The sequence below is a fragment of the Rattus rattus genome, chromosome 10, assembly GCF_011064425.1.
Source record: "Rattus rattus isolate New Zealand chromosome 10, Rrattus_CSIRO_v1, whole genome shotgun sequence".
Classification (NCBI taxonomy): domain Eukaryota; kingdom Metazoa; phylum Chordata; class Mammalia; order Rodentia; family Muridae; genus Rattus; species Rattus rattus.
This window is the reverse complement of record NC_046163.1, coordinates 10,968,594-11,196,335: the sequence shown is the minus strand read 5'-3', so window position 1 is coordinate 11,196,335 and position 227,742 is coordinate 10,968,594. Positions and strand designations below refer to the sequence as shown.

The window sequence follows — 227,742 nt, the reverse complement described above, 5'->3', positions numbered from 1 at the left end:
TTTTTTTAGATTGTGTGTGTGTGTGTGTGTGTGTGTGTGTGTGTGTGTGTGTGTGAAAATCAGGTGATGACTTTTAAGAGTCAGTATTCTACCCCATGGAGTCCCAGGCACCTTAGCAAGACCATTGGTTGGCTGAATCTTCTCATCAGCCCAAATTAAAATATTTCTAAAAAAGCATTAAATACCTCACAGAGGATGTCCAGTGCTCAGTCACCCTTACTGTTAATGTGACAGTGTCCTAAGCAGGAAGGGGACTTCAAACCAGAGAATCTCACCATGAGACCCTCAGCAGTTTCAGGGGTTCAGACCCTTTCCTTCAAAGCCAGGTGCAAAGCTAGAAGTCCAAGCCCTTAGAGGGCAAGAACAGCTGCAGGTTTCACCCATGCTCCTGCCGCTGTCCTTCCAGAGCACTACCTGGCTGCTTTTTGGAAAAGGAGAAGCAATGGTACTGGGCTTAGAGAACCAGAGTCCATCCTCCCTCTCTCAGGGTTTTTCCATACTTGCTTTTTTTCTTTCTTTTTTTTTTTTTTTCGGAGCTGGGGACCGAACCCAGGGCCTTGCGCTTGCTAGGCAAGTGCCCTACCACTGAGCTAAATCCCCAACCCCCATACTTGCTAATGAATAATGGAATCCAAGTATGTGCGGAGGGGTGCAGGTGACATCACTATCCTGTGCACTTCAGTCCATGGAGGAAGTGGAGGGAGCAGAGCAAGTGACCAGTGGCCAAGGGTTGCTTGACTTGACATCACCACCAAATTCCCACAGCATTTTGTCTAGTAGTTCCTTTCTGTCCTGTTGAGACAGGGCAGCTCGGGTTGGGTTTGAACTCAAGGTTTCCTTCCCCAGCCTCTCAAAACTGAGCACTCTGTGAGACCCCTAGACTGGGGTTCACACAGGTGTTACCCAGTCTTACAAATGAAAGGAATCCTGACACTTGCTATACTGTGGAAGAACTGCCAGGACATCCTGACCCATCACAAAGTTAGGACACTCACCAAAAGGTGAAACCCTGTGCTTGACTCTTTCTGAGAGCTAGCTAATCTAGAAGCTACACTCAGAGACAGGGGCTGGGGTCTGTGACTTGCAAACACAAGTACATGAGTTCCAAGTTTGAGCCCAAGGACTCACATTGAAGAGGCAGGCGTGGTACTGTTTAAATGATGACTTTAGAAATCAAGACTTACATTTTAAGAGGTTTCAAAGAGGCTGTGGGGCCATCACATTGTGTCTTCTTTCCCCCTAAAGCCACACAACTGCTGGTGTCCAGCAGCCAGTGCCAGACCCTACCTTAGGTTCAAGGACTGAAGAGGAACATGGCTAGCACTCACCCTTTATCCGGCCTGGATCAGTCTTGGAGCCAGGGTCAAGGTTTCCTCTCTGCTTCCTCTTTCTTTTTAAAGATTTATTTATTATATATGAATACACTGTAGCTGTCTTCAGACACCCCAGAAGAGGGCATCAGATCTTATTACAGATGGTTGTGAGCCACCAGGTGGTTGCTGGGAATTCAACTCAGGATCTCTGGAAGAGCAGTCAGTGCTCTTAACCTCCGGCCCCGATTCTCTTCTAGAAAAGTGTTCTTGTTGCCTGGCTGAGAAAACAGGGTTCAGATAAGCAGGGTACTTTCTCACGCAGCTGTTCTGAATGATTGGAGTTCACAGGAGCTACCTGACGGAGGGGCGTTTGCTGGATAGTTGGATCTCTTTTTTTCGAGACAGGGTCTATGTAGTTCTGGCCATCCTGACATTGGTTATATACATACATACATACGTATGTATATATGGAGACAGGTCTGGTTTATGAAGCTTTGGCTAGCTTACATAGAACTCACTATGTAGACCAAGCTGGTTGGTCTTGAGCTCAGAGATCCATCTTCCCCCGTCCCCCATGTCTCCCCCAAGTGCTTGAATTAAAGGTGTGCACTATCATGCCAGGTCTTTTTTTTTTGACACAGAGCCCTTACTTTCTCCTGGACTTAATGGCTCAAGATGGACATAAACTCACACAGAGAGAAAACCTCCCAGATTAGGGTGTGTCTGGCCTTTTTCTTGTTTAATTAATGTGTATATATATGGGGAGGGGATACTGTGATACCATAGCACGCACATGCAGGGTGGAGATGACTCAGTGGAATCAGTTCTATCTGTGTGTAGGTTCTGGGGATCAAACTGAGGGTGTCAGGACTGGAAAGCAAGTGTCATTACTGGCTGGGCCACTTGCTACTCTCAGGTTTGACCCTTTAGAAACACAAAAAGGTGTGCTGTGTCTCTGTAAAGACAGCAGGACAGTGACCATCTGACAAGACCATGCAGGGAATCTGAGGGTTCTCATAGCACCATACACACAAAACTGCATTGTCTCACATTCTAGGAAAAACTCTAAAGGTCGGCTTTTTTTTTTTTTTTAATTTTCTTTTTTAGCAAATCCTAGCACATTATTAACAACAACAACAAAAAAATCTGTACATTTGCCATGATACACTTGGAGGTGAAACAAATAAGATATAAATACAGATATGGATGTAACATGAAAAAGCCCCAAAAAAACCCAAAACAAACAACACCCAATCTGGGGGCGCAGGGACCATGCGTGTGAACTATCTTGGTGGTTGATTGTTTTCAGAGCATTTCTCTCTTCCGAACGTTGTTAGCAGTGTCCTGGTTGGGGGGGTCTATAAAGTTCTAATTTGCTGTCCTTTAAAGTGTGAGTTTCCATAAGGGTGGCAGAGAAAGGAACAGAAGATGTAGGAGACAAACCTGCTGATTACCTGCACAGGTGTTGAAAAGCTAGTTGTGAGCCATAGATAAGGCTAGCCCAGGCCATCTGTGGGCACCAGGTCCGCACAGCACATGAGTGCACCTGGAAAGCGCCTGTCCAGCAGAGGGAGGGGCAGCTTGCCAGGAAGCAGGAAGTCAGTGAGCGGTTCCCCAGGGTAGGGGGTTTCAAGGCCCTGGATAGTCAGATAGATGGGGAGCCAAACACAACTGGGTGCTGTGAAGAGTCCTTCAGGGTCTAGGTGCTTTGAACAGAGTCCTTCGGGGAGGTGGAGGCAAGGCAAGGCAGCTGTAGCTGTCAGGGTTCAGAGAGCGGCAGTGGGCGCAGTTGCCCTCCATGAGGTGGCAGCGGCATGCGAGTCTCCTCAACATTTCAGGCAGCAGTTTTCAGGTGGAGCCCAGGAGACGGAAATGATTGTGTTCTCTCTACTCAGACTGAAGGAGGGCACGTGATATTCCGGGCTAGCCCTTTGTGTGTACTGTGAGGATTTTAGGCAACGTTCTGGAACTGTCCAGTTACAGTGGGGCAGAGAATGCCAGAGCAGGGCCTTTCTAACTGCACAGGCATGGGAGTTCACCTACGTAACCTGGCCTGGTTGCACCTGTCTAAAAGGCGGTGGCTAAAACACTGAGGGATCCTAGTGGAGGGTGAGAAGGATTCTCATCAATGAACTCTTAAGAGACAGGATTTTTTTGTTTTTTTTAACTGAAAGTAAGGTCTGGTCCTGCTATGTTCTGAGCCCAAGTCAGTCAGTCAATACAGTCAGTCAATAATAGCAAATCCCTTAAAATGCACCCGAGTTCTCCGAACAGCAGAGTGGGACAGTTAGATGTCACACACACACACACACACACACACACACACACACACACACACACACACGCACACACGCACACATGCACACATTAGGGGCCTTCATTTTCAGTGTCTATTTCCTTCCCATGGGTCTTTCCCAACCTCCCTATCTCTTATTTTGATTGTTTTTCCAGACAGGGTCTTACTAGGTAGCCCTGGCTGTCCTCAAACTCACAGAGATCCGCCTGCCTCTGCCTGTTGAGTGCTGGGATTAAAGGCATGAGCCACCATGCCCGACTCTGTCATTTGGAGGGTCAGAGAAACAGAGTGCTGGAGGGAGAACTCACCGGCCCAACCTCTGCTTTCAGCTCTGGTAGTTACAGTGGGCTCTGCACTAGAAGAGCACATGCTTTGCAAAAATTAATGCTACAAACAGGCTTTTTCTGGGAATGTGGCCCATATCTATAATGCCAGCACTTAAGTGGCTGAGGCAGGAGGATACCAAATCCAAGGCCAGCCTAGGAAAGTTTGCATGATTGCATAAAGAACTGTCATTTGGCTTAGGGATTTTATTTAAAATCTATTTAGCCAGAGTCTCCCATAGTTGCTTCAAGAGGTGTGGCCAGCACTTCCCTGGGCACTGAACAAGTCTGGTTCCAACTTTGGTGCTTTACAGCCATCTTTTCTTTAATGCAACCGTGAGAACTCTGGTGGCATTACTGATTCTATTCCCAAGGCAGGGAAGTCGGCTCCCTCTGCACAAGAAACCAACCCCTCACGCTTGTTGAGAGGCCAGTTCCAGGTTGTTGTCCTTTTCTTGCCCAGACTGCAGTTCCACTTTGACAGAGTCTCTAAGATACAACCTAAACACACACACGACCTTTCTCCATGTCAGATGGAAAACAGGAGGGGGTCTTGTCCCATCTGACCACACTCTAAGAACATAAGCATAAAGAACACACAGCAATACCCCAAACCACCCCCAAGTCTGTGCACCAAGCACTGGCTAGAGAGCTCTGGTCTCTAAGAGCTGTGCCCGCCATGGTTTGGTGATGTCAGCAGGTGGTGCAAGACACGTGCACATATGGCTCTTCATTTCTCAGTCCTCTTGTTTCTAGGGAGACTGCATAACAGGCCTTGCTTCCGTTACATTCAATACCAGCAAAGTTCTACACAAAAGCTGGAAGGGACCAAAATACTGATTGTAATAAATTATGTGTGGCCTCCTTGGGTGGACTAGGCAGCTGATGGAGCGTCTCAGAGGCACCACCAATGTGTGTTCTGCACAGACTGGCACGGCCACTAGCTGTGTGTGGACACGTCAGAGGAGGAGCTGCTGTTGCTGTTGGTAGTCTGGGCCCTCTTTATATATAAGTTCAGCAGCTTCATCTGCAGAGAGAGGAGACAGAGACAAGTGAACAGGGGAAGCCAGCAAGAAGCAGAAGAGAGGCCAGCAATCCACTGACTGCCAGAAACCAGTTGCACCCAGAAGCTCTGGCTGGGATTCATCCAGCAAACACCAGCGGTGTGCTGTTGACGAGACGAGGAGGCCAGGCACACAGTGAGAACTTCAAGTGGTATGAAGGATGGGCTGCAGGGCCTGCTGAGGAAGGCACACAGGGGCAGAACCAACATGACACAGGGATAAAGACCCAGACGACCTCCACACCTGTGCTGTAGCTGCTCCTTCCCCCAGGTTCCCTCCTACAGACATCTACTGATGCCAGCCACACCCAAGGTTATCATGGTTGACCCCACAAAGCCTAGCACGGCCTTGGTTTTGATTTTCCCCAGCACTGCAAAAAAGGCAAAATTTAACTAGCTAAATGTATGTATGTATGTATGTATGTATGTATGTATGTATGTATGTATGTATGTAAAGCTTATCTCGAAAATCCCAGAACTTTGGGGGTTGAGATGGCTCAGTGGATTAAAGCACTTTTCCTGAGCCTTCTGATCTGAGGTTGATTCTTAGGACCCATATGATAGGAGAGAACCAACTGAACATATCCTGTGACTTCCACAAATGTGCCAGGTCACATGTATTTCTCTCCCCACAGACAGACAGACAGACAGACAGACAGACAGACACACACACACACACACACACAACTTCCCAGCAAAACCTACAAATCAACACAAAGAAAATCAAAGCCAACCACATGAAGAGTTATGTAGATGATTGTTGGTGGAATGGAACAGAACTGCAGAAGGAAACCTATCCACAGATGCTCAGGGGTTTTGACAAATGGTGTCAAGACTGTGAGGGAAAGGGGATTGTCTTTACAGCCACTGATGCAGATGGACAGACAGCTATCTGCAACAGAATAAAGTTTAACCTTACCTAACACCACAGGCAAAAACGTCACCCCAGTGGAGCCAGCTGGGTATCTGGTAGCAGGGGACTCATACAGACAGTGTGGTTCACATACGCAATGGGTTTGTTTTCAGCCATAAAGCATTAACAGAGTTGTGTTGTTTGCAGGAATACGGGTGCAAGTGGAGGTAATCATGCTAAGGGAATTAAGGCAGTCTCAGAAAGACTCCCCTCTCCCCTCTCGTGTGGTTCCTGCAGCTGACACGTCAGGGAGAATACTTATGCATGACAGTGAGGCAGAAGCATTGCTGCTTGGGGTGTGAGCACGGCACGGAGAGACAGGATGGGAAGGAGAATAGAAACAACCCGTGTGAATCACAAGTCCGAATCTAAGAGATCTAAGAGTTTAAAATCTAAATCTCTCCAACGAACGCTGAACAAGTTTCATGACAGTGGGTGTGTAAATGGTTTCTGGAAAGGGACCCAAAGGTCCCAGGAAACAACAATAAGACAAATTTATTCCTTGAAATTAAAAATTGTGAGAACCAAGGCACAATTAACAGAGCAAGAATCTAACCTACATGAGGGAAGAGACGTGTAAAACATAGGTCAGAAAAGGCTGGGCAGTATTTCTAGATTAATTCATGTGTAAGTCTGACCTCCTTTATAAACAGTGCCTTGATGGAGCTCAGGGTAGCCAAGCCACCTCTGAATCCCTGTGGAGGCTAAGGGAGAGAAAAGGACGGCTCTTGGTCTCACAGACACTGTGTGAATACCACTACCTTTTTTTCATTAATAGTTAAGAAAACAAATGGAGCCAGGTGTATTGTTGCACACCTTTAATCCCAACACCTGGGAGGCAGAGGCAGTGGGATTGGAGTTTGAGGCTAGTGCGGTCTATAGAGTGAGTTTTAGGACAGACAGTGTTATATAGAAAAGCCCTGTCTTCAACAAACAAAAAAGACAAAAAAGTATCTGATCAGAGTCCTGGCAGGAGAGAAGTGCGAGAACATGAAGACTGAGTCAGGTAAGGCTAATCAATCAATCAATCACTCAATTAATCAATCAAACAAACTGACCTATTTTCAGGTAAGGCAAATCAATCCATCTATTAATCAATCAATCTAGAATCTTACGTAGCTCAAGCTAGCTTTTAATTCCACCCATCCATTTATCCACCCACTCATCCACCCACTCATCTACCCATCCATCCATCTTCTTATATAACTTAGGCTAGCCTTTAACTCCCCATGTAGTTGAAGATGATCTTTAACTTGTGATCCTTCTGCCCTCACCTCCCAAGAACTGAGGTTATAGGCAAAAACCACCAAACCCAGTTAGTTTGTGCAGTGCTGGGGGAGGGGAGAGGGTGTGTGGTGTGGAACGCAGAGCTTTGTGAACGCTAACAATCACTCCCTAACTCTATCCTACTGTATCCCCACTCACTTCTGTTGCTTCTCTCCATCTGTTTTCACAGAGTATCTCCTCTGGACTAGAGGTTCTGACTGGACGGTTTTGTCTTTGGGGACATCTGACCATGTGTAGAGCCATTAAGAATAGTGAGCTTACAACTGAGGGGAGAGCTACTGACATCTAGATGGTGGTTGAGTGGCTGGCTATCAAACTTCTGACATCACACAAATGAGCTTTGAAGCAGCTGACCCAGGGTTGATGGGGAAGAGGCCAGCATCACCCTGGCTATGATGCACTTCAGTAGCGTCAAAGTGGTAGCTGAACTGAAAGGAAGCACTGGCCTACAACTTCTTCTCAGACAGGGGACAGTACACTCGTAGTAGTCAGTGTGCACCCTAGCCGGCTGGAGGGAAATGACCATTGTTGCCCCTTAGGAATCCTGTCTTGGGGCTGGGTGTAGAGGTTCCTGAATTTTGAGGAAGTGAGGCTCTGGCTATGGTGTTCCCCAGCTGTGTTAAATATGCTCACTGGGAAATTCCTCTAACAAAGAGCAGGGTTATGTGCCCCTGTGTCCCTACACAGCATGCCAAGTGTATGACGCAGTGCCTGGGGTGCAGCAGGTCCAGTGAAATCCAGATGTTCACAAGGTCCTCAGCTACAACTCAGAAATTTGTTCAGGGATGAGGCAATCTTTATTAGTGTGTGTGTGTGTGTGTGTGTGTGTGTGTGTGTGTGTGTGTGTGTGCGCGCGCGCGCGCGCGCGCGCGCGTGCATATGTACACTCCACAGAAGGCATGTGGAGGTCAGATCTCTCCTTCCGCCTTTATGGACGGAACCCAGGCTATCAGGCTTCATGGCTGGCATTTTACCCATTGAATCAACTTGCCCACCCTCAGGTCAATTTCTTTAGTAATTCTGTGGGGCATGAGGGTGGGGAAACCTGGCTTTTGACCCAGGTTTTTCTCCTTTAGTAAATGTACTGGAAGTCAGGTTGTCTTTTCAAAGACAGAATAGTCTGTAGTGTGTCATCAGCACCGCCTCCCCCTGCTTTTACTGCAGAACAAGCCATTTTCACCTTAGGGAAAATGCCTTTTGCAAAGTCAGATAGTTAAACACACCCAGTGAAGAGAGCTGCCACCAAGGGCTAACAAGGAGCTGGCAGCTCAGGTACAGGCAACAGCAGGTAATACTATACATACCTTGCTCCCTGTGAGCTGTGCGAGGTGAGGTTTCAGATCTTCTCCGATTACGGAATAGATTGCCACTAAGCAAAACACGCTGGCTTTCCGTACACTGCTCTCAGTGTTGTCGTAACCCTAGAGAGTCAAGGGGGAACATGGAGAGGAAGTCAGATCAAAGCTATGCCTCCCAGCCAGTGCTTCAGAGCTTCCACAGATGCCCTTGGAGCACAACCCTGGACTTGGCAGTAACAACCACAGATCTCAGCTCTGAGAGTGATCCAGAGAGCTCTTGCCCTGGAGGGTCAAAAGTAACCAGCTGCATGAACGTTGTGCAGGGGCAGGAGGGCATGGGTGCCAGGGGGCTCTTTGTCACAGGTGCTGACACCAAAGGTGGCAAAAGGGAGAAGGACTGGGAAGAGAAAATCCCTGGGGAGCCTCGTCCAGATTCCTCCTGGTGGTGGAGCAAACTGCCTGAGAAGAAATGCTTGAAAGCAAAGAGAAGGCTGGGGAGATGGTTCAGTAGGCAAAGACATGGACATCAAGCTTGACCACCCGGAAGTAACACCCAGGACTCACAAGGTGTAAGGGAGAAATGGAGTTGCTCTCTGACCAACAAGCATGCACATGTGGTGTACACACACACACACACACACACACACACACACACACACACACACACACACACACACAGAGCTCTGGGAACTGTGACCTATTTGTCTTTCCCTTTGTGTGGGATAATCTAGTCTTTAATGAGAAGTTCAAACAAATGCTGGCAAACAACAAACAGCCGCATGCATGAAATGGGAAGCGAGTTTTTCTACCTTTCTTCACCGGTGGCCTCTCTCTATGTGACAAAGCACAGGGCACTCACTGTTGACTGCAGCTTCTAGGTGGCCCTACTGTGTCTCATAACAAACTGGGAAGCATCTGAAGCAGAAGGGCTGGCCCTCCAATCTGCCCAGCTCACTGCCTCTTGTGTAGAAGAGCTCCAGTAAGCACAGACATGGGAGGGCAAATGATGGAGGTACCCTGCATTAGCTCCCTTGGCACAGGGCATCCACAGGATGCCACAAGCATTTGTGGAAGCAATGAACGACATGTGTTTATACTCACTGCCAGAGGACTCACTCTTTCTGGTCTGGGCTACTGGTTAGCCTCTGCTGCAGACAGGAGCAAGTAAGCTAAGAAGATGTAGTAAGTGTACAAGAATGGGTGGTCAATATCCTGTCACAGGGCAAGAGAAGGGACCTTGAGGCTGCTGACCCCTCATCCAAGTATCTACAGGCAGTTGTTGGGAAAGAGGCATTTTCTTCAGTGGTGCAGTCACTAGAAAGGTGCTCATCTTCCTGTAAATATCCCCTCACCCACACTTCTGTAAGCAACCTTCTGAAACTCACCAGGTTGTCAAATATAAATGGATTTCTAGTGCAGTGACTAGGGTTGTATATTCTTGAGAGCATCTGCCTTACTAACAAAGGACACAGATGGACTATGACTAAACAGGCTTTGATAAAGTTCAATACATTAAAACAAGCACCAGCTAGAAAACATTCCAAAAGCCGGGCTTTTAAAAACAAACAAGCTAGCAAAAAGTAAATTAAAAAAAAAAAAAAAAAAAGACATGAAAGTAGAAGAGGAAGTGGAAGGGGATCCTCAGGAGAGGAAGAAGAGAAGGCAATATGAAATATTACCTACATATAAAAAGGCCACAACATGCTAGCAAGCCTGCAGTGGTAGCTCACACCTTTGATCCCAGCACTCAGGAGAGCAGGTGGGTCTCTGAGTTTGAGGCCAGCCTGGTCTATGTAGTAAGTTCCAGAATAGTCAGGAACACAGAGAAAGCCTGTCTCAAACAAAACCAAATGAAAACCAAGAAGCTAACAAACTACCTTTTAAATAAAAACGATATAGGTTCCAAGGAGAGTGCCATCGAGTGTGGCTTTTGCTCTGTCCCCACTTCGCCCTGAGTGGCCTGCATACCTGCAGCAGGCCGGGGATGATGTCGACAAGGAGCTGCAGCAAGGACTCCTTGGTGATCCTCTCCACCACTTTTGTCTGCATCTTGATGGCAGCCAGGTTGATGGGGTAGTCTGCTGTCTGGATGATTGGACACAGCACTTTGATGCACTGCTCCGGGTGGATTGAGCTGGCTAGTGTGGACGCAGCTTCCTCAGCCGCTCTCACCACCTGAAACACAGGAGCACAGAGTGAGTGCTACATGCTTCAAGAGTTTTGAAAAAGACCAAACGCCACTCCTGTCCCGCTCCAGAAGATAAATAGAATGACGCACTTCCTCCAGCACTGTAAGAAAAATGAAGAGCAGCCTGGGTTGCAGTGTGGATGAGGTAGTGTGGGTCTGATCTCCAAATGTGTTCCCCACTACGCAGCAACAGCTGCAGTTGTGCCTGTACTTACAGGTGCACAGCTGCACCCACCACCTTCAGATCTCCCCAGCAACACAGCCTTCCCCAGGGGTGCTGTCTTATAGGGGGACCACTCAGGTGGCTATTACCACAGTAGAGAATTTCTGCCATGAAAGATTAGGACCCGAAAGTAAATACGTTCCAAGGGCCTTGGGGCCCTGTGACACAAAGCCAGAGAAAAATCAGTGTCTTCTAGAGTGATGTCCCATGGGAGGGGCTGCCTCCATGAGAAGGAGGGAAAGCTTTGGATGTGCCTGCCCTCCAGGGCAGTCTCTTGTGGGAAGTTGCTTGTCCAGGCATCTGGGCCTTTGACGCCCTGTATCTTGTATTTTTAATTTTTAATTAACTGGTTAATTTTACTTATCCATATATTTGAGAAAAAGTCTTTGTGTCTTCCGAATTGGGCTTTAACTCACTGTGTAGCTGAGAAGGACCTTGAGCTTCCGACCCTGATCTAGTGGCTAGGTCTTGCCTTCTCTGCAAACAGTGCTTCCTGCCTTCCCGCCTGTCCCTCCCGAGTGCTGGGGGTATCTGCACACAGTCAGTCAAAAACCGAGCTCCCTCCCTGCACTTCTTAGGAGTGCATACAATGACGGCCACATGGCTGAAAGGGACAGCTATGATTTCAAGGTACAGAAGTCCCTCTCCTCATGAAGAGGGAAGCTAAGCTAGGGAGGAGGGGGAAACGGGGAGTGGGAGGGAGGAGGGAGGAATGCCACAGCTGTGCTGGGGAGAACTGCAAAGCACATGGTATTAGCATTCTACTTCCTCATCTGTAAAGTGGGGACATGTCACAGCAGGAGAAGGCAATGACACAGATTGCTCTTCCCCGGTCAACCCTGAACTGCACATGACCTGCACCCTCCTTTCTACAGCTAACCTTTCAATCTTTACAAAGAGAAACCCACAATCTAACTTCGATCATCCTTATCCTTGCCATAAAAATGTTTATATATACTATAAATATGATAAAATGTATATAGTAAAATAGAAATGTATACACATATTTTGTTGTTGGGAGAAGCATAGGCATGCTATGGTATGTATATGAAGTTCAGAGGTACTGAAGTATCCTGACAACTGTTTGTTTGCTTATTTTTGAGATAGTCTATGTAGCCTGTCACACAGATCTGCCTGTCTATCTCTCAAGTGCTGGTATTAAAGGTGTGCTCCACCTTTATCATAGAGAACCTATATTATAAAGAGAAATCTATAGCCTTATAATATATTTTAAAAAAAACTAAATGCTCTTAGCTGCTAAGCATCTCTCCAGTCTGTCTGGCTGCCTTTCTTTTCAGCTCAGTTCTTTTGCCTAGAGGCATCTTGCTGGCACATATCCTTACAGGTGGGGGTGGTGGGGTGGGGTGTGTGTGTGTGTGTATGTGTGTGTGTGTGTGTGTGTGTGTGTGTGTGTGTGTATGTGTGTGTGTGTGAGTGAGGCAGGCCAGATTTGAGCTCTGAGGCCACACACAAAGATAAAAGTTTGAGTCACTTTGGGGCCTTGATTTAGATATTGCCTACTACATGATTTCCACAATCCTCTCTGAAGAAGGGTCAGGGTCCAACCTCTTGCCTCCCCATTAGTGGCTAGATCCTGTCTTCTCTGCAAACAGTGCTCCGTTAAGGAGCATAGCTGGTTGGTTCTACTCCATGGAGTTGTCAAGGGAAGTCTCTTTAAGCTACCATGGTCACAGCTATGGCCACCTCATTTAATATATTCAGGAGTGGCCATGCTAGCAGTGGGATTTTCATCTTGAAGTTCCTCAAGAAAGTCAGCTACTCATACCTACTATGCAATGCCCATCCATCACTCTAAAAGGCTCAGGTGGGGACGGGGAACAGCTCACTTTATGGTAAAGTGAGTGTGGCAAAAGCATGAAGATCTGAGTTTGATTCATGTGAAAAAGCACACACATTTGCAATCTCACAGCTGGGACTCTGGAACAAGAGGATCGTTCGCTGGGGCTTTTGGCAGAGACAAGCCTCACTGAACTGCCAGTTCAGGTCTTTATCCCAGTGAGTCCTTGTCTCAAAGGAAAAGGTGGATGCATCTGAGGAGCAACACCTGAAGCTACACACACACACACACACACACACACACACACACACACACACACACGCACGCACGCACACACACACTCTTGGTAGCAAACGCATAAAATGGTTTACACCCCTTATATCATAGTCGTCTTGTTATGGGAATTTTATTTTCTTTACCTCAGAAAGTTGCCATCAACATTAATGTTCCTGGCAAGGAGACACTGATAAAAATTACCTCGAATGTCTTGTAAGATCAGAGAAGTGGTAGTCCCTAGAGGGAGTGGACAGAGTGCCACACCCGAGCAGAAGCCATGGCTTGGGGAGCTGTGCACAGTGCTAACACTGTTATTATCACTGCACGGATCACCACTGCTCCTGCCCACACCCCAGACATCCTAGTTGGTCTAGGGCATGCACCATCACTCACATGAGTGTCCTGCCCCTCCTTGACCATTCTATGCCACACTAGAGTGTGCTTTTGATCCTAGTGACATTTTCATGAAGAATTATTTCTAACCAAGACAACTGGGATCCCCCAGCCCCCGGGAATCTGGCACTGATACAGGGCTAAGTCAGCCTCTTGTTCCAGGCTAGGTACAAAGTTCAGTGTACATACAGCAGTATGTTTGCCATACTCATCTTTCTATAATATACACGGTTTCTTCTAATAGCATACAAGTCACCTCAGGTACATTCACCACTGACTGTGTTTACATTTTCAATGGAGGTACTAGCCCAGAGCATGAGGAGGATGCAAGACACAACTAACCTTCGCTTGATGAAGTTAAGGCATGAAAACCCTGAGGAGTGGACAGGTGAGATGGCTCCGATGGTTAAAACAGCCTACTTCTAAGAGTTATGACCTGAATTCAATCTTTTGGACCCCCAAGTGGAGGGCAAGAACTGACTCCTCAAAGCTGTCCTTTGATCTCTACTACAAGTACATCACGGGTACACATGCCACCATTTATAAAATGCACACACACACAACCATGCACTATAACAACAACAAGGCCCAGGAAACACATCCTAGGCTACCTACCAAAAGCACAATAAATTAGTTCTTTGGAAAAAAATTAGTCCCAGATCATATCCCTAGCAACCAATTGTCTGAAAAGGAGGGAAGGTTCTTTCTATCACCCCCTAGTTTCCTTCTCTACCCATAGAATTGCTTTAAGGCTATAGTGCAAGAGCTTGCTGGGGAGAGCTGGGCTGATGTGTAGACAGCAAGGCCTGTGGTGGGAAACCGGCCTATCTTTTCAACTTGGCCCAGCAGCAAGGTTGCTGTGAAGACACTAGTTTTGTGTTTCAAAAAGGCACCATGCCCAGCTGCCATGGAACCCGGGAGAGGGAATTATGTGGGACTGACTCTGCAGCCCCAGTGCTTTCTCTGTTGTTGCTGCAGTGCTGGTGCAGGAGACTGAACCTGGGGCTTCATACACGCTCAAGAAGTGCTGGACCATCAGTTATATCACCAGCCCTGAAACAGTGGTCTCAACTTACATGTGGCTCGTCTGTCTAAGTGCACTAATGTGTGGCCACTAGAACTGAAGATCTCACCAGGGGCAGAGTAGAATAAATGAACTTGAAGACAGAATGAGGTCCCAGCCTCTCTCTGCCAGTCAGCCCCGAGGGAAGTCACAACCTCAGGTGTCTCATAGCAAGAAGACCTCCCATGCTCCATCCTACTCTGCAGGGTCAAGTGAATCGCCATGTTCTGAGATGCTGCAGGTATACCCTTTCAGGGCTGCTGAAATGAGCCCAGCTCCACAGTGGGACCTTGGGACATCTAGGAATTCCTGAGGGTGCAGGCATGAAGCCCTTCAACAGCCACAACGGGCTGCAGTGGGCTTTTGGAAACTGGACATAAACCATCAGGGACTGCACATGAGGATGAACAGTTGAAGTTCTCTCTTTCCCCCTGGGGTTGAGAGAAAGTTCCCCAAGGCAGACACTGGTTTTGGCAGGGAAGGTAGTGTTCTGACTTCCCTCCATATGCCAAACCCTGGCTTTGGCAAGCTGCCTGTATCAAAGTAAACTTTAGGTTCTGCCCTATGTTCTCTGTAACATAAGAAGCAAGGTTATAATGTAAGCAAATAGAGAGCAAAAGTAAACACAGGCAACAGAAGGTAAGGAAGGCAATTTCTCAGCTGACACAGAGGCTGTTGGTGCTGAGGGTGTTTTAAAAGTTAGGGAGACAGAGTCAGCAGGAGCAAGCTGACATTTGGGTTACAGCTCACTTCTCAGTGGACAGATTACATCTATGTTCATGTTCTGATTTTGCTTCTGTCTGGTTAGAGACACAGAAACTCTTTCTTCTCTGTTAAGATGAAAGTGTCTAGCCAAAAAAAAAAAAAAAAAAAAAAAGAAAAAAAAGAAAAAAGAAAGAAAGAAAAGGCAACTGACACATGTAGCTGTTTCACAGATGTTTGGTCCAGGCTGGCCTTGGTCTCTTGATCCTCCCGCACACCCAGCTTTTTAAGGAAATGCGATCGTGACTCAAAATACTGATGAGTGTTTGCATAAAGATTAGGTTTCTTAATTTTAGGGCACAGAAGTTCTTGACATTTGGACTGCGTGTTTGGAGTGCACCAAGTTTGATTTGGCTCTGTCTTAGATGCAGCAGAACTGGATGCGTTACAAAAAAAAAAAAAAAAAAAAAAAAAAAAAGAAAAAAAATAAAGTAGCAGGTCTCCAAAACCAATGATGGCTAGAACCCAAGAGCTCCTCCCAGGCACCTGAAGCTTAGCTCCTGGATTATTTGGAAGCTAAAGAGATGCTGATGCCACCTTCTGGGTGGCAGAAAGGTCTCAACAGACACAGCTAACGAGGAGTCTTGGTGTCCATTAGAATAGCAAGGGTGTGGTCACATACGTCTTTAATCCCAGTACTCTGGAGGCGGAGGCAGACGAATTCCTGTGAGTTCCAGGCTACCCTGCTCCACACAGGGAACTCCAGGTCAGGTAAGGAGACACAGAGAAGTTTTGTCTATAATAATAATCACCACCAACAAACAATAATAAACGAGTAATGTGCCAAAACGGCACAGCAGGAGCTGGGACTCCGAGTGGAAGGGGAGAGATGAGGAAAGCTCTGGCTCTGGAGGCTGTTCTGGCCTGGCTCTGTTTCCTCAGTCAGCAGATGCTCAGGTAAATTCTTTCCATGTCCGTGGTTGTTGTTCTCACCAGAGAAATTATAGAAGGACTGGATGGAGAACTGTTAAATTATTTGTTTATAAAATCTTACCACTCATCCCAACCTGATGAGTGTTTTTCTCTGGAAAAAAGGAAAGCACACGTACAGATAAAGGCTTCAAACCCCTCCGACCGGACGCACAGGACCAGGCTTGATGACCCGAGTTCATTCCCTGAGATCCACTTGGTAGAGAGAACTGTATCCTACACACTGTCCTCTGACCTCTATGGAGTCACTGCAGCATGCACGGGCACACTAATCGACAGACTGACTTACTCACTGGGTAGACTGGGGACAGCAGGGGCAAATGGTAAGGAGAGGGAGGAGCTCTAGGAGGTGGGGTGGGGAGTGGCAGATACAGGCTGGAGGTGCTGCGCTCTGAAATAATTGAGAAGCTGAGCCCATGTCTGCACTGCTAAGTCTACTGTCTATCTCTAAATAATTACAGCGCCTTCCAGCCCAGGCCTGACGATGGCCTGAAAATATAAACCACAGACAGAGTGGACTGAAGCAGGCAGCAGCCTAGGGATACAAGTCATTTTTACAGTAATTTAGATAGAGGCTCTTTCCTTCTTCAGCTGAAGTTAAATGGCCTCTTGGATCTAGTCAATGAAATGCAGTTAAACTACATTTACTTTACTGTGTATGTTTGAGACACACACAGTAAATAAATGTAATAACCTTTCTTCTATTTTCTTTCAGGTTAGCATACTTTCTTCAACAGAGAAGGTAAAGGGGACATAACCACCTCACCTCACCAATAGGAGCACTCCAGGGAAGGACACATGGAATACCCCTAGACATCAGGAAGCCTCAGAGACATATCCAGCCACGGCCTGTGAGCAGTGTGCAAGCCTGTCTTCTGCGTCAGATGGCAAGCCTCTGCCATCCAAAGCGGCTGCCTTCCAGAGCTGTGAAGCTAAAGGCCGGGTGTTAGCTAAGGGGCAGGTGCTATGGCTCTCAGAGGGTCAGCTCACCAGTACAGACTTCTGCCCTCAACAGCAGCAGCAGGAGTGCAGAGGCAGGACCATCCACAGCCAGGACACTGGGCTTGGCCCACTAGAGCAGTCCCTGCAGTGGGTTCAGCCTGGGGCACTGGCTCCTGACTTATAGCACCCCTGCTATAATGAACTCACACTCTACAGACTTGACGGCTGCCCTGTCCTCTCCTACCTGGCCTTGGTCAGTGATAAAACAGTGAGTAGAGGCTAACTAGCAGCTGCTGTTTCGACAACTAGGAACCACACAAGGATGCTATCTAGGCTTCCAATTTCACCTGTTTCATCTGTTGCTTTTTAGCAAGAATTTCTTAAGGAAACAGGGCTTCTGGTCACATCCAAAGATGGGGCCCATGGAAAACTAGAGATTTAGCATCTGTGAGGATTTAGGTTGTTTCTCTTCTTCCTCTTCCTCTTCCTCCTCTCCTCCTCCTCCTCCTCCTCCTCCTCCTCCTCCTCCTCCTCCTCCTCCTCCTCTTCTTCTTTTTTTTTTTTTTTGGAGCTGAAGACCGAACCCAGGGCTTGCGCTTCCTAGGCAAGCGCTCTACTACTGAGCTAAATTCCCGACCCCTAGGTTGTTTCTCAATAGCCACTGCTATTACTGCTGCTGTTATCCTGGAACTGGAAGATATACAGATAACCCTCTACTTGAGCCCGGGGCTGCCAGATAGGGAAAAGCAAGGTCCACAGAGATGCAGTGACTTGTAGTTACTGTGTTGCTCTGATGCCTGGACGTGCAGAGGGTTACTCCTGAACACAGGCTGGAGACAGGGCGGCTGGGAATTTTAATTGGCACCTGAAGGAGGACAACCTCTCAGGAACAAGCTTACTCTGCCACAGTTATCTGTTCAAAGGACTGATCAAACCCTATAGCTGGAGAAGGCCAGCCTACTGCTGGGTAAGGCCGGCCAGCCAGTACCAGAAGCTCCCCTTTCTTTTGTCAAACAACATTGGTCTGCTTTTGCTTTTCTGATGGCTTCAAGTCATAAAATATAAAATTTAACTGGAAAAGATTTAAAAACAAAACCTCTAGAGAAAAGTTATTTAATATTTAGCTAAGAATCCAATTTCCTCAAATAAAGCCATGCCACCCAAAAATGGATTCTGGGGGTTGGGGATTTAGCTCAGTGGTAGAGCGCTTGCCTAGCAAGTGCAAGGCCCTGGGTTCGGTCCCCAGCTCCTAAAAAAAGAAAAAAGAAAAAAAACAAAAAACAAAAATGGATTCTGACGTCCTAGACACCAACATTTCTAGTTTGCAACTAGAAATATTTGGTGATATTACTGTAACATGACTATTTTCCTTTCTTATTTAGAAATATATACATTATTTACTGTCCCTCTGATCTTCTCTTGCAGGCACATGCCATGGTGCCATGGTGTGTGTGGAGGTCAAAGGACAGCTTTTAGCTGTCAGGCTCTGTAGGAAGAGCCTTGGCCCCTTATATGATTTTGTAAGGAGGAAGGACTCATTATATTGTCTAGGCTGGCCTTGAATTTTGGGGTTCAAGTGATCCCCCTGCCTCGGACTCCTGGCAACTGGGATAGCATGTATGAACCACTTTGCCTAGCCAACATTTTACTCTGTAAGTGGGTAAATAGAATAAAATATTGACTAATGTGAAACTATCCCCTGCCCCCAACAAAATAAAATATCCAGAGCTGGGGCTGGCCCTTGGGAGGCAAGGCCCACCTGACTATATATAGAAACCACCATCTTTATTCCTGCATTCACAAATAGCCTTGGATATGTGGGTTGTACATGAGAGAATGGACCCTTGCCTTGAAGGAAGGAACAGCAGGCTCTATTGAGACTTGGGTTTCCAATCCTCTCATACCTCACACCGCCTCAGAAGCACTGCCTGCCACCAGTTCTCTTGGCCAACAAAACCCTGTACTTACTAGTCAAAGGAGAGCTTCTCTATCAGCCCTAACAGACAGACTAAAGATGTAAGAGAAGAGTAGTAGTATGAATGAAGTTATCACAAAGGCCACCATATCAGGCTCAGCCCTTTAAGATGTTTCCTGAACATAAACCCCAACATAACACACAGAAACTTCATGAATGCTACAGGTAGGAAAATGCAACATCATCCACTAAACAGACAGCAAGGTCCTGGCAGAGACTCGTTTCCTCAGACTGGAACTATGAAAGAACTATGTCTAAGATGACAAACACCACTTTCAAAAGCAAATCTTTCAGCCGGGGTCTAAAGCCTCTTGTCAGGCTCTGCAGTTTGCCATTTGTGGATGGTTACTGCCCCCAGGCAGCGTTTTCAATGGGTCAGACACACATTTTGCACTCACAGCTCTTTTGGAAAGAATATATGATAGCTGACTTTGGCTTATTGATAAGGACCCAGCCATCTTGGCACCAGTTCTACCTTTCCAGTTTTCAATAATAGCCTTTTTAAAATCTATTTTTTTTAATGTACATGAATGTTTGTTCTGTACGCACATATATGCACTGTATGCATGCAGTACCTCAGAAAGCGAGGGGAGGCCACTGGACCTTCTGGAACTGGAGATACTCATGGTTGTATGGATGCTGAGAAAGGAAACTGAGTCCTCTAAGAGCAGCAAGTATTTTTAACTGCTGAACCCCATCTCTCCATTACTGTCCCCTTAAATTAACTCTTTCTCTCTCTCCTTTTCTCTCTCTCTGTCCCTCTCCCTCTCTCCCCTATACCTGGATGTCTGTGTATGTGCGTGTGTCATAGTGAACATGAGGAGCTCAAGAGAACAACTTTCCGGCATCATTCCTGTCTCCCACCTTGTTTGCACCAGGGTCTCTCATACACTTTGCGGTTGTGTGAGATAGTCTCATTGCCTTGCGAACTTACAGAGACTCTGCTGTCTCTGTTTCACGTCTTGCCATAGGGGCAATGGGAGCACATGCATGTGATAAACCCTGGCTTTACTTAGGACCTCATGCAGTGAGGGTTGTCCTCTGAGTGACTTCTTTGGACCTCTAGTAACTTTTAAGATGTATTTTAGTTTTCAAATGTTGGGTTTCTATAAGTCAGAGTCAGTCCAGGGAAGATGGCTGGTGTTCCAGTCTCTTAGAGCAGTTCTGTTTGAGCCAGCCTGGGTTTCATTGTGAAATTTAAAACCACCACCTTAAGAGAGGCCCCAGGAGATGGTTCAGTGGTTAAGACTGCTCTGGAAGAAGTCCTGAGTTCAACTCCTAGCAACCACATGGTGGCTCACAACCGTCTGTAATTGGATCCAGTGCCCTCTTCTGGTGTGTCTGAGACAGTGACAGTGTACTTACATATATATATAAAATAAGTCTTAAAAAACAATAATAATAAAAAAGAGAGGCCCCAGGAACAAGCACACTTAGAAGTGCTGATCACTCAGGAAAGCAGACATTGCCTTTGGGTGACAGACATAGAAACTGGATCCTCAAAACAAGTGGATCCATTCTAAGCCAGTCTTGGGTCACAGTACTAGATGTAAGGACAGGAAAATATACTAAGACGAGAGAGACATGACACCACTGTAGAGCCACCACACGAACTGCATGTGCAGCTAAGTAATCTTCCCTAAGACTCTGAGGCCAGGGGAGGAGAACGTGGGTTAAAATAAGAGAGAGGGCTCAGTTGCTAAGGCCTCTGCACAAAGACTTAAGTTTAATCTCCAGAATCTGCATTAAAAAAGAAAGTGGCTTCTGAGTTGCCCTCTGACCTTCACCTGCATGTATCCAGCAGCATGAGCAATACCTGCACACACTCACTGAGAATTAAAAAGCCAGGCTAGAGAGATGGCTCTGAAGCACTGACTGCTCTTCCAGAGGTCCTGAGTTCAATTCCCAGCAACCACATGGTGGCTCGCAACCACCTGTAATAAGATCGGATGCCCTCTCCTGGTGTGTCTGAAGACAGCTACAGTGTATTTATAATCAATCAATCAATCAATCAATCAATCTTAAAAAAAAAAAAAAAAAGACTTAAAAAGCCAGGAGTGGTGGCACTTTTAGTACCAGGACTGAGGTGGTGGACAGTCCTGTGGGATCTGTAGATTTATTTTTTCTATTTCTGTCTCAAAATAAAGGGTGGACAATAAATGAAGAACATCCAAGGGTGACTTCTTGCCCTCAAAGGCACACTTGTACACATACACATACATAAGTGTGTACGTGCGCGCGCACACACACACACACACACACACACAAAGAAACAAGAAAGAAAGACCTGAAGAATTTTCAAGATGAAAACCAAACCCCAAATCTAAATATACAGGTGCCTAAGCTGCTCCTGACCACGTGACAGCCAGCGGTTGCAGGAGGAGGCTGCAAGGGCATAGAGTCAAGGTGAGCCCAGACAGGCAAAGCAGAAGGCCTGCCAACACCGTACCTCAGAATACTGTGTGTTGCTGGCATCCTTGGGTCACTGTGATAGTAGTATGGTGCCTTCTGGTTACAAGACTCCTACACTGACAGAGTACTGAGAAATTTATCTGAAGCAGGAGATTTTTTTTCACTATTTTCCTGGGCCATTTTAGAGAACCTCATATTTTCTAAACCATTTTTCAAAGAAAAAATAGTAATTTAAAAAAATATTTATTTATTTTATCTATATGAGTACACTGTTGCTGTCTTCAGATACAACAAGGCAAGAGGGCATCAGATCCCATTACAGAGGGTTGTGAGCCACCATGTGGTTGCTGGGAATTGAACTCAGGACCTCTGGAAGAGCAGTCAGTGCTCTTAACCGCTGAGCCATCTCTCCAGCCCAGTAAATTATAACTTATATTTAAGAGTACACTGAAAAGGTTTTTTTTTTTTTTTTTGGTTCTTTTTTTCGGAGCTGGGGACCGAACCCAGGGCCTTGCGCTTCCTAGGTAAGCGCTCTACCGCTGAGCTAAATCCCCAGCCCCCTGAAAAGGTTTTTAATAGTGGGATGCCCAATTTACAAAGACAGACTCTGGCTGGATGGTTTAACTATCACCTTGGCTTAGTTCAGTAGAAATGTAATAATAATAATAAAAAACTATGTGTATGCTATCTTGCCTGCACATATGCCGTGCCGTTGGAGGTCAGAAGAGGGTGTCAAATCCCCTGGAACAGGAGCTACAGATGGCTGTGAGCTGCCATGTCGGTGTTGGGAATCCACCATGAGCCTTGTGGAGCAGCAGCCAGTGCTCTAACTGCAGAGGCGTCTCTCTCCAGCCTCCTTAGCTCACTTCCATCTCACTGCAAGTTCGTCTTCTGTCATGTGTCTAACCTTCTGACACTGACATATTCAATACTGTTATCTATGAAATGCATACTTGAGAACTGCACAATTGAGGTTAAGAAAAAAAGTGGCAGTCCAGCAGGTAAAGTTGAAGCCTGTGGGCCTGAGTCTGACTACTGGATTAGGGAGGAACTGGTTTCTAGGGAACTGTCTTCTATCTCCCATTGTGCATACATAAGGCAGAGTATGATATAAAATCACACACACACACACACACACACACACACACACACACACACACACACACACACACACACACACACACACACACAGAGAGAGAGAGAGAGAGAGAGAGAGAGAGAGAGAGAGAGAGAGAGAGAAAGAGAGAGAGAGAGATCTAGTGCTTTAAGTACTTTTATAATTTTGTGTTAGACTGTATTTATAGCCACCCTAAGGTCCAAACTGCTGGTTGGACACACCTGAGTCCTAGTTATAAAACAGCACCAATTTCACTTCAGTCTTTCATCATTGACTATCACCAAGGACAAGCAAGCTATTTAAAAAAAAAAACAAAAAACCCAAAAAACAAAGTTGGTGCAAGACAGCTTGTCCCATAAGAGACCCAAGACCTGGCCCATGTGTATTCTGCTATGAACTATGGGGCAGGCTTTTTGGCCCTTGTTTCTCTATCAGTTAACAATGAAGTTGATTTTATTTAGCCTGTCTGGTCTTCACATGTTCAAGGAGTTACTGTAAGTGGAAAGCCTTCTGTTCAAGCATGAGTGTAACCATCATGCCACCAGGCCAGATTTTAGAGACGCAGTCACTCGTTGGAAATGGTCCTAGAGCTGACGTGCTGTGTGCTGTATGGGTGCAGCGGGGAGAGACAGAGATCCTTCCTGACAATCTGAGGCGGTCAAAGCAGTAACTGCAAGCAGCCAGGAGAAACACTCCCTTAGGGTCTCATTTTCTCTGCAGATATAAAAACTGCTCTAATCATAAGTCCTCATCCATAAGCACACTCACAACAAGCGGGCATGGCTCAGTGAGGTCATACCTACTTGCTATCTATCTTGAGTCTGCTGCAGTCCTAAATTCACCATTCTGGTTTTCATAGTACCTGCTAATGGAGGTTGCTCCTGGACTTGTTCATGCATATGTGCATGCATGCTAGTCAGGTGTCAATCTCCAGTGTCATTCCTCTGGAGCTGTCCATCTCTTTTCTCTTCCTCCCCTACCCCAGTCTTGCCCATTCGCCATCCCTTCCTTCCTTCTTATCCTTCCTTCCTTTAAGAGATAGGGTCTCATTTACTCAGTTTGCTGAGTAGGCTAGCAATCCTATGAGTATGCCTCTTTCTCCTACCCAGTACTACGTCACTGGCTTTCAATGTGGGTTCTGGAGGTCAATTAGGTCTTATGCTTGCATAGTAGGGACTTCATGAAGTAAGTAAACAAACCATGTCTCCAGGTCTGGACTCAGCTTTTGAGGACAGCTCCTTACATTCTGCATGCCCCTAGCCTCTCTAGAGTAGGAGCCACAGAGGCTCAACATGTCAACAAGCAACTGGCCAGGGACTGCTGAGGTGCTCGGCCCTGGGAACAACAGGTAGACTTTGTGGGCATTTTAGATGTGTGGTTGGTTGCTCGGCTCTAATGTCAGCAGTAGGAATTTTACTCCCGACAACGCAGGCCAAGTCAAAGGGAAAAGAACTCATAAGCATGAGATTTCATTTTGGGTCCTGCCTTTCCACCCAGTCCTGCTGGCACATGGCCGCAGGGCTAGCTCACCTCCTTGTGGGAGTCTTTGTGGGCTTCCAGAGTCTTCATGATCGTCAGTTCTGCGTAGTTTTTGAATCTTGCTGGCTGGTTTCTCAGAATCTCCCGTAAAACTCTCAGTGCCAGAGCTCGAATGGAATGCTAGGTGTGAGAGGAAAGGAAACGTCACCCAAAAGTACATGCCCATAGCATGCACGGGCCCACACGCTAGGCCCGTTCTATATACTCTGGCCTCTAACAGGCCCTTCTACATAGATCACAAGTCTACTCAACATGGGCTCCTGGACAGTCAACTCCAAGACAGCAGGCACTGATACAGGGTGGCACCTTTAGGACATGTGGAGAGGCTGGCAGATCAAGAGAAGATGGCACACCTAATTCATGGTTAGTCCCTGTCCTTTCTAGATTTCCTGAAGCTTTGGTTCATGAGTCATCCTTGTGTGAAACAGGCACAGGGATGAACCCAAGACACCCAGTCCTTTCATGGACAGGCCTGCCAGGCTGTGAAGCCTCTGAGGTCAGCTGGAGACCCATGTTTGTTCCTGACCTTCTGGGTGATGAGGTCACCTGTGCAACAGGGCTCAAGTTGTTAAGGTTCCAGTCATGTGTCTGGAGGAAAGCCATTCCAAACAGACGCTGAATCTCAAGAAAGGAGAGCAGAGTTTACTGCAAACAGAGCCAAGAAGCACATCCTGATTCCTTGTCACTCAACTGTGCACTGTCCAAACTCACACACAAAGCACCTGCCCTTCACATGACATCATCCCATCTCTCCCAGGAGCCCAGCCAAGTGTAACTGCCTCTATAGACAGTACTTTGAAGAAAAGTTGGCGTGGGCCCTTTGTCACCATTCCCTATCTTTGCTTATCCCTAAACTCCACCTTTAATCCCAAGAATTAGAAAGCAATTCCAGGGCAGGCAGCATTCACTGTCTGCTCCCCTGCTTCCTGCTGCTGGCAGTCACTATCACTGTGACCCTGGGTTTGGCCTATGACCCGTGCTAGTTTCTTGGGACTCCTCCCAGCCCTGTGCTCTAGCTGTTTCTGCTAGGCCATGCAAAACTAATGTGGAAAGATGAACCCCTACTATGAAGCTTCATCCCAGCTGTCCTTTGAGTCTGTGTTGGTGGCCTGTTTCACAGTAGAAGTCGAGATTCTTACTAGGTCACCTCTCTCATCTGCACCCACTTCCACCAGTGTTAGCTACAAGAATCAGGTATATTCACAGCCCAGGCATGCTTCAAAGCCTTGTCTGTGACATTCAAATGCCCCAGCATGAAGGCTTGGTTTTACAGCTATTAATACAGCCTGGGAACCTGCCATGTGCCCTGCTGACATTAGCTCTAACAGGTGCAGGGTGAACAGAAATGAAACTTCCTGAAAGGCAGTACTTAAGGCCTTTAAAAAATATACTCTGGGCAGGCAAGATGGCTTAGTGGGAAAGGTGTTTGCCACTGAGTTCAATGGCCTGAGTTTAATTCCAAAAACTCACCCAAAAAAGTGACTCTTGCAAACTGTTCTCTGACCTCCATGTGTGTGTATGTGTCCACATATGCATATACACACACGTACAGAATTGAATAAATTTACAAATTTAAAAACGAACTTCTGAATTCTTTATTTCACTTGAAATAAAAGTGGAACTCATGAAGATGCACTGTGGAGGATCACCTTCTATACTAATGGGGTTTAGGACATTTCTGTATTACAGTATCTAGGTTCAGGAAGGTGTTTATTTCATGGACTGGGTGCACAGCCAGTTACAGGGAGACTTGGGTCTACACATGAGCTGGGGTGGCTATTGTAGGCTAGTGAGTACTCAGGAACTATGTGGAACCCAGATGAATACTTAATTTGGTATAAGTCAGGCTCAGAAGGAAAAAGGAAAGCTGGTCAACCCGGATCGGAAAGGTATCATAACACCACCATGTGGAAGGGGCTATGGAAGTGCCTACGTCTTTGTCTCCGAGAGTTTCCAGCAGCAGCAGCAGGATGGTCTTGAAGTGCTCCTCCCACACGCCCAGGCTGTCCTCCCTGGTGATCTTAAGCAGCTCCAGGAGTGCGCCCTTCCGCTCCTCCACACGCTCGTTGTGGTTGGACAGCTCTTTCAGCAAGTCAGCCACCAGGTCCGAGTGGTCAATGGGCACTGGGGAGACACACATGGTACCTCAGATGTTGGCCACAGGGCTCCCGGCATGCTCTTTTCTACCACAGAGATAGATGCTATACTTTCCTCTCCTACTGTACCCTGCTTGGCTGCCAGCTTCCTGTTGTATACCTCCAACATTTTCACCACGCTGTGAGAACAGAGTGCCAGGCAGCTGTATGTCGCCAGTGTCCTGTGAGTCCTCCCTTCCTTACCATTTTTCACTTTCCATTTTTACATAGAGATTAAAAAAAAAAATTCTAAGTGCTTGAGACTCATCTTTTCCCAAACTTTCTTCTACTACCACAGTCTCAAGCTACTGAGTAACCTCTTGCCTGCAGGAGGCTCATTCCAGTGCAAACACTCTCCCAAGCCCTCCAATCCTCACATACATCCACGTTCCCCCCAAGACTGTCACTATCACACTGCCTAACATCTGCTCTATTCTGGGACGTGCAGAGCTTGGGACCCGACATAATAACCAACGCCAGTCAAAGTGTCCAGACTACTGAGGACTGCAAAGCCTGCTCATTTCCACGAGCACGGTTACCAGCAGGGGTCTGAATTCTGCCTACTGGCTCAGAGGTACCTCTTTCCCTGACCATACTCATATAAGAGCCCTCAATTGTGAAAACTCAACTTCAAACAGGGGGTATGGGGAGCTGACAGTGGAAACAAGCCCCCACAAGCTTTCTCTTGAGGCATATTTGCATATTTCTTTAGCTTCTGAGATCTGGGGGCAAGCACATAAGGAAGCTCAAAACACAGACAGCTTGTTGCCACCCCACCATTCTCCTTTTCCTTACATGGTGCTGGATAAAAACAACGGACACTCTAATCTCTGGTCAAGATCAAGCATGGAGAAGGAAGTGGTGAAGCAACTTCGCAAGCAAATGAAAATGCCATCCACTTCTGCCAGAAAGCACGGGTCACAGCGAGCATGGCCACCCCAGCCTTACTCCAGGGACCAGCTCATGGCAAATTCAGGGAAAAGACAGTTCCAGGACTGTTTCTGACCCCTGATGCCACTTTTATTCTGGACACCTGGAGAACTGTCTTCTACCGCAGAACTCCATAGTATCAGGTCCTTTATTCCCTGTGGGCCTTGAACCCTCCTTACAGAGCAGCCCCCTCTAACGTGTGCTCACTCTGTAACCCCACAGGGGGGAGCAAACACCCAGGTAGTTTGCCTTGCTTTCTTCTCCGCAGGACGACCCAAGCATTTCATGATTACAGAAGGCATTCAAGCAGGTGTTAATTATTTAGAAACTTGATTTACTTAATTCTCCATTCAAACCCTAGTCAAACAAACCAGATGTACAATTCGAAAGAAAAATCATGTGGAGTTGCACTAGAACAGAGCAAGGGAATGTAATGAGTGAGGTAGAGGAAGGAAAACGTAAGTTGCTGGGACAAACACCATCAAGCCAATACCTGGTCACTTGCAGCTCACTCACTGGTGGACACTGGTCTTAGGTTTAGCTTTGGCCCTGCCTCAGGATACCAAGCACAACTCAATCCCTGAGCCACATTCTCTGTCCCTGAATACTGGTCTTGACGTGGGACTCAGAAAATCCCAGACACATACCTATGTTATATTTTGGGCAAGTATCTTAATCCTTCTGAATCTATTTTGTAACCTGTAAAATGAGATCTCTAATCTCAGGAGTTAATGGGCATATACTTCTTAGCTGAGTGCTGAACATAAAGTAAGGCAAGTTAAGTACTGTCAGACCCCTGCCTCCTACCTCTAGGACAGCATGGCATAGTCTGGGAACACCGTGAGGAAGAGGCCTTGGGACATCACCTTCAGGACTAAGAGCTGGGACAGCTGTGGGCCAGGGCCTTCACGTAGAGCATGTGTAGGATGCCTGTGCCCTGCTGCATGCCCTGGTCAATCTCTTCATTCAGCAGAGCTCCAGTAGCAGAGCCTCCATGCACAGAGTGTAGACATACTGAGGAGAGGTCCACATAGGCTTCTGCTCACGGGGACCTTCCTAGGCCTAATCACACAGCAGGGACTCGACAAGCAGTTCTGGGCAATAGTGGACCAGGACAGACCCCCTCTTTCTATTTGTGTCTGTCAGGGTGCACAGGCTGGGATGACAGAGTGAGGAGTGTAGGTGGCAAAGGAGGGCGTGGGGAGGCAAGCAGACAAACCAGACAAACCATCTCGGAGCTGCTCCATGTCATCGTCAAACACTGCTTCCTTCAGAGCCGTCTTGTCATAGGTGTTGATGGTGTCAGAGTAGGGATACGGGTTGTACTCCCGTGCTCTTGGCCCCGGAAAGGCACGTGGAGGCTGTGTGTTGAGCAGGGAGGTCTTGTTGTCCAAAGCCATCCTGCCTCCTTCTACCTCACTACCTCCCCGGCCCTCGGTGGCGGGTGAGGCTGCTCCCCCATCTCGGGACACCTAGAACACAGCATAAAGTCAATCTAGAACCTTCTCCCACACTTGTTCACTTCCATCCTTCCTTCCCCCTTCCTCTTTCTGTCCCCTCACCCCCACAACTCTGGGCTTCTTTTTCTTTCACAGGGTGTTATGATGTAATCCTGGCTGGCCTTGAACTCAGATCCACAGAGTCACCCAAGTGCTGGGATTAAAGGTCTGTACTACCATGCCCAGTCCACACTTTTTTTTTTTTTTTTTTTTTGATGTTTAGAAATTTCTTAGAGGGGCCAGAGATTTCCATTTGCAAGCTAGCTGATGACAAAAGGACAGCTGTTGGTATTTAATTTTATTTAAAACATTTTTGAGACAGACAGACAGACACAGAGACACAAAGACAGAGACGGACAGAGAGCTTATGGAGGTCAGAAGAGGGTGCTCTTCCCTGGATTTAGAGTTACAGGTAATTGGGAGCTGCCTGATATGGGTGCTGGGAACCATATCTGGAAGAACAGCAAGGCTCTTATGCATGGAGCTGTATCCCCAGCTCCAAGCCATTGCTTTCTATCTAATAGAACATTCCTCCATCTGCTTATATATTAAAGCTCCTTTTCTTTGCTGTTTGATGATCCATTGTACTCTGAGTTTTCTGAAGGATCACTACCATGGAGTCTAAAGAGCTCCTTGGATAGCGAGAGGTGTGTCCTTCATTGTCCATTCTTGAGAAGCCTGTGTCTGTGTCAGACTTCTGTGGCTTCTGGCTCCAATGCCAAGAGCAGGAGCTTCTCAAAAGTAAGTTGATAATACGCACATGGCAAAAGCTCAGAGCCGAAACCCAAAGCACTCTGAACCAGCCTCTTGGTTTGTAGATACTATGAAACAACCATGGGGGTGAAGCCGGATCATCTCAAAATCACCTCTAACCTTGAGCCATAGGACTATCTCCCACCCACAATCACTCTTCTGCTCTCTGGAGATCTGTACTGAACTTTGTTGACTCTCAGTGGTCTCTGGCATGTTTGTGACAGTCTTGCAGTGCTGGCCAGTTATATGTCAACAACAGAGAATCATGTGGGAAGAGGGAACCTCAACTGAGAAAATGACTCTAGCGGACTGGCCTGTAGGAAAGCCTGTGGTACATTTTCTTAACCAATGATTAATGTGAGAGGGCCTCTCCCATTGTAGGGGATGCTACCTCTGGCTGGTGCCTCTGGGTGTTATAAGAAAGCAGGCCAAACAAGCCATGAAGAACAAGTCAGTGAGCAGCACTCCTGCATGGCCGCTGCATCAGCTCCTGCCCTGACTTCCTTCAGGAGTGGTCTGTGCCATGGAACTGTAAGCAGAAAGAAACTTTTCCTTCCTAAGCTGCTTTTGCTCATGGTGTTCATTCACAGCAATAGAAACTAGGGCATGGTACCAGGCCTTTACCTTAGGCACAGGAGCCTGCTCAGCACCCACATGACAGTGTTATGTGGACAAGTCTGGGCTGGCAACGGTCAGCCTATTTCCCCACCTGGACGTGACTTCCAGGAATGCAGAGTGTATCTGGAGATTCCCACACAACTCTATTTGTGCTGCTAACAAGATACAATTCTTATTCTGTTTGTATGCTTTTAAAAGTTGTGCTAATTACATATAACCTATCATTCCAACCATCCATAATCATACGGTTGGTGACAGTAATACATTCACTACGTTGTATAACCATCAACACCATGTACACACCAAACTTTCTCATTATCCCTGCAAAACCCCCACACTTAATAGATAACAACTCCCCTGCCTCACAGACCTTGATTGTGTTTCCTACAAACCTGTCTATCTTAGGTATCTCATGTAAAGGAAACATCAAATCTTTGCACTTCTACATGAGGCTGGTTTCACGTGGCATTATTTAAAGTTCATTTAGGTCAGAACACAGCACAGATTTCTTTCCTTTTGACCACGTCTGTCACATCTTTACCTCATCATCTCAGTGTGCCGATCCACACTGAGGTTGTGCTTACCTTGGCTACCGGGTCTAATGGTACTGTATATGCTGGTCTACAGATACCTGTGTGAACCCACACTTGCAACTCTGTGTCATACTTCATAAAAGATCTAGAATGCATCTCACATTGACACTTATAAATAAGACTTACTAATACATTTAAGATACAGAGATAAATAATTCAGAGATAGGCCTGTAGGAAATAAGACCAAAAAGATGTAGGCTATACCTTAATAGCAGTGTCCTGGGTAGTAGGTAATTTGTGGGTGACTCTGTAACTCTCTTAAAAAGTACAGCATGGCTACAATGAAATGTCACTTAGAAAGAGTGCTTAGAAACTTATAGGGGCTGAGAGATGGCTCAGTGTTAAGAACATAAACTGCTTTTGCACTGGACCCAGGTTCAGTTCTCAGCACTCATGTTGGGTACCTCACAACCACACAATGACTCTAGTTCCAGAGGATCCCCAACGGCTTCTCCTAGCCTCTGTGTGGGCAAAGCATACATGCAGGCAAAACACTCATACATGGGAAATAAAATAAAAATTCAAAAAAAAATCTTAAAAACACAATTACACTACATTTTCTAAGCACTTTAATGGAACTATTTCTTTAGAAAATTAATAATAATAATGATGATGATAATGATGATGATGATGACGATAATAGTAATAATAATAATAGAGCAGTATTTTTGCCCTCTGAGCCACCTTGTCAGCCCTCCAATCTTACTTTTTTGTGTGTATTTCTTTTCTGTCCTTCTCTCTGTGTAGATTTTGCAAAAATGGGAATTCCAGGATACATACAATTGACATTTTGTTTTCTTCACTGTATAAGCAATTTATGCGTAGATAAAGTTCAGTGGTGATCATGTGTGACTCTTTACTCATGCTTTAATAACTCAATCATCCACCTTTTCCAAAAGGTTGCAGGTAATACTTAAATATGTCACTTTGTGGGATTAACACCGTTCTTTTCTTTTGCTGAGCTCTTTCCTTAGAATAAGTTATTGGTAGCGTTGACACTCACTCTTGTTAAATGCAGTTGTACTGACCTCCAGACCACTGCATTCATCTCACGCAGCACCTGCTCTTCACTGCTGCACCACAGTATCTCTTACATTCAGTGCTAAGATGCCTACAGGAAGTAAACTGGAACCCAGATTCCTGGTCCCTGTTCCTCTGTAATTGCTTAGTGTTTCCCCCTAACATCTTTAACACTGGCATTTCTTGTGTGAGCCATCACCCACCAGCTCTAATTTGCTTCTATACAAAGCCTTGGCAAACTAGGCCTGCTGTGCAGCTGAAGAACAGGTACACGGGCTCTGGATGTTGTCGAATAAATAGCCCCTCCCTGAAATACAGTCGGCTCTTCATATGCACAGACTCTTTCTGAGTGGAGTCAATCAATATATACCAGAATAGTCATTAGAAGGCTGGCATCCAAACTAAATGCATACACTTTTATTTTTAAGGGGGTGGGTGAGGGCTTGGACAGGGAGATGGCTCAGTGGTTAAGATCATGTGGAGCCACTTCCAGAGGCTGTCAGCATTCACCTGGTGCCTTATAAGCATTCACAACTCCACTTCAGGTAATCTGACACATTCTTCTGAACTTGGTGGGAACCAGGCACACATACACACATGCAAGCACAGAGAACATTCAGACACATAAAATAAATCTAATAACTTTTCACTAAAATTATCTATCTATCTATCTATCTATCTATCTATCTATCTATCTATCTATCTATCTATCTATCTATCTATCTATCTGGGATATTCACACACGTGGAGGTCAGAGGACAACTTGTGAGTTCCAGGAATGCAACTTAGGTCATGGTCCTTTACCTGATGAGCCAACTGTTCTTACCACTGTTTACTAAATGGCAGTATAACAGCCACACGGATGTCTGGTACAACATTCTAGCAGGTGCTATGCTACCTAGAGATGACCTGAGTACATTCGAGGATACAGGGGACTCAGGCACTTCAGAGTTGCAGATAATAAGGAATGATTGAATCGTATTTTTAAAATTTATGTGTGTGTGTGACAGTGTGCACCTGTGTGAATTTATATGCATCAAGTATGTATAGGAGCCCTTGGGAGACAAAGGAAGAATCAGCTCCCCTGGAACTGGAGTTAAAGGCAACTGCCTCATTTGGCTGTCTCACAACTCCCTCTCTGTCCTTGCATCCCTGACACCTCTCCCCTCCCTTCCTGGGGCCCTTTCAGTTCTTATCACGGCAATTCGTACTTGTTAAAACATATAAAGTATTCCCTCACCCCTTGGCTTCCCCCCATCAGCCCAGCAGTGCTTCCCAGGGGTTGTTGCTTCTCCAGGACTCTGTCCTTACCAGGTGCTGGGTGGGCCTTTCACCCTTCACTTTTTTTCCCCTTCATTTCCCCACCCCCCAACTCCCATACAATGGAATTGCTTCTCAATGCCTCTCAAGTCTCCACTTGAGCCTCAGTCACTGGCCGAAACTCCAACACCACTACCTAGTTTGCTTAGTGGATCCATGGGCCCGCCATCCACACCCACCCACAGTTAACTCCACGATGTTCTGAACAGATTATCAGATTACTATACACTTTCTTACTTTCTTCTCCTTCTCAGACCAGATCCCATCAGCCTGACTCAAGAGCCCAGGAGATTTCTGGCCTCTCTGTTAACTTCTTTTCGTCTAATGCAGTGGTTCTCAAAGTTCTTAACGCTGTGACCCTTTAAAACATTCCTCATATTGTGGAGACCGCCAATAATAAAGTTATCTTTGTTGCTACTTCATAACTAACTTTGCTACAGTTATGATTTGTAATGTAAATATCTGATAAGCAGGAGGGTCTTAGGCAACCCCTGTGAAAAGGTCGTCTGACCTTCGGGATAAGAGCCACTGCTCTAGGGCCTCTGGCTCCCTGGAGTTGGGCTTTCAGACACATCCCACCATGCCAAGCTTTTTAGTTTGCTTGTTTTTGTTTTGCAAGGCAGGGTCTCGGTGCAGCTCCAGCTGTCCTGGAACTCACCTGGAACCAGGATGGCCTCTCAGTCACAGACGTCCACCTGACTCTTCCGTTTGAGCGCTAAGATTTCACCACAACCCAACACCAAGCTTTTTGTAAAAAATGTGGTTCTGGGGACAGGAGTCAGGCCCTCATGCTTGTACAGCAAGTACTTCACTGACATTACAGGAAAGAAAACAGGCCCAAAGCAAAGGAACAGAAGCTGAGAGCCATTCTTCTGAAACGTCCTAAAACTGCCTTAGGCCTCTAAAAATACCATTACTTTAACACCAGGGCAGAAAACAGTCACCAGGGAGCTGAGTTTGGGAAAAGTCTCTAGTTGCTGCCACTTAACTGCCAGGGAGTCATGCCCTGGCCCAGGATACTCACGATATCACAATCCTTCTTGCCATCTCGCTTGATTGGCTCATTTAGATCCTCCTGGCTTCGGAAACTGAACTTCTCGATGGCTTCTGTAACTCCACGCAAAGAGCTGTAGATTTCCTCAGAGTTCAGGTTCTCCGTGTCATAGTCCAGCATGCTATAATTAAAAATGTATTTTCTGAGAAACTGAGGTACGTGCATAAAACCAAGACACAGGCCTAGCTGGTTCATAATTTAGAGTAAGGTTTTCAGTTAGTTGGAACACAGGGGGCAGCTCTTGTCAGGGCACTGCCACTGGCCATCTTCCATGTCACGGCCAGTCCCAGACACATCACACCAGCACCCAGGAAGCAGTGAGAACAAAAGCACAAGGATGAGAGAACGCAGGAGTGACGGAGGTGACCGAATGTACACGGGGATGACGGTGGAAGGTAACTTTCTTATCTTGAAGATGAAAAAAAGCTAGTTTACTTGTTACTGGTCTCAAATGTACAAACTCTAGAGGAACAGGCACATGGCAATAAGCTAGAATTACAGACACTTCTGAGGAGCAAAGCAAACCACTTCACAAGACCCAGCTAGGCACACCAGAATCCAATGCAGAGAAACAACCAAGCCCTATGTCAACAAACACCAGCTTGGGATTCAAAGTCAGACCTACCCTCACTGGGCCCCTGGGGCTCCAATTCCCATGTGGCCTAACCCAGGACTTGCTGGGAATACCAGATTCTTTTGTTAAGGCAGATCTTAAAGAGAGCCACCCTCTTGAATGAACATCCAAAAACACTTCTAGAAACAATAGCTGTCCCCTTTGGAAAAGTGATGCCAACTGCTATCCTTTGAGACACTAACAGTAATACACCACAAAGCAGAAATGCTTTAAAAAAAAAAAAAAGTGTGGTGTCCTGCAGTTATGTCAACAAATATTCTTTAGATGTATGAAAAGGGTACTCAACAGAGAGTGTCATGAGAAAAACACCACACATCTTTTCTGAGACATTTAAAAAAAAAAAAAAAGCACAGGATGCATAGACAAGGATGACTGCAAGGCATGGTGGGACAATCAACTAGGGACAGTTTGAAGACAGAACAGCTTAGTTTAAACACTGCTTGTTTTAAGAAAGCATTTGGAGTAGTTTACGTGAGACTGTCTCCTACAGGACAGGCTCTGGCATTTCAATACTTGGTCCCTATTTGGAGGCACTGTTTGGGGTGTGGGTATTAGGAGGAAGTATGTCACTGGGTGTGGGCTTTGACAATAAGAAGCTTGGCCTGCTTTCTAGTATGCTCTCTGAATCACCCTGGCTTTGGAAGATGTGAGCTCTTGGCTTTCTCTTCCTGCTTCCATGACTGCTCCTTTTATGCTTCCCACCATGATGGACTCTTACCCTCAGGAACTGTAAACCTAAATAAACCTTCTAGATGCTCTCTTGGTCATGGTGTGCCATCATAGCACAGAAGAATATTAACACATAAGTAGGTACCAGAGACTGGGCTACTGTTCTGAACAACCTGGCCATGCTAGTGTGTGGAAGACTTTGGAATGCTGAGCTAGAGAAATGATTTATTGCTCTCCAGAGCCATCCTGTAGGATCCCAGAGGACAGCAGGTGTGGAGAGCAATGTAGACTGCATTGGCCCAGCTCAAGAGGTGTCAGAGGGAAACAGTATTAGGACTTGGCTTGTTGCTGTGATATTTTGGGAAAGAATCTGATTGCTCTTATCCTAAGAACCTGCCTGAGGCTAAATTGAAAAGCAATGGACTAATTTCTTTGGTTCAGGAAATTTCAAGACAGGGTAAAACACTGAATCTGTAGCATGGCTGTTACTGAAACAGTCTTCAAGGAAACACAAATGGGTTAGAGAGAAATAGAAAGTACAATATGGAGAGAAAGGTGGGCTGAGAAGCTCCATGTTGTAGGCAAGACCTGTGCTAAGACAGAGGCTGTTCACCAGACTCTCAGATACACAGCAACAAAGGGAAGTGTGCCCTTGGGCAAGACCGCCCAGCTAAGCTTTAGCTGCACTGCTGTGCTGGCCTAGGTAGGGCTGTCCATGTGGTACTGGCTTTAGAGGCATGAAAGATCCAAGGGGGAAAGATCCTTCCTCAAGTTTCAGAGCCACTGAAGACAGACAGTGTGTGGTGGGGAAGCCTGGAGACAGCAAGCGGCTATGAGAGGCTATTTTGTAGAGCTGTGAGAGTAAAGGCTGTCCACAGTGGAGACTTCAAGATATTGGAGATACCAGAGCCATGAAATACTGCCAAGGAAAGCTGTACACAGGAAGGAGAACTAGCCCAAGGAAGGGACAGACGCCACGGGCAGCACAGCTGGAAGGGCAGAGTATGCTGACCCCTTTGAAATGAAAGCCCCATACACTGGACCTGGAGGATTCAGCATTTGCTGTGCCAGATTTCAGTCTTGTGTTGGCCCAGTATTTCCCAATTATACTCCATCCCTTCCTTCTAAAATGGTAATGTCTCTTCTGTGCCATTATATGTTGGAAATATATAAGCTGCCCTTGGTTTTACAGGGAGTTACAGTTAAGAGATTGATTGCCTAGAGTCTCACAAGAGACTAGGCTTTAGATTGAGAAGACTATGGGAGCTTTGAAATTGGGTAAAACACATTTTGTATCATCATAAGTCTATGGGGGGGGGCAGGGAGTGGAATTTAGTAGTTTGAATGAGAATGTCCCACACAGGCTCTGATATTTGACCATTTGGTCCCCGATTGGTGGCACTGTTTGGTGGGTTCAGGCGGGGTGCCCTTGTTGAAGGAAGCACATCTCTTGGGGTAGGCTTTGAGTGTTTATGGTCTCAGCCTAGTTTGTCCACTCTGCTCTATGTTCACAACTGAAGCTCAGCTCCCCGCTGTCGTGCCTGCCACTTGCTGCTATGCCTCTCTGCCATGATCCCTCTGGAACCATAAGCCCAAATTAAGTCTTCCTTAAGTTCCTTGGTCATGATATTTTTATCACAGCAATAGAAAAGTTATTAATGGGATGGGATTTAGCTCAGTGGTAGAGCGCTTGCCTAGGAAGCGTAAGGCCCTGGGGTCGGTCCCCAGCTCCGAAAAAAAAGAACCAAAAAAAAAAAAAAGAAAAGAAAAGTTATTAATACAGTATTCAAGGAAAGACAAGATGCTGTAGGCTAACGCACTTATAGAAAGTCCTGAGCTAGCCAAGGAGTTCAGTACACTCCAACAATCCTTGGCTGTGCAGAACCAAGCAACAGCATTATTAGTTCTTTAATGTAACAAGGTGTCCACTGGTCAGATCCCTTCCTAATGGCAACACTGCCAAGCCATGCATTGCACAAGAAGCAAATTTCCTCTAAGTTAAAAACAACCGGAATTTACTAAGTTGCTCCCTTGGAGAGTGCCATGGGACTAGTCATATCTCTGTCCACTGGAGGATGCAATGATCCAAGTACTCTTTAATGCTGGCGACAGCAACAGCCCTGAGCTCACTCTCACAGACGGAAGCTAATGCACCCAGCACTGCAAAACTGGTCCAGACAGAATCTATCTTTCCTGGTAAATGGAAGAAAGCACCTATCAGCTGTATTAGGAGAGTTCCAACAACACACACCAACTCAAAGACTGGCCTTGGCACCTAACAAAAGGAAACATGATCCCTGAACACATCTGCAGGTGAAACTCAATGTGCATACCCATGAGAAGTTAAATTAAAAACTAGACAAAGCAGTACTCAAGGGTTCCAGGCATTTGGAGTTCACAGGCTGTCCCCAAGGCAACTCTACAGAACTACTCAAAGTATGACTAGAGAGAATATCCCATGTCCCTGTCCTAGGCACTCTGCAACACCAGCTTATGCACAGGAGTGTTTATACATCTGACCAGTACACTATTTTTATACAGAGAGACTGAGTATTATGACTCAAATAAAAAAATATACAAGATGTAAAAGAATGCCTTAAATACTTTAAATCACAACAACCAAAGATAACAGCATAGCCCATGCAAAAGAAAAAAAATTGAAAGAGTGATGGACGGACGAGAGGTGGTCTGAAGGAACGTTCAGTCTTTAAGGGATGTCACAATATTATTTTCAATGTGTTGCTTCAGAGAATGTTGGCTTTCAGATAAATCCACCCCATGATTTTCAACCCAAACTCCCTCAAAATGTTTCACTCCAGTTCCAATGGCTGCCCCATCACAATGGCCTCTTGTGAGGAAAGTAAAGGCTCTGCCGGCTGTTGTCCCCTCTGTCACTTTCCAGGAATGACCAATTCCAGCTGTCACAGTGGTGGCAGGGTGTGTCCAACCCCTGAGGTTACTCCTTCAAGAGTCTCTTGGAAGAAAGCTGAAATCATGAGCTCTGGGTACCAGAGATGGCTGCTCTCTAGTGGCACCCCCTCTCTAGGCATCATCCCCCTTTTGCTTGATGCTGTCTACTGTTTGCCTTTTTTTCAGATCAATACCCTTTAAGCCTTCACTTCTTAGGGAAAAGTTTCCCAGGAAGGCTGTCATCAGGAAGTGGGTTGGACAAACAACCCCAAATCTACATTTTAAGAATATTCACCTTTCGTTTCTGTGTGTGTACGTGTAGTGTATGTGCTTGCACAGGCATCCAGAGGCCGGAATGTAAGCCCCTGATGGAGGTCCTAGGACTGAAACTGAGAGAACAGTAAGTGCTCCTCTCTAGCCAACCCTGAGACCTGAGTGCTGACAAATGAAGACTGTGCAGACTGGTGAGGTGAATCTGCATGTGACGCAGAGTGCCCCATTTTAGCTTAGAGACATTCCCAGGACGTAATTGTTTGGGTTAAAGCCCAAGCCTTGATCACCTGTAAACTTTCGGGTTAGACTCTGAGGGACTTCGCTCTGAATCTTAGATTAGGAAGAGTAACTCAGTCAACCAACAGCCATTGACCTAAGGACAGGTCGTGTCACCCTAATGTAGCCCAGTGACTACCCTGTGGAGAACCAGATGGCAGGTGGGAAGGGACATTGGGTCAGGATGACAAAGAAATCAATGGGAAGAGAGGAAGCCTGTTTTTTGGACCTTTCTTTTCTGTTAATTGAGGGCTATGAATACCAGGTATAGACAAAGAGAATACTTTTGTTGTGAAATCAATAGGGTCTGTTAGTCTTCAAAACCCATTTACAGTCAGCGTTATCTCCCTCAGTTGCTTACTGAAAGTTCTACTTTATGTCTTTCCCCCACCCTCAATGCTGGGCATTGAACTCAGGGTCTTGGGCATGCTATGGAGCCCCACCCCATGGTGAAAATATGTATCAACTGTTACCAACTAGTTGAGTTAGATTGATGTTACATGTACATTTGGGAAAGATGATTCTGGAGATGATTCTAACCTCCTCTGGAGGTCAATCTAGATGACCCGCTGGAGGATGAGTGGAGTGAGGCTCTGTGTGTGGAAGGGCAAGCAGGGCAGTCTACTGGGGGAGTCAATGAAGCGGGTCTACACTGGGTGACAGGGTGACTCAGAACAGTGACAAGCGCAGGTATCATTACAAAGAGGACACCATCTGTGCATCAGTTATTTAGGACCCCACAGCCACAGCTGCTGTTTGTTTTCTAGGTTGACTTTTTAAATGTTTAAAATGTAACATTGTGCCTGTGTGTGCATGTGCACATGCTAACACTCCATGGTGTACATGTGGAGGTCAGAAGGCAGCTCTGTGGAGCTGGTATCAGGGATTAAACTCAGGTTGTCAGGCATGGAAGCAAGTATCTTTACCTCACAAGCCCTCTGGTTTTCTTTCTGTCCTTAAGATCTTTTATCCTTTTACACATGGATACACACTCTCACAGAGCACAGCGGCAGCTTCCTAAGTTCTGCCCATGCAAAGGCATGCATGCTCTCAGCTTTGGATTTTTATGACAGTATTCAAGAAACTGGAACAGGTGTCTGAGGGAATATATAGAACTTTCTAGAGATCACAAACATAACTGTTTTAAAACCTGACAGGAGCTATGTCTTTCTGGATGTGTCATGGGTCACTAAGCCAGCGCCTGGCAGCTTCACTCCCACCAGCAGCAGCTGCTTCCTAGGGACAAATAACTTTCTGTCTGAAACCAGGGCATCTTTCCTGATTAATGCATTTATTTGTTCAGCAGTACTGGAGTACTTACACAGGCTAGGTAGGAGCTCTGCCACGAAACTAGCTTCAGCCCTAGGTGGGGCATATTTAGGGACATGGGACAATGGCACAACCTATCCTGGCTTTGTTTTATTTTTGTTGTTGTTTTTTTGACAACCTGACTTGAGCTAGATATGTCAGGGAAGAGGAACTTCTGTTGGGAAAACGTTTCCATCACATTGCTTGTAGGGCATTTTCTTGATTAATGACTAATGTGGGAGCCAGCCACCCCACTGTGGGCAGTGTCATGTCCTGGGCAGGTGGTCCTGGGTGGTATAAGAAATCAGGCAGAGCAAGCCAGTAAACAGCACTCCTCCAAAGCTATTGCTTCCTGTCCCTGCCTTGAGTTCCTTCTCTCATTTCTCTGGATGATGGACTACAAACCGTGTGCTGAGTTAAATAAAGCCTTTCCTTCTCAAGCTGTTTTGTCATGGTGATTTCACCTCTCAGGGCTTTCTGTGTGGTGGCTGTGAAACAGTATTTGTGCATTCACAGTAGGGACAGTGACTTGTGGAGAGCAGTCTCACCCGATCCTTAGCAGAGCTCTGCCACACCTGGGACTCATATTAAGGAAAGTGCACCCACCACTGTCTACCTGGACATCATGATGGGACCTAAATGCTACACTAGGACAAACAGCCCATCAGAGTAAATGGTGACCAATCTGGTTGGGTGGTAAAAGTGTCACTGCCTCTTAGAGCGAGCAGCAGCCTGCTCCCAAGTCTGTTTCTGCTCACATGTTTCACCCAGGCTCCATGCCTGCAAGTCTAAGTGGAGGCAGGAATCTCACCAGAGGAGCTCGGAGGCTTTCTGAAAGACCCAGGGCAATGTTGGGGACATAATAATATTGTGACATCTTGAACAAACTTAACAGGTAGCATGTTACCTGGGAGAGTAAGAGCGCCTGAGAGTCTTGTGGGAGGGAGCGGTGGGAATGGAGTTAGGCTGAGAAAAGGGAGGTGGGGGCTTCGATAGCCCGTCGGCACTCCAACCCCACAACCGACTGCAGTGATCAGAAGAGGACAATCAGAGAGAGAAAAACAGAGATGCAAGGGGAAGGGGAGGAAGAAGATACCCCATCAGAGTATCTTTAGGACTCCTCTTTCCTGACAGAGTCTCATAAAGTCAGATGGAGCAAAATTTAGTACTTCATACAAGGAGGAAAAAAGAATAGTTTGCTCCTCAGTTAGGACTGTTTTTATTCCTTTTTTCCCCAACCATGGGCTAAGCTGACTGCTTTAATTAACTGAGGTTGGCTAGTGAGATGGCTCAGCAGTTAAGAACACTGGTTGCTCTTCCAGAGGTTCTGAGTTCAATTCCCAGCAACTACATGGTGGTTTGTGAACATTTATAAAGGGATCTGATGCCCTCTTCTGGCATGTAGGTGTACATGCAGAGTTCTACATTAAAAAACCAACCAAACAAACAAACAAACACAAAAACAAAACAAAAACCCAAAAAACAAAACAAAACAAAAAAACCCAAAACCAAATAAATTTGGCTGAGTACTCAGGAGGCAGGCTAGAGGCTAGCTTGGTCTACCGAGTGAGTTCCGGGATAGGCTAGCTTGGTCTACAAAGTGAGTTCCAGGATAGCCAAGGCTATATGGAAAAATACTATATTGAAAACAAACAAACAAACAAACAAAAAACCCAAAAAACCAAAGCCAACTGAGACCAAGTGTAGCCATGTGCATATGTATCAGAGGGCGAGCCTGTATGCCTGGGCTGGACAAGCATTAGAAGCGCTGGAAACTAAGGATGCTAAGGTGGTGCCCGAGTCATTTCAGAAAGGACCAGAGGTGGCACTCTCAAGACTTCATTCAAGTGGCGTGGTTGAGGTGCTCTGAGACCACACTATAGTGTGAGGACTCCAGGGCAGCAGACAGTGTCTCTGAGCTGGGCATCTAGTCAGAGTTCAGAAGACAGAGTGCCACTGGAGAGTGGGTAGGTGAAGCCAGTAGATCTTAGCTGGCCAGCTCAGAGGAGAAAGAAACTAAATTACAGACATGAAACGGCACTCCTCTGCTTCTGTGTCACTCATAGGAAACTAAAATGCACCTGGGAACATAGGTATCTAATTGCTGTCACAGTGTCAGTAACTGACCTGGGCTTGCAGAGGCCCCCAGGGAAGTTCTAACTCCTACCACAAGTTTTGAGCATACAGGGCAAAGTCCACAGCATCCTGCCGGCTGCAGCACGGTTTGTACATGAGTTTGTATGGTGGTCAGACGACAAGCTCCGGGTACTGCCATTCAGGCATCTTCTATTTTTTATATGAGACAAAGCCTGGGAGTAGAGAGGAACTTCACCAGAGGCTAGGTAGGTTACTGCGTGCATGGTCTGGGGATTAGTCTTCACCTCTTATCTCATTACTGCTGGGAAAACAAGGGCCTATCCTTTTAAATTTTTTTTTAAAATGGGTTCTGAGGATTGAACTCAAGTCCTCATGCTTGGAAGGCAAGTGGTTTATCAATTGAGTCATCACCACCTTCAGTGGCACCAACAGTTCTCACAGCAGGTGTCCCTAGGTGTCAGCACCCCTGAGGAGGGGCACAGAACCCATCTTGTAGGGAAAATACAGCCTGGAGATGAGAGGTCATTGTGGCACAGGATCTAAAGCCCCTTTCAAGCCACATTCCAGGCTGGGGTAAGCAGAGAGAAAACAGGGGTGGTACCCAAGTGTGGTTCCATATGTGGGCTGAGTTTGCTAAGAACCTTTGCCATGGCCTACAGATGCTGTCACCTAGCCAGGAGAGACGCAAGAGCTGTCTGAAGGGCAGCTTGTCAGGGCACCCAGAGGTGACCATGCAGGTCCATTCTGCTCGGGGCTACACTCATGAGGAACATACACTAGACTGCAGCAAGACCTCGGGCACCTGTAACTGCAGCTCTTTCTCCACCACAGCATCACAATGGGTAAAATGAGCTAAACTATAAGTATGGGTTAAATGATAACCTCCACTCAGATATTGTGTCATACTTGTTCATTGGCTGGGAAGAGCTGGTAGCCATCCCCTCACACACTAACCAGTAATGACAATCTACAAAGCATTAGCCTGGAGACATCTCTGACACTACTGGGTTAATGAAAAGAACTTTCTCACGAGGGAAATCCAAAGCTATCATAAAATTAGAGCTGTTATCACAGTCCCTAATTATCACCATGATCAAATTACAGAACTTTTGATTTAATACAAAAAAATCCTAGTTCATCTTTATGTACAGAACTAAAAAAAAAACAAAAAACAACAAAACAAAACAACAAAAAAAAAACCAAACAGCTGGTCTTCTATTTTCCCCTTCAAAATAAAAGGTAGCAGTCAAGATCATGCTTCAAGGGTGTGTAAGGCTTAGAAACATGGCGGAGGCTTCACTGTAACGTTTATCACCCTTGAGAGATGTGCAAGCTACTCAACTCTCGTGTTTAACCTAAAACTACACTAACTGAGTAATTCACTAAAGAAGATCTGGCCAGGAGAAAATATGTTCTGGTCACAGCCAGAACTTTCCATATTGAAAATAAATCTCTTTCTTCCTTTCACCTAAGAGTTTAAAAAAAGCTTGGTTAAGAATTAATGGACATTTTTAATGATTTGGAGACATGCAAAGATTAATTTCTAGCCAGTTTTTAACCTAGTATCAAAGTAGTCAAATACTTAATTTGAGGTTTATCTTTTCTCATTACCTATTAATGCCATAGCTACAAGATATATGAACTGTGCATTTCAGAAGAACAGACTTCCCAATTAAGCATACACAGCATCATGCTGAGACAAAGCATCAACTTATAGAAAACCCCTGGTCACTCAGGCTAAACCATGCACCTCAGTGATCTTAGCATTCAGTTGCCGGGGAAGGGCAGTGACTGTCACCAGTGTCTGTCTAATCCTAACATGCTGCAACACTGACAAGGCAGATAGATCCTAGCGATGTAATATGAGACTTGATGCGACAGATCAAGTATGCATCTGATATTACAGAGATTACTTGATAATACAGTTCACACAAAGCAATGCGAAGACAGCGAGGTGCTATAAAAGCTTATGAAACACATTCTCTCCCCAAGTACAGATTTCCTATGATATTGATAGTATAGTTGGGGTCTAGAGGACACTGGTGGTAAGAAAGGAACCCACAAAAGTTATATTTAAAGGCACCAGTATGCCAGGCTTAGTCTTATACGCCTGCAATTCCAGCACTGTGTGTGTGTGTGTGTGTGTGTGTGTGTGTGTGTGTGTGTGTGTGTGTGTGTGTGTGTGTGTGTGTGTGAAGGCATAGGTCTTGAATTTAAGGTTATCTTCTGCTACACAGTTTGAGTCAGCCTGGGCTAAATGAGACCCTGTCTCAAAATGAAAACCAAAACCAAAGGCAAAAACAAAAGTAAATTGTGGACATCTTTTTAGCAGATAAAGGCCTTTACCAGGAAAGGGTATATTTGACATATTTCCATAGCCTAAAGACTGTGACTTTTCATAGATAAAATATAGCACTTGAGACCCTTGCTGGTCCAGGATATATTGTGGCTCCATAGAGCCACCACTCTGAGGACTAAGAAGCCTCAAATCACCTCTCCTGTGAAGTCACCCAACTACTGGGCATGATGGTATATGACTGCCATGTCTGGAGCCTAGAGACTGAGGCAAGATATGTATGGAAAGTTCCAAGCTGACCAGGACTACTTAGCAGACCTCAGCTCAAAAACAGAAATAAAAATGAACAAGTAAGAAGTTAGGCCTTCAGACCAGCAGGAGTCTGCACATGTTGAACTAGGCCCTCAGACTAGCAGGAGTCTGTACATGCTGAACTCGGTGGTGCTCAGGCTCCCAGCCACTGTGTTTGCAGAGCAGCATCTGCTTTAAATAGGACATGGGCAGGTCTGCAGTGCAAAGCTGACTGGAAAACTGTCCCAGGTTTGGTGCAGACTCTAAAGGGTCTATTGCTAACTCAGTAATACCATTTTGGTTCTCTGTTTTAGAGGAGAGCTGAAAGGCTTTCTCAGGGATTCAAGTGACCTTCAGTGTTTAAATCTATGAGGTACTTGGTTCAGTGTTTAGAGCTAGCAGAACTACAGAGAACATGGAGCGTGAACTGTTCCACAGTTACAAGTGGAGAAGGAGCAAGCCCACACCCCTGTCCTAGACTCTGCTATTCCACTTACGTCTAAGCAGGCTGCAAAAACTGGGGCACTTTCATTTTTCACTCCTGTGGAATGAGCTTACCTTGGAGATAGTCCCCCATGGGAACAGTTAGTGGGTGAGGTCAAGGGGCTGGTCCTGCTACTGGGGTGTCGGGAAGGTGTCCGGCCAATGGTATTGCTTGGAGATCCCTGGGACAAAGGAATGTATGCACCATTATTAAAAGGTTTTCTTCAAAGTCCAAGAACTCTTCCCTTTGTTTCTTAACCTGTGTGTAAATCCATCCATAATGACAATCCCCACACCACCCCAACTCTGCCTCAAGATATAAGCTGCGATGGATAACTGTTCTGTGGGAACTCTTGGAGCTTAATGGCCACTATCAGCTATATGGTGGCTAATACTGACTACTAATCTGACAAAATCCAGAACCCTGTACAAGACCAATCACTGGATAAGTTGGCAAGGGACTTTCAAGACTGTATTAATTAAGGTGGGAAGAAGCACTTTGAATTCCGGCAGTGTCATCCCAGGGGTTAGAGTGCCAGACTGAACAAAAGGAACGAAGTGAGCTGAGCACCAGCAAGTGACCGCTACTTCACTGCAGACGCAGCGTGACCACTTGCCCTCTCTGTCCTGCTGACTGTACCACTCTGGAAATATGAGCCAAGATACATTCTCTCTTCAGTCCCTCTTGTCAGAGCTATGGTAAAGGAACTAAAATAGCTCTGCTAAGTGATACAATTAAGCAATTGTATCATTACAGGAATAGAATAACAAAGACAGATTCAAGTATGAAGGAATAGTAAAACAACTTAGTAAATATGTAACTGACTTGACAACCTTACCCATGTGAGTATCAAATCCATTTACTTCTGGAGCATATGCCATGATCAGAAAGAAGCTTGTTAACAGAGGACAAGGAAGCTGGCTGTCCCTCAGCCTGGAGCCAGGTGAGGGTCAGTTGGAGGTCATAATCAAACCACAAGCAGGGCACTTACCACACCGGCGTTACTGGAGTTCTTAAGGTGGTTATGCAGGAGTTTGGTGGCACCGTCCTGGAATGTTTTTGGCAAGGCACCAAGTAACATGGTAAATTCAGGAGTGTTCAGTTCGAACAGAGAGATGAGCACAATCTGTGCTGCCTAGAAAAAGAAAGCATGGCCAAGAGGTGAGTGTGCACCACAGCACCGGAGAGTTCACAAGCACTGCTTCAAAAGCACAGCATCGGTCACAGGGAGCCCGACTTTAATCTGGAATAGTCCTTGCTTCTGTTTTAATGCCGTGGCCTTGGATGGCTCATTTCCTTTGTTGTCCAGCAGGAGGAAGGAAGCTGGTAAATAGAATAATATTAATAATATCACATTATATAATAATACAAATAATAAATGCTTAAGATTGTTCTCACTTTAGTAAGAACTGGACAAGCTGGCAGTGCACCCTGGGAAGAGGCAGTTTATAGACAAACCACTGTTGGGTTTATATCGGGATATTCTAACCCACTGCACTTGACTAAATTAGAAGTTTTAAAGGCATATGAAAAATGTCTTCTTTTATACCTAAGAAGCAGGACAAAGACTTTAACAGACTGGAATCTGATGACAGACAAAAGCACCCTGTTACCTTTGGGAAAGTATTTTACTAACCGACTAACAACACGGGAATACTTGCAGTGATGGCGGAACATAGGAAAACAATCGAATACAAGAGAGAGACTCCCTCAAGCAACGTGCTCCTAAGGCTGTGACTCAGTCATAGGGAGTCTGAGCTTAAAACCCAAAGACCCAGGAATTAGTGAGGAGACTGACTTCGAAGCACTGAAGCTGCGTGTGGTGGAGCCTTTTATCCCAGCCCTCCACAGGCAGAGGGGAGGGCCAGCTTCTGAGTGCCTGCAACCTGTTCTACACAGTGTGGTCCAGGTCAGCCAAGTGATCAGAGTGAGAATCTGTCTTAACAACAAAGAAAACAAACCCTCAAACTATACTGAAAGATACTTCTGGTAAACACCAATTGCCATTTCTCAATTTCTAAGAGTCAAGAGAAAGAAAAAAAAATATAAAACTATTTCTAGTTTCTATTTCATTTTCATTTTAACTATACTATAAGACATCTTTTCAGAGACTATAATATTTAGGATTACAGTCAAGTATTTGGAATATTTTTTCATGATACAGGCTCAAATTAAAAACTAAGTATTCTTTATGGAATAAAAAATTATTTTTCAACTTTCTAAAAGCATTCATTTACAATAGGCACCATTTCCTCCCCTGTTCTTCACTCTCTACCCCAGACCCCAGGTGGTTGGCGGTACTTTTAAGCACACATGAGAAACATCACTACTGAGGCTATACTAGGATAAAGCATACTTTCCTGATTTAAGCACCATTCAAAACGATGTGCTTCAAACAAGTGAAGGTGCTGTTAGGTGATCTGTGTAACAAAACCAACTTCAAATGTGCAAATAACCTTGTACTGTTAAAAACTGTTCATGAGATGTTAGGGACACTCCACACGCATGCAGAAAAATCACACTGTGAGAAGGCAGGTAGTGGGCAGGAACTTCAGCACGGGAAAACACAAGTGTGTTGTCACTGCAGTAATGAAGCACAGAGACTCGGGCTTTACATGTGCACAGTGGCACCTGAAAACTGTCTCTCTTCATCTTGGAGACAGAGCCTCAGGTTGGTCCTGAACTTGTAATGTAGCCAGTGATGACTGTGAACCTCTGGTTTTTCCTGGCTCTACCTCTGGAGTACCAGGATGACAGCTGTCCACTACCATGCCGCAAGGTGAGGAGCTGTGGACAGAGCTGGGGCATGCTAGGCAAGTCCCGCATTCTGGAACAGTCGGTCTTCACGTGAGATGTGCCACAGTCTTTACAAGACTGTACTTCCTCTCAGAATACTGCACTGGAACACCACAAACCAACCTGAAGGCATTTTACGCATGTTCTGCCATGCTTTTGCACATGGGTGCTGGGGATCTGAGCTCAGGCCCTCACATTTACACAAGTACTTTGGCCACTAAAGCATCTCCATAGTCCCTTGCTAACTTTTTCTAATGGACAATTTACAAGTTGTTATAGCCTGGTAATTTAAGGGTCAAATAGATTTTTTTTTTGTTGTTGTTGTTGATTGTTTTCATTTCCAATGTCTCGCTCTCTTCCCCCCCCCCAAATTTATTAAATTGGGTATTTCTTATTTACATTTCAAATGTTATTCCCTTTCCCATTTTCCAGGCCGACATCCCCCTAACCCCTCTGCTTCACCTACTATATGGGTGTTCCCCTCCCCAACCTCCTCCCCATTACCACCCTCCCATCAAGAATCCCTTTCACCAAGGGTTCAGTCTTGGCAGGACCAAGGGCTTCCCCTTCCACTGGTGCCTTTACTAGGCTATTCACTGCTACCTATGCAGTTGGAGTCCAGGGTCAGCCATGTATAATCTTTGGGTAGTGGCTTAGTCCCTGGAAGCTTGGCTGTGTCTCTTAGGAGAGATCTACATCCAGTTCCTGTCAGCCTGCACTTCTTTGCTTCATCCATCTTATCTAGTTTGGTGGCTGTATATATATGGGCCACATGTGGGGCAGGTTCTGAATGGGCATTCCTTCAACCTCTGTTCTAAACTTTGCCTGACTATTCCCTCCTAAGGGTATTCTTATTCCCCTTTTAAAGGAGTAAAGCATCCGCATTTTGGTCATCCTTCTTGAGTTTCATGTGTTCTGTGCATCTAGGGTAACTCGAGCATTTGGGCTAATATCCACTTATCAGTGAGTGAATACCTTGTGTGTTTTTCTGTGATTGAGTTACCTCACTCAGGATATTTTCCAGGTCCATCCATTTGCCTATGAATTTCAAAAAGTCATTGTTTTTTATAACTGAGTAATACTCCATTGTGTAGATGTACCACATTTACTGTATCCATTCCTCTGTTGAAGGTCATCTAGGTTCTTTCCAGCTTCTGGCTATTATAAATAAGGCTGCTAGGAACATAGTGGAGCATGTATCTTTTTTATATGTTGGGGCATCTTTTGGGTATATGCCCAAGAGAGGTATAGCTGGATCCTCAGGCAGTTCAATGTCCAACTTTCTGAGGAACCTCCAGACTGATTTCCAGAATGGTTGTACCAGTCTGCAATCCCACCAACAATGGAGGAGTGCTCCTCTTTCTCCACATCCTGGCCAGTATCTGCTGTCGCCGGAGTTTTTGATCTTCGCCATTCTGACTGATGTGAGGTGGAATCTCAGGGTTGTTTTGATTTGCATTTCCCTTATGACTAAAGATGTTGAACATTTCTTTAGGTGTTTCTCAGTCATTTAGCATTCCTCAGCTGTGAATTCTTTGTTTAGCTCTGAACCCCATTTTTTAATAGGGTTATTTGTCTCCCTGCAGTCTAACTTTGTGAGTTCTTTGTATATTTTGGATATAAGCTCTCTATCAGTTGTAGGATTGGTAAAGATCTTTTCCCAATCTGTTGGTTGCCGTTTTGTCCTAACAACAGTGTCCTTTGCCTGACAGAAGCTTTGTAGTTTTATGAGATACCATTTGTTGATTAAGGCAGGAAATAATCAAACTCAGAGTGAAATCAACCAAATAGAAACAAAAAGGACTATACAAAGAATCAACAGAACCAAAAGCAGGTTATTTGAGAAAATCAACAAGATAGATAAACCCTTAGCCAGACTAACCAGAGGACACAGAGAGTGTGTCCAAATTAACAAAATCAGAAATGAAAAGAGGGACATAACAACACAATTGGAGGAAATTAAAAAAAATCATCAGATCTTACTACAAAAGCCTATATTCAACAAAACTTGAAAATCTGGAGGAAATAGACAATTTCCTAGACAGATACCAGGTACCGAAGTTAAATCAGGAACAGATAAACCAGTTAAACAACCCCATAACTCCTAAAGAAATAGAAGCAGTCATTAAAAGTCTCCCAACCAAAAAGAGCCCAGGTCCAGATGGGTTCAGTACAGAATTCTATCAGACCTTCATAGAAGACCTCATACCAATACTGTCCGAACTATTCCACAAAATTGAAACAGATGGAGTGCTACCGAATTCCTTCTGTGAAGTCACAATTACTCTTATACCTAAACCACACAAAGACCCAACAAAGAAAGAGAACTTCAGACCAATTTCCCTTATGAATATTGATGCAAAAATACTCAATAAAATTCATGCAAACCGAATCCAAGAGCTCATCAAAACAATCATCCATCATGATCAAGTAGGCTTCATCCCAGGCATGCAGAGATGGTTTAATATACGGAAAACCATCAATGTAACAGATTATATAAATAAACTGAAAGATAAAAAGCACATGATCATTTCATTAGATGCTGAGAAAGCATTTGACAAAATTCAACACCCCTTCATGATAAAAGTCCTGGAAAGAATAGGAATTCAAGACCCATACCTAAACATAGTAAAAGCCATATACAGCAAACCAGTAGCTAACATTAAACTAAATGGAGAGAAACTTGAAGCAATCCCACTAAAATCATGGACTAGACAAGGCTGCCTACTCTCTCTCTACTTATTCAATATAGTTCTCGAAGTGCTAGCCAGAGCAATCAGACAAGAAAAAGAGAGCAAAGGGATACAGATCAGAAAGGAAGAAGTCAAAATATCACTATTTGCAGATGATATGATAGTATATTTAAGTGATCCCAAAAGTTCCACTGGAGAACTACTAAACCTGATAAACACCTTCAGCAAAGTGGGTATAAAATTAACTCAAATAAATCAGTAGCCTTCCTCTACGCAAAAGAGGAACAAGCTGAGAAAGAAATTAGGGAAACGACACCTTTCATAATAGTCCCAAATAATATAAAATACCTTGTTGTGACTTTAACCAAGCAAGTAAATGATCTGTATGATAAGAACTTCAAGCCTCTGAAGAAAGAAACTGAAGACGATCTCAGAAGATGGAAAGATCTCCCATGCTCATGGATTGGCAGGATTAATTATAGTAAAAATGGCCATTTTACCAAAAGCGATCTACAGATTCAATGCAATCCCCATTAAAATTCCAATCCAATTCTTCAGAGAGTTAGACAGAACAATTTGCAAATTCATCTGGAATAACAAAAAACCCAGGATAGCTAAAACTATCCTCAACAATAAAAGGACTTCCGGGGGAATCACTATCCCTGAGCTTAAGCAGTATTACAAAGCAATAGTGATAAAAACTGTATAGTGTTGGTATAGAGACAGACAGACAGACCAGTGGAATAGAATTGAAGACCCAGAAATGAACCCACACATCTATGGTCCCTTGAATTAACAAAGGAGCCAACACCATCCAATGGAAAAAAAGATAGCATTTTCAGCAAATGGTGCTGGTTCAACTGGAGGTCAGAATGTAGAAGAATGCAGAGAGATCCATTCTTATCACCCTGTACAAAGCTTAAGTCCAAGTAGATCAAGGACCTCCACATCAAACCAGATACACTCAAACTAACTAAAGAAAAAGTGGGGAAGAATCTCGAACACATGGGCAATGGAGAAAATTTCTTGAACAAAACACCAATGGCTTATGCTCTAAATGGAATCTTAAGAGTGACTCTCAGGGTAGGTAAAAGGTTCTTCAAAACTCATTGTCTGTTTGCTAAGACCTCCTAGGCCATCATCTGTCTGGTGGTTGTACACTTTACAAAAGTACGGACTTCTTCCAAGCAGGCAGGACATAAATTAATCTTTGACAAATGTTTAGGTGTTGATATTACTAAGCTGTGAAAACTTCTGATGTGGGAAAATGGGAGGACACAGTTTTCAAATAGTAAACTTGCTTACAAAACCATTGAAGACAAGGTACTTTGAAAAAAAAAAGTGTGTGTGTGTGTGCGCGCGCGTGGGTGCGTGTGTTTTCACGTGAAGGCCAGAGGACGACCTCCGGGTTGTTTTCAGGTGTTGCTCACCTTGCTTTTTGGACAGCATCACTCAGTGGGCTGGAACTTGGTAAGCAGACTAGGCTAGGCTGACTCAGCACCCCGAGGGATCTTCTTGTCCCCAGGTCCTCTGCACGGCAGCAGGACCTTAATCCAGTGGATCAGGTGAAGGTGTCTGAAATGGTCTTTCTACCCTTGCTATTCTATTTAATATGATAGTGAACTACACTTGGAAACCATTTTACTGGGAAGCTGGTTAATCAGGACACCAACATCACAATAGGCACACAGGATCACATGCCATCATATCAGTGGTAATTCTCAGTGGCCTCCCAGGGCGACTGATACGGACAATGTGAGGGTGCACAGAGGGTGTGTTTGGGGTTAGTATATGGGCTCCATCTACCTGTTTACAACTTTCTTCCAAGTTTGCTTCTCCAGGCCCGGAGCAGGCGGGGACTGACCTACCAGGGACATCCTCCCCTGCTCGACTACGCTGACGCTGGAACTGCTGAGCAGAAGAGGGAAGGGTGAATTAGAGAGAGGAAAAGGCCAGTCAAGGCTGTCTGCTAGTTCACAGTGAAGCTTCACCAAGGCTGAGGCCCCTGAGACAGAAGTCAGGGACATTGAGACCTTAGCACCCAGTGTTGCTGGTTATCTTAGTTAATCACAGTCCTTCATGGGAGAATTCTTGCTTCGTGTGATATATGAAGGACAATCAGAGGTCAAAGTGCGACATGAGAAACAGTCATGGCTAAGTTCATAGTCAACTTTTAGGTTTTAGATTTCTGTGTGTGTGGTAGGGTGCATATGTACAACACTATGTGGGGACCAGAAGATAACTTATAAGAATCATTTCTCTTCTTCTACTATATGGATTTCACGAATCAAACCCAGTGCATCAGGCTTGGTGGCAAGAGCCTTTACCCTCTGGGCCATCTTGTTCTTATGCTGTTTAGAAATTTGATCCTTCAGACACTTTCTGCAAACTTGTCTGGATGAGTCAGTCCCACAGCATTTCTTTCCTTCCTAGGTTTCTTTGCTATGCCTTCATTGCTCACATTTCTCAAAACCTGTGGACGCCAAGGACTCACCCAGCACCTGTGAAAGGTCCTGGCTAGCCCACTGACATTTGACAGAGACAATCATATAAAATAAGCAGACATACAGCACTGGAATTGTAAAGGAGGAACATGTAATTAAATACTCTGGCTGGGCACAGGGGTTCACACCGTAAGCCAGCACTGGGAAACAGAGGCAGGGGATCACAAGTTCTAAGCCAGTGTGAGCTTCATGAAGTCCTATCTCAAAAAAGTTAAGGGAATAGAGTGCCTTGCTAGCATTCTAAGACCCTGGGGGTTTGAGCTCCAGCATCACATAAGCACACACACACACACACACACACACACACACACACACACACACACACACACACACACACACACACACACACACACGACAGAAACAAACAAATTTAATGGGAAAAATTCAATTGCTTTTATTAGATGACCTTTCATAGGCCCCATGACTTCGTATGTGCTGGGACGAGCTTAGTCCTAAACTTGTTTCCTCAACAGCAACAAATCCCAAATAACCCTTAGATAACAGCAGAGGAGCTGGCAGGATCGTTTTCTTACTGTAACCAAGGCTGTCCTAGATGCCCCCAGCCAAGTATTATCAGTCTCTTGCAGACAACAAACTCAGGAGATTAAATGCTTTGCTTAGCCACATAGGCAGAAGCCAGAGGGAGGCCAATCGGCAAACTTGTTTCTAAGTAACATTGCCCATTACTTTCTACCAAATACAGTGACTGCGAAAGGTCTAGTGACTACTGACATCTGGCTGGCGCACTTACACAAGGAAAACATTAATGTTAAAGTGGCCACACCAGGTAACAGTTGGGTATCTCTGGGAGGCTTCCAGCAGTCACAGTCTACTAGGCAATACCCTTTGAATGTTGTGAGTTTACTTTTGATTTTTAAAAAAGTTCCTTAAATATTAAAACTCCCTTCTCTTTGCAGAGCAAACCATCCCTAAAAATGGAGCTAAGAAAGAAACAAAGGAAATATTAAAATTATTGGAAGTCAATGAGTCTGAACTCCATCAGCCTGCATTAGATTAAAGTCTTCCAAAGGGTTATGGGTGGGGCTCTGCTGGTAAGCTGCTTGCCCGGCAACAACGTGGCCCTGGGTTTGATCCTCAAAATAACATAAGGCAGATGTGATCCCCAGAAGTACAAGGCTGCATGCAGTGGCACAGGCCTGCAATCTCAGCACTTGGAAAGTAAAGGCTGGAGGACTAGAAGTTCAAGGCCATGGGGTGGGGCAGGGGTATTAGGAGCACACAGTGTTCTGGCAGAGGACCCAAGCAAGTTTGTTCCTAGCACCCACATCGGAGGCTTAAAACTGAACTCGCAGCTCCAGGACGATAGCTTCTCCTGGTCTCCCAAAGTCGCTGTACTCACTCAGACATGCTCATGCCCATAACAAACATACAAACACACACAGTTAAAACTAACACAGGGACCACTAAGAAGACTCAGTGATTATATGAGTGCTTGGTCCTCTTGCAGGACCCCCACGTGGTTCCCAGCACCCACATAGTGGCTCACAGCCTCCAGAACTCCAGTTCCGGGGCATCCAATTCTCCTTTCTGACCTTGGTAAGCACCAGGCACAAACATGCTACACAGACATAAATGAAAACAAAACACCCACACATATGACAATTTTTAAATCTTTTTGTTAAAAAGTAGTTGAAGGTCACATAGTGAACTTAAGGCTAGGTTAAAATGGCACCCTGTGGGGCTGGAGAGATGGCTCAGTGGTTAAGAGCACTGACTGCTCTTCCGGAGGTCCTGAGTTCGAATCCCAGCAACCACATGGTGACTCACAATCATCTGTAATGGGATCTGATGCCCTCTTCTGGTGTGTCTGAAGACAGCTATAATGTACTTATACATAAATAAATAAATCTTAAAAAAATGGCACCCTGTTTCAACAAATGCAATAAAATATAAATAAAAAAAAATCTTTAAAAAGTTCAAGAGGACTTTTACAGGCTGGGGAAATGGTCAGTCAGCAAACTGCTGGCTAGCAAGTCTGAGCACTTAAGTTCACATTCCAAGCATCCATGTAAAAGCTGTTTATTGCTGTGCATCTGTAACCCCAATACTAGGGAGGTGGCTTACTTGGGGCTCTCTGGCCAGTCAGTCTAGTCAAAACAGTGAGCTATAAGCACATAAATGGCATCCCACTTTATCCATCTTTTGTTTAGGTACTATATTCATTCAGAAAATTCTCCCAGCACACCTCCCATTCTGTGCAAGCTATGCCACTCACAGAAGCAACTGTATTCACGAATGCTGGCCGATGGCAACCAAACAGGGCACTCACATAAACTGACTTTGTGCTTGGAAGTTATAAGCTATGGTGACCTAAAGGGAGTTGTTTCCAAAGACCAAATACTGGAAAACTGTCTTAATACGTCTACTTGTGCCCTCAGAGCCACAACACATGGGATCGTTAAAACAGAGCAGTGTCTGGAATGTAGAGGTACACCGACCTAAGTACATCAACTGTACCACGATTTGCAGAGAGGCCAAAAGTTAGTATTTTGTAAAAAGTGTCTAGGATGGTGATATAGTTTGTTTGGTAAAGTGCTTGTGACACACACACACACACACACACATACACACACACACACACACACACACGAAGACCTGCAGTAAAGCCCTTAGAATACACATAAAAACCTGGGTGAGAAGATGGCTCGTAGGTAAACTTGGTATCAAGCCTGATGACTTGAATTTGGTGACCAGGACTTCCATGGTGAAAAGAGGGAACTGACTCGGCTGTGTACTGCCCTGCACACATGTGTGTTGGCATGTACCCTTTCCTCTGGTAATTAATATAACGACCACCATTCCTAGGCAGAGAGATACGTGGTTTTTATTGTTTTGTTTCTGTATTCTGTTAAAGATCTCTTTATTCACATCTGAGTGTGTGTGAGAGTCTGCCATGTACGGACACAGTAGGCGGAAGGAAAAGGGTCCAGATCACCTGGAGCTGGAGCAGCTGTGGGCTGCCTGACGTGGTGCGGGAACAGGACTCTCCCCTCTTAATCACTGAGCACACTTCAGCCAGGGACTAGGAAGGCAGAGAGGGGAGAGTCTCTGGGACTCACTGGCCAGACAGCCTAGCATACATGGAGACCTCCAGGCCAGTGAAAGTCTCTGTCTCAGAAACATAGATGGAACCTGGGGAACAACAGCTGGGGTTGACCTCTGGCCTCCATACAGATCCAAATCTCCCTCCTGAAGAGCTAAGGAATTACCAGGTAACAACAAAAGGTTTCTGCCAAGCCACAAAGGAGCTTTGGAAGCACAATACAAGGCTGTTCCCAGGAACAGGTCCCAAGTAATACCCTTCCAGCAAGTGAGACTTGGGGGAGGATGGTGGATATGCCTCTCACCATTGCCATACAGATGAAGGGATATGCAGATATCGTTAAAGTCCCTAGATGGTTAACTTTAAGACAGGGACCTGTCAGGACCTGAGTGGGCCTGACCCAATTATGTGGGCGCTGCAAAGAGGTTGGAGAAACTGAGAGGGAGAGAAATCCTCCTGAGGGCAGGAGACCTTCAAGGCTGGTGGGAAGTCTTTAGGCCATCAAGGGCATGCTCAAAACTGCATTAATAGGACTCCAATTTCTTTCTGCTTCCTCCTGATTTGTAAGCTCTGTATCTGTATCCCTACCAAGAGGCACTCAGCAGAAGTGATGGCGACACCAGCATCATGCCCTGAAATCCCAGCTGCCTCCTTCATAAGCAGTGTGTTAGGTACCTAGTCTTTGGTTTTGACAAAAGTTAACACATCCTTACACCTGCTAGTGAGTATAAGGCTATTGTTTATATTTGGTGATTCTGTCAATTTGAAAATTACAACAGAAACATTTGTTTCTGACTTGTAAATCAAACAAAACCATTGAGCCACCTACTACTGCATCTTCCAACTCCCAGAGTGGCTTAGTGGTTACATTTTGCCAATGGAATTTCTTCTGATAAATGCTTAGAGGTGAATAAGAATAAGGACAGTAGATGGCAGAAGTACCCTGGCCTTGGTATCTCAAGGGCAACTGGAAAATCTGTGTAGCACTTGTTCCCATCCTGCTCAAGACAGGCCTAGTCTCTCTCTTCTTGCTGCCTGTCAATCCAGATGAGAAACTCTCGGCTCCTCCTCAAACACACATCTGCCTATGTGCTACCAGGCTTCTTGCAGTGATGACAATGAACTAAACCTCTACACTGTAAACACTCCCCAACTAAATGCTCTCCTTTTTAAGAGCTGCCTCATTAAATCAGCAAATTAAATGCTAACTGAGATACTGTCCTTCAAGGACATGTCTGAACCTGGAGGGTGAGAGCAGCTGGAGCCTGCTCGTCAGAAACTCTCAGGGAAGAACTGCAGCCTGCCGACACTGGTAAAGCACCTGACTGCCCAAGCAGATGTGCTCTAGCTGGTGGGTGGAGAAGAGGCCTGGATGGCACAGTGGAGAACCCTGTTGGGAGGCTGTCACGCAGAGTCCACAGCAGGCATATCCATTTTTGCCACAGTGTCTGCTGTGTTTTGTTTTATATGGGCCCTGGGCATGGGACTCACACCTCTGAGACAAGTACTCTACTGAATGATACACAACAGCCATGTGCCATTGTGGAACCCAAGCAGAGGCTCTAACACTGGCACAAAGAGAAAGGCAAGTACTACAGCAGCCAAATATGACTCACTGTAGTCTGTGGTGGCTGAGTGTTCTGCACGTGCCAGGGAATGCAGGTCTGTGACATAAACTCTGCCTAGCAGGGAATGATGGCCTGGGCTTTACTGCTGCAGCCTCTCCAGGTGGATATTCCCTGTGAGCTGCCAAAGCAATGAAGTAACAGCTTGGTGTTGGGAGTCTGAAAATCCAAATCAGAGTTCTGAGGCTGGGGAGATGGGACAGTCAGTGGTGTGCTCACTGGCAAGAGGAACCTGAGGGCAGATCTCCAGCACTGTGGTCAGAGCATGGGGACTTAGGTCTACTGCTCCAGCCCTGAGAGGAAGGGGCAGAAGGAGCCCCAAAGCTCACTGCTCAGTCAACCTAGTTGAATTGGTGAGCTTCAGTCTCAGTCTGAAAACTAAGGTGGAGAGAGACAGAAAGATGCCTGAGGTTTACCTCTGGCTGCATGGACACACAAGTCCTTCTCAAATTAAAGACAGTTTGGTTTTTTTTGGGGGAGGGTGGGGGGGCATATAACAGAAGGATTTGATTCTTTTTAAAGTCAGGAGTCTGCTATGTCTTAGCAAACGTTTCAATTACATTTCACTCCCAGGCGCCTTTGCAGCCACAGTGAGCCCCAGATCTGCCCATCCCTCATCAGAGCACAGCACTAGTGAACACACTAATGCTTTATCACAGAACTTGATCCACCAGACTGGAGATGAGCAAAGCAAGACAGAGAAGCAGTAGCAGCACAACCTTGGTGACACAGCTGTGTGTGTGTGTGTGTGTGTGTGTGTGTGTGTGTGTGTGTGTGTGTGTGTGTGTGTGTGTGTGTATGCACATTTCCAGGGGATGTGTATGCCTGCCTAAGGGAAGCCTGGAGTCTTGCTTCAGCTCTGTGAACATACCTTTCTCACGTCTGAACTCTTTGGTTCTGTAGTCCATGTTATGATCCTAGAAACAGCAAGTCTTGTTTCACTGGAATTTACAAAATCTGTGGGGTCCATCTGTCTGGCCAGAGACTCGATGTATTTCAGGATCGCCACTTTGACCTGAGAGACCAATGATTATAAATGTTAAGCCTTGGCTTGTCACAATCTTTGAGTAGACTTCTTGTCTGGCAGCTGAAAAGTGAATGCCTCGAAGGAGAAACCTCCCCGTGTCCCTGATGCATGGACTGACAGCCTACTCCATATCAGCAGACATGCTCCTAGATTCTCAGAAAAGCTTTACCACTGGCCAGAGGCCCGAGCCCTGCAGCTTTGTAGCTCTGCAGCAAGTTCTGTGATACATGCTGGGCCAGGGCCTGAGAGACCATCCCCATCCACCATCTCATACTCCGCTCCAGTTTCTCCACTGGTTTTTGTTCTCAGGAGAAGGAGACTACGATCTATGAGACCCATCCTAGAGTCTAAAGCAAAGTCAGTGGTCAAGAAACGGACTGCACATGAGCACACACAGTCTCCTTCTGTTGTGTAGCAACACGACAGAGTTGTCTTGTCATTGCAGGTGTGACTTTCTACCTGCCTCAGAGAAAGAGACTATTAAAAAATACTCTAGCACTGTACAGCTCTCGGGACATCAGAATGCCTTTCCCAGGTCACTAACGTTATTGACACTGCTGGCAGAAGTAAAATATGGCACAATCTGCTTACCAAAGGAACTAGCCATTTGGGACCAAGAGAACTGAGAACACGTTCACAGAGGCCTGAACAGAGATGCTCCTAGTTATTCAGACTCTAAACAAGACACACAGGGGAAAGGGAACTTGAAAAGCAACTGTAAATGACAGCCACTAACCTTGAGGTTTGGAGTTTGAGTCTGATCCACAATAAATCTCATCAAAATGTTAAATTGTTGATCAAATGGAAAGGAATCCCTAGAATAAAAACAAGTTCTTATGTTTAATCCTGCTATAGATCAATATATACAAAAGTTCATTCATGTTTTTATATATACATATATTTATATATAGTACTTTTCAGTTTATATAAATACTAAATTAATATTTCTATATGGAAAACCTGGGGAAAGGAACATAGGTCACTGTGAGTAGCTACTTTAAAACTGAAGACTAGGCAGAGAATGCAGGCAAGCAGCTGGCCTCCTACCCTCTCCCCACCTTCCTGAGCACTGCTTACTGGTGAACTAGTGACTCTCACTGTACGAGACCACTTAGAGCTCACTCTGTGGAAGCTAAGCAGGTGTCCTCCAGTCCTGTAAGCCCAGGTGACCCTCTTATAGTTACCACAGAAAGATGCCCATGTGGTGCTCAGTGCTGGGAAATTCTCTACCCAGCGATGACTCAAAGGATGCCTTGGGTCCAAGGAACCCTTTTCCTTGCCTCAAGCCAGTGACTAAGCCCATGCCTCACAGTCACCGTACATGTCTGATCCAACCAAGTGATCATGGGGGCTTCTGTCGAGCAAAAGTCAATCCTTTTATTCTTATGGTGTGGCAATCACTATTGCTAGTTTAAAACCGCTCAGCAGAAGCACTGGGCTATGACGTCTTCATCACAGGAAAGACAAAGTAGTGTCTGGGAACGAGTGATAAGAGTATTCTCTCTGAATCTCTTAGAGAGCCACGAGACTCTTCCTACAGAGGTATGGGAAGTGACTAAGGATGCAGGTTTGAATCTCCAACACAGGAAGAAAGGTTACCAAGTGTTTCAAGACTCAAGTGGAAATTATGATAAACAACACAAGAAAACTATAAAGTTTTATAAAGGGGAAAATATTACAAAATGGTGCTTTACTCATAATTACTTACAAAAAGTAAATTTAAGCTAATGCCAGAGCACCTGCCAAAGCCTGGGGGTTCCCTTGACCCCCAAAGTAATAAAACTGGCCCAAGAGCATCCTTATTCCCACACTTGGGAGCTGTGAGAGCTGGAAGCTACAGAGAGATACTTCTGGAACAAAGTGCACCCTAGTGTCTCTACTTAACCTTTCCTGCTTCTGCACCCTGCAGATAGAGATGTCAGTGTGTTTAGGTAAGAGCTGTGCCTGTTGGTAGGCATCGTCAGAGGCGAGGAAGCCAGGGCAGATTAGAATAGTGGAACAACGTGCTCATCATGAATAATCACTGATAACCTCCAATGTCCTCTGGGCCCTGTAGCAAGGCCATCTTTCCAGCAGTCTCTGCTTCTATCTGACCTTTGCTATGAGAACAGGTGTACATATCAGTTGAGTGAGTGGGGATTGGGCGGGGGGAACAAATGCCTTAGACATAGACCAAATTTACTTGAGATTAAGTTTTTTTTATTTGTTTTTTGTTAGTGCATGTGTGTGCCTATGCTGAGTATCCTCCTCGATCACTCTACTCACTGAGATGGGATCTATTATTTGAACCCAGCGCTCTCTCCAATCCTCATGCTTGTGGTGCAAGCACTGAGTACTCTGTGCAGCCTAAGATTAAGACTCTTATAAGAAAGGGCATCAAGGAAGACACTAAAGATCACAGTTCTACTTTCCTCCCACTGTGTGTGAGTGTGAAAGGGGTGGGTAAGCACGATGGGAAGGAGAGAGAAAAAACTCACTGAGCTATATCCAATTGTATTTCTTAATCACCAAAATATAGGAGTACAATCTTAATATTTCCACCATTCAAAAACACTTTAATGAATCTTTCATTCATAAGTTCATATAAGAGACCTTTGGGCTAAATCTGACTCACAAATGTTTTATTTGGACTTTACAGAGTCATAAAAACATCTTTAAATATGTTACAAAAATCTATGCTTTTGACTGTTTATCAAGTCTGAAAACACTGGATCCATATTTTAGTAAGGCCACATCTTCCTACCTGCATGGCTGTTTGTGGTCCTATATTAGACCAGACTACTCAGTCAACCCCTAGTCAACCCTTTGTAAGGTTTCCAGGCACTGGTGCACAGTGCTGCTCTCAAGTTCTGCTAGGAGGAATCATCCAGTCGAAGAAGAATTTGGAAGCCTTATCATATGTATGCTACTCTTAGTTCTTTCAAAATCAGAAGAAAATGTGTGCAAATTACACAGGTTAGCAGGCTAAGAAACCCAATGGCATTGGAGTGTAGACTCACAAATCCCACATGGCAGTGGGCCATGTAGGAGCTACAAGCATAGGTGTGTGTTGGTGGCATATGCTAACTGAGCAAGAAGGTGCAGGAGGACGGACACACAAACCTATAGGGCAGCCTGGAATCATAGGGGCAGACAAAAGAGCGAAGGCCAGAAATTCTCCTGCTTGTGATGGCAAGTGATTGATTGAAGAAGGCACCTAATGTTGACTGCTGGTCTCTCATGCTCTTTGTGTGTACTCATATGTGTGTGTGTGTGTGTGTGTGTGTGTGTGTGTACACATGCGTGTATCCAGAAATAATAATACAGAAATAATTGAATATACACACATACATATACAGAAATAGTTCCATGGCTCAGAGTTGGAGAATGGGTAACCAACTGTGACCATAGGCAAGTCAGCACAGCTTCTGTTTCCCACTGTTAAAAACCCCATGTCACTTCTGAGCTCCTTCCCCTGGAAAACCCCAGGACACCTGGGGTCTGTCCCAGTCTATCAACCGTGGGTTCTATGAAAGGTGCTGCCAAGTTAATAGCTTCTGAATGCCTGGGAATCACTTGTTCTTTTCAGAGAGCCATGAATCTCCCTTTAGCCTCTATCTTCTACCATATCAGTCAGATCACTGTGAACATCGTCACTCACATCTAGTCCAGGCATGCTAACACCTCGCAGCTGCACAGCAAGCACCAGGCTTCTGTGGGGCAGCACAGTTCCCCAGTGTTTCTGAGCCACGGCAATAACCAGGCAAACTACAAAGCTCTCAAACTCTAAGTTGAGGAACTATTTCTGTATATGTGTGTGACTTAAGTAAGTTATTTCTGTGTTAATTATTTATTTCTGGATACACACACAACACACACACACACACACAGTGCACACAAAGAGCATGTGGAGACAGCAGTCAACATTAGGTGCCTTCCTCAATCACTTGCCGCCTAATATTTTGAGACAGGGTCTCTCACTGAATCATGAGCTCATCAAGTTGGTCAGACTGACTGACCGGCAAGTCCAGGCATCTTCCTGTCCCCACTTCCCAGTGCTAGGATGACAGAGTGCTGGGACCTAAAAATCAGGTCCTCATGCGTGCATGGGACTTCAACAACTGAGTTGCCTCTCTTGCCCCAGAACTGTCAATTTGGAGACAGTTTATGGTCCAACAAATTTCTACATCATATATTGCTAAATTTCTGAGGCACATTATATAAAATTGAAGTATTAAAATACAAGAACTTCAGAAAGCTATAAAGAAATATTCTAAATATTAATCTCTCTAAATTTTTTATAAAATAAAGGGAATTTTTGAAGTTCTATACATTTTATAGGTACTCATAAGATATTAGCGACTTAAAGATGACATGTGAGCAAGGACAAACTGCGTAAAGATTAAAACCACAAGCTTGGTGGTGCCGGTGCTGCCTTTAATCCCAACACTCAGGAGGCAGAGGCAGGTAGACCTCTGAGTTTGAGGCTAGCCTGGTCTACAAAACAAGGACCAGGACAGCCAGGACACCATTAAGAAACTCTGTCTTGAAAAACAAACAAAACGAAGGACTAAAACTATGGCCAAAACTCCTATAGCAGTAGCATGGCAAGTCCTAAATGCTTACCTGGTGACATCTAGAGCCTTCTGAACTTTCGCTTGCACAGATCCAAGTAAGTCTGCTCCCATTTTCTTAAGTAGTTGTGTGAGAAGGACAAAGAGCCAGTCTTGCAAGTCATCCTTATGAATGATTATAAAATCCACAAGGGTCTCCAAAAACATACTGAAAACCTGCACAAGAGAAAAGCAAGGACCTCACACGCTGCCTTTATGACTTCCGCCATAGCCTGAGAATGTTTCAAATGCCTGACAGAGCTAGCCTAGCCCAGTCTTGTCACTCAGGTTAACTACTGCTCACATCTTGAGAGGCAAACAAGCACACAGCAGAATATGGGGATGGGCTTGGGGTAGGGGAGTGGGGAGGTACTTGACACTTACTCTCTGTTGTGAATTCCACCGCACACCAGGCCATGCAACAAAACAAATTCCGTGTTAGTTCACAGCAAAGTAATACCAGTTTCATGCAGTTCCTTTTAACAATTCTGAAAAAGCTATGAACTGATAAAATATTTTTTTCTCCCTCAATATAAACCTGTAACTGTCAGTACAGAGAGAAATAAAGATTTTGGAGTTTCATCCTGGAGAGTTTTCTGAGAGAGAAAGAAAGACAGAGAGACAGGGGTGGTGGTGTCTTGTCCTGATTGCATATTATTCTGACTCACTCCCTAGCATTCAATGCATACCATTACAGAGGAGTGTCAAGGGGTCGAAGCCCTATTCATGTTTTTGTAACCAGTGACTTTTGTCAAGTAATTTTATGTGTGCCAATTTCAGATGTTAAGAGTACGGTTATCAGAGGAACTACTGACAACTCCTGTGAACTCTCATGCCATTATGTAGTTACTGTTGCTACTCAAGGTAAACAGTGCAGAGTGGAGCATCCCTAAGCCTGTCTCAGGGAAGGAAATGGCACTAGGCTCCCCAACCCTGGTGTTATGCTGGGACACCCACCCTACACCTCCTCAATTCTATTACAGCAACTATTCACCACGAGGGTCTCCAATGACAGCTCAGGAAGTCAGTGAGCTCTGATAGGTGGGACTCCTAGCTTTGCTCAGGCAGCTAAGAATATGAACTAAACTGAGACCTCCAACTCACTGGACAAGAGCCTTCTGATGGAAACAAATTTCCTTCTTTATCCTCACATTCTGCTTCTGAATCAGCAATCTAGAGGTAATGGGTAACAAAAAGTTCATCAATGTGAAACCATCTAACATAATATTCCTTATGGTATAACTTTTACCAGTTATGTTATACTTATGGTTTAAATCTTAATAATACTTCATAGAGAAAAAACGATGTTAAGATCTTTGGTTATCTATCTGAACTTTAAACTCAGTCTTTTGGGGGTTTAAAATTGATGCCTTTAATGTTGTCCTTTCTGGAAGGCCTTCATAGACAGGTTTCATGGCCGAAAGAGTGAGTATTGTTGCAGGAACAAGAGCAAGGAGAAGCACCCTGTGCTTGGTCCCTGGGGCTCTTGTTTTTTTTTTTTTTTTTTTTTTTTTCTTTTTTTTTTTCGAGCTGGGGACTGAACCCAGGGCCTTATGCTTCCTAGGCAAGCGCTCTACCACTGAGCTAAATCCCCAACCCGGGGCTCTTGTTTTGCCTTGTTTTTCCACATCCCTAACTCACGGAAGGAATTCAAGAAATACTGAATGACTGGGTGGATGGGTGGGTGACTGGATGGAGGGTGGGTACATGGTGAATAGGTTGATGGATAAATGGGTGGGTGAGTAGATAGATGGATGGTAAATAGGTGGGTTGATAGATAAATGGATAGGTAGGCAGGTAGGTGGTAGGTGGGTGGACGGAGGCATGGATGGATGGATGGATGGGTGGATGGATAGATGGATGGGTGGGTGGATGGGTAGATGGATGGATGGGTGGGTGGGTGGGTGAATGATGGACGGATGAATTGATAGGTAAATGAATGAATGGATGGATGGTGGATGGATATTTACTACTTCAAGGACGATTCCTATGAGGAAGCAAGAGTAGGAAAGAAAGGAAAGGAAGTTGCCTGACTTTGTCATCACAGGCTTTATTCTCCAGGTCTGACTTGGAAGAGACCACCTTTGCTGGTACAATCCTGTCCACAATGAAATAAGTTCCTATTCATTCCTACACCTAGTATCTATCTGGTGTTTAACCCCTTAGCGCTCTCATCATCTCTCCATTTTCTCATTCTTTCACGAGCTCTTACTAGCTTCTTTCCAAATAACAGTATTTACTTAAAATAAAGTTAAATCCAGGGAACTTTTATAAAGAGGCCCCCTTTCAACACTACCCCCTGGTGGGTCTTCTGAGAAAGATGGAGCAAGGGCAGTTCCTAAAAAGGACTCTGTCCCAGTCTGTACAGCTTTTCCTCAGCAGGTACTCTCCTGTTGAAAAGGCAGTCCTCAGAGCTTGGTGCCCCAGAAGGCGGACATACTACCTAGCAGAACTCTATCTATCAAGTTTTTAGGAACGGCCAGATCCCATCAGGAGAAATAACTCAACTTGGTTTTAGAATAAAGGCAACAAATAGATAATAATATATACAGTAAAAATTCTACCTGAGATACCGAGGTAACCATATTATTTACCCACTACTGGAACATTTTAAAAATATACATTATATAATATATATGTTATTTATATACTTATAAATAGGAGAGTTTAAAATTCTAGAACCTAGCACACTGGCTAAAAGGAGACAGACATAAATTCCTGCTGATGGAATAGAAGACTCCATCTAATTCCTTTCATGAAGTTCCTTATTTGAGGTACACTTAATTTGAAAGGAATGGCCATGTAAGTTCCTAGGAATTACATGTTGGAAGATGTTAATGTAGACTATTAGGGAATTCTCTCAATTCTGGGGTGTACTACACAGTTTGCACAGGCACACACACAGAATATACATAAGGCCTGGTTACCTTGCTGTGAGGGTCAGCAAACATTCGGGTGAAAATCTCACACAGTCTCTTCAATTCTACTCGACTAGTAGAGAAAAAATAAAAATAAGTGAGTTTAAAATGCAATGTCATCAGTGCAATTAGATTAAAATCCCTTTACCTAATCTTGAGTTATGTAATAAAAATTCTATCTCAAATTATCTAATTCGTGATGAAATTGAGAGTCTGAAAGATATAGTGTCTGTCTCATTTTAGGGTGAGGAAACAGACCTGATTGCCATCTACTCTTGCTAGCTGGAAGTGGAAAGGTATGAACCACATCTCCTTACTTCAGTCAATTTTCTACCTGCTAGGCTATTTATTATATATGCACGTGTGTGCGTGCATGCGTGCACATGTGTGTGTGTGTGTGTAAAGATCACAGGACAAACTATGGAGGTAAGTTCTCTCCTTCTATACATGGGGCCCAAGGATTGAACGAGGTTGCCAGGCTGGGCAGTGAGTACCATTATCCACTGAGCATCTCATTGGACCACATACTGCAATCTTCTCTCAGTAGCATCCTTGTGCCTGTTCTTTCAGGGGACTGAGGATAAGCCCTATGCCACATGGCTGAGGACTGTCCACGAAAATGGCTAATAGTAGGACCATGAAAAGCCTCAGTGCACACTGGTGTCCCCTGCCTTCTCTCATCCATGAAGCATAACTGAGTCCCCTTTTCACATGAAGGTTGGAAGGAACTATTCTCTTTCTGGTCACGCGGGAACAGATCCACTTGTTCAGGCATCTGGCATCTAGATGCCGCAATGGTCCTTCAATAATCTAGACGTGGTCAGGGCTAGCAGGCTCTTAAGGGCCACTGCGGGGTGAGGGGGGCACCTAGCAAATACCATGAATGCAGAAAGTGGACCAGTCAACAAGACTTCAAGAATAGTCATGACAAATCCCACTCATGCTGTGTTGGGCGCATCACTAGTGTGCCTGGGTACTTGAAGAATGTGACAGGAGCTCTCATATCATCTTCATGGACAGAATGGGTTAATGGGAGCAAGGGTGAATATGGTGTGCAGACTGGACAGCGAAGCCTTGAGTTCAGCCAGTCTTGTAGTTCAGCCAGCTCACAAACACACGGGGCCCAGAAGGGTCCTCCATCTTTGGCCACAAACCTGTTTATTCAGGCTCACAATTTTTTCATCAAAATGAACACAAAACAAACCAACCAAACAAACAAAAAACCCTGCCTTTCTTTGTAGTAATGCTCAATTCACTGTTATAATTTATAGTTACTGGTATAAGTGATAATACAGTGTGTTTCATGGTTTCCACATTCTTTACTCACATCTGCATAAGACCAAGGACATACTAACAGGTTTAATTAATAAATATATTCATCCTCCACTCTCCATCTCTTCATCCTTTTTTCTCTCCTTTTATTTGGGGGATGGATAGAGATAGGCTCTCACTCTGTACTCTAGATTGGCCCAAAATTTACTATGTAGGTCCAGGATTCCCTTGAATTAACAAGGATCCCCCTGTTTCAAATACGGAGATTCCTGGCATATACTACCATACCTAGCTATCTTTCTGTTATTTCAAAACAGTTACAAAGTACTAGCATGGCAGTGGCAACAGAGCTGTGATGAACCTTGGTATAAATGTATCCTTTATTTAGTCTGTGCAATGCTTGGTTATTTAAATATTTTATGAAATACCAAAGGAAGGTATAAGAAATAACCATTACAAAGCTAGCATGCTGCTGCTATTGGGAGTGCTCTATTCCATCGAAGACTTGCTTGGCACACGCCTAAGTTGTACACATGAATGGTATGAGTTTACAGACCTCTACTTGCTGCAGTTGATCTTGGAGCCTTGGGGAGAAGTGAGCCCTAGCAGCACACAGTTGCTTTCTGTACCTGACTCCTCAGGGAGCATCATCTAAAGGATGTTCCTGTCAGATGTGCACCTGTCAGGGACCAAATGTCCCAGCAGCCTAATAGATAACAATGAATTTGCTAGATGTTTTCAGACATCTGAGTGGCAGGCACTATGTAGCACCCAGTGACTAGAACTTTGCAAGGACTCTATAACGGCAGAGACACCTCAAAGCCTTTGATGAGTCTAACGGGACTGAGATGTGTGTCCTTACCTCAGTGTTCTTTGGCTCTTCAGCAAGTTCTGCAGGCCTAGAAGCCCCTCTTTCCTTTCTGACCAGTTGGAACTGGCACAGTGGTTGAGAACCTCTGCTACATCTTCAGTCTGCCGCAGATAATGGGGAATGCCACCGTTCCTGGAGCCGTATGAGCGCTCAGAGCACACGCTAGAGGCATCACTGTTGGCGTCATCATCAGAGTACATTCCATAGGGCTCGTACCTCCTCCTCACAGGCTTCTTCTGTAATGTCCCACGAGGAGCAGGGCAAGGAAGAAGTGGAAAGGCGAAACCAATCATGACTCATCCATTAAAAGCTACAGTGCAGAGTTAAATATAAACACACACACACACACACACACACACACACACACACACACACACACACACACACGTTTTCTATGCTTACAGATTAGGAAATTAAAAACAGAAGTGTCAAGGTAGGTCATGTTGTCATGTTGTACATTTCTGTGAAGAAGAAAGAATTTGCATCTTGTAGGAAGTATGTATATATGTGGGGGCAGGGTAGAAAAGGGGATTTTCAGCAGGATGGACTTTGGTGTGAATCCTGGTATTACTGCTGAAAAACTGTCAGTTTCTGCCTTGGCGACTCCTCTCGAGGAGGGTAACCACTGCACCTGCCTCAGCAGACTAGTGTGAGGGTTTAATGAAGCTCTGAAAGACGAAGCACCCATTCACTGCAGCTGTGTGCACATGCTAAGCCCTGCAGAGCGCGGAGCAATCTACCTTAAGCATCTTCTGTGGATGCCCTTGCTTGAACAATCATGCTTGCTTAGAAGTTTGCAGTTGAATTGTTAGTGGTAGAGATATTCTATGCAAAAGGGTCCCAGACTGTATGAGCCACTTTAGTTAATAGCATCATTTGGTTTTTAACATGAATGGGTTTCTACATTTAACATGAATGAAGACTACAATAGCCCCCTCCATTCCCCTCTCACACTCTCCATATAAGACAGTGTGTTAAACCCATATATAGTACGGGAAGTTTGAAACAGAATGTTTCCTAAACACAGTTTGGCTCAAGCCACATAAACAGTTTTAATTTTCAAACAATGTTAATTAGTTTGAATCTCAGCTTGCTCAGGACAGTACTGCCTTCGGTCCCAGCAAAAATTATTCCTAGAATCCCTTCTTCACCTTTAAAAATGTTTTTTGATTTAGATGATAACCTACATATGATTTACACTTACATATAAGTCAGATTTCCTAAAACAAAAAAGAAAAGGTTGGCCGATAGACCTGCTCATGAAGTTATGATTATAAAGTAGACACAAACTGAGTTAATAAAATGAAACACAGGAAGGACAGGGAGCAGAGTGACAAACACAAAGCAGCCTCACGGAAGGATGCAAAAGGGGATGGACTCCATCACACGGCAGCAAACCAGAATGCTTACCAGAGACACGGAGACCAGAATCTCTAACTACAACTACATTTTGTGCTGCTTTCAACTAAACTCTAAAAGAAATACACTTGCAACAGAAAAAAACAGTTGTAAACAAAAGTTAAAGCACGGGTACCTTGCTCCTGGCGTCTCCTAACAGCTGTAGGCAGGGAATATTGAAGGATGGGAAAAAGCATAGAGAATTATGTCAGAAGCGTATGTGGGGATTGCTCTGGCAACAAAAGTGTACAGCAACATCTCTTAGCAAACCAAAAACACAGGTCAGCAAGCAGTTGGTTTGGAGTAGATCATAGCAGACTGCCTTCCAAATGGCATGTCCTAGTCCCTCTGGATCTGTCCCTGTCTCTCTAGTTCATGGCAGAACTCTCGCTGAGATTTCCCATACCCATTGTTTGTCCCTATGAGATCTGCCTACCGCAGAGGCTCCCATTCGGTAGGCAAAGATTCCCTACCATTCTGGCCTGTTCCTCTTCAGAAGCAGGTCACTCAGAGAGACCAGAAGGAGCAAGGGCAGAAAGGACAGAATGGGAGTGGGGCCCAAAGGAGAGCTCAAGTGAATCAGAAAGGTCTGACTTTCTAGAGCTCCACTCTGCCTTGTAGAACTTTCCACATACTCCCTTATGTGGGTTTTAAGTAACTAAAAACAAACAAACCCTGCTCTAATTGGAAGTCCCTTTCAGCCAATGGTTCAGCCCACTGTTTCCTAGTCCCCTGACTACCACTCTCGAGGGTCTCTGAATAAATAAAAGGAACATTCAGAATGCTAGGACTTGAACAAGAAAGCCTCATTGGATAATATCCCAGCTCTTGACTCAGGTTAAAACCATGGTGAGAGCAGTGCTGGACACTCCAGTACCTGTCAGAAAAAAGTCCTTCTGTTCATAAGGCTCATGAGTAGGCTGGCCAGGCTGGATGCTGAGCAGAAAGTATCTGAGAGTGGCTGACAGCTTCCTCTCAGATGCACACTAAGGAAAGAACCTAACTGAGCAGAACAAACAAAGCAGAAATGCAAAGTGCCAAGAGCGGGATTCACAGTAGCCACAGACCGTAAGGCACTGATCGGGTGGTGCAGGCTAAATAAAAAACCTCAGACTGAAAAGCAGGGTAGTGTTATGTTTGCTTGTTTCCTAACAAGAGAATACATCTTAGAACAGCAGTGGGCGGGACACCGATGAGACCATTTTGAAGAGCATGTATTTCAAGTGCTGGGTACATGACCTAGGTATGTGAGGCTGTTCTTACCAGCCAGGAGGCAAGTTCCGCACAAACTGATCCAATAGGAATGTTTGCTGTGCCACAGATTGAAGGACCCATGTGCCTTTGATTTCCCCCCCCAAATATTATAACATAATATGCACCCCCCCCCGTGCTTTACAACTAAATCTTAACATTTAGGAAATTTTTCTTTGTGTGTATAGTAGGGAGGGGAGCGATGTCAAACTGGGGTGCCATTCCTTAGACGTTTACCTGGTTTTTGAGACAGAGCCTCATTTTTACCTGAATCATGGATTCAGCTGGACTGGCAAGCCAGGCGCCCATTCCATCTCTCTGGTGCTGCGATGACTAGGGCGTACCACCACACACAGCTTTATACATGGATTCTGGGGCTTAACCTGGGTCCTTGTGTTTTCATGACAAATGTTTGCTTAGCTATCTCCCTGATCCTGGCTCCTTTTCTCAAATACTACGTTGATCCATTTTTTGGGGTGTGGGTGACTCTCCCATGTCAGAATCACATAACAGAATAAGTATAACTTTCAGGTCTCAGAGTCTATCATCCACTGCTACAATCATACATGTAGCTTTGTTATCAAAGCAACAGAGGCAACAGGATGGAAAATAGGAAATGGTGTGGGGAAAGAAGCTATGATACGCGGGGGGAGAGGATAGTGAGATGGCATGTAGGAAACCCAAGGCCACCCAGACTTCCTGCCGATGCTGTTTATTAGGAGGCCAATTTGACTCTATGTTGTAAAGAGTATGAGAGGAAAAAAAATAAACTTTACATAACTTTTCTTTTTCTCTGTGAATGTATATGTGGTTTGTGAGCGTGGCTGTCAAGGGTCTTCCTTGACTGCCCTAACACCTTACTCACTTGAGACAGGGTTTCTCACAATACAGAGTACTAGTATGTTGTCTAGCTGACCAGATTGCTCAGAGGATCCCATTTCTGCCTCTGGAATGCTGGGAATACAGCCCCCCCACCCCCACTGCCATCTGAACTCTGGTCCACCCTTGCCTATGCTTTTAATGGTTGACCCCATCATCCCAGCCCTATTCACACGCTTTGGAAGAAGAGTTTAAAAGACAATTTAGTCATCTGATTTGACATCAATTTTTTGTTCAGACAGAAAACTATGGATGAGTAACTGTGACTCACTCCATCCTCCCTGTGCTCCTTACCAGAGCGTCGGCCACAGCGGCTTCCAGGTCTGTGCTGGTACTCAAGACTCGCATGGCGCTCACAGAACCAGGGATCCGTCCTGACTGGCCCAGCCCAAACCGATCTATTCAGAAAACAGAAGCAGCACATGTCAGTCTACTTACATCTTCTCAGTCTCCTGCGAGGACTCCCCCTCCTTCCGCTAAAGACAGAGACACCAACATTCCCTAGCCAGTTTGAATAGCACTGGACTTGCCTGCCAGTGGGAGGGGCTAAGACCCTTACATTTGACACGAATGGGTCACAATATGGGCTTTTCCTTCTTTGTATTTTGCTGCTTTAAGTGGAGCCTGCTTTAGATATGATGTTATGATAGGGCTTGAGACAGACGATAGAAGAATTTATTATAGATGGAAGCCGGGCTCTAGGTTGAATCTTTTCATCTATTTAACTTTCCTTCTAGAAGAAAGTACCCTTGATGTTTATCCAATATAAGCAAGTTTCATGGTTTGGGAAATAAGATTTAATGCAAAGTGATGGAAAAAGTAAAAACCTGAAATAAATTATTAAATTGACTTTAATTTTTCTTAGCGTTATTATTATTAAGAGTTAATGTAAATACTATTTAAACATTAATTTACTAAAATTATCTAATAATCACCATAAAAAATCTAGTGCCTTCTTCTTAGAACATTAATCATCTAGATATCATCTAGATTTTACCTGAGTCCCTTTAAGGATTTTAAATGATAAATTTTATATAGAAAAGGCAGAAGGAATTCAAAACCTTAAGATAAATATTTGCAATTTAAGCAATGATTCTAAAGTTCTTATTTAAAATATTTTCTATTTGTGTGTGTGTGTGTGTGTGTGTGTGTGTGTGTGTGTGTGAGAGAGAGAGAGAGAGAGAGAGAGAGAGAGAGAGAGAGAGAGAGAGAGAGAGAGCAGTAGTGCTCCTAACCACAGTGCCACCTCTAGAGCCCCCTAGGGCTGTTCCTCATCAGGGTAAATGGAGACTTTCTTTTTAAGTTCTCTTTAAGCAGCTGACCTGCTTTATTTAAATAGTGCTAGAGTTTAAAACTCCAGGAGAAAGCCTGTAGAATTATACATTCCAGGGAGGGATCACCATCTACTGATGAAAAGTTTACTTATCAAAATTCTAATACTTAAATGTTAAGATAAAAAAGTAAGTCCTTCTTGAGTTAATAAAGAAAACACCATTTGGACCAGGAGAAACAAACCTCTGCCTCGGCCACACTGCAGCAATACAGCATTGAGAATGGATGGAACGGAGTATTTATTTTATGGAACTTGACCTTTTGTTTTAAATTATATTTTAATTTATTTATTACTTTGTGGGGAGGGGCTCTGGCACTCATACGTCAGAGGACCACTTGCAGGTGTCGTTCTCTTTTTCCACTGGTGGGTCTCAGACACTGACTTCAAGGTGTCAGGCTTGGCAGCTTCTACATGCTGACTGAGCACTATGAATTGACTTACTTACAAAATGATATATTTAAGCCTTTGGACAGAAAACAAGACATCATCTACAAAACTAATGAACTTTAAAATAAAGTGTTATTTAGCTTTTTAAAAATATCAATTTCAAAACAATTTACCCTTCTACCCCCACAGGCAGGGAATATAATTTAAACACTGCTAGTCAAAAGACTCATACACAGTCACAGATTCTTTAATAAAGAAAAACAATCGTATGTCATACTATCCCCTTTTTTAATGCACTTGCTGATGATTACAAACGTCATCTTACTCCATTACGTTTTGGAGGTGAGCTACTATTGCTATAAGAATTACAAAGACCATGGACAGTCAACTCATACCCACACGAATGCTCTTTGGTTAGAGTGTAAAGCAGGGCAGAATTAAGGGTTATTTATGTGCATGCTGCCTTGTGAGTAATTTTGGTTTACTTCTATTCCATTAAAAAAGGGTAGATAGCAGGGAATATATGAGTAACAAAATGAGTAATTCAGTAAAAGCCATTTAAAAGTTATCCAGCATAAACATAAAGTCTTAAAAACAAAAATTTAAAAACGAAACTAACAAACAAACAAACAAAAAAAAACACAAGTAGATTTCATGCCAGCAATTCTTACTCCAGGGACAATATTGACTCTTTTAAGACAGAAAACTAAAACTTATAATAATAAAGCAAGTACTCAGTGCTTCCCAGATGCATATAGCTTTGCCACACACAGCGACTGTCAGTCATCTGACAAAGTAGGTAATGTGACTGCGATCTAAAGGGGACATGCTGGTCTCCATCTAAGCATGACAGGCTTTCTGTTTTCACCAGGCAAACCCCTGTGGTCCACACTCACTGTCCCAATACTAGGATAAAGTTGTTTGCTGAGGGATGGATACAGAGAACTGTGCCCTCAGTCTGGCACCTAATCCTTAGAGAAACACATTCAGTCAGGGCCTACATGGTGAAAACACGCAGCTGCCTACCAAAGGGCAAGGAGTTGGCTTGATAGACAGGTAAGCCTCAGCACTATTAACGGCTGGTAGATTAGGAGAGCGTGCTGACTCCATCGAGAAACTAGCCATTAGAGGCTGTTAGTGTATGAAGATGACGCCAGTTAAGGTGGCATACGGATGTATCTTTAGACACTCACTGTGCACCTGTGGCAGTAGGTTTGGTTAAATGAAGCTGAGACAGACAGTTAGGTGCTCACAGGCAATGGGACCAACCTCTGCCTGTGAATGGTCTGGATCCTAATCTTGCTTTTCTATAAAGCTTTCAGGGCAATATATTTATTTTCATGTGTGTGAAATTATGTATGCTGTAATCTGAGGTGTGTGAACTGATACTTGAAAATAACGAACCTGACACTAATACAACTAACTTAGCATCTAAACGTTAGGACTGTGAGTGAGGACTGTGGAGACCAAAGACTGCTGGGTGATATCAATCTCCCACTCCTGTGGGAGACTGTGACACCCACTCTGGGTTGTTCTCTTCCTGGGGAGGAGGTGTGTGTAAAGAAGTAGTTCCCTGATTTTTGTTTTGATGTAAAGATGAATGCTAGAGAAACAATGTCAAGCAGGCGGTCAAGCATCAAGCTATGAACAGAACCATAAACATTCAACAACTCAAAAGAAAAGAACAAAGGAGGGCAAACATGAGGCACACACATGCCAAGCGCTGGCTGACACGATGGCAACGGAGGCGGACATGGGGGTGGGAGGACAGATGGAGAGGCGGAGTCATGCAGTTAGCACTTGTTCACCTGACTGCCCAACAGATTCAGCAGTGGAGAGAGCACTAGTGGACCTGGAATGACGTCGAGAGGCTGCAGGTAAAAGGAACGGCAACACCCACAGGGTTAACACACAAGTACCAGAGGAAATGCGGGGGCTGCTATCACCAAGGCCGAGTTTCTCATGACAAAATGGTGCTGGGTATGAATGGACAGCAGGACTGGCCCCATACTGCTGCATGGGGGCCGCTGGCCTAACACAGCTTGTACACACACAGAGGCATGACAGAGGCACTCATTCCAGTGCTTCATACTAAGGACGCACTGACGGACTTGGGACTCCAGGTTTAGATTCACATCACGAAGCTTCCATCAGCCATTATGGAAATAAGCCACAACAAGAACATCAGGAGTCAGAGCACCATCTGAACCCGGGTAGACAGCGAGAGGATGGATTGTTAACTCAGCTCACGAGATGGGTCACTGGTATGTGATGCATATGCCACCATGCACCAAAAACAAAAGCAGAGAGGTTCATAATGTTATCTCGACAGGAATTCATGGGGTAACGGGGGCTCAACAACTGCACTCTGCCCAGTGGAAAGACTTCGTGTCTATCGTGCAAATACCCTAGCTATTAATGTATGTGTTTAAGTGTGGGGCGTCCACGGGCAGTGCGTGTGGAGGTTTTCCTTGGAGACACAGCTGCAGGAGTATGAGCACCACTTCAGAAACACGAGTGGCAGGCCTGGCTTGCCCACAGCCAGCTGTGGCCCTTGGTAATATAGCAAACCTGTTTCTCTTGGTACCTACCTCTTGTCTGTCAGGGAGAATGTTAAATGTCAGTAGTGCCAGCACATAGCAGTGCTGGTGACAGGCTTAGCACTGGGGCAGCAGAGGAGATTAAGAGAAACCTATATTTAGGATAATATTTATGAACAACTGTTTGTAATATGTGTATGACTCATCAACCTGAGGAAATGGATGTTAAATTCCATCCTTGTGAAGAGAGTAACTTTGAAAAATAATTATAAAATAAGAAACTGGTTTGAAATGCTGATGTCACAGGTCCATATAATATCCAGATACTCATCTAATGAGAATAACGGGGAGATACTTGTTCCCTTGGAGCCATATTGTAGAATATCCACATTTAACCAAATCACAGTGAGGCGAAACCCTTTACTCCCCTCCGTTATTCTGCACATATTAAAACTCACACATTTAGTCACAAAGCATCAAAACCTTTAAGTTCAATGCATCTTTATTTCTAAGCCCCCATGTCACTTTATAAAATATACATCCCATGGCAGATGTGATATAAAAAAGCAAACATTACCTGTTAAGCAATACAAACTTTAGCAGCTTGAAATTAAAAGGGGAGAAGGGGGTCTTCTTTTTGGAAGATTCATACACACAACATTGAGCTGATGTATCTAAAACAAGACTTACCACTTTCCTGAATGAGGAAGCTGGTTAACGTTTTGTTGCGACCAGAGTGAACTGTGCAGTTCTTTTCTACCGCACAAGCACTGTATCTTGACAGCTTACATTGAACATGGTTTTAAGCAATACTTGATCTGTCTGAAGGTTTCTTAAAACATATTTCCGTGGTCTGAACACAATACTCTACAGTGTGTTGTGTAATGACTTCTCTGTGGAATTCCCAAGTATACACTCAGCAATGGACTCCATGGGGGACCCACTTGTGTCAAAGCCTGACTGGCAGTTCTCCAGTCTGTAACCTCATTTAGCTTTCAGACTCACTTAGCTTCAACACAGCGCTGCAAACTTAAACCAACAGGTACAGCTGGTAGCCTATTCACAGCTGTAACCAACCACGCCTATAAGCTATAAATGTGCTTTCTGTCATTAGTTTCCAAAGAGCATAGCACAGCCACCATTTGCCTACTATTTACATTGTGTTTCACATTACGAATAATCCAGTGATGGTTTAAATGTATGGGCAGGAGGCATAGGGAGCATAGGTTGTATGTAATACTCCAACATTATACAAAACGGACATTAGCATCTGCAAGCAGCCCTGGAACCAATTCTACACAGAGGCAGAGAGAGTTCTGCATTCACTGAAATACGATTACCTTTCTTTTCTCCTAATAAGGTCTGGCTGTCTAAGTTTACTCAAAGGGTAACAGGTGGAAGTGATTATGGAAACCAACAAGGAACAGGCAGTGTTCATGGATACATAGCAAGCTCCCACAGGACAGCCACTTTCTGGGAAGCCTGTGTAAATCCCCAGGTCCTATCCAAGCCTGGAAATCAACACTTCAGGACACTCTTATGCCCTGTGCTCTGCATCTAATTCAGGAAGAAAGCTCACTAAGAAGCATTTAACACACTGCTGAGCAATGTGAGAGACATTCGTGAGAACTGCTTTAGAACAAGGCAGGCTGGGAGTCAAACCATGCCTGGTTCTGCAGTGTAAATGCATGACTGTAAGATCAGGCTTGGAGGCTGACGATACGGGTGCTTGTCCCTCAGTGTGAGCAGGGACTGAGGGCACTTGTGCCAGCTGATGCTTCAAATGGTGACTTTTTGTTACTCCTTGGACACAAGCTTGGGGGACAGATTTAACCCAAGGAGGTAAAAGGCATGGTTTAAAAATTTAGCTCAAGTGATCTTTCCTACTGCCCTGACCACAGCAGAAGAGAGCAGCTAATAAAGCCAGAGTGCACTTGGAGCCACAGCTTCTGCCCTAGGCAACAGTAACTACACAGAGCAATATTTTGGGATGTCACCAAGACACCTGAGAGATCTGTTTACCCAAAGAGCAAACAACTGCTTAGGTTTAATCCATGTACAAAGAATTCAGCCCTCCTTGCCTGGTCCACAGACCACATGTAAGAATTCAAGGCTCAGTCCACAGACTGTAAAGTGTCAGCCACCAAGAAAAATGTTGACCTGCTTCTAACAGAAAAAATCATCCACAAATTGAATTTCTTGCTGATGTAACGGGGGTCTGAAAGGTCAAATAGTGAGTCAAGATGTACAAGGTGCATAGCTTGAATTTAAAAGGAAAAATCACCAGTTCATTCAAGGGAACAAAGTGAGTATCCCTGTTGACCCAAAGCTGGAGGGTACTGCAGCATTCCTGACACAGTGGGAAAGCTGCCTGCCTGAGGGACAGGAGACCAGCTGACAACTTAAAAGAAGGAGCCTACAGTAAGAGAACTGTCTAGAAGGCCTCTGGGATCTGTTTTCAGAGCCCGTGTGTTGATGTGAGCTCACAGGCAACAGCAGGAGTCAGGCCTCCTGCTTTGATCTGCCACTGCCTCTCTCTTGGAGCAACATGCACAGAATGAAAAGGTCAGCTGAGTAACTCATAGTCAACATCACAGACTGCTGAAGCCCCTGCGTCACCGAGGATGAGGATCACTCAGACCCAGGTCTAATTACAAGATCACTTCTGCTCTTTTGCTCATTTAGAGTACAATATACATCCTGATGACACCACCAAGCACCTGAAAATAACTGAAGGATAAAAGTATTCCTTTCATTAGTGTTGATGGACACCTTTGGGAATGGATAATTAATAAGAGATGGAGTATGCCCATTTTAGAGCAAGATGGGGTTCCTAAAACTAAAAACAAAATTCATTTAACTTCCAATATGTTTTAAAGTTATGCTTCTGTTCTTTCTTTGAATAATATCTACTGGGCTCCAGGGATGCGGCTCAGAGTCTAGCACCCTTAAAGCTGGATGCCCTGGTTCCATCCTCAATACTAAAAAAAAATCTTTATATAAACTAATCTTTAGTAAAAGCAAAGGTAAACCAGAAATTTGATGATTAAGTGTAAATTCTGAGTTCACCTCACATGCAGGCAGCCATTCACTTCAGCTAAGTTTTGCCTTCTGTTAGAAAGTACCACAATGGGCTTACCCAGGGACAAGTGACCAGGAATGGCCATGGCAGAGTGAAATGGTGTTTTTTGCCTCTAGTGTGTGAAGACTGGTAGTTGCTAAGGTTTATACATGCAGAGGACGACAAGGGTGACTAAGGAAGAGGGAAGAGAGAAGATGGGATCACAGGGCAGCAGAGGGAAGCGGTCATTCCACCCAGCAGTGGCTGCACAAGCACTGGGAGCCCCTGCACAGCGCCTATGGGTACTCACCGAGTGGTGTGAAGCCCCGAGCAGGGCTTGTATCGCGGCTGCTCTCACGGCTGGTATCGCGGCTGCACCCCTGACTCATGCTGGGTCGGGGGATACGGCTGCTCCGTGCTAGCGTGCAGCATGAGGGGTTTCAGAGAAGGTGAACAAATTTAATGAAGACAGAAAAACTCACAAGCATCAGTCACATTTGCTGAAATGTAATTATTGACAAGTATGGGGCCACCTGCCCACGAAGAGGTCTCACTGACAGGAGGGTCTGTCCCTCAGAAGGCTGTGGATTTAAACACCGGAGTGAAATTACACTTAAATGTGAGAAATGAAATCTTCCCAAAGGACAGCCTGGCATCCGGTATAAGATCCAAAGCATGTCAGAAACAACCAGTGTCCGAAGCTTTAGCGGACATCTCAGTAAGAGCTTAGGACACCAAAGTTGTTTAATGGCACCTGGTTTCCCAAAAGACCACCTAATGTGGATGAATAATAGGAATAAGGATGCTGGTCTTGAGGTCTGCAAACTTCCCTAACGAAAGAAGATGGCTCGCTTTTCTCAGGGTAGCCTGCCCTACAGAGAAGCCAACGTGCAGCCTAGCTGGGAAGACTGCTCACAGTCAGGACAGAGACACCACACACAGACCCAACCGCCTAGACCAACAGGGGCCAAGGCCGCATCGCATCGGGTGCTCATCACTCTCTCTCCACAGCTAGGAAACGGACAATCTCAGTGTTCGGCAAAGAAGACTTCTCTACTGGCCCTGGAATTGTAATTATTTTATGACTGCTTCTGGACGGTTTATTTTTCACTGAAAACACTGAAACATTAAGACTGTAAGGCAAAGCCGTACAGTAGTCTAAGGTCTAATATTTTGGCTACGAAGCTCAGAAAGACCATGATATCTGTGCTTCTCAATTTGATGAAAGAGAAATAAGTTCCAAGAGAATCGCTCTTTAGAAACACTGCTTCCTGATGTGGGCGGAGGGAAACCTAACACCACAGCTCCAGAGACAACCTCAGAGGTCAAATGCTTCTAGACTAGATAAAAATGGCTCAAAACTGTGGAAACTAATGAGCTTGACTCTCTGGTATAAAAACAAGCAAATCTTCTCTGTCTCAATAAACACTGTCAATTGTTTCAGAGCAAAGATTTTCAGCTAACTATAATAAGAACTCCCCATTAACCAGAATCATGAAACTCTCCGATAAAGAAGAACGTGTAAGTAAGAAATGAAGCCAGCTTAGTGTGTGTACAATAACTTCCTGCTGGGTGAAGCCAGATCCCGAAACCTCGTAAGAGATGTCCGGATGCTTGGCATGCTACAGGCAGGGAAATGCGATGCAGAAATGTAATCTGAATGATCTCCCTCAAGGGCCTCACTAGAAATTTCTTAATTCTAACAAAATGACACAGAAAAATTAACGTTTCCACTCACAATACTGGTGACCATTTAGCACGGACAGATGTCAAGCTGTACAGACCACACACGGGAGCATCCTCAGATGCCCACAGCGGGGCTGCTTATCTTCAGACTGATGCACCTGAGCCTCGATGACCTGTACAGCGGCCACTGCCTCCCTGGGAAAGGCACTGGGCCTCCCTGGTTCTCATCTTCCCCACAGGAAATTAAGGGATAAAAAAGAATCGCATCATTCATATGAGAAAGATATTGGAGACAAATGCACACATATGTACTTCGCAGGTGCTTGCCAAACAACATACATGGAAATTGTGACCTTTCTATTGTCTATTACAAATCAGGCAGTTTTCATTTAAATGCAAGCTCAGCTAACTACACCTTAACTTTATCCAGAACCTATCTGTTTTCAAGATCACGGAGATCCTGCAGAAATGAAAACTCATGCTCTCTCTGGAGTGGGCCTGCTTATGAAGGCAGCAGAGCCCACTAACAAGAGCAAACAGCTGTGATATGGAGCAATGCCCACATAAACTTCATGACAAGCCATACCCTACTGGTGTTTCTTCCAGAGAATTTCTTCACCCACCATGTTCATGGGTTCCTTTAACACACAGAAAAAGGATTCTGTCAACTGTCTTGTCAGAAATCTGTCCATAATTGCCCCAAACACCATTGAAGGGCATTTTATGATAAGAGTGATATGTTGGGTAACTTAAGCCACAAGAGAAAAAAACACCCACTTACAACATTAGTTCCAAAGTGAATCTACAGAGAGATCTAAAGCAAGCACAGAAAAATTAGTTTCATAGATTATGTGCTCAAAACTCAATCATATAATCTCCACTAATCTATCCATCCATCCATCCATCCATCCATCCATCCATCCAACCAAAATTTGTGTCTCTAGAGTATAAAGTCTGTTTGTCTTGGAAGCATATGCTCACAGCAAACATCCTAGGTGAGGCTTTGGCACGGTGGAAGTGTAAGAGAGAGAGGCAATGAGATATACTTGATCCTCCTAGAAACAGTCAATCTGGAAAGTTCTTGACTCTGCTTATCTGAAATGCTGGCAAAGTCTTCAAAAACCACCTGTTTTGTATTTCCTGAAAAGACCACCCTGTATCATAGTGTTTAAGGGTGATCCTTCTATGTGTGTGCAATGCCTACATGAGCGAGGAGAGGGTGTCAGATCTAACTGGGCTGGATTTAGAGGTGGTTGTGAGTTCTCTGTTATGGGTCCCACAATTCAATTCCAGTCCTCTGCAAGACTGCATATATATATATATATATATATATATATATATATATATATATATATATACTTACAACTGCTAAATAGTAAAGCAAATGGTTAGATATACAAAGTTGAATCATCTCTCCAACCTTACTTCTCCCTTTTAAGAAAGGATCCAACCAGAACACACAGCAAAAGCAAAAAGGAGAGGATTAATGAAAGCAACTGTAAGTTAGAGGAATAAAGTGTCCCTCTAGACATTTTCATGTCCCAGTAATCTAGTTTCACAGTTAAAAGAAATCATTTAATTAACTTCAATCTTCCAAAGTATTTTTGGCCAGAATGTCATAAAACATTTAAAATATATATACCATGCAATACAGATTACAAAATATTAAATGGCTTTCCTAGTCTCTTCATTCAATGCACAGGAAAAACACACAGGAGGCAACTGCTAACAATCACTCATGATGCTTTACAGATGTTCTCACATCTGTAAAGTCTTTAAGAGACCCCAAAGTGCAACAGTTTATAAATGTGCTTCCCTAATTGTTTGGGTAGCTTATGGAGGGTTAGGGGGGAAAAAGGGAAGGGTCTCTCTTGTTTCTGTCCCTGAGTTATGAGCTTCAGGCTAGCTGGCCCATGAGCTTGTAGGTAATTCTGTCTCTGCCTCCCAGCTTGCAACGGGAGTGTGGGGATTACAAGTGTGTGCTCCTACATCTCGCTTTTTATGTGGGTTCTGGGGATCGATCTTGTGCCGTTAGGCTTGAGTAGCTAGCTTGTACTCTTACCCACAGAACCGTCTCCTTAGCCTTAGAATTAGCTTTTAGTGTAAATTCTAAGCCTAGTGTATAGTATAGCTGCCAATAAAACTGCAGAGTTAAGTGGTTTGGGGGTCACAGGAAACACTCTTTTAAAGCATGCTACCCTCTTTTGAATATTTGTACTTAAAACTGCTAAATAATAAAGTAAATGGTTAGATATACAAATATATATCTAGCATAAAGCAAATGGTTAGATATACAAATATATATCTAGCATAAACTCAATGATCATAGCAAACTATTACAGAAAAACGCTAAACACCTACCACCTTGTAAATGGATAAGTGTAAAGGTACATTTTGCTCATATATGTGTGTTTTTATAATGAGCAGAAGTAAAACACTATCAATCAGAATTTTACTTATGATCTTAAAACTCTAACACTACTCGTTGCATTCATAAGCACCAAAGGAATAAGTTCCTTCAAAGTAATACTGAAGATAGACATGGTAATACCATTCCAGAACCTGGGAGATGGAGGTAGGCAGATCTCTTAAGTTCTAGGCTAGCCTGGGCTACACAAGACAAAAAATAAAAAAGACAAAAAAGAAAAATACCAAATTCAAATAAGAGCTCTTTGAAAGGAAACAAATTACTTTACTGAAGTTTCAAGACACTGGCTTTCAAGGCTTGAAAATGTTCCTTTTCTACTGTACACAATAGACTGTCAGATAAGGACTGTGGAACAGCAGACCCTAGCGTTAGTTATACTTGATTACTGAAATTGCATCATTCCCTAATTTCAATAAGAACATGAAAGTTGTCTGGTGGTTAACAGATTGTCAGCTGAACAGGACATGTCACCAAGGAGGCATGCCTTTAGGTATGTCTGTAAGGGAATTTTGAGACAGGGTAACCTGGGGCAGGAAGACCCATCCTGTAGACTGGGATCCTGGAATAAATAAACAAAAGAGTGTGCTTAACAGCAGCGTCCATCTCTTCCACTTCTGACAGTGGATACAGGGTGAGCAGCTGAGCCCATCTTCCCCTAAGCTGCCAGTTAGGTGTTCTGTCAGAGTAACAAGAAAAGTAACTGATACAAGTAGCACCTATGGTAAACACTGAAGTGTCCTAAGCAGGACAGCCTGTGTTTAGATATAACAGAATGCACTGCAAACATACAACGTACATAAACTTCAGAAATCAACAAAGTAAAAGACAACATTAAATTCACACTTAGACTAAAATGTCTTCCTAACAAAATTGGAGGCAAAAGCAGATGGGTTGCAGGATCAGATGCGGCAATTCAGACATTTCCTCCTGGAAACTGAGCTCAAATCAAATGTTCCCACTTCTTACCAGCTACCCCTGCCTGAGCCCTACCAGTCTGCCTGCCTTGACCTCCATCCCACTCAGCTAACAAGTCCTTCATGCCCAACTGCTTCTGAAAATGCTCTTCTCTTCAAAAGAGTATCTTTTCCTTGACTTCAAAGTAGGATGTATTCTGGGACGCCTCTGTTATCAGGAGATCTAGGATGATCAAGTGGACATTTGGGAAAGGGCCTTCTTTCTAATGTGCTGAGTACCTGCCGCAGTATACTGTACAGTTTCACATCCCCACCTTTAACAATAGATTAGAAGGGTGTGGATGTGAGATGCTAAGTCTATTTAATTATCTTCTAATTCTTGGGCCTAAAAAAAGGGGTCTGGTACACAGTAAACAGTCAAGTAAAAAAAATGCTGACAAAACCCAATGGGTATGAAAACTAAGACAACAAGAAAGTTAAAGATACAGTAGTCTAATTTTAAAGTAATACATCTGTACTTAATGAGGCTGATAGGTATATAATAAAAGTATGTACATCAATAAATGATATTTTTGGTATTATAATCAGAAAGACTTTTACATTGAAAGGGAACATATGTGTTGGAGTGTAACAGGTGTGTAAGGTACTAAGTAAGAATCATTCATATTTACCCACTATTATAAAGAATAAGGTACTGAAACTCATTCACATATACCCACTATTATAAGGAATAAGGTACTGAGAATCATTCATATCTACCCACTATTATAAGGAATAAGGTACTGAGACTCATTCATATCTACCCACTATTATAAAGAAAGTCAACACAACACTAAAGTGAGTATTTAGATTGGTGTTCATCAAGCTTTAGCTTTCACTGTTTCAACAAAATTATGTCAAAAGTAATTATATATATTATTTGAGTGTAAGAGATCAAAATAAAAAGGACCCTGAAATGCTTTTGAAAGTTAATATATGTTAATGACTAGAATGAATTCAATAGAAAGAAAATGAAGAGTGACAGGTTCTAATTAGAGAAGGAAGTCTTAGTTTCCAATGCTAGTGCCTTGCTAGTGACAAGGTCCCACTGCAGCCGTTGAAAGCATTAAGTTCACACAATTTTTGACTCTGGTGAAATCTCAGTATAATTTGTATAGCGCACAAAGCACGTGCCTAGATCTAAGCACAGCTGAAGTGAGTTCCTGAGCTTAAAAGCAGAGCTGGGCTTTCTGTGTCAGACAGTGATTGCATCACACCCGAGATTAAGCATATGCTGGGAGTGGGGCTTCAAGTCTTGGAGATCCTTACCTAATCCAATCCGGTTAGGGCTTGTTTCTCGGCTGCATCCCTGACTCCTGGGGATCTTGCTTCTCTTCTCTGAAGATGGTGTTACCGGTGGGCCTCTTGAGGAGCCCCCAGCGAGTCCACCATAACCACTTCCCAAAAGCTTCCCGGGGGAACTTGACCGGCTGCCAGCTAAAAGTGAAGCAGAATGACTGACTGTGAGATGAGAGTCAGATGACATGTCCCAGGGGCATGGTTCTCTCCCAGAACCACATGCCTGAGCTCTAAGAACTGTCTCCTTGAGTAAGTCACTGGAGAAATAGAAACATAACAAAACTTCTTAGACATTAACTCAGGGAAACTGGGTTTGATCTAACAAATGGAAGTCATGGGGACAAAAGAACTAGAAATGGTTAAAAAAAAATCACAGAGTAGATGGTACACATAAGCTTAAAGATACCATTTATCTATTAAAAGATAGAGAATTTTCAATTTACTCCCTTTACCAGTACTGGAGATTGAGTGTACTACTACTGAGTTACAGCCCAGATCCTGAACAGATACACATGAAACCAAACCATGTACTGTTTATAGGAATCAAATAACACACTTAAAATCAAGCAACAGAAGAAGCACGGAGTTGTAGAAGGTGTGGTAAGTGAGCTCAGAGACAGTCAGTACAAACATCTACTTACAACAACACAGCTGGAAGACAAACTGGGAAAAGCTAGGAACACAGGGAGAAATGGGAAAAGCCACAATTTTTAAAAGACCCTACTGGACAGCCTGATAGCCTCAGGGAAATGGACAGAGCCAGCAATCAAAACTGTTAGTGCACAGCGTGTTTGATGACACGAGTGTACTGGATATATAACCACGACTTACATAACAACTCCTGTTAGTAACAGTCTCATGTGCAACCAGAGTTCGGCCTGTGCCCCTGTGATGCTGCAGCCAACTGGGTCTGTGTGACTACACCTAGCCCTCTAACATTCCACAACGTGACTTTTCATATACTCCTCTTGTACACATGTGTATATTGGAAAACACAGGGTTTTGGGGGGGGTTGTTCATTTTAACATCAAATTTTATAAATACTAATTCTGTACTAAGCCTAAAAGCCAATCTCAAAAAAGGAACAAAACAAACAAACAAACAAAAAAACCTGGAAAATTACATGAGGCACATTCCCTGAGAAATATGCAATAAAATCAGAAATCATAAATAAATATCAGAGCTGCTAATCCTTCTTAATAGCTAAATATCCAGATATAGTTATAAACATTTTCTGTGCAATAGAATTCTCGAGAAAATAGTAACATTAAAATACAAAACTACACAAAATGACAGACAGCCACTTAACAGATTGTCTCCTAAATAGAGATGGTAGTAAAAATTTTAAAACAAATTATAAATAATTATTATGCAGAATAGAATGACCTATAGAAAAAAGTAAAACAAACGAAACCCCTTAGAAGAACACTTACCACAAATTACTCTTCCTTACAGAATAAAGATTTAAAAATATATCTTAGAATATGTCTCAAAAATATGTGACACATTAAAACTATTGTCATTCAAATGAGTCACTTTGTTGGCTATACAAGAAAATTAATACCCAATACTGACTAAACTACACACAATTTGGAAGGAAAAATCACTGTAGAAATCTGTAATGCACATTACTGTGAAAAACCATCCCAAGACTTGAACATAAAATTAATTATTAAGTTATGTCGAGGGCAAAACGAAATGCATTTCAAACTCGAGTGTTTGAAAATCCAGGAAAATACAGAAAGTTTATATCAGGGAAATTAATATTGAGCAAGGAGCACAGCTGAGACAGAACACCAATGACAACAGAAAGGCAAGAGAAATGGCTTACCACCAGCAGGGTTAGCAGATCTGGATCCTTCGTTAGCAGAGCAGACCAAAGGACAGGCAAGAGTGGATTAAAAGACATAACACAATACAGAAGGTCAGCATGCGACACAACACAGAAGGCTCCTTCACAAGCACAGTAGAACATCACTATGGCCCCAAGGATGCTTTGTTCTCTGCACAGCACAGTTTTAACACTTATTCCAGGTGTGTTCATGAAACATCCGTCCATCACGTGCCGAGCCATCTGCCTCTCAGTGCACACCCCAGCCCTCAGCAAGGGGAAAGCAGCACACCTTGGTCCCCTGAGTCCCTTCCTTCTTTAACAAGACACCAGAGGCTGGAAGAACACTGCTGTGGGCTGTTTTCATCCTTGAATGCTTATGAGTTTCCATAATCTTCCAATATCTAAAATGTCTTGATCCTTAAGGACCCTAAATCTGGAATTAACAAATCTACTTCAAACCAAACCAGGACTATGACTGTTGTATGCTCACATTTGTGGTATCAGTGTATTTACCTCAAAGTCAGATCACTGTTCAAATACTGAATTGTTTGTGCAAGCCTGGGGTATAGGCTCAATCATGTGCTGTGTAGTGACCTGTGTTCCTGTGAGTGCAATCTAGAATTGAGAGGCCTCAAGGTCTGGCCTGTATGTTCCTGAGTTTTAACCTCTCCTAATCTCCTAAGTCCCACTAGAAAAGCAATTCTCATCCTCCTATGTCCAGGTGACACTTGGATTTCAAAGCCAGAGAGACTTATTACTAACTCAGCTGGGGTGGGAACCTGGCAGAAGCCACAGCAAAGAGCCAAAAAAAGAGAGAGAGAAAGTAAGATATCTCTCAGCTCCCATTCCCCTCAGGAAATCCTACTGCTGAGACGGATTACATAACAGGTAAGTTTTAACTTGAAAGATGAGAGGATAGGGAGTCAATGTGTATTTTAATGTGTGACGATACCAACATGTGTGCTGTATGTTCTCCTGTGTATGCATGTGTACATGGAGGCCATCTTCAGCCACTACCTTCTTTTTTCAGACAAGGCCTTTCTCTGGGACCTGAAGCTCACCAATTAGACTCAATCACTTGACTAGCAAGCCACAGGGATCCAGCTGTCTCCATCTCCTGGTGCCAGGATTATAGATTTGTGTCAGTACACCTAATTTTATGTGGGGACTGGAAATCTAAGCTCGCTCAGGTCCTCACGGACTTTACAGAGTCATTCCCCCAGCCCATGAAACAGGAGTCTCCTAGAAAAGGAGACCAAAACATTCTGGAATGTTTCATCTTTGAAGCCTACCTAGCAGTGTGGCTACTTGGAGTATCTCAAAAGCCGCTGATGTCAGCAGAGACACTGAAACCTGTCTGGCTGGGATGAGCTCCTGAAGGAAGCTAAGGAGACAAAGGTATTAACATGCAGTGCTTACGCTGAGACTGTGAAACCACTTTGGCTCGACTGCGGCCCCGACTGTCGGAGGATGTGGAGGCAACATTGGTGGTGCTCCCGGAGCTCTGCCGTCTGGTGCGGATCCGACCTGGAGGATACAGCAGAAACAGTGTTTCCATAACATCTTTATCGAGTGTGACCTACATAAGAACCCACACCACAAGCACAGGGCACTGATGCGGCTGACCACGCGGAGAGCAGGGGCTTCTGTCAGCCAGGTCCCATGAGAGTTAGACACCATTGTGACCCCAATAGGATGAGCAGCAATGAATGTGGTTTTGAATGCTCCACACTGGTTCTCCGGATTCAAGGAGGCACACAATGCCCTTCTCCACAAGCCAGCTAGAACTGGACACCTGACCCCTTCCCAGCAGCAGATGAAGTTTGCAGAGGAGGAATAGAGAAACAAGCCCTAAGGGTTGAAGAAGGTTCAAGAAAAGTGCAGCACTGGGCTGGAGGGGAGACAAGAACCAGCGACTTTCGGTAAAGCTTTAAAAAGACATATGAGCTAGGTATGGTGGCACACACCTGTGATCCTAGCACCTGGGAGGTGAGGCAAGAGGACAAGAAGGAATTCAAGGTCACCACTCTTGGCTACCGAGTTTGAGGCCAGCCTGAGCTATATTTACTACTGGACATTTACTAAAACATGGCACTCTACTGAAAGCTATGATCTCTGTAAAGTCAAAATTCTCACAGCAATGTGCAGACAAGAAAAAACAAACCAGGCAAAGAAGTCTGTCAGGTGTCACACACCTGGCCAAGGCTAGCTGGCTGGCCCCCAAGTGCCACTGGTTTCTCTTAGTCACACATCAAAACCCAAGTAGGTGATCAGGAAAAATGAACATGAAAAATAAACCTATTTTAAAGTATTTATAGACATTTTTCATTTAAAATACAAAATACTTAGGCCACATACATAATTTGTTTTTTAGCGAACACCTATAGCTACAAAGCTAGATAATAAAGCCCCTTTGAAGGTCACCCCTCGTCCCCAGCATTTGGTGACATGGTCATAAGGCCAGTGTTCAGGATTCTCTCAGATTCCTTCTTTTGTAGATTAATATGCTTGTATGATCAAGACATATGTCATTGTTTTGCATATTTAAAAATTATAATGGATTTAAAAATTATAAAACATATTGCTTTACTCAATGACTTATTTATGAGACACTTGTGGGACGGATTTTTTCATATGGGCCAAGGAGACTTTTTTAAAAATCTTTTCTCTATAACTAATTCTCAATCTCCTTAACTTTTTCTTACAAATTTATAAGACCTCTTTTTCAGAGCTCTACTCCAGTTTTTATACTCAAAGGTGCTTCATTTTAATTACAAATGGTAGGTAATTACAAATATTTAGTAGGTTTTATTTTAACATATAATGTGACACACACACACACACACACACACACACACACACACACACACACACACACACACACACACACACACGATCTTGTTATGCAGCCCAAGCTGACCTGGTATAGACTATCAACAAACTCACAGCAATCCTCCTGCTTCAACTTCCTGAGTCCTGGGATTTACAGTCCTGTGCCATCACACTTGGCTTTTAATCTTTACATTTTGATCTTACATTTAGAACCTTTGCTAGACTTTTTTATTAACCTATATATAGATTTGGGGTTATCTAACCTACAAATATTCCATCCATTTTTTGGTCAAATTGCTCGTCTTTATTTATGTGCCTTTATTGTGCTGTCTTACTCATGTAACACAAAGCAAAACAAAAGCAGTGAAGCACGGTTGATTCAAAGGAGACTTTAAAATGCTGGGTAAAATACAGTACAACTCAGACTGTACAGGCAAGGTTTGGGGTGCAGTTACATACACACTCGTGCGCGCGCGCGCACACACACGCACACACGCACACACGCACACACACACACACACACACACACACACACACACACACACACACACACACACACACCACCTACACACTCGCACACACGCACACACAATGCTGTCTTTCCCCAGAGCTGCCCTTTGCTGGCCAGTGATGATGCAGGCTTGTGCATTCTGCTCTGTCCTGCAGTCCTGACAGTGAATGCCAACAGGCTCTAGAGTTCAGGCAATGATGGTGGTGCAGCCAGCCCTGCTGTCTTCCACCTGGACCTTGCCCTTGCTGGTCTGGAGCTGGGTGGCTGCACTGCTTACTCTGGATTGCAGTGTGTTCTCAGTTAGGAGGATCATTTTGGCTAATAATTTCTGTACACTTCACTCACTAAAAAAATGCATTTCTTTTGAACACCACTTAGTAGTTATAGTTCACAACAGACCCAAGTCACTAAGGGCTCATTCTTTTGTGTTACCTTTCTCTGGTGCTTCACACATACAGTGCATAGCTCATATCTGACAGCTCATATCTGGCTGATAACATCTATGAAAAGCCTAAAGAAAGATCTAAGAGTGGCTTCTTCTGTGGAGGTCCAGTGCACTCAAAGGCTGCAAACACAACGGCTTAATTCTGCAGTAGTGGTTCAGAGAAGAAAACTCAGCTTCATGTATACACAGAGCTAGTTATAAAGGAGTAGGAAAACCTTGTTTTCTCCATGAAAGTCACCGAGACAGCAAGGTGACCTGAAGATATTTTTCCCGTATCCGTCTCTTCATGGGCATATGGTCCCTCGTCACTGCTGGTTGGCTTTGCGCCAGCACTTTGCACCTTTGGTGAGTTCAAAGTCTTGCTTTCTGTGTTCCCTAGACTCACATTGCTGTGCTATATAGGAGCAGTCCAAAAAGTCCTCTTCTTGGTGAACTGTCCATACTTTTTTGGGAAGCAGCTACACAGTCTGAAAGGCTTGTGCTGTACTGTGTTCAGGTATGTGTCTACTTCATGGGAAAGGGAAATTGGTTTCTACTCTAATTAGTTGGCAATTTTAAGTGCCTGAATATGTTTTAAAGAAAAAGACAGGGAATGTTTTGTGGTCTTCAAGAGAATCACAAGCCACTGCCCAAAACACAGAAAACCATGAGAATACACTTCACCTGTGTACTAAGAGATAACACAGGAGGGAAAGATGAGGCAAAACCAGCCTAAATGAGAATAATAAAAATAACTAAACACACATACACACAATGAGCCAACAGCAGACAGTGGGGAAAGCAAGAAATTTAGGAAAAGTACAAGCCTTCAGCTTTCAGGGAATCAAGGAAGAATGTTCTGACTTCGAGCATTTTAACACTACCAAGGACTCTTGTTCAGTCATGCCTCTGTCTTTTTTTTTTTTTTTTTTTTTCTTTTTCATTCTAGAAAAGACCCTAAAGCTGTGGTCTAGGCCCAAGTTACAGGCACAGTGCTTAATAATCAATTAAGTCCAAGGTCCAGACTCTCAACCCTGTGGCCCCATAACTAACTGTGGGGACTATATGAAAACCAAGCAGTAAAAAGTTGATCAATTGTCAACCTAAAACTTGAGTTCAAAGTCAAATAGGTCTTGAGGTTCCGGCGGCTCACTTGGATCTCACTGTGGAGCGTAACGTTGTTGTTGGCTTTTGTTGTTGTTGTTGTGGTTTTTTTTTTTAGAATTATTTATTTATTATATATGAATACACTGTAGCTATCTTCAGACACACAAGAAGAGGGCACCAGATCTCACTACAGATGGTTGTGAGCCACCATGTGGTTGTTGGGATTTGAACTCAGGACCTCTGGAAGAGCAGTCAGTGTACTTAACCACTGAGCTATCTCTCCAACCCTGTTGCTGTGTTTTAATGCACAAACTTTTTTGCTTTTACAGAAACATAAGAAAGGTAAAGATTTCTCACATTTTCTTACCATCACCTCTCACATAAGAATCACTTGGAGAATATGGATGAGGGTATGTGTCTGATTTTAAAGGTCAATGTTTGACTTGTTGACTTAAGTTTGCTCAATGAATCTCAACTTGGTGAGGACAGAATCTGTGATGACTTCTGAAGTGGCCCCAGACATATTTATGCCTTCTTACACTGTGAAAAGTGGTGATCTGGATACTGGTCAAACAAAACATCAATCAATTCTGAAAAGTGTTGACAATGGTCTATATTCTGTACTACCACTCATTCAGACAAGAGATCATTATTTACATAAAAATTAAGAGCCACATTTGTGTACTCATTTGTAATAATTCATATAAGTCAATGGTAAGACTATTTATATGCTAAAGAGTTGTTCTGACATGGAATTCCTGATGCCTTACACTACTTGTCTGATCTACATCCTTACTGCAGATCCAATGTTTGCAGGGCAGGGGCTGGATATGCATTCTTGGGTGAAGGGAGTAGGGAGTAGCAACGTCAGGATCCTTGGCCCAAGGCAGCTAAAATACCACGCAGCAGCCTTGTTGCACTAAGCTTGTTTCAAAGCTCCTAGGTTTGTACAAACAGAAGTCCTCTAAGTCCATCTCAGTTCTCTCTGCACTGGGCCATTCCGGGAAGCACACCTGTTTACCTCTCACTTGCTGGAACACAGTGAAATCAGCCTCCATTCCTGCATAGCTGACTCTCAACACAGCCAGAATCTGAGAACTTGATTCTCTGTCAATTTTGCTACCTATCACCTCTACCCCCAAAAGAACAATTTTCTTCATGTTTTTAAAAATAAGTACAACATTTTCTACTTTTATAAATAGACACATTTTCATTTGTAAAGAAGGGCTCCCTGCTCAAGCTTTCTGCTCCTCTGTGCTGCTGTGACTTCTCTACTACCATGAACTCTTCCTCTGGAAGATGACATCTCTGACTGCCTGCTGCCACACCTCAGACATGATGGACTCTGACTCTGGAATCAAAAGCCCAATAAATTCACCCTTCCTTCCTTCCTTCCTTCCTTCCTTCCTTCCTTCCTTCCTTTCTTCTTTCCTTCCCTTCCCTTCCCTTCCCTTCCTTTTGTTGTGATATTTTATTACAGCAACAAAAAAGTAACTAACTGTATTCTATTCTAGTTTCCCACACCCATTCTGTGTAGGTCAAGGAAAGAAATAGTATTGCTTGTTGGAGAACCAGAAACAAAAGTACTACTATTAGCTGAACAAGATAATAATTACCTCCGGACATAACCAGACCCAGCCAGACATAACCAGACCCAGCCAGGACCTTTGGTGAACCCAAATAAAAACCGTAGATGGGTAGAGGTTTATTGATTGCTTTTTTCATTTCACAAAGCCATCCAACTTTGGGAATCACCAGTTGAAACTTCTTTTAAACTTGGGTTCTCTAGATCTTTCAAACTTAATCAGCATCTTCAGGGAAAATATCCTGGACATCCATCTATCTTTCTTTCTTGTAAGCATCCACGTAATTCTCATGATGAAACATGTCTGGGAAACATGAATCTTGCGACCATGCTATGATTCCTTTGCCTGGTGAGATGCTATCCACCAAGGCTGACAGTCTGAGTGCAATCCCGGGGCTAAAGGATGAAGGAGAGATCTCATCCCGTGACTCGTCTTCTCACCTCTGCACTTGAGCATGATGAGCACATAACGATACATAAGTGTAATTTAAAAAGTCTTAATCTATTGCTTTCTCTTCCTTCTGACTCCTGAGGACCTAGACTATGGCCTCAGCAACGGTATGGCTAAGGATTTAGCTCAGTTGGGAAAGTGTTGGGCTTCATTTCCAGCACTGATACATCTGAGTGTAGTGATGCAAACTGTAATCTCAGTCTAACTCCGGAGGAGAGTCAGATTTTACGGCCATCCTTAGCTAGAGAGGGAGGTGGAGGCCTGTGGAGGCCATACAAGACCCTATCTCCAAAAAAACCAAAAATAAAGAAAGACTGTGTTGGAGCTGGTGAGATGGCTCAGTGGTTAAAGTGCTTTCCACACAAGTGTGACAACCTCAGTTTGATGATTCCTGGGGATTCTACATAGTGAAAGGACAGAACTGACTTTCTAGACGTGTCCTTCGCTCACACCACAGCACACAGACCTGCACTCATACGCATACAATAGTGAACTTTAAAGAGTGACCCTGCCCAAACCTTGCCTCTTTTACATGGCAACGACTTCACAATTATGGACTAATCAGGCTGCTCTTGATTGCTGAAGGCATTTTCTGGTGGGCTGGGAGCTGTAGTCACCAGCTCAAGCAGGCAACACTGCTCTAAATTAAACTGTTGAAGCGTTACTTGTTTTCTACCAGAAATCTTGGGAAAGGAAAATGTTGCCTAACAGTTTCTAATCTGTTGGGCATGGCTGTGTCTCAAGTTAAAGAACAAAGTGAGGACTGAGCGAGAGCTACTTAAGCCTAAATTGTGGATGAAGGGATGTGGACATGGCCCTTTCTCTCCACGGTGTGGGCGGCAGAACTCAACACGTGGCTGGTAAGAAGAGCAATATGCGCACAAATGAAGAAACGGGCCTGTGACAGTGACACAATAGAAACAACAACTTGGCAGTGTTCTTCAAAGGACAGCAAAACACTATTTAAAAATGTCTTTACAGCTCAGCAGAAAATTTCATCAATGTTGAACATGAGTAGTTGACATAGACATTTATTTTCAAAACAGGAAAGATGAACCCGAGAGGCCCACAAAGCACCAAAAAAAAAAAAAAAAAAAGAGAGTGTAGCTCAGGTTGGGACTTCATGAGCAACAAACCCCAAGTCAGCAGCGTACAAGGTGATGTCAATCAAATATTCCTCCCAGTGTGGCCTCAGCACGGTCACCACCCACAGCACACTTCAGTGCCCTGATTCACCGGAACAAAGATCAAACAAGAAAGGGGAAGAGAACTGAGGCAGAGGGACGGCAGAAGCCACTGGAGACAGAATGAAGAAGAGGGTAAGGACAGCGTGCAACACATCATGCAGGGACCTCAGTGAGGACAAGTGGGCACCGGGCAGCACTCGGTGGGAACAGAGGACCAGAGAGACACACACCTCAATCACAGAAACAAACCGCTTACCCTCCGCTTTAGTGGCAGTACCGTCTTTAAGCCAATTAAAAAACAAGGGAGGGGACAACAGGGAACAGTTAGTAACATCCAGAAAATTAAAAAGCAGAATGTTATTAGCTACTAAAAAAGCAAAATGTACACTTTAAAACAAAGCCAAAAAGGAAATTGAGTTCAGAAGCAGGGCAGATTTGGAAGCCAGCTAAGGAGCCTCGCCCAGAGCCAGCTCAGCCTGGAGTAACATAGTTTGCCTTTGGAAAGCAAAACAGAAGAGTGACCCACATTTGTGCCACAGTGGACAGCATGACTCCTGGTCTCTGGTTTGTCAACTGTACCATCCTTGAGAAGTTCCCATTCCCTGAAAGTTCTAGTAGGAGGAGGGGTGTAAAGGAGCCACTAGAAGTCCAGGTGTCTAAGGAGTAACCCCGAGAGCAGAGCCCAGTGAGAAGAAGCTGGAGGCTGTAGCAAGGCCTATCCCAACTACACGCCCAGCAGCAGCAGCTGTTGCGCTTAGTACCTGCATCCAGGCCTACGTACTCCAAGTCTTCCCTCATGTGTCTGGACTCTAGAAGTTCGGAAAAGGGTTATCAGCTTTAATGCTATACGTTTACAAGTCAAGTGTCTTGTCGATCTAAGTGGGGCCTGAGTGCAGTCTCAGAACTGTGTGCTACTTCACTTCTTGCTGAAGTAGCATGTGGGGTGGGCAAAAACCAAGGGAACTAAAGGTAGAATTCTTATGGGGAAGGGAGAGAATATTCAGTGCTGCAGTCTTGTCTGGAGAGGAAACTGTGCTAAAAGAACGTCTCAGCAATTCTGAAGGTTCACTTGCTTGTCACCAGACCCAACTCCTGGGGTTTTCATCAGCACTGAGGGAATCTACTGAGGCCTGAACTAAACACTGCAGATGTACACAAGTAAATCCTATATTCTCTAAAGGCTGACATGAAAACAGTCAAGCAAATGTTAACTAAAAATACTAAAGGGGAGCCAGGCATATCTTGTGGGAAACAGAGGCAAGCCATCTCTGAGTTAGAGGCCAGCCTGGTCTACATAGTGAGTTCTAGGCTATCCAGGGCTATATATACAGTGGGTCCATCTCCAAAACAAAAACAAAACTAAATAAACAAAAGCCAAATGTAAAAGTAGATCAAAAGAACTGACACCCTGGTAAATACTTAGATTTAACTTGCTCACCATGGGAAGGAACATCTGCGGCTTCTTCCTTGACCAAAAAGTTCAAAGCAACACCTTCACACTTGGGCTGCCTGAACATATGGTTCCAGGACACACATCTCCCAGGTTAATAGCATTCTTATTTCAACTCTTTCTGCAACCTTGCAGGGCGATCATTTACAAACGACCTCATGTAATCTCACCAATCCTCGATCATGTGTCTGAGTCACCATGGCTACATTTCCATGAGGTCACTGGCAGAGAAACAGACTCAGAGCTTGCACAGCCTGCCATGGTGACAGTGAACAAGTGGTACCTTCTCTGCACTGTCCTGTCTGCATGCTTCCAATCTCAAAGCACTTCAGAAAATTAGCTTTGTAGCGACCTTGAAATTCCCTAGTGGGTATGTGAGTAACCTGGTTTTGGTGTAATGATTTAAGCTAAGTTCTCAGATTTGGGGGTGAATGACTTACTTGGTTTTTACAAGAATACAATGAAATACACCACTAGCCTGACACAGAAAAGGTGCTCAGTGTTGTCTCGACAGGCTGAGTAACGCACCTCTCATTATCTTAGATACCAAAAGTTTGGAAAGTAATTAGAAACACTTTTTGGGGGGCAGTGTGGGGGTGTGCTCTCCTCAGGCAGCATGTAGGGTAGAACACCTGCACAGCTGTGCTTAAGTTGGTTAAAGGTTCATTCCATTCATCTAGAATCTTCCTGCCACCCTCATTCTAAGAGACTCTCAACCATAGGAACCCTAAAGGCCCACTGAGCCACCTGGCTCAGCTCCCCCAGCAGGAGAGGGCCAAGTCAGGGCTGGAAATACAGCCAGTGGCTTGGGTACGGGCAGGAACTGCTATAGGAAAAAGGACAGGAGGACCACATGGCCTGCAAGCACATGTCCTTATGGAACAGGCTGATACTCCAGTGAAAAGGGACATTGGACATGGCACTGGACAAAGGATAGCTGGGAGCTATCTTTGGGTATAGTTACTTATGCTTTGGAATGCCCTCAAGAGGAAAGCTGCCCTCAGCTATGGAGGGAAGCTCTGTGTAAGCTCTGCACCCTGCTCAGAGGCCAGGGTCAAGGGGACAGCAGGACAGGGGGAGCCCGGTTACCTAAGGACGCATAGGATCCTGGAGGCAACGCTGCTGCAGAGCTGAAGGCGGTGGAACCTGAGGATGAGGAGACTTTGGATTTGGCGCTGGCTGCTGCGTTCACATCAATATCACTTCGAGATCGCTGGAGAGACCCTGTCGTCGACATAGACTTGGTACTAACTGTAGAGCCTTTAAGGGAGAAGGAAGAAGTCAGAAAGGACTGGCCACACTGTTACATACTGCTGCTCTGCTTTTCTTGGAACCAAACACATTGGTACCCACAGGAGGGAGAAAGTGCTCCCTGCCCCAGAGATGGGTTCATGCAATGCACTGAAAACCAGTGATCTTGCTGAGGGTATCCATTGCTGCACCATTGTTCTAACAGTGGAAAACTATAGGTTTATGGTTATGGTTGACACATGAAATAAAATGAGTGTCACTATCTAGCTCACCTTCTCTGAAAACCCTTTTCCAGCTTCTGATACCTAACGAACTGCTGCCCCCTGCTCTACATTGTTATGTGAGCCGAGCAGCAAAAGGACTTCTGGCTGCAGAGAGGCAGGGAGAGACGAGAAGCCACAGAGCCAGATTTCTGTCCGCCTCACCATCCTGACAACGTTAACAACGTTAACTGGCCCTGGTATAGTGGAGCCCAGAGCAGATGTAAGGGTGCACATAACTGAGTGGAACTGGGAGCAGGCCATAGCTTCCTGTCGCTGAACACAGCCTGAGGAGATGAGCAGCCCACCCAGCCTCCCACCTGTACTTCTGTCACCGCGGTCTTACCTCTGGATGCAGTGCTGCCAGTGGGACTTCTTTTGGCAGAAAGTGGCCGGCTGCAAAATGCATGCACATGTGTCACCAAGAGTGTACCTTATCTGTAGTCACATAACTACAACAGCCAAGTGTACCCATGAAGAATGAATTCAAGGTCATCAGAAGGGTTCAGGCAATTCATTATTTTACCAACCCCACATCTGACAGAGTGCTAACAGTATGTTTGGGATGACTGACCTTTCACACAAAGCAAACAATAATAGGGGCAGAGGTCAGAAGTGAAGGGCAGACATGCTGTTAGGTTAAGTCCCACATCTTGGATGTCTCCTCTTTCCAAACCTGTCACTGGGCAACACTCATTTCCTCTTGAGGACTCCCTGACACATTAATGTATACAGCTCACAATACTCTATAACTCACTATGGTATTTAAAACTGTGGAGAGCCCAAGGCCAGGTCTCTCACCTCCTGAACAGGATCCTAGCAGAACCAGCATGTACCTTAACATCTCGGGAGCTTTAGCAGGTACTTGGCTGAAAGCACAGCGGTAGCGTGTGCATTTGTGCAGCAAACCTTTACCTAAAACTGTGCTGTAGTTGGCAAAGCCAAGGGCCTTACTTGAGACTCTCTTGAGAGCTGGAAGAGGATCGGTCTGACTGAGGCAGAGACACGATGCTGTCCGAGTTCTTCAAGTGGGACTGCAGGGCCTTCTGATAGGAGGACTCCAAAGTGTGGTACAGGTGCTCTGCTTCTCGGCTGAAGTGACTGTGGAAACCCCAGTAGCATCTAGGGAAATGACAGGCCCCAGGTCGAGTCAGAGCTTGAGTATATCACACAGCCTCTTTGAGAGTCTGAGGCCCCCACTTTACCTGCTAAGAGGAGTGACAGGGCATAGGCCAGAGAACAAATAAAGGGGCCTTGGAGAAATCCTGGTGTCACAGCTTACAGTTTTATTTGTTAATGTAGGGGTAGGATGGAGGAACCATAGCACACATGTGGAGATGAGAGGAGAACCTGTGGGAGTCAGTTCTTCCTACTGTGTGGGTTCCAGGGACTGAACTTAGTCAGCAGTCTGGGAGGCACCTGCTTTTACTGGCTGAGCCACCTTGCTCCTTACCAGCTTTCTGATGTTGGAGAAGTTACTTAACTTCTCAGAACCTCGATCTCATTTATAAAATGGGAATTTAAAGGTTCTAACTTGTGAGGCCAAGGAAACTTGGGAAGGACAGAGCCCAAGCTACCATAGCCACAGAACAGATTCATCAGTGGCAATTTTCATCAATGCAGTCAGGCATTCCTCAGTTTGAGATATCTAAAACTGACAGAAGAATACAAACAAAAGAAAAATGGAAAATTCTCAGAGTGTCTTGAAATCTGTATTGGCATCGTGATTAGAGGATGAGAACACAATACAAGGAAATAGCAGGGGTGAACCACTAACACACTGACCCCAAGCGGCCTGCAGCAACTAGAAATTATGTCACTTGCACCAATAGGAACTGCCCAAGGTAAGAGCAGAGTTATGAGAACAGAAATAAGAAAAGCAGGACCAGAAGACGGCTCAGTGGGTAAAGGCACACGCTGCCAAGCCTCAAGATCTGAGTTCAAACTCTGGGGTCCATGTGGTAGAAGGAGTTGTCCTCTGATCTCCACACACAAACTCTGGTACACACACTGCCCTAACATGAGAACATGTGGGCACACACACAGATAAACAAATGCCAGGAATTAAGTTCCAGCCAAGTAAACTATAACGCTAAGTTAAAAATCCAGTTTGTAATCTGTGTCACCTTGAAGTCTTGTCAGCTGTGACAGCACAGAAGAGACCACAGGAGCAAAAGAGGGAGTCATTGTCTTTTTCACCTGTGTAGCTGCTGTGCAGGGGACGGACCCAGGGTCTCCATCACGAGGCAAGCATTCTACCACTGGGCTACATCATTAGCATCAGCTTTTGTTTTACTGATTTTTTTTAATGGTTCAGGGGACCAAATGAAAGGCCTTACACAAGGGCCTTACACATGTTAGACAAGCTCTCTTCTACTAAGCTACACCCCAAGCTTCAAATTAATAGATCTTAACATCAAACTTCCTCTAAAGCCTCCTGGCAAATGATCTCCTGGGAGGTACTGGATTCAGGGACACAGGCATGAGACTGAAGCATTTTCAGTGCCACTGGGAGTCTGAAACTGGGCATTATCACCATGACAACCCAGGTGCCAGTCAATCCAACTCCCCCTCCCAGGACTCATGCTCAATAAGAATCGAGCACTCCATGTTTTCAAACACAATGACGAGAAGAGAGCAGCCTGTGGCTGTCATCTCTCATGGTACAGTGTAATGAACACTGGGGTGCATGGCTTTGACAGCTTAGTAAACTGACACACAGAGTAGGACCCACACTGCTGACTAATGAGACAATGAAAACAAGCATCCTACTGTCAACCGCAGTCCTATTTATGTTCAGTTGCACTTAAGCAACTACCTTGAGAGCCCAACAGCAGAGAGACCCCTCTGAAGTCACTCGAAGGGTCATCACTAACAAAGCATGCTGCAGTAACCAGACAGCAGTGGGGCGATCCACACAGGGGGTGAGTCAGAGCTGCCTCAGCAGAAACTTACTTCCTGGCTTCTATCCTTGCTTCAGAATCAGCGTCGTGTATTCCTTTCTTTATTGTCTCAGCTAATACTGATATGTGTCTAGACATTGAGGAAAGAAAACAAAACAGTCATTCACCAATTTCGTGTGGGTGAAAACCAGCTTGGGAATCAAATTCTAAATAGCAATGTAGATCTGGCAGCTACACCCCAAAGTTAGTCAGGTAACATCGCATAGAGGCTAAGAGCCCCTCTCCCACCCATGCACCCCCAAGATCCCCTTTCACATCCCACCCCTCTCTCACAGAAGGCTTTAGATAGCACTATTTATAACTCACAACGACCTCCTAGCTTGTGAGCCCCACAGACGCTCTACAGCCTTCCCCACAACCTGAGCCTTCCTTAACACAGTGTGACTTTTGCTTATCCCACCCTCTGCCTTATTAAGAGAAAACAAAGTCTGTCATGGACAGGAGGACTCAAAGATGTCCAGGGGGAAAGTGGCTATCAATGTGGATCTAAGAGGAAATCTCCTTAAACAATGAAGACACTTCAAAAACCACCGTCCCTGTGGCTAACGAGCAGCAGCCCTTTCAGACTCCTGCTCCTTTCTCAGTTGGTGGGCAGCCTCGATTCTCAAAGCCAGTGCTTCTGAGTAGAAATTTGCTTGGGCGCTCAGACTGGATCTTAGTCTTAATTTCATTCAGATGAATTCCCTAGTATTAATTATCATGACAATGAAAAATGGTTAACAAACTATGATACCCATTCAAAACTACAGCCTAACACTACCACCTACTGTGTCCAAACACAGATACTTAGGAACCCAAAATGACAGGAACTAAGAAGGTCAAAATAATGAATGGGCATGTGATTGTGAGAAACTCTGACACAATGATGCTTGCTACTTTTAGATTCTGATATATACTGCCCCTACCAGCACAGTCACACTAATGCACACTGCCAGCTGGGGCCATATTCAATTTACTTTTCCTAAGACATGGTCACTAGCCCAAGCTGGCCTTAAACTCTCAATGTAGCCAACGATGGTTTTAAACTATTGACAGTGGGTTATAGGCCCAGTTTATTTAGGAGAAGATGCAATCAGGGCTTCTTACGTGCTAGGCAAGCACCCGCCAACTGAGATACACAGGCTATGCCACAGTGGTATCTGGGAGGATGACACTCCCTACAGCTTCTCCGGTATGAAGTGGCTCAGATCAGGACAAACTGTCACTTAGCAAATGCTTTGATTCCTTCCTTCCTTATACCGGATGGGACAAACTATCTGCTCAGGCACGCAACTCTAAGAATAGGTCCAGAGAAAGTTCTGAATCACAGGAGCTCACCTTTCTAGTGAATGTGTCTGCCATTCTTGTAAAAGCAAATCTAAAAATTCAAAACAGCGCCTGGAATGTGGTAAGAAAGAAATGGAACTTAGTAATATATCTGTTGTGAAAATAAAAAAGCTTTTGCTTAAATCAACCAGTTTATCCTTTGAATAGGTAAATCTCATTTAACAGGAAGAACAGAAAATGTAGAATAAAGAAGAATCAGAAATAACTAAAAGACTAGGTGGTTCTGACACACATGCACGCGCACACACACACACACACACACACACACACACACACACACAGATCTTAATGCTTTGGAAGGTTGAACATGTGTAACTGCAGTGTGTGTATGACAAGGACCACTTTTGAGAGTCCTGAGGATGAAACCCATCAAGCCGTCTTGCCAGCCAGAAAATAAAAGTACTCTTGGACCAAGAAGCAGTCAACAATGACTTCGAGTGTGAAAGTCTATCCATGGGAGGAGACCTGGTGCTCTCTGGTTTAGACACTTGCAGTATCATCAAGAAGCCCTTCCCTGCCCAGGCTTACCTTCTGACTGCGACAGACTTAGAGGTACAGTTGCTGGTTATGACAGGGATCAGCCGAGGGATGTGAGTGTGCTATGGAAAGGAGAGGAAATAGGTGAGCACTTGTAACACAGACCAGAACCAGGTGCAACAGGAGCCTGTTCCTCATGAGCTGACCTCACAACAAGTCTATGTCCAATATAAGATGTCAGCACTGAAGACGGAAACCAAGTGCCCTGAAATGTCATACAGGCCAGTACAGAGCTAACAGAGCGACGAGAGCATGGATCAGCCACAGCAGTCTTAGGGAAGAGGCCATCCTGACACTGTTCCAGTGGAAACATACAACGCCCTTGGGTTTAACATTATAAGTAAGGGTAAGCAAAAACAATGATACTAAGGAATAACCCTGAGTAACCTGTGGGGACTGAGTGCATTCTGTAGTTTCAAGATTTCTTCTAATACATTTAGTTACTTATTTGTGTGCTCTCTCTCTCTCTCTCTCTCTCTCTCTCTCTCCCCCCCCCCCTGTGTGTGTGTGGGGGGGGCACATGTACAAAAGTGAGAAGATAACTTGTGGGAGTTGGTTCTCCCTCCACCATGTGGGTCCTGAGGGTTGCACTCAGGTCCTCAGGCTTGGCAGGAAGCAGCTGGACAGTTTTAATCCATACCACTTTCCAGATTTGCCTCTGGGGAAAAACTTGAGTAGAGAGGAGGAAGTGAAGGAAAGGTCCTTTTACACCTTCATGGACTACTCTTTCCTGAAAACATGCATGAGGATCAATGACACTGGGCCCACTGCTTACACTACAGTAAGTGCTAGAAAACTCAGGTGAGAAGATTGCTGAGCTTCAGGTAAATGGCAACCATTAGCACAAACAACTAAAATGGAAGGTGTGGATGAGGGAAGGAAGACCAGAAGTGATGGAGGGAGACAAAAGTCAGATGCTCTGAACAGCCAAAGACTTAGAGCCAATGGTCGGGGAGCAAAGAGGTAGATGGATGTCAGGAAGGGTGTGCTAGCCCACAGGGCGCAACACTCCCATCCAGGGGAAAGACACTGTTGGGTCCCGCTGTCCCCCCCACCCCACCCCTGGCAGGCTCGTCTGTTATGTCCCATCAGCCAGCAGGGCCTCCCACTCTCTTTTGCATGGGTGTGCCCATGCCATACTTACCCGAATGATTAACCTAACGGCTACAACACCAGAAGTAGCCATAATTTTGGCACTGTTTGGGATTAAATTAAAGATAGTTGGCATAATGGCTTCAGCTCCATGATCAAACTTATTTCCCAGAACTGATGACAGGTGCCTGCAACAAGAAAGGATTGGCTATAGTCACATCCTCACACATAGGAAGCACAGAGCCTCTCAACACACAGTTCTCTAGGGATAAAAGACAAGGGTCAAAGACACCTCAAACATAGACTTAAAATGTACAAGTAGAAAACTTGGCAAAGCCATCAGGCAACAAATTTTTTTAAATAATTTTCACATAAGTATTAAAAGAGCAAAAAAGCACCCAGCAAGACCAAAGACATACTATAGACATTAAGCATGAATCCAACCCTTGCCCCCATCTTATTTTATTTTTGTTTTACAAATAAAATATGATCCTTTAGCATCTGCCTGCCCTACACAGTCTCTATATGGTCACAGTGCTGGCCAGGTGCTGTGGCTACTGACTTAACATGCTGGCACATGCAAACACTGCACGTGGGCCACAATTCCTTCTCTCTGATCTGTTCTGTAAGGTTTTTTTTTTTTTTTTTTTTTTTTTTTAATAGTACGAGAGGCTTCTGAGTTATGTTAGTGACTAAATTTAAAATCCAGCACACACTACATAACTGGGCAGCAGCTACCCCGAGTGTGGACGCAAGTGTCAACAGACTAGGGTCTTGGAAACCAGCTAGAGGTGACCCCACAGACATGACAAAGAGTTCCCTTTAAAGCTCTGAGAGACTGTATCACAGTGTGGGTGAATGTAGCGCTCGCAGTCCTTACCCCAAGGTGATACAAGCTTCCCGCACTACCTGAGACCGCAGGTCCTTAGCAGAGAGTTTAAAGGCTCCGTCCAGAAGACGCAAGTGTTGAAAGAAGTTATCGTACTCAGCCGCCCCAGCCAAGAGTAACGATCTAATCTTTTTTAGCTAACGGGACAGAGAAAAGTCAGAGGTAAATAAAATATTTAACACTAAATATCATAAAACAGCCGCTAATGTGAGAGATAAACATAAAAGTTAACTGATAATAGAAACCATTTTTTAAAAAAGATTTATCTTTGTGTGTGGGGGTGGGGGAATGCCACATTTGTAAAGGTGCACACTGAGGCCAGAAGAGGGCATTCCGTCCCCTGGAGCTCCAGTTACAAGATGGTTGTGAGCCACCTGATAAGGCTACTGGGATCTAGGCTTGGGTCCTTTGTAAGAACAGCTGAAGTTATAGCTCTAGCCCCTGGAAACCATTTTGCAAAGACAATTTGAACAGATAATTATTACCTAATATGTAATAAACAAATCAGATCACAGTTAAAGCCCCATTTTAAAATGCAACACCCATAATAAATATGATTTGGTTCCCTTAAAACCATTTTCAAGTGTCTATGTGTGCCCGCTTGAGTCTATGTGCACTACAGTACACAGGGGCCCATGAGGCCAGCAGAGGGCACTGGCTCCCAGCACCGGAATCGAGGCAGCTGTGTTCCTAACTGCTGAGCCATCTCGCTAGCCCTGAATGCTCAGGATTTTTGGTTTTGTGTTTTGTTTGTTTGCTTTTTAAGACTAGGTCTTCCTATACAGCTTAGAGAACTGTCTATCTATCTCTGCATCCCAAGTGCTAGGATTAAACGTATATGCCACCGCACGCAGCAAGCTGCTGTGTTTTCAAAACAGAAGTAGGGCTGGGTGTGGTCGCGCCTGACCATTAAGTCCAGCAGTCCACAAGCTAAAACAGGATTTCCCAAGGTGAAGGCGAGCATGGGCTAAACAGCAGGTGCTACTTATGTTTTGTCAACTTGACATAAACTAGAGTCATCTCGGAAGAGAAACCTCAGTTGAACTGCCTTCATCAGATTGGTCTGTGGGCATGTCTGGAGCATTTTCTTAATTGATGATTGGTGTGGGAGGGCCTGGCCCACTCCACTGCAGGCCATGCCAGCCCTGGGCAGGAGGTCCTGGGTTATATAAGAGAACAGGATATATACATATATGCCATCAGAAGCAAGCCGGTAAAGGAGCATTCCCTCACAGTCTCTGCTTCAGATCTTACCTCCAGGTTCCAACTTCCAGGTCCTGCCCTAGCTTCCTTTGGTGATGGACTATAACCCAATAGAAAGAAATAAACCCTTTCCTTTCCAAGTTGCTTTTGGTCATGATGTTTTTCACAGCAACAGAGAGCAAACTAGGATGTATGAGATTATCTTGAAACAAACTCAAAAATCAAAACTCACTGTGAACAACAAAAGAAAGTGAGGTGATTTACTAAGAAGGTAAAATGTACACGTGGTAATTTATGTGCCAGCATTCCTGTGTATGTAAATCAGTAGATATGCAAATGAGCATAATGGACCCACAAAAAAGCAGCACTTACAGCATTTACTCTCTGCTCCCAATCATGTTTGTCATCTGATAGAATTTCTCTAATTTTGTTTATGGATTCCTCGAGATCTCGGCTGGAGTAAATCTGGAAGCAAAATTAATTTATACTTAACAGAAGATACTGTACAGAATTAAGATGATTATTTTTAAATACATGAAGTCTAGGAAGAGTAACTTTCACTTCACAGGAGGAATTCTCTGGGCATGCTCATCTGAGTGGGCCTGATGCCCACAAACAACAGGAATCCCCTTTGTTTGCTGCCACATGGATGCAACCTTGTTTCAGACACATCTTTACTAAAAACCAACAGAATGAGTTGTGTACAAGAGGAAAAAAACAACAGCCAATGACGCATTAGTCATGTTTTTAAAAACTTATTACTGAATGTGTGTAGTGGGATACGAGGTGGAACAAGTGTGCCATGGTTCATGGCAACTTCTGGCAATCACTCCAAACTCTACTGTGAGATTCGGGAATCAAATTCAGGCCATCTATCTATCACTTTGCTCCAGCCCAGAATCATCTGAGAAGAAGGATCAACTGAGGGACTGCCGGGGTCAGAATGGCCTGTGGGAATGTCGGTGTGGGTTGTCTTGATTACTGATGGATATAGGAGGGCCAGGTCCACTGTAGCACCAGGCAGAGGCTGCTGGCCCGTATGAGGAGACCAGCTAAGCATGGAGCTGAGAGTGAGCCACGGCTGCATCCTCCACTGTGTCTGCTGTACTTCCTTGGCCGTGAGAGAGTTTTCTAAGAAAAAAATCTTCAATATGATCTTCATCTTCTGTTCTAGCCAACCGCCACTGTCACTTTCCTGTAACCTAACAAACGTACTCTACAGTAACATCTTTCCGACTCTTCCAGAGACGTCGAAGAGGACCAACACTTCTGTTCTTGTTGTAATTTACAGGGCCCCCACATTTTCTGATTTGTACCTTAGATCTCATATAGTCTTGAGAGTTTCAGTTTCCACACTGAAAGGTAAAGATTTTGTATGCAGTAGTGTCAGAGTTTGGACATGAGTCCCCAAAGGTCCACTGTGTGAAAAGGTTAGGGGCCTGGGTGGTGCAACAAACAGATGGTGGGCTCCTTAAGGACACTGGGGGAGATAATTCTAGAAGGGCTGTTATGAGAGCCTGGGCTGACCCCATCCTGTCCTGTGTGCTGGTCTGACAGGAGTTGCCTGCTGTTCCAGGGCCATCTATCCAGCACCATGAAGTAACATGGACCAGGCGTGGTTCTCAAGGTTGTTCCATGTACTCTACATTTTGGGCCTCCAAAGTTCTGAGCTAGATGAGTCTTTATAGAGTCAGCTGCCATAGGCATAGTTCTGAGCTAGATGAGTCTTTATAGAGTCAGCTGCCATAGGCATATCACTACTGTAACATGCAGTTGTCTCGCACAGGCATATTTGAAAAATAAAATTGGAAGACTATTCCACCTTCATTTAAAAACAATTACTTTTTAAATCTCTTTTTACTCCTGTGTGCCTCTGTGTGTGTTATACATGTGTGGCACATTCGTAGGTACCTGCAGATGCTGGAAGAGGTGATTACATCTAGAAGCTGGGGTTACAGGCAGCTGTGAGCATCTCAGTATGAATGCTGGGAATCGAATCCAGTCCTCTAGAAGAGCAGTAGAGGCTCTAAGCCACTAAGCCCTTTATGGAACCACTACGCTGACTTTAGGAGCAGCACAGACCCACACTCACCTGCACTACAGGTACATCATCGAAGGCTTTAATAAAATCCTCTTCATCCACAGCACCCGCGCCTTCTTTTGCAGCTGTTAAAAAAATTGTTTTTAAAACAAAGATAATGTGAACTCCATACTGTTTAAAACATCTACTACAGAATTATGAATATACAAAACCGAAATTATATTTTGGAACACTTAAAATTAAAAAAAGATTCATTCTACATGTATGAGTTTGAGGCTGTGTGTAATCGCATGCACTATGTGGGTGCATATGGAGGCCAGAGGGCACTGGAACCTCTGAGCTGATTATAAGCAGTCCTAGAACTCTGGTCCTCTGCAAGAACAGCCAACACTCTCATTGCTGAGGTGTCCCTATGGTCCCTCAACTTTTTATCTAGTCGTCAGTTCAAGTTTCTCCCACAGGGCTGTGTTAAGATGCCTTGTACACTTGAAATGAAGGCAAGCCCGAAGGCAAACAGGCCCAGTGGAGACTTCTAGAAGGGTTGGCTAAGGATGGGTAGGCAAAGTGTATTTGATCACCCTGAGACTATTTAAGCACTCTGTGCTGCCGCAGGGAGAATTACACCTGTTTACTAATCCAAACCCAACATGACAACTTCGTCTTATCATGCTCCATAAAAACAAGTTTTACACTGAGGTCTGAGGTCATCCTTGAAGCCCCAGTAGTGACTTATAGAGATTAGCATGTCTGCTTTCTTATTAGCCGCCTAACTTGTTGTTGGGGTCTTGCTGGACCTGCTAGAGAAAGTAAAACAAACAGTAGGTTTAAAGACAGCCCAGGAGCAGTGACTGTGACTGCAGGACAGCAGCAAATGCACATGGATGTCAACCATGGACTGTGATGTGCAACCAACCCTCCTTTTGCTTTGGCATAGATTAGAGTGCTGTGAGCAGACAGCAATGGCCTCTGAAACCACAGGATCGGAAAAGCATCTACAGCAATCAGGACTATGGTGTTAAACAAAGAAAGGATGAGGATGAGGATAGGACTGGAGGCAAGGCTGGCCAAATGGAGACTCCTAGAAGGGCTGTGGGTGAGGGATGGGCAGCATAGCAGTCATGGAACCGTGCAGGAATCAATCGTCTTACCCTCCCTGTTCATGGAATTGCTATCACTCAAGGGAAGACAGAATGGATATCACTGGGGTAGGTGAGATGCCTCAGCACATAAAGAAACTTGTCACCAAGCCTGATGATCTTAATTTGCTCCCCAAGACGCATATCATGGAAGCAAAGAACTGATTCCCCAAGTTGTCCAATGACTTCCATAAGCATGCTAGGGTATGCATGTGTACACATATGTTCTCACATAAGACCATACACACACACACACACACACACACACACACACACACACACACACACACACACACACACACACACACACACACACACACACACACACACACACTGGCCAACAACATCCATATACATAAAATAAAAGTAAATAAACCTTAAAAATAGTGAAGCTTATATTAAACAAACTCAACAACAAAAAAATAATAGTACTGGAAAATCTTGAAGCACAGTGACAGAGGCCTTCCTGTGGCCAACAGGGCTCTCAGTGCAGATTGGTAGGGCTGGAGAGGGCAGTGGTGCCTTGTGACTCCAGGACAGACCACAGGGAGCAGCACTCCTAAGGCCTTCTGTCCACAGAGAGTGACCACAGTGGGCAGCAGGCCAGGACTTTCCTACTGCAGGCAGTCCAGTCACCACCCTGGGATTCTACCCACCTCCCTACCCTCACAAGACATAACACCATCAGTGAGCATGGTTTTAAAGCAAATGGCTACATGATGTTTTAGAGGTAAAGAGTAAGAAACTGGAGTGTAAGCTTAAAATGTGACAGCAAAATGAGCGGTTAAAGGTATAAATAACCAGTCACTCTGTCTAAGACGAGGAGTGACTGGGGAGGAGGAGGGTTCTAAGGACTGTCTGTCTTCACCAGGTTTGTGCATCTCACTGGCTCTCCTTGTGTTCATTTACCAAGCACTCACACTGATGGACAGGAAAAATGCTACCTGTATGACTAAATCACATCTTCAAGATTTCAATCTGGCTCTGGTCTTAACAGATTTGGTAGAAAGCCCAATGGTGGTCAAGGCAAGGCTAGACCCAGATGACCACACAGTGTTTGATCTTCACCCTAGGGCTGTGCCTTCCTCTGTGCTGTCTGTACTCTGGCTGGCTGGCTGGCATCTAGAACCTGGTCAGCAACCGGCATCTTAAGCCAGACTGTCAGCATCAGAGCAGTAGCAGGCCAATCAAATACTGCGAGCAAGAATGTGCACACACGGGTTGGGGATTTAGCTCAGTGGTAGAGCACTTGCCTAGGAAGCGCAAGGCCCTGGGTTCGGTCCCCAGCTCCGAAAAAAAGAACCAAAAAAAAAAAAAAAGAATGTGCACACACAGGGACATGGTGGGCAAGGACTCCTGATGAGGACCCCAGAACACCATACACGATGTGCTCTGACCTGAAGACTTAGATCCAAGACTGGATGACATGAGCCTACGGGTGGTCCCCATGCTAACATTCCTCCGGGAACTTGATGGAGCCTTGGACGATGAGGAGCTGGCAGAAGAAGGCCTGTTGCCATCCACAGAATCTTCATCATCAAAATTTTTATCTGAAAAGGAAGCACAGAAGCCACTGTTTGAAAATGGTATGCTTTCACCTATACACAAGACAACCATCAGTCATGAAAATACTGGTTTGTACCTGGAAGTAAGTAAGGTCCTGGCAAAGCTTGGAATACAACTACACAGACCACTGCTTACCTTACAGAACCAGAACGCTATCCCACTGCAACATGGAAAGCATCTGACCCTTTCTCTATGCACGTTTTCTAGTTGGTGGAGGGTGTGTGTGTGTGCGAGTGAATATGCAGGCACGCAGGGCACACAGCAGGACAGTCTCAGATGTCTGTCCTCACCTCCCACCTTGTTTAACGGGGGGCTCTCTGTGTTCTCCAATGGCTGGCCCAAGATTCTGGGACCTTTCTCTGGCCCCCACCTCTACAAAGGAATGCTGGGATCACAGAGGCCCATGCTGTCTGTCCAGATTTCATGTGAGTTCTGGGGCTCTGAAATCAAATTGTCACACTTGTACCACAAGGGCTTTTACTCACTGAGTCTCCCTAGCCCTGTTTTGTTTTGTTTTGTTTCAGTCTCCTCTCCAAACAGGGCCTTGTTCTGTAACCTCAGCTGGCCTCAAACTCATGATCCTGAGAGCAAGGATTACCAGTGTGTCCCACTGTATATGGTGCAATGCACTTTAAAAAAATAGCTGAACAATACAACTCCTTGAAATATTTTAACTTTTCCCATGTGGTGGAATATTTTTCATAAAGCTACTTGCAATAGTTCTAAGGTACTTTGGGAGTGGAAATGCTCCACCCACTGTCAGGCAGTTTAGCTTCATAACACCTCACTATCAGAAACAGGGCTGTTAACTGGCCAGATGGCTTGGTGGGTAGGGCTACTCACATTCAAGCCTAATGACCTAAGATGGATCCCCAGAACCCATACCACAAATTGTCCTGACCTTCACAGAAGCAGCTTGGCACCCCTACTTGTGAGCACACATGCACACATACACACAAAATAATAAGTAAACAGACAAATAAATGCAAAAAAAAATAATAAAAGCAACAGGACTGCAACAACACCTTCCTATAACTAGTTTGCCAATTTTAAGTTAAGAAATGTCAACAAGTAGCATTACTGGGTCAATCAGCATGAAAATGCTTATCAATGTACTAAGTTTATCTCCTGAAAAGCCATAAATGTCTCCTTTCCTGGAAACTGAAATGCCTATCTTGCTCCACACCTTTGAAGACACTGAATTAAATTATCACTTACAAACATGTCAATTAGACTGGCAAAAAGTATGTTTTCTAGGCTTCATTTCCTTTAATGAAGTTGATTTTTTAAATTACATCGTGCATGTTTAAAGCTTCAAACCAGCAAGGCTCATTATCTTCTCTGGTGCATTCAAAATTTAAAAGAAGAAAAAAAGAATCATCTATGGTTTTAAAAATTCAACCTATTTATCAACAGTTTAAACTCATTTGATTGTTATTATTTGTGTGTGTGTGTGTGTGTGTGTGTGTGTGTGTGTGTGTGTGTGCACACGCATGTGTCATGGTGCCTATGTGGTTACAGGACAGCTTTTGGAAACCGTTCTCTGCTCCACTGTGGACTGGGGATGAACTCAGGGTGTCAGGCTGGGTGTCAGGTTTTTGCAGGTTTTTACTGCTGAGCCATCTCTCCAGCTTTACCTGCAAACATTTTAATGATGCAAAATTAAAGCTTAGGTGCCACAATTGCAAGGGGTTATGCAGCAAGTGTGAATCATTTAAGGTGCTAAAATCACCTTGGAGTGAATAAAAATAAAAAAAAAATCTAACAACAGTCAGGTAACAGTGATTTCCAAGAAGCATAGAATATACTTGGACCAGATGTCATCTACAAAGCTCAGTGTAAGAACTGCACAATCAGAGGACAGAGGCTGCAGGGACTGGAGGAATGGCTCAGGGGTTACGAGGGGGGTAGCACCCACAGCTGGTTGCCCACAGCAGTCGGTAACTATAGCTCCAGGACACCAGGTGCCAGTGGGTTGGAGAACTCAAACCCAGAACAGCAGAATTCAGCCACCATTAAAGAAGGTGGTGGTGGGGGGGGGGATGCAACTGGACTCCCAGCAGGATGCAGTAGGGGCTGGAAAACTATCTGTGGGAAGAGTCAGATCTCTATTTGATGAGGAAAATATGCTCACAGATTCAGGAAGCTGAAATAAAAACCAAACAAATAAAAACACAGCAGAGAAAAGACACTTGCTGTCAGTCTCCTGCTGCTGCTGCTGCTGCGATGAAATACTCTGGAGCCAAAGCGACCGAGGGGGCAAACTTCATCTTACACCCGTGGGCCACAGCCCACCACTGAGGGAAGTCGGGTAGGACAAGGCAGAGATCTTATGCAGAAACCAGAAAGGAACAGTGCTTGCTGGTTCACTCTGGCTCGCTCAGGATCCTGCTTGGCTAGCTTTCTTATATAACCCTGGACAGCCTACCTAAGGATGGTGCCCCTCACAGTGGGCTGGGCTCTCCTCCATCAATTAAAAACAAGACAGCCCCCACAGATGTGCCCTCAGCTGAGGCTCCCTCTCAGATGAATACAGCTGTGTCAAGCTGACAACTAATGCTAGCCAGGACACACACTAGGCAACTGCTTAAAACCAGTGAACATGTCAGAGAGCAGAGAGCATCACAGGCCCTGAGGGAACAGCACCAGGTGAGAACGGAGCGCATGGTGTCCCTGTCAGAGAAAGGAGAACTTGGTGTGTAAGAGCACTTGCCTGACTCATGCCCTCATGAGAGCACCTCATGTTGCCCTCAGACCTAGTACATGTGCCATGGCATGGACACACACATAAAAATATGCATAAATGAATAAATAAAATAAGTTGAAATTGAAATCAAGAAGCGAGGCAAAATATGTTGATATAAAAAGCAACATGTTGGCCCCCACACTCTCACTCCAGAAAATGCTACAGGAAGATCTTCAGACCAAAGGGAAGCAGAGCAGTTGGAATGCTGATTTGTATACAGAAATGAAGGCAGCAAGTACATGAACATGTAAGACTTTCTCCTCAGGTCGATTCATTTTTTATTCTCTCCATTTTGTTCCTTTCTACACAGATAAAGGGCTCTTTAAAGTAAAAATAGGGACTAGAACACTGGCTTCTTCAAGAGGACCCAGGCTGGATTCCCAGCAGCCACATGTGGCTCATATCTGTCTCTAACTTCAGTTCTACAGGATCCAATTCTCTCCTCTCACTTCCTTGGGCACTAGGCACACACATGGCATACATACGTATATGAAGACAAAACACCCATAAACATCAAAGAAACTAACTTAAAAAACAAAACACACAATGTTCATATCTTTTCCTGTGTTCTGGGTTAATAACTTGTTGGTTTACAGAAACTTTAACTGGGCTATCTATTGCTATATTAGATTGTCACCACACACACAACACACACACACACACACACACACACACACACACACACACACACACACACACACACACACACACACGAGCTAAAAGGACAGGACACATGATGTGCAGAAGTGCTTTTATGTCTGTCTACAAGGAGGGTATGTTTTTAAAAGCCCATTCTCCTTGGGAAGGCATAGCTGCCATAGCCATGATCTGAGGAAATGCTCCTGGGTATGGGACAGAGAAGGAGCATCTGGACCATGTGTAGGGCTTTAACTAAGCATCTATCCCTACTTGGTGTTCTTCCCACCTCTGGACAAACCTAACAGCTCACTTATCTGGTTCCCTCAGTAGGGCAGACGGCTAATTACAGGCGGACCAGACAGAGATGCAGAGGCCAAGGGAAGAGACTGACACACCAAGGACACAGAGAAACTGCTAAACTCAAATGACTGTGAATTTGGGACAGCATGCAGGTCAAAGGACACCTGAGAAACAAACTCACAGCAGTAGGCACTCAGAACAAGGACCCCAAACTTAAAAGTCAGTGTTTGACCTGAGCCACAAAGCCCACTAACTGGTCCTTCCTGTCTCCGCTGGAGGATCATCAGAACACAGGGAAATCGTGTGCTCCTTTCCAGATCCACAGCTGGACAGTGTTCTAAATCAGAGAACATGATCTGAGAAGATGCTTAGGGATAAAAATAACAGTTCATGACTGGAACACTGAACTAAATAGTTTTAAAGTTTAGCCTAAGTTTCTCAGACATTTCAAAACTTAAAATCAAATTAAAGGACGTTGGAGCTGGGGAGAAGGCTCAACCAGTAACATGCTTAGAAAATGAGATCAATCCCCAGAATCCAGTAAAAGAAAAAGAATCCACGTGTGTGGATGAAATGTATATGACTTAACCCCAGTCCTAAGGAGGCAGAGAAAGATAGTCTAATCATCCAGCCCTAGGCCAGTGAGAGACTGTCTTAGAAATGTGAAGCAGGGTTGGCAAGGTGGCTCGGCAGGTAAAGACTCTTGCTGCCAAGGCTTACAACCTGAGTCAGTCCCGGAACACATATGGAACTGATTACCACAAGCTGTCCTCTAGCCTCCACACGTTTCACAGCCTTTGCCTCTGTGCATGGGTATACACACACACACACACACACACACTCAGAACAAAAAAAGTTAAAACACAATGGGCAGCACCTAAAGAAAATGGACCTTTGGCCTCCATAAATATATACACACAAAGCAAAGGGGTACAGGGGTCATCAGCTGAGCTATGAATCTAGTGAACTGTAACAATGACCAGCATATGGGCTGGAGAGATGGCTCAGCGGTTAAGAGCACCCGACTACTCTTCCAGAGGTCCTGAGTTCAATTCCCAGCAACCACATGGTGGCTCACAACCATATGTAAAGAGATCTGATGCCCTCTTCTGGTGTATCTGAAGACAGCTACAGTGTACTTATATATAATAAATGAATAAATCTTTAAAAAAAAAAAAAAAAAACAACAAAAAACCCCCCAAAAAACACAAAAACCAATGATATGTCTGTGGGTGCAATGTGCAATTGTGGTGTAAATATTATGGGGTGACCAACTGACTTCTGATTGGATATCAGGCCTGCTCCACAGGAGAAAATGCATGCCTAGAACTACACATCTAGCCAAGAAGCCATGGCTGAGGAAGTAGCTCATGGGCCTCAGGGGTAATCGTACAACTATTATTTTGTTAAGTATTCAACTGCTTCCTAAAGTCCTATCAGACAGATCAGTGCAGCTCTCAGACCTCAGTGACTGTCTGCACTGGGTTAATGCTGAACAGACAACTGATCAAAGTACAGAGAATAGTGACTGGTGAGCCCCAGCCACAAATGGGCCCAGTGTATGGCCCATCACCCAGAAATATATGGGCAGTACAAATGGAGTTGATTGGTTATTAAATTAAAAAAAAAAAAAGAGGGCGTCAGGTTGTTGGGAAAAGAAGGAGATGCCCCTAAGTGGATTTAGAGAGAAGCTGGAGGCAAATATGATCAAGGAATACGGTATGGACTTCTAAGGGAATAAAAATATATCAATGTTTTTCTGAAGGAGGGAGACTGGACCATCAGAAAGGTGCCTAGTTTTAGTAAACTGAAAAAGTCTTATCTGTAGAAAGCATCACTCCTGAAAAGGCAAATAGGCCATTTGTGTAACTAAGCCTGTGACACAGCAGCTCCCCAGCTGTCCCAGATACAGAGGCACAGTCCTGGGCTCTTGACATATTTCAGTATTGCTTAACTAAATTACAAGGCACGCTGCTCTCTGCTAGCGTCTGTTTTGGTTTGGTTTTAGTTTTGAAGATAGGATCTCACTATGTAGCTCTGGCTGTCCTGGAACTCACTATATAGACCAGGCAGGCCTCGAACTCACAGAGAACTGCCTGCCTGCTCATGCCTCCCAAATGGTGGGATCAAAGGCACACACCACTATGCCTGGCATCTGATAGCATCTGAATGCCCAGCTTCTTCAGGGTTGGCTAAGCAGGCGTCAGTCAGCTCAGGACTGCTTCTAAAGCCTTGGCCACGCAAACACGTGGACATGAGTACTTCTAACTGTGCGCGCTTTGCCATCACACTAGGTTAAGGTTTTTCACACAATGTATGCTACACAGAAAATCTTCTTGCAGAAACATACCATCGCCTGGCCCCAAAGAATCCACTCTATTTTCAGCCACCAACTACTGCTACTGTCCGATAGTCTAGGGGTAGGAACCTGGAGTAAGCTAACTGAAGCCTTTGGGTCCTAGCCACCTTCAATTCTTCAGTCAGCTGAGCCTCATCTCTTCTCTTATAGCCCTAGGAACAGGCACTCTAAAAGGCTTGAGAAGTTTCCACAGAGTGGCAGTGGAATCCTTTCCTAACCGTCATTGAGGTAAAAAATGATAGGTTTGCCTGGTTGTGGGAGACCATGGCAAACCAGTGTGCCTCTGAGAACTACTGAGAAGATGAGTTTAAACCACAACAGACAGAATCCAGGGAAAGCAGAAAGGCCAGAGTACATAGTCATCCATGAACCTAAAATCAACCAGTGGAAGGCGAGATACCAGCAGAGGGCAGTTCCCGGAGAAGGGAACCATAACCAGGAACCAGGCAGAATGGAGGCATCGAGCACACACAAATTTCACATGGCAGAAATCATGGGAAAGGTAAAGGTAAAGGTGGTTGTTGAGCAAGACTTGAGTTTGATCCCAGGAACCCACACAAAGGTGGAAGGAAAGAACCAGTTCACAAAGTTGTTTTCTGACGTGTGTGTGTGTGTGTGTGTGTGTGTGTGTGCGCATACACATAATCAATAAAACACAAGAGTAGTCAGAGAGACCATCCTATACATGCCACTGTGACTAGAGGTATGAACAGAGATGTCAATCTAAAGATAGAGCTAGAGGCTGTGAAAGTTGGAACTGAAGTTCTGGGCTCCTGTGGAAAGCTTTCCCCAAGCCATCGGGGAAAATGGGATGTAGTTCATACTCATCTGCAAGAGGGCCAGGGCTAAAGGAAGCTGTCCTGCCCTCTCTCCTTGGCAAGGTTTTGAAGGGGAGCCTTCAGGGGGACATATCTAGGTCTCCGAAGCCAAAGCTGATCTGTACCAGGAGCACCTGAGCTGATGGGATTCCTGGCAGCCTTCAACTCACCCTCCACATAACAGGAAGAGAACGGCAAGGTAGCCTGAGTAGAATATACCCAGCATTCCTGACTCAAGGATGCAGAGACGGGATGCCCAAAGAGGGGCTGCTCTTCCGTACACATCCCAGCCACCTTCCAGCCCTCACAAAGGCTGCTTTTGCATAAGTCTCATACTCTGAGACACAGCAGCCCTGTGCATCCTTGGAAACTGGAGACTACTGCTAGTTTCTAATTGCCACAGGCACCAGACAGACATGTGGTACACATACATACATACATACATACATACATACATACATACATACATACATACACGCAAACAAAGCACTAATAAACATAAAATAAAACAAGAAAAATAACAGCTAAACTTCTGTTGCTTTATCTGAAAAACTGGGGAGGAATGCTCTTATCTGCTTGTGGGTCCATACCTTGCATGGCCTGCACCCCACCCTGCCCTGCCCTGCCAGCTGGCAGCAGTTCTGATACCTCACCTACCCACTTACTCTCAGGTCTGCCCCTTCTTACCTGGCAGGCAGAAACCAGCCCTAGAAGAAAGGCAAGGCTCCATGCCACCAATCATGGCAACTAATCTACAATCTCTCCTGACCTTGACGTTGAGCAGAAGCAAGTCTGGAGATCTGAAGCCAACAACAGGGCGCCCTCCTGCAAGCAACGCAAAGGACAGAGTCGGCTGACGGGTGTGGAGGCAACTGAAGCCTGGCTGGGGTTCCAGGACTGAGAGCAATGCCTGCCCTTGAGTTCTCAGCTTTCTGACCAGTTCGTCCCCTTTCTACATGTATCACCCACAACTCAACAAATGTGTTCTACATGAGATTTCAGGCAAATCATCCAGGATACCTGGACGGAACACCGTGGTTTTTCTCCAAGGAAGCTACTTAGAGTCAGCAGAGATGCTGCAGGTACAGGAAGCAACTCAGAACAACGCCAACACAGGTGAAGACCCAGGAATACAGCTCCCTAGAAACGCTCTTAAAGCTAGGACAGTGGTGCCTTTATTTGTTCCCACTGCCTGGGAGGCAGAGGCAGGCAGAGGCAGGCAAATCTCTGTGAGTTCAAGGCCTGTATGTTCTACATAGTTGAGACCCTGTCTCAAAAATAAATATTAAAAGGCAAGCAACCAGGAAACTGCAGCTGGCTCCACAGCTAACAGCACTTGCTGCTCTGACACCTCAACTCAGCTCTCAGAATCCCTACCAGCTCCAGTTCCAGGGCTTGCAATGCCCTCTTCTAGCTCTCATGGATGCCCACACACTTATGCACACATGTACACACATACAATAAATTATTTTTTAAGGCACACGGTTAATTAGCACATAATTAAGCTAAGGCTAGATATCAGAAAGAAATACATGAACACTATTGAGAAAGGGAACAGCACACTCGCAACCTTCCCAAGAATTAGTTCCAATTGGAGAGGATCTGTGTACACCCTTGTATCAAAGCTTTAGAGTACCCTCAAGGATGATGCTCATGGCCACAAGAAAGCATGTCTTTTGTAAGAAGAAAAAATCTAAGTACATGTTTTAACCAAGTAGTATCGACATTTACATTTTCCCCAAACTCCTCCTTCCTCCCTTTACATAGGGTGGAAGTGCAAGGCTCAGCACAGGACTTCTCTGGAAGTGATCCGACCTCAAAGAAATCATTTTGTCACCATTGTGATGAAGCTGGGTGGTCCCAGATCACCAACTTGGCCTGTCTGTCACTAAGGCTGCCACCAGTAGATGCCAACAGCACACCAAAGCATCTTCCTGTATCTTCCAGCACTTCTTTACTGTGTGACTGTGCTCCCAGGCAGTCTGCTAAGGGCTGGACAAAGGAAGGTATGCCAGTTCCCTGTAGCATTCATAATCTAGCATGGGAACAGACATGTGGCAACACCTTGCCTAAGGCATGTCCAGTGTGACATACATATTTATACAGAATAGGCCAAATAAAGTTAGAAAGGATTCTCTATGCTCTCCTTGACTCACTGCTTTACTTGTATCCAATACTAAAGAACTGGGAGTGTCAGGTGCTTTTAAATGTGTGCACATCCTGCTTAAGTCTGGAACACCTTAGGCTACAATACTGAGCACCCACACAGAACAAATCCCAAAGATGACTTCTGAGCAAGTGTAAGAACAAGGAATCCCTCATGAGATAATAAAGCAGCCCTCTCAGGAGCACAGACATAGAAACCTCGTAACTCTGGAGCTGTTCTCACCTTGGGCAGAGGCAGCAGAGGACTGACTAAAGGCAAAATCCCAAGTTACGAAGAGCAGTTGGTGGGGGTTGGGGATTTAGCTCAGTGGTAGAGCACTTGCCTAGCAAGCGCAAGGCCCTGGGTTCGGTCCCCAGCTCCGAAAAAACAAAACAAAACAAAACAAAACAAAAACAACAACAACAAAAAAACCCAAAACAACAACAACAAAAAACAAACAAACAAACAAAAAAACGAAGAGCAGTTGGTAAGTCTGAGTCCACTGCTCAACACACATAAAGCCATTATAGTGGCACTGGACTAGCAAAAAGAACATTAGTGGATAGGAGAAAGGCAGCCTGCATCAACCTCCCTACTGGCCAGAAACATGATGTCATCCTGTGTCTTGACTGGACACTTGTGTGTCTTTATGAAGTTTCCCTGACGAAGCCCTGAGCTGTGATCTCATGGTCTGTAAACCTCAGTCTACATTTCAGTCCATGGACCTCAGGTTCCACTGAAATGTATTGTTCAGGGTCATTCTTGGGTCTAATTTTAATTTTTTTAAACATTTAGTTTTATTGGTGTGAGTGTGCATGTATTGGAGAAATGCAGGGGGAGGTTAGAGGACAACTTGAGGGTGTTGGTTCGATCCTTTGACACCCACCATAAAGGCTTGGCAGGTAGCTCTTTCACTCACTGAACGGTCTTTTCAATCTTTTTAACTTGGATCAAAGTTCAAGGTCAGAGATTAAACTATTCTCTTGCTCCTCTGTTAGCCAGCCTTACAACTGGGGCCTGATCAGCCAGAGCAGGAGTGTGGAGGAAATTAGGCAGCACTGTGTGAGCCCTCTAGACACCAAGCCCATCAGGAACAGAAAACACTCTTCACGAGCCTGGCAGCCCTGTTTAGTCAGCTGCACAGGGACTGGAGACTGGAGAAGGGAGTGTAAACCTACTCATACCAACTCTGGCACTCCCTGGATATGAACTTTCAGCTACTTTCAAGCATCTCCCAGGGGAACATGAACATTATATTAAGTCTTCATTGACCCACAGCTCAAAAGACGTGTGGATTAGAAACAAAATTAGAAAAAGATGTTTGTTCTTTTTTTAAAGCATGTATGTATACAACACACACACACACACACACACACACACACACACACACACACACACACACACACACACACAACCTGTGTGGAGGTCAAAGAGTGGGTTTATGTTGATTCCATGGGTGGAACTAAATAGCCAGGCTTGTGTGGCAAATGCCTTTACCCACTGAACCATCTTGTCTATCCTGAGTTTTGTTCTGTGAGATACAACCCAGGATAGCCTTGAACTCAGCACATGGTCAAAAATGACTTCTAAATCCTAAGTCCCCTACTTCTACCACTCCCCAAACCCCAGTTGCTGGGGTTGGAGGTATGTTTTTCAAACCCTGCAAAAATCTAAGTTATTCTTTAAGAATCTAAAAGTTTTTTTCTAATAAATAGCTGTGGGTAAGTATGGAAGAGTTTGGGGTTGTTTTATCCACTCAACAATTAATGTGTCAGCTTCTTTACAACAATGTTCATTCAAGTCTGAGTAATTCCCAGTCTAACTATTTGAAAAGCTGTGTATTATAACCGACGGATGTCTGTGGTCAGAAAACCACAGCAAACATGAGCTTAAAGCAAGTGTACCAGCACCTAAGCATCAGTGTGCAGCCTACTCAACAGTTAGCTAGGGCTCACACTGCTGTAATTATTGATATAATTACAAAGCAAACAGTACCAGACTAAGAATAACTTGTTTCAACACTGCATAAAGGCTGGCTTTCTAAAATTCTTTTGATTGCATCCAGGTACCAGAGCAAGCCAAACTGGGTTTCTTGTTGTCATTTGCTTACAGAATTGTTCAGACATCCTGATGTATGACACTTGTAGAGGCCACACAACTGCAGGCTAAAACCAGGAAGTGAGCAGGGGTGTCAAGTAGTGGGATATTCCAAGCATATGTACTGGGGGGGGGGGGACGACATATAACCTACATCCAGTAAAGGAGATTCTGTAAGAGTTACAGAATTACAACTATGAACTTACTGAAATGGCTTATGTGATAACCATCCTCACACAAGGATCACAGGTTTAGTACCTGGCCTATAGACCAAGTGACTGTCCACACTCCACATCCTCATCATCCTAGCCAGACACAGGTGTACTGATTGATGATTTAGCTATTCACAGCATCTTCCAGCCTCTAAGCCAATTCTCCAAATAACCTCATTGTTCAATTATGACAGAGGACAGTGTGTAAGAAAGTTTAGACTCGATTTATAAAGCACCCAGGCTTCCCTCTAAAGCCAGGGTTAGGAACAGTGTGTGGCTGTAATTCCAGTATGACTGGAGCTACACAGTGCTAGGCTAACACTGAGACTTGCTTCAAATAAAACCAAAGTTCCTTCTAACCTTCCTGCAGAAGTCAGCTTTGTGTCATGCAGGAACTTCATCCCAGACTTTTTGTCCAGAACAAAAGTATGTTCCACTCTTAAAGGGCTTCTAGCTGGGAATGCACCTCTTGAAGGCAATGAGAAAGGGCAAGAGATGAGAGGGCAACAGTGGTGGGATGTAGAGAACCACTGGGACTGGAATGGATTCTCTTCTGAGCTCTAAGGTAATGAGTACAGCACTGAGTTACTAAATACAAACAAAGCCAGCCAGGGCAATTTACCTAAAGAGTGGGAGGCCTGCTGTTCCTGATGTGAAAAGCCAGCTTCTTCCTCTGCATGTCAATCTGGACTCCATAAGGATCTGTTACATTCCCAGGCACTTTGGTAGGTACTGGGTATGCGGTGTGAACAAATCATACTAACTGCACACAGGGAACAATTCCCAGAACAAAGTATACAACCATTTTCTTCATGGATGACAGTCAAGAACTCCACTGGCAGAGCGACTGTATCTCAGATCCTCCACACAAAGACAGGAATCTACCCTGATGACCTTATCTACAACTAATCACATCCCCAAAACTGAACTTACAAAAATATGTTGAATAAAATTTTGTGATAGTTTGAATGAGATTGGCCCCTGTAGGCTCATATATTTGAATACTTGGTCCAGTTGGTGGAACTGTTTGTGACGATTAGGAAGTATGGCCTTGTTGAAGGAGGTGTGTCACTGGAATGGGCTTTGAGGTTTCAATTCCCAGTTCGAGTTCCCTGCCTTGTTACCTCCCTCTCCCCTCTCAGAGTTATAGATCAATCAAGTTCCTTTGTTCTAAGACAGTGGACTTTGACCCTGTGATACCATAAGCCAAAATTAAATGCTTTCTTTCATAAATTGCTTTGGTCAAAAGTATTTTTAAATCACAGAAATAGAAAAGCAACCAAACAAGTTTCCACTCTCTATCCCTCCATAGACCTTCAGGCTACTGTATCTGATGTTGGGTAGGTTCTAGAAATCCAAATTCTGGTCCTTACACTTGTGCAGCAAGCACTTGAACCATTGAGCTATTTCTCCAGCCTGAGAGTGCATCTTTAAAGAAGAATGTGACTTATAGTTTTAATAATACAAAAAAAGAGGCAAGCCTAAGTTAAGGGACAGAGCAGGGCTATATATGGAGGACAGTACTTATTTTCCCTTTGAATCTTCCCTAAAGGAGTGCTATACCAGTCTCTGTCAGAGCCTAAGGCCCGCAGCCATCACATCTAAGCCTGACGTCTTCAGGAGTGCCACTCTAATTATCAGTGCGGCCGTACTGACCCAATTCTTCCTGACAGCCACTAGGCAGGCACAAGGACAAGCGAGCTGGAAATCTCAGGTCCAAATTGGGAATGGCCTCTAAACAAAATGTTCATGGTACTTAGCAGTGATTACACTGGGAGCCATTTCCTCTTTGTGCAAATCAACTTTCAGATGTCCCATCTGGGCCTCAATAACCTCAGTTCTCAGTAGCCCTTAGAGAGAGGCAAAGAACCATACTTCTCCATGAAAAACAAAACTTCTTTTTGCCACCCCCCACTTCTTTCCAGTTCTTACAGTTTTAGTATAAACTTTGGGGAAAGTATTGCATTTATGGAGTTAGTAAAATAAGTTCCCACATACCCCACACTAATTTCCCCACAGAAACCTCTTACAGTAACTCAGTAAACTCGAGACTAGAGTACCAGGGCTGATGCAGCCTCATTACCTAGTAGCATAGTCTGCCTTAGTCCTCAGACAGGGCAGACAGGATGCATGGCCAGTCTCCCTAGCCTGCTTGAGGTCTGCACAGTGTCCTTGCTCATTTTCAGATGACCTTAACCAAGCTGAGGAACAGGGCTTAGCTAGATTATGGATAAGACAGCTCATGTGCTTCTCCCATGGGTTTCTGAATTGGAAGAGGAAGATCACAGAGGTGGAATGCCATGTCTATCACGTCACTGTTATTTCAGTGGCCATAAGACAAATGCAGAGGAAAACTGTACCTTACCTGCCCATTTGAGTCCATGTGGCAAAGCTCACGTCAGAGGATGCAGGGAATGGGAAGGGCAATGCTTACACCAGTGGGCTTTGTCTTTTCACTCTAACACTCTATCAGGACATTCAGACTATGGCATGGCGCCCCACGCTCAGGGCAGCTCTTCCTCACTTAATCCTCTCAAAACTCCCTTGCATGCATGGCTTCATACACAGTGCACTACTGAGCTCCTGAGACTTTTCTGTATAGCTAACGTAACACAGATATAACACATCCAACCACTGTCAGAACAGAGCTCAAGAATGGAGTCACGTGAGAATTATAAGTGCCTGAGAAAAATCCCAAGAAAACAAGAAAAGGCTCTTGTGACCTCAGTTGCTGCAAGACACAGAATTGTTCTTGAGATACATTTCATGTGTAGTAGATAGATGTGAGTTTACTTCAGCTGTTGTTATTCATATGCCTTGATGGAAAAACATGCTTTTGCCTCATATGGCTTGTCCTTGTCATTGTACACTTTACTGATGTGACTCTTTTTAACCCTCAGAGTAAAAATTGTCAGACGCTCTGAACAAAGTTAAGTATTTCATAAGACTTGAGTCCACTTCATTTTTAGGCCCTGCTCTCCCTGGTTCACCTGTCAACTAGAACAGTAAATACGCCACCACCGAAAGCTACCTGAAGGATTGGCAATATTGTTTAAAGAGAATTTACACTAGTCTGCATGAAAACTGAGAAAATTAAGGAGAAATGAGGCTGGAGGTGGTTCAGGGGTGAGGAGCACTTACTGCTCTTAAGAAGGTCTGAGCTTAGTCCCAGGACTTGTATCAAGTAGCTCATGACTACTTACACCTCCAGCTCTAGTAGACTCGACATCCTCTTTAGACTCCAAGGGCACATACACTCACACATGCACATATACAAATACTCAAACACATATACACACATAATGTAAATTTTGAAGCTAAAGAAAACTGGTGTACTTGTCACAAAGCTAAACTTGTTTCACTTAAGGCCTATCTTCCTTTCTGAAATGGTATCTCTCTTACTTCCCATTGGTGTCCACATCCCTTCTTATATGAAATGGTTATGATGGATAAGCTGCATTTAATCAGATTCAAGTTGGCCACTCTGTATCTGTCTCCCTCACTCCCACAGTCTTGGTGGCTTAAGTTCCCATACCATGGTAATGACACTGAATATAGGAATCAGCCTCCGTGCATGGCACACAGAACCCTGGCTATCTTCTCTACATGCTCTCCTCCAAGTCATTGCTAAGACCAAACTCATCATACCCATAGTACAATTTCCCCTGGCAGCATACTACCCCACTCCCCAAATCTCCTTAGCAAACATCTGACAGAAACATCACTCAGAACATTCTCCAGTGACAGAGTGCCAGTGCCGTGACCTTGTGATCCTCCTCTGGGAGCTAATATTTCAAGCAGGAGGCACCACAGCTGGCTCCAATGCCTGTTCTAAAGTCCTTTTCAATGCTTTCATTTTTGAGTTATTCCCTAAAGCAGCTATTGACCATGGCATAGTTTTAGAATCAGAGGAGCAAACATAACTCCAGCTTTAATAACAGCAGTGGAAGAGGAAGCAGGAGAACATGCCAGATAGGGGAAGGAAAAATTGATCTCAGACAGCAATGTGGAGTTTTCCATGTCCTGGCACTGACCCAGTTAACAGAAAACCTGACACCTCAGGCAGCTCTTCAGGGGCTGCCTATTGAGGAAAATCAAACAAAAACAACAAAGTGCAGGAATGTGCCCTAAGAATAGCAGTCAGCAAGTAACAGCTGCTGCTCTCACACGCACACTGTCAACTTATCTTTTGTCAGCCACAGACTGACATATTCAGTCATACAGGCCCCTGCCCAGAAGTGGCCTCGAATCCCTGCTTGCTATCACATTTGCATCTTAAGCTGCATCTCAACAACAGAAAGCAGGTGGCTTGAAAGGAGCTTCCAAGCAGAAGTGTGGTCTTTGTGCTAAATTCAGGTTTAGCAAGGCCTCTAAGCACTGACTTCATATTCTGCCCTGGTGTTTAGAAAATAGCTCGCAAATTCAACAACTTAAAGCAAATGCTGTCATCATCAGTGAGAGCTTTTCAAACCCTCAAATAAAAGGCTCTTTGGAATGTGAATTATTTAACACTCCTACCCAGGTATTGATTTCTTAACAGCTTAAACAGCCAGTAACCCTGAGGAGAGGCAATTACAAGACATGAAAATCTACCATTGCTTTAACTCAGTAAATTATCAACAGGAAAATATGAACAGAAATACAGCATCTTCCAATAGGAACATTTTTCGTCAAAATAAAATTCCTGTTGAGTTTCAGCTAAACCAGGCTTAGTTGAAGGAGATCTAATGCCAGCAAGCTGGCTCAGCCGGTAAAGTCACTTGCTGCCAAGCCTGATGAATGGAATTCAGCCTTAGGACCCATATGGTGAAAGAAGAGAACCCCCTCCCCCAAGTCAACCTCTGGCCCCACATGCATACCTACACACACATACACATACAGTAGCAGAAAAAATTGCAGACAAGACAGACATACATGCCCTTTAGGATCCCTACAATATTAGCAGAGTGCCAAAGTACTTGAGAGGAGCCCAGTTCTCCATAACGGAAGAGAAGTGAATACAGGTTGCTGTGAGTCCTATCTGATTCAGCTGAAGGGTCTGGAAATGTCCTTCAGAGACAACAGATTAGGTCTACTGGGAACATTACCCCAGGACAGCAGGCCAGTGAACAGGTAGTTCCTACACCATCAGCGCATTCAGTGGTCAACACAGACCTGCTCTGTAGAGCCTCCCCTATACTCTCAGCACTGTCTAAGTCTGGGCAAACCCTCCACAGAAGACGAGGATACACAGCAGGACAGTGTGAGCAACAAGTGCTGGGTGGTCTCCCTCCTCAGCTTTTGTCACCTTACAGAATCCCCATTCCTGCACGGGGACAGGGAGGCAGTAACAACGTACTGCGTTTGCCTTCTAGCTGCAGCTGGAGAAACGCAGACATTCCCAGACAGTAGACTTTGTGAAGACAGCTTAAGCATATTAACAAATGCTTCAGATAATAAAAATAGATTTAGCTCCATAATCAATGCCCCAAGAATGTAAAGGAGCAGAGGAAAACTAAAAGTACATAAAAGACCCATTGGGGATATCTGGTCACCTCTGCTTCTGTGTGGCCTTCCTCCTTATCTTTAAAGGATATCAACTTTATTACTTTAATTTAGAAGCCTTCTCATCTCCCCTGCCTTCCTGCAAACAGCACTCATGGCAACCATTTCTTTACTTTCTACCCATGGGTGTAAGCCATGATTATAAAATGTCCTGTTTACCTGACTTCCCAATACATCAGTAATAATTACACTTTCCAAAATACAAGGGCCTACCTTTCCCAGTGGTCATGCTGTCAGTGATCCGGTACCAGATAAAAATGCCCTTCTCACAGCAGCTTAGGCATCGGCAGACTCTCCTCCTACACCTTCTTCAGGAGAAGCTCTGTGACAACTGCCACCTCATTCCAAAATAAGCTTAGACTCTCGCCCTGAGTTTTTCACAACGACCAGGGAGGGGACTGCCTCGTCCGTCTTTACTCAGATATAACAAGAGTCTTTACAGCTTACTCATTCTGCAAAGCAATTCTCAGTTCCCTTAAGAAACTCCCTTTCCCTAACTACTCCACACCTTCAAACAGGAAGCAGTCTCAGTCCCACAGGGACACGGAACCGGAACCGGCAGTCCCTATTGCTTACTTTTCTGCAATGCCCAGAGAGAGGCAGTCTCTCCCAGGCTATACGGAGTGGGCTTCTCAGCACAGCCCAACACACCTGCAGCCCGCAGCACGTCGCCTGCCTATCTGTGAATGTGGAAACACTTTCCTAAGACTCTGAACTCTCCAGGCCTGCGTGATGCTCGGCCTCAAAAACAAGCAGGGACAGAATGGGCCCATTATCCACGAGCCACATATCCAGCACTACTGCTTTTAAAGCTGTGTGAGTGGATAATAGAGGCTTGGCTATTTAATAAAGGTTCGCCTTTAAATGGATGCTTTGTCCTGGCCACACCTGGCAACATTCCAGACCTTACCTAACTTGCTCTCTGAGCTCACCAGTGGTTTGTTTCCAGGCTCACAGGGAGTTCTGTTGAACAAAGTTGAATTAGGTAACATTTGCAAGTTATTTTCAACAGTAAAAATGTAAGGAAGGCTGCATTTCCCAGCAAAATGATAGATGGCAAATACTCATGTGTGTAACAGATAAGAGTTAAATAATTATGTTAACTGAGTGTGTGACTTTATCTGCAATATTCTGTTCTTTCCTTTAACTGCAGACTGTGGCATTTCCAGAGATTTATAATCAATATAATGCTTTCTAGATTTCCTGATTAACGTGTTAGCTTTTCTTAGGAAACAATACCATGTGAATTTTCTAACGAAATTATATCCACAGCCTCATGTCAATCAAACCCAACTTAAGATTGTTAAACGGCTATGGATAAAGGCTGTTGACTAGTCCCTAATTAATGGATTATTAAATGGCTATGGATAAAGGCTGTTGACTAGTCCCTAATTAATGCTCTTTCACTCTGAGAGTCCAGTTCTCCTGGAAGCACAGCACAACTGCTTGATAAAAAAAAGTACACTGAAAATAATTTGCTTTTTGAAAACCATGGAAGGAAACACTGTAATTTGTGCTTCAAGGGTTTTGCTAATTATATGGAGGTGGGAAAAGAAAAATCTACATCTATACAACAACATATTTTTTAATGCCCATATTTTTGCCAGACAAAACTGAAAGCCTTTGGGTAGCCTAGCAACAAGGAAGCATCGCATGAGGATGAAGCACCTACTTCAGACAGAAAGCACATTCTACATGGCTGCTTGGCCGTGTCTTTATTGCTGATTTCAGTCCCAATCATATTACACTCAAAAAGCAATGAAGCCCACTGGTTTCATAGAATGTAATTTTAAGTATGTCAGGAAATACAACCCAAGATGAGCCTTATCTGCTCCCTTAACACTAGTAGTTTTATAAAAATGTGTTCATGATAATTATTTTCAAAACCTGTACCTTAAAAAAACAGAAAACAAAAACCATGAGAGTAGGAGTGGGCTGGATAGGAAGCCAGACAACAGGCCCAGCAGAGAAGAAGGGTGAGAGAGGTCAATGGGTGAGTATGAGCACATGTACCATATACATGTATGAAATTGACCAAAAGTAAATTAATCTTTTCAAAACAAGTTCCTCCAAGTTAGTACTAATTTAGAGCTTCAATTTCTGACTGAAATTAGCATCACTGTTTACAAGTAACAAAAGTAAAAGAAACATGAATTCAACTTCATCAAAAATTATAATTTTATATATTGACACATAAAAGAAAGGACAACCTGCACAATGGGGGTGGGGGTGGGGTTCTGCAAATTATTTACATGCTAGGAGTCTTTTAATCTAGAAGTCTAAAAGGAATTCATATGGTTCAATCACAAAGACTTAAAATAGCACAATTTAAAAATGAGCAAAGACCTGGGCAGTGGAGGCACACACCTTTGATCCAAGCACTTGGGAGGCAAAGGCAGGTGAGTTTTTGGCCAGTCTGGTGTTAAAAATGAAATAAAAATTAGCAAACGGATCAGTGAGATGGGTCAGTGGGTGAAGCACTCGCTGCCCAGACTGATGACTTTCGATCAAGCCCTGAACCTCACATGGCGGCATGTGAGAACTGATTTCATGGTTATCTTCTGGCTTCTGCCTGGATGCCATGGCAGGTATATTCACAAATAAAAGTCTTTTAAAAATTCTTTTAAAACTTCTGGCAGACTGCTTGGATTATGGGGTGCACCAATATGTCTAGTGATTCTAGCACCAGTTCAGACTGCTACATTACCACTGCCAGAGAGCTGACACTACCATGTAGAAAACACGTTTAAAGTGATGAACCAGGGTCACCTTACATCAGTGGCTGTCAGAGAGGAGAGTGTGGAGTAACAGTCACACAGAAGCAAGCACCCAACAAGCTATGATTCCAGCACAGTGACTCACTGTTCGAGATAAGGCAAACACTGGCTGTGTGGTGACTACTATGACAGCTGGCAGCAGATTCCAGGTAGAAGGCAAATATGAAGCAGCTAACTGGAAATACAAATAGTTACTGTGAAATTCCTGTGTAAAAGAATTGTTATTAGCTTAGCTAGGGTTTTATTGCTGTGAACAGACACCATGACCAAGGCAACTCTTAAAAGGACAATATTAATTAAGGCTGGCTTACAGGTTCAGAGGTTCAGTCCATTATCATCATGGTGGGAAACATGGCAGCATCCAGACAGATGTGGCACTGGAGGAGCTGAGAGTTCTACGTCTTGTTGCAAAGGCAAACAGGAGGACTGTTTTCCAGGCAGCTAGGAGGAGGGTCTCAAAGTCCACCACCACAGTAACACACCTACTCCAACAAGACCACAGCTTCTAATAGTGCCATTCCCTGGACTAAGCATTCAAAACCACACTAGTATTTCTCACATCTATACCAAGAATGCTAAAATGAGGCCACTTGGTTGTTGCACAACTATAACTGGTATAAACAGCAAGGTGTTGGGTGTCCAAGTCAAACCCTGTAAGTTACCACTGGGCATCTAAATCTACTGCAGCAAGGGCAGTTAAGCAGTCCCCCAGCTTCTCTGAAAAACAAAAGTGAAGCATTTGGCCCCGCATTACATGCCTGTCTACCATTCTGTCAAGTGACTTCGAACCTTTAGAAACAGAGGCTGGAAGGTTAACAAATAACATCCTTCACTCTGAATTCGTGACATCTCGATGTTTTAGCAGAAAAAGATAAATGACGTCATTAGTGCACTGAGTCCATGATGCTTCCTACAACACTACAAAGGCCACTGGGTGGGAAAGGGAGCCTCTCCCCCTGCTATTACTAAAGAGATTAAAAATCCCATAGAAATAAAAATGGTACTTTTGGGGAAATTTTCAATGCATATTCTAATAATTTCAAATAGTTTTTTTTTTTAAATCACAAGTGTGAATTTCTATTCATACAGTATTCGTTTTGTTATAGGTCAGCCGGCCAGCCAATCATGGTGGGTACCAGTTCCATCTAGGCACAGTGCTAAGAGTCCTGAACATCATCTCACTGCTCTGCAAATCTCCACAGGGGGTTTTATTCCTCAGATAAGCAAACAGCAAGCAGGCACTGCCAAGAATCTGCTTGCTTGCCCCAGGTTGCAAAACTAAAGAATGATAAAAGAAGACACACAGAAAGGGTGTTTACCTACTTCAGTTATCTGCTAGCTGCTCCTAACACTGGCTACACTTCTGACTGGGAAGCATGTGCACTCACACTCTGGTCACTACTCACTGAGCAACACTCATCACATCTTAACACTGGCCACGTGCTGGACAATTTCAACTCAGAACCTGAATGACACAGATCACTGAAAAGACACTATTTTAGAGTCAGCTGAGATAAGGCCAAGACTGGGCATGATGGTACATGCCTTTGACCCCAGCACTTGGGGAGCAGAGGTAGTAGTTCTGTGAGTTCAAAGCCAACCTGGTCTACATATCAAGTTCCAGGACAGTGCTACACATTGACACTCTGGGGGGAGAGAGAGAGAGAGAGAGAGAGAGAGAGAGAGAGAGAGAGAGAGAGAGAGAGATTGATTGATTGATTGATTTAGAAACTTAGTATGGATAGAACATACCTATTGGCTAAACACTAAGTTTCCAGGTTTTATGAATGTGTGTTGCTTGGAAGTAATAAAATATCACAAACTAAACAAGCAGGATAAGTGAACACTTTTTGATATTTAAAAAAAACTTGAACTGCATACTTTTCAAGTATACATGTACACTGTCACCCAAGTATACCCATATAAGCATGCAAACACACACATACACACACACAAAAGTGAAGTTTTAGATAGTGAATTTAATGTATTTTTAAACATAAGATAACGCCCAAGAAAATGAAGTCCAAAAGCTGTTTGTAATTAAAAAGAAACAAAGAAGAACTATTTCAATTTAGTAAGAGTATTTTTAAAGGGCTGATTTTGTTTTAGTTTTGCTTTTTTTGGGGGGTGTGTGTGTACATGCAAGACACAGAGAGAAATAGACAGACGGGGGAGGGAGGGAGAAGCAGGCAGACAGAGAGACAGAACCTAAGGTGTAAAGTGGTGCAGATAAAGAGGAGAGTGGTGCTGCCTCCTGCAGTCGTGTTTGTACACTACACTCATGCAGTGCCTCCAGGAGCCAGAAGAGGTCATCAGATCCCCTGGAACTGGAGTCAAATACTTGTGAGCTGCCATATGGGTTCAAGGAATGGAATCTGGTCCCTCAGGCAAAACGGCAACACTTTTTACCCTCTCCCCAGCCTCCAATAAAGCTTTCCTGGTTTTGTTGTTGTTTTTTTTTTTTAACTCACAATCAACAACTAATACTATGTCAGTGTGAAAGAGTGAAGATGGGAGGCAAAGCTGTCTAACCCTGCTTTACACCAGCCCACACAGTAAGCCAAGGCAAGAGGGGACAACACTATGTAGACCAGGCTCATCTTGAACTCACAGAGGCCTGCCTCTGCCTCCTTAATGCTGGGATTAAAGCAGTGTGCTACACTACACTGAGCCCAGCCCTAGCAATTCTAAAACAGCTAATGGGCTGAGGACAGCAGATAGGTCAGCAGAGTATCTGTGACTCGGTTGTGAGGACATGAGTTCAAATCTCCAGAAACCACATAAAAGCCAGACAGCATAACCTCCTGAAAGCTTCATGGGCTAAGTAGCCCAGCGTGAGTAGAGGAAAGCAAGAGACCCTAACTCAGAAAACGTAGAAAGTTCAGACCAATGCCTGAGGTAGTGCTCTGACCTGTAGATCAGCACCGTGGCATGTGTGCCTGAATTCACACATACACACACACACACACACACACACACACACACACACACTACACTTACATGCACACAGAATACTTTGTTGACAACTTATTCCTGGGTGGCTTTTCATTCTCACAGTAATTGACTTCTGTGTTTTCGTCCTTTGGGGAATCAGAAGTTACCCATTTGTCCTCAATATCATCCCAGAGTGTAGTGTAGGCAAGCCAAGAGGTATAAATGGCAGGCCACAATTCACGGGTCACAGTCCTTACCATATTTGTAGAACACTATGTGTCACATACCTAGCACAGGCCAGGGATTCCCGTGAAGCAATGAGCTACGCTCAGAGGGAATACAGTCAGAAGCACAGGGAATACAATCAAGATCGTACCCTCAAAACTACGCAAGCATCTTTAGTGAAACTGCTAAGAACCAAACAGTGGGCCAGAAGTCTCAGGAACCCCTGACTACAGTGTTCTGGGTGGCTTCTGGTACGACAATCAGGAGGGGTGCATTATATTGTTAAATCCTCACATGCTATTTGAGCTTGTTTCCAGTAGCTGGCTCTGGAAACAAGGCTGTGTCCCAACTTCAGGCCCAAGCACGTTTATGCCAAGTGTCTTCCAAGCCCCCTTTGCTAGGGTTAGTCCAGCCCCACTGACACTCTGACAGCGCAGGAAGAGAACAGCAAAACAGTCCCAAAGCACTGCAGCCCTGAAAACAGAAGGTAAGCTGTTTCTAAAAGAGGTCATACTATCTACCCCACGACAGAAGAGTGCCTGCAGTGGGACGCACAACTATGGAGAGAAAGTTCTCTTGGGACTGCCTCAACTTCCCAGTCAGCCTCTGCAGGATGCTGTCAGCTCCCGGGTTGATGAGGTCATCGCTATTTGTTGCTATTAGTTCTTTCACTAGGAAGCCTCACACAAGACGACATATTGCTCTGCCTGAGATTCTCTTTGTGAACTGCAGATGCAGATGGCTACCACGCTAATAGGCTCTGGCTGGATGTTCTGAGGACGTGATGTGATATTAACCATTACCTACTATTTATCCTTTTACTTGGCTTGCTGTATATTTAATAAACTCACTCATTTACAACAGAAAATAGAGCTGTGTTATACATCACTCTCCAGACCATATGCATCCCAAGAAGAGGGCCATAACGATACCAGGTGAGCAGGGTTTCAGGAGGTACAGGTCCAAGCACAGAGATGCTCCGAAAGGTCTCATTATCGGCTGGCCACTGTGGCCGGAGCAGAGAGAACTTTCCGAATGACATCAGCATAGGGGTCTAGGCTACATGACCAGTCTGGCCATGGGCATGAGATCGGTGATTAGCATCACCTCATGTGCATTCTAAGGGGTCGACCCTGGACGCTAAATGAACACAGGTTATGAACATGGGAGAGGAAGAGGAGCCAAGCACAGGTCCTCCTGTTGCCAGGACAGCCCAGGTAACATATCACTAAGTTTGCTCCAGCAAGTTAGTGGAATGAAGAGAACAGACTATTTAATAGCTTTAATGTCAGTTCTAAAGGAGTAGATAGAAGAAACCTAACTTTTAAGGCCTCGAAATCTCTACTGAAACCTTACTGAAACATCTAGTATCTGTTTAGAAATACCAAAATCATTACTGCCAGGAAATTGAAAAATGCAGAAATGGAGCTGGTTTTCCCACTTACCATTTGCAGACTGTATCATATTTCCAGACTTTTGGACTTCATCAAATTTTGTAAAAATGACATTCAACCTGTTTGAAAACAAAAGAAAACAATATATGGAATATCAATCATCACATTTACGATTACCAAACCCTGTTGACTGTCCCTGACACCTCAGTTTTATTTCTGTTGGTGTGATAAAACACCCTAACAAAAGCAATCACAGAGAAACAGTCTATAGCTCACAATTCTAGATTACAGTTCATCACTGTGGAGAAGTCATATTGGCAGGAGTCAACCTGAAGCAGTCAGTCACACCCACAGTCAAGAGGAGAGAGAGAGAAAGGGCGTACACACACTCATATAAAGACCCAAACCAAGGAGAGGTTTTCCCACTCAGTCAACATAACCAAAGAAATCCCCCACGGATTATGTTCACATGGCAAGCCAATGCAGACGGACGCTCCTTGAGATGCTCAGGTGATTCTAAATTGTTTCAAGTTAACAATTAAAACTGACCATTAGCCCCCGCGACAGACACCACAAAATAACAATGATAAAAAACCCTCTTACCAAGAATACCAACTCCCTCAGTAACTGATAATATCCAACAAGAACTGTCACCTAGAATGGTTCCATCACGGATTTAAGTATTCAGTCTGAAAGACCACACTTGGGGCTCAAGTGCTAACTTAGTAGGTAACAGTGCCTGCTGCGTAAGCAAGAGGACCTGAGTTCAAATCCCCCAGTACCAATGTTAAAAACCAGTTTGTGGCCATGCACACACCTATAACCCCAACATTGTAAGGGGTAGGAGACAGAAGGATTGCTGAGTCTGGCTGGCCTCCAGCCTAGCTTCAGGTTCAGTGAGAGAGCCTGCCTCAAAGGGAATGAGGTGAGAGTGATAGAGCGGGATACCTGATGTCACATGTGCTCACGCATACACACATGCACGCACACACGCAATCAAACTAAATAAATGGAATGTTTTAAACATTCCCACTTCCCATGCAAGCTACCAGTTACCTTGGATAAAGCTTTCAAAATGCACTACTTTCAGACCACAGGCTTTCCCTGACTTATGCTTACTCTAAATGTTATAAATAACTCCTTCTAAAAACAAATGTTGTGACTGAACATGCTTCAGCTTGAGAAACCTACACAGCTCTTCTTACAACAGATTATCTCACCTTGGCATTGAAATGTAAGCAAAACTGCTGATGGGTCAATACTCCATCCTAGCTGACACCAAGACTAAGTGAAAGTTGGGCAATGTACTGTGCTACAAGTAAAAGAGCAGAGGCTTCCCAGGCAAGACAGCCCGCTCGTTCTCTGCTGTGAGAGAAGGATGCTCTGAAGCACAGCACTCAGCGTTCAATCAGCTAGCAACTCACACACGCATCTTTTCTTAACCAAAATGAAAATTCCCTGGAGGCCGAGATAGAGCTCCGAGTTCTCTCGGTAACAGTGTAGGTCATCCCTGGGAGTCACATTGGGTGAGCTGGCACTCAGCCATGTTTCTTGACTTCTACCTGAACACTAGAAACTTCACATATTCTGCTCTTAGGTGACTCATATACTTGGTCATGCAACAAATACTGGGGTGTCCATTGTATGCTTAGCTCAGAGCTCACTAGATGCTGAATTCGAAGGTTGCTTCCCTCTGGAGCTTAAAGTCTAAGGAACAGGACAGCCAAAAATACAACTAGCAAAACAAAGGGGTAAACCCACTTTTCACTGTGCCCTCAGTAACTTTTTCAAAGCTCCCAGGTCCCAAATATACCTTCAGAATCCTTCCCAAATTTACTCCAGACCACCACTACCCACAGATCAAAATGGAGAATGAAAAAGAAGTCCAATTGGCACCTCAGGGCCAATCATCAGTAAAACTATCACTCACATTCAAATCGGTGGTTACTAAAGATCCAGATGCCTTAATGTCAATTCTTAAGATGTTTCCATCACCTTCCTTTTTAAAGCAACAAAGATCTTAGATGGCTGGGCAAGCCCATAAAGAGGCTCACCGAGCAGGCTGCCAGGGTGTGCCCTGACTTGGGTACCACTTTATTGTGTCACAGCCACACCCTCTGCCATGACAGGTACATGACAGGAAGCTTACAAGTTAGGGCAGAGGTATCCCTTTCATCTGGTTGTCTCTGAAGTTTCTGGAAGAGGATGAGTATTACTTACATTCTTGGAAGAGACCAAGTCACAAACAGTACTTGTGATAATAGTACTGTAGGTTTCTCCAAGGGGTGAGGTCTGTGTAGTGTGGTCATTTCAACCACACCCTATGAACTCAACAACCAGGCAGAAGAACACCCCAAGAAAGGAGCTTCCCTTGAGGAAATGCTTCCATGAGATCCAGCTGTAAGGCATTTGTCCAATTAGTTATCAATGGGGGAGTGTGGTGGGTAGTGCCATCCCTGGGCTGGTGGTCCTGGATCTACAAGAAAGGCTGAGAAAGCCATGTAAAGCAAGCCAGTGAGCAGCACTCCTCCACGGCTTCTGCATCAGCTCCTGCCTCCAGGTTTCCACTCTGTTTGAGTTCTTTTGGTGATGAACAGCAAAGCAATGTGGAAGTATAAGCCAAATAAATCCCTTTCTCCCTAACTTACTGTTTGGTCGTGGTATTTTGTTGAAGCGATCGAAACCCTAAGGCACTTAGTAAGGTGCTACTTCCCTTACATCTTTCTATACGCTGAAAGTGACACTGCAGAACAGAAAACTAAGCTTTGAGGATGTCTGCTATTTATAGACAGGCAGAATAGCTTCAGTAACTCAATCAGACTCAAGACCTGCTGCTGTAGGTGCTGGCTGCACATAAAATACAGAACTACAAAATAATAAGAGAGCTGAATGTCTCAATGCCAATACCTTGCAAAGGTGTGGGACACTGCGTGTTCTGAATAGGAATTGCTCCATAGGCTCATATTTGAATACTTGGTCCCCAGTGAACAGAATGCTTGGAACAGATTAGAAAGTGTGTCCTTGGAGGAGGTGTGTCACTGGGGATGGGCTTCCCATCAAACTGCAAATGTAGGCTGTCAACTTCAGTGCCATGCCTTCTGTCATGTCTGCTGCCAAGTCCATCCGTCCTCCATCCCTCTACTCCATGCTACCAAGGTCACAGACTGGAATCCTGGAACCACGAGCCCCAACTAAATGCTTTCTTTTATAAGCTGTCTTACTCACTGAAGTGGTTTCAGTAAAGCGGCCCCATAAGCTCACAGGGAGTAGCACAGTTACCAGTTATGGTCTTGCTGGAGGAAGTATGGGGCTTTGAGGTTTCAAGTGCTCAAGCCAGGTCCTTGTCATACTCTCTTCTTGCTGCCTGCTGATCCAAATGTAGAACCCAGCTCCTTCTCTTCCAGGTCTGCCTTCACACCGCCATGCTCCCCACCATGATGATAATGGACTGAACCTCTGAGCCTGTAAGCCAGCCCCAATTAAATGTTTGCCTTAATAACGGTTGCCATCGTGAAGGTGTCTCTTCACAGCAATGGAAATTCTAAGACACTTGTGCTGGCTTGGAACAGCAATAAAAAAGGAACAAGGACAGAAGCTGGTATAAGGATGTGAGCCAGTTCTGTGACAGGCCTGACCATGTTAAGTTTTGGAGGAATGGAGAAGACTGTGGGGCTTTGGATGAGGAAAACGATTGAATGCTAGAAGCAGAACTTAATGGGTCAGTCATCCTAGCAGAAGCTTGGAAAATATCAGTACTAAGAGCAATGTGAACTATGGAGGTCCAGTTCAAGACATTTCTGAAAATAATATTAGCTAGAGACAATTCTTGTGATATCTGGCAAAGAGGTGCTTTTTGGCCCTGTCCTAAGAATTGCCTGAGGCTAAACTGAAAAGTTCTGGACTGATTTTGTTAGCAGAGGAGGTTTCAAGATAGCCTAATATTGACTCTGATGTGTAGTTATTAGTGATCACTCTTATGTAGATTTACAATTAAAAAGAACAGGTTGGGGGTTGGGGATTTAGCTCAGTGGTAGAGCGCTTGCCTAGCACGAGCAAGGCCCTGGGTTCGGTCCCCAGCTCCGGGGGGGGGAAAAAAAAAAAAAAAGAACAGGTTGGGGTGGGGGCAAAACATATGGTTTGAAGAGAAAAACAGCACCAGGAAACTTAATGCTAGAGCCTTGATTGGTGCTAAAAGAATAAGGAGATAGAATAAAGGGAGTGACATCCTCAAGGTGAGATCCATCTAGTCGGCCCTGAAACTTGTCAGGGAGAAAGGCCTAAGGAATTACCTGTTCCTTAGGAGCAACAACAAATCAAAGTTTATGCAAATGCAATTCAGGGACTAGGACAGGATCTATCTCCAGCAGGTGGCAGAACCTCAAAGACTTGGTCACATGGCACCAGAGTCACGCAAAGGGGCTGTGGAAGCATCTCAGAGGCTAAGTAAAGCTGCTGAGGCTAGGCCTGTGGTAGTGGATTCCCTGCATGGAATCCTAGAGAGGCTACTGTATGACACTGTGGAAATGAAGCAAATTGCATGCAGACCTCAAGGGCCATGAGATGTCTGCCAAGGAGAGCTGTATACAGAAAGCAGAAACAGCGAGAGAGAGAGAGAGAGAGAGAGAGAGAGAGAGAGAGAGAGAGAGGGAGAGAGAGAGAGAGAGAGAGAGAGAGAGAGAGACAGAGAGACAGAGAGACAGAGACAGAGAGAGAGACAGAAACGTGTTATACAGTCAGACAATCTGGAAGGGAAGAAGCATCTAAGCCTTTTGATATCAGAAGTAAACCTACAAGACCTAGAGTCTGCCCTCCTGGTTTTCTGTCTTGCTTTGGTTGTCAGTTTTATCACAGCAACCGAAAAGTAATTAAGACAGCTATAAACAAAGCCAGATGTCTGCATGAGTCATCTGAGGATGGTGGGGTCAGGCAGGTAGGGTGGGGGCCACTGTGAAAGCTAGAGGTCAACCTTGGGCGCCATGCCTCAGGCGCTAGCCACTTTGCTTTTTGAAGCAGAGTCTCATTGGCCTAGAGATCTTCAATTCATCTAGGCTGGCTGACAAGATCTACTTGTCTCCAATTCCCCAGTATTAAGACTATACACACACCACCACATCCAACTGTTTAGTGAGTTCTGAGGCTCAAACATAGGTTCTCGGGCTTAAAAGGAACACACTTTCTTATTTTTGAAGGAACAAATTAAAAAGCTTTTCACTGAAGTCCGATGTGGAAAGGACTTACAGCCAGCTTCATACTCATGCATTCTTTCAGTAAAATTACCACAGCAAGAATGAAACCTGAAGAGAAGAAAAAGGGATATAGGAAAAGTATCCAAAAACATACATAAAATGAATATTTAATGTTAAACAAGTTATTTTTAAAATTTTAAATTAATTAACTAAAAAAATAATTTCTTAAGGGCCAGTGAAAATGACTCTGCAGGTAAAAGCATTCGCTTCTGACACTTAAGTTCAACACCCAGTGCTGAAATGGAGAGAACCAATTCCTGTGAGCTGTCCTCAAACCTCCAAAAACAACATAGACTTGTATACACAAAGATACAAATAAATACATTTACAATTTTGTCTTAAGCAGAAAATGGTAAAGTGAACACTTACCGGGACTGTGGCAGTCCTTTCTTACTGAGGTCTGCCCTCACACGTTCACCTACATGTCTATAAATCTCCACCAGACTGTTTATTGCTGCATCTCGAACCTAGACATAAAAGAACAAATCTCGCCAGTGCTTCATGCCATTCCCCAACCCCTTCTGATAGAATCAAGCACACTCTCTGCCAACCCAACCAATCACCAGTTCACCAGTCCAACCATGCATACAATCCCTGCAGATGCCAGACTAAGCAAGGGCACATGTGCATGTTTTCACTCCCATAAAATGACCTCAAATATTGTAAAAAGAAAATCCCCAACTCTTTACGCAGGTCCCCAAGTCCTCCCCATTCTTTAACATGTGATGGCAAGAAACCAGAGTTTTCAAAATAAAAACCAAGAAACTATGCTATAAGAAGAGCATCAGATATGTGGTGGTTTAAATGAGAATGGCCCCCAGTTGGTTAAACTGCTTTGCAAGGACTGAGGGGTATGGTCTTGTTGGAGGGGTGATGTCACATGGGTGGGCTCTCAAAGCCCACGCTAGCCCCAGTTAGCTCAATCTCTGCCTCATGTTGTGAATCAACACATGAGCTCTCAGCTACTGCTCCAGTGCCTGCCTGCCCACCTGCCCGCCCACCTGCCTGCCGCTATGCTCCCTGCTATGATAGTCATGAACTCTAACCTTTTGAACCTGTAATCCCCACAAAAACTCTTTCTTTTATGTTTCCTTGGTTATGGTGTCTTAGTAACTAAGACATTGCATAAGGAGATGATATAAAGCATCAGCTTCATGGCTGAGGAGATTAAGACAAGCAACAAAAAGTGAGCTTGGCGCCTGCTGCAAGAGCCCTATGTTCAAGGAGCTTACAATGCTAAAAAGAAGAAATGTCATACGCAAATGCTACTCTTAACAGAGGGCAGGATATGATCAATGTTGTCTAATACCAAAGATCACAACAGAAAGGTAGGAGCAGGATGCTGAGTAAAGAGCTGGTCCTGTAGGCACGAGGACCCAGGTGACCTCTGGAACCCACGTCGAAAACCCAGGTAGGCACACACTTACAATTCCAGCACTGGGACGAGAGACAGATGGGCCGTGGGACTCAATGGTCATCTAGTGGAGCCTACATACTGAATTCTAGGGCCATGACACCATCTCAAAAGACAAGGTGGACAGTGCCTGCAGAATGTTATCAAAGTTGTCCTCTGGTCTCCACATGCATGCATGCCCCACCTCATTTGCACCTATATATGCACACACACACACACACACACACACACACACACACACACACACACACTGTAGGGAGGAGGTATGGAGGGCTCATGTCAGTGCTCAGAAGAGTCAGGTGTCAGGATACAAGTATGACTCTGGCCAGACACAAAGGTCCGACTACAGCACAGTGAAAATGAGGAGTAAGGGACAGGACGGGGGTGTTTTCTTGGAGAAACCTCATTATGGAGTACACATAAATATCGATGTATTGGTGTTAAATTTCTTTACCATAGAAATGGCATGTGGAGCCAGTGAAATGACTCAGCAGGTAAAGTAGCTTGCTACCAACTCTGACAACCTGACTTTGATCCCAGATCCCATGCAGAAAGAAAAACTGCCTCCCTCAAGTTGTCCTTTGACCTCCACCTATGTATTCTTTATACATTCATGCATTTATTTTGAGGAAATACTTTTGGTATTATATGATCTGCTGAACTTTCTGGAGTAAAAATACTATTTCTAAAAGGTTCAGAAAACAAATACAGGCCTGCAAATATGTAACACCCCAGCAGGTGTAAAACAGACCTGCCCGAGCGCTAACTGGCAGACAGTGCTCGCTTGGTCGATCTTCAGGCTCTTCTGTAAGTTTACAATTTGGCAAACAAAAGGAAAATAATAAATGTTAATACAGACTGGCAGGAAAGCCAGGTAGGAAGAGATGCGGAGACAGCAGGGTTTTAGATTTGGCATGTAGCAATGAGACAAAGTCTGAAGGGGAAATGTCGGGAGCCAGCAGCTGCTCCTGTTCCCATTTGACATTTGACCCAGTGTCACATGACAGGTAATGGTAGCCACGAACTCTCCTGTTCCAGGCAATTGTAGGTTATTCCTTTCATGCTCAAGCCACCAAAACTCAAACGCTTACTGCCTCACCCTGAGGCAGGGAGGGCAGGACCTCTAAGGGGGAAATGAAGGTTTGGAGCTGGGGCTAGGGAGATGGTGAGCAACCTGTGTGCTCTTGCAGAAGGACCTGAGTTCTGTTCCTGACACACATGTCAGGCAGCTCACAACTGCTATAACTCCAGCATGCAACATCCTTATTTGAACTCCTCAGGGTAGGGTCTCATGAGTACACACACCCACACATACACATTAATAAAAATAAAGGCCAATCTTTTGATAACACTTTGGGCAGCAGCTCAATGACACAACAGTGGACGGCTGAGTGAACCGGCGTGAGGGAAACGGCTGACAGCAGACATTCCTCGATGGTGCAGTGTGAGTGCAGGGTGCAGGGTGCTATGAGTGTAGGAGGCTGTTCCAAAGGCAGATGTGACTGTGGGGTTCTCAGTGTGTAGTAGAGAATCCACAGCCTATGGATTCTGTCTACCACAGGGACTAATAGCGACCCTTAAGTAACAGCTTCACGTTTCACATGACAGATGACAGAGATAAATAGAAACATGCAATAAGGATTTCCTTTTTAAAGGCCTACAGCTCAAACTACTACGGCAGGGTGTGCAGCAGGTAGTCCCCACGGTACAGGTGCCTACAGATTCTGGGTAAAGAGTGGTAATTTAAAGTTCAGTCTGTTAACAGTTTCACATTTTATTTAAAAATATCATTTCATTTGCCTTATATTTATTTATTTTGTAATTTGAAATTTTTATGTGTATTAGTGATTTGCCTTCCATATGTGCACTTTGTGTGCACCTGAAACCCTTGGAGGCCAGAAGAGGGCACTAGATCACCTGGACCTAGGGTTATGGAGAATCGTGAGCAGCCATGTGAGTGCTAGGAACTGAACTCAGGTTCTCTAGAGAGTGTAATTGTCCCTAACTGCTGAGCCATCTCGCCAGTCCCCGATCTTTATTTCTAAGACTGTGCATCCCTACACAGTCCTTGCTGACCTGGAACCCAGTCCGTAGAGAAGCTGGCCTTGACCTCCGAGATCCACCTGTCTGTGTCACAGTGCTGAGACTTCAGGAATGTGCCACCGGCATGGCACCTTTTCTGAATTTACAGAATCTTTACCATAGTTGCTTAGAGCACTTAGATACAATCCCACTTAAAGACATGCTTTTCACATTTAAGTTGCATTGCTGCTACTGAGAACCAGCCTAGGAGTGCCTGCCTTTGGGGAATGAACACTGTTGCTATGCGGATGTATGCGTGTTACCTAATCAGGACTCCCAGGACCCGGTATGGAAGTACACCCGTACAAATACTGTGAAGACACGTCAAGACAGCAAGTCAGTTTGTCACTTATTTAAAACAGCACAGTTAAGGGAGTCTCGAAACCCCATTCCACGTTGCAGGTGGGATTTCTGCAAATGCCATGTGTGCCTCAGGCTGAGGAGACTCCTAGAAAGCTGGGCCCACTCACCTCCAGAGCACTCACACAAAGACTCGGAAAGCACACGCTATGGCCCTCACAGGGAAGCAAGCTCAAGACCCACGTGTCCCCCAGGGTCAACTGTGCAAGGCCAGGACACATGTTCACTCCAGGCTTTTTGTTTTGGTCAGGTAGTCCAAAGTGTGAAATATTCTCCTGAACTGATACTCACGCTGTCTCTAATATCAAACATGAAGTCAACTGAGGCAATGTATCTAGAATGAAGGATTGTGCTAATCATGTGAAGTTTCTCCCACAGCACACAGTGGAGGCTGGTGAGTGAGGTGGGACTTCTAAACCTGAAAATAACGATGGAGAACAAGGCCAAAGGCCTGAGGTGCGAAGTGAAGGTGTCTTCTTGGAAACAGCTGTGGTCACTGTTAGCTCCTTTTGGTTTGTCTTTAGTGTTTAGATTGATTTCATGTATGTGAGTGTTTTGCTCATGCGTCTGACTGTGCACCACAGAGTTGTGGGTAGTCGTGAGCCACCATGAGGTACTGGGAACTGGAACTTCTGTCAGAACAAGTGCTCTTAGCCGCCTTCCCAGTTAAGTGGTACACTATAAAGTACAGTTCGGTACATAGAATCTCTGTGGAGTGTATGGAGTGGCCACTCTATTTGCTGTCTGTCATACTTTGCAAACGTCAGTGGGTAGCTAAATCCTTTCATCACAATCAGAGGTCCACAGAGAGAAGGGTCTCCCGCCTGCTGACCACGCACACCAGAATGCACCCCAGGACACAAGCTCTTCCCACTCACCTGGCTGTTGGGATCTCCCAGTAGGTTACATATATGTGGCACGATCTTGCTTAGTGTTAGAGTCTGGGCCCCAGAGCTGAAAATGAAAGGCGGGTGTGAGACTGAGGGAAGAAAGATACACAGGCCTGCCCTTCCTCCACCCCCAAGAAATGATTAGCCTTTCCCACCTCTGCTCAGGGTGGCTCCAAAGCTCCTCACAGCCCATCCATCTGTGGTGCTCAGGCCTGGCCTTGACCGGTACACCAGGGCCTGTGCCTTGGCATCAGGCTTACCTCAGACCCTAGCTCTGTTGTGTCAGGCCACACTTCCTGCTCTGCCAAACCCAGTGGACCCAACTAAGCTCCTTCAGGGTCCCCTGTGGAGGGGCCTGCAGACACTCTGTTAGTGCTGCTGACACAACAGTGCCAAGACGGCTGGCAGCAGGGCAGTCGACTCCACACTGCTATACTGGGGCATCAAGCTTGTCACCTCCTTTGAGGTTTACTTTTATTTACATGCATGTCTGTATGCACACCAAAGGGGATGTCAGGTCCCCTAAGGGGAAATGTATAGACAGCTGATAGCCACCTGATGTGGGTTCTGGGAACCAAACAGGTCCTCTGAAAGAGAAGTGAGCACTTTTAAGCACTAGGCAAGGCTCCAGCCTCTTAGCCACTTTTCTCTGTCCCAAGGCTGACGGCACAGACACCCTTTGTGAATACAAAGTATAAAACAGCACAGGGAACTCTGGAAATTATTTCTTTTAAAGCCTAAAACTGGGGGGATGGGGGGGAAGGTTGGAGGGATGGCTCAGTGGTTAAGAGCACTGGCTGCTCTTCCAGAGGAGCCAGACCAATGCCCAGCACCCACAGGGCAGCTCACAGTCATCTGTGCTCCTGTCCCAGGGATCTAGTGCCCTCTTCTAGACATACATGGCACAGATGTACTTGCAGGCAAAACTCCCAAACAAAACGAACAGACAGACAGACAAGAAAACAAACGCTTGGAAAATGACCCTGCCATTGTACTCGTACTCAAGAGAACTGGAAAGTCACAGTTCTGCATTAACCTGTAGGCATGTCCACAGCAATTTTACTCCTAAAGCCCAAACTTGAAGTCACCCCTATTTTCTTCAATGGATAAACGGCTAAATAATCTGGACTACAGCTACAGTAAATATTCTACACCACATAGTTAGTCTATATACTACAGCATAAATTCTAAACCAAAGGATTCTACTCAGCACTGAAATGAAATGAGCTATCACCATGAGTGGCACACAGTGTGTCTCTAGGGAGTTTAACTAAGTGGAAATCTAAGGGCAACCCTGAAAAGACTCACAGGTTTGATTCCACTTCAGAATCTACAAGGGCATAGAGTCCAAATGGTTGCTATAGACTATAAAGTGTGCAGACAAAAGGGCAGTGGGTGGGTGTGCCCCTCCCCCTCCACACACACCCCACACCCCTCCCCTTATACACACACACAGCCCTTCCCCTACACATGCACACACACACCCCTCCCCCTACATATGCACACACACCCCTCCCCACACACACCCCCCCCCCACACACACACACACACACACACACACACACACACACACACACACACACACACACACACCCCCAGCTCTGTGTGCAGCTGTGGCTCTCTGGACAGCACTAGCACTGTCTACAGGGTACAGGCGGAGGAGAAAAGCACTGTCCCACTACATTTCTCCCCAAACACCTGTAGATCCAATTACTTCAGAATAAAGGGTGGTAGTCCTGGTTTTTGTTTTGTTTTTTTTTTTATAACTTTAGCCAAGGGGCTAGAAATAATTCAAATTTTAGAGTGCTTCTCCAGACACATGGTGGTCTGTGCCAGTAATCCCAACTGTTGAGGGGTGGAGGCAGGAGTTCAGGAAATACTCAGTTACAAAAGGAGTCTAAGATAGAAGTGCTGCATGAGACGCCATTTTTTACTTAAAGAGGGAGAGAAGGAGGGAGGGAGGGAAGGAGGGAGGGAGGGAGGGAGAGAGAGAGAGAAAGAGAGAGAGAGAGAGAGAGACAGAGAGACAGAGACAGAGAGCGCGAGAGCGAGCTCTAGTTAAGCAGAATTTGCAGATTTTCCCCAGACTTACGCATTGAGTGTTGCAATAAGGCAGAGGCAGATGCCCTCTCGTGTGCGGAAGTTCTTGTGTTTGAAGCCTCCGAGCATTCTGTCCCACACATACTGCAGGCGACAAGGGACAGGTGAGAGGGTAAAGGATTCTGCAACTCTTCACAGTAAGACAGGAGTCATCAAAATAAAGCTCTTGGCAGGAACCAAACTGGTCCCATCCCCATTCCCCCAGGATCCTCTCATGAGCACACTGACATAAGACAAGGTACTACTTTATTAAACACATGCAATTAAAGTATGAAAAGCATGTGCACTTATGTAACACCACTGGATTCTCCCCATAGCCCTGAGGAGGTATAACCACCCCATTTTATGACTGAGAATAGTACAGCCCAAAGCACAGTAGGTACACAAACTGCCTTCTGTCTGGAACACCTCTCCTCGCTGAGGCTCACTCCGGTACTTGTTTTCTCTCCCCAGGGAAACTTCAGTTGGCTGACCCAGCTACATCCCCTAACAGGGGTCAGTGGGACCCTGAAAGACAGGGCTGGGTCCATCCATTCTAGCAAGCCCAGCTAACTATCATATAGAACCATAGCCCTAGCCAGGCCTGCTGGCTCCTCCAATAGCACTAGCTGCCGCTTTGCAGAGACTTGGAGAGCCAGTCACATAAATACGCTAAAGGGTCAGCACCCAAGTCCAACCCACTCATGTACTCAAATCAAACCTTCTGCTGGATATGTGTTTAGATCTCTCATATCAGGAGGCACTGTGGGCCATAAGAATGTTCATCTCTATACTGGTTGGTTTTGTGTCAAGTTGATACTAGCTACAGTTGTCAGAGAGGAAGGAGCCTCAATTGAGGAAATGCCTCCGTGAGATCCTGCTGTAAGGCATTTTCTCAATTAGTGATCAATGGGGAAGGACCCAGCATATTGTAGGTGGGGCCCTCCTTGGGCTGGTGGTCCCGGGTTCTATAACAGAGCAAGCCATGGGAAGCAGGCCCGTAAGCAGCATCCCTCCATATGCTCTGTATCAGCTCTGGCCTCCAGGATCCCTGCCCTTTTTGAGTTCCTGTCCTGACTTCCTTCAATGGTGAACAGTGCTGTGGAACCTCAGGGAATAAACCTTTTCCTCCCCAACTTGCTTTCTGGTCAGTGTTTTGTTGAAGCAACAGAAACTCTACGACAGTCTCTAACCCATCAGCTTCAGAGAAGCCAGGCCCAGGGAGTTGCACACACAGTCCTACTTCTCTCGTCCTACCTGGGGATTAGCAGCTTGATCCATGATCTTTAGCAGCAGAGTTTGGTCTTGCTCCCTCACGGAGTCCTTAGCATCTCCCAGTCTGTCTATTAGACTTGGCAACACTGAAACCGAGATGGAAATGAATTAGACAGAATAGATCTTGGGTTGGATCTGAGGTCACCCGCTGTTGATCTGCAGTCAGCTGGCCTAAGGGGGTGATTCCAAAGCCAGGGCTGGGTGAGTACTGTGGTAATCCCTGCACTCGGGACATGGAGGAAGGAGGATCAGGAGTTTAAGGTCATCCTTTGCAGGCAATGTTCAAGGCCAGCCAACACTATATGGTACCCAGTGTGAAAGGAATGAGGGGAGGAAGGGAAGGAAAAACAAAAAGGCCTTACAGTAGGAGGGCTCACTAAGACCCACCCTCCCGAGGGTTTATGTGCAGTTAACTGCTGGGGGGTGGGGGGAGAATGAGACATTCTCATTATACATTATGGCTAAGGACCCACCTTGTAAACATCCTTCAGCTATGCTTCTGTGAGCAACCCTAATGAGACTCAGTGGGTCATGGGAGAAAAAAGGTAGGAATGTAGAAGGGGCTAAGTGGAGAAGGAAGGGTATCAAGCAGGAGTGAGAGGGGAAGAGAGGCAACTGCAAGAGTTAGTTAGGGTGAAGTTGAAATATGATGTGAGTAGGAACTGTCATGTTTGTAACTGACATGCTAATAAAAAACATTAAGTAACAGACCAACATGCTTCAATAATATCGGGTATATTTTACTTATAGCATACAAAAGACACACCACATCCACACACTGAAGCATGGGCCAACCCACCCAGCCTATTCCAACCCTGTTAGGTCTCTTGTGAGAATGAATCCATGACTCTTGAGCTAATGTAGGAGAGAAAAGGAAAATGGTTCAAACACCAAATTTCCTAGCAGTAAGTTTTTAGGGTCCCACCATCTTTCTCAACAAGAACACTGACCACAAAGTCACAGAAAAAGAAAAGGATAGACACTGATAATGAACACTGCTGGGAAATTCCAGCTGACAGTGTTTCTCAGTGGTTAGTGCTTGACTGGAACACCAGCTCTACCCACTCGCTGCATACACAAAAGGGAATGAAGAAAAGGGAATGGAGAGAGTCTCTACTGAAACAATTGTATAAACAAAACTGCTTAGTGTTTGCATCGCCACCATGAAACACAGTGATTTAGTGACATCTAAACCGTGGGAAAATCCAACTGGGTCCTTTTTTTGTTAAGAGTTTCAAAGAACACTGCTTCTTGGAGGAGGAGGTGGGAACAATAGGTATTGGCTGGCATCAAGTTGATGACTAAGCTTGCATAAAAACCTCAAGTGGTAATAGTTCATATTCGAAGGTCACACAGCAGGATGGAATAATTGGGGACTGAAGGGGAAGGTACCAGTTTAGGGACAGTGAGGCCATGAAGAGGGATGAGTCCAGGGTTGGAGGGAAAGCAGAGAGTCTGCTGGTCAAGGCTCACTCACCTGTGCCGATTTGCGCCTTGAAGCGGTCCTGCAGCCTAGTCACCAATGCCGACAGGATGTCCATGCCCAAGAGAACCACCTGCAACAGCAACAAGCACAGCGTCAGAGGTGCAGTTTGGTGGCGTTGGCACAGCTGGTCCCCGCGGGCGCCTAACGACTGGAAAGGCTGAGCTGGCTGGCCAGGAAAGGATGCTCGGCACGGAAAAACCCGCTACCGTTTGGAAGAAAAACTCGCCGAGGCAGAACTCCATTGAAGCAGCAAGAACTAGAGGAGGCCCCGGCAGCGGTGCTCACTGCGGCCCCGCCCCATCCTAGAGTGGCGTATGCAAATTAACCAGGTTGCAGCAAGAAAAAAAAAGCCAATTCTGAGCCTCCCTCTGGCCCCGCCCAGAGAGGCGTATATGCAAATTTTCAGGCTTGTGGCGCGCGGCCTTCTGGGTAAAACCAAGCAGGCTCCAGGAAGCCCCTCGGGAGTTTCAGGAAAGCAGAGACGGTACGCAGCATGGGAAGCAGCAGTCGTAGAAAATACTGTACACCGGGCGGGTTGGGGCAGGCCCCCCCCTGAGGCGGTCACCGCAACCTTACTCGGACTTAGAGCTCTCTGGTTGCCGGGCACGTGTGGTTGCAGGCAACCATCCTTTTCTTGGGGTTGCGCTACTGTCCAATGAACGAATAGTGAGGGCAGTACTGCTAACGCCTGACAACACACCTGCATCGGTTAGAGCTCTGCTTTACCTTGGTGCAATTTTTGGAAAAACCACAAACCTCTTTTCCTTGCCTTGATGTTTAAAGACAAGAACAACAGCGTACATTCCGTTGTTCTACCTACCATTCCTCCGCTGCCTGCTAGAGGGCAGCAGGGACGCAAGTACTCCAAAAACCAGTTTCTCACTGCTCACAAGCTTCAAAGTGTTAAGGCAATATAATAAAAAGCTATCTTTGGCAGATTTTTTTGCCATAATAATGTAACCTTTAGAGGGTTCTGTATTTGAATGTTCATTCAGTTTACAAACAACAAATCTACTCTAGTTCAAACACCAAACCAGCAATGGGAGGAATTAGATACTTGAAAGGGTATGTTGCAACTTAGAAAGCAGCCCATTCGGACCTCAAACAGGAAGCACCCAACTGATGAAATCATAGGCATGTGCCACTCCCCTCCCCGCCCTTTTTTCTCACAACTTTAAAAAATAGTTCTATTTATGAGTTATTTTCTTTAAAACAAACAAACAAACAAACAAACAACCTGGTCTTACTTTTGAAACACAGGATTTAAGTTTCCTTAGTTGGTTTTGTTCCAAAGAGCACAATAGGTATGGGAGGTAATTTTATAGAACAGAAACCTGACAACCATTACCTCAGTCGGGTGACCAAGGTCAGCTTAACAATGCTAAGTCATGCTGGTGATGTAAGCTTAATATAATGTAATGCACACTTCACCTCTGTGACAGTCTCTTTAAAGCCTACAAGCCGTGATTAATCCCAAGGAAAACATGAGGGAAACTAAAAACACCTGCCCAGGACTCTACTGTTAAGGTCAAAACCAAGGATATCTGAGAAACTGCCACAGTGAAAACAAATTTTTTATAGCTTCTTAATTTGCCTGGGAAAAGGAAAATGACATTCCAAAGATTGGTTTGTTTGTTTGTTTGTTTGAAAGAACCAAATAGGGGTTGGGGATTTAGCTCAGTGGTAGAGCGCTTGCCTAGGAAGCGCAAGGCCCTGGGTTCGGTCCCCAGCTCCGAAAAAAAGAAAAAAGAAAAAAAAATAAAAATAAACCAAATTAAGAGCCTAAGAATGGGCTCCATTGAAAGCGCACTGTACACAGAGCAAGAGAAATCGGACAGGAGAGAAGTCAGGGAAAGGTCCAAATGCAGCACAAGGAGGCAAAGGATTAGAGGAACCCAAAGCGCAGGTGTGCAGTGGAGGAGAGACAGACGCTCTCGAGCAAGTGGGAACAGCTGACACTCACTAGTGGATACTACAAAGGAAAGGGAGGGAGGGGGGGAGGCTCAGCAGAGCAGGGGAGGCAGGAAGTAACAGTGCGAAGAAACAGGAACTGCACACTGCTGGTGGGAGTACGAAGTGAGGATCAGTGTGTAAAACGCCTTCAGAAAAGTTAAACAGAATTTAACTGTACGGTCGATCCAGCAATTCTGCTCTGGATGTGAACACGGAGGAGGTAAAGCAGGGTCAAGGGCTCTGGGTACCTATGTCCACGGCAGCAATTCTACAAACACTTCTTTTATCCACAACTGTGCTGTCTACAGTTTTAGCTATCACAGCAAACTACAGTCCCAAAGTCACACATGAAAAATTCCTGAACTAAACAACTTGCTGGGTTTAAATTGGGTGCTATTGTGAACAGACAATAAACTATCACACTACACTGCTCAGTCCAGTCAGAGATGAGAGCCGTCCCTTTGGCGTCAGTCCGTCCGGCATCCCAGCCGTACATGCTGCCCTCCACGAATCACTGGGCAGTCCCACTGGCAGGTCTGCTGGGAGACAGGAGTGAGCTGTAGCCCTGAATGGCTTACAAATGTTCCCAAAGCACAAGAGGGACCCTGACAATCTGGGTATGCCAAAGACACACCTGGCTTCCCCTCAGCAAAGGCTTCGCAGCCTAGGGAATCTGTCCAGAAATACAAATAGCAAGGCACTCAGCACAAGGTGATGGACTCCCTCCTACTGACTGGAGGGCAGCGGAAGGATCCAAGGCAGTGAGCGCCACTAGTTCACATGCAGATTGATAACAGACAACGAAATCCATTAACAGCCAGGAAAGGAAACAGACCCTGACATTAGAGCTCTAGCGCACTGGGAACAGTGCTATTTTTACATAGACGCCCTTGGGTCACTCCAGTACTAGAGGGAGTAAAAAGAGAATGCCTCCTGTAACAACACCAGGCACAAGCAATACAGCTTCAAAAACAGCTCCATGATAGCTCCTGGGGCAGGAGAAAATCCGGGCCAAATAACAAACTTCACAGGAACAGACTGAAGAGCTGGACCACAATGGATAAGATCCCTCATTCCTTTGGGAGAAGCAACACAGTCCAAGACCATACGGAGTCTAGGCAAAGCCACGATGTTTCCAAACTTCGGACTACACCCAGGCCACTTTTAGTGTGCACCACCACAATATTTGCAGATCCAGCACTTTCAGGCCTATTTACCTCTCTCCTGGTGGCTTAAGACCTTAGACAAGTCATGACACCTCCCAGGCAACACCCAATAACCTCCAACGTCAGCTGACTCTCTTTAGTGCTCTGATAATGCCAGGTCCTGAAAAGGCACGCAGGCTCCCTAAGCGTAAACTCTTGGGGACAGGGGACAGCAGGCTCACATCCATTGTCAGCTATCCATCTCCAAGAACCACTTACAATACATCCACTCTACAGAGCACACATGCGGGCTAAGAACCTTATTAATATGCCCAACACACGACAGGTACCCATAAGCACCTGCTCCCCTCAGCAGGAAAGCATGGGTTAGGGCTGGGAAGAGGGCTCAGTTGGTAAAGTGCTTGCAGTGCAAGGACCCAGTGTCCATCCCTAGAACCCAAAGAAAAGTCCAGGTATGGTGGTGTCTGCCTGTAATCCTCACACGAGGAGGCAAAGATAGGAGCATCCTCTATCTTACTGACCAGCTCCACTATCAGTGAGGCACCACGTCAAAACATAAAGGTAAGCTGGGCATGGTGGCAAAATACCTTTAATCCTAGCAGAGACAGGCAGATCCGGTGAGTTCAAGACTACCATGGTCTACATAGCAAGTTCCATGAGAGTCAGAGCTACACAGGGAGACCCCCATCTCAAAAAACAAACGAATAAACTTAAATAAATAATTAAAAATAAAAGTGGAAAATGACCTCTGGCCTCCACATGAATTTGAGCATGTGCATGCATTTATTTACACACACACACACACACACACACACACACACACACACACACACGCCCACACACCCCACAGGATTACTCAGATGAATAAAATAAGGAAGAAACAAAGACATGAAATGCAAAGAGAAAAGAAAGCTTGCCTAAAGCTACGATGTCCAATGACAACAGATAGCTCTGTTAACCACCCCCGAGCACATCCCACACATGCCATTTTCACTCAGGGTGCTATGGTGGTCTTCCCCAGCCAGGAGATGTATGGCCCATTTTGAGTGGCTGCCTGGCATCTACTGAAGCTTGCTTTCCTGAGTACTGAGCCAGGCTGTCACAGCCTGACCAGCAGGTGGACAGACGTGTCCACGTGTGTGCTGCTATTTCTTAGCTCCAATGCTTATTAGGGCATCTGCAGGGTTAAAGACTCTTCCTTCCACACTGACACTGGAATACAGAATACGGTGACTGTCCGTGAGGCCCGGGGCACATGCTGCCAATATAATTAGCACCTTAAATGTGCTCGTTTCTAATTCCAAGGTTAGGAACACAAGGCAAAGCCAAGAGGAAAAACGTAAATTTGGTGGTCGGTACACACACACACACACACACACACACGATGGGAGGACTAGTCTCACAGAACTGTCCTGCAGAGCAGTCACCTAGGGAGTCCCTGGATGCCCATGGTCAGAGCTGTTTGACCCTTGCTGGAGAACCATCTGGAGACAGCTATGGGGCAGCTTCTGGCCAGGTGCTGCCCGACTCAGAGGCGTAACTCCCGGAAAGAGACTTAGGGCATTGCACCATCGGCCCACTCCCTTCACAGGAGGCAACACAAGCTACGAAACGATAGATAGAGGTCAGGTGACATCAGGGTCAGGCAGTTAGAAAGCAGTGTTTGTAAGTCAAACCTGCCTAGCACAACGTATTAATAACCGGAGTATTCTGTGGTGATCTAGGCTAATATAGTAATCACTGGCAGTATATAGGGAGGGGCTTGGATGATAGCTTCAGGGACGATCTTCCTTTGTTCATCAGCAACCACTAGCTAGGGTTTGGTGGCACAGGCTTGTATCCCCAGGGCTGGGGAGGCAGAAACAGGTTGGTGGCTGGGGCTCCCTGGTCAGGCAGCCAGCTTCATTGGTGAAAGGCAGGCATCAGTAAGAGACCCTATCTCGAAAAGGGGGTGAGGGCAGCAAGGCAGTTCTGAGGGATGATAGCCGAGATTGATACCTGGCTGCCATACGCACGTGTGCACATGCTCATAGGCACACATACATATACACACATGCACACACACACGGAGAGAAATATAGATAGTGTGAATGGGAACCTGAAGCTTTCATATCAGTAAATGTGACTTTCAGTAGCCCCCAAGACCCCAGCTACTCTGCAGCTCAGCTGGCTACAAACTTGAATGAGCAAGGAGAGGTGGGGCGGTGTCAATAATGAGGGGCATTCTGAGGAGACCTAGTCCATACAGTAACCACTGGTTACATATAGGGGCTAGGGGCACAAGGCAGCCACCTGGGCAGTGCTTAAGAGCTACAGTGATCCACACCATGTGGGAAGAGAGGCCAGATTTAAAACACTGTCATCTACTCTAGGGAGCTGACAGAACTAAGGTGATCAAATGAAACTTGTTACAGTCACTTGATGAAATGCTGTTTAACAACAAAGGAGAAAGCAGTGACACGCTTCTCCTCAGATGTACTTAAAAAATAGAAGGCTCAGTAGAACAAACGCAAGACACCAAAGGCTGCATACTGGACAAATCTGCTCACAGGAAACTCCCAGGGAAGGCAAGTTCACAGAAAAGAAACAAATGCCTCTCTAGGCTGAGGTTCAGAATGAGGAATGGCCACAAACAGGCATGAGGGATCTTAGTGGGTGATGGAGAATGTCCTAAATGGGGCTGTACATGTGGGTGAATTTTTGGGGTACTTCAATAAACCTTTTTTTAAAGGCAAAAGCTAATACTAGGCTTAACAGAATTCTCTGATCTTTCTGGTGATGAGACCATGGGAGGACTCTGGCTGCTGAAGAAGGCAGCAGGCCCAACAGGTCAGGAACTGGAGCTCAGTGTGAAGGGAGACACCTCTGTACAGACATACCAAGTCCCAAGAGGCAACAAAGAGCTTGGAGCTCATGGGGGCCACACCCTCCCACACCCACTCACAGGATTCAAAAGTCCTTTTTGAGCCTCCCACTGTGCACTGCTCTCTTGGTCGTCAAACTCAAGTTTTCCAAAGTTCAGTGAACTGTATTCAGGTGGCTTGCAAATTGATTCTTTCTCCCAAACAGAATACAAGCTCCAGGACAACAGAGATTTTTGCCTGGTTACTCGCGACCTAGAACTCTATCTGCTGAACAACTGAATGAATTTCCTTGTTCCCTTGGGAAAACATCTTTCACTTGGATTCAAAGTCAAGTTAAATGTGAATGAGCACTTTCTGACTTACATGCTCCTGTTCCCTCTTCTTTGTTCATTAAAAAATAATTCCATCCCTGGCCCTAGAAGCATTGCAGGTGTGGCTGTGTCACAAGTGCATTAGTAGGTGGCAGAAAGGAGATAGGCTATGTCTGTGCTCAGTGTTCTGACCCGTAAATATGTGAATGATTTGTGGCTTAACTTGAAAAAAGCTAGCCTAACAACCACCAGTCCAGTGCCACCCAGACCCCAATAGCTCCCAGGACCAAGAGCAAGCCAGACTAGAAGAACTCCTCCAAGGACTGAGGGCCCTGAGTGGAGTAAGCCCAAAACAGACAGCCCTTCCACGGGGGCCACTTGAATGGGCCAGTGGAGCGAGCCTGAGATGAGCACCAAGCTGGCATCATGGGGCTGGACAGGGCTGGCCTGGGAAGACCACCAGTTGGGTGCCACACCCCCCAAGATGACCCTTGCCTGGTGCCATAATGCACAGACGGAGGACAGCACACCTGAGACCTCTCCTGAGACAGCCCCAGACACTCATAGACCCCTGGTGCCACTAAGAAGAGCAAGTAGGTGGTGGGGAAATGGAAGAGAAAGAGAAGCAAAGGATGTGGGCACAATGAAGAGAGGCAGAACTGGAGACTCCACTGTAGTTAAGAATGAGGAGGAGCTTGACCATGGCGGAGTCCTAGCCTGTGCTGCCACCTGGGCCATGTCTGGGTAACAGGATGCAGTCTGTAATTCACAGTGTTAAACATGAGAGAAAGTCTGTCCCAGACATTCTACACCTAAGAAAACAAGACACCGGAAAAGTATCTACACAAAATATAAGCGTTCAAAACAGCTATTCACATAGTCACCTATCAACCTACATGTCCAACAACTGATGACCAGATAAACAAAATTGCATATCTCTACAATGAGGATTTGGGAATAATGAAATTACATATGCTGGATTCATACCACAATATGAATAAGACAATGTGAAAAAAGTACCTCTTGGTGAAATGAGCTGGACACAAAGGGACCTGTGTTATATGGCGCCTATGAAATATCTAGAGAGCTACAGAAAAACACTTGGGATGGAAAATGGCTAATGGTTGCCACTGCCAGGTATTAAGATGGCTGCTGATGACTAAGAAGTTCCTTCCTCAGACGACAAAGACTTTAAATTAGGTAATGGTAGACCAGTAGATGGCTCAGCGAGTAAATTACTTGTAGCCAAGCCTGAGGACCTGTGTTCAATTCCCCAGGACTCACATAGTAGAAACAAAGAATGGATTCCTGCAAGTTGTCCTCTGACCTCCATATGCAGACTGTGGCATGTGTATATGTATGTACATAGGTATGTATATATACATACGTGTATACACACACAAATAAATCTAGTTATTTTTAATTAAACAGTGATATTGGTTATAGAACTGTGAATATGCAAAAATGAGCTGTATATTATAGAAAATAGTAAATTTTATAACAGTGAATTTCAGTAAGGTAGTTAAGACCATCATCTTCACCATCATAAGAAGTTATTGACCTGGTATTCCAGAGTGAACTCAAGACAAGAGAAGACACTTAGCAACAAAAACACTGAAGCAACCCAATAAAGTCAGCCAGTGATTAGTAGTGCTGTACTAAGTCCCCTATGGTTTTTTAATATAGTCTTGACAAATGTACACTGCCCTTGAAATACAGACAGTAATCTTTTAATCATTTTAAGGGAAGGGGTTAATTAAAATATAACAGAGCACTGAGAGATGGCTCAGTGGGTAAAGGCGCCTGCTGCCAAGGCTGGCAACCTGAGTTCCATCCCTAGGACACACATGGTGGGAAGAGGAAATGTGACTTCCACAAGCGTCCTCTGACCACAAGACTTGTGCCTACACTACCCACACATATGCATGCATGAGTGTATACACACAAAAAAGTACAATAAAATTTTAATTAAATATATATACATGTATATGTCTAACAGAACAATAATAGTGTCTCACTATAAAAAAATAAGATGTACTAAAAGAAGCATTTTAGACTGAAAGACATTTAACATGGAACTAAGCCTGTGTCATAGAGTTAATGCTCCAGAACACTAGAGAGACAAGGGCTCTATTTACAAAAGCAAACCTTCAATGCATATGTAGTATGTGCAACTCAGAGAAACCAACTTTTCATCTTGGACATCATATGTGTCTGAACTATGTAATTTTTTTTTTCTTTTTTCTTTTTTTTCCGGAGCTGGGGACCGAACCTAGGGCCTTGCACTTGCTAGGCAAGCGCTCTACCACTGAGCTAAATCCCCAACCCCTGAACTATGTAATTTTTACAAGTATATGTGTGTGTGTGTGTGTGTGTGTGTGTGTGTGTGTGTGTGTGTGTGCATGTGCATGCTTGTGCACACCACACACACAAAATTTTCTAAAATCAAAAAAATATCATTGGGAAACTCTTAATGGCTGAAAAGACTTGGTGTGTGGCTGGCTGTAAATGTGTGGAAGTCAGAGGGAAATCTCAGGCATTACTCTTTAGGCTCTGTGGTTATTTGAATAGCAATGGCCCCACAGGTTCACAGATTCAAATACTTGGTCAGCAGGGAGTGAGCTGTTGGAGGAAGTGTATCACTGGGAGTGGGCATTTAAGGTTTCAAATGCTCAAGCCAAGCCCAGTGTCTCTCTTCCTACTGCCTGGACTCCAGATGTAGAACCTCCAGCACCATGTCTGCCTGCACACTGCCATTCTTTCCGCCAGCCCTAATAAAAGGCTTTCCTTTATAAGAATTGCCGTGATCATGGTGTCTCTTCCCAGTGGTGCTAGCCACCCTTCTCTGAAGACAAAGAATCTCACTGGCCTGGAGTTCATCAAGTAGGCTAGGCTGGCCGGCCAGTGAGTCACAGCCATCCACCTGTTCCCGCTACCCAGCACTGAAATTACAAGTGTACGCCACCACATCCAGATTTCTTTTTATGTAGGTCCAGGAGACCAAGCTCAGATCTTCATGCTTGCCCTCCTGAGCTGTCTCCCAAGCCCTTAACATTTTAAATCTGAAACACATAAATTCAACTCCCCTAGCAGCTGCCACCGGGGTGGAAAGGAAGACTGTCTGGTTCTGTTTGCAAGGTGAAGAAGGACTCCTCATCTGAGAGCACCCTCAGCTCCAAGGTTATGTCCACCTGAACAGGGTGGATCCCTGCACTAGGCAGCATTCTCAGAACAAGTAACTGATAATCATGTCAGCTGATAGCTATGTGCAGATTTTGACACTCTACTTTGAGCATTTTTCAATGTTTTTACAATACAAATGGAAGAAAAACAATTAATGTCTTCTTTGTATTTGACCTCTAGAATCCATCTTCCTTAATTACTCAGGAATCAGAATTTAGATACAGAGCCTGTTAGTCTGGGAGGGAGGGAATCACTGATTGTGAACATATGCCCCGACCCTCCTTCCCTTCTCTGTATACTTCAGGGCAGAGCACTGATCGCATACAACCATGACCAGAGGAAGCTCAAGGACAACAGGACAGTAGGGCAAGTACTAGACTGAGAAAAGCAGAAGTGAATTTATTTATTACTCGTTGGTTGATAATTAATGATTAAATCACATGGCACACCGAGCAACTAAGACTACAGGCTCCGTCCTATACCATGTCCAGCTCTATGACATGGGATATAAAGGAGAGACGTGCGAGTCTAGAGCACATACTTGCTCCCCTCTCATGGAAGAACGACAGTTTCTCAACTAACCCATCTACAACAGTCTGCAGGCATCAGAGTCACAAAAGCCGACGGTCAGGCTGCTTTCACTAGGAAGTCTACAACTTTCAAGTGAGACCTGTGTTCAGCCTTCTATCATCTATTTCAGGGTGAAATGTTTACCTCTCACATAAACTGGATGTCTCACTACAGATCACAATGAAGAGTAGCAGCTCTGGCTCAGACAACAGGCCACCCTAAGACCGGGACCCCCTGGTTTCTCTTTCTGCCCTTACAGCAAAGAGCCGAACTCAGCTTGGGAGCCTGGCAGGTGGGCAGGCTCAGGCTGACTATACCCAACTACTTCATATGTTCAATAAGTGTTGGCCAAAAGGTATGAGTCCTTCCAGGGTAGAGGGAGCTATTTTGGAATTGAGTGCATAGCACACAGCCTAGGAGGACTGATTCTCCTGTGCAAGGAGAATCTCCCACACCCTTTCCTATACTCTGCTTGTCAGAGATCTACTCAGCCATTCAGCAATAACAACCCCAACAGCACATGAGACTTGACACAATCAGTTGTTCCAACAATAATGGAGTCTTGACTCTATTAAAAATGGAGGAATAGGAGGGGGAGGGGGAGGAGGAGAAGGAAGTAGAGGAGGAGGTGGTAGAGGAGAAGGAGGTGAAGGAGAGGGAGAAGGAAGAGAATTATTGAGAACCCAAATGGAACATCCTCTTGACCATCTTCAGATCAATGTAATATGGAAACATTTCCACACTGGAGCTATCTCGAACTCTTCTATTATTTATGGGGCTCAACCTAACCACAGAAATACAGCAGGCCAATTTCACTTACACTGTGCTTAGCCCTGGGATGTGGCTCATTTGTTGAGTGTTGGTTTCTAAGTCTTCTCTTTCAATGCCAGTGGCAATGTGGACAGGAAATGCTCTTTTGTTTGGCTTTATGCTCACGGCATTTGAAAAGAGTCACCTGTCTCTGTAGTCGTTAGTGCCTTTCCCTGGCAACCAAGTAGCTCTAGATCAATTCACATCTCCCCTACCTTTCAAATGTTAAGAATATGAGCATAATGTTGTCCTTTAAACTTTATTGCATTTATATATTTATTGGAAGGGGGCACATGCAGATGTGAAGGTGAGAGGATAACTTACAAGGAGTTGGTTCTCTCCTTCCACCATGTGGGTTCTAGGAATCAAACTCATGTCATCAGACTTAGAAGAAAGCACCTTTTGGTTGCTAAGCCATGGAGTCAGACCTGAGCAGAATTTTCTAAGACCCCACTGTGGTCTCAACCTAGGCCAAACTAGAGTCCCCTATGTCACTGTCCCCTCCCCACTCCCCCAGAGTGCCCCTCCTCCCAACTACCCAACCAGTCCGTTCCATGTCCAAGTACAAGTGGTTCTTCTCTAATGGAAGCTCCCCTCAGGGCTTGGCCTTCCCTTCTCCCTGGCCTGATCTGCATCCATCACCAAGACCACATAAGCTAACACGTGACTGTCCCACAGTGTTCTTGGGGTCGTCTGTCTAGAGGCAGCTTCTTTTCTATTTGCTACTCCCATGTGGTCATGATTTCAAATGTAAAATCCAGACCATCTTTAGGAGAAATAAATAAGCAAAGAAAGAATGAGATATAATGAAAGGTGAGTTCACTGGCACACAGGGTCCTCAGAAGAAAAGGGACTGCTATCAAGTTTGAGAACCTGAGTTCAATACCAAGGGCCCACATGGTAGAGAGAGAACTGACTCCCAAAGGCTGCCCACACTTAGTCACAACATAGGCATGTACACTCCTACATAGTTATCTCAAATGAAATAACTGTGCAGCCTAAGACAATGATGAAAAGCAAATTTAAAAAATTAACATTTATCTATTCTGTATAAATACTGTTTTAGAAAACACAGTGCATTCTGCCTAAGACCCTGTCACTTAATCCCCCTGGTCCAGTACCAGCAATTAATCTCCTATTATGACTGCATACTGGCTTGATTTCCATAGTTGTTGCACCTGAACTTAGAACTTTGGAAGGATTACCAAAGGTCTTAGGGCCAAGCAATAACAACCTTTTGACATCACAAGATAATATTATCATCTACAAAGTTCATGCTTGAGAAAAATAAACACACACACACACACACACACACACACACACACACACAGAGGGAGGGAGGGAGGGAAGGAGGAGGGAGGGAGAGAGAGAGAGCGAGCGAGCGAGCGAGAGAGCTCATAATGCTTTAAATAACTTTATGATTTCGTGCTGGGCCATATTCACTGCTGTCCTCAGCAATACACAGCCATACAGCCTGTAGGCCACACAACTTTAAAAGGCAAAGGGGCATTGGACATTCCCCTATTTTAACATCAGCTTTATCACCTGCTCCCATATTTGAGAAGGGCTCCAAAGTCCAGCTCTGTGACCCTGTAACCAGAGCTGCAAAGTTAAAGACAAGAAGCCTAGAAAACAATTTTATCAACCTTTCCTAACAGCCATTAAAGCGATAGAAGCACTTGAGCTCACCCTGCAAACACCCTAGAGAACTGGGGGAGACAGGGAAGACACAAGAAGCTAGACAGCAAATGACTTCTCTTTCCTACACACAACCCCAGAGGAGAAGTCAGGGAAGACACAGTTAGAATCCGATATCCCATGTCCTAAAATATCCTTCAGTAAGTCACTGTCGGACAGGCACACTTGGGATAAGCAAGAGAACGCAGGTACACAAGAGATTGCGATGCACAAGTGGGGAAAGTGTATAACGGGCTGGCTAGATGGCTCAAGGAGTAAAGGCACTTGCTGCCAAGCCTGAAAATCTGAGTTCAAACCCTAGGACCCACATAGTAGAGAGTGCTGATTCTTGCAAGTTGTCTTCTGACCTAACAAGTGGAGAAGGCATGAGAGGAAGTCTGTGGTTCATGAAACAGCAGGTGGGCACCTCTTTCCTTCACATTCATCTGTGAGGAGTACTCATGAGTTTCCTCCCACTGAAAGAATTTATCATCCACATGTGGAGTTCTGAAGGCCAAAAGAGAGTTCTGCCATCCAGGATAGGAAGAATGCAGAAAGACTTTCATGGGCAAAGTGAACAAAATCTCGTTGGGCAGAACTTGGTGCTGAACCATGTCTTGCTGTTCTCCTTGAACCCAAGCAGCTTTGCCTCTCTTACAGAGGCTGGGTGAGCAGTGGCTGTGATCATATCCTTCAGTCCCTCGAAGCCTGCCCACTCTTCCTCTTCCTGTCCCCGGTACCCCAAAGGCAGTCATGACCCTCTGTGGCACCTGCATCCCCTGAAAGATACACCCAGCTTCATTGAAAACAAAACCAAAATGAACTGTCTCTGAACTAGCTGTGAGACAAGCTGCCTCCATACCTACAGTCAGGCAAAGCTCTGTCCTGAAGCTTTCTCCCTGCACTTGCTGTGACCTTCCACATTCACCCTCCCTTGGCAGAGAAAGGCTGCCCAAGGCACTGAGGCTGCAGAGACAGCTGACTCTCTGTGCTGGGAGCCCCAGGCTTTTTTCACCAGGATGCTGCAACTCTGGCCATTACTAGTAACTCAAACAAAGATCACCAGGCATGGCCAATAGATCTGAAGCCCAGTTTAGATGCCAGTGCACCACTGAGACTCAGAATACAGTGCAAGGAACAAGAGGCCACAACCTTTTCTAAGTCCTTTCCCGGTTTGAGTCAATTTGTCTGTCCCAAGTCAGCCACTAAACAAAAATCTGGTATCTGAAAAAAAAAAATGCTTAAAAAGCACAAAGAAGGCTGGAAATAAGAGAGGAATGGGGCTGGCTCTAAGTTTTGGCCCAGGCTCCCCTCTGAGATTGACAGCTGCGGATCCTATTAATGGCCCTCCAGCAGCCTTCTTAAATTTCATTGCTTTAATCCAAGCCACCAGAAAGTTCTAACAGGACCAGCCAATGAAGCCTAAGCACAGGGGCTGGGGCATGGAGGCTGCAATATACAGGAGAATGGGCAGGCAGTAAGTGCTGGGCTGCTGGTGTGGCCTCGGGTGCCTTTTGGGTCTGTCATGTATCACATGGCTGGTGTATAACATGAGTTCTCACTGTTAACTCTTGGCACCACTTCATGAACAACGCCATTATTTTGCACTGTAGGCTTTCCATTGCTCCATGTAATCATGCTTCTGCAGCCATAAGACTGGCTTCGGGACATCAGTACACATGCATACTCAAGTCCCTGAAATAAAATGTCACAACAGTCTGGCCCAACCTCAAGAGGTTTGGACCACACAGCCATCTCCAGTCCAGCCTGGGTTATGCTGTGAGACTGTCTCAGAAAAACAAAAAATATGGCCAATGGGTAGAGACCCTTGCCATCAAGCCTGACAACCCAAGTTTGATCCCTTGGACCCATGTAGTAGAAGGAGAGAACCAGCTCCCACAAGTTGTTCTCCAACGTCCGTGTGTGTGTGTGTGTGTGTGTGTGTGTGTGTGTGTGTGTGTGTGTGTGAGAGAGAGAGAGAGAGAGAGAGAGAGAGAGAGAGAGAGAGAGAGAGAGAGAGACAGATGGCATGTACACACATCCCAAATAGACAGACCAACCAGTGTGTAAAGTACAAGCACGTGGTGGAAGTCCCCATGGTCCCCTGTTTTCCTGTAAAGCTATTATTGGGTACAGCTAGTACAGAGAATTAAGGACACGTCACTTACTGGCCTAACGCCTTAGTTAAGGCTTCCTTTGGTCAAGCAAATCCAAAGCCCCCAAGCAAAGGCGTGAGTGAGGGAGCTTACTGAGTACAAGCTGGGTCTCAGGTTAGCTTTAAATGCCGATGGTCATTCTGGTGATGATAACCATACTTCACCCCACTCAAGTGTACACCGGTAAATATCATGCTGGACATCATATAGTTCCTTACTTGAAAACCTATGGAGGACCCCACCAACTCAGTCCCACTGCAGTGAGGCACTCATGTCCTTCAAATCCAGCACCCACCTACCTTTCTAAGATGCAAAGTTCAAAGAGAATTGTGGGTTCTGAACCCAAATAGCCCAGTTTCATGTGTCAAGTGTGCCCCACATCTTCATGTACTAAAGGGAAATGCAATAGCAGCTAGCCAGCCACTGACAGTGAACAAAAATGAGTTGCCTGAAAGTGCAGCACAGCCTGGCACCGTTGACCCACTGGTGAGGGTCTAGCTGCTTTTGTTGTGCTAGCTTCCTCCATTCATGGAACAAGTACCTGAGCACCGCAGTGAGCACTCTGTGAATCCAGTACTCATCTGACCCTGAGCAAAACAAAGCCTGCCTTCTGCCCTCCCCAGGATCAGGAATGGGCAGTACCCCAAAGCTTCACTGCATGTGACCACGGCCTTCCTAGCCCACTGCAGCTGCCATGGCTTTGCCCGGGCCACTGGAATGTCCACGTTCTCCTGCCAAATCTCGCCTCCCTTCAAGGTGCAGCTCCAGAGCCACTGACTGCAGAAGGTTCTGGACTCAGGCTCTGTTCCTGCCATACTTTAACATCTATAACAGTTAACACGGAGAAATGTGTACAAGTCACATCCAGTCTCCTAATCCACTGTTCTGAAGACAAGAAACAGCTGCTTTTCCTTTCCTAAGCCATCAAGGTACTTCTCTCAAAAGGCAAAATTTATAAGCTGGGTAAATGCATCGCTAGCATAATTAACTTCTCTATTCACCTGAGAGCTCAAGGAGGAGTTGGGGTGGGGGGGAAGAGGGAAGGAGGAGTACCAAGGAAGGACAGGAGTAACTCTGGAGCACCATACAACCCGGGAACATGGCCAGGAAGCTTCGCTCTCTCTCTCTCTCTCTCTCTCTCTCTCTCTCTCTCTCTCTCTCTCTCTCTCTCTCTCTCTCCTTCCCTTCCCCCCCCTCTGCATAACTTATAAAGTATGTTAGAAGAGGAGGGCTTGTAAGACTTGCATAGTTTTACACCCATAAAATACAAAGGGAAGTTGGGTGTCAGGAAGTTTCAGTGTTCCATCAACTTAATGCAGCTTAGAAAACCTTTCTACTGAAAATGTTGGTGCAAGTCAGAGGACAGAAGAGCAGGATGTAATTACATGCCCAGGAGACTTGCAATGTTGTGCACTGTACACACACACACACACACACACACACACACACACACACACACACACGGTGGGCCCAGCAGAAGGCAGGTGGGTCATATAGCCAGCCCATAAGCAATGGCCCCTCACAATAAGCATGCTCTGGAGCCTGGGCTTTGAGCTCCAGACAGCAAGACATCAAGCTCCTCACTCAGAGGTTAAGCATAATTACTGCTCTAGCAAAGGACCTGGGCTTGATCCCCAACATCCACATGCAGTTCACAACCATCCACGATTCCTGTTCCAGGGAATCTGACCTCTAAGGGCATCAGTCAACATGTGGTTCAGATGTATGCAGGAAAAAAAACCTCATACACACAAAATAAAAGTATTTTTTTTAAATTTTAGTAGGAAGGAGCTATTATGGTTTGGATATAAAAGTTTCCACAAGTATACAACACTTGGTCCCCACACCTGGTGGTGCTGTGTGAAGGGTTGTGGAGCCTTTAGGAGGTGATGGCCTAACTAGAGAAAGTAGGTTTCTGGTAGGCAGGCCCATCTCTCCTTTCAGTCTGTCTCCTTTCTCCTGCTCCTTCCTGGTCCATCAAAATATGAGCAGACCATAGCCAGTTCCTGCCGCATGGAGCTACCCACCAGGGTAGAGCAACCTGTCATAGGTCCCCACAAGATAGACTGTATCCCTCACACTGTGAACCCCCATGAGGTAAGACTATATCCCTCACACTGTGAGTCCCCATGAGATAGACTGTACCCCTCACACTGTGAACCCCCATGAGATAGACTGTATCCCTCACACTGTGAGTCCCCATGAGATAGACTGTATCCCTCACACTGTGAACCCCCATGAGGTAAGACTGTATCCCTCACACTGTGAGTCCCCATGAGATAGACTGTATCCCTCACACTGTGAACCCCCATGAGGTAAGACTGTATCCCTCACACTGTGAGTCCCCATGAGATAGACTGTATCCCTCACACTGTGAACCCCCATGAGATAGACTGTATCCCTCACACTGTGAACCCCCATGAGGTAAGACTGTATCCCTCACACTGTGAGTCCCCATGAGGTAGACTGTATCCCTCACACTGTGAGTCCCCATGAGATAGACTGTATCCCTCACACTGTGAACCCCCATGATGTAAGACTGTATCCCTCACACTGTGAGTCCCCATGAGATAGACTGTATCCCTCACACTGTGAGTCCCCATGAGATAGACTGTATCCCTCACACTGTGAACCCCCATGAGGTAAGACTGTATCCCTCACACTGTGAGTCCCCATGAGATAGACTGTATCCCTCACACTGTGAGTCCCCATGAGATAGACTGTATCCCTCACACTGTGAGTTCCCATGAGATAGACTGTATCCCTCACACTGTGAGTCCCCATGAGATAGACTGTATCCCTCACACTATGAGCCACAATAGATACTTCTTCCTTAAAGTTGCTTCTTGTCAGATATTTAATCACTGGAAAGAAAACGGACAAGATTACACAATAGCAACTGGGCACGGTGGCACACACCTTTGATCCCAGCATTCAGAAGGCAGAGACATGTGACTCTCTGAGTTTGAGGCTAACCTGGCCTACAGAGAAAGTTTCAGGACAGCTAGGGCTATAAAGAGAAACCTTTGCTCAAAAAGCCAAACGTTAACATGAGGGTTATAATTATAGCAATGTACTCTTAAATTCTGCTAAGAGGGAAATTATATCTGGTATTTGAAACCCGGCCAGCTCGGGGCTACTGAAGTCAAGGATCTTGATGGAGAACCTACAGCCACCACTTTACTAAACCAGCACAGTCCCTAACTACATTCTACACATTTGTCCTATCACCCACAGAAAAGTGCAGTTCTTACCCCTCATCAAGAAAACTTTTCTTTGCAACAGAGACTATTATGGAAAACCACAGCCAATCAAAATTCAGAATTGTGGAATTCTGTACCAATGGATATAGCTAGAAAACTATGGAACTATGACTCAGGGAACATTGCAAAGAAAAGGGGCAGAAACAGTTTTAGAGCTAGAGTATAAGTGAATTTGCTACAAGATTACGTCTCCTAGTAACATCAGAAGCTATACCATAAAGTCTCATTAGCATGGCTGCCTAAACATGAGCTGGCAAAGGCAAGGACAGTATGCTAGTAACAATGCTAGAATGGGTGGAGAAAGCCCATGAGACAGATCTCAACCTTACACAAAGAATTACTGGCAACAAGAATTCTGAGAGCAAGAAACACAGTCATCCCCAGAGAAAAGCACACCAGTTGGTTATCCAGCACAAATAGCTCTCAAACATGCAAACAAGTGATTATACCCAGTGAGCTGGTACACATACACACATGAACACACATACACACACACACACACACACACACACACACACACACACACACACACACACACACACACACACACACACACACACACATGCTACAGCGATGAAAAAAGAGGCCATGAATCTGAAAGAGAGCAAGGAGGGGCATATGGGAGTGTTTGAAGGGAAGAGATCCCCGGGAAAATGATGCAATTATAATCTCAAAAAAAAGTAATTTAAAAATTGACTAAATTTATCACCAAAAATATTAACTATGTGAGGTAACATAGATATCATTAGCCATTTGCTCTATGTAGCCAATCTACAGCATGTACACATTTAATACACTGCACGTGAGAAGCAGATCGATTCAAATGTTGATTGAAAGCTGGTATGCACGTGGCCTGTGTGTATGTGTGTGTCACACATGAATGTACAGGCGTGTATGCACCAATGCATGCACATGCAGAAGGCAGAGTAGGATATTCTCTATCACACTTCACCACATTACCATCACACAGGCTTCTCTCCGAGCTGGAAGTTTGCCATTTCAACCAGGCTAACTGGCCACCGAGCACTTGGGCTCCACCTGTGTCCACCCTCCCGATGCTGGGGCCAGAAGTCTATGCAGCCATACACACGGCTGGGAATTCTAACTCGGGAGCTCATGCTTGCAGAGCAAGAACTCTCCACCAAGCTGCATCACAGCACTAGAGGCTTTTTGTTCTTGCAATGTATTTTACATTAAGCATTTGTGAATACGTATGTGTATGTGCCATGAAGTCCAGAGGATGGTGTCAGGTCTCCCTAAGCTGGGGTTACAGGTAAGGGGAAGCCACTTGACAGTGATGCAAGAGCAACAAGTGCTTTTAATCACTTAGCTTTTAATCACCATGTCTCTGGCCAGTTTGGTGTTTTTATCCTGTTTTTGAGATTTTTGATAGGATGCTTTGGAGCCAACTACTTAAGAGAAAAAGCCAGCAATGTATCTGATTCTGAACCTCAGAGACCACAAAGTAAAATGGCAAAGGAATGAGAGCTAAAATAATGACTCCTGCAGTAGGGAGGCAGGCTTGGTGATCAATGGCCACCTTCTCACCTGCTGGCCGTGTCTCCAGCCCCTGGAGCCTGACTTTTAAAAATACAATTTCCCAATGTCTTTAGAATTCCTTAACTTCCTAAGGACATTCCAGATGTGAGAATGATAAACTATACGGCTTTTCCCAGTGATGGTGAATCTTGTTGTCAACGTGACTTGCTTAACGGATGTCAGAAAAGCAGTGAAGCAGTGAAGCTCATGTCCTGTCTGTGACGGTGTCTGGAGATGCCTGCAATGAGTCAGCTATCTGCGCAAGAAACAGCTTGATTCGTACAGTACCACCCAAAGGCTTGGTACGTGGATGGAAGAATAAAAGCACAGACGCACACACACTGAACCTTTCCAGTGGGTACCATTTTTGCTGATGCCATGGCTTGGGAGTAGCAGATTACTCTGAACCCAGACTTGGCATCCACAACCCCCTATGGCGTGTTCAGGCCTTTGGCCCTAGACTGAGGCTGCATCACTGGTGTTCTCACTCTGAAGTGCCGAGCTGTTTAGAATCCATAGCTATTGTTTCCCCAGCTCTCCAGCTCACAGACAACCATTGTGGGACTACTCAGCCCTGACTCATGTAAGCCAATCTAATAAACTCCCCTTAGAATAATTTTGTATATTCTACAGATGACCCAAAGGACATCCACTTACATATATTCTATTCTACTCTCCTTCAGAAAATGAATACATTTGCTCTGTCAAATGCCCATGGAAGTTGGCATTCTCAAAGGTCTAGACCTCTCGATGATCTGTTATAAGGAGGACCAAGGGTCTGGCACTCTTTTATGTGTGGGGATTCTTCCCACACAGAGCTTTATACTCTTACCCAGCATCTTTTCTGTTGCTATGACAAAACACACTAATGAACAGAATAGTGTAGAAGAAACTAATTATTTGATACTGACTTTTTCTTCCCTCAGGACAGGGTTACTTTGTATATCACTGGCTGTCCTGAAACCTGATCTGTATACCAAGCCTCCCCCAAACTCAGAGATCCACCTGCTTCTGCCTCCTAAGTGTTGGGATTAAAGGTGTGCACCGTCTCACCTTTACTTAAAGCACTGTCTGTAATGTATTGTTTACCAAGCATGACTTCACCTGCTACCTGGAACAAAATGACCTGGAAAGATAGCTAAAACACTGGCCACTGCCCTTAACAACCTGCTGACTGCCATGTACATGTCTGTAAAATCTTGCCCACCCCACCTTATGGTTTTACAGTATAAAGTGAAAATACAAACTGGACCTGGCATTGAAGCCTTTCAGGAGCATCCTGGTCCATCAGTGACATCTCTCTTCCTCATTGGTGTCAGTGCTTAGTCCAGAAAGATTACCACAACACTGACCAACGCAACTTGGAAGGTAAAGGGTGTATTATCTGGCTTACAGTTCCAGGTTACAGTCCGCCATTAAGGTAGGTCAGGGCAGAAACTTAAAACATCGCATCCAGTCACAGCAGGAAGAAGAAACACATGCCTTTGTTTTGTCTGCTTTCATCAAGCTTTCTCCTGTCTAATACAGTCCAAGACACTGCCTAGGGAATGGTACCAACCACAGTGGCACCTCAGACATCATTAACAACCAAAACAATGCCCCACGGACACAGCCTGCAAGCCAACGAGATCCAGGCAATTCCTCAGCTTCGGTGATTCTAGGCTGCATCATGCTGACAATTTAAAAACAAATCATTAGCCAGTGTGGTGCACTCATTTAATACCAGTTCTTGGGAGGCAGAGCCAGGCAAATCCCTGTGAGTTTGAGGCCAGCCAGGTGTAGAGTAAGTTCCAGGCCATCCAGGGCTGAGAGACCTTGCCTCAGAGGAACAAAGTTATCACATCCCCTTTGAGTACTCCCTTTAAAAGAAAAAAAAGTGATATTCTTCACAAGTCATGAGATCCTCCCCCTAAGAAAGTAATTTAGATTATATGTAATGGCTGTGCAACTACCACTTGCTAATTCTAAAATACTTCAGCATTTAAAGAAGATAAAAGGCCATTAACAGCTATTCCCCCATCACCTCCCCAATGCTAGCAATGCCCAATGCAACTGGAATTCTTCCTAAGGCCACTTTGTCACTGAAAAGAGGGAGAAAGATGTAATGTGTTCCCTCCTAAGCTACAGGATCTGTACGAAGAACATGTGTCTCTGCCACACGGCTCACTGTGTGCTGAGCACGGTAAATATACATGCTTTTCTGGAGTTATTCTTTCCACTGGACAGTAAAATCCAAAACAACAGTCAGACTTGGCTCACTCTGTCTGCACTGCTAATCAACTCTGAACATTTGGCCACAACATACTTTATCATCTTCTATCTCAAAATTCTGAGCAGAAACCAAAAAAGAAAACTATAGCAATCACACACACACACACACACACACACACACACACACACACACACATACACACACGTAAAGCTAAATGTTAAAATGTAGTAAAAGAAGTAATTAAAATAAATTCACACCAGTGTTTGCTCATTTAGCTGGCAAAACTCACCAAAACAGTTCATATACTAAATGCAGACTTTCTACAGATATTTAAATTCAATGCTAACAGCATCCAGATGAACATCTACAGGGGAGAGGGTATGAAGCTAAAAAGCTAGACTTGCTCAGCAAAGCCTTGGTCCAAATCAAAAGCCATCATTTCTCATTTTAAGTGATCTTTTCCTTTTAACCTTTCACTTACTTCATTCATGAATGCATAGACACAGTACATGCATGGAAAAAAGGCATTTGGTACCTACAAACTGTTGTTTTCCAGCTATTGTGATGCAGAGTTGCTGCCAAAAGCCGCACTCCAGTCTGAGGAAAACACCATTACGTCATCAGAAACGAGCAAGCAGACAATGAACCATCAATTCTTCTAACCACTTAGAAATGAAAGGCCATGCCCTCAGTCAAAAAGCCTTCTCTCCTGTCTTCTTACTCCTACACTCTGATCTCTAACATCAAAAACTGTGAAGCAAGAAGATTCACTTTGTTTACCTGTGTGTCCCTTTATTAATGGCTCTCAGATAGATGACCTTGGATTTCTAATTCACACCCTCCTCACAGGCAGTATAGGAGCTCAAAGACTGCAGACTGAAAGATGACAGATGCTACGAAATCCAGCCCCTCCATTCATCTAACTCCCTCCCAACAGGCCCCTTTGTTCTTAGGTAAAAATAAATGTTTTCCTCCTACACATGGTCCTAAGGTAACTAACTTTTAGAACAGACTGCTAGTCCATAGAAAAGACCTTGTGTTTTAAAGGATGTTTTCCCTATTAACTTGTGCTCACCAAGCCAAAGTTGGTCACTGTGGTAATAAAGTGTTCCTTCCCTGTATAAGAACCTAAGTTCAGATCCCTAGCACTCATTAAGAGCTGGGGCAGCAATGCAGACCTGTAACCCCAGGGTTGAGAGGCTAGGACAGAAGGGGATCCACAAACTGAGTCAGCAAGCTCATAAGAGATCCTGCCTCAAAAGACAAGGTGGACTAGTTTAGGAAGATCCCTGACTCAACCTCTGGCCTCTACAAACATGTGCACAAACACATACACACTCAGGCAGATCCACATGCAGGGGATGTTGTAGGTTGTTGTTCTTCTATATAACTGCTAAATTTTTTACATAAAAAAAATCTTCCCCCTAAAAAAAAAAAAGAATTCCTACCCATTACTGTGAAGGCAGCAGGAAAAGCAAGATGTGTTTTAGTTTGCTTACTCCCTACACAAAGAGATTACAAACAGAGATATACCTATCAGTCACAGGATGAACCACAGACTCACTGGCATCCAAACACACTGCCCTGGAGAACATTGCTTCACCTGGAAGAATCTCAGAACTGACCTCTGGGAGGAGGGAGACTGAGGTAACACACATCAAAGCCTGCCACACAGAGTGAAGCTCACACCCGGGCAGCTCTTCAGTCTCCTCAACATCATAAGCAAACTAATCACTTTGAATTCACTTCCTGGCTTTACTCAAGCAAAATCATCTTCCTTTCTCCACTGGGCACCCACCAATTTTACCCAAGCAATGGAAGACCACACAATTTACAGAGCACCACAGTGAGGGAAGGAAAGAGAGAATAAGTGCGTATTCTCCAGTTTCTTCCAGGTTTGAAACATTCCATCTCGCAGGTGGCTCCTTTAAGCAGGAAGGTAAACATCTCAAAATATGTTCAGGAAGTACCCAAAATTGACCGGATTCACTGGGCTGTCCCTGCCACAGTATACAATAAAAGCTGAGAGTCCCTCTCTGACAACGTAAGCTAAATGGCAAAGAAGACTCTCAGAGGAAAAGAAAGCTAAAAATCACTCTGACAACAGCTGCCTGGAAGAAGCAGAAACCAGGCAAGCTACGTAGAAAAAGTTTAGATCAGAGTCGCAACCTGTTGAGCTGCCTGCAGGCTGGGCTGTGTGCTCCAGGTTCCAAGCTTTGTGAGCTGTCCCAATGCTGGGGTGGGTCATGATGACGCAGCTGTTCTTAAGTCGTTTCTGCTCCTTTGAAGAACCCTCACTCATACCGCTCTAAGTGACTCCAGTAAAACTCATTCACCAATCAGACTCTGGTGGCATCTGTACTTTGCTCTCTCATTGGGCTCTCTATCTGGGGTGAATAGATGTGTGTGCTGCATCTCCCCAGCAAGAGTTCGTCGCACAACACAGTCTAACTCCAGACTTCCAAGCTCCTAGCTTCTCCACTATAAATTGTCCAGTTCACAGGAGTGGAGTCACTTTCACAGGAAACAGCAGAAAAAAGAGCACCAACCAGGAGCTGACGAGTTGAAGTTCTGACACAGAAAGTCCTTTCTAAGCACCTCAGCAGCATGGGAGCATCAGCCAGCAAGAACAGAATACAAACCTAGAACATGATTTCAGGGGCTGTGAACATGAAGCCATCAGCAAGGTAAGATTTAGAACACAGCTCCCCCGAGAGTCAGTACAGCAGCTGTCCCCTGTTTGCGGCCTATTTCCAGGTATGCATTCCCTGCCCTAAACAGGATGCATCTACTTTGGGAAATAGCAGAAGAGGAAAAAAACGCATTTTCCCTTTAAACAAAGAAATCGAGATCTCAGTCTAAAAAAAATACACTTTTCTAGCAAGCTACCTGAGGGAAAGAAGAAACTGCCACATTCAGTCTGGCCCGCCACATGCAGATATCTCTTAGCAGACAACAGAGCAGGGTAGAAAGGAACACACCCAACACAAATAAAGCTAGTCTGTATTCAGAACTAATAGATTTGAGGGGGCTAAAGTTTTTAAATAAAAGCCCTAAAACGCTTTTAAAATCCCAAAGGCCAAATATATGTTGTATACATGTCATATGCCTGAAATTAGAATATATGTTGTATACATGTCATATGCCTGAAATTAGAATATATGTTGTATACATGTCATATGCCTGAAATTAGAATATATGTTGTATACATGTCATATGCCTGAAATGAGAATGCTGAGGAGGTAGAAGACCCCAAAATACTAGGCCATCTTGGACTATGTAGTGAGACTCCCCAAAACCGCCAACAGTGCATGAACCACTGCACTGTCCTGACTCCATTAGGAAACCGACATGTGTCATATCAGACATTTATTTCCCTGTGCACACATAGACTAAGAGTTTCTTGAATTCAGCTAGCCTTAATAGGATTTTTCCTCAAGTCTGCCTAGCAACAGCTGCCTTCAGTGTGTGTCATGACCTTCCACTCTGTCACATCCACCCAAACTTTGGAGCCCTGGGTCTCAATCTCTTTATTCACTTACATGAAGGTTTCACACTTGACACTGAACCATCAGGGTCTCAAACACCCAGCTGCAGGCTGCTCCTGGGGACTAGGTTGGTAGCACAGAGGGTCAGCCCAGCGCACCACTCCCAGAGAGAGAAGAGCACTGGCTTTTCCCACCAGCTCTGAACCTACCTTTTCTCAAGGTGCTGTGACTAGGCTATTAGTTGTTCCCATCTCAACAGCTCAGATCAGGAAAGATCTGGCCCTAAGAGAATAGATCTGGGAGCTGGAGAGATGGCTCAGTGGTTGCTCTTCCAGAGGTCCCGAGTTCAATTCCCAGCAACCACATGGTGGCTCACAACCATCTGTAATGTGATCTGATGTCCTCTTCTGGTGTGTCTGAAGACAGCAACAGTGTACACATATACATAAAATAAATAGTTCTTAAAGAATAGATCTGGGCCTGGGGTAAAAAGGAAAACAGGAAACTGGGTCCCTGACAAAGGGTGTGGCCAGATCCAAGGGAGGGCTAGAAGTGAGTCCTAAGGCTCCCTTGCCTAGCCCCACTCTCATATCTCCCCTTCCCACCAAGGCCCGACTTCACTTGGATCAATTTCCATTCCTCACTTAAAAGATACCCAGGGATGGCTTATATACCCAGGCATGTGCGTAGAGCACTATACAGTTCTTGTAATTTAAACATGCCATGTGAGTGTGTGTGCGCGTGTGTGTGTGATGCATTTATGTGAGTGCAGGTGCACACATGTCACAGTGCACATGTGGAGGTAGGTTAGAAGACAACTTTAGGTGGACAACTCTCCACCATGGGGTCTAGGTTCAAACTCCAGTTTTAACCTGTACAACAACCCTTTACAAAGTTCAGTATCTAGACAGTTCATACTTCATGTTTTTAATATACACAAGGAATGGAACCAGATTTAAAAACAGTATAATCACCAAGGAGAAGTCCTTGAGTTGAAAGGAGCTGGAATAAAGACAAAGTCTCACTTGATGATACAGCTAAAAGTCTTAAATAATAAATGGCACACCGAAAAGGAAATGAAGGATAAACAGTGTACTGTGCCAGCCATGGAACGTTTGGCTCCACCTCAGCTCTGTCACCACCACTACCCCCCCCCCAAAATCCAGTAAATACTCTTCCCATTCTTCTCCATGGCTGTAAATAATAAAACAGTTATTTCAGACACAGGCCTATCAGGGGCTTTTGGGGATGGGAAGATGGCTCAGTGGGGAGCGTATGGACCTGAACTTGGATCTCCAGCACCTACTGAAGAGCTAGCATAGCAGGGCTTCTAGAATCCTAGGACAGGGAGCACCCAGGAGCTTTCTGGCCAGACGATATGGTTGAAATTCCTTAAAATTAACATAAAAATATCTTCATATCTACATTACAAAATCTTCATCAAAATTATTTCATGGGGATTTATTTTCATAAAAATATCTTCCATGAATCAAAAATCAAATTTATCATATAGGCTATTCATAATCAATACTCAACAAATGGCATTCTAACGCCTGAAATTCTGAATAATTCCTAAATTCATTCTACTACTTTGTATACTCAGACAAGTATCCACACGAGGTCATGCATGGGCAAAAATATGGATGCACATGTACACACACACACACACACACACACACACACACACACTCCCTTCTGTCTCTTGAAACAACCACTGACTGTGACCTTTTTTTCTTCATGCTACCATTAAGTAGGACTACTAAAACTGCTGGAAATCATCAAGTCTTACAGATTGCTTCAAAGGCAGGCTCAGAAAGCCAAGTGTCCCGTTTCTGCTGGGTTAAGACCTGTTCCACAGGAGAGAATTCATGCCTGGTGCTGTAAACACAGTCAAAAGCCCATGAAGTCGTGTCCCTAAGGTAAAACTACAACTGCTATCCTTGTTGCCCAACTGCCCTCTAAGCATCTATATTCACATCCACAGCTTAGTGGTGCTCTCAACCTTGGCCAAACAAGCTTCATTCTACACTTGGAAGCATTTAATAGGGAGGCTCACGGCCTGTCAAAGTGTTGAATATAAGTGACTTAGTCCTAAATGGGGCATTTATGCCAACCCTCCACCCAATGCTCAAGGAGCATCTTAGAAAGGATGGCAGAGCCACTTGGAGAAGAGTGCTGTGAAACACTGAGGTCCAGACAGCTCTGTGGCTGTATGTGCTATACTAACCTGCACAAGATCAGTCCCATACCGGTGCTGACCGGTCTCAGTAGGCGGTTTTAAAATAAAGGTGGTGGTGGTAAGTGTGAGGGAGACATGTTGGTGGGTTAAGAGGGGTATGGGGAGTAGATATGCTCAAGACATGGGGGGGGGGGGAGACAGAGACAGAGAGAGAGACAGAGAGAGAGAGAGAGAGAGAGAGAGAGAGAGAGAGAGAGAGAGAGAGGTGAAATTGCCAAAGAATAAATGATATTTTAATGGTATTTTAAAAATAAGATAAAACCTGCCTGACATGCCTAGTGTCGCATAATCTCAGAGGTTTCTTCCAAACTCCTCTGAGGGGGTTCCTTGGGGTGCAGACTGAATAATCACAGGCTTATCACCAAACACTTCCCAGGAGATCACAGCACATTGCCTTCAAAGCACTTAGGGTGCCTGGCAGTCAATGAGTGCTTAATAAATGTTAGTTATTGGTAAACACTAGCTTTCAGGCCTCATCAGCCTCACTGTCGGCTGCAAACACTCCACTCGCCCAGCTGTTCCCTTTTGTTTGCTTTTGGCATTCAATTAATGAGCTCTCATCTGTGTCCTTATTTACATTTTATCTTTTAGAAACAAGGCAAAGTATAACCATTGAATTAAAAATAAAAAGAACTACCAAAATCTTCCAAACACTGGGGGCCTTATCTGATGGCTTTATTGATTCTGGAAGCCCTTACACACTCTTGACAGACTCCCCAGCCAGCTACTGCTCTCTGTCCAGGGATTTCATTTCCAACAATGCACAACTCAGGACTTCATATCCTATTACAGAAGACCTGAGTCTCCTATCCTAGAACATAGGCCAATAGGCAGGGCAACAGTAAGGCCTGCACTGTCAACCCCACACCAAGATTAACACTGAACAGATCACGCTATTGTTTGGCCCCATTTACGTGTCTTCATTGACTTCTTTATTGTACCTGCCCAGCACTAGCCAGCTTACATACACTGGCTGGATACTCAAGAAAACTTTATGTCGGAGGCAGCATTAGACCCATTACATAGATGAGGATGTTATCTTCACAGCACAAAGTGCACGGTCAGAGGGGAACCAAATAGCTCACACTCATATCTTAATTATTTCCAGTACAGCTTGTTGTCTGTGCATATGTACACACACACACACACACACACACACACACACACACACACACACACGCCCTGGGTTATCTGCTTTTGCTTAGCTCACTGTAGCCTTTCTACTCACAGGAGAGACACCTATTTTGATTGAACCACAGAAATTAAATTCCAGAAACCCTTATGCCAACACTAAAGGAAAGCCTGCAAGAGCCTCCTTCCAGGTCCTCTAAAGGGCACATCACTTGGCAGAACCAAGCAGACAGCCAGAAAAGAAGCAGAAGTCATTTACTCTGAACCCATTTAGTCTGGCTCTCCTCTCAAGGACAAATGAAGGGAACATGAGCCTCACCGAAGGTGCCAAGGCTGGGAGATAGGCAAGAGATAAGAGGTACCTCCCTATTTGTCCATACATCCCCCTCCTGCACATAAATGCATGTGTCACTGAGCTCTGAGATGTGGCTTAGGCAAAACTAACTTTCTACGGGCCACAGACATAATACTGCCCAGAGCGGGGCCAGAAATCACTGCTTGTAACTTAACTTCTCATTCCTCAGGGCCATTTTCCTCACTCTCCCATCGAGGTCATTAGCAAAGGACACCCTACTAACCTTTATCATCATTCCACTTAAAGCTCCATACACATTCTCACTGGACTGTTTATGATCTCATACTGTGCAATGTGCCCCTATCCTCCTGTATGTTCTAGATGCTCCTCAATCCGACTGTAACAGCCTTTGAGGCAAGGACACTACAGAGGCTAACTTAGGAGGAATTAGGAAGCTCCAAGTTCAAGTTCCCAGCAGTGAGACAACCATGGACAGAAGTAAGGCTCACACAAACTACATCAAACAAACCTACCCAGCCTATATGCTGGCTATATAGTATGAAGGCAGAGACCACTCCCATTCTCTCCATAGAGTGTGATTCCACATGCTTAACCTTGGGAATTGCATAAAGACTTTCCTCAAATCCCAGAAACCTCACTTAGTAGGTCATCACTCCAAACAAGTCACCTGACTTGTCTGAGCATCAATTCTTCATCTGCAAAATGGAAATAGTATATAGGTACCTCATACAGTTTCCGTCCGGCACATGGTGAATGTGTCCTGCCATAGGCTGCATCATCATTCCACAATAGTGCACAGAGGTCTACAATTGCTTACCCAGAATTTGAAGCCAGGTGTGTTCTGGGACACAAAATTGTGGGGGTGATAGGGAGGTAAACAATATACAGTGTATTAATATAAGCCCTTGAAAATTCTCTTGAGGTAGCAACTGCAGTTCTCCTTCCGGTGAAACATGTCCTAGGCAGCTGGTAAACAAATAAAGCCTACAGTCCATGACAGCTCAGACAAAGCTATGGGGAAAACTAGGTTTTTAGGGCTGTGGGGCTCTGAGAACTGATGAGAAAGGCCTATGATTCAGACACACCTGTGCTGCTCTAGGATGCTGGGAGAAAGTTTGTAAGGCTGTACCCACAGAGGCCTGCCCACCTCTAGGATGTTGGATGGCCACAGAGGTCAGACATAGGCGCTGTTGAGGATAAGAAGCTATGCAACCACACTGCAGGCAGAGGAAAGGTGGGAGGTTGGTGGGAGAAACTACACAGCCTATGTCTCTCTCAGTTGCCTCAGGCTGCTACAACCTTCCAGCCTCCTGGAGGAGATAATCTTAGTTTGGAACATGATGGTGAGAGTGGGAACATGATGGCGTCAGTATGTACATGAATATACTCGCATCTTTCCCTCCCTGCATGTGTTCACCAAAGAAACCAGAAAGGAAAGACCAGCGGCTGGGGTGGTAGTACACGCCTTTAATCCCAGCAGTACTCGGAGGACGCACAGGCAGACAGGTCAGCATGGGCTACAGAGAGAGTTCCAAGCCAGTAAGTGCTACACAGTGAAACCCTGTCTCAAAAGGAAAGGAAAGGAAAAGGAAAAGGAAAAGGAAAAGGAAAAGGAAAAGGAAAGGAAAGGAAAGGAAAGGAAAGGGAAAGGGAAAGGGAAAAGGGAAAGGGAAAGGAAGGAAGGAAGGGAAGGGAAGGAAGGGAAGGAAAGGAAAGAAAGAAGAAAGGGAAGAAGGAAGAAAAGGAGGGAAGGAAGGAAAGGAAGGAAGGAAGGGAAGGAAGGAAGGAAGGAAGGAAGGGAAGAGCAGCTCACTGAGAACAGTCATATTCAAAGCTTTGGAGTTTCATTTGATTTCTAACGTGAAGGTAATCTAAAGCGAAACCTCCTGATTAAGAAGCCTTAGTCTCCGTGGTCACTATAAAAAGTCAAATACTTCTCAAGGTATTCCAGATAGGTAGCACCCTTTCTGGATTATGAGTATTCATATTTTTAATTACATAGAATGTGCATGTACTTCTGTGTGTGTGTGTGTGTGTGTGTGTGTGTGTGTGTGTGTGTGTGTGTGTGTGTGTGTGTGTTTTACATGAGAGGAAAGATCAAGCACAGGAACAAGTGTACCATAGTGCACATTGTGAAGGCCAGAAGACAACTTTAGACAGTTGCTTATCTCCTTCCTCCTTGTGGGATCTAGCAATGGTACTCAGGTCAGTGGGCCTGTGCACAAGTGCCTCTACCCACTGAGCCATCTTGACAACCCTGCACTGGTATTTAAATAGCCAATCATTGAACCCTTAAGATGACTTGGTATGCTGATCTGGTGGTTCAGCTCAGTGGTTAAGAGTACTTGTAGTTCTTGCAAAGGACCTGGATTCAGTTCTTAGCATCTACATGGTGGCTTACAAACATCTAACTCCAGTTCCAGGGTATATGATGAGAACACCAAGCACACACATGGTACACATACAGGCATGGAGGCAAGACACACGTAAAATAAATCATTTTTTAAAAATGACTTGGTGGGCTGGAGAGATGGCTCAGTGGTTAAGAGCACTGACTGCTCTTCCTGAGGTCCTGAGTTCAAATCCCAGCAACCAGATGGTGGGTCACAACCATCTGAAGTGAGCTCCGATGCCCTCTTCTGGTGTGACTGAAGACATCGACAGTGTACTCACATACATGAAATAAATAAATCTTAAAAATGACTTGGTGTCTTGTTGTATGTGTGCATGCGCGCATGTGATGAATGCATTCATATAGGTGTGTACATATGTATGCATATAGCAAAGAGGCCAGAGGTCAACACTGGTCTTCTACTATCGATTTCCACATTATTGAGACAGGACAGGGCTCTCACTAACCCTAGAGCTCATGGATTCAGTGAGGCTTGCTGGTCTCCATTTCTCCCAGCCCTAGCGATCTGAACTCAAGCCCTCATGCTTCAAAGAGAGACACTTTACTGACTGAGCTCTCCAGCCCCCTCAAGATGACTTCTACCAGTCAAGAAAGCCCAAGGTCTGTTCATTGTATATGACAGAGACAGGCTAACAGAATTCCAATTGGTATCCAAAAGGCTAAAACTGACAAGTGTTCTTCAAATATAGGATTAAAAATAAACTGCTCTGATCTAAACTAATACCACTATTCCCAAATTACATGCAAATTAGAATCTCCACTTTTCTTCCTGATAAATCATTAATGGTTCCCATGCTGAAGTGTTCACCTGAGTCATATCAAAGGTATTCAATGTCACTGAGAACAGGGCCAAAGTTTCTGTGAATCAAGTTTTGCTGGGACACGGCCAAGCCTGCTCATTCGTGTGTTATCTTAAGCTGGTTTTGTGACCCAAATTACCTGAATATTTGCTAGAAAACCATAAGTTCCACAAATGCCTAAAATACTGATCTGTCTGGCCTTTAGGGTCTTATGGAAGACTGGACCAGGAATCACAGGACCCCTACTGAAGATTCATTTCCATAACAACCAGCAGAAATTGCCTCATGTATAATATTAAGATGCTTTCCTGTTGGTGTGATAAAACACTGACCAAAACGGCTGGAGAGATGGCTTCATGTTTAAGAGTATTTCCTGCTCTTCCAGAAGATCCAAGTTCAGTCCCCAGCACCCACATTGGGAGGCTCACAACTACCTGTAACTCCACCTCCAGGTCATCCTTAAATACCTGCAGCCACATGCATGTATAATAAAAACACATCTTAAACAGAACACTGACCAAAAGCAATTTGGGAAGGAAAGGGTTTATTGGGCTTATTTATACTTCCAGCTCACAGCTCACTGATGAGGAAAGCCATAACAGAAGTCTGGAGGCAGAACAGAAGTGGTAACCACGGAGGAATATAGTTTACCGGCTTGCTTCCCCTGGCTTGCTTAGCCTGCTGTCTTAAACCACCAGAAACTGCCTGCCCAGTGGTGGCACCATTCACAGTAAACTGGGCCCTCCAACAACAATCATTACTCAAAAACTGTCCCACAAACCAGTCTGATTTAAAAAAAAAAAAAAAGCCAAGTCCTCAGTTGAGTTTCCCTCTTGCCAGGTGTTAGCTACTTTTCTGTTGCTCTGATAAAACACCATGACCAAGGCAACTTAAGAGAAGAGGATTTGGGGGGTTGGGGAAGAAGGTTCCCAAGGGAAGGCATGGGAGCAGGCACAGTAAGCTGATACCTTACGTCTTTAAATGCAACCATGAAAGAGCAAACACTGGAAGTAGGCAGGAATTTTTCTCTCAAAGGCCCCAGTCCTATACCTCCTCCAACAAGACTGTTACCTCCTAAACCTCCCCAAGGAAAGCCAGCAACTAGGGACCAAGTGTCCAAATGCCCCCAAACCACGATAGACACTGCTCATTTGAGCCACCATAGCAGGCTAATCTGGTTTGTGTCAAGTTGACAAAAACTAAACACAGATAACAAGGTCCTTAGAGATCCAGGCAGATAGGTGCTTGCAGCCAAGCCTGAAAATCTGAGTTTGACTCCTAGAACCTAGATGCTGGAAGGAGAGAACAAACGTCACAAAGATAGTCTCTGACCCCCACACACACCTACTGTGGCATTCACACACACATGCACACTAATACTAAGCTGTTTTTTTGTTTTTTTTTTTTTTAATTTTAGGTAGCAGGGGTGTTCCACAACTAAATAAAAGGTAAGATGGCTGACTCATGGTTTGAAGTAAATGGCAACTATTTCAAAGGCAATTTATCTACAGAGTTAAGAAAATAAAGTAAATTTATTCAAGCCAAAACTCAGTATCATGGGTCACATGTGTACATGCCAGCACTTCAGAGGCACACACACAATGCCAAGCAAACAGACAAAAGAGCTTTAGGCTAGCATAAGCTTCACAGTGGGGCCCTGTCTCCATGGCATTCATTTACCTTTCCTGTTAAGAAAATAAGGACTGGGAAAATAACTTGGTCAGTAAGGCTAGCCACAGAAGCACTTAAACCTGAGTTCCGTCTCAGTGCCCATAGTCCAATGCTGAGGAGACAGACTGGAGGGTGCCTGGAGCTCATGGACTAGCCCTAGCCAGCATTGACACCTGAGATGGGCCTTTGCCTGCGCACATGACCCTCCACACACAAAAGAAAAGGGGAAAGGGGTAACACAGAAGCACTATTGCTTCAGAAGGCCAAAATTTCATCTCTGTCCTCTTACTATCCCTTCAGCCCTTACTCTAAAAGAATGTACACGTGCAGCTTTAAAGTCCTCGTAGGAAGGCTGCCCTCTTCTATTCCTACTATTCTAAAACTAGTCTCATAAGATATACCTCAGGTGCTCAGAAACCTTGACAAAGATTAAGAAAATTAAAGGAGGAGGAGCCAAAGCAATTAGCATCCAGATTTCAATAAAGCAGCCATCCGCAGCTGCTGAGCAGTCCACAGTGCAAGTCTGTCCTGTCTCCAGGATCTGCTGAGCCCCTACCAGGCCCATACTCTAGGCTCCAGCTGGGAGCAGGGCTGTCTCTGCACTCAAAGAGCTGACAAAGCCAGCACCTCAACACTTCCAGGGGAGTGGGGCTCTATCCAGCAGGACCACAACCCTAGGACAGTCCCAGACTACACAACCCTAGAACAGTCCCGGACTACACAACCCTAGGACAGTCCCGGACTACACAACCCTTGGACAGTCCCGGACTACACAACCCTAGGACAGTCCCGGACTACACAACCCTAGGACAGTCCCGGACTACACAACCCTAGGACAGTCCCGGACTATACAACCCTAGGACAGTCCCGGACTACACAACCCTAGGACAGTCCCGGACTACACAACCCTAGGACAGTCCCGGACTACACAACCCTAGGACAGTCCCGGACTACACAACCCTAGGACAGTCCCGGACTACACAACCCTAGGACAGTCCCGGACTACACAACCCTAGGACAGTCCCGGACTACACAACCCTAGGACAGTCCCAGACTACACAACCCTAGGACAGTCCCAGACTACACAACCCTAGGACAGTCCCGGACTACACAACCCTAGGACAGTCCCGGACTACACAACCCTAGGACAGTCCCAGACTACACAACCCTAGGACAGTCCCAGACTACACAACCCTAGGATAGTCCCAGACTATACATTAATTAAGGTAGCGGATGGTAGAGCACCGAAGGACACAGCTCATTCACCTCATCAGCTCTGCACTGCCGAAGCCTAGAGGACTTGGTTCCAGGCAAGGTGGTAGTGAGCCCCATCCTTTTCACTGTACTTCTCAACAGCCTGCTTTGCTTACTAATTACTGCCCCAGTCAGGCACGGTAGCACACACCTGCCGTCATCCCAGCACTTGGAAACTGGGGACAGGAAGATCAGCCAAGTTCAGGCCAGTCTGAGCTACACAAAAGACCCTGTATCAAAGAGAAGAGAAGAGGTAAGAAAAAAAGGACAGGAGAGGAAAGTGGAGGGGAAGGAGAGCATGGAGGAGCCAAGATAAAAGAACTGCTCCTCAGAGTGCTGAGTCCTAAACCCTCTCTGCTGTGACTTTACAAATCCATTCTGAAAAACACCTGAATTTTCAAGATTCTCATGCAGTAGCGCTGCTTATGTCTGCCTTGCCCAGAATCCTGTGTATTTCATGTACCTGAACAGTGGAGCAATTACAAGTTCTGTCCAGCACCCCCACTAGACAAGAGCCACAACTAACGAGCTTAGTATGCAGCAGGCAAGAAATAACTGAGATCCACTCTCTCATTCAGCGCTCATAAAAACTTCATTATCTGGCTGGGGAGACGACTTAGGGGCTAAAGCTCTTGCCACACATGCATAAGGACCTGAGCTCAGCTTCCCAGAACCATATAAAAGCTGGACATGGTGGTGCATCTATAATCTATGGGGAGATGAGAAGTGGAATCAGAAGACTCCCCAGAAGCATATAGGTCAACTAGTCTGCTATATGCAACAGTAGTGAGCAAGAAGAGACCCTATCTTAAACCAAGTGAAAGGAAGGTAAGGAATAACACCTGAGGCTGTTCTCCAACCTGCGCACACACACACACACGCACACGCACACGCACACGCACACAATCTTTTAAGGGGCTGAAATAGTGGCCTAAAGGTTAAGAGCACTAACTGATCTTGCAAAGAACCCTCATTTGGTTCCCAGCATCCACATGTAGCTCAAAACCATCTGTAACTCCAGGTCAAAGAGATCTGATGCCCTCTTTTCTCCTCCATGGGCACAGTATATGTACGGTGCACAAACAAACATGCAAACATTCATACACAAATACAAATAAATCTTTAATCTTTATTATAACTTGATTATCCTGACACTATAAATGGGGAACCTGAGACATTGCAAAGCTCAGTGAAACAGGCTCCTCAGGTTGCTAATTAACAGCAGTTTTATTCCTGTCCCATCCTTAACCACCCCCTTCCTACCACAGTCAGCCTCAACATAAGCACCATCCCTGCTTCCTGTGAGTACAACTTGCCTCAGGGGAGGGAGGAAGCACCTTTGCTGAGACCAGCAGTTAAGTAAAGCAATCATGGACAGGCATCTGATGGCACTGCCTGTGGTACTGCCTGGTGGCACTGCAGAAAAGGAAGGAGGAAGCAAGGCCAACTGGCCAGGGGCATGCACAAGGTCGGCTTCAAGCTTTTGAAATCACTTTTCCTCTTCAGAGATATTACCTTAGCTAATGCCAGGCTTGCTAAATTTCCTTACGGTACTTTTCAGTTTCTCTCTACCAAATGCTTCTTAATATGCACACAGGAGTAGTGGAGCCATGATATAAACACAAACAAGGTAGCCTGTGAGCCCTCACAATTGGACTCCGTCTGACCTCATCTCCAGCACTCTGCCAGAGAGCACCAGGCAGCCTGGACATAGGATGCACTCATTAGTTTCTGCAATGAGTAAGACAGGCAGGATTTCAGCTCGGTTTCAAAGACAGGGAGGAAAACTGTAAACCCAATGGTGAGTGACTATTATGTGCTAGTAACATCTTTAACAAACACAAGAGCTCAGCGCTCTTGGTTGAGACTGGGGCTTGAATACAAGTGGGAAGCAGAGCAAGAGGAATCTTGTAAGCACCAGTTCCGAAATCCCAATCGCCTCAGGCGACTAAGTCAGAAAAGATCAGCAAAAGACCAGGCATCTGTGGCCCCTTGACAAAGTTTACAGAGCACACAAGCTTCTTTCCCTTGTCTAGTGAACCCTGATGTCAAGGGATGAGAGGGAAGATGCAGGAGGCGACACGGGAAGGACACCTCTCCAAGGCTGCAAGCACCCTATAGTTTACATTCATGAAGCTCAACCCTGAATGGAAAACTATTCACAATGTAAACAGGTTGTGGATAGCCACCTCCTCCACACATACCCTCACCCTCCCACTGCCCACCTATCATTTAAGGGTCCTAATCTTCAAATCTGAAAGCTATCTTCTATGCCATTACCCACAGATCAAAGGCACTCCAGGACAACTCAAACTTTTTCTGGCCAGGTACCAGCAGAATTCAAAACAGTAATTTGAAAGTAAATGCTATACATTCTCTTCCCTGAGAGATCAGTCCTTATTCATGAAAAGCCACTGAGCATGGTGTTAAAGTCTCCTCCCCACAAAACACGACATAAACTTCAACTTCAAGGCTGCAAATGTTTGTAAACACCCACAGACCTTCCCTCATGCCTTCCCATAACCTTCATGACTACTGCCCCACAAGTCTTTCCATAGCCTGCATGACTGTCATATTGGAAGCCAAGGAAGCAAGCTGATACTTCCCAACGCATTGGTTTTGGACCAATCTTGATCTGCTGAGACAGTCTTACCACCTTCAAGAGCATCCTAAAGTGAGGCTTACCTTGTAATTGCTAGAGTTCACCCAAGAGGTAGCGAGTCCATCCACAAGCTTATCTAACATGGTCTGGTCATGCTCAAGGTCAGCAGACTTCTGTTTGTCTGAGAAATAGTCTATGAGTTCCTGGCCAACTTGCAGCCGCTTCCCCACATCCTTCTGCAGCACCTGGGCCAGACAGGACTCCATTCGCGGTTCCATGGTAGGATTCAAATCCAGATCTGGCCAAGGCTAGAGGGCGGTCAGGATGACTCCCTCCCGGTAGCAGTACCGGGAGGTGGCCTCTTTGTTTGCTGAAGGCTACTAAGAGCGTGTGTTTCAAAGATGCAATCCCGGGAATGGCAGCAATGCACCATGTGTGTCTGAAGAGCAGCTGGTAGGATATTAAAAGTCCAATTTAAATAACTAGTAGGCGATAAAGGAGAGAGTGGCGGAGTGATGATCTACAACTGGGTCTGAAATACTTCATAATTCAGCAGTCCATTCTGAAAAGGAAGAAAGGAGAGTGAATGAGCAAGAGAGCAGAACACTCAAATGTTACAAAACAGTCAATCAGACACAAAGAGCGCACGCTGCACAAACACTCTTGTCACATGTGGGGTGTGAAGCATGAACACTTGGCAAATGGATCAACAACACATAATCATTATTTTTATTAACAGAATGGCGAAGCCCAAGCAATTGAGCCAGTGAGCTGCATATTTGATAACTGGTAGTTTTCACAGTTCCCTAACTTGTAACTGTGCCAGTCAGGAAGGCAATCTTCTGCTTCGGCTGCCTTCAGTTTTGTTCCCACTCTGAAGGTCCCCACAGGTAATGAGACTCAGGGCCTTACCATCTGCCTCTCTCTCAATAAACTCAGTCCTGGGATGGGACAGGCTCCTCTGAACATCTCTAACCCAAGCTTGGTCACATTAACCAAAGTCAAAGGCAGCACCTAGGCTGTCCTTCCTGCTCTGCAGTGCCATAGTGGGTGGAGGGAAAGCCTCCTTCTCAAGCAAAGGAGACAGAAAGGGAGGGGGGCAGAAAAGGAGATAGGCTGCTGACACCATCTCTGTTGACATCAACTCCACTGGGACTACTACTGTCTGTGATATAAAATAAATTCTCAAAAATCACATTTGAGAACTGTAAATGCATGAGAAAAAAAAAGTACTAAAACTTCAGTTTGGAGTTTTTGCAGTCCTGAGGCTTGAACACAGGAACTTGTGGATGCTAGACAAGTGTTCTACCACTGAGCTGACTCATGTTCAGGCCCTGTACTGGCCAGTTTTGTGTGTCAACTTGACACAAGCTGAGTTATCACAGAGAAATGAGCTTCAATTGAAAAAAATGCCTTCATGAGACCCAACTGTAGCTCATTTTCTCAACTGGTGATCAAAGTGGGAAGACCCAGCCCATTGTGGGTGGTGCTGTCCCTGAGCTGGTAGTCTTGGGTTCTATTAAGAGCAAGCTGAGCAAGCCAGGGGAAGCAAGCCAGTAAGAAACATCCCTCCATGGCCTCTTATCAGCTCCAGCTTCCTGACCTGCTTGAGTTCCAATCCTGACTTCCTCTGGTGATGAAACAGCAATGTGGAAGTAAGCTGAATAAACCCTTTCCTCCCCAACTTGCTTCTTGGTCATGATGTGTGTGCAGGAATAGAAACCCTGACTAAGACAGTACCATAAATTCCTTTCACTGGACAGATTTAAGAGCTAACTAGTTAACTATAGCCGGCAGAGTAATACATTTCCTATTCAACTTCTCTTTCCTACCATACCACTAATTCCTTTCATTCAAATCTAGGAAAACACACAGGAAACCCAGTGTCTCAGAGCTGAAAGATGGCTAGGATGGGGACATAGGGGCTGTGCAAGCATGAGGACATGAGTTCAGATCCCAGAACTCCCAGCACAGAGGAGGGCAGATGCAGGAGAATGAACGAAGCCTGTTAGCTGCCAGCCTAGCCAAAACATGTAAGTTCCAGGTTCAGAAAGAGACTATATATCAAAGGAATAAGAAAGAATGAGGAGGGGTTGGGGATTTAGCTCAGTGATAGAGCGCTTGCCTAGCAAGCGCAAGGCCCTGGGTTCGTCCCCAGCTCCGGAAAAAAAAAAAAAAAAAAAGAATGAGGAACAGTGACCTGTGTCGTCTACATGTACACAAAGACACCACACACACACACACACACACACACACACACACACACACACACACACACAATGTAATTTAAGATGAGGCCCAGGAAGATGGCTCCATGGATAGACACCATGCAAACCTGGTGACCTGAATTCAATCCCTAGAACCCATGTGATGATTGAACAAGAAAACTTGATTCTACAAAGCTGTCATCTGACCTCTACAGATGTGTCATAGCATGCATAACCACCCTTGTAATGGGTTTTTAAAATATAAAAATAAAAAATAAAATAAACACATTGTACATGGTACCAAAGTCTGTGTTCTTCCCACTACACTACGGCCTCACTGAGAGTTCCAAGTGCAAAGAGCACGTATTCATTGTTCCACATCAGCTAGAGCATGCGGGTCATGGAGTCGAAGCATAAGCACTCAGGAAGCTCCCAGAAAGCAATATTCCCTAGCAATGGCTGTAAGTACAGTTAAGTTGCTGGCCTATCTGCTTTCTGATACACCAAACTGTAGGGCCAACATGCCTTCCCTGCCAGATAAACTGACATGCCCAGAAACTCTACCATGATAAACTGTTCTGCTCTCTACCACCAAAGGCGATGGATGGCTGAGGACCTACAAGCACAAGAGCCTGGGACCACCAGAGCTCGTGTAAAAAGATGGTACAACAGCACTAGCCTCCCAGCCCACGTAGGAGAGACCGGGGGATGCTTTGAAGCTGCAGGTCAGCTAGCTTTACCTGACAGAGAGACCCTGTCTTCAAAGAAGGCACCTGAGGTTGCCCTCTGACCTACATGTGTGCTGTGCCTGCACGCACACACACACACACACACACACACACACATACACACAACCAGAGGGGACATGGGAACCCTGAGGAGTTGGGAATGATGGTTCCAGCCTCCTGTGTGCCCAGATGTGCTGGGGACGTCGAGGAGATAGGAATGGGGGTGTCCACAGGAAGGAGGTGGCTGAGCCCAGGACTGGGGAAAATCCAGTTTGGTTCCAAGTGAATGCTCAAAGTAATGGCAGGCTGGAAGAGAAAACCCCACCCCCACCCCCATGGTACTCCTTAATGAAGGAGATGGTCCTTGCTTGTCCGAACTACTTTATTCATGGTGGACATGAGTGCACAGGTCTCACTTTGGGTGAACCAGGGATTAAATACCTTTTGCAAGAAGGAATTTCCAGGAAGTGAAGCTCACTGGCTAAAAACACTCAGGGCCTATCTAGATACGTTATTAGCTAGAGGACTCCAGGTTTTTATGCTATGTGACTGGTTGTCCTGGGCCTCTTATCAGGGTGTCATAGTTACATGTTCCAGGACAGGTAGAGCCTGGCAGGGAGCTGGTTCTAATGCCTGCCGTTCTCAATTATGAGATGTACCCCAGTTTTCTGAACCTGCTTCAACCTTACCATTTCTTCTGTCTGGTGGCATGGTCCACTGGTCCATCCCTTCTCTTTCTTCTCCCACCCAAGGCCCACACATTGCAGCCCAACATTCATGACCACCATACAGGTCCATGAGAAGACAGGTGTTGAGCTACACTGACTGCTAAAGCAAGGCCTGGTGAGTCAAGGGGTCTCAGTGCCCAGAAGAAAAAGAGACATGCAAATAAGAAGCTGGAACATTCTTTGGGACCAAGCAACACTTCAGCTGAGGGCACTGCACCTCATCAGTCAGCCAAACTAAGCTCCAAGCAGCCCAGCCCAGTTTCCCTTTGTCACACACCTGCACTGCAGTGAGCTAACTCCCTCCCTCCTCCTCTAGTTTACCCCATGGCTAAACACACACACAGATGACCTCAACTCCTCTTTTCTGTCTCCTCAGACCTTTAACCTTTAACCTATCAGTCACCTGCTCCAGGATAAACACTCCCCCTTCTACTGGCTCACTACCAACAGTGTAATGGTTCCTAAGTCTTCAGAAGGCCCTCAAGGCCTTCCTTCCACCAGTGACACAGTCTAGGGGGCTGGACAGCTCAGCCCTGTAGAGTGCTTGATGCTCTTGCAGGAGACCCAAGTTCAGTTCCTATCACTACACAAATTAAAATATTTAAGAAGAATCGCTTCTTTTTGTACTTCTCAGAACTCTCTCAACCATCAAGAGGCACACGTGCAGATAACAGCCACATGGGAAGTGAGAATTCACAACACTGCCCCCTCTGCTTCTATGTCCTTTAGACTAGACTGTCCATTACTTTAAAAAGGGTTTAAACTTGTGGAAAAGAACTGCAAAGCTTATGTTTAAAAAAGAAAAAACAAACTCATGAGGGGCTGGAGAGATGAGTTGGTGGTTATGAGCATTTGTTGCCCTTATAGAGGACCAGGGTTCAGTTCCCAGCACCCACTCAGCAGTTTACAATCTTCTATAATTCTAGTTCCAGGGGATCTGACTCTGTGCTGTGCAGGCAAACCTACCATATACAATTTTTCTAAATGTTTAAGAAAGCCAAAAGAGAGAGAAATAATCTAATAAAAATGTAAGAAGCACAGGAAATAAAATGTTATGTTTAATTATGCTATATGCTATAAGCCTATTGTTTAAAAGAGGATAGAAAATAAAATACTGAATATAAGCTAATTACTAAGATCGTGAATACCTCCTTTTCTTTCTACTTAACGTGTCCTTGTAACACTTAGAAAGCACACACTGTGGCATGCACGTGGGGGTCAGGACGGCTGCAGGAGCTCTCTCTTTCCAGTATGTGGGTCTCTTGGGAGGTAAGCACCTTTAGCCACTAAGGCATCGTGCTGGCACCCATTTCCCATATTGTTTAAATAGAAAAATTCAAATGAAACCCTGTTTATTTAATATCAACCTTTATTTTCCAAAACAAGGACCAACTGAAAAGAGATTTTTCTTCTTCTTTTGAAATATGTTTAAATGTATACAAAGGGATTAGCGTCAACACCAGCATACCAATTTGTTACAAAATGAAGGCACTTAACCCTGGATAGAAGAAGGTAATAACAACTTAAGCTACAGCTTCCCAAAGCAGAGCCTCCATGGAGATGAGACCCTGGCAGAGAACCAGCTTGTTAGGGAGACACAGAGCACCACAGGCGAAGTGCAGTGCACACACTGGTTCTCTAGAGAACAGGAACCACCCACTTGGTCTACCAATACTTGACTTCTCTTCTAACACAGAGCCACAGGTAGCAGCTTGGCTCTCATACCATGAGACTCAGACTACCAACCCACAACAACTTCTACATAGGACTTTCTGGTAACAGGATAGCCATGCATCACTCACCCTTCTTAAATCCAGCGGTTGTAGTATATACTCACCAACTGTGTACCCTTCAGCACTGTCTCATTCAAGAACAGTTCTATGCTTCTAAATGCTATTCCTTATCCTTGAGCAGTCCACCCCAGCACTTTTCACCACACCTTACTCTACTGTATTTATTGCCCTGTATTGAATGTGTTTGTTCGTTTGTTCATTCATTCATTCACTCACTCACTCACTCACTCATTCATTCATTGGAGATAAGGTCTCAGGTATTCCAGGCTAGACTCAAACTAGCCATGCAGCTATGGATGACCATGGACCTCTAGTCTTCCTGCTTCTGCCTCTAAAGTGCTGGGATTGTAGATACGCAATACACATTCTTTATGCAGTGCTGGGGACTCCATCCAGCGTTTTGTGCATGCTAAGTAAGCACTCTACAACTGAGTTATATCCCCAGCCAATACCTTGTTTTATGCATTTTTTTTAAACTTTTCTTCTTTGTTGGTTTTATGAGACATGACTGCATAGCCCAGGCTGGACTCACACTCACAATCTTCCTGCCTTGGCTAGAATTACAAGAACACCCCATTCTCCTTGGCTATTTTGAACATTGCATATAAATGGAGACATACAATGTGTGGCATTCATGCATGGCATTTTACAGAGCACACTGTTTCCAAGGTTTATTCACACTGTAGCATGCATCAGTAAGTTCTTCACGCACAGTCTGGCTAAAGATATTCTGTTGTACACATATGCCATCCAGTGTTTCTGTATTTGAACAGTTTCTACTTTGGGACCATTGAATAATCCCATTATGAATATTCCTGAACAATTCACCAACACTGGCTACTGCCCCTTTAACTTAACCTCATTCTTGTGGGCACACAGTGCTACCTTTAAGTGACTTTAATTTGTATTTTCCTGATACTAAGGAGGTTGGGTTTATTTTTCTTATCATTGATAGGACTTGTTACCAAAGATAGCAAGTGTGTGGAGTGATAGCTTACCAGTCAAAAGTACGTGCTGCTATTCCAAAAGAACCAAGTTTGATGCCCAGCACCCATGCTGGATCACTCAAAACCAGTTGCGACTCCAGCTCTAGGGGATCCAGCTCTTTTGGCCTTTGCGAGCACTGCACGAATATGCACACATGTATGTAAACATATAATAATTAAAATATTGAATAAGGCCAGGGATTTTGGTGGTGTGGTAGTTTGTACTAAGGATTAGGGCAAGGTTGTCAGGCATGACAGATCATTTAGGCACCATTTCTGGAGAAACATTTAATCAAATCTTTTTGCTCATTTTCAATTAGGCTTTGTTTTTTAAAATGTCCTGCCTAGCCTGGAATGCATTCTGTAGACCTGGCTGGCTGGCCTAGAACTCACAGAAATCTGCTGCCTCTTGCTCTGGAGTGTTGACATTAAAGGTACATGTCACCACACTGACCCTTGGGTCATATATCCTTTTACTGCTGAACTTTCAAAAATATTCTGGATAAAATTCTAACACATAAAAATTACAAATTTTTTTTCTGAATCTATGGGATCTCTTTTCAATTTCTTGATGGTGTCATTTGACAAAATTTTACAATTGTATGAAGACCAATTTACCTCCCACTTTGATGTTACAGTTAAGAAAACACAGCTTGTTTCTAATGTTGGAAAGAGGGAAACAAACTGCTGCCCTGTTCAAGGGCATGCACAAGCTTTCTTCACAGGAGTTTATAGTTTTAGATCGTGCTTTAAGGCCTTTATCAATTTAAAGTTAATATATGTGTCTGTGTGTGCATAATATGTATAGCAGGGATCCAAATACATCCTTTTGCATAAGGACCCCTATTGTCTCACCACTATTGATTGAAAATGTTATCCCTTGCCTCCACTATAAACTGTCCTTCTTACTGTCTTGATTAAAAGAAAAAAGCAATGGGTCACAAGTACTAGCATTCATTTCTGGACTCTTCTCTGTTCCACTGATTTTATACATCTACCCTTCAGTCTACAGGAACTGGTTTCATTGCTTAGCTTTGTAACAAGCTAGGAAAGTCTTCTAACCACACTCTTGATCAAGGATCTTTTGAGTCCCCTGCATTTCAACATTAACTTTAAAATCAACACACCAGCTTGTGAACACAGTATATAAGATCTCAGCAGGTGAGTGTACTGGATCTGGACACCAATATGGAGTGAGCCCCAAAACAAAATCCAGCTGTCCAGGAGTTTCATTTTATAAATGGTATTATATAATTGCAAAGGTAAATGCTACATGCCTCATGTTTATCCCTAGTTTTCTTTTCTCTTTGGTATTATTTTCAAGAGACTTGCTTTCTTAGCTTGACTGACATTCTCTTTGCAGGCACAGAGAAGCTGACCTGTGTGCTGACCTTGACCTGCAGCCTGACTGTTGTCTTCCTCGTTCTAATACCTTAGAATGGATTACTCAGAATATTCAGCATACATAATCACGTCATCTGCAAAACCAGTTTTTAAATTTCTTCCTTTCCAACATGTGTGCCTTGTCCTCCTTTTTCTCTCCTAGTTACCTATACAACACCAAGTAGACATGCCCCCGCCCCCCAAAAAAATCCTCATTTTACTCCAGATTGTAGGAGGACAGAATTCAGTCTTTCATCACTAATGGGTTTTCACAGATGGCTTTCATCACATCACAGAAGTAGCTCTTTATTCCTAAAACTTTGATTATTTTTGAATCATGAGGGATCACTAAATTTTGTCACAAATGTCTTCTTGCAACTAATTTAGATTTAGATGAGATGAACGCATGAGTTTTGTTTCTTACCTTATTAACGTGACATAGTTTGTTCACATAGTAAACCAAGCTAGCATTTGTGAGATATTCCACTTTTTCATAGTATCCAATCTTTCTAACACATATCTGGGGAACTTATAACATCAGAGTGCAGAGACTAAGTGACAGTGGGAGACATCAACCACAAGTGGATGATGTCTCAGAAGAGAAGGCAGGACTGTAAGAACGAGAGGTTGGAGAGGACAGGAACAAAACAGTATCTTTTGAACATGACGGGACCACTGCATTCAGCAACTCACAGCAGCTGCAGTTCTTGCACAAGATATGCACAAGACCAAGCCAGTCAACATTCTAGCATGGGGGATGGGTGGTCCACATTCTTCTCTCCCTAACTAAGGAACCTCACACAGCTGACTGCTTCTCAGGGAGAGAGAGACAGTTTTAAGGGTGTACCCAAGGGTAGGTTGGCCACCCTCTGATGGATGGATGACTCCATACCTAGGACTTGATCAGTTACTTGGTTTAAGAGAAATGAAGTTAGGGAGTAGAATGGAGTGCTAGAAGTTTAGGAATGAGCCTGGGAGGAGTTAGGAAGGAGAACAGAGGTTAAAATGATCAAAACACTGAATGAAATTCTCAAGGAATTAATAATAAAGTTTATTAAAATTACTACATCTCTGAATTTAGTTTCCTAGTATTTTCCTTGAGGAGTTGCTTCTAAATTTGTACAAGATATTGTCTTTTATTTTTCTTGTGATTTCTCTGTGGTTTTGGAACCTGATAAATAATGTCCTCAGAGGATGAATGGAGCCTGCTCCTCCTTAGTGAGAGTTTGTATGCAAATTCTATAATGAAAATTCTAGAATTTTAGTCTCTTTAAAAGGCATAGAAATATTATAAGAAAGTGTTTTCATTTTAATTCCAGGTGTGGGATATGGGGCTGCTTCGGACTGTCCACTGCAGCTGACCGTGATTTGCCTTGTGCTCTAGAAGGGGTGTGATTTTGCCAGTTGCAGATAGTTTTTACAATTGTGAGGCATTCAGAATTCTGGGAACTTTTCAGAGGGCATATAAACGCTAGGGCCTGGAGGGGTGACAACGGTTTGAATATGCATGGCCCAGGGTTGGCACTATTAGGAGGTGTGGTATCGGAAGAAGTGTGTCACTGTGGAGGTGGACCCTACTCCTAGCCATGTGGAAGACAGTCTTCTGTTTGCCTTTGGAACAAGATGTAGAACTCTAAGTTCCTGCTGGACACTGCCATGTTTCCCACCATGATGATAATGGACTAAGCCTCAGAACCTATAAGCCAGTCCTAACTAAATGTTGTTCTTTTTAAGAGTTACCTTGGTCATAGTGTTTCTTCACAGCAAGGGAAACCCTAATTAGGACACAAGTCATGCTCAAAGAAGAAACAGAGGAAAAGGAATTAGATTTTGATCTAATTCTCCCCTCTATCCTTCTTTCTCTCCTATGTGGTGATAGGGGTTGAAAAGGGGAAAGGATAACAAAGGCTGGGACAAGGAAGAGCCCACAAACTAGCAACGACCAGCTACAAAATTCTTCATAAAACACTGGATAAAATCACCAAATAGAAAAGTCTTCTGGGTCTGGGCTTTAAATCCATTTCAATATTTTTCTAGAAGGCATTCATTTCATTTGGATTTTCTAATTTGTTAGCATATAATTGTTTCTAATATTCTCTGTAATTTCCTCCAATTCCATTAAAGTCAGTAATTATGTCTTTCCACTTCTGGTGTGTCTTATACCTTTTCCTGATTAGCCTAATTCAAGGTTTGGCAATTTTGTTACTTTGCAAATAACCAATTTTTGCTCAGGTGATTTTTTTTTCTATTTTATTCATTTCTAACCTAGTCTCTGTCATTCCTTCTGCTTGTTTTAAGTTTAGTGTGTTATTGGTTTACTAAGGTAGAGGACAGGTTATTCTGTTCCCCCCAACTCCTGCCCTCCTGCCAGTGATCAAGCCCAAGATCCCATAGGTGCTAGGCAAGAGGCATCCTGCCACTTGCATCGCTAGCCAAGATGGCTAGATGCTGACAGAGATCAGCAGTAATTCTAACGATCAGAAGGATATACAGAGCAATGTATTTCAAGAAAATAACTGCCAACCCTATTACTATACTCAGCAAAACTGAATTTAAATTTTGAATTCTTCAAAACTGAAGTTAAAGAAAAGACTTCTCAAGATAAGCACAGGCTAAAGGAATTTGTGACACTAAACCAAGATTGTCAAATATACCTAAGGGAATCCTACACCCAGAAGAGATCACAAGATAAACACAAGTATAAAAGCACAAGAAAGAGTAAATGTCAAGAGAACAGTTGGCAAGCAAAGGAAAACAGGGAAGAATCAAATACTATAAATTCAATGAAGTGACAACTCTCACCGGTAGAAAAGAAAAGCCTTCCTCAGAACTGCACAGGGAGCAACAGAAGTACAAGGACTGGCATGGCCCTAAATAGAGGTCTTTACTTTCCAGCTTAAAGACTTAAAAGTCAGCCAGGCAGTGGTGGCCCACACCTTTAATCCCAGCACTTGTGAGGCAGAAGCAGGAGGACTCAGAGTTTGAGGCTAGCCTAGTCTACAGAGCAAAAGCCAGAAAACCTACACAAAGAAACCCTACCTTCCAAAAACAAAAACAAAAACATAAAAGTCAGGCAAGGTGCATAAATGCCAGCAGGTGGGGAGTCTGAGGCAGGAGGATCCTGAGTTCAAGGCCAGCCTGGACTTAACTACCAAGATCGTGAGTTAAAATACACATACATTTGCACGTATGCACACAAACACATACACTTGCAAAATAGATTTAATAAATGAACAATTTGTGCAAAACAAGTAAGCCCTCAGTATATGAAGTCCTAAGTTGTGGTGTTGAGTGATCATAGGCACAGTCTTGGGCTCAGATAGATGGCAAAGCCTTCCTCAGGGGTTCAAATGTGAGTGTTGATAGTGTGCAAAAAAGGTCTAGCACAGCTTCTTCCTTACTAGATGTTTATGGCCTGAAGAGTGCTCTCTACAGAGTCGGTGCCTAGCTAGATTAGCTACGCCTATCCCCTCCATCCAGCTAGACTCACTGACAACCCTGCCTCCTTGTTCAGATGCATGCAATAACCCAGCCTCTCTGTTTGGCTCCATTCGATAAATAGACTGAGCCTCTAGCTAGGGTGCGGGATAAAATAACACAACACATTTCTACCTGCAAGAAACTCACCTTATCAGCAAAGACGTGGGGGGAAAAAAGGATAAAAAATACTATTTCGGGCTGGAGAGATGGCTCAGTGGTTGAGAGCACTGACTGCTCTTCCAGAGGTCCTGAGTTCAATTCCCAGCAACCATATGGTGGCTCACAACCATCTGTAATGGAACCCAAGGCCTCTTCTGATGTGTCTGAGGACAGCTACAGTGTACTCATATACATAAAAAAAATAAATCTTTTAAAAAGAAATCAAAAGAAAAATGAAAATACTATTGCAAGTAGATGAACTCTAATAACAAGCTGCAGAATCTGCATACATTCAACACAACAAATTCCAATCCAAGTCGTTCACATCAACAGAAACAGTACAGTATCAGCGAACAATACACAGGTAGGGCAATGTGAACAAACTAAAGGACCCAGAAATAAACCAGGGCAAATACAGCTATAGGAGTCTACACAAAAGGCGCCAAACCCATGTTAGAGAAAAGACAGCCATATATAACAACTGGGTCTTTAAAAAACAAACTAGGGCTGGAGAGATGGCCCAGTGGTTTAGAGCACAAGTTGCTCTTGCAGAGAACCTGGATTCAATTCCCATCATCCATCCACATGGTAGCTCACACTCATCTGTAACTCCAGGTTCAGGGAAACTAGGCATGTGCATGGTATGCATATATACATTCATGCAAAACATTCATACACATAAACAAACAGCTTTCTGTGTAGACGAGCACTGTATCTGCATATCTGCATGCACCACCTGCACACCAGAAGAGGGAATCAGATCCCATTACAGATGGTGGAGAGCAACCATGTAGTTACCGGGAATTGTACTCAGGACCTCTACAAGAGCAGTGAGCTTTCTTAACCACTGAACCATCTCCCCGGTCCCCAATAAAAACTTTTTAAAAATTAAAAAAAAAAAAAAAAAAAAAAGAAAGAAAGAAATCTGAATGTCAACAAGTAGATGCCTGAAACTAGACACCTGATCAAAAACCAACCAAAATGGATCAAAAACTATTTAAAGGAAGACCTAGAGCTGAAAGGATGGCTTGGTGATTAAGAATACTGACTGTTCTTCCAAAGTACCTGGGTTCAATTCCAAGCACCCACACGGTAGCTCATAAGTGTCTATAACTCTACCTCCAGAGGACCCCACAAAACACCAACGCACATAAAATTAAATAAATAAAGATCTAAAGTGTTAAAACTATTAAAGGAAAATATAGAGAAAAACACTTCAAGACATGGGCAGAAGCAAACATGCCCTGCATAGGAGGACTCTTAATAGCTTAGGAAACAAAAGCAAGACCTGGTGAATGGAACTACAGCAAACTTTAAATGTTCTGCACAGCAAAGGAAACTAGAGTAAAATCTACAGTCTAGAGAACGGAGGAGCTTAGCCAGCCAGACACCTGACAGAAGGGCAACATCCAATACTAGGTGTAGGGGTGCACACCTCAGGAGGCAGAAGCAGGCAGATCTCCATGAATTCACAGCCAGACTCGTGTATATAGTAAGTTCCAGGACAACCAGGGGTATATAGTGAGACCCTGTCTCACAAAACCACGAAGGAGGAGAAGGAGATCAATATCCAGAGTATATTAAGAATTCAGAAATGTTAATAAAAGAGTAACCAATCTAATCAATAGATGGTCTATGAACAAAATCTAAAGAGAGGCACAGAGCCGGGTGTGGTAACACATGCCTTTGATCCCAGCACTCAGGAAGCAGAAGCAGGCTGTTCTCTGAGTTTGAGGCCGGCCTCGTCTACAGAGTGAGTTCCAGGACAACAACAACAAAAGATAACCAAAAAATACATGGAGAAGGGGAGCGCTCACACCTTTAGTTACTAGTGAAATACAAATAAAAACATTAAATTCCATCTCATTCTGGTTAGAATCAATAATATTAAAAGTATTAATACCAGTAAGGGTGCAGGGTAAAAGGACCCTTTCTACATTGGTGGTGGGAACAGAAAGGCAGCCAGCCACCAGGAAAACCCATGTGGATGTGGAGATAGGCTCACCAGAGCAGGCTGCAGCCGCATAATGTAAACTGGCCAGCCCCAGGTTCAAGGAGAGATCTTGTGCCTCAATAAATAAAATAAAGCGCAACAACTCCGGGCCTCCACATGCATACCTATATACACAAGCAAACACAGAGACAGAGCAGACACACACACATGCAGGAGGAGGAAAGAGTATCATTTGCAGGAAAACAGATGAAGTGGAGGTCAGCATGTTAGCCTGAATAAACCAGACACAGAGAAGTATTAGGTGTTTTCCCTCATACGTTTAAACTAAATTAACAATGATAATTATTATAATGACCTAAAAGTAGGAAAGGAACTTATAGGAAAGGGGGTGTGGAAATGGGTGAGGGGTGAGTATATTCCTATGTGGGGATGTCACTGAGAAACCCTCGATCTGCACAATACATTAGTTAAGATTGCTGGTTTCGGAAGGTAAAGGGGGGCTAGAGATAGTTCAGAGGGGAAGAACCAGCGCTCAGATCCCAACACCCACATGAAGGCTCACAGTCGCCTGTGACTCTAGCTTCAGGGACTCCAACACTGTTTTCATCCTCACAGGCATTGCACACATACACACATACATGAAAACTTTTTTTTTAAATTATCAAAAGGTTTTTAAAAAAGTGCTAAGTATAGAAAAAAACTTAATTTATTGATTGCTGGGGCTGATGTTAGGTTGTTATTATCATTAAGTTATTAGGGATCTTTGATTTTAAATCCATTTCTTTATTTTGCAGAGAATACATCAGTCGTTTTGATCCCATTACCTTCTCCCCCACCCAGCCCCCTGCTGAAGTCCCAACTAGTCCCCCTCCAATGGTTTGGTTTTTTGTTTGTTTGGTTGGTTGGTTGGTTTTATTTTTTGGCTTTTCAAAACAGGGGCTCTCTGCATGGTACTGGCTGTTCTAGAACTTTCTCTTTAGATTGACCAGGCTGGACTCAAACTCAGAGATCCCTCTGTCTCTGCTTCCCAAATGTTGGGATCAAGGGTGTGCACCACCACCAAGGTACCATACATCGCCCTGCCCCCTCCTGCTTTTTTTAAATCTTGTTTTGTTGGCTTTTTTTATGATTTATTTTTATTTCACGTTTCATTGGTGTTTTCCCTGCATTGGTGTTTCTCTGCATGAGGGTGTCAGAAGCCCTGGAACTGGAATTACAGACAGCTGTGAGCTGCCATGTAGGTGCTAGGAACTGAACCCAGGTTCTCTGGAAGTGTCCTTAACCACTGAGCCATCTCTACAGCCCCATTTTGTGTGTGTGTGTGTGTGTGTGTGTGTGTGTGTGTGTGTGTGTGTGTTTGTGTGTGTGTGTGTGTTCTGTTTGTTTAAGTGTGGGGTTTGACTTTGTTCGTCTGGATTTATGCTTTGGTTTTTGACAACCCACTGAGCTTAATCATAGTTGCTGCCTGACCTGGAACTTAAGTCAACTTACAAGCAGCTGCAACACTAAGAAATGAGCGTCCTCTCCCCTACTACTAACCATCAACTGCTCTTCAGCAAGGCTTAAGAACCTGCATTTCTTCGAGCAGGCTTCTGCCCAGAATATCTAATTTAGGAGGTGTTTGGGTTTGGTCTGGGCTTTTTGGATGGAGCATTGCTGGGCTTCAATAAACATTATTCCTGAACAGGTGGATAACAAAGTTTTGCTTAACTGTCACAAGCATATACCAGGGTTCCCATCTCAGTCATCTGAAGTGTATGAAGTGCATATGCTGTGGGAGGTCCACTGTAAATAGTGCCATGTGGAGGTTCTGTCTTCATTTACCCCCAAGTTTTCTCCTTACCACTTTCCCTTCAGCCTTGGTTGGCTGCAGAGTGCAAACTTTAAATTGAACATATTTGCAATGTTTTCAAATTCCATTCTCCTACTGATATTTAATTTCATCCCACTGTGGTCACAGAACTCTGTGTGACTTCCATCCTTTTAAATGTATGGAGACTTGTTTTATAATATAACATATGGTCTATCCTACAGAAGGCTCATATGTCCCCTTGTTACATACTGAAGCATTCTACAGATATGTCGCTTTATTTAACACTTTTAAGTTTATATACATCTACACCAGTTTAGGAAGAAAAATGTGGCAATTACCTAAATCTATCTTAGTCCCTGCTTTTTATGATAATAATTATGATAATAATACTATTCTAAGGGCTGGAGAGATGGGTCAGCAGTTAAGAGCCCTGGCTGCTCTTCCAGAGAACCCAGGTTGGATTCCCAGCACATACATGGCAGTTCACAACTGTTTGCAACTCCTGTTCCAGGGGATCCAACACCCTCACAGAGACTTAATGCAGATGAAACACCGATGTACATAAAGTAAAAATAAATTCTTTTCTTAAAAAAAGAACAGTATGACATCAAAATCTAGGTTAAAAATAATAATATAATTCTATACACAAAGGCTCCATATGTATGTGTGCAGACACATTCATTAGGATCTTTGTAACACTTAAGTTCAGCTCCTAGGACCATGTGAATAGTTTGTTCCTTGGAGCAAAATCTACTCTAAGTCCAAACAGCAAGGAACATATAAGTCAGCCAGCCTGAAAGGCTTTCCCAGATGGATCTGAACTGGGTAAGTAAGGTAAGGGGAGAGCACTTGATATGTCACCTGATAGTATAACAGCTGACACAAAGTCCCAAATGTCCCCAGGGAGGGGAACTACACCCAGTTGACAAAAAGAGAGCCTATTATGGTCTGAGTGTTTAACTAATGTGAAGACAGAAGGTCCAGAGGGCCGGGGTAGTGCAGGAGGAGCTCTCTTCTGCTACTGGATAAAGGACTGGACACTCCCAACAGGAAACACAGCACTTCATCTCAACAGTTTAAAATCAGTTAGCATATACATGCTTTTAATCCAACACTCCAGAGGCAGAGGCCATCCGATCTCTGAGTTCAAGGACAGCCTGGTCTTGCAAACTGTAGGCCAGCCAAAGCTACAAAGTAAGACTCTGTCTGGAATTAATTAAACATGACAGGTTTGGGTTGTGACTCTGTAACAAAGCATGTGCCCAGCATGTGTGAGATCCTGGGTTTAATCCTCATCACTGATAATCAAGCAAATGAGAAAATGGTTACTTCACATCTGAAGCAGCAACTTCGAAGTCATTAAGTGACTGATCAGTCTTCATGTAATAAATATCTCATGTCTATCCTTCACCTGCTATAAGGGTATTATTACCATGTAGAAATGTTTCTATCATTTACACACGTAAAAGAAATCAACTTTACTTATACACAATAATATAGAATTCTTCTTTGTAGTATTATTTATAAATGCAGATAGGAATCAACCAAATGTTCATCATTAGGGGGACAGAGTAAACACAGCACAGCATGCTATTCAAACATTTATTAAATAATAAAGATGAAATCCTTATGTGTGCACATGCACCTGAATTCACATAATACAATATATATAACATTCATAACATTCATACCTGTATGAACACATATATACATTAATATACCTAAACTGTATATGCACACATACCAAATATTTTATAAGAGAAAAAGTCTGACTTATTTAAGCAGCACTCTTGACCTTTCTGGACAACATAAGCAAAACATGAAAACTTCTCCTTTAGAACTCTTACAGACTTAAACTCATTCATTAGCTAGGAAGATGGGTGAAAGTGCTTCCTGTGCAAGCTTGACACCCTGAGTTCAGTCCCCTGGACCCATGTGATAGGAGAGAAATGACTTCCAAAAGTTGTCCTCTCACTTCCACACATGTGCCATGGCACGCAAGCACAAGCACAAGTACACATTCACACACATAATAAAGTAAGTCCACTCACTTATAATAAAAAGAGCATCTGTTTTGATGTGACTAGCCAATATATGTAATGGACTTATAACTCCAAAAAAAAAAAATATATACACAATGCCAAAGGTAGCATCACTATCCGGAAGTAACTACAATCGAAAACATTTTCCAAAAAGGTCTATTTCACCCCTTCCCCAAAATTCCAAAATCCAATTCACCAATTCAAGTAAGGATCTGAAAACAGAAGTCTTAATTTTGTGAAGATCTAGAACTCCCCAAAAAGTTGGTTTCAAACAGCTTTTCTCAGCAAAGGTGCTTTGGGATTCTTGTATCTGCAGCAACTTTACAGAAATAGAAAGTGGCATGAATAATTACCAGGACTCAGATTCCCTGTTCCAAGGTCACAACCTTCCTTGCTGGCTGACAAAGCTCTCCCTCAATGGAAGACAGAAAATGGGCCCTGGAGTTCCCAACAAGAGTTTGCAACTGGTTCAGGATCTCACACACTTCCAGGTCAAACAGAGAGTGGTGAGTGAGAAATTAAGAGATACATAAAAGACAGGTAGGTAGATAGAGACAGAGACAGACAAATGCAGATTTTTCTCCCTTAGCCACAGATCAGGAACCTGCCTTAGTTTGTTTTCTGTTGCTAAAACAAAATACCTTTGTCTAGATAACTTATAGCGAACAGTTTATTTGGATCATAGTTCTGGGGATTCTGAGTTCAAGAACAGCATGGCATTGCCTGAGGAGAAGGTGTTCTTGCCACATCCTAGTGTGAAAGAGAGCATCGGGGTAAACACACTAGCTGACTCTGTCTTCCTTATCAAGCAAAGCCACCAGTGCCACTGGGGGAACCCAGATCAGATTCTGATGACCTCCAAAGGCTCCACTCCCAAATGCCATCAATGTGAATTCGGGAGTTAAGTTTTCAACCCATACACAAGCAGTAGGAGGATTCTCCTCTCTACTACCCCATAGCAGTACTCTACCTCACAGAGCCCACCACCTCGTTTCTGTCTCCCTTACACACACAGATCTTTTTGAGAATGGCTGAGAGCCTTTCTCTCCATCCTTGAACAGTAAGAATGTTTGTTAAATGAAGACTTGACAAGCTCTATAGTTTTCCAGTCTCTACTAGTCACCTAGGACAACTGAGGGTTGGTGGTGATGGTAGTATGTGGAGACAGGGTCTCAGGCTGGTCTGAACACTTTATGCTCCTGCCTCAACATCCCAAGCAAGGGTAACAGGCATGTGCCATCATGTCCAACTTGATGTGCAACTATGGATAGAACGCAGGGCTTTCTGATTGGCAGGCAAGTACTCTATTTACCCAGGTACATCCCCAGTCTCCCAAATCAAGAATACTTCTCTTTCTCCCTCTCCCTCTCCCTATCCCTTTCTTTTTGAGAGATAGGGTTTCTCTGTGTTAACAGCCCTGGCTGTCCTGGAACTTCCTTTGTACATCAGGCAGGTTTCGAACTCTCAGAGACTTGCCTGCCTCTACCTCCTGAGTGCTGAGATTAAAGGCCTGCACCACCATGCCAGATACGTTTTTTTGTTTGTTTGTTTGTTTGTTTGTTTGTTTTTAATGTACATGCTTTCTACATATATGCCTACATGCTAGGAGAGGGCATCAGATCCCTTTACAGATGGTCTTGAGTACCATATGGTTGCTGGGAATTGAACTCAGGACTTCTGGAATAGCAACCAGTGTACTTAACCACAGAGCCATCTCACCAGACCCTTAGAATAATTTTTAATGGCAGCAGTTTTCATTAAAAGCTGTTTGGAGGCTCTGTTCTCATTAACATACCATTTCTACATCCATTCTAGTCCCACCCTACCTTGAAAGATATCTCAACCACCGGAGAGATTCTAGAGTCACTCTTCCCTGGTTCTTCTATACAACCATGACTGCACAACTCAGTAAACTGTCATTACTATATCCAAACAAATGCTCTGGTGAGCTAGGAAATCTACTCCTAGCTCTGAAGAAAATAAAACCACAAAATGGAAAGCTCTTCCACTGTGTTTACACTGAAACAAGGGTCTATGTTGTGGGCCATGTGCTCAGCACTCTCCTCAGCCAAGCAAGCAACACAGAGCACCTCGAACACTAAGACCCGGCACACTGAGAAGCAGGTTTCTCCTCAGAGGGCTGCCCTCCTCAAATGGAAATTCATGCCTGAAGTGTAATAGAGTAAATGGAAAAACAAACAATGACAATAAAACCCCACTACTTCCTGGATGGGCAAAAGACAAACATGAAGATATAGCTAGAGAGCTACAGATTCAACTCAGATAAAGGCAGCCCAACTTTCCCTAAGAAGACACCAGTGGAAAAGAAAACAGAAAACCCCTGCTATTCTCTCTGCAGCATTCCCACTAGAGGAGTTTAAGCTCATGGGAGTGGGGAGTCACACATGCATGTGCATGTATAAACATGGTGTGGAGGCCAGGGGCAATCTTGAGCATCATCCTTTATTGTGTGTACACATGCCATAAAGGGCCCTGGAGATCAAAGGACAACTTTTGGGAGATCGTTTTTCTTCTCCAAACCCAGGGACTACACTGAAAGTAATCAGAATTTGTGGCAAGCACCTTCACCCACAGAACTTTTTCACCAGTCCTACTCATCTGTCTGCCTGTCTCTTTGTCTATCATCCATCTGTCTGTCTATCATCTATCAATTTTTGAGGTAGGATCTCTTATTGGCTTCAAAGCCCCCAAGTAGGCTAGACTGACTGGCCAGCAAGCTCTGGGAATCTACTTGTTTACTTGCCCAGCACTGGGATTACAAACTTGGTCCACCACACCTAGCTTTTCACATTTGTGTTTTTGCGACAGAGAGAATTCTGGAGATCTACCACAGCACGTTACAGATGAAGACCCCAGTCCAGAGTTTGAGCAGCTTTGAATCACTTTGTTGACTGTCCCTCAAAAGCTGTGTTTGTTTTGCTCTCTTATCTGCTTCCTAGAACTAGGAACGGAAGAGAAGTGAACTGTCTTTGTGTCCACTGGTAAAAAGGCACAAAGGCACACCAACAGCACCACAGATGACAATGGTGCTACCCAGATGCTAAGAAACCCTGACCTGCAGTAAAACATACTGGGAAACAAAGCATCAAGGTCAGACTGTAGAGCCAGGCCTTCTTTACCACATCTGGACTGCAGGTTTCCAAAAGGGCTCCCTCCCAAGGGAAGACTTGTCACCAGGACAAGTAACATGAGACACTCGTGAGCACTAAAGAGCATAGTAAGGGAAACACGATCACAGGCCCAGACGGACAGATGGAGAGAGCAGACACTTCTTTCCTAGATCAGCTGTGCAATTTCTACACAAAACAACTTGCTAATGCTGTCTACTCCATTTTGCTAGAACAACACAGACCTCATTGCAACAAAGGAGAATAATTTTGAAACTAAATATTTATTAAAAATGAAAATGGTCAGGGTAAGAAAAAAAAAGAAAAATCAAATGCAGTATCACCCCTAAAATCAAGAGAACTCAGGATACAGTCACTGGAATTTCTGTTTCAATGTTTGACATAGGGTCTCACTATGTACCCGGGCTGACCTTGACCTCAAACTCCTCTGCTTCTGCCTCCTGAGTGCAAGACTAAAGACATAAACCATCATACCTACCATATATCACCCTGTGATCATTAATAGTTATTGTCAATTTCATAGGACCTAGAATCAGCTAGGAAACAACTCTGAGGGAACATCCATGCGGAACTATCTACCTTCAGTAAACTGATGTGGGAAGAACTTGACCCTGTATATGATCAGCACCATTCCATGGGCAGGATAAAAAGGGGGAAGTGGTCTGGAGAGATGCCTCAGGAAGTAAAAGTGCCTGCCGCCAAGTCTGACAACCTGAGTTCCATTCCTAGGACCCACATGGTAGAAGGAGGTCTCTGACTCCTGAAAGTCGTCCTCTGACCAAGTGTGCTGTGACTTGAGCACTGTTAGCTTTGACCCCTCACTCCAGCACACAAAGTAAGACAACTAAAATGCAATAAAAATTCTAATTAAAAAGTGGGAGATGAAAAACAAGGGGCAGGGACTTTTATTCACTTCCTAACTGAGGATGTGCACCATGTGACCACCTGCCTTCTGCTCTGGCGGCCATGCCTTTCCCTACCTAGTGTACTGTAGGCTGAGATACACACTTCCTCTTGGTTGCTTCTTGACAGGTATTTTGTCACAGCAACAAGGAAAGTAACTACTACCCACCCAAACCTTACATAATAACTTTTTATCAGTAAGGAATAAAATGTATCCCCTAGTATACCATATAACATATTTACCCAAATAGTAGGACATTTAAACACATTCCTAAGACCTATCATTGATTCCCACATTTCAGAATATGACTTAATTGGAACAGTTAAAAATCTTGAAGAAGAAAAACTGTGGTGACACACGCCTTTAGTCCCAGTACTTGGGAGACAAAGGCAGACAGATTTCTGAGTTCAAGGCCAGGCTGGTCTACAGAGCTAGTTCTAGGACACCTAGGGCTACACAGAGAAACCCTGTCTCAGAAAACAAAAAAAGAAGCAAACAATAAACAAAACAAACAAACAAAAAAAGAGGCAAAAAAATTAAAATCCAAAGCAAAATATAAATGTTATTGAACATACGCAAGAACTTTAAAGTTTAAACCAGTTGTGCTCTGCGAATGTTGCTGGGATGACTGGTTACCCACATGTAAAATCATCATCATGGATCTGCTACATCACGCTGTGTACAAAAAGTAACTCAAAATTAGTTAAGGAGCTGAGCAGAAGAGCTCAGATGTAGGGGTAATGGGAGGGAGGGAAGAAGGATATCTGAAATTTTAAAACCTAAGAAGAAATATAGGTAGGTCTCCATTACTCTGAATTTGGTAGTAAGCTTTTAAACATGACAGTAATTAACAACAAAGATTAAGTTAGAAACTTGAAAGCTCTGTGTCGAAGACTGTTACATCAAAACATCCCAGGGTCTGGAACAGTGCCTTGGTGGGTCAGAGCTCAGGCTGCTCTGAGTTCAGTTCCCACTCGGCACCTCTCAACTTCAGTTCCAGGGGATCTAACACCTTCCTCTGCCCTCCATGGGCAATGGTCACACAGGTGTTCCACAAACAAATATATAGGCCAAAGACAAAAAAATAAAATTAAATAAATCTGTATTTTTAAAAAAGAAAGCCTACAGAATGGGAGAAAATATCTGCAGATCATATATCTGATAAGGAACTTTATTATATAAATTTTGAAATTGTCAAAAATTTTTTTTAAATGGAACAAATTTTTGGTGCCAATGAGATAGCTCAATGGATAAAAGCACTTGCTACCAAGCCTGACTACTTGAGTTCAGTACCCAGAACCGACATGATGACCAACTCCCACAAACAACCACATGTGTGTCATAGTATGTATCTGCATGCATGTGTACACATGTGCACACACACACACACACACACACACACACACAAACACACACACACACCCCAAAGAAATAAGTAAATTCTTTTTAACTTAAGGAACTTCTAAAATTCAACACAAATTCAATCCAACTTTAAAATGGGCAAAGGACTTGAACAGACTTTCCTGCAAAGGTACTCAGATGGAAACATGTGGAAAGGTTCTCTGCACTTTAGTCACTGGGGAAATCCAAATCAAAACCACAATGAGCTGTCACTGCACACATACTACAAATAGAAATCATAGTTTTCTAACGACAGAAAATAGTCTGTGAGGAAACTGGAACCTCACCATGCTGGTACCAGTGTGTAAGACTCTTCTGCAAAGACTACTGCCCTCCCAGAGCCACGCCCAAACAGCTGAAGACAGATTCAAGCACGTAAGTAGTGAAAGGAAAGGGGAAGAGCGGACGAGGTAGGATGGGGAAGACAGAGAAACAGAGAATGGTCATGGAGAAAGGGAAGGGCAGCCCAGCCAAGCCTGGCCTCTGTGCAGCTGTAAGCCTCAGCTTCCTGTCATTACAAATGGAAAACAGCAGAGTGCGGTGGCCTGCCTTTTATTCCAGTACTCAGGAGACAGAGGCAGGCAGATCTTGGTGAGTTTGAGGTCAGCCTAGGCCACATAGAGAAACACTGTCTCAAGGGGGATAAGGATAAAGCACTAGCCTTTAAATGCTGCCGCAAAAATTAGTATAATTCAAGTCTATTTTTAACACAGACTAGTGCTTGGTAAGGGGGTCAGCATTTAATCTATGACGGCTATAAACTCTGACAACATAATACGCCTTTGCACTGCCCAAGGAAAAGGCCTGGGTCAGAGTTCAATGTCTTATCAAAACCTTAAGGACTAGAGATATGGCTCAGTCAGTAAGGCCATGGATTTGATCCCAACAGTGAATAAATCCCATGTGGCAGCACACGACACAATCCCAGCACTCGGGAGGGTAGATGCAGGGCAATTACAAGTTCAAGGTACTCCTTGGCTACCTTCTAACCAAGTCTGAGCTCGGGATGTAGCTCAGTTGGTAAAACGCAAACCTAGCAGACACAAGAGGCCCAGGGTTCAATCCCCAATGCTGCAAAAACCAAGGTAGAGATACACATAGGAAGTTAAGGTCAGCCCAGCTACGTAAGACACTGACTCAAAACAAAACTGAACAAAACCTTAAATGGAACAGCTCCAGCACAAGGAGACTTCTGAGAAGGAGCTGTCTGAATGAAATTCAACTTCTCTTTCAAAGACTGGCTTATTGTTCCTAGAGTGAGCCCAGCTACTCTTCACTGGGAAAGACCTGCTACACAATTCATTCTTGATACACAACAGGCCTCTGTGTAGCATGTCTGAGCAGCCGTTCATAACAAACTCAGCCTTAACCCACAGGAAAGAAACAGTCTTTAAAGAAAATTACCCAGAAGGTAGTCTCCAGGGGTGCTCTCAAACTTCAGTGGCCTCAGAAGCACTTGGGGAATGTGTTTGAGAAAACAGAAACCTTGGCCTCGCCCACAGTCATTCTGACTAGCAAATAGTTTAAGCTCGACCCTAGTGTAAAACTGTTTAAGGGAGTACTTGAAAGGCCTCAGAAATGTTGTGAGGTCACATTCTGATATGAACAAACACTGATCTGTCTCACACAGCAGGAGCTGAACACTCTTCCTATGGCTTTGGAAATATACTGGCAACAGAAGAAAATAAGAACGGGAAGGTCAGCTCAGTGGGTAAAGGCACGTGCCACCAAGCCGGCTGACCTGAGTTTAATTCCAAGACCTATGAGGTGAAAGGGGAGAACCAAGTACAATATATTACCTTCTGGTCTGCACTCACACACTGCAGTGTGTATATACACCCCTACACACCTACACACACAATGCACACTCAAACATGCATCTAAAAAAAGCTTTTTAGAAGAACCCTAATTCTGTATCTTATTGTATCAACTCAGAAGAGAAATTGTTAAAAGTTAAAATAATATATTTTACAGAATTACAAAAATTACTCAAAAAGCATACCCAACCTCAATTACTTACTGTGCCATTGGACAGGAGGGCAATCTCAAAGGTGGTACATTAAACAATAACAGCAGAACAGCAAGAGGGTTCAGCGGATGTGGACTTTTGCTGACATGGCTGTCCACCCAAGTTCAGTGCCAGGATGCACAAGGAGAAAGCAAAGAACTGATGCCTCCAAATTGTGCTCTGATCTCTACACCCGAACCATGTGGCACACCACACCTATAAATGCACACGTGCACATGTGTACACACACATACGAACACTAAGTAAATGTATTTCTTAGAAAAAATAGTTACAAAGGTTTGGAAGAAGGCTCGGTTGGTAGGCACTGCCAAGAATTGACATATTCCCAGGTTCTATCCCAGTACCACAAAAACTGGGAGCGCACCTGTAACCCCATCACATGAGAGGTGGAGGCAGATGGTTCAAGAATTAAAGCCATTCTCCACCGCACTGTGGGTACAAGAGACCCTGACTCAGAGATGACGGCGATAGTGGACTGAGAGTGTGGTGGTGTTTGCTGAGCATCCCTGAGGTTCTGAAACCAAGCCCAGCAACACCCTGCTCTGGGATGGTTAAATGTGGTTTTTCCTCTCTAATCACAACGCTGTATATTATTGCTACAGTACAGTAATTCAGCTGTCAATTAATTTACATGATTCTACCTGTAAAGTTAACTTGAACAAGTTACAAACCGGCTGGAATGGTAAATATTGACCTCAACCATTCTGATCAAAAACAGATATCCGAATGAGCCATGTTCTAGACTCCAGTTCTAGACTTTTTCCCCCTAAAAGACACATCTTGGACATTAACAAATGTGAATACAAAACTTTAAATTTCCCTTTCATTGTCTTTTATGGAGAGGGGTGGTTAGGGCAAGATAAAGTCTTCCAATGTATCCAGGCTAGCTGCAGCCTCCTGTGCTTTGGAATTATAGAAGATAATACCCTAATAAAACCTGACTAAATTTATGTTTTTGTCATGTTTTGTTTTTCAAGATAAAGTCTCTCTGTGTAGCCCTGGTTATCCTGGAACTCATTCTGTAGACCAGGCTAGCCTTGAACTCACAGAGATCCACCTGCCTCTGTCTCCCAAGTGCTGGGATTTAAAGGTTGTTTTTTAAGGCAAGAATATCTGCACTAAAGGGAAGAAGCTGATGTGGAACAGCAGCTATTCGCAAGGCAAAAAGATCAGAAGGCTCCCCGAACCCCAACTTCAATAAAATTAACCAAATTATGCCTGTGAGAAGAGAACAGAAGGACAAGCCCCACAAAGCCCTGTGTCCCCTATGTCACCTACACACCTCAGTTCCCATCTGCAAAGATGGACCAGCATGGCCACTCTCTCTCTGTCCACTCCTCAGAGTTTAGGAGGGAACAAAGGGAATTAATAACAACAAAATGCTTTGAAAATCACTTTCACTTTTAAAAGCTGGCTGTTGCCACTAGGAAGTCATCCATTTATATCCCTACAAAAAGAGGGAATGGTATTTAGAAGGATATATCCCCAGCTGATGTAAAAGCAGGAAGAGGGGGAAGGGGGCAGAGATGGGAGCTGATGAGATGGCTCAGTGGGTTGCGGCACCTGCGCCTGCTACCAACCCTGATAATCTATGTTTGAGTCTCAGAACCCACATGGTGGAGAAAACAGACCCCTGTGAGTTGTCCTGACCTCAACATGTGCACAGCTACAGCACACACAGGCACACAGGCAGCACACACACACACACACACACACACACACACACACACACACACACTCAATAAATGTTTAAAAACATGTGTTTTTAAAGCTGAGTCTGCAGTCTAAGGAGACAGCTTAGGCAATAAAACACTGGCCCTGCCAGCATCAGGTTCTGAGTTGAAGCCCTAGAAACACATGAAAAGGCTAGACATGATGGCTCACATTTGTTATTTTGTCTTCCCCCCAACCCCCCACCACATCCCCAGAGCTGAGGACCGAACCCAGGGCCAGCCTAGCAAGCACTCTACCACTGAGCTAAATCCCCACCTCAATGGTTCACATTTGTAATCCCAGCACTCAAGAGGCAGAGCTGGAAAGATTGCTGAGGTTGCTGGTCAACCAGCCTAGCCAAATCAGTGAGCGCCAAACCAGTAAGAAACCCTCTCAGAAAATACGGTGGACAGCTCCTGGAGACAAGCTTCCATATGCACTTACCACCCCACCCCACTCCACTCCACTCCAGTCACACACACACACACACACACACACACACACACACACACACACACACACACCAGCACAGGTCTCCAGGGGAGCCTGAGAGCAGGGCCACAGCTCACCATGAGTGGCACGGATCAATTCTAGTTCTCTTCACCCATCACTTGGGAAACTGTTTACATGTTTACTTTGTAATGTCATCACTGAAGGCATGAAGCAAACCAAGTACAAGCTCTCAACCTGCAAGGTATGTCAAAGTCATCTGGGAGTGGCTGACACTCTGACTGCCCAGTCCCATTGATACTGAGCTAATCAAATCTCTGGATGGGCACGAGGAATAGAGCCTGGCCATCCAACAAGGTCCCCAAGTGAGCATGGTGAGTTCCTTACCAGTGTGAGCTTCTTCCTGCCACATTGATGAGTCACTCAGCGAGTGTCAGTCTGTCTTCCCACTCTGCGTGTGTGTATCATCTCATTGCATCCTTTACACTATATAGATAGGAGCCCTCTACTGCTCCTCTCTACCCCAGCCCACTCCAGCCCAACCCCTTTTGTTAATAGAAAAAGACTCTAAAATACAAAGAAACTAGCCCAAAGCAAAGCCAGAATGCACAGCAAAGTTTGAAATTTGTTGCTGTGATTTTTCTACCTTGAGAAAACAGCTGTGTATTCTGATATGTCCCGTCAAAGACATTGCATTTAAAGAAGACAAAGAGCAAACAAGGTGGCTTGGCTTGTAAAGGAACTTGCCACCAAGCCTAAGTCCCTGGGTTTGATCCCCCAGGACCCAGATAGTAGAAGGAGAGAGCCAACTCCCACAAAGATGTCCTCTGACCTCCAGAAGTGTGCCATGGTACATAAACACACACACACACACACACACACACACACACACACAATGATTTTGAAAGAAAGAAAGGAAGGAAGGAAGAAGGGAGGGAGGGAGGAAGGGAGGGAGGGAGAGAGAGAGGGAGGGAGGGGGAAAAAAACATTTAAAAAACAGGGCAGGGGAGATGGCTCTGTCAGTAAAGTGCTTGCCATACTAGAATGGGAACCTGAGTCCCATCCCCTAAAAGCCCACAGAAGAGGAAGAGAAGGAGGAGGAGGAGCAGCAGCAGCAGCAGCAGACATCACATAAAGTATAACCTAAACATGGGGAGGTAGAGACGAGAGGATCCCTGGGGCATGCTAGCCAACCAGTCTATCTACATCAGCAAGCTCCAGAATCAGTAGACTCTCTCTCTAGAGAATCATTCAAAAAGATACCTGGTGTTGACCTCTGAACTCCACAGGAACCTACATATACGTGCATGTACACACGAACATGTACACAATTATTTTAAAACTGCCTTTAAAAAGCATGGTGAACACATATTAAATTGTCTAGAAATAAATTTAAAATATATTTTTTAAAAGCATGGTAAGTTTCTATTAAGCCAAGAGGATACTGGGATGTAGTTCAGAGGCAGAACATGTGTAGAGAGCATGAGGCTACGGGTTCAATGCTGAACACCAAGACATAAACTAGAAAGGCACAACTAACAGAGATGCGTCTGCATACTCCTAACATGTGTGACACACACTCAGGCTATAGTCTTCCCTCCCAGACTGAGAGCCCCTGGTTGCTGGGACCATGCATATCTTTCTAAGTGGACCTCTTTCGAGATAGCGCCCAACTTCTGAAAGAGTTCAGCAAAAAATTTAATCTAAATCTAAAGAAATCTTGTTGACTGTCCATGAGAATCTGAAGAAAGCTGTTTGTGGAAAAGATGCAGACTTAAATCATACTGCTTTGTGGGGAAAACTCATCCAACAAGTAAGAATGGTGGCCAGATTTGATGCAGTGTAAAGCATTTGTGCTAAGTAAACCTGACCTGAACAAAGAGGTGAACCCCTGAGTCTGAGGCTGGAGAGCTCTAGGAGCTCCTCCACAGCGTCCATCAGATAGGTGTGTTTATTGAGTTTAGGTGTATGAGTGTCTTCACCTACATGTACTACATGTGTGTCTGTGCACCATGAGTCCCTGGTGCCCTTGGAGGTCAGAAGAGGCAGCCGGATTCCCTGAGACTGGAATAACAGGCAGTTATTATGCCGCCATGTCGGTGCTAGGAATCAAACCTTGGTCCTCTGGAAAAGCAGAGCCTTAATGTACTGAGCCATCTCTCCAGCTCCATGGTACATTTCCTTATTCTTTCACACAATCAACAGTTTCCACGAGTATACAAGTCACATGGGTCACAAGGGTCACCATCATAAAATGTTCTCAAGCTCCCAGTATCCAAGGATCTAAAGAGAGTACATATCCAAGAGGGAAGCAGCATGAGAGGGAAGCCCAGGAAGAAATAGGAAGGACTGAAGAGACTGCGAGCAGGAAGTGAGGCATCAACAAGGTGCTATGGAAGAAATGCCGCCATCCCCCAGCACTGTTGGGCTCCATGAGGAGTGGTGGGAGGAGACACAATGTCATACAACCCGGGGGTAAACATCATCAGGCGTGACAACAAGAACAGCAGTAAAGCTGGTGGTCAGTTAATCAACTGGCACACGCACACGCATTCATGTGTATGCATGCCTTATGGGTGACGCTCTGCTAGATTCTTGACAAGTACATTTTATAAATCAAGAGCTGTGTCACCTGTGAGTCTTCTCTGTGTAGTTTTCGTTTTAATGAAAATGAGACCTTTCTCTTATCCTGAGGTAAATCTCTGACTGGTTCTGATTTTAATTATGCTTTACCACCACCTACCACTTATTATTAGCATTTAGTTTGGGGACAAGACTGGCATTTATCACAACTAACAGCTATTATTTATTATTTATCACAACTCTGAGACTAATACTTACCCTTAGATGGCTATATTTACAACAGTACTGCAAAATTGAAAGTATCGTTTATTTAAAAGCCGGTTTTAAGACCCTCAAAGTAGTCCATCAGGTAAAGGCACTCACCACCAAACCTGATGGCCTAAATTAAAACCCTAAAACACACACAGTGGAGAACAGACCTGACACTCAAAAGTTGTCCTCTGATCTCTACATATCATGGACCTGGCACACATACAAGCGCTAATAAAAATACATAAGTTAATAAATAAATGTAATAAACACTGATTTAAAGTAGATTACTAAGGATAATGGATAATCAAGGACATAAATTATCTACCCAAACTTCTAAACCAAGACACTGATCTGCTCAAGAAAATAAAATTAACAGAAAACTTGGGGGGAGGAGGAAAACACACTCAAATGATAACCCTAATATCCTTCTAACCAATCAGTCTTCAGCATCCATATAAACTATTTTAAGATCTGAGTCTTGCTGTATAAAAAGCAAATTCCCATTGTTCGTGCTATACTTCAGAGACATATTACTCAGAAAGTTATTACTGATGCAAGCACTCTGAGTTGTAGACTTTTGCTTGCTATCAATATAAAAGAAAGCGCTGCAGAGCAGTGAGACCACTCAGTGACTAAAGGCAATCCATGCTGCCCAGCCTGTGGATCTGAGGACCCACACAGCAGAACCTATTCCTGTAAGTGTCCTTTAACCACCTGCCACATGCTTGCTACGTGTACCTGTTATGTGCATGTGTGTGCCTGGCACATGTACACCCACACATACAGAAGCACATACAAGTAAGCAAATAAGTGTAAAAAGAAAATTACAAACTTAAAAGCTGAGATGTAGCTCACTGACAAAGAACCCATCCAGTACACACAAGGCCCTGGGGTCAAGTCTTAGCATTATAAATAAGTAAATAAATAAAAAAAAAATTGTAAGAATTAAGACAGTTATTGCTCTGGTTGCCTTTTGCTGTGACAAACACCATTACCAAAAGCAACTTAGGGGAAGAAAGGGTACATGTGGCTTACACTTCCAGGTCACAGTCCATTACTGGAGTTAAGGCATGAGCATAAGCAGGAACTCCAAGCAGAAGCCATGGCAACTGCTGCTCGCTCTGACTCACTCAGTCTTCTTTTCTTTCCTTTTTTTAATATTCAAAACTTTATTTATAAAAATTGACTTTGCTACAGTTTTAAAGTTTGAAAAGGCTTTTTAAAAAAATTATATCCCCCAAATGTTAATAAACACATACAGAAGAGCAAACTCATTTTAAAATAATAATTGAAATAATTCATTGAAATAATAAACGCTATATTCATATCCAACTTTTAAGGGGTGGTGCCATCCTAAGACAGTTGGTATCAAGGCTGCTTTAATCACCCAAATTTACAACTTCATTTCTCCACTTAGGCCAGAAGAGAAAAAAGACCAACAAAAGAACCAGGGTTTCCAGCCAACATCACAGTTAGCTCCCCAAGGTCTACATTTGAGATGATGCTGGGTTTCTCATTCACTATTTTTCCCCACATGAACTTCTATCGTCCTCAACTTTTATGGGGGAGTGGAGGGGTAAATTTTCTTCACACAAGGCATGATATTGGAACATACAACCTCTGACATTTAAAATCACTGGTTCGTATGAGATTGAACTTTCAGTGATAATGTTCCATGGGAGAAAATGTGTCCTGTAAGAGGCAAGAGAGTAAACAGATTTAAAGAAGTCAGACAGGAATCTGCTCACAGAGCAGCCTGTCCCTAGCTACACCTCATAAAACTGGGATAGCATCTTGCCAGGTAAGGTGTTCCTCTAATTTTGACATGGAGCCAGAATTCCAAAGTCTACAAACAAATTTTCATTAGCATAAATTGGCACAGAAAGCACAGTTGTTCTCATAGCAAGACAGAGCTTCATGACTTCAGATCAAAATTCAGAAGGAAACAAGACAGAAAGAAGTGCCTCAGCCAGCTTCCTCACCCAGGCCTGCCTGCCTAGGAAGAGTGCTGCCCACAGTGGGTTGAGCACTTCCACCTCAACCACCAAGAAAGGCAATCTTTTACAGACATGGCCGAGGCCAATCTAATCTGGGAAATTCCTGGGTCATCGCGCCCTCTTCTCAGGCTGAAAGGATGTTGTGTCACACTGACAATAAAAACTAACACAGTTACATGTTACCCGTAATAAACAATGACTTACAGAAACTGAAATTTTAAGTTACTGCTCCAAGGGTGCAATTAGGCAACTTTACAAAGATGAACGGGCAAACAGCTCGTTAAAACTTAAGTCTTTCTTAGCAAATAAAGAAGATGAATATTCAGTTCTCTGGGGTGCTGTGTTATTTTCCCTATCTCTACATCTCTGCATCAATGTTGCCATTCTCCTTGCCACTCCATGAATGAGAAACCAGACCATTCTGTTTAGGATCCCTCATACCAAGAGTTCCCTATATGTCATGATAACAATTAAACAATAATGTCTAAGGCCAGAATTGATACTAGCCTGTGGCACCTGAATCTGGTGCAAGGTACGGGGTAGATGCAAAGGCATCGCTCCTGACTCTTCCATATCACTGCCTCCCAAAGGACTACAGTGTCTAAAGTGCTCACTGCCACATCACAAATTAAGGTATCAGGTTTAAAGAACTCACAGGGGGTTGGGGATTTAGCTCAGTGGTAGCGCCGCTTGCCTAGGAAGCGCAAGGCCCTGGGTTGGGTCCCCAGCTCGAAAAAAAAACCAAAAAAAAAAAAAAAAAAAAAAAAAAAAAGAACTCACAGGTTCCACCATTAGGTCAGTGTTTTGTGAACAAATCCCAGCACAGAAATCCATCCGAATACAACACACGTGCTTTAAGGCTCCAACTTATTGTTCTTTTAATTTAAGAAATAAACACAGTCATTTTAAAAATCTAGATAATATTATGTAATGCATTTAACTCTGAAAAACCCTACACTCGGTTGCTTCTGTGTCCTGGTGCAGTTAGTCACATTTCGTGCATGCTCATTCAGCCAAGATGCCTGAGGAAACCCAGACCCAAGACCAACCAATGGAGGAGGAGGAGGTCGAGACCTTTGCCTTTCAGGCAGAAATTGCCCAGTTAATGTCCTTGATCATCAAAACTTTCTACTCAAACAAAGAGATCTTTCCGAGAGAGCTCATTTCCAATTCCTCAGACGCTCTGGAGAAAATCAGATTATGAGAGCTTGACAAACCCTAGTAAACTAGAAGAAGCTGCACATTAATCTCATTCTCAACAAACAAGACCGAACCCTCACTATTGTGATACCGGCACTAGAATGACCAAGGCTGACTTGATCAATAATCTTGGCACTACTGCCAAGTTAGGCACCAAAGCCTTCATGGAGGCTTTAGGCTGGTGCAGATATCTCTACAATTGGCCAGTTTGGTGGTGAATTTTACTCTGCCTATTTGGTTGCTGAGAAAGTGACTCTCATCACGAAGCGTAATGATGATGAGAGGTATGCCTGGGAATCCTCAGCTGGGGGATCTTGCACAGTGAGAACTGATACAGGTGAACCAATGGGTCATGCAAAGGTTATCTTGCATCTGAAAGAAGACCAAACTGAGTACTTGGAGGAAAGGAGAATAAAAGAGATTTTGAAGAAACATTCTCAGTTTATTGGCTATCCCATTACTCTCTTTGTGGAGAAGGAACGTGATAAGGAAGTCAGTGATGATGAGGCTGAAGAGAAAGAGAAAGAGAAGAGAAAGAGAAAGAAAAAGAAAAAGAAGAAAAGGAGTCTGATGACAAGTCTGAAATAGAAGATGTTGGTTCTGATGAAGAAGAAGAGAAGAAGGATGGTAACAAGAAGAAAAAGAAGACAATAAAGGAAAAGTACATTGATCAAGAAGAATTTAACAAAACAAAACTGATTTGGACCAGAAGTCCTGATGACATTATGAATGAAGACTATGGAGAGTTCTACAAGAGTTTAACCAATGATTGGGAAGAACATTTGGTGGTAAAGCCAAATTTTTCTGTTGAAGAACAATTAGAATTCCGGTCCTTCTTTTTGTCCCAAGACATGCCCCTTTTGATCTGTTTGAAAACAGAAAGGAAAAAAGACAAAAACAAAAAAACATCAGGTGTATGCTTGCCAAGTTTTTATCATAGATAACTGTGAGGAGTTGACACCAGTCAGTTACCAAAGAAGGACTGGAACTTCCAGAAGATGAAGAGGAAGAAACAGGAAGAGAAAAAGACAAATTTGAGAACCTCTGCACGACATTTTGGAGAAAAAGGTTGAAAAGGTGGTTGTGTCAAACTGATTGGTGACATCCCCATGCTGTATTGTCACAAGCACATATGGGAAGACAGCAAACATGGAGAGAATCAAGAAAGCTCAAGCCCTCAGAGACAACTCAACAATGGGTTACATGGCATTATAGAAACACCTGGAGATAAACCCTGATCACTCCATTATTGAAACCTTAAGGCAAAAGGCAGAGGCTGACCAGAATGACAAGTCTGTGAAGGATCTGGCCATCTTGCTGTATGAAACTGCACTCCGGTCTTCCGGCTTCAGTCTGGAAGATTCCCAGACCCATGTTAACAAGATCTACAGGATGATCAAGCTTGGTTTAGGTACTGAAGAGGATGATCCTACTGTGGATGATACCAGTGCTGCTGTAACTGAAGAAATGCCACCCCTGGAAGGAGATGACGACACATCATGCATGGAAGAAGTAGACTAGGCTTCACCAGAACTATGTGTTTGATGCTTACCTTCATTCCTTCTGATAATGTATTTTCCATGATTTTTGTTTATTTTTGCTAACACTTAAAAACTAAGGGGAAGATAAAAACTCTACATGTGATACTATAGGTTTGACTCAAGAGTTTTTTAGAACGTTTGTTGTAAGACATAATGTAACCTACTGTTAATGTTAACCATGTGGTCTGAAATGTTTAGCTGTTGAACTGGATTCCTTAGTAGACCAAATTAAGATCGCTTAAGTTTCATCTTAAATTTCTTTTTCATTCCCTGTACTTAATTCTGCATGTACTAGTCTTAGAAGTAAACACAAGTTAAAACAACTTGACGGAGGATTCCCCAAGTGGCTTGTTTTCCAAAGTACTGAGAACAAAACCCTAAGTTTCCCTAGGTCTTGTAACTCAGCAAGGCTTGTGAATGTGGAAATAATAGTGCCCAGTCACATTCTGCTTTAAAAGGTAAATACAGATAAGATAAAAAGAAGAAGAAGAAAAAAGGAAAAAACAAAACCCCACACTCATCCAAGCAACTCATAAAATGGAAAGCAAGATTCAATCTGCTCCATTGTATTCAACCAGACTAACGTGCAAGATCACACACTCATCTTCGTCAGAGCGGCTCTGCCAATACCGAAGAACAACAAAGGCAAGTTGAAGAGGCTGCACAGGCTTAACTCAGCGCTTGTCCGCTTTTTCCCAGCTTCGCAAAGATCCTAGAAGCGGGGCCCTCCTTGGGCCAAGGGGACCTTCCGCACCCTGCTGGGCCCCGGCTGCTCCGCTTTTGTCTGGCCCAGGCTGGGGGCACCGGCCTCCCGGCCTGCCTCCCCGACAACCCCTTCTTCCCTCAGAATCTTTCTCCACACCCATCACTCGCCGACGATTAGTTGTAGTGAGGTTTCCTCACCTGGAGCCCCTTCCCGCTCAGTGCAATCTCTGTTCCTTTCAAAGAGATCCCCGGACTGCTCTGGAGTCTCCCAAGCCGGCTTGGGGAGACTCCGGGTCAGGAAGGGGCCCCGGGGTGGGGTCTGAAAGAGACAGTCACACAAAGCCAGGCTTGACCCCACAGCCGCCCCACCTCCCCTCTGCAAAGCAGCCTACAGTCAGAACTGAACCCGGAGGCCGCGCGTCCTGGGTTCTCACCCAGATCCCATCCCAGGGCCGCCCCCTCCCCCAAAAGTGCACCCCAGAGCGGCTGACAGCACTGGACACCGTCCCCACCCGGACCCTGCGCCCGCCGCCGCCCGGAAAAGGAGCAGGGCCCTCCAGTGGACTCCAGTCTGAACATTATTCGTCTTAAACCCGGTACTTACAATTCTATTATTCACTACTCTTGCGGCTGCGGACCGGACAGCCACCGCCTTCTCCTCCACCCCAATGAGGTTAAGCGCTTGGTGCGGGGATTAAAAAAAAAAAAAAAGTGAGAAACCAACTGCGCCGGCGCAGTGAGGCCTCACTGTGTTCCCTTACCGCCACCGGCCGGGCTAAACCATAGAGACAGTAATCTCAGCCTAGAGAGGTGGCTTCCTCTCTATGGTAACGCCCAGAGAAGGCGCCTGCATGAAGTTTCGGCTCCCGCCGCCTTTGCCATTGCCTTTGACCCGAATGGCGACCCGTAGTGTAAAGGTGCTTTGATAAAAAGGTGACTAAGGAGAACTTAAGGAATATTTTGAGCTTTTGAGGAGTGAAAGCAAAACTGGAGCAAGACTAGGAGAAAGTTGTGTGATAAAAGAGCCAAAGAGAAGTCTGAGAGCTTTCAGCCGGAAGTTCTTTTGATTGTCGGGTTGTTTGATACTTGAATCGAACAATCTTTCACTTCTGGGTTACGGGTGCCCGCTATTTACCGGGCGATTTCAGTGAAAGAAATTGACCCCCGCTACTTCCCGTAGCTGGCAGTGTGTCTGTTTCGTCTTTCTGAACATGCGCACGAGTGCTGCTACCGGAAGCACAGCTTTTAAAACGTTCTTCGCGCTTTAGTGAACCAAGGCGCGAGGTTGGGGCTACTGCTATTCGTGCGAAATTGTGCCAGTTTCTTTTCTAAGTTCCTTAACAACAGTGTTGCCTTGCCTCCCGCGTGGCCTTCAGTTTATATGTGAGGTGTTTGGGCTATGCAATTACAGCGCTGCTCTCAAGGAGTTTAAGGATGTCCAGTTTTGCCCTTCTACGCCCCTGTGCTTCCCAGCAATTTGGATTTGAAAACTTTTTTGTTGAAGTTGTACACTGGTGAATGCATGGTTGTTGGGCCTCCCTTCAGCCTATATGTAACACAGAACTTTATTTCATCACTGAGGTGAATAAGAACAGTTTCAAGTTTACCCCAATGAACTCACTGACATAATTTACAGAAAGCACTCACAAATACCTAACAGCTCCATATTCAGAAAAGAACAGTGCCTTAAGAACTGGGCACTGACAGGTCACCGCTGAGAACAAGAATATTGAAAGAAAATATGTGCACATAGAATGGGTTTTCAGGGTGTGGACATTGCCGGGCATCAATCTCTCTTGTGCATGGTGTGCAAACGCTTATCACCGTTGCTTTACTTAGGAGAAATAACAAACTGATACCAAAACTTTCATTGTCATGATGGCTTGAAGGCTTTTTGGGTTTAGTTTTGGGGATGTTTTGTTTTGAAGAGAGAGTTTTACTGTATCTTTGCCTGTTCTAAAACTCGCTCTGTAGACAAGGCTGACCTCAAACTCAAAAATCCACCTGCCTTTGCCTCCTGAGTGCTAAGATTAAAGGCATGCACGTTGGTTTACCATGGTTTTGCTGCTGTTTTTTTCCTTATTGATTTAGGTTTTTTTTTATTTACTTTACATCCCAATTACAACCACATAGTGACTCACAACCATCTGTGATGGGATCTGATGCCCTCTTCTGTTGTGTCTGGTGTGACAGTGTACTCACATAAATAAATAAATAAATAAATAAATAAATAAATAAATAAATAAATAAATAAATAAATAAATCTTTTTAAAATGCACGCACTTTTAAGTCTATTCTCTTTAAAACATCCAACATCCCTTTCAAAGCTCAAGCCCCTCTGAAATATCCAGTCTTTCAAAAATATCTAGTCTCTCTAAAATAGCCATAGTTTCTCTGGCACCCACATCCATCAGCTCACAACCACCTATAACTTCGGTTCCAAGGGATCCAACAATTTATCCTGACTTCCACAGGCACCCGAATATATATACACATTAAAAAAATCGAAGACAAAATAAATCTCCCCCACAAAAGAACAAAAACCAAAAACCAAACAAATGAACAAACCATGCCAGGTGGTGGTGCTGTATGCCTTTAATTCCTTCAAACTGTACTACAGAGCAATAGCAATAAAAACAGTAAGTACGGTGGGGGCTGGAGAGATGGCTCAGTGGTTAAGAGCACTGGCCGCTATTTTAAAGGACTCAGGTGCAATTTCCCTTCCCTCCCCTCAGTTTCTCCCTCTTACCTCCCACTTAACCACCTTTCTTCCCCATCTCAGAAGAGGGGAGGCTTCCCATGATTATCAACCAGCCTTGGCACATCAAGTTGCAGTAAGACTAGGCGCATCTTCTTCTACTGAGGCTAGAGAAAGCAGTCCAGTTAGGAGAAAGGTATCCACAGGCAGTATAACCAGAGACAGCCCCTGGACAGAATATCAACAGCTCAGGGACTAAGATCAACAATTAATACATGGGACTTCATGAAACTGAAAAGCTTCTGTAAGGCAAAGTATACTGTCAAAAGAACAAAATGGCTGAATACAAAATGGAAAAAGATCTTCACCAACCCTACATTGTGTACAGTAGGTCTGTTCCTACACATAAATACTTTGTATAAAGGAAGAGTACATTTAGCTTTTTGACTTCTGGGTGAGTCACTTTATAAAATGGTTCTTGGGGTTCAGGGAGGTTAGCTCACTTTTAGAGCAGTTACTTAGCAAGTGAGGCCCTGTTCCTCCACTCTGTAACCATCTCCAGTTAGGGTATGAGTAACAATATGAATCAAGTGTGGATATCATCATATCTCCATTTGGTTTCCAACTTTTCTATTAAAAGTGACCTTTTACAAAATCATGTATTCATTCATTGTTTGTGTTGAGTATTTGTTTATTTGTTTGTTTGTTTATTGAATTTATACGTCATAATGCCCACGTGGAAGTGAAAGGATAAATTGCAGAAGTGGGTTCTCATTATGTAGGATAACATAATTCAGGTAACCAGGTTTGTCAACATGTGCCTTTATTCAGTCATCTTGAGCCATCTCCTGGGCCCCTAAAAGTAGAATCCTAAAGACTGAACAACATCCTTGTTCACAACATTGTATACAATAACAAATGATGGAAGTAGCCCAAGTTGGTAAATACATGCACTGGCATATTATTCAGCTTTAAAGAGGACACTCTGGACACATGACACAACATGCACTATTAGACTATGTGAAATGACCCAATCATAAAAAACGCTAAGAATGTATGATTCCACTTTCAAAATACTCAGTATTCCAATTCATAGAAAGTAGCATCGTGGTAATCAGAGCCAAAAGTAAAGAGGAATTATGAATTAACGGGTGCACAGCTTATTTTGCATGACAAAAAGAAAGATTAAGAGCAGAATGAGAGAAGGACCAACCAATAACTGGCCCATCTTTTTTTTTTTTTTCTTCTCAACAGCCTTTATGGCAGGACTACTTTCATTGCTGATACGGGGACCGATAACTGGCCCATCTTGACACCCATGTCGTGACAGGAAGCCTACCCCTAACATTATTAATGATATTTTGCTATATTTGCACACAGGAATCTAGAATGACTGTCCTCAGAGAGGCTGTACTCATCAACTGATGGAAACAGATGTAGAGACCCACAGCCAAACATTAATGGAGCTTGGATGATAATGTGGAAGAGGAGGAGGAAGGATTGAGGAGCCAGGGTGTCAAGGACACCACATGAAAACCTACAGAATCAAATAACCTGGGACCAGAGGCTGAACTGCCAACCAGAGAGCTTGCATGGGATGGACCTAGGGCCTTTCATAAAGTGGGTGCTGGGAATTGAACTCAGGACCTCTGGAAAAGCAGTCAGTGCTCCTAACTGCTGAGACATCTCTCCAGGCCAAGTGCTTGCATTTTT

The 227,742-nt window shown here is 44.5% G+C and overlaps 1 protein-coding gene, 2 non-coding genes and 1 pseudogene across 34 annotated transcripts; 3 read left to right on the top strand and 1 right to left on the bottom strand.

Annotated features, from left to right (window-relative positions):
• Positions 1–2,390: 2,390 nt before the first annotated feature.
• Positions 2,391–224,026, bottom strand: Clasp1 (cytoplasmic linker associated protein 1). Of its 32 annotated transcripts, none has more exons than XM_032914877.1 (43): positions 223,936–224,026; positions 188,218–188,696; positions 150,508–150,586; positions 149,013–149,116; positions 147,769–147,860; positions 145,665–145,740; positions 141,300–141,397; positions 135,736–135,803; positions 111,325–111,477; positions 108,843–108,916; positions 107,123–107,215; positions 105,539–105,684; positions 104,711–104,846; positions 103,558–103,628; positions 103,021–103,080; positions 101,696–101,773; positions 99,695–99,862; positions 99,087–99,136; positions 98,319–98,489; positions 96,541–96,588; positions 89,102–89,209; positions 87,680–87,706; positions 85,819–85,986; positions 79,793–79,900; positions 75,690–75,752; positions 72,456–72,559; positions 70,168–70,191; positions 68,625–68,869; positions 66,500–66,563; positions 63,957–63,959; positions 63,586–63,749; positions 59,717–59,795; positions 58,825–58,968; positions 46,263–46,406; positions 45,346–45,452; positions 41,011–41,127; positions 34,004–34,154; positions 28,405–28,648; positions 26,045–26,235; positions 24,103–24,231; positions 10,462–10,668; positions 8,500–8,616; positions 2,391–4,959 (listed from the first exon to the last, which is right to left on the bottom strand). In XM_032914877.1, exons 2-43 carry the CDS (start codon positions 188,410–188,412, stop codon positions 4,873–4,875), a joined length of 4,755 nt encoding a protein of 1,584 aa, XP_032770768.1. In that variant the 5' UTR covers positions 188,413–188,696; positions 223,936–224,026; the 3' UTR covers positions 2,391–4,872. The 32 variants fall into 32 exon arrangements, with proteins under 32 accessions (XP_032770768.1, XP_032770769.1, XP_032770778.1 ...); XM_032914878.1 differs by lacking the exon at positions 96,541–96,588 and adding an exon at positions 96,036–96,059; XM_032914887.1 differs by lacking the exon at positions 41,011–41,127.
• On the top strand, positions 151,139–151,263 carry LOC116911855. Its single transcript, XR_004389377.1, has one exon. It is a non-coding gene; the product is annotated as a U4atac minor spliceosomal RNA (small nuclear RNA).
• Positions 156,908–157,036, top strand: LOC116911826. The gene has a single exon (XR_004389362.1). It is a non-coding gene; the product is annotated as a small nucleolar RNA SNORA17 (small nucleolar RNA).
• Positions 220,899–222,680, top strand: LOC116911568 (annotated as a pseudogene).
• Positions 224,027–227,742: the final 3,716 nt, after the last annotated feature.

Coding starts and splice junctions, on each gene's coding strand:
- Clasp1 (XM_032914877.1), bottom strand. CDS start 188,412: ATGGAACCGCGAATGGAGTCCTGTCTGGCCCAGGTGCTGCAGAAGGAT. Junction 66,564..68,624: donor AAGAGCCAAAGAACACTGAG/GTAAGGACACAC, acceptor TTTCTCTACTAG/TCGAGTAGAATTGAAGAGAC. Junction 26,236..28,404: donor CATGGAGCAGCTCCGAGATG/GTTTGTCTGGTT, acceptor GTGTCTCCCCAG/TGCCCATTGACCACTCGGAC.